The following is a 288,358-nucleotide window of genomic DNA, read 5'->3' on the forward strand; positions in this document are numbered from 1 at the left end:
CAGACATGCGAAGTTGTTCGATAGCTTGCTCAATGAGTGTCGGACAATCATTTAAGCAGCAGCAGCCGATATGGTTTCCTCCACCAACTACACTAGCTTACAAGCAGCAGCGGCAGTGCCAGTGACTATAAAATGGTACTCTTGGTTCGCCGTCTGCTCATTCATCGCACAATCGCACTGACGGACGGTCAGTATTTACCATCGACCCGACCATCGAAACCCAATGGCATTTTGGCGGTAATTTTCGCAAACCAACACTGAAGGCAAATGGAAACGGATCGACTGAAGGGCAGCAAATTCAGCAGTAGGCCGTTGTGGTCTTAAACAGTTCTTATAAGAACTATAGTAATTGAAGAATGGAAAAAATTTTCTACACTTTCTAAATGGTTAACGTTCCATTGTGCGTTATACCATGGAAAATGCTTGCTCATTCAGCGTCCGATAATCATTCGAGCAGCAGCAGCAGTTTATTTGGTTTCCCCCACCACCTACACTAGCTTACAAGCAGCAGCGGCAGTGCCAGTGATTATAATAAAATGGTACTCTTGGTTCGCCGTCTGCTCATTCATCGCACAATCGCACTGACGGACGGTCAGTATTTACCATCGACGGCTATTGGTGGCGAAAGCAACGGCATTTGGCGGCAACACCAGCGATCGGAGGCAACACCGATAGCAATTGGGAGGTAAAAACGATAGCATTTTGGCGGCAATTGGAGGCAAATCCAAGGACTTTTGCGGCAATTAATGTCATCTTCGATGACAATTCGAGGCAAACCCAATGGCATTTTGGCGGTAATTTTCGCAAACCAACACTGAAGGCAAATGGAAACGGATCGACTGACGGGCAGCAAATTCAGCAGTAGGCCGTTGTGGTCTTAAACAGTTCTTATAAGAACTATAATAATTGAAGAATGGAAAGATTTTTCTACACTTTCTAAATGATTAACGTTCCATTCGGATAATTATTTGAGCAGCAGCAGCAGCCGATATGGTTTCTCCCATACCTGCACTAGCTTACAAGTAGCAACGGCAGTGCCAGTGACTATAAAATCGCACACTAGATTCGCCGTCTGCTCATTTATCGCACGATCGCACTGACGGACGGTCAGTATTTTGATAAAACTAATCCATTTCTACTTTACAGTGATTTGGTATTTCCTATCACTCCTGTATTAGCGGGCAACCATCATCCTAGAGTCTAAAGGACCGAATAGCGACATCCATCTATATATTGGCAACAGTAATTATAGTACTGATTTTTAAGAAGTGCTATCAGCTCAAACATAGTTCTTTTCAGGGCCACCAAACAATTTCAAACGGTTTTTTTTTCAAAACCATCATTGATTCAATAAAGAATTAAATCAGAATATTTCGTTCTTCTTTTACAAATAAACACAAAAACAATGATACTCTCAAATACTCAAATATGCATATGCCAGAAATGCAGTTTACATTAGTCTTTGATTTAATGATCAGACATAAAGTTATACTTCATCGATTGTTATCAATATAATGAGTATTATATGACACAGTCCTACGTCACCCTTTCGTACAACCCTTAGGGCTGTATACCTTGTAGTTTTTTAGTTAAATTTCATATTAAATTGAAAAAATCTCGTCTAACTTTTGTAGAATCATAATGAACGTCTATACATCCTGAAAGCTTATCCTCTAAGCTTTCCAAAAATGTATAAAAAATCAGAGGGGTTGTGTACAAGACACGACCGCATATATAGGTGACGCAGGACTACGTAAGTCTCTTTGTAGTGATAGTAGCATGTATTCATGCTTGTAATCTTTCGATTCTGCATGTATACATGCTATATGCAACATATATACATGCTATGTATGTAACATTTATCAAAGTAGTAACATTGCATACGTTCAATTCTCAAAAGATTTCAGAGTTATTTCTATGTGCATTTGGAAACAATTGAACAAAATCAAGAACACAAACTATTACTTTCCTGCTACCTTACTGAAATTAAAGATTGTTTTTAATATCCATGGTTTCCCACGTTGAAAGGATTTTACCAATTCAATCCTATTTTATCAACAGCACATCTTTTCACTACACTTCTAATGAAACGGCAAGCCTGCGTATTCATACAGTCATATTTTTTTTGTATGCCAGAAGGGCATTGGGTTAAAAGGCCACTGCGACAGTCTTAATGATCGTCTTTTGTGGCAGTACAGAGTCATATTTTTCATTTTTTCATTTTTTGGAATGACACCCTGTCTCAAAACTTGCCGTGAGACGTAGTCCTACGTCAAAACTTAAAATTGCTTGGAAAATTATTGAGTTATTCATGATAGTATGTGTACACCAAGCCAAAAAACTTTTTTTTGCAATAACTTGAAATTTTGGGGGTGTTAGGAAGATTTCAAATGTGTTTTTATGATGTACTAGGTGTCACTAACAACGTACACTAGGCCATTTAAGAAGTATTTTTTTCGTGTAACACCGTGTTATCCGTGAATAAAAATAAAATGCGATTATTATTTCAATTTTTGTTTTTGGTTTATTGAAGATCAGTACGACTTGAAACAATAACACGTCTTACATTAGTCAAAAGGTTCTAAAGAATGAGCGCACTTTTGATGAAACTCCTCCCAACAAATTCTGCACAGTAATTTTTATGCATTTCCTGGATACTGCTGTTCAATTTTTCTTGAATTCTTGAATGCTTTGGAAACTTTTCTTTCCCTCCTGATAATCCTCTTCACAGTCGACCAGTAACTTTCAATTGGTGGGAGCTCTGGACAATTTGGTGGATTGATGTTTTTCTCGACGAATTGGATATTATTGTCTGAAAGGCACTGTAGTACAGGCTTAGCACAATGTACATACAGATGCCAAATTCGGCCAAAAGAGAGGCGGAGACTGATAATGTTTGTTGAGGAGTCAAAATATTTTTTACAATTATTTATCTTTGTAAATTTGAGCATTTGTTGCACACTTTGTGAAGAAAATACGCATCGCAGACTGTTCTTTACCAAACATGTGGACTGTATTTCTTTCCCTGTAGATAAAACAAACTACGTCTGTTCTTACAAGTTGTAAAACAAAAACTGCTTTATTTCTTCTTTTTTACACGTTAAACGCATTTTAGTTAAGTAGTGTTTTTTCTCGCCTTGATACACTGAAAGAATATGCTACATCCTCCCCCCTTGAGTAGCACTCAATTACATTTAGATTTCAATATTGTTATCAGGTATAGGAAGAATTGCAATTTGAGTTGTTGGTCTTCGGTATTCCCCTGCAGCCGTGCGTACTGTCACTACCCGGGAGATGCCGTCTCTGCCTGGAAATGTATCGATGATTCTTCCGAGACTCCAATGTTGAGGTGGTACATTCTCTTCTTTTAAAAGCACTAGCATATTCCTTTGAACAGCATCTGGTTTCTCCGTCCATTTACTTCGTCGTTGTAGTTCTGTCAAGTATTCCTTAGACCATCGTCGATAGAAATCTTGTTTTCTCTTTTGAATAAGTTGATACCTGGATAACATATTCTCCTTTATTCCTTCATACAGCGGCTCTGCCACTGCAGTTGATTCATGGCCGATAACAAAATGGGCTGGACTAAGTGCACGATAATCAAGAGGATCCGCCGATTGGTGACATAAAGGGCGTGAGTTCTACACGGCTTCGATTTGAATCAACAGAGTATTCATTTCTTCGTATGTAAGATAGGACTGGTTTTAAAGATTAGTGTTCGACATCGGAACGAAAATTGAAGTCCGGGTTCCGGTTCCGGTCCGGTCCGGCCGGGTAAAAAATCGGAACGAATTTTTAGGTCCGATTTCGTTCCGATCCGATTTAGCTCTGTTCCGGTTCCGGTCCGGAAGTCCGAAATTGTCCGGATGCAAAATTGACCAATTTTTAAAAAATAGGTAAATGTGAAAGGCAAAGCTTTGAATGTGTGGAACCTTCTGTAACTTCTAAACGCTAAGCGGCCTGAAACGGATCATTTAAAAAAATGAAAATGCGACACCATTAACTGGTGCTTGGTAGTTTACCCATCATGGAATGGTACACTTTCAGACATGAAAGTCAGCTTTTAATTAAAAAATTGTCTTTCAACCGCCAGCTTATGTTTTTTAATGAAAATTAATTTAAATTCGCGATTTTTTATTTTCTCAGGAAACTTCAAATCAAATTTTCCAGTTTTCTCGGACATCACTTGCTTCAAAAGTTTATAGCTTTTGAACAATTTGTTTTATGAAACGGCAAAAAAATTCTCAGCCACTTAGCAAAAATACCAGTTGGGAAAAATATTTCTCACGGTGGTGGAAAACTCCTGTAGAAAAATAAAATCACTGCAGTGAAATTTTTGACACTAACAGACAAATGAATTATCAAATAAGAAAAAAATACAGTGGACTCTTGGAAAAGTTAACTCTGAAAAGTTAATTGTTCAGAACAACACTCTAAAAAGTTAATTTTTGCCTTAACTTTTCTGAGAGTTTAAATTTTTTGGTTATGCAAAGCGTTCATTCACACACGTGTGTTTTCCTTCTATCTTTATTTCTCCTTTTTCGATTTCTTGACGCCTTTTCACAGTTTCTTACCGAGTCTCGTCATAACTGGGATTAAATTAAACTCTTGTACCGGACAGTTATAGCAACAGTTCAATACGGGCACATACTTATCTCAGGATTTTTGATAACATACTGGAAAAGCGCAAACTTAGTTTGAATTTTAAATGCAAAAGAAGGAACAGCAGGGACGAAAAATAAACGCGAACATTATCAAAACGTTGGCGTGGATTACGAAAAATCAAAAGTTAACTAGTATAACCGACTATTTTAAATTTACTGACAGGAACTAACTTTTTTTTTCTTTTTTTCGGGTTATCTAACTGGTCGCTTAATCTTCTATACCTATAAAAATGGATTTCTGTCTGTCTGTCGGTATGTTCCATATAGAATCGAAAACTACTGAACCGATCGGCGTGAAAATTCGAATGTAGGAGACTTTCTGCAGCCCCCCGCAGAAATCAGCTCTGTCTAGGTTGATTTGTTTTCCTAGGTCTACTGACCTCTATTACTTTCCTTCAGTTGGGTCCGAACGAGCGACAACGAGTAAGAAGAGGATCTCCCCGAGGATCGAAATGGTACTTTTCATGAAAAGGTTTTCCGTGAAATGGGACATTCCGCGTAAGGTTTTTCGCGAAATGGTATTCCGCGAAATGTTATACAACCACGGCGAATATTTAAGTGCTCTCCGCTTTATTTTATCTGGCTTAGTAACAGGGGGATTGTTTTCTACTTTATTGCGAGTCGCCTACTTACACACAGGTAGAATGAGTTGCAAGCAAAGCCGTCACGCCTATGCCCGCAGGCGGAGGCGTTCCGGCCCTGCGCGGACTCCACGAACTGACTCTAAGATCTCTCTGCCAAAGGCTGGAATGCCATATTTTAAATATAATGATGGTGATAATGATGACGATGATGATGATAATGATGATGATGAGAAGAAAAATGATAGATCGAATTTGTAAATGTGCTTTGGACTTTTTGACTAATCTCATGTTTTGACGTAGGACTACGTCTTACGGCAAGTTTTGATATAGGGTGTCATTCCAAAAAATCGAAAAATGCGAGCGTCACGAAAAATGAAAGGTTTTGAGCGCTAATAGCTCAGCGGTTTTCCGATCGATTTTCAATATTCTTACATCAATCGATCGGAAAATCTTCTAAGAATTGACCCAAATGAAGAAAAGTATGGATTCTTGATGTTGAACTATTGAAAAATTGAAAATAATGAACCTATGTTTTACCAGAATTTTCGCTTCGTGATTGGTTGGAATTGGAAGATTCTTTGCAATGATCTAAACCTATACAAATTTAATATCTGTGCTTGGGAAGTAAGCCAAAACAAGTGACAAAGCTTCCTAATTTTAACAAGATTTCTTAACACCGCGGTTAAACCTAGACCATTTTGATGTCCTTGCTTGAGAAGTACGCCAGAGAGAGTGACAAAGCCCCCTCGTGCCAACAGATTTCTTACGAACGCGATTAAACCTAGTCCAATTTGATGTCTGTGTTAGGGAAGTGTGCCAGAAAAAACGACACAAGTTCGTTGTCTCAACAGATCGCAAAATCTTTACTGCGAGACGTTTAAACCTCGGCAAATTTGATATCTGTGTTGGAAAAATGTGCTACAGCTGTAGTGTTCGGTTATAATAGGACTCTGTATGAATGCGCATGCTTGCGGTTTCATTAGAAGTGTAGTGAAAAGATGTGCTGTTGATAAAACAGGATTGAATTGGTAAAATCTCTTCAACGATGGGTAATAAAAACAATCTTTAATTTCAGTAAGGTAGCAGGAAAGCAATAGTTTGTGTTCTTAATTTTGTTAAATTGTTTTCAAATGCACAATCTTTTGAGAATTGAACGTATGCAATGTTACTACTTTGATAAATGTTGATATATGTTGCATATAGCATGTATACATGAAGAATCGAATGATTACAAGCATGAATACATGCTACTATCACTACAAAGAGACTTACGTAGTCCTGCGTCACCTATATATGCGGTCGTGTTTTGTACACAACCCCTCTGATTTTTATTCTTGAGCTTGAAATGCGGTCATACTTGAGTAGTAAAATGTAGTATAGTGAAGTGGAGGACTCGTCAGCCCTGCCTGACACCGGTCATCAACCGCGCGCCCGCTTTCTATTTTCTAACACAAACAACGACAAATGAACTAATAGGAAAGACAAATTTCGGAGCATTGGCGGTTATCAACTTATCAAGGCAAATTGAATCTTTCATTCCCCCAGCATTTATGCACTGTCCCAAGATACAAAGTAAATTGAGCGCAGTACAACCCGGACGTTCGCGGTAGTCGACAGAAGTTTTAGAGCTTATAAAACTTTATAGAGACGCACCCGCCTTCCAACCCTCAAGACCAAAGAGCTAGTGCAGTAAAGCTGAGGACTTAAACGTCTCTCTAAGACTCAACCCCTCCCTATCGACAGACCCCGTGGCCGGCCATCAGAGCACAGGTCAGCCACGGGGCCAGTGCAAAAATCCTACTGACTATCTAGCAGCATCGCCCAGCCGAGACTCGAACACACGACACGAATTGACCTAATTTTCCTATCTGCTACCTAAGCACTTCTATTATTATACCCGTAATCATTGTAGAGTGGTCCTTCGGCATCCAACAGAATCTGGTATCCCGCTTACATCCCCTTACTAACCCTAAGCCCCCGATCGACCCAAACAATCCGACATTTTTCGGAGATATTTGTGACAGCTGTGATAAATAGGGATGAATCCCAAAAACATTCATCTATTAATTATCAGAGATCCCCATACTGTTTTATTCTTTAACGGAATAAAAGCACTTTCTGAACAACGCAACAATCGCATTTGGTAAATTTTTACCCCGAGTTCCACTTGAAGTCACAAAAGTATTTTGACATATACCCACATTCAGAAGTAAACGTGACCGCTGTTCATTTACTGATTAGTTAAAAAAATACGATTAAAAACTCAAATGGTCGAACATTAGACCTTCTTTTCGTGAGCGAAAACACAGCAACTTGTTGCGAAATAAGGAAATCTGTTGAGCCCTTGATCAATACTGACCTGCAGCATCCTCCTTTCACTGCTGCCCTCTTCTGTGCCGCCCCCACTCATTTGACTTGAGAATTTGACTTCAGAGCTGATTTTGACTCTCTCAATGAAGCTATTTTGGCTGTTGATTGGTATCCTTTATATGAAGCGACGAATGTTAACGAATCAGTAGAGTTTCTGATAGCAACTATGTCCCGACTTTTTCAAATATACGTTCCTGCTCCCCGACCACGGCAGAAGCCTGCATGGACTACTGGAATGTTAAAGAAACTAAAACGTGAAAGAGCCGCCGCACTTCGGAGATACTCAAGAAATCGAAACCCCAAACCCAGAGAGCGTTTGCGATAGCGAGCACTAGGTATAAAAACTACAACCGTGCACTTTATGCCTGCTATGTTCGACGTACACAAGCCAAGCTCAAGAGTAACCCAAAACGTTTCTGGGCGTTCGTTAACGAAAAGCGCATTGAAAGCGGTCTTCCATCCAGTATGTTTCTTGGTGAAGAGTGTGCAGATTCGGTTGACGGAATATGCAACCTGTTTGCAAAGCATTTTTCGAGTGTGTTCGACGAGGAATCTACCACCAATCAGCAAGTGAGGAACGCACTGCGAAATGTGCCTACTGATATGCTGGACTTCCGTGTGGGTCAGTTTACTACTTTGGATATTGAAGCCGCTATCAGAGGAATTAAATCATCGGCTGCTGCGGGGCCCGATGGAATTCCTACGCTTGTTTTGAGGAGGTGTGCGAGAGCTCTGTGCGAACCATTACGTTTCATTTGCAACAGCTCATTGAGTCAATCTACGTTTCCGGATCGCTGGAAGAACTCGATTATGTTCCCAGTATTCAAAAAGGGAGAAAAGAGAAATATCTCAAATTATCGTGGCATCACGTCGCTAAGCGCTGGATCCAAATTGCTGGAAACACTCGTTAGTGGGCAACTGATGCAAGCAGTCAAATCCTACATTTCGACCGATCAGCACGGTTTCTTTCCTGGGAGATCTACTTCTACTAACCTACTACAGTTCACGTCACACTGCATAATAAGAATGAGCGAAGGCGTCCAAGTAGACACTGTGTATACGGACCTGAAATCAGCGTTTGACAGAGTCAACCATAAAATTCTAATCGCCAAAATCGATCGCTTGGGCGCACCAATCAACTTTGTAAAATGGATAGCATCGTATCTCGCCAACCGTCGTTTGTGTGTGAAACTTGGATCTCACGAATCGAATGCTTTTGGCAACCTTTCTGGAGTGCCACAAGGGAGTAATCTCGGACCGCTGCTTTTCTCGATATTCATCAATGATGTCTGCTTTATATTACCCGACGGGTGCAGACTACTCTACGCAGATGACTTAAAAATTTTCTTGCGGGTGACGTCCATTGAGGATTGTAAGCAGCTACAATGGATGATCGACTTGTTTTCAGATTGGTGTTCTGCAAATCGCATGGTAATTAGCGTGAAAAAATGTGCCGTGATTTCCTTCAATCGTAAAATGCATCCTATATACTGGCAGTACAAGATTAAGGGTGATGCCATTGAAAGAGTTTCAGCATAACTTTCAGCTGTAACATCATATCGAAAGCGAATCGTAATCTTGGATTCATCTTCCGGATTTCTAAGGAATTCAACGATCCGTACTGTCTGAGGGCACTGTACTACTCGCTGGTTCGGTCGACACTTGAAACGGTAGCTGTGGTGTGGAGTCCATACCATGACGTGTGGATCAACAGAATTGAAGCAGTTCAGAAGAAATTTGTTCGCTACGCTTTGAGGTTTTTGCCCTGGAATAATCCAAACGACTTGCCACGCTATGTGAACCGCTGCGCGCTACTTGGCATGAATACTCTAGAAAAAAGGCGTGACATTGCCAAGGCAGTTTTCGTAGGAAAAGTACTTCTAGGTGGAATAGACGCTGCTCAAATTTTGAGTCAAATTAATATTAACGTTGTTCCAAGAAATCTTCGCATTCGACGGTTCCTTAGACTGAATGTTTATAGAACAGAGTATGCGCAGAACGAACCTGTCAGAGCCATGTGTTTAGTGTTTAATCAAGTATTTGACGAATTCGACTTCAATGTCAGTATTAATGTCTTTAAAAATCGTTTGAACTTTTTGTAATCTGTGACAATTTACGTAGTCTTAATGCAGGCCAACAGTTCGATAAAATATTATTAAATAGATAAAAACTGATTTAAGTAATGTAATATGCTATTGCCAAATTAAGATGTTTAAAGTTAATGTTAATGTTGTACCAATATTGTAGTTGTACGTAGTTTGTTAATAATGCATTTTTAGTGAACTTCTAAATGTAAAATTGTAAATCGTAAACTCTGTCAAAAGATGGTGGGGTTTTTACGCGCACTTGAGGGTCAACCTCTAGTGGGCTTTTCTCCACCCACAAATTTCATTGAGACCTTTAAAGGTCAGATGAAAAATTGAAACAAATAAATAAAATAAATAAATAAATAAATAAAAAGCCCTACACCACGACAAGGTTCAGTTTTATCGTAGGGAAGCATTATTTCATAAAGATCTTGCTACATATTTCTTTACGTTACAACTTCCAGATACTTAAAAATGAGTATCCTGCATCCGAGAATATATTTTTCGCTTTTGTGTTTATCATTTTCAATGACTCTTAGGACTACTCAGAAAAGGTAATATTTCGAAAAAGTTAATTGACCCATTCACCAATCGATTAACTTTTCCGAGAGTCCACTATATTTCAAAATTTCTTAAGACTTAGAACATGGGCTTTCCAACATTTCCTTAGAATTTTAAACCGTCATAGAAAATGATATGGAAAGCTTGTTCCAACTAATATTTTTCCTGGATTGCTGAGAAAATTTTATTGCATTTTCATAAAAAAAATTGTTCTGCAATGCTTGGTTTTAAAACTATAAACTTTCGAAATGAGCTGTGTTCGAAAAAATCGAAAAATTTCTAGTGGAGTTTTCTGGGAAAATAGGACACCATATTGTTTTCATTAAAAAGTTAACATCCTATGCTCGTAAGCAAAATTTCATGAAAATCTGAGACTCTTCGGCCCAAACCTATAGGATAATTTTGAAAAATCCGATGAAACTATTCAGTTATCTTTCATATTGGACCACAAGCGTGAATATCGGTTACCTATGGCATTACTGAGAAGATGAAGTGCTATAATTACATAACTTTTAAAATTAGTTCTTTGAAATTAAATTTTGAGGGATCATAAGGCACGAACCGATGCTGCGAAACGTTCGGTTTTAACACCCACAGATATTTGCTAATTTTTCAAAAGTAAATCGATTCGTTGGACTTGTTTTGGAGCCTTCAAAGGAAATTAGTTTTAAACATATAAAGCAAGTCTAGGCAAGACTAGGACTACTCAGAAAAGGTAATATTTCGAAAAAGTTAATTGACCCATTCACCAATCGATTAACTTTTCCGAGAGTCCACTATATTTCAAAATTTCTTAAGACTTAGAACATGGGCTTTCCAACATTTCCTTAGAATTTTAAACCGTCATAGAAAATGATGTGGAAAGGTTGTTCCAACTAATATTTTTCCTGGATTGCTGAGAAAATTTTATTGCATTTTCATAAAAAAAATTGTTCTGCAATGCTTGGTTTTAAAACTATAAACTTTCGAAATGAGCTGTGTTCGAAAAAATCGAAAAATTTCTAGTGGAGTTTTCTGGGAAAATAGGACAACATATTGTTTTCATTAAAAAGTTAACATCCTATGCTCGTAAGCAAAATTTCATGAAAATCTGAGACTCTTCGGCCCAAACCTATAGGATAATTTTGAAAAATCCGATGAAACTATTCAGTTATCTTTCATATTGGACCACAAGCGTGAATATCGGTTACCTATGGCATTACCGAGAAGATGAAGTGCTATAATTACATAACTTTTAAAATTAGTTCTTTGAAATTAAATTTTGAGGGATCATAAGGCACGAACCGATGCTGCGAAACGTTCGGTTTTAACACCTGTCGTGTCCGTCGGTTATTTTCAACCGAGTCCTCCGGAACACGGAACAACGTCCGTCAAAGTCTACGTTCGTCCAAAAACTGACTCTTGTTTAGAGCATGCTAAATCATCATGCCACAGTATGCGTAAGTCTCATATTGAACGATTCATTTCTCTCCTTGTCTCTTATCGTTCGTACGACGGTATTCTTCCTATGCAAGGGGTTTCAGTTACACTCAAGTAAATAATCCAGTTTCATTAGATTTGTTTTACGCTGATTCATCTAACTCGGCTCGTTCCCTACATTCACCCCCTCCTCTACTCTTCTGATTAATTAACCAAAAAAATCTCATGGCCATCATCATTTTTGACATCAGCACCGTTTTCATCATTACCACTATCAATTTCGTCATTACCATTATAATTACCATAGGCGAATTCGAGCAAAACTAATAGCAACCGTTCGCTACCTGGTTGTGATTATTGGAACTACAAAAAAAAGTGCAATTCCCAAAATGCTTGCTGGCACCTATATGTAGCTCAACTTTCAAAGTAATATTTTACTGAATTAACAACAGTGGGAATGATGAAAATGGATAATAAAGGTTAGAAAATGCATTTCCTTTCATTTGATATATATTGTTTCTGATTCGGGAGATTATTAGAGCTTCGCAAGTGTATTTACGTTTACGAACTGATAGGTTATATGTTTGGTTCTTTGCGCAGATGATGCTAATCACGAAAATAAATCCGTTAACATTTAAAAACACATTGGAATACATTGAAGACTAAAAATAATTGGTGATTCCCTATGCAGGATATGTAAATTTTACAGCTGATTCTATGTACTTTTGTTTCATCCGGAACAAAATCAAACATTAACATTTTTCTGCCATGTAGTTAATTAATTCGAATACTATCACTTACCTTAGCGTAGATAAACAAATTTCTTCCAATATTTCACTATCTAACATGCTGGCAATTGAAAAGGTTCATCAGAAACTGTATTTTATTTCAGCTTTTTTCAAAAATGTATGGAGTTTGACAGCGATTTTACTTTTCATCACTTTTTTTATGCAGCGCCTCCAAGCGGGCGATAGCTTGTCAAAAACGCCTATTACCATCATCATAATTGAAGTCGTTAACATAATTAAAATCATCAACATCATCAAAACGTTCAAAATAATCATCAGTTACGCCATCGAAATAATTAAAATCAATATCAACATCGTCATCAAATAGTCATCATTATCTAAATCGTCAACATTATCCACGACATCAAAATCATCAGCATCATCAAAATGCTCATCATCTATGTCAACAAAACTAACATTAAACAAAACTATCATTAAAATAACCAAATCGTCAATATCGTCTGCATATTTTTCGACATTACCATCATCATTTACGTCATTATTATGATTATCGTCATCATTTTCTATCACCAATACTATCATTGTCGTCATTACCATTATCATTTTCGTTATTACCCTCATCATTTTCGTCATTACCATTGCTATTTTGGCATTACCATCGTCATTTTGGTTATTAGCATCATTGCTTCCATCATCACCTTAATTAGTTTCGTCTTCACAATCATCACTTTCATCAGATTCGTCATTGCCATCATCATTTACTTCATTTTTATCTTTATATTCGTTATTACAGCCATCACATTCGTCAGATTCGTCATTACCATAATCATTTTCCTCATTGCAATCCTTACTTTCAATATCACCAGGATCAGTTTCGTCATTACCATCATTATAATCATCATTTTCATCATCACCTCTCAGGGGAACCTTCTCACACAAGCGATTTTCTGCAGGCCAGATCAAACTACGCATATCAGCGTGTTTCAGTAAACTATTCTACCTTCCCAGAGGCACGCGAATCACACACGAAGTATATGCAAAAAGTAGGCTTTACAGAGGCAGCTAAAAGATATAAGGATCAGATTCGTGTTTTTCGACCAATTTCTAAGCCTTTGTTATAAAGAAACAAACGTAAAAACTATCCGCAAGATGGATGTTCCAACTGCTCACAGTTAACAAAGAACGAAACGCGCAAAAGCATCTTTTCGACTTTCTCAAATGGACGTTTGCCTGACGCCAGTAATACGCGCACACCAGCGTATTCCAATAAAATCAAACGCGCTCAAGCGAGTTGCTAAAAGTCCCTCACAGGGGAGCTATCGCATACAAACGAATTTGCATTGCCTTCCCAGAGGCGATCAAACAACGTATACCAGCGTATTTTAGTAAACTATTCTGCCTGCCCAGAGGCACGCGAATCATACACACAAGTATGTACAAAAAACGCGATTTTCTGCAGGCCAGATCAAACTACGCATATCAGCGTGTTTCAGTAAACTATTCTACCTTCCCAGAGGCACGCGAATCACACACGAAGCATATGCAAAAGTAGCCCTCACAGAGGCAGCTAAAAAATAACCAGATGCGCACAAGCATCTTTTCAACTTTCTCAAATGGACGCTTGCCAGACGCCACTAATACGTGCACACCAGCGTATTCCAATAGTCAAACGCGCTCAAGCAAGTTGCTAAAAGTCCCTCTCAGGCTCAGCGGAGCTATCGCATACAAACAAATTCACACTGCCTTCCCAAAGGCGATCAAACAACGCATACCAGCGTATTTTAGTAAACTATTCTGCCTTCCCAGAGGCACGCGAATCATACACACAAGTATGTACAAAAAATAGCCCTCACAGAGGCAGTTAGGAAAACAACCAGATGCGCACAAGCATCTTTTAAATTTTCTCGAATAGGCGTTTGCATCATCATATGCAAAAGTAGCCCTCACAGAGGCAGCTAAAAATAACCAGATGCGCACAAGCATCTTTTCAACTTTCTCAAATGGACGCTTGCCAGACGCCACTAATACATGCACACCAGCGTATTCCAATAGTCAGACGCGCTCAAGCGAGTTGCTAAAAGTCCCTCTCAGGGGAGCTATCGCAAACAAATTCACACTGCCTTCCCAGAGGCGATCAAACAATGCATACCAGCGTATTTTAGTAAACTATTCTGCCTTCCCAGAGGCACGCGAATCATACACACAAGTATGTACAAAAAATAGCCCTCACAGAGGCAGTTCAGCAAACAACCAGATGCGCACAAGCATCTTTTAAATTTTCTCGAATAGGCGTTTACCAGACGCCACTAAATATATTCAACTTACTATACTCACTATTTGGGAGCACTACGCCAATGTCGTGTCCGTCGGTTATTTTCAACCGAGTCCTCCGGAACACGGAACAACGTCCGTCAAAGTCTACGTTCGTCCAAAAACTGACTCTTGTTTAGAGCATGCTAAATCATCATGCCACAGTATGCGTAAGTCTCATATTGAACGATTCATTTCTCTCCTTGTCTCTTATCGTTCGTACGACGGTATTCTTCCTATGCAAGGGGTTTCAGTTACACTCAAGTAAATAATCCAGTTTCATTAGATTTGTTTTACGCTGATTCATCTAACTCGGCTCGTTCCCTACAACACCCACAGATATTTGCTAATTTTTCAAAAGTAAATCGATTCGTTGGACTTGTTTTGGAGCCTTCAAAGGAAATTAGTTTTAAACATATAAAGCAAGTCCTAGTCATCGTTTCCACTGCGGTCAGTTTTACGATCAAAAGTGCTCCGGACTTTTCCGGACTTTCAACGGAAGACCTGGTCCGGTCCGGTTCCGGTCCGATAAAAAATCGGACTCAAAAATTTCGTTCCGATCGGACCTTGGACCGGGTATCGGACCGGACTTTCCGGACTTTACCCGATCCGATGTCGATCACTAGTAAAGATGATATTTCGCGCTCTTCACGCCTGCCTCCCATAATCCACCTTGATGCGGGGCCTTAGGAGGATTGAAATTCCATGTAACGCCTAGAACCTGACAAAATTCGCTTACCCTTTTCTCCAAAATCTGTGAACGCAGTAACTCTCGTAATTCGACCAGCAACCGACTCGCTCCAATAAAGTTACTCCCATTGTCTGACCACAATTCGCTTATATTTCCTCGTCTGCCCGTAAAGCGTTGTAAGGCACCTAAAAACGCGTCTGCTGCCATTGATGTGACTAGTTCAAGATGTATGGCTTTTGTACACATACATACAAATATGGCAATATAGCCCTTTATATGCGTCTTACCTCTGCCTTGTTTTAAAAGAATCGGTCCAGCATAATCTACACCAGTTCTCGCGAATGGATCGGACACAGTTACTCTTGCTGGGGGCAAATCGCCCATGAATTGGGAAGTACCCTTAGGTTTTACTCGAAAGCATGTTACACATCGTCGCAAAACTCTGTTAATAGATCGCTTTGCTTGTATCGGCCAAAATTTACATCGAAGTGCTGCCAGCAAACCATTCTGTCCGACATGCAACTGTTCTCGATGCATTGCTGCAATCAGTATTTCCGTAAAATGGTGCTTCTCGGGTAATATTAGCGGGTGTCGATGATTGTATGGCAAATTTGCATGCCGCAAACGTCCACCAACTCTCAGCAAATACTTGTCCTCTTCTAAAAATGGGTTAAGGTTGTTCAGTTTTCCCTTTAGCGGTTTACCTTTTTCGATGCATTTAATTTCGTCCTTGAACTCTTCCATTTGAATAGCACGAACTATTGCTTCCACTGCCGCATTAAAATCAATTCTACTAAGTTTACCATGTCGACGCTGGTCGGGTTTAGCAGGGCAGTTTTCTATAAACCTCGTTACGTATCCAAAGACTCGTTCTAATTTTCGGTAACTGCTACAATTTAAAATTGCCGTCACAGGGTGGCAACTACCTGGAAAAACCTGGAAAACCTGGAATTGTCAGGGAATTTGAAATTACCTGGAAAAACCTGGAATAATCAGGGAATTTTTAACAAAATCAGGGAATTTTTCTAACAACCCCAATGATCGATTCATTGAGTAGTCAAGAACACTTAGAAATAGATAAAGAAGTACGGCACACAAGCGATAGATTGGGTTATCGATAATTAGCTCAGTGAAATTCGGTTTTCGAGAAAAATGTTGGAGAAATTCCACTGACTCACGGCAGTACATAAACTTGCCATACTGTTGTAACAAATTGTAACCGAAAGGCGGGTGTAGCGACCCTACCTTCTACGTTACGAATTTTTGGCTCTATCTTGGACACGGAAGAGTAAATCCCGATCAATCCATGCAAAGTGAAATAAACCGCGCTGGTCAGAAAGTAGAACAGCCACCAGTGGTAAAGCGAAATTAAAAATTAGCTCAATTAAACTGCTTTTTTGCATGGCTAATGGCTCGAAGAACGAACATTAAACATACGAACATTTCCGCATGGCTGGCAGGAAAAGTACACGGCGGGTTCGAGAGCTAGCCGCAATGGGCACTAAAACTCCGCTTGCGCCTGAGTTTGCGAATAAACTTGCGCGGGAAAAAGAACAGATGAGGAACTTACGGGAGGAGTGTAATTTGCTGGTCGGCAGAATAAGAGAAAGTGATTGAAGAATTCGCCTAGGGAAATTTTTCTCAATACCTCGTAGATTGATAAACAATTCAAATATCAATGATCGAAACACATTTTCAGTTAAAATTATATCGCAATATGAAACCTAGAATTTTATTAAACACCGGGAAAAACCTGGAAAAATCAGGGAATTTGGTTTTTCGTATCCAGTTGCCACCCTGCGTCAGCACGTTGTTTCTATCACCACATCGGATTTCAGCTTGTTCATGTTGCTCTATAGAATGACACCGTTCGGCAACCGGCCCGCAAAGCAATACCACGGACCGGAGTTCTGGTTCTCGCAAGAAGCATGGTCCCTTCCACCACAAATCTGCATTTGCTAATTGTTTCGGATACACTCCGCGTGAAATCAAATCAGCTGGGTTGTCCTTTGTGCCAACGTATTTCCACTCATTTGAACTTGTTAACTCGCGAATTTGAGACACACGGTTCACCACGAAAACCGACGCGTCAGATTTTAGATGTTGCAACCAGCTCAACACAATTTGTGAATCAGACCACAGTATGACTATTCGTTTCAATTCCCAGTGCTTTTATTACTTTACTGGTCTGCTCAGCCAATAGTCCAGCTGCGCACAATTCTAAGCGTGGCATCGTTATTTGCGCAGATTCGTCTTGGTTTTTCGATTTATGTTCAAGTTCCTTGATTGGAGTCACTCGCGATTTGCCGCACAGCAAAAACAGTTCCGCTGATCCGTCCGTTCTCACATTCCTCAAATAAATGCAGCATCCATACGCCTTGAGCGATGCGTCAGCAAATCCGTGTATTTCGCGGGCTACAGTTCCCTCAACAGTCACTCGTCTTGGTATGTTAACAGATGCTATGTCAGAGAACTCAGTGCGCAATTTTTTCCACGAGGTCATTATTTGTGTCGGAAGAGTATCATCGCACTGCAGATTGTTTTTCCAAAGGTCCTGAATAATTAATTTAGCGAGAATTATTACCGGACCGATTACACCGAGCGGATCGAAGAGTTTGCCTATTTCCGACAGCACTTGCCTCTTGGTCCATTTATCATGACGTTCAAGTGGTTTAACACGAAAAGCAAACTCATCGTTAATAGGACTCCACAACAGACCAGATGTCTTTAAAATCAGTATATGCTTTCTTGAGCTCCGCGTTTTTATCTAATCTCTGCTCTAGTTGGTAGAATCGCCCTTCTGCATGCTGCCGAGAAGTACCTAGATCTGATTGTTGACATTTGAACGGCAATCGCACTACATATCGCCCTTCATCGGTACGTTGAACAGTTTCTAAAAAATGACGTTCGCAATCGTCATTGAAATGCGAGGGATTGCTTGTCTGATCATCGATAGACCAAAACTGTTTCAAAACATTAACAAGATCGACGTCTGGTTCACGAGATGTCATAGTCGTACAAGCTTGCACCGTTGCGACCGTCGCGGAGCCCGCTATGCGACCTGAAACTAGCCAACCCAGTACACTCTCTTGCAGCGCAGGGAGTTCTGGTGTCATTTTAACGCTTCCTGACAATAGCAAATCATAGAAAGCTTCGGCTCCTATTAGCATGTCGATACGGGATGGTTCAAAGAATTTAGGATCGGCCAGCCAGTAATATCCACCTTTCTTGCTGGCAAAAAACCAGTAATACGCGGCTCCACCAGATAATCCAAGCAAAATTCGTCAAAGCAAATTTAACTGTTGTATGCATACCATTAATTCCAATAACGGGAACGTTCACATATTGTTTAAATAACTGCAAAAAATCAGAGGGGTTGTGTACAAGACACGACAGCATATATAGGTGACGCAGGACTACGTAAGTCTCTTTGTAGTGATAGTAGCATGTATTCATGCTTGTAATCATTCGATTCTTCATGTATACTTGCTATATGCAACATATATACATGCTACATGCGTTGTATGTAACATTTATCAAAGTAGTAACATTGCATACGTTCAATACTCAAAAGATTGTGCATTTGAAAACAATTGAACAAAATCAAGAACACAAACTATTACTTTCCTGCTACCTTACTGAAATTAAAGATTGTTTTTATTATCCATGGTTTCCCACGTTGAAAGGATTTTACCAATTCAATCCTATTTTATCAACAGCACATCTTTTCACTACACTTCTAATGAAACGGCAAGCATGCGTATTCATACAGAGCCGTATTATAACCGAACACTACAGCTGTAGCACATTTTTCCAATACAGATATCAAATTCGCCGAGGTTTAATCGAGTAGAATCAATATATATGTAGAATGCCAGTGTCGCTGTTTTTCTACAGGACTAATTGTGGTAAACATGATGCTAACAATCTGTATCAAGTCTGTGAATCGGGAACTTCATTGTCAAAGTTGCTCATTGTTATTTATCTGTTCTTTATCTGTGCGCTGGTTGGTGCTGTCATCAGTGCCGCTCATCGAAGTTTCCCATCACATTACTTGGCAGCCATATTTCAAATTTTAAACTAGTTGTCAAAGTTTGACAATGAGATTCCCCTTTTGATGAATCTCAGGCACACACACAAATGCATATATAATGTAAATACATTATCTGAACATGTGTGATGTTTACTACGCGCACTGCAGCGACACTGGCATTCTATATATATTGATTATACTTTTAATCGTCACGCAGTAAAGAATTTGCGATCTGTTGTGACAACGAACTTGTGTCATTTTTCTGGCACACTTCCCTAACACAGACATCAGATTGGACTAGGTTTAATCGCGTTCGTAAGAAATCTGTTGGCACGAGGGGGCTTTGTCACTCTCTCTGGCGTACTTCCCAAGCAAGGACATCAAAATGGTCTAGGTTGAAGCGCGGTGTTAAGAAATCTTGTTGGACTGCGGAAGCTTTGTAACTTGTTTTGGCTTACTTCCCAAGCACAGATATCAAATTGATATAGGTTTAGATAATCATAAAGAATCTTCCAACCAATCACGAAGCGAGCATTCTGGTAAAACATAGGTTCATTATTTTCAATTTTTCAATAGTTCAACATCAAGAATCCATACTTTTCTTCATTTGGGTCAATTCTTAGAAGATTTTTCGATCGATTGGTGTAAGAATATTGAAAATCGATCGGAAAACCGCTGTGCTATTAGCGCTCAAAACCTTTCATTTTTCGTGACGCTCGCATTTTTGGAATGACATCCTATCTCAAAACTTGCCGTAAGACGTAGTCCTACGTCAAAATCTGCTACTCGCTGGAACACAAAGTTGACCTTAGCTCCGGAATCCAAAAGAACACGACATTTATGCTGATCACCATATTTATCGAACACGCTTAACACTGCTGTGGCCAATAAAACTTGTCTTTCTTGTCGATAGGGGATTTCACTTTTCGCTACAATCTGTGAACTAGAACTTTCAGCTGATTTTTCTGGTACCATTGCTTCTGGTGACACTGTTGGCCTTTCAAATGCTTTCTGCTCATTAAGATCACTTTTATCTTCAGGATGCAACAAAACATTGTGCTGCTTTGAACATTTCAAACATTTCACTTTAGCATAGCAATTGCTAGTACGATGTCCCTTTTTCAAACAGGCAAAACAAAGCCCGACCTGCTTTGCTTTTTCATACCTCTCTTTCACATTAAATCGCTTAAACGCGTCACACTTGTCAACAAAATGTTTTCTTCGCAAATTGCACAGGAATCATTCACCTTTTTGATTGTTACTGTATGCGCCTTATTTGCTGGTATTGATCGGGAAATAGGAAGAGGGACTCGAGTTTGCTGCACACTTTTTGCGTTTTCGCAGCGCTCCAAAATATGTTGCTGATTACGGAGAACCACGATCATCTGCTTATAGGCCGGTAATTCACCGCGCTTTACGTTTGACTCCCACACTTTACGAGTATCCGCGTCTAGCTTCGTAGAGACTAGATTATGGTAATTATGGCTTCAGATAATTTGTCCATCTTTAAATTGTGAAAGTCAAGAGAACTGACGCACTTCTCAACGGCGTCAACAAGCACTTTCAGTTGCTGGAAAGATTCGACGGTCATACTTTTCAAAGTTAGCAATTTACTGATAGTGTCACTAATGAGGGCTGGCAAATTTTCAAATTGTTGAGTCAAACTGCGCCATGCTCCATCATAATCATTATCACGGATGATCTGTGGATCGATTGATCCCTGTGCTCTACCCACTAACGCTTTATCAAGGTAGTGCAGTTTTTTTGCAGCCGAGTCTCCGACACACTTATCCGCGATATCACAAAACATCTGTTTGAACTTAAACCAATTCTCGTACCTGCCGTCAAAGTTCGGTAAGGCAGACTGGTGCAACATAATCGTAGGCGGAACGTTCATCACTCGATTTATTCCACTACCACAAGCTTGATTATCAGTTAACACATAAGGAACCGACATACGTTCAGGTAGCTCTACCACTTTTCTCTCATTTTCATGTTCTTCGATCATCTGACAAATAGCGATTCGGGTAAATTCGTACAAGTCCTCGAAATCTACGAACTTCACTTCAAATTCTTCTTTTCTCTTCGGGTCAGCCAAATAAATTTTGTTTTGGTATGTGTTATACTCTTCATACGCAGAATCAATCGTTTTCAAATAGAGCCTGAGCGCGTGTATGCTAAACTTAGAATGATCTTGTGCTGCATTCTCTACCGCTACACGAATTCGTTGAATTTTTCCACTAGCGGTCTCGCAACACTTGCTGTAGGCAATTATTTCCTCCGCCATTTTGGCATTCGTTTGTTGCCGTATTCTTTTGTCTTTTTGTTCCTTCACCGAAGTAGTAGGTGTTGGAAACGATGTAACGGTACCTCCTTTTGTTCCAAACAATTGCTTTCGTACACCACCAGACCATAATAGCATCACTTTCTTTTTTATCTTATTCGTACAAAATGGCGATTTTTAGCAATAGCGGACAAACAAAATCACAGAGATTTCAAACCTTTTTAGGGGAATTTGGACACCCTAAGCAAATCACCTATTATCCCAAAATCTGTGCATCAAAACTCAAAAACCCGAATTAATCCACCTAACGGCGTGACCTAGCCTTTCTACTGCCTCAATAATCATTATTTAATTTCTCAGAAACATCTATAATTAACTTGACTATTTTCTTCAATATCCGTTCCGTATTCCTCAAATTCCTCAAAAATTTGCCAATAAAATTCACAACGTATTGCGTAGAATAATTATATTTTCTTTCCTTCGGTGCGTAAATACTTGTAAGCGTCATTTATGTTACTTGATGAACACCTTATTTAGTTTTATAATATTTACGTGATTGATAGAAAAATAATGTTAACTCAAAAGATAATTTATGCAGACTTGAATGAATATATATAGAAAATTAGAAATTAACCCTCTAACGGGTCTACAGACGGCCTTAACTTTCGGGCTTCAGAGCCACATACGAAACTTTTTTTGAATTGATAAAAAAGAAGTAAAACAAAAAGTTATTTATATCCTTTAATTCTACTACTGTGCTCTATTGATAAATACGTATTTCGGTCTCGACGTGTGACCTTCATTAGTATCTAACTAGCTTAGACTGTTTTGTTTTGAATTGACAATATGAAATATGTGTTCGTAGCAGATGTTTTGATATTTTGATATTAATACCATGCGTTCAAAAGTTAGCATCTATAAAAAACAAGAGTTCAGAATTTTTTTTATTATACTTCGCTTTTGAAGAAAAAGGATATCTACAACAAAATGATTAATCTGAAAATTTTACTATTAGTTTGCTTGGCTTCAATTTTGCAACATATCTGGATTAGAAAAAATAACTGAATAGAGCATTAGATATGAAAAAGAGAAATTTCTTAGCTAGTGCTCCTTCAGATAATTATTTTTGCATAAAAATCTAAACTTGAGCTTCTTTTGAATGTACCTTCATGAAAAGATAGTCATTAGCTTGATCGCATCGTTTTTACAATGTTAGAGGGTTAGGAAAACAAGACGAGGTCGAAAAATAGTGCAAAAGTTGCGCCATAAACATGCTTGAGAATGAAAAATATGATCGACATGATTTCCTGCGCTTGTCATTTTGGATTTATTAAAACATGATACATGACATAAGACATCTGTCCTTTAAAATGTCACTAACGAAAACAAACCTTACAAAATTACTACCGCGCAACGTTTACTTCCTATTTTTCATATAACATTTCTAAGCTCTAATATCTAATGATTGAAAAGAGCATCTATTGATGCGCAAAATTTGTTTGAAATTTGTATACATTTATTTGGTAAAATCAACACACTTTAATTCTATACACCACTTTAGTTACATGCTTAAATCAACTGCTTTTTTTCGCTTTCTCCTTTTCTTGTACAATTGTGAGTAAAAGCAAGAGAAGAAAATGACAATTGAAATCTGAAATCAAAGGAAAGAAAAAAATCAGAGGGGTTGTGTACAAGACACGACCGCATATATAGGTGACGCAGGACTACGTAAGTCTCTTTGTAGTGATAGTAGCATGTATTCATGCTTGTAATCATTCGATTCTTCATGTATACATGCTATATGCAACATATATACATGCTACATGCGTTGTACGTAACATTTATCAAAGTAGTAACATTGCATACGTTCAATTCTCAAAAGATTGTGCATTTGAAAACCACAAAGAAGAAGAACACAAACTATTGCTCTCCTGCTACCTTACTGAAATTAAAGATTGTTTTTATTACCCATGGTTCCCCACTTTGAAGGGATTTTACCAATTCAATCCTATTTCATCAACAGCACATCTTTTCACTACACTTCTAATGAAACGGCAAGCATGCGTTTTCATACAGAGTCGTATTGTAACCGAACACTACAGTTGTAGCACATTTTTCCAACACAGATATCAAATTCGCCTAGGTTTATTCGTCTCGCAGTAAAGAATTTACAATCTGTTGGGACAACGAACTTGTGTTATTTTTTCTGGCATACTTCCCTAACACAGACATCAAATTGGACTAGGTTTAATTGCGTTCGTAAGAAATCCGTTGGCACGATGGGGCTTTGTCACTCTCTCTGGCGTACTTCCCAAGCAAGGACATCAAAATGGTCTAGGTTGCACCGCGGTGATAAGAAATCTTGTTGAAATGAGGGAACTTCGTCCCTTGTTTTGGCTTACTTCCCAAGCACAGATATCAAATTGATATAGGTTTAGATCATCGTAAAGAATCTTCCAACCAATCACGAAGCGAGAATTCTGGTAAAACATAGGTTCATTATTTTCAATTTTTCAATAGTTCAACATCAAGAATCCATATTTTTCTTCATTTGGGTCAATTCTTAGAAGATTTTCCGATCGATTGGTGTAAGAATATTGAAAATCGATCGGAAAACCGCTGAGCTATTAGCGCTCAAAACCTTTCATTTTTCGTGACGCTCGCATTTTTCGATTTTTTGGAATGACACCCTATCTCAAAACTTGCCGTAAGACGTAGTCCCACGTCAAAACTTTTCGATTGAATCCCACTATTTAATATTTATTTGCGACAAAAACGTAGTTCGCCTACGACGTGCAGGCTTCATCAGTGTCTTATTTCAAAGCGTATACGTATCTGTCGCGAACGAATATTAAATAGTGGAATTTAGTCGGTAAAAGTTTTTTCTTTTCTTTAATTTCAGAGTTCGTATTCCACTAAGAGGCTTCAAAAACTTCAGACAATTGACATGTTTCTCACTTTTCTTGAATTTCAATGCAAATTAGAAAATTGCAAATTGTCATTACATACTCGTACATACATACATACATAGATACATACATACATACATACATACATACATACATACATACATACATACATACATACATACATACATACATACATACATCACACACATTGAATACAATCAACATTTGATTGATGTTTTGGTTTCACACTTTTTAACGGTTTTATATACGGTGCTCAAGTGTTAAAGTTTGAATAACTTTTGAATGAACCGTCCGATTTTCAATAATTCGGTTTCGTTTGATAGATCTCAGCAGTAATTTTCAAATAATAATAAAATGTGTGATGTTTTTCATTGAATTAATGTTTATATGTTTCAAAAATATGTATTAAATACTATTTTTTCCCATTTCTTTATGTAACTTTCAAACTACAAGTCCAATCGTCATGAAATTTGGAACTTAAGGGTTTGCAAGAGGAGTCTTGCAATATGTCTTCATATGTCTTCATATGCAATCAATTTTGTTCAAATCGGTTAAGGGATCTATGAGATAATGAAGTCCCATATTTTTCGTATTTTTATACATAACTTTTGAACTAAAAGTCCGATCAGTATGAGATTGGCTAATTTTTCTCTGAACGGACAATATGTTTAAACGGTTTAAACAAAATCACCACTAGTGATGTCCGATTTTTTCAGTTAATCGATTAGTTAACAATCGATTACTTTTTGGGCGGCCAATAATCGACATCGATTAATCGGCGCTATATAATCGATTAGTCGAAATAATCGATTGGTTATAACCTTTACGTCCCGATACCAAAAATAAGGATACTTTCAGTTACACTTTCGGCTCTATCTCCATTGTTGTTCAATTGATTTCTATGCAACTAACGTTAAAAGAACTCAGATTGGTCGGTAAATATCAACGAGATGGCAAGGTTGTCATCTCCCATATATTTGGTGCGTAATCGACATCACTGGCACTGGCACCCGAAAAATGGCCTGTTCGCCCTAAGGCAATGTTAAATCGGGTAACAAAACTTTTTGCTGGCTGTACCAAATGATGGCAGTTTAAGATTATTTATGCAGTTTAGTACAATTTGCTGAATATTCTTGCGGTTTTGTAATATATTATACATCATATAATATTTTTCTGTTGAATGAGTGAAAATACGACAACAGTTTATCCAGTTTTGGTGAAAGCGGAATGAAAATAGATGTTCGTTATGCTGGAATTCTAGCGTGCCACACCGTTGGTAAACAGCAGGTTTTTTTCTTGAGCTGTTTTCTTTTCAGCTGGATGCCAGGCTTAAGACTTGACCGCTATTTATCGACAGACTAAATGCTGGTCGCAGTGGTCTAGTCTCCTATAAACAAAAAAAATCGACAGACTACTCATCAGTATTATTAGAGGGCTATTAGAACAGTTACGAAGCTAGTGTAACAACTCTACTGATTCTATCTTGAGCATCGCCTAGCCGAGATTTGAACATACGAATACGACGACCAGTTTGTTAGATCAGCATCGTATATCGAAACCAACTAAGCGAAACCAACTAACTGGCTAATCGCGTGTGGTTAATTTAGTAGCTAAGCGCCAGCCACTGTAATAAATTAAATTTGTTGGAAATTGTTAAATAATTAAATTTTAAAAAATCCGGCATAATCGATCGAGCAGGTAATCGATTATCTAATAATCGTAACATAAAGCAATCGATTAAAAATTAATCGATTATTTTACCAGATAATCGATTAGTTCGATTAATCGAGAAGTAATCGGACATCACTAATCACCACCACGGATACTCCTGAAAGAAGATTAAATGGTGGTCATGGTCATACGCTTTGGAAATGAATAGTTTGCCTTGTGAAGTAAGGTAGTATATCATTGATTTTAGTATGGTATAGAAATGTTGTTTGTCTTTTAGGTTCTAGAACATATTTATTCGTTTTTGAATTTTTATGACTATCTTCGTGCAACGGAGGTATGTCGTTTCTGGAACGAGTTATTCACATCCAAGATTTCAAGAAATGGCATTCTACAGCTTTCGCAACGCTTGCTGACAATCAGAAACGAGACTTTTTACATAGTTCTATATCATTTTTCTAAAGCCAGCAGAGTGTATCATAACATTATGTTTAACGGAATAGATTTCTTAAGTTTGGATCGAAGAACAGAACTGCAGTTTGTAGTGTTTCTAGCCAACGTAGGCATGAATGTGAAAAACATAATTTTACTAGACTGCAATATAGGAATTTCCAAGTTATGCCAAATATGCAGTGTAATTAAACAATTAGAAATCCTCAAAATCGAAAGATGCAGTGTCCAATATGATGTACTATTATTGCCTGAATTTTTATTAAGCTTCAATGGGACACCTAGACCTTTTATTTGACACTAAGAACATTAAAATCGGTCCAGCCATCTCCGAGAAAAGTGAGTGAGATTAAAAGCGTTACATACACACACACACACACACACACACACACACACACACACACACACACACACACACACACACACACACACACACACACACACACACACACACACACACACACACACACACACACACACACACACACACACACACACACACACACACACACACACACACACACACACACACACACACACATACATACAGACACACAAAAAATCGAGTGGTATATGACATTCGGCCCGCAGGACCTTCTTTCCATTTCCGGTTTTCCAAGTGATTTCTATACCTTTATACTATATATTTATATAGTAGAAAGGCAAAAAGTTGAATCGTATACTGCGATGACGGCGCAATGGTGATGCCATCTACAATAGTTTACTCTATGCGTGAATGAAATTTAAACAAACCGTGTAAAATTTAGTCAGAATTCATCGGCTAATTTCTAACTATATTTAATTAATTATCAAACGAGTTATATTTAAAAGGTTTCTAAAGAGATCCAAAAAGCAAATTTTAGTGAACAACGAAAAATCTGATATCATTCAACAGTGTACGGCTGCACAGATTTTATCAAGTTTTAAAGGATACGATTTTCAAGGTAGTTTCGGCATAAAAATTATTGGTGATAATTGAAAAGAAACGGTGTGCTCACATGTTAAATCATTCGATAAATCTGTTTTCTTGAGAAGGACAATAGTTGACTTCGTCAATTTATTTATTTTCTTTTTCTATTTTGTTTATTTGAAAGCACGTGTGAAGACCTAATATGGCGGATACGGAAGACAATAGGCCATGTGAAAAATATGACACGACATCTAAGAAGCAGGAGAAAAACAGAACTGTTTGCATTGTTCCTGGTTGTAACCAACGCACAGTGGGGCAGATTGACCCGGCGCTCGGACAAAACCTCATAACTTCTTTCATATGCTCCGTAGAGCTTTATTTTCTTCAGCAACATTGTTTATTATAAAATTTTGCATCTTTTAGTAAATTTTAACTAGTTGTATTTTTATTCCTATAGATGGCGTTGAAGTATAACTTTTTAAATAATGACTTTAGAAATATTGTATCTTCAGAAAAGTTGTTTGTCCTGTAAAGTTACGTAAAGTTACTGAACATTCCAAAATTATAGGACTTACGGGAATCAAGTCGACGACGAATTCTACGCGCAGTTGGAGCGTGAATACGACCGCTGCCCAAGACATGATGTCAAAATTATCATCGGGGACTGTAATGCTCAGGTTGGTCAGGAGGAGGAATTCAAACCGGTGATTGGACGGTTCAGCGCTCACCCGCAAACGAACGAAAACGGCCTAAGACTTGTCGACTTCGCCGCCTCCAAGAACATGGCCATACGTAGTACCTTCTTCCAGCATAACCTCTACCATCGGTACACCTGGAGATCACCCAACCAGACAGAATCACAAATCGACCACGTTCTGATAGATGGTCGGCACTTTTCAGACATTATCGACGTCAGAACCTATCCGGGCGCTAACATTGATTCGGATCACTACCTAGTGATGGTAAGGATACGTCAAAAACTATCTGTTGTGAACAACATACGATACCGCCGCCCGCCACGGTATAATCTAGCGCGACTGAAGCAACCAGAGGTCGCCGAAAACTACGCGTTATCTCTCGAAACTGCGCTGCCGGAAGAGGGAGAGCTGGATGAAGCCCCTCTTGAAGACTGTTGGAATGCCGTGAAAACAGCCATTAACAGCGTAGCGGAGAACGTCCTAGGCAGTGTGGCACCGAATCGACGTAACGAATGGTTTGACGAGGAATGCCAGCAGATATTGGATGAGAAGAACGCAGCGCGGGTACAAATGCTGCGTAGAGCCACCCGTCAGAATGTGGAGCGATACAAACAGAAGCGGAGGCAGCAAACCCGACTCTTCAAGGAAAAGAAGCGCCACCAAGAGGAGAAGGAGTGCGAAGAACTCGAACAGCTGTACCGCTTTCACGACACACGGAAGTTCTATCAGAAACTCAACGGATCTCGCAAAGGCTTCGTGCCGCAGGCCGAAATGTGCAGAGATAAAGATGGAGGTATCTTGACTGATGACCGTGCGGTGATCGAAAGGTGGAAGCAGCACTACGATGAACACCTGAATGGCGTGCAGGCGGAAGACCATGATAGCGGAGGAAGTGACCACATTGGTGCAGCAAGCGACGAAGATGTGCCACCCCCATCGATAAGGGAAGTTAAAGAAGCCATCCAGCGGCTGAAGAACAACAAAGCAGCGGGAAAGGATGGCATTGGAGCGGAACTTATTAAAATGGGCCCGGACAAGTTGGCCGGCTGTCTGCATCAATTGATTGTCAAGATTTGGGATACGGAACGACTACCGGAGGAGTGGAAAGACGGGGTTATCTGCCCTATCTACAAGAAAGGTGATAAGCTGGATTGTGAGAACTACCGAGCCATCACTATCCTGAATGCCGCCTACAAAGTGCTGTCCCAAGTCCTCTTTCATCGACTATCGCCAATAGCCAATAGATTTGTGGGAAGTTACCAGGCCGGCTTCATGGAGGGTCGGTCTACAACAGACCAAATCTTCACCCTGCGGCAGATCCTCCAGAAGTGCCGCGAATTCCGAGTCCCCACGCACCACCTGTTCATCGATTTCAAAGCCGCATATGATAGCGTAAACCGACAAGAGCTATGGAAAATTTTGGACGAAAACGGCTTTCCGGGTAAGCTTACTAGACTTATCATGGCTACGATGGATGGGATCCAGTGCTGTGTGAGAATCTCGGGTGGATTGTCGGACCCATTCGAATCTCGCAGGGGACTTCGACAAGGAGATGGTCTTTCCTGCCTGCTATTCAACATTGCGCTTGAAGGTGTTATAAGGCGAGCGGCGATCGAAATGCGGGGCACGATTTTCAATAAATCCAGTCAATTTATCTGCTTTGCTGACGACGTGGATGCTGTCGGCAGAACATTTGAGGCGGTGGAAGATCAGTACACCAGACTGAAACGCGAAGCAGAGAAGATTGGATTGCAGATAAATACGTCTAAAACGAAGTATATGCTGGCGGGCGGGACCGAGCGCGACAGGGCTCGCTTGGGCAGCACCGTGGTAATCGACGGGGATGAGTTCGAGGTAGTCGACGAGTTCGTATACCTTGGCTCGCTGGCAACAGAGGACAACAATACCAGCCGTGAGATTAAAAGACGTATTATCAGCGGAAGTCGGGCCTACTACGGACTCCACAAACACTTGCGGTCGAACAATCTGAGCCCCCGTACAAAGTGCACACTGTACAAAACGCTAATTAGACCGGTTGTCCTCTACGGGCACGAAACGTGGACATTGCTAGAAGAGGACCTACGAGCACTCGGAGTTTTCGAACGGCGGGTGCTAAGAACCATCTTTGGCGGAGTGCAAGAGAACGGTGTATGGAGGCGAAGAATGAACCACGAGCTCGCGCGTCTCTACGGCGAACCAAGTATTCAGAAAGTGGTTAAAGCTGGACGGATACGTTGGGCAGGACATGTTGCTAGAATGCCGGACAACTATCCTGCAAAAATGGTTTTCGCATCAAATCCGGTAGGAACAAGACGAAGAGGGGCACAGCGAGCGAGGTGGCAAGACCAGGTGGAGCGAGATCTGGCGAGCACTGGGTGCCCGCGGAACTGGAGATCAGTTGCCATGGACCGAAACAGATGGAGAAATTATACTGCGCAGGCCTTGTCATAAGACGTTAGGCCAATTAAGTAAGTAAGTAAGTAAGTAAGTAAGGGAATCAAGTTATAAATATTTTAAATACTCAAACACATTTTTTCAGTGTGTAGTCGAAATTGGTAGTCGCACGACCTCCTGTACAAATTATCGCAATCTGTATATCAAGAGTAATTTAGTAATATTATTCTGGTATAGGGTAAATCAACCATTTGGGGATTTTTCTATAAATTATTTTGAACTCGTAACGCAAAACACCCAACCGATGGCACTTACAATATTACTAACTTTCGAATAAACCTAAATATAACAATTTATGCAACAAATCTCTATATTTTACGTATTTTTTAAAACAGATTGGGATGTCCATTTTCGTTTTATGGACTCATGTGTTTTGCAATAGAATAACGACCGGGTCCATTATAGGAATTCTAGTGTATTTTGCATGGAGTGGGTCCGCTAATGGCATTGTTAACCGTATAATGCACCGTATAAAGCATTAATAATGAAATGCAGCTAAAATTTTAAAAACTCCAATGTGTGTTATGTTTAGTACGTTCTGTTTCATATCATATATCCTCAGAAATAAGAATAAGCTAATAAATACCGAAATTTTATCCGAGGGTCCATTACAGGTAGAGGGTTATATATAGGTTTATTTGTTTATTTGTTACCAATCAACAGACCCAGATGGTCCTAATGATGCTTAAGTATACTTAAAATATTTACTTTGATTCTAGAACGTGGAATGTGGAAGTCGAATCCGGAAGAAACCCTATTGAAGGTTCGCTGCAGACCGATGACAGCACCGTGGGTTCCGTAATTAGTACGTCGAACAGGCAATCTGAAGAAGGCAGCATCGCGAAGAGCTCGAGACCGGACGTTGATGTTTAATTCGCCGAGAAGCGAAGGGCAATCGATGTGATTGGTTAGCAGATCCGCAATCAGCATAGCACGGGAAAGCTCTCGCCTCACTTGCAGTGAGTCAAGTCCTATAAGCTGTGCACGACTTTCGTAACTTGGCAGCTGGTGTGGATTATTCCAGGGTAACCGCCGAAGAGCATATCGAACAAACCTTCGTTGGACAGCTTCGATCCTGTGTACTCCGTTGAGGTAATAAGGATTCCAAACTACCGAGCAATATTCAAGAACTGAACGCACGAGTGAACAGTAGAGAGCTTTCAGGCAGTAAATGTCTGTAAAATTCCTAGACACTCTCATTATGAATCCCAAGCAACGAGATGCTTTGGCTACTACATAGGAAGTATGCTGTTTAAAAGATAATTGCTCGTCGAGGTGTATACCGAGATCCTTAACACATGTTTCTCTATTGATTGCGTTACCTGCTAGATGATAGTCGAATCGAATTGGCATTTTCCTTCGTGTGAAAGTGATGACTGAGCACTTATTGTTGTTTAAGCTCATACGATTAGTTTGGCACCACTCAGCAAAAACGGTTAGTTGACGTTGAAGAAAGAGAGCATCCTCGGTGGTCCGAATTACACAGAATATTTTAAGGTCATCGGCAAAAGATAACCGCGGGCATTCAAGAGAGAAGTTCACATCGTTGAAATAAAGTAGGAATATCAGGGGTCCGAGATGGCTACCCTGCGGAATTCCGGAAGAGGCAGAGAACTCTTTGGATATACAGTCACCTATCTTGAGTGACAAACGCCTATCTCCTAGGTACGACTGGAACCAACGTAGAACGTTAGGACCAAAACCCAGTCTGTCCAACTTTGCTATCGCGATGGCATGGTTAATTTTATCGAAAGCAGCCGATAAGTCCGTGTAAATGGCGTCAGTCTGAAAGCCATTGGACATTGCGTCTGTAGCATATGTTGTGAATGCTAAGAGGTTCGTAACGGTAGAACGTTTTGGTAAAAATCCATGCTGAGTTTCGGCAATATACAGCTTGCTATGATTGAAGACAGGTTCCAAGATGACCATTTCAAAAAGTTTGGCAACGGCACACAGCGTCGTAATCCCACGGTAATTATCAACTTGCTTTTTATCTCCTTTTTTGTAAACTGGGAACATAAATGAAGATTTCCAGAGAGTTGGAAAAATTCCGGATGTGAGCGACATGCCAAACAGATGTTTCAAAGGAGCTACTAAGGCAGCGCAGCAATGTTTCAGAAGGACTGATGGTATCCCATCCGGACCCGCAGACGTCGATGTTTTCATTCGGCTTATAGCCGAATGTATCATGCATTCATTGATATCGATGCAATCTAACGACTGGCTTGATGTGGGAACGTTACGCGCCGCAAGCAATATCTCAGACATTGACAACGTCTCACTTGAAAAAATGCAGGCGAACTTTCTAGCGAACAGCTGGCAAATTTCCTGTGGGCGCGAGCCAGTCTGCGCTTCATAGTGCATCGTTGAGGGTAGTCCAGGTTCCTTCCTCTGCTCATTTGCGTATTTCCAAAATGATTTTGGGGCTGACTTAAGCCTGCGTTGGACGTTCTGCAAATAATGTGTATGACAGCGTCTAGCTGTCCTCTTGTAGACTCTGTTGATTAGTACGTAACGCTGGCGCAGTATGTAACCACCATGCTTTGTGTATTGCCTCAGTGCAGCCCTTTTACTTGTTTTTAAACGTCTTAACTCCACAGTATGCCACAACGGTAGTCTAGAATGCCGAGTGGTAACCTTTTTGGGTACATGGCGATCAATGGCGTAATTCAAAATATTGGTAAAAGTATTTACAGCTTGGTTGACATCGTCATTGTCAAGAATTTCAAACCAATTTATGTTCAACAGGATGTCAATAATACTATCGTAGTCAGCTCTCTTAAAATTGTAACTGACGATGTCGGAAACTAGACAGCCGAGAGTAGCACGTTTAACGTCGAGGGCCATATGCAGAGGAGGATGGAATCTAACACTCTTGACAAGAGGGGAAGGCGATTCACAAATTTTCGGTGCATAATCAGAACAGCTAACAAAGCAGAGATCCAGGATTCTACCATTTTCGTTCACTACTGGATTGATTTGACGCAATAGATTAAAGCTGTAGCAGTCAATTAAGCTGTTAGTGCCAGCATGAAAAGATGAACGTTCTGAATCAGGATACAAAAAGCCGTTTTCAGCAGAACACCATTTCAAACCGGGAAAATTGTAATCACCGACGATAACGATTTCACCGAACCTGTTCACCACTAACCACTAACCACTAACTTCACCACTAACTTACCCTATTATCTGGTTTAGTGCATTCATGTGTTTTTGATGGATTAACAATTTTAACCGATTTTAGAAGTCATTTCTCATTGCAAAGATAAAAATATTTCACATTTCTTTTGATTAGTTAGCATTTGTTTTGATTTTCAAAGAATAATTTACGGACATCTTTGCATATTTTATGGTATGCCTCTAGTTCATTTATAGTACTAGGTTTCCGTAGTACGATCTCCGTTATATTTGAAATATTTTCTTTAATTAGTATGGTCATACGCAGCAAAAGGATACGAGTGGCGAGATAGGCCGTCATCGGCCTCAGCCAAAGCCTGTCAAAAGACGCAAAAAATAACTAGTAACTGACAGAGTAGTAATCTGTTTATCCTGCAAACACGTATCAAAATGTTCGTCTCTAAATAAACAAAATGGACGCTAGTTCAATCGAACTGAAAGTCCAACCGAACATATTCTACTGCCAATATGACTTGAAACAGAACTAATTGGGAAAAAGCTGTGAAGTGTTCGCCTTTACAATGTCCTAAATTCCCCTTATCGACTGCAATGTAACATATAACGATAATAATGTTGTTTCTTACATACGCAAGCATGCCTATTTAACGTACAGCAGGAATGAACCTCGCACTGGCGCGCGCATTTACTAATTTGTGGCCTAAAATGCTGAAAAACATGCATTTGGAAAACTTGAATATCTCCGAACACCGCAACTAGTAGCAGCTAATTTTTAGCTTATTACTAGTTAACGCCTTGAATTTTGATTTGATGGTAGTGTCAGAGCGGAAATCTGTGGGAATCTTTTTCTACACACTATTAAAAATTGACAATAATAAAAAATTTTTTGTTCTAAAACAGTTTGTCAAAATAAAGCCTCCTAGTAAAAAATCTGTCCCAATATCACCAAAACTGTTAGTTTATAATCCCTTTAATATGAATTATCTTTTAAAAGTATAGAATTTTAAGCAGCATGGTAGCTAGATGCTAAAAAATTAAACGATATTTATTTTTTCATTTTCCAAATTTTTTTTACACTGTGTTTCACCTTCTTTAATGCCTATTGAATAAACACTTATTAAAACAATTTATGCATATTTCTTATAGATTATATGTCTACTATACGTAGAATATTAAGCTTAACAGAATATCTAAAATAAAAATTTTGAGGATTTGTCCGAGCTTTTTCGGGTTCTGCCCCATAGTGCAACGGTACGGCAGTGGTTTTTCATTTCACGCTTTTCCCAACAAGAAAGATAGGAAACGGTTGAATACGTGGATGGTAAAACTGCGGTTGAAATTCACACCAACTAGGACGTCAAGAGTCTGCAGCTCCCATTTTAGCAGTGCAAATTTTATTAGCCCTAGTAAGTTATGTTTTTGTAGTACTTGTTACGATGTCTAATATTTTTCTTTTAAAAAGTACGGCTATACCATATATCAATCTTCCTCGACCAGCTTCTTATCCAATACGGGAAAAATCAGCTAAAGATCGCGCTGAAAGAGCAAATCGACGAAGTCGTCGAGATGACAGCATAATGTCCATCTGCTTGAGTACTACGAATACGAATGAAAGGGAAACGCTGGCCAGCAGGGTTCTCAACCGTACCATAATTATCGTGCGTTATTATTTAGGAGTTTGTACCACTGACAAAAAAATGTGTACGATAATTATCAGAAACACGATAATCACGTTTATGGGCTCCATTTTGTAAGTCACATCAACCGGCTCGACTCGAATCAGTCAATGTCGAATGCGGATAGAACGGGCAGCATAGCGGCTCGATGAAAAACCAAAACAAATTAAGTTGAGACGTCACTTGATGACAGCTGATTCACTAGCTATCGTTGAGGTCAACGATTTGAAGCAAACAACCTCTAAAGATAATTTGTAATTGTTCGTTTTCTCAATGCAATTTTTTGCGTGAATCTATGAAGTTCTAAGGGCCGTGCAGAATTGGTACGTTATGGTAGCGGTTGCGGCAAGTTGACAGTTTTCCCATACAATCTGTCAGATTGACGCAACCGCTACCATAACGTCCCAATTCGGCGCGGGGCTTTAAGGCTTCCATGCACGTACGTACATGTTGGCTGAAAATGTTGGTTAATTCATGTTCGGCCAACACGCTCGCCGGTGTTTGAGTGCCACGAACCAAGCTGGCAGAAGAGGATGTTGGGCGCGGTGCTCGACCGGAATGACCCTCCAACATTTTGTTTATCTCCAACCCAACATATGCGTACGTGTAAGGGGGCCTTTGCGGTTGGAAAAAGGCACGATAATTTCGACATAAAACCGATAATATTACAGCCCTGACACGATAACTGTTTTCTGCGATGTTGAGAACCCTGCTGGCCAGTAACGTACCAGAATTGGTGGAAGCAGCTGTTCAAGTGGATACTGTTGATTTAGATAAAATATTCATCGGCCGACGTAGAACTGTCTATCCATTTTAAAAATGATCTCGAATTGAATTCTTGGACCGGAATAGCATCTTTCAAAATGCTGAACACTATTGTTAATAGTTTGAGTTCATTGGCTGCTTATAAGAAGCGATCTCACTCTACCGTTTCTACACAAGAGGAAGTGCTTGTTGTCTTTATAAAAATGAAGACAAATCTATCATTCTCCTGCATGAGCACTCTTTTCAACTTACATTACCAAACTATTTCAACGGTATTTTACCGCACAGTTCCGTGGTTGAAGCTCATTTGCACTCCTTTGATACCATGGCCATCGATGGAAGAAGTGAGTCACAATATGCCACATTATTTTCGTCCAAATTATACAGACGTTGTCGCTGTTCTTGATTGCACGGAAAAAGCCATAGCCAAACAAATCAAAAAGCCAAATTGCCTACACTGCAGAATCAACGCATACTCATTATACATTATAAAGGACGTGAGACTGCAAAGTACCTGATTGCAGTTACCCCTGGTGGGACGATTTCGTTTGTCAGCCGTGGATACGGCGGTAGGGCTTCAGATAAACAAATCGTCATTGACGAGAAAGTTCTGGAAAACTTTAAGGTCGGTGAGGCTGTAATGACCGATAAAGGTTTCAGCATTGAAGCAGAATGTAAAGCTCTTGGCGTTAAATTGGTTCGACCTCCCTTCCCGACAGCACCTCAGTAAGGGTAAACGGGGTAACAACGCCCGCCGGGGTAAAACCGCCCACCATGATTTTACAGGGCCTTGCTCAAATTGGTGTGAAATGTTGATGACAGTCATATTACTGAATGCGTACGCAATATTTTACAATACCTTTTACAGTAATATCGTATAAACTATCGGAGAAATAAATAAAAACAGATTTTTCGTTATAATCTTTACGTTTTTTATAACTTTGTTCCCGCAGAACTTAGGGTTCATTTTATTCAAAACGTTGAAACTTTTAGTAAATCCAGCCCATATCGCATCTCTGATCCTGTCTTCATCCGACAGTACCCAAATTAGGTAACTGTTCATGCAGTTTTGTTGAAATAAATAGTGAAATGTGTAAGTCGGTCATTTGGGGGTAAAACCGCCCACAACGAACGGCGCAAGATCGTCGTGCAAAATGTAAGTGCGTTAAGGAGATTTTTAAAATAATTGCATAGTTTGGATCAAAGAATCTCAGATTTACATAAAACAATGTAAATGTGCTTAACTTGTAGCTGGTAGACTGTTTGAAAAAATTTAAATTGCCAATTTCCCCTGCGGGCGCTATGGACATTTTCTTGTTTTCTCGGATATAGCTTTTTTCAATAATTCCTCCTTCTTGGAACAAATATCATGGAATAAACATTTTTTTATGAATATATAGCAAATTTTCTTAGCAATGCAAAAATAATATGTATCTGGTTTATCAATCAGAACAATTTTAAATGTCAAAAAATTACCCACCGGATCAATTGCAGGAACTTTAATACCCATATTGTTATATTTTATCTTAGATCCTCTCAAGTCCTTAAAGATTGGCTCCAGGATGCTTAACCTGGTCCACCTTGTTGTCTAAGGAAACTACACTGTATCAATTTCAAGACTGTTGGTACCTATATTACTGATATTCTTCTAATACGAGTGGTTGCCGGACACTCTTTCGAAATTGCGGATCTTGGGGATCCATGTATTGTTTGATGGCAAACTGATTCAATGTGTTTAAATTAGATAAATTCACGATTCCAATGCCACCAGTTTCGTTCAAACCGGTTGAATATTGTTAAAGTTATACGCTATGGCGGTTTTACCCCGTTAGTGGGCGTGTTTCACCCCGCATGGAAAAAATACTCTATTTTTTGGACGTGTTTCCAAATCGTAATAAAAAATAGAAAATCATTACAGATATTTATGTTTTTATTTTTTACATGCAGGTAATAGATCATTTGTTCATTTAAAGCAGATAAATTAGAAATTGAGCCACAACTTTTTTTACACAGGTGGTTTTGCTTAAGTGGGCGGTCTTGCCCCGCTTACCCTTACCAGTTAAGTACTCTGGATGCCCGCGAAAACATGTCCATAGCAGCAGCGAGAGTGCACGTGGAAAGGGCTATACAACGGATAAAATTTTTTGAAATATTCAACGACAAAATTGATACCCGCTTTCATTCTGTGTTAGATGATTTAATTTACATTGCCTGCGGAATTGTAAACTTGTCGAAACCGATTCTATCCAACGCACGATTTTAAATAAGGTACACCGGGGCTATTTGAAACGATTTTTTCAATGTTCGTCTTCCAAAATCTCTAATAAAACTATAAAATATCTCTTTAAATCTGCTGGTGTTATTTATCAGCTTAGTCCAAATGATGAAAAAGCAATATAATAAAAACTAGTGAAAAGATCAAGAAAAACGTTTAAAACATTTAGTTAAATATAAAAGTTAAAACAACTTCAATTAAAAATGCAATACTGCTTCAAGCAAAAGCTTGTTTCGCCAATATTACAGATTCTCTCGGAAGGGATGTTGCGCGAAACATCTCGGAGCAAATCGAAATAGTGTGAGATCGAGAATGGATCAGCAACTCGTTTCCTGGCAACTTCAACGGAATATGGCTTTGCCAGAGACAAACCGTGCCGGCGTTTGAAATTCAAAAAATAATCATCTCCTGGGAAGCCATTTTAAACCCCGTCTTAATGGAGTTTCTTTTCAAGTAGCTCTAAGTAGTAGTAATGTCTCTTTTGAGTATGTGAAAATGGTTTTCCGGAAGTACTTACGGACCATGATGAATACTGAAAACAAATACTCAAAATTTGTTCATTTCGGACATATGTTAGGCTAATGATCGTTACTTATTTTTAGATTATTTATTTAGATTATTAAAAGTAGCAGAATACAAATACTTAAGAAAAACGTTGAAGTAAATTTCCTTTAGCACTGCCACCAACGATCTGACATATTCCATATCAAATGGAATCTCTTGAATGAAACATTTATCTTCGTGTTCAGAGTAAACTATCAAGTCAGCTTTTTGACACTTAGTTATAAACATAGTGAGTTGAATTTGTACATAATATTGATGATTTTTTTAGAATTCCCTGCTTTGTGAAAAAGGGAAGCTGTCCAATGAAATCACTTACAGACTTATTTTTTCCTATTTCAGGACAATTGATTTCCACTATCTTTTCTTCGGAGTAAATGATTCCATCAGGGGAGCATCCTAGCCATGGTATATGAGGGGGTACAACAAACCCGCATCTCAAAACGTTTTTTTAAGATCTCGTTCATACGCTGCTACGGCTTTCACTTCACATCGAAGACCATGTTCAATTGCAGGCGTTAAAAAAGATTTTGGCATCACCATGCTAAGAATTTTCTTTTTCCAGTCTTTGATTTTGTTGGTGTCAGATGTACACGGAGCGAAAAAGCTCCAGTTTGTGTCAAACAAAATGATTGTTGCTTTAAGCCTCAATAAAATATTTTTATAACAACCTGAAAATATTGTTTTTTCAAAAGGAGATTTTGTTTGAATCAAGAAAATAACAGTTTTGAATTAAAAGTAAAGTATTTTCTAATTTGAAGTTAACATTGATATAACAATAAATATTTCCATTTCAATCATACATTTCAGTTTGAAACAAAACGAAATTTTTGTTTGTGCGTAAAACAACCATAAATATGGTTGAAACTACATTTTTATTCTCCGTGTATAGTAAGTATATAACGAGTAAGCTCTAGATGCAGTAATACGTCGGCTTCGTTCAGTTTTCCACTGCGATGACACACTATGCTCAACAGTTGCTGTACATATTTCCAGTGATTCGTGTTCGGAAACGTTCACATTCACTTCGTAATGTATATGAAGGTATTTTTCCAATGGGCCGATGAATTCCATTGCCTCATTGTCAATCACCGTAAAGTAATCCGGGTTAAACGATCTTCTTAGAAATGATTTCAGCAGATAGCATGCCGTGTTTTGCTCAACGGAGATCAACGAGTCTGTCGAACTTATGGAATGGTTCATATCCAGTCTAAGATGTTGATCCAAATCATCAGTCTCATCTAATTTCTCAACATTTCTTATTTCGGGACGACCGTTCACCTCGTAAGCCAGACTACATTCGGGGAAAGCTAAAACATTGATTGCACTATGATGGGTATAATAAAATAAATTTTATTATTAAATAATACGCAACCTTCTACAAAAACCTGCAGTATATCAGCTCTTTCTTCCGGAGTCAACTCCGTTGGCATGGGAATTGATGAATCGTTAGCTTCAGTAACACTTTCATTTTTTTTAGATTTTCTACAAAATGAATTTACCGGAGTGGCCTTGTATATGTCTCCGGCAACCTTTCCTGCAATTTTACCCCACTTCTGCTAAACGTCTGTAACAGTAAGTAATGGAATCGAAGGAAACCTAAAATATTTCTCCATATTTTTATTATGTATGATAAAATATGGTCTGTTTCTGTTTGCAGCACGAGGTGGGGCAGTTAGAGCCAAGTCTGTCCAGGGCTGAGATAAGGTGGTTGTGATAATGATAAAAGAATCCTTGCGGATAACACTAGCGCCATAATGCGTTGGTGATTATGGATTAATGAGGAGGAAGAAGAGTGACAGAACTTGGCTCGTTATAATTGTGTACTTGGTGAATATAGAATAAGATGGCTTGTACTTATCTTGTTTCCTCGTCTTGTTCGTCTTCGATCTTACTTAAACCCAAAATCGGCTCCACGCCGTCCTCTCCATCGTTGTCACCAGTGCAGTCATCTGTGGCTGATCTCTTGCCCCCCCTCACGACAACATTGTTGCCGTGAGAAGAAGCGATAGAGATCAGACAGAGAAAGAAAAGAAAAGAAAAGAAGAAATTTTTAGTCAACATGTTGATTGCAATTTTCGGGTTAGTAATATCACGAGAATTCTATGTCTGTCCATCACCTATGCTAATACCGACTAACTACTCGCTAGGATGGACGCTACTCATCTCCCAACTACCCATGTCATCACGATTGACCCAGCGCTATTCAACAACCTATGCTCATTAAAAGCCACAGCTGCTTCTTTATCTACCATCTTTGCAGTATTGTAGCTGTTGGCGTAAATTTTCGAATATTTTGTGCGGAATATTATTCAAAAGCAATATTATCGCTCAGAACTATCGCAAAACTACTTGAACTTCCGCAAAATAGAGGAGATGCGATTTAATGGGGACTGGTACTCGCTCGTATTATTCCCGGTGGCAATAATGGCCTATTTGTAGCGGTAGTCAACCGATCTGTCGGTATGCTCTTCAGACCGTGGTCAAATTGAAGCAATTCTGTAACTAAGAAAGGATTAGGTGTATCATGTAGAACTTCACTTGGAGATATGTATATATGCCGTGTTAAGTCTTAAGTGCAAGCTGTCACTAAAGCAAGACTTAATAAGATGTTAACGAAGTTGATAATTCTGTGAAGATGGTATTGAATCGAAAAAATCCTCATACCATGGCCATATATTATGTACTACGACCATATTTTAGGAAGTGGGAATGATAGTATATTGAGGACAGCCCTTCACTATCGCTTAAATCAGCCAGAGAATCGAATACCTGTTTTTACTTGAATAGCTATACTCTAAAAAGATTTAGTTAGAAATGGAATTCCAGTTGAAGTCTGCCAGGATTGGGCAATGGACAGAACAAAATATATATCGAGACTATAAAGCTTTTCGAGAGATCCACTAAGTCCGACCGCGACGACAGCAGCAAGAATGGAGAGGAACAGGCCGCCGGTGAGTTGCCACCGTCCGACTTGATGCACTCTCCGACAGAGGCTCATCAGCATTAAGAGGGCCCTTGGGAGACAAACAGCGTCATTCATGATCATTTTATGTTGTTAGTTGAATACCGTTAACGCGATTAGTCACAAGACATGCAAATCATTCTGATAAAGGAGGGAAATAAGAAAATAATAATTATAATTAATTACATCCAAAACAATACAATAGAGGTGACAGTAACAGCAACGATAGCAATATTAGTAATAATAATAATAACATAGGAAACTGACACAGGAAACACAGCTACTGAGTATAACTTCCTGCCCATTAATAATTGTAGTTTGGCAGCATAGGTATAAGAAAAAATTCCGACTCATCATAGAACACTCAAACATATATTCATTCGTACCTATACACCCAGGCACACTCATACATGCACACACATGTATACATGTTCATGTGTGTATATTTTTCAGTGCATTGCTGTCCATAATCGCATAACAGCCACAAATTCTATGGCAATCTCATAGAAAATGTCTCGATTACGCAAATAAAGACATCACATCATTTTTGAACACTCGTTCGTTCTAACTAGCGATAAATTTTAATTTTCATGAGTAAGTCAAAATCTCATGAATGGTGGGTAGGATTTGGTTTCAGTTTTCTAGAGAAATTTCTGTGCATACCAGCAATTCATCTAGGGAACTGAGTAAGCCCTCCCGGTGCTTCGGCCCAAACGGATTGAATTTAAAATCAAATCCGTTCAATTTCGCTCCATTCCGCTTTACGAGACACATGCTACACATAAAGCCAAATTATGCAATACTATACTACATACTACACATATAACTAACTTAAACTATATTACATTCTACATGCGGAATTAAGTTTAGGAGTGTGCCGAAGTGCGCGACAAACCACCTACCCATGGGAGGGTATTATGTATGATAAGAAAATATAAGCACTTACATGAGAAGGTGGTTTAACACTGCCATTACGTGTTTACATTTTCCACTTCCAGCCTTACAGGAACATTGCATTGACCACATTTCAAAATTTGGTCTGCTACGGATGGAAATCTCATGAGGATCCGATCTAGGTGAAGACTATTGCAAACAAGTAGCAAATATAGTGACACCGTCCGGATGTACGGTTTGTGCTCCAACAAGTAGCAAATGATTTGCTCGAAACACCCGTTCACCTTCTATCAATAGCCTGCTTCCTGCCTCGACATAATGAGAAATATCTGCTAGCCTTAGCTGTACTGTATACGTTGAAGGGTTTGCCTCATTGGATGCCTAGTTTTGAATAAAAAAACATAATTTTTATTACCTATTTTACACATTTGACAAATCGCTGGGATATCAATTTCTCGTGATTAACATAAATGATACTTAAGACTTTATCATGGTTTAAAGTAAAAATCTAAAAACGCAACTTTTACCTGAAAATTTTTGTTTGAAAGTGGAGGTAAATTTTCTACTCATGAATTGTACTATTTTTGAAGTCAAAATTAACGATTAGCATTACGAATAAACTTTAAGAGGATATTCCCAAAAGACAGTTTGTTAATTAAAATTTTGATTCTTACTTACCATTGTTAGATAAAACTTTGCAGATCCAGGAAAATTTTACATAAAAACTGCTTATTTTATGAACTGTTTGTTTACATTTCTCTTCACACACACGAAACGTCAAACTCAATGCCGTCAACGCGAATTGTTGGCAGAGATCGTGGGTGTCCAAATAGTGTTGGTGGCGTGGTGGAGTTGGATGTGACCCGATATGAAGTAGTAGAGATGCACATATGTTATTGCACATATGCACTATTTATGTTATTTAAAAGATTAGATCGAGAAAATAAAATACTCCGGAGAAAACGGTATTGTCCCAAATTTATACATGCACACATATCTATATTTATGGTAAAAAACAGTGCTTGGGGCTTCTGAGCGTAAAATTCTGCAATCAATGCTTGGTGTTGGTAAAAACGCTGTAGACCGTCACCACATATGTGACAAGTTTTAATTCAACCGATCAATCTGCGTATATTTTACACGAAAATTAATCCGGTTCCGAAGTTGATCAACAATATTGCCGAGTGAATAAAATTTCCCTGATTGAATCTCGAAATTCCCTGATTTCCCTGATCCAAAAAGGAATTCCCTGATTTTCGGGGTTTTTCCAGGAAATAGACACCTTGTTTTTCATCCGTGGGGCCCTTGAATGAAGTATTGCAAATGCAGAAAATAATGTATTTAGAAAATATTAAAATTAATTAAACGGAATACAGCAGCATCATCATATTGTTATCTGACCATTTTTTAAGTTGGACCCTCCCATTTTTAGCATCACGGCGAAACAGTGAAAAATGTCAATACATGTTAACACTATCGTATGAAATTCTTTTGTTTTTTACTTGTAAAATAATCTAGAAATAAATTTCAGCAACAAAAAGATTAAGTTTCGCTTTGATTCCGCGTTTAATAAGGGTATATATTTTTATAAACCTTTCTGCGACGATTTCGACAAAAACAATCGGTTTCTAAGTGGGCTAAGAGCTTAGTGCAATTAGCGAAAGACGACTAAACATCGAGTGCTTTTAACCATCCCCATTTCAGCCTGAAAAAAATTTAATTGTTTTCTTTTGTGATCTTTTACCCGAACTTGCAGGTCAAAAATCCTTATTTTGAGAAATGTGATTTATTTTTACATTTTATTTTTGGCCAAAAGGCCAAAAAGGGTCTTGGGTACCTACGTCAAAAAAATCAAGTTAGGCTGTGAATCATTTCACGAAATTTTTAACTTCTTTTGTAGTATTATTTATATTATGGTACGTTACGTACTGAGAGTTTGTCTGTGATATAACATATATACATAACAAGATTCAATTTAAGCAACAGTATTTTTTCCTTGTCGTTTTCATCGTTTAGCCGATAATCGTGATTATTTATCTTTTGGTATTTAAATTAGTTTAGTGAAATTCATCTATTTCGGAAGAATCTTCATTACTATCATAGTATAAAAAATCGAAGTAATTGACCCTTGCCGCTTTTTCAATTGGTAGATTATAGTAGAAAAACTCTGGATATGTGTCGTGGTACCGCCTAAGACATTCGATATTGTCTATATATTGTGGTGCAAATCGCCACTGACTGAGTATACGTCGGCAATTATCCAGTCGCAGGCTCTGAAAACAAAAATGAACATCTTTAGAATACTTTATTGTTAGCTGTCAAAACCAGGTTCGCATAAAAATTTAAATACATTCGGTATTTGGTTTTTAGTAAGAATGATTCATCTAAAATTAGAAAAGCTATAGTAAGAGAACGGTCAAAGTAACTCAATAACTCAGAGTTACAGAGTTTGAGAGTTATGACCTTTTTCGGGGAATTGCTGTACTTCAACTACATACCGAAAGTACAGACGCGCAGAGAGAAAAACTGCCTAATTCGGTAACACTTTTTTAGACTAATCTCGTGTTTGACCTTGAACTGCGGTATCTTATATATAAAAATGGATTTCTTTCTGTCTGTCGGGATGTTCCTTATAGAATCAAAAACTACTGAACCAATCGGCGTGAAAATTTGCATGTAGAGGTTTTTGGGGCCAGGAAAGGTTTTAATGATGGTTAGAGCCTTCTCCCCCCACCAAGAGGGGGGGGGCTCCCATTAGGGTTGCCAAGTCTGAAAATTACATAAACCGGCCGGTCGGTCTTGCCTTCAGGAAAATGGCGGAGGGGGAGGGGGGAGGGGGTGTTATGTCAGCCGCCGGAAGTCGGTTGACAATTTCCCGTGTAAATGGGATGATCAGTCCGTAGTTGAGAAGCAAATGGTAGGACATCGCAGTCGAAACCACAACGATCATTGAATGGATTATTGAAGATAACTAGTTTCAGAGTGACAACTACTTGCTTCTGACACTAGTGGACAATTTAATATATATTACCGCCAGAAGCAAAGCAATGTCACTGCAAAACTGGCTATTTTCAATGATCCACTGCTCAGGATTGCTAATAAATTCATTAGAAAATTTTACAAATCAGGCAAAAAGTACAAATCCGGCTTCATATGTCGGAAAATCGGCCTTTTTGCATTGACCGACCACCGGCTTTGCAAGTGAAAACCGGACGGGCCGGCCAAAAACCGGCCATTTGGCAACCCTAGCTCCCATACAAATGAAACACAAATTTCTGTATAACTCGAGAACTACAAGCAAATAGAACAAAATTTGGTATGTGGGTGTTTTTGGTGACAAGAATTTATTCTATGGTATATTGAGACCCTTCCCCTCTTTAGAAGGGGAATTATGACTCCTCTCCTTTCCTCATAACTCGAGAACTAATCAAGCAGATGGAACCAAATTTGGCATGTGAAGGTTTTCGAGGGCAAGAATATGTTCTATGGTGAATTAGGACCCCTCTCAACTTTAAGAGGGGGGCTCCTGTACAAATGAAATACAAATTTTCTTATAACTCGAGAACTAATCAAGCAAATGGAACCAAATTTGGCATGTGGGTGTTTTTGGAGACAAAATTTTTTTCTATGATAAATTGGGACCGCTCACCACTTTAGGAGGGGGGCTCCTATACAAATGAAATGCAAGTTTCATCATAACTCGAGAACTAATCAAGCAAATAGAACCAAATTTGGCATGTGGAGGTTTTTGGAGGCAAAAATATTTTCTATGGTGAATTAGGATCCAAAAAATTCATTTCTTTCCCCTGCCGGCCCTTCATCAATTGTAGAACCACCGTTTCAAAAAATATTAACTTTTTTTTGTTTATATTATCTAAACAGTTTTGGCTACCAGTCAGAATTGGATCGATCTCCCTATGACCAACAGTAAGGTGCGCAAATCGCGAGGTATTTATGTTCCGTGGAACTTCGCGAATTACGACGCATATTTTGCATCATAAATAAGCTAATTGGAATTGTTAAAGCATTATATTGTATATTGTGGGTAACTGATCCATTTGTTAATAGTAAATTAATAGCTTAAGTTTTAACATGTCAAGTGGATTACAAAAGTTAGTCTTCACTGTCTACACGAAGGACATCGATGAACCAGTTTGTTTACTTGGCTTGTTTGGAGTCTCAAATCGATTTGACGGTTCAATTGGTTTTTTTATGCCACGCTCTTTGCGCGTCTGTACTTTGTATGCCGTCTGTAACCGAAAGGATGTCGGCAACAGATCTCGTAACCGTCCCAAGCAACCAAAAGTTCGAATTTTACTTGAAGAGCGAACTCGAAAGTTCACAATTGGTTCAAGTTCAGTTCCGTGGAACTCTAGTGATTAGTAGTGTGTATGAGGTGTATGTGGAACAACATACTTTAAGAAGTTCTGCGAGTACTTCATGTATACCTCAAAGCTATTTGGATGCTACATGCAGTTCTGAAGTAATCTTAGTCGCTAACAAGTTCTGCATTTATGCTTCTGACCACGAAATATGTTTGTGATTATTTTTTTTTGTTTAACTTGATGATCAAACACCAGAATTTAAAACTAATTGAGATTAATCATTTTTATTTCACTCATTTTTAATCATCGCACATTTCTAGTTACAAATATAAGTTAGAATGCAATGATCTTTATTGTAATTTATGTAATCTTTATGCAATCATTTTCAAACTATGCGCATTTGTGTTGTGCAGCATAACATGCTGTAGGCAATTCACACTTCCACGTTATTGTCTGGATCCGAAATTAAATGTCATATAAATAACCCGCGCTGCATAAAGCTGCTGCAATTTCTAAAACTAACTTACACTCAAGAATAACTTATTGACAAAATTCACATCACTGGTATACACTGGTATGACGCAATGGATCAGGGTAGGCTTGCAACGTGGAACGCTCAGGCTCGAATCCAACAGCGGTGAATACGAATGTAGAAGTTAGGTAGAAGCAGTAGAAGTACAAAATAGAACTTAGAGGTGCTAAAGTTTTCATGCGTTCTATGCAGCGAACTCAAAACAACTTTAAAGTTCGGTTAAAATTGATCTATAGTCTACAGTGTTACTTACTTACTTATTCAGCCGAGAGCCGGGGTGGCTCTTGCCGTATCAAGAATTCCTCTCCATTGTACTCGGTCCTGGGCTACTCGTCGCCAATTCATTGCGCGTCTCGACACACGTAAGTCGGCTTCAACCTGGTCGAGCCATCTAGCACGTTGAGCCCTTCTATTCCTGGTGCCGGCGGGGTTCTTGAAGAGAACGGATTTCACTACACAGTCGTCTGGCATCCTTGCGACGTGGCCGGCCCATCGTAGTCTCCCAACTTTCGCCAGGTGTACGATGGGAATCTCTCCAAGCAGTGCCTGTAGCTCGTGATTCATACGTCTCCGCCACTCTCCGCTTTCCGTTTGTACTCCGCCAAAAATAGTCCGCAACACCTTTCATTCGAAAACGGCAAGTGCACGTATGTCTTCCGTAAGTAAAGTTACTGTCTCAAGTCCGTAGAGGACTACCGGTCTGATTAGCGTTTTGTACATCGTCAGCTTTGTGCGGCGGCGTATGCTCCTTGATCGAAACGTCTTGCGAAGGAAAAAGTAGGCTCGATTTCCAGCTTGAATGCGTCGTTGGATCTCCTTACTCGTATTATTGTTGGCGGTGACCAGAGATCCCAAATATACGAACTCATCAACCATTTCCAGCTCATCGCCGTCAATAGTCACTGTCCGTGGGAGGCAAACGTTACTATCTTGGGAGCCTCTTCCTACCATATATTTGGTTTTCAACGCATTAATTTGTAACCCTATCCTCCGTTTTTAGTCTAGCGTAGATTACCTCCGCCGTCCCACGGTTTCTAGTAATGATGTCGAGGTCGTCTACAAAGGCTAGGATTTGGCTACTCTTACTGAAGATCGTTCCCCTCGTTTCAATGCCCGCTCGCAGGATCACACCTTCGATAGCGATATTGAACAACATACAGGACAGTCCATCCCCTTGCCGTAACCCCCTGCGCGATTCGAAAGGGCTTGAGAGTGTCCCCGAAACGCGCACGTAGCACATCACTCGCTCGAGAGTAGCTTTGATCAGCCGCGTCAGTTTGTCCGGGAAACCGTACTCGTGCATTATCTGCCATAGCTGTTCGCGTTCAACGGTATCGTATGCTGCTCTGAAATCTACGAAAATATGATGCGTGGGCACGTTGTACTCTCGACATTTCTGAAGGATTTGTCGGAGAGTAAAAATTTGATCCGTAGTAGCACGGGCCCCCATAAAGCCCGCCTGATACTGCCCTACGAATTCTCTTGCTATTGGGGATAGACGACGCAACAAAATCTGGGAGAGCACCTTGTAGGCGGCGTTGACCAGCGTAATGCCGCGGTAGTTACAGCAGTCTAGCCGGTCGCACTTTTTGTAGATGGGACAGACTACGCCTTCCATCCACTCCTCCGGTAGTTTCTCTTCTTCCCAAATCCTTGAAATCAGTCAGTGAAGTGCCGTTACTAGAGGTTCTTGGCCATTTTTGAAGAGTTCTGCCGGGAGTCGGTCCTTCCCGGCGGCTCTATTATTCTTCAGCAGACCGATTTCTCGTCGGATCTCTTCGAGATCGGGAGCCGGTACGCTGTTGTCGTTTGTAGGTACTCCGAGGTTAACTTCCATTGCGTCTCCTGCTGCTATATCGCCGTTGAGGTGTTCATCGAGGAACTGCTTCCACCTGTCGACCACCTCGCGCTCCTTTGTGATAAGATCCCCTCCCTCGTCCCTACACATGTCAGGATTTGGTGTGTGGGCCTTGCGAGTTTGGTTCACCTTCTCGTAAAACTTGCGGGTATCATTAGCCCGGAACAGTTGTTCAAGCTCCTCACGATCTCTGTCCTCCTTCTGGCGCTTTTTCCTTTTCAGGATCGTGGTCAACTCATTCCTCGCTCGTCGATACTTGGCCAAATTCTCTCTCGTGGATATGCTTAGATAGTTTTCCCAAGCTCTTTTTTTCCTCTCTATCGCTTCTTGGCATTCCCCGTCAAACCAATCATTTCGTGCACTCGAGGTTTCCACACCTAGCACCGCGGTTGCGGCCTCGTTGACGGCCGAGCGTATCCTACTCCATCCGTTTTCGAGGGTCGAAGCATCTAGCTCCACAGAAGAAGGCAGAGCTTCATCCAGCAAGCGCGCGTAGTTTTCGGCAGTTCGCGGGTTGTCTAGTTGCCGAATGTTTAGCTGAGGAGGGCGACTTTGTCGCGAGGTATAAACCGTCGATAGATTTGAGCGCACATGTACTGCTACTAGGTAGTGGTCCGAGTCAATATCCGCACTCCGTAGGGAGCGTACGTTGGTAATGTTCGAGAAAAACCGTCCCTCGATGAGAATATGGTCGATTTGGTCCAAGGTTCGTTGGTCAGGTGATCTCCAGGTGGCCTTGTGGATATCTTTGTGGGGAAAGAAGGTGCTTTTGATCACCAAGCCTCGGGAAGCCGCAAAGTTGATGCATCGCTGGCCGTTATCGTTCGTGTCGGTGTACAGGCTATGGGGCCCGATCACCGGTCTATACATTGCTTCCCTGACGATTTGGGCGTTCATATCCCCGATGACGATCTTTATGTCCCGTGGTGAGCAGCTGTCGTACGTTGCCTCCAGCTGCGCATAGAACCCTTCCTTCTCGTCGTCGGGTCTACCTTCGTGTGGGCAATGCACGTTTATGATGGTGTAGTTGAAGAAACGGCCTTTTATCCTCAACACACACATCCTCTCGTTGATCGCTTTCCAATCCATTACGCGATCCTGCATTTTGCCCAACACTACGTAGCCCGTTCCCAGCTCGTTGGTCGCTCCACCACTCTGGAAAAATCGGGCTCTGCCGCCACGGATCTTCCACACCTTCTCGCCCTTGCGACAGATCTCCTGCAGCGCCACGATGCCAAACTTTCGGGGTTCTAGCTGATCGAGCAGCACCCTGTCGCCACCAACGAAATTTAGAGATCTGCAGTTCCAGGTACCAAGTCTCCATTCCATGTCCTTGTTTCGTCGCCTTGGTCCATGCCGAATATTCCGAGAAGATATTTCTTGACTTTTGTTGTAAGTTTTTTTTGTTTAGATAGGTAGCCGTACTAGGGCTTACGCTACCAAGTCTCGTGATGGGGCTGCCATCTTGCAGTGTCGAGACACACTATGCCTCCTCCCCTGTTGGTATACGACCTTAGTTTCCACCGGGGTTGGTTACCCGATCTCCGCTAAGGTTGCTCGTATTCCAGCTGGTACCACGTGGAGGTAGGGGTAGGAGTTGCTAGATAAGAGGCTAGGGACCACAATGGGGTCTGTTTTACGCGTCTACAGTGTTGGTCACCGCTAATTCGCTAACCGATACATTTTGTTCGACAACCGTGGAAATTTCGCTAATCACTAATCGCAAACTGCAAATTAACAGTCACCGTTTATTTTTGAACATATCGCAACAACTTGCATTAGTTTCTATCACTGTACAAATTATTACTAATTTATATTTATTACACGACTTTTCTTAATAATACTAAGATCACCATTTTGGATTCATTTGAGCACACTTAGCAATGGTGCGTTTACAAACCGGAACTTTTATTGAAATCTTATAAACGTGCATTTTAATCGTGAAATCGGTTACCTAAGAACATCGCACGTTATTTCTATCATATGATTATCAAATAATATTAGCAGCTTTTTTTTTTTTTTTTTCCTGTATGGACTCATCACTGCGACCAGTAAGTTAGATCTATTGTGATATCGCCCGGGTGTTTGTTGTATAACCCGCACTGCATTTATTTTAGCTATAGTCGCTATTGAGTGAGCGATATGCTTATTGAATTTCTTTTTTTTATGCGTGCTTGTGTGTAATTGGGTACCCTTCTTTCAATGCTTTACTCTACTTTATCCACCTCGTTCCACATGACAGCGCACAGTCCCCAATTATAGTCATCCCTGGCGTAGCAAACCAGTGCATTTTTACTACAAGGGTCTCATTTTTGCACTGTCAATAGGCCATATCGGGATAATATAGAACTCAGCATGAAGGAAGGGCGATGAGGGGCCTGAGAATAAACCCATGCTAAAGTCACTTTGACATCGAATGGCCTGATTCTACTAAGATTCGAACCCATGACCATTCGCTTGTCAAAGCAGACTCGATAACCTTGCGGCTACAGAGCCCCCCATATTAGCAGCTTAATAGCTTTTATACAGCTCCCTAATAAAGTAGTCAGTAGTTTTTAAGCAAGTTCTATGATCGATGGATGCCAAAGGTATCTCGTGCTGTCAATATTTTTGATGAATTTCCAAATAGACACGTTTGTTTCAGGACAGCTGTTGGGGGGTGGGATCGTTGCCTCCAGTGTTCGATAGCTCTTGGTGGGTAATTGGGGATCTAGCCCCCCACCATCGACGGAATTCTGCCCCCAGCAGAATGACCAGTTATCCGAGTAGTACCAGGTAAAATCCAGAGGATGGAGCCGCCTTTCGGGAATGATGACCAGTAAAATCACTCCATGTACAGAAAAGATATACACTTTATTTACTGCACAATTAACGGACCGAAAAATAAAAACCAGCATGCGATTCCATCGCCCATGCTATCCGATGGTTGATTTGGATGCGACTGACTTATTGCTCCAGCAGTAAACCGAAGGGATCCTTCGGGCTAATCATGCGATGTTATTTCGGTGGTCCAGAAGTGAGATAAACTCTCCGCTCTTATCAGCATCACCTCTGCGCTGATGAGTTGGTTGGCTGTGATTTCTGCGTTGATCGATTGGTTTGATGCTATCTCGTTCTGTGATATATGCGGATGCGATCTCGTTCTGTGATATAATATATTGTCATCAAAAGGGTTGTAGTGCTGGGTGGGAAACCGTACTCCTTAACATCCTCATCCTCACCCACCCAGAAATTGAACGAATTTCTGAAAAGAAAGAAAGCAGATCCTCTTCAACGGGACGGGATTTTTGGGAAGGATACTTCCTGATTTTTCATCATCCGGTGCCGGCCGGATATAAAATTTCCCTGCTGGTTGCACTAAACTTCCTGTGGCTGCCTTCAGGTAAGCGTTGCCTGTTGAGGGATGCAGCTTGTAGAACGAATAAGTTGTCCTTAATAACGGCCAGCTTTCCATCTTCATTAGCGAATACCGGCTGCAAATGTTTTTGGTCTGGCTTGTAATTGACCGGGCTACTCTCGAAGTTGTGGTTTCGCACTTGTTATTTCATTCAAACCTCACCCACTGTTGGAAGTAGCAGCTAGTCTCAATCCAATAGACTAGTCTTTTCATAATAGTTGCATAAATTTTACGCCGATATAATCAAACTTCCTTGCTTGAAGGTTTTTTTTTCTAATGTATTTGTCGACGAGTTAGGGTTCTGGATAACCCTTTCAATGTCACTGGCACCTGCGATGATGTCATTCGTATATGTGTCGCTGATGGTAGCTGGTCGCTGAGCTCCTGAAGCTGGTGGATATTGTTCCCTTTCATCGAAAACCGGTTGATGTAGAGCTTTAGTGGTTAGATACGGGTTTTTTTTTTTTTTTTTTTTTGTGTGTGTGTGTGGATATTATCACTACGACCAGCATTTTGATCTATTGTGATTTTATCCAGGTGTTGTTCCGCACTTCGTTGTTATTGCAGTATCGCTATAGAGTGAGCGAACTGCTTATTATCCGTGCTTTTCGGTGTGTTTTTCACCCCTTTTTCCCTCTACGCTTCTTACTACTTTTCAACCAATCTAGCTCTAGAGCCGGGAAGTGCGGAGACTAGTTATAATTTGTCCTTGGACAAGAGGCTTCATTCGCACCTCGAGCAAGTATCATTCTTATAACCAGCCCCGGCTAAAGGCTTCATGGTCGGTAAAGCAGAGTTCAGCACAGAGTGAGGGTGTGTTTTGTGTGTATGTATGTGTTCCTTACTACTGCTTATTATGCATTACCAATCTCGTTCCTAGAACCAGGAAGTGGAACAAGCTATAATTTGCCCTTGAACAAGAGGCTTCATTCGCACCTCAAGCAAGTACCACTCTTATAACTTGCCCTGGCAAGAGGCTTTCATTGTTAGTTAATGCAGAATGCAGTAGGAAGGATGTGGAGGGGCCTGAGAATAAACCCATGCTAAAGTCACTTGACAGCGAAAGGCCTGATTCTACTAAGATTCGAACCCACGACCACTCGCTTGTCAAGGCAGACTCGGTAACCTTGCGGCTACAGGGCCCCCCATACGGGGTGGGCTTGGTTCTGTCGCTGTATTGAAATGATGGGTTTATGCTTCTTGGTATGGTAAGTCTCGCGAAGCTGCACTGAAGTAGTGGATCCTTTACATATTTCCAAGTTGACGGTATCCAACCTTCCGATGGGTTCCTTTTTAGAGAATTTTACCCTTGGCCAACCTTTGTCCGGTTCCTTGGAGTCGTCGAAATAGGATGTCCATTGATTCGCACGATTTCGATAGAATGTCTTCCTTCTTTGGTAGGATGACGGTGTACCAACCGTCCGAATGCCGTCACACAGTTCACCGGATTGTTTCTTCACCGTGGATGTGTCCAGTTTTCTCGAAGTGGATATGTTGCACCTTATTTGTGAAGATTGAGTCTGTTCCGAAAACCCGCCGCAAACCACGCAGCCAAACACGGATTCATTTAATGGAGCTAGTTGTTCTCCCAATGTAATTTTTCGGCCGCTTCCAAAGAATTCAAAGAACGCTTCAATCCCGAGAACCATGTCCACACCATGGGACTGAAAGAATGCAGGGTCTGCCAGATGAACACCGCTAGGAAATTTCCACCTGCTCGTATTGATTTTTGTTGCCGGGAGATTTGCCGTTACTCTTGGGAGAACTAGGAATGTAATTTCACGCGCGTATTCTGAAACTCGAGAACGCACCAAGGTTTTTAAACTTTGCTTCACCGTTGAAATAGTTTGACCAATTCCAGCGACGGTTATATTAACAGGTTCTCGGTCAACCTTTAACCGTTGGGTCAAGCGCTCAGTAATAAAGTTACTCTCCGACCCAGAATCCAGTAGAGCACGCGCCTTATGCTGATTCCCATTATCGTCTTCCACTATGACGACAGCTGTAGCTAAAAGTACCTGAGATGTACACTGACTCGCTGCAATAGATACGCTTAAGTTTGAGACTGCCATATTCATGCCTTGGGTAGGAATTGGATTGGATGATTCCTGTGATAGAGCGGAAGGAATTGGCTCGTTATCCTCCACATTCGCAATAACCTTGGTTTCCCCTTCCTTTGATTTGAAGCATACTAGCGTATGGTGGCGGCCGTTGCAGATTCGACAGGAAAATTTAGATATACAATCCTTTGCATGGTGTTCGGTCCGAAAACAATTGCGACAAAGACCATGAGTTTTCAGTAGTGTGTCGCGTTCCAACACCTCCATTTGTTGATACGTGGGGCACTGATATAGTGGATGATCCAACGTACAAGCTACGCAGCGTCCCCCAGGCGCTTGATTAGAGTTATAGCAAACCTTGGCTATTGGTTGGTTTTGCCTTGGTAGTGGTTGTTGGACACCCCTAGTGTCGCAGAACCTGGATGGTAAACAATCCAAAACCTGTACTCTGCGCCGCAGAAATTCCATTAAATCCACTAATGTATCCTGTTCCCTTGTTGATGATACCTCTTCCCACCCTCTTCTAGTGACCGGATCCAATCGCGCAGTGAGAATGTTTACTAGAAGGAGGTCCTTGTAGTCCTCCGGTTGGACTATTTGATCCAAGGTTTTAACTATTCTCTCGGCACCTTCGACGAGAATATGCAAGTCGGCTACAGATTCCTTGTTAAGTGTGGGCAGATTAAAGAGTGTCTGTACCTGCCGTTTTCTAAGCTGCTTGCAGTTGTTGTAACGTTTTAGCAGCAAGGCCCACGCCACCTGATAATTAGCCCTCGTAATTTGTAGCGGATCGATGAGGGTTTTTGGCTCTCCTTGTAGGCAACCTTTTAGATAATGGAATTTTTCCACTTCGGGTAAATCTTCTTTCCAGTGGATGAGCGACGTAAACAAATCCCGAAAGCTCAACCACTCATCGATGTCTCCATTTAAAGTTTGCAGTTCTATTTGTGGCAACCGAACGTGCTCGATTACACTGTGCGTCGAAACATCTCCTATCCTGATCGACTGCTCGGCTTGTGGTTCCTCGAGCAGCTTGATTTTGTCCATAAGGAAGGATTTAACCTCGTAATAGCGGTCACTAAATTCCATTCGTTCCTTCTCCAAACCGGAGGTTTCTGGATTGAAATCCTCGTGGGCAAAGATCTCCACCAACACATCGCTGAATCCTTCCTATAACTTATCTAGCTTGCAAAACCGAACTTGGATTTCGCTAACTGTAGTAGAATCCTTAAAGGCTTGCATGAATCTCCAAATGTCATTGAAAGATAGCTGGATCTCCTTCATCCTTGCGGTTAGTGCCTTCATGGAGGGCACCTTCTTCGCTGCTGGCATTGTGTTGACGTTTAGTTAAACCAATGAGTAGAGGAAATAGATGTGGTGAAGTAGGCTATAACGAATCCTAGCTAAGCTAGGCATATACTGTAAAATTTCACTGACCCACAGAAAACCCAGCTCCGCCTTCCCTGTATAAGAAATGTTCTCGAGCCTTGTGATGTCAATAAATCAATCGGTAACACACACAAAACCTTTCCGCCAGAAATGACCGAATATTTCACCAAGCAATAAGCCGTAAATCCGAACGTTGATTAAATTATCCGAACAACAATCAGTTGCCTCATAGGCATCAAGGCTCACCAAGTTTAAAGCAAGACGAAGAGGATTGATTTTAATTTAGTGTATTATCTGCATACCTAGCCACAGCAGTACATATAGTAAGTTTTTTTTACCTTAACGAAATATTTGATGCGCCTCCTCTCCGATGCTTTAGGATACCAGCATGGACCAATCCAGGTTGTCCAATCTAGCCGGTTAACCACTGGACAGCTAATTGTAGTCTCGAGAAATACTATGGCGACAGACAGCGTCACCGGCAATGGTATACCAGTTGTATTGTGAGCAATTGGGTTCTTTGCTCGTCCACTCGACAACCGATAAAATCCAGATCCGTAGCTGACGAATCCGCTCGACTAAGTCCAAGCCAAGATAATAAAGCGGCAATGGCGGATGATCCAAATCCCGCCAGGTTCCAGAGGTTGATCCTATTGTAAGATGAAGTGATAGCAATGGCGGTCCTCCCAAGCCACGCCAAACCTAGGCGCGTTGATTCCTTTGTGCGGTACGATAGAGGCGGGAACAATGGCGGTCCACCCGAGCTACGTCGATCCAATTAGCGTCCAAACTAAATCGTACGACCCAGGTAACCAATAAGCATTAAAATAAGCAGTAAATCAGTCGTTTATTAGCATCCCTGGCGTTTTATACTGCAGGTTGTTGTTTATCAGCTTTTTGACTGCATAACTGTTGTAAATTGGCATCCACAATTCTATTTAAATTCTTCTTGTTGGTAACTAGCTGCAAATAAGCATTGTCAGCACTATAAGAGGGCTAGCAGTAAAGTAGCCGCATATTTTGCCAAAATAGCATTTAAGTAGCATTTAAGGCAACTTAAATGCTTATCGGCTTGCTTTTAAATTGCATTGGAAATGCTTATTGGTTACCTGGGGAGTATCGAACCTGTGTCGATGAATCCAACTTCGAACCGGGTTCCGATCCGGTTCGAAGGACCAAAATGTTGGGGGGTGGGATCGTTGCCTCCAGTGTTCGATAGCTCTTGGTGGGTAATTGGGGATCCAGCCCCCCAGCATCGACGGAATTCTGCCCCCAGCAGAATGACCAGTTATCCGAGTAGTACCAGGTAAAATCCAGAGGATGGAGCCGCCTTTCGGGAATGATGACCAGTAAAATCACTCCATGTACAGAAAAGATATACACTTTATTTACTGCACAATTAACGGACCGAAAAATAAAAACCAGCATGCGATTCCATCGCCCATGCTATCCGATGGTTGATTTGGATGCGACTGACTTATTGCTCCAGCAGTAAGCCGAAGGGATCCTTCGGGCTAATCATGCGATGTTATTTCGGTGGTCCAGAAGTGAGATAAACTCTCCGCTCTTATCAGCATCACCTCTGCGCTGATGAGTTGGTTGGCTGAGATTTCTGCGTTGATCGATTGGTTTGATGCTATCTCGTTCTGTGATATATGCGGATGCGATCTCGTTCTGTGATATAATATATTGTCATCAAAAGGGTTGTAGTGCTGGGTGGGAAACCGTACTCCTTAACAACAGCTTTCGTGCATAGCAACAAATGTCTATCGGTATTTAATAACTAACCGCGCGTGATTTCGAACGAATCAAATATGTTGATAGCACATAACTTTCGGTGCGGTAATTCTCATATTGACCACACCTCGTGATTTTAGTCACGACCTTGAAATGCGGTCAGGCATATATTAATATTTTTTGAAACGATGGTTCTACAATTGATGAAGGGACGGTAAGGGAAAGTAATGAAGAAGGATTTTTGCCCTGGCGGGAAAAAAATTATGCCCTGGCGAAGAAGGATTTATGCCCTGGCGGGTGTTGTGGGTTCGAATCCGGTTATAATCTCAGATTATAGCTTGGTTCGACCCATGCACCTTCCAGCATTGGACAAAAGGTAGGAGTCACAAAGACAACTTGTTAAGCGTAGCTACCTATTACCCCCCTTCCTTTCCACTCTTTCCCCTCCATTCCCAAAAAATCCTTCTTCATTACTTTCCCTTACCGTCCCTTCATCAATTGTAGAACCATCGTTTCAAAAAAATATGATTTCTCATACTTTTTTTTCTTATATCGGTATGTCGGATCTCCACTACCTGTTTCGCAATGGCCACGTTACCAAAAACGTCGATCGTCGACCACACCACCTGCTTCGGTGGATCCAGACCAATTCCTTTTTACTAACAACTCCTTCCTGTGACACTTGTGGTTGATGCAGAGGATTCCTCGATCTCTAGTAGCAGCAAGTGTCGGACTAACATTCCTTTCCCTCCCAAATTGACCTGCATGGGCGTGGCTAGCTTTGCTATTGATCACCACAGAGAATTAGATCACCAGAAAATACACACTGAGAATGATCTGCTACTCCCAAGCATTATTCTGAGTGTTCTTTGTGCAATCTCTGCTGATCTAGATCAATCGCTGGCAACTCACGGGCGGTCAAACTATGCTATGCTATGCTATGCCTATGCTAATTTTTTGTGGAAGCAATATGTATAAATTTTGACGCTCAATATTCTCTCGCATTGCTCCTGATGCTTTGACAATCTGCTACAACCGTAATTAGACTGATTTCATGAAAGTGAAAGACATCTTTAACCTATCGTTACTCGGGCCAACTCCGATTCATAGGCAAGGTAAAACAGAACAGAATTCACTATTCACTAACGCCACTTGGCGAAAAACTTATGAAACTTTATCTACCAATTCAAAGATCTTGCTCTGCGGATCAACCGTGCTGAAAACAAGAATTTTCATTTTTGCCAGAATCACCAGATATACTGAGATAAAGTTAGCGTTCACGGGATTGTACAAAATACAACAGCGCAAGTAACCGTGGACTATGACGTCATATACGTTTCTGGTTTCATCTTCGCAAGGTTAAATTTCGTTGGGCTAAAAGAAAGTAGTTTGGAAACCGCAAAGTAAAGAGTTGTAGAAAATAGCGATAGAACTCCTCTAGAGCTAAACGCTGGAGTGTAGAGCAATGACAGTTGAGTTTCTACAGGGTTTTAGTTCAGATGTATGAAAATCAGAAAAAATCAGGATTTTTTCCGAAATCAACATAAAAGAGCGCCTTTCCAGTATATCAGAAAATACACCAAAAAATCTGGATAATTCTAAAAAATCAGGAACATTGGCATCTCTGGCCATAGGTATAAACTAAGGGACTGGCAACCCTATCCCTACTCAATGTGTTTGACAATAGCCAACATCTACTGCCGGCATGGGTATTATTTGCAAAAATCTGGCTAAGATTTGAAAATAATGCCCATCTGCCAGCATACCGGCTTTGCAGAGTGAAACGAATAGAACGTATAGCGGTGTCATGCTGTTTCATATACGCAAATGGTTAGATGTTGACTGCAAAAACATGGCTGCCTAGCAGGACCGTGGTATAAACGTTCTGTTGAGAACTTGACCCTTCTTTATCGACAGACTTCGCAGCCGGCTATTAGAGTACAGGACAATTACGGGGCTAGTGCAACGATCCTACTGACTCTATAGCAGCTGTTTCGTAAAAAGATATGTATAACAGCACGGGTGTCATCTAAAATTTTGAAATTTATTTCTCAAGCTGTCAAAAAAGACGAAGATATTTGGAAAAGAATGTTGAAAAAATTAGTGAACATTTGAAAACGATCCGTAACCTGCTGTTCGGCGAAGCTTCCGTTTAATGTCGGAACAAGAGCGTTGTTCGGCCGTCATGTCAACTTTGCATCTCTTGATTCTACCAATTAACTGTTTGCAATTCGTGACTCTCCAGTAGAGTTCTGAATTGAGAGACTGACCATGTCACTCAAAAACTCGCATCATGAAACCAACGACACTCACTGATTACGTGAAACTTGTATCGCTGGTTTAATGATGACAAGTTCTCACGAACTACTGAGTTGTCAAGGCCAATCTCTCAATTCAGTACTCTACTCTCCAGTTATTTTTGGAGGCACCTGCTAGAGATGTAATATGGTGGTTATTGAGAGAGAGAGAGAGAAAGAGAGAGAGAGAGAGAGAGAGCACTTGACGACAGCCAAGCAGAGAATCGGCAGTTTACGGATAGATACGCGAGGGACCAGATCTGTACAAATGTCGGCCAACATTTGAAAAGGGCGGATAAGCCAACTACTACCGGAAGGCGGATAAGAGCAATACTGCCGTACTGGAGAAGAGTGCCAGATTTGATGAATGCAGAATTGAAGATAGAATTAACAAAAGGGCGAATGTCGCAAGCGTAAACAAACCGAGTGAGGGCTGATTTTCCTATGCTGGTCCAGCAAAAAATAACTCACTCGTTTTGTTTACATTTGCGACATTCGCCCTTTTGTTGATCCTATCTAGAATTATCAAAAAGATTGTTCGCATATTACGAAAACAATTTATTAGCGTCCGCCATTATCCACTTTTTCGCGTGATTAATGCCGGCTAGTGGGTAAACTTTTCAACAATGTTTATTTGCTTTTAGGAACTCCGCTCACGTACACTTGAAAGTTCTACAACAACAATCAAGGTTGGAAATATCAACCTGACGTGAATAAAGTTGCCAATGGCATAAGGCTGTGCGAGATTGACTTTTTCAGTGTCGAGACGAAACGAAACGAAATTCAAGCTCAATTTCGATCAGGCGAAATTAGTCGAAACGAAATTATGACCAATTTCGAACTCTCGAAACGAAACGAAATTACATTTTAATTTCGTCGAAATTTCGCGAAATTAAACGAAATTTCTATAATTTTTTTTATTGAGGAAGTGATAGGCTGGAAGCTGGAGCGGGAAAGGTACCAAACAGGAATGTCTTTAACTATGCACCTAGTTACCCTGATCTGCGACACAAACCAGACCTTTCTAGGCTCTAATAGGCCCTTTTTGAGATACTGCAGTATGCGTCTTATTAGTGCTCCGCAATTGCAGAGCAGGTGTTCCGAGGTCTCGTTCGCAGGATTGCAGAAGCGAAAGACATCCACCCTTATTCTGCGAGGCGAGTTACGTGACTATTTTGGATTTGCCGCGAATCAGGTGACAATAGTTACCTAGGCGACTCGCTTTGTCACCTAAGTGACACGGTTTGTCACTTAGGTGACAGGGCTTTGTTACCTAGGTGACACGGTTGTCACCTAGGTGATTCGACTCGCCGTGGCGAGTGATAATTGTCGTATTGAGTCACGTGACTCACAGAATAACGGTGATCATCTTGTACAAAGCCAAGATTTTGAATATGATATTTGCACGGATAGTGTCCTGTCATAAGACCGGTAAACTTGCTGAGATCTCTATTATTGAGACACAGCAACTTTTGAGTAACTTTAATACTCGGCGTCAGGGCCCGACAAAGTCACCTTCACTTGCATAGCGTCACTCAACAATGAAGCAGTGAAGCTTCGGTTTCAACAGAAGCAGCACCGCTTCAGTTTCAAACTGGCCTCAGTCAGTATCAGCGAAACGGGTTTCACTGCGTCATGACTATCGGCTTCAACTTTTCATTTGTATTTTTCTATCAATTATTCAGAAGAAGGCCAGCAACTATGAATGCAATTGAATTGAATTTGAGTAACATTTCTTAGAATGCACCGCATATTAAAGTTAACCTTGTCAATGTCGACAAATCGGGTCTGACTTTCTGCCGTCGTCAATTGAAACAGCCACCAACTTCAACTGAAGCTTGCTTGAAACGTTCTGTTCAACAAATGAAGCAAGTCACTGCATGTATGAAGCGAAGTTTTAAACCCAGATAACACAAAATCGTAATAGAAAGTTCACATTAAACCGTTTTCATGTCAATTTCACATTGGAATTGTATAATGATTAGAGTATGTCAAATCGAAGTGAACAATGAGTTGTTTTGCAGTCGTGCGTGTCTTCATATACATTTCATGACTGTGAATTATAAAGCAGGATAGACAATTGCAATATTTGATTATATCTATATCATATATTGAGGAATATTTAGTTGCGTGTTATAAAAACTGCGCAAAATAGAATTACAAATAGTTGTCAAAATTTTCGCACGTATATCGCCTCCACTTTGGTACATATATGTTCTTATATGGCGTGAAATATAACTTTTTCGTTCAGATATGATTTCGTATACCTCAGTTACAATCGAGATATACAAACCAAATGGTTTACTGGGAATCAGCCGCAGATGCAGATAACTGAAAGGAATCGTAGCATAACATTCAAGCACCCTTGATAAAGACCTGATTTGACACCTTCCTCAGTTTGCTTTGCAAGTCATTCGATAACTTAAAAAAATTTATAACAATATTCTTTCTAAGAGTCGTAGGAAACAGTAGAAGAAAGTAATGAAACATATGCGTTTTATAGTATTTCCAGAACGAGACCACCAAACTTTTTACCAAACTGGGAGATCCACGGATTGAATCAAGCTATAATGGGATAATTATAATCTGAACCCAAGTTTTTTGTCAAGCCTTGTGATTCGCAGTTATAGGCGGATGTACATGTTAACTAAACTTGCTTTTTGCAGCTAAAATATTTTTTATGCGTTTGACTTTACTTTGAAATGAAAATGTCCAAAATGCCCATACCGCCTGTTCAAAATAGATGAATCACCCTACTTCGTTTTTTAAATTCGATTATTTGTTCAAGTCAGAGAGTCAGGGTTGACGATTACTGTTGTAACAAATTCCCGATTTTGTCACATCGAATGTCACTTTGCTCGACTGGTCTACTTTTGGTATTTTGAAAGTCACATTCGACAAGATTTTGTTGCGCAACTCAACCGCTAAAAAGTGAGTGACTCAACCATCAGCAAATGAGCGAACTGTTTTATTTTGGTGGTGCATTGAGCCGCTATGCTACCCGTTCTCGTCGTACTCGACACTCGACAGTGACTGATTCGAGTCGAGTTGCTCGACATGACTTACATAGTAGGGGCCTATTTTTATGTAGATATTTCATGTTCAATGAAAGTTACAGAGCTTTGGTGACTGTGAAGAGAATACAAACATATATACGATGCACACAATTGAAACCAATATCGCGCAACTTATCAAAGGTCCGATCTAACAATGAGCGATTCTCTTTAATATCTCTCTCTTCCAATTATCACGGCGCATAACCGCATTTTAACGCAAGATTTCTTAAGGATTAGTTAGCTAATGAGACCAGCAACCGATTGATGCAATGCAGATGCATTCAAGTGCATTTGTTTCTCCGTAATAAGCTGAAGAGAGCAAAGGCAAAGAGGGTCTCTCATGGTTATATTAGACCTTTTGATAAGTTACAATAAGAGAAATCTTGCAAACTGTTATAGGTAATTCCATTATTTAGAATTCGGTACGAAATTTCGCGAAATCTCGCAAATGACGAAATTTAAAATTCGGTTTCGCGAAATTTCGGATGAAATTTGACGAAATTCAGCGAAATATTTTTAAGATTTCGCGAAACTGGAACTTCGCTGTGATCGCCTTGCTCCACAGGCAGGGATGACAGTTCAATACGCAATCTGTTTTCTGTGATTTCGATTACTTTAGTTTTAGAAAAAAATGCAACAAAACCTCCTCGTCCCAACAGGTCGAATATTATTTACGATATTCAGACTTATAGAAATTTGATATCTGTGCTTGGGAACTACGCCAGAAAAAGTGATAAAATCCTCTCGTCTTAACAAGACTGCTTAGGACCGCGACAAACCTAGTTGGACTATGCCCTGATGTCCTGAAAGTACATACTTATAAAAAAGTGAACGACCAACTCTATCTTTCGCACGATTGTATCCACATACTGCAAGAATTTATTCAAATCTGATGTCGCATATGAAAAAGGAGTTGACGGAATATTCATGTATGTGACTTGATGCAACAATTGCAAAGTGAGGTAAAAAAAAACAAAAATTTTCTCTCAGATGAGTCATCTCTAAGTAATTGGAGAGTTCACACTCATGGTGTGTAAGTAAGACGTTATATACACTTACACCAAGGCGACTTCTTCCATCACTCAAAAATTTCACTTTTCTGTAGGTTAACTTCTACCACTTTGTTCACTAAATGCAAGAAATACATATAGTGAAAAGCTATGATTTCTGTGAATATGCAACTTTAGCTACATTTTATTGGCATTCTTGGTGCTTTTTGACCATGCCAACGATAACTGCCTTTAGTGGCAATATGAAGAACACTGAGAACACAACACAAGCTTCACACTTATGGCACAGCTTTTAGTTTGATAGAAACAGACGAAATTCTGATTCTATTTTGGATCGCGTTGCTTTGAACGCACAGTTTTCAGATTATGTCTTCGCGAATACTCAGTTTGCCACAAGTAATTTAATCCCGCGTCTTCGCATTTTACGACGCATCTAAACGGCCGATGCGAATAGCATGTCCACCTCATATGAGCTCTCACCTCAAACTCAAACTCAGAGGGTTCTATGAATGTGGCGAGAGTACAATGATGTCAAGGCCTGACACGTCATGTCCTGTGACGCGAGGATTTTCAGCACTGTCGTGGTAAGATCTTGTATTTTATGAAATTTTTACCTAACGACTATTTGATGTTAATGGTGGTTTACTATTCAACCTGATATACCATGGTCAAACTAATGAAATAGCCTAAATGCTAAGTGGTAATGGTAGCACTTCCGCACCATGGAGCTCATGAAGTTCTGATTCCTACAGTATCCATCTCAACCTGACAGCACCATACTGTCCGTACTGTACACCGTATGTTTCATGAAGGGGCAGTAGAGGTAGCGCTTTAGGCTAGAGTTCGGCAAAACGGTTCTTTTATGAGCTAAAGCTTTTGGAGCGTCTTAGTAGAATACGAAACCTGAAATTAAATAAGGAAGGGGGCTTTCCAGTTGGATTCTGCTATTTATGTATTAGTTCTACTATTAATAAATAGTACAGTTTGATTGGAAAGTTTTCTTTTGACGTAGAACGACGTCTTACGGCAAGGTTTGGGAAAGGGTGTCATTCCAAAAAATCGAAAAATGCGAGCGTCACAAAAAAATGAAGGATTTTGAGCGCTAATAGCTTAGTGGTTTCCAAGTCGATTTCAAATATTTTTACGCCAATTGATCGGAAAATCTTATACGCATCCACATCAATAATGAAACCTATTGATTTCATAGCACTTACTATTGAAAAATTAAAAATAATGAAGCATTGTCCAACTGGAAATCCTCGCTTCGTGATTGGTTGGAAGGTTCTTTACGATGGTCTAAACCTAAACAAATTTGAAATCTGTGCTTGGGAAGTAAGCCAAAACAAGCGACAAACTTTCCTCGTCTCAACCAGATTTCTTAACACCGAGATTAAACCTAGACCATTTTGATGTCCTTGTTTGGGAAGTACACTAGAAAAAGTGACAAAGCCCTCTTGTACCAACAAAGTTCTTACGAACGCGATTAAAGCTAGTCCAATTTGATGTTTGTGTTAGAGAAGTGTGCCAGAAAAAAATCCAATATACACACACTGGTATTTGCTAGTTCAATTTTAACTCGGCACAGAGCCGGCGTTACAGCACGCGAGGCCCTTCTTCGTATATCAGAATTGCATTGAGTTAAAAGGCCACTGTGACAGTCCTAATGATCATATTTTAGGGCAGACTTCGAATACTGTTCACACTCATTGATGAAGTTGAGCTAGATAATTGTACTCCGGTGACCCAATTCAGTTCTAACAATTAATAAAATCAATGATCTTTTGAAATTTCAGTTCTGTGGAATTTGCCAACTATTGGCAAATGAAACACTCGAAGACGTCGGAGCTATGTGGCACCACGTCTTACCTGCAGGACTGCCTGCGGGAGAAGAGGCCGATGAACTATGCCAGAATATCGAAGATCCCGGTTCATACGAATGCGCTAGTGTGTGTGTGTCATCTCGATAATGCGCCGCACAAGTATCAATGTATGCCGATGCGAATGGAAATAAGGTGCTGCTCAATGTTAATCGAGAACTATAGTTAACTCGCAACGGGTCGAATCTCGGCTGGGAAAGGCTGTTGGAATCAATAGGATCGTCGCTACTGGCCCTGCAATTGTCCTGTATTCTAACAGCTGGCTGCGAAGTCTGTCGTATAAAAAACAGAAGGTCAAGTTTTGATAACGGAATGTGGCACCTAGGCTTTGCTTTGCTTTTTTTACTCGATATGGAGTAAGAAGGAAACTTCCGAAGAAGTTATGCCTCGATAAAGCAAGAGCCCTGCAATTGCAGAGCAGATGCGCTGAACTTTCAACTTCAGAGTTGCAAAAACGGCAGGTGTCGGTATCAACCGATATTCTTTAAATGAAAAAAAAAAAAAAAAAAAAAAAAAAAAAAACCGGACTGTGTTCAGTTAGGAATCCCATGATTGTGCGTAGCTTACTGTTTAACTCTTTAGTTTACAACCCTGTATTTGCTTCCAACTAGATAACAGCGTAGGTTGTGTTTCCTATCTATTTCGTCACTCGTTGTGCTGCTGAGTTTTATAGTTTATCGTTTAAAGACCATTGATGATTATGGATAATGTAATGTCTTGTCAACGCCCTACAACGCAGGGTCACTCATCATTAGTGTCCACAAACCGGATTCACTGCCTGCATGGTGCAACACTCAATCAAGAGTCTGCTCACAAGCAATATTATGCTTTCTACACTGGAAACCAATGCAATGTTTTCGAGTTTCAAGTTGGAGGAGTTCGTCTGAATATGCTCGTCGACTCTGCAGCAGATGCAAATATGATTCTTACTGAAAGTTGAAATCAGCTCAAGCTGGCAGGAGTTCGCATAGTCAGTTCTTCCAAACTCATAAACAGAGTTTTTCGAGCATACGACAGCGACGTCCCGTTATCTATTCGTGGTATGTTTACCGCGGTGGTGAAAATTAGTACGAAGACAGCAATTGCTGACTTCTTTGTTGTTGATAACGGACAAAAATGTTTAATCGGTAATCCAACTGCAAAGCTACTAGGTGTTCTTCAGGTTGTAATAAATTTGAACAACGTCACACAGGTTGAGCCGTTCGCTGCTATTAAAGACGTTGAGATTAACATACAAATGAACCATTATTTTGTTTCATTAAGGACCCGTAATTCAACCTCTGCCTCCCAGTTGGCCTCGAGGTAAGATGCTGACCAAATAAGCCAGTCGTCGTATAACGGAATGTAGCACCTAGTCTTTACTTTTAATTCAACCTCTACGACGTCTGCCCTTACCGATAAAAGCAGAGTTTAACCATTAGCCCAACGTCATGGGTTTCACCGTTGGTGGTAGCAGCTAAAACAAATGGGAGTTTGAGATTATGTGTGGACCTTCGCCGAATCAATGAAGCGATTCTTCGTGAACGTCACCTGATGCCAGTGATTGACCAAACTATCGCTCGTATTGGAAACAGCATTATTTTTAAGCTTTGCTGCGTTGATGGAGTTTGCTTTGTGGCGATAGGCTAGTTATCCCTACCGCTCTCCGTTTGAGGATTCTAGCAGCTGCCCACGATGGACATTGGTCATCGGTCTGGTGGCCAAGATTGGACAAGGATGTGGAAACCTTCGTGAAAAACTGCCGGGGTTGTACACTCGTGTTTGCGCCAAATGCTCCAGAGCCATAAATAAGGAAGGAACTGCCCAGTGGACCATGGCAGAACATAGCAGTGGATTTCCTTGGCCCTTGCCCGAAGGACAGTATGTACTAGTTGCTGTGGACTATTACAGTCGATACGTCGAGGTTGTTGAGATGTTATGCATTGATTCCGAAAAAACCAGGAGGAAGGAGTTGTCTGATTATCTACTGTTATAACATTCTACAAACCATCCAACGACTGGTGAAGCATCCTCTATTATGATGTTTGGACGTAGAGTAAAAACAAAGCTACCACACGTACCAATAATGATGATGCGCTAATAATGATGAGGCGGTTCGTGATACCGATAAGATGCGGAAAGTGAATGGGAAAGAGAACACGGATAAAGTTCGTCAAACTGCTTCTAATAATATTCAAGTAGGAGATCGCGTACTGGTTAAAAAGATGAGAAAAGAGCACAAGTTGCAAAGCGATTTTTACCTGAAGAATTTGGTGTAATCAAGAGAACTGGTTCCGATGTCTATGTTCGTTCCAACGCATCAGGTAAAGAGTTTCGCCGCAATGTGAGCTATCTGAAAAAACTGCCTAATCAGTTACGTGATGGGCTGAGCCCGTTGAACACCATGGACGATGATCAATCGTCATCTCGTGCCTTAAATGGTGACGTTGAAATCCCGATCAGGAGGGCATAACAAGATAACATCAAATTTATAACACATTCTGATATTTATAACACATTGTGTTACAAATCGGAAATAAACTGATCAGGAGGTGAAAACAAAAGTTTCAAGTTTGTAACAGATGCTGATAGTTATAACTCATTGAGTTATATAGGAGAATTCTCGGGTACTTTTTCATTTAGACGTATCTGCAAATGAGAGATTCTCTTCGTGTCTCCTCTCTTCCGCTTTTTACGGTACTAATGCATTGAAAACAAAATTTTCAAAACATTTGGCTAGCTAGTGACTCCGGCAACCGATTCATGCTTTTTACGATACTAATGCATTGAAAACAAAATTTTCAAAACATTTGGCTAGCTAGTGACTCCGGCAACCGATTCATGCAAAGCTGATGTGTCAAAATGCATTAGTATCGCCGTAAACGGCGGAAGAGAGGAGACACGAAGAGAGTCTCTCATGTGCAGATACGTCGAAATGAAAAAGTACCCGAGAATTAGGGCTTTGGCCACTACTAAAAATGTTACATATCATCACTGGTGTGCCCGGGACACACAATGGGGAACGTGCCATACCTTTTCTATAAAATTTAACGCAAATTTACACATAATTTCAAATCTGATTTCAAGCCAAATTTTACATGCAATACCAGCCTAACTTCAAGTAAAATTTCAAGTACTATTTCAAGTCAAATTTCATGTTTATTTTGAATTCAATTTGAATTCTAAATTTAATTCGAATTTAATGTCCAATTTCAAGTTTAAATTTTGGTCCAATATCAAATCCAATACCATGTCCATTTGACATGCAATTTCAAATGAAATTCAAAGTAAAATTTCGTGTCTAATTTCAAGTGCAATTGCAAATTGCAATCTAAGTCTTATTCAGTTGTTCAGTTTTCAGTGTTCAGTTTCAGTACATCAGAAAGAAATAACGATTACATGTAGCGAATTCTTATATCTATCAATTTTGCATTAAGAAAATTTTGTCGTCAATTCTAGACTTTTTTTGTTTGTTTGGATAACAATTTTTTTAAGCATCCGACAACAGCAAGTGTATAAAATGAAAACATAAACTATTGCAGTTAGAAATATACTCGATGCAAAATGCTGCTCCTGTTAAGCCATCTTTTATGTATTTTCTGCACTTTATTAGGTTCTAACAACGAATTGAAACGAACAACGAATTAGGATTAAAAAGAAAATCTCTCAAACTTTTATTTTGTTGGTAGATGCCTGGAACCAAACGTAATCGAGCAAACACATTATGAAAAAAAAAATTAACGATAAAATAAAATGTTTTAGTTTTTTTCTCGGTTTACGTCTTGTTTACAAAATTTAAAAGCAACAAGTGTTTTCTCCAATCCTTTACTAACAAAACCTCGTATAATTGAAAAATATTTTCTTACACGCATCATTAAAATAATTAGGTTCATAATTGTTTTTAATCTTTACTGTGGTTGGTTCCTACCAAAATCAGCAATAACATTTATAGAATCAAAACCTGAAATATAAAACTCATTTAAAAAAAAAGTTTGAATGGCCAGGTTCACTTCAATTTATTTTCTGGTATATTTGAAAGCACTTCGAGCAACACTGTCAGAACGGTGCAACACTGATAAAACGGATTCGATTTCTTTTTCTTGATCACGGTCTCGTACCAAAAGAGATCTATTTATAGACAGCTCGAACAGCAAAAACTGACAACTGACAGAATAAGCTATCGGTCAAATCATATGAGCATTTAAACTACCTACATTCAAGAGTAGTTCTGGTACAATGGTTAAGACGATGGCATCGTGTGCGGTATGTCGTGAGTTCAATTCCGACTGAAAGGGTGCGGTTTTGACGTAGGACTACGTCTTTGTTTGCTATACTGGGACTGGGTAGCACCTTGCGAAAACGAAAATAGAAGTGTAACGTTTGAATGAAAGATTTCAAATATTAATAACTACTAAACTACTGAACGAAACTGAATAATTTATATGTCGTTGGATAGATAAAATGACCAGCAATTTTTTAGGGGAGTGAGAGAGCAATTCTAAGGGGAGCGTAAGAGGGGGGGCTCCTACACAAGTGAAACACAAATTTCCTCAAAACTCGAGAACTAATCAAGCGAATGGAACCAAATTTGGCATGTGGGTGTTTCAGAAGGCAGGATTATTTTTCTAAGGTGTACTGAGACCTCTTCTTCTAAGAGGGGGGGGGGGCGTACAAATGAAATACAAATTTCCACAACACTCCAGCACTAATCAAGCAAATGGAACCAAATTTAGCATGTGGGGGATTCAGAAGGCAGGATTATTTTTCTACGGTGTACTGAGACCTCTTCTCCTTCTAAGAGGGGGGGCTCCCGTACAAATGAAATACAAATTTCCTGAAAACTCTAAAACTATTCAAGCAAATGGAACCAAATTTGGAATGTAGGAGTTTCAGAAGGCAAGAATTTTTTTTCTTTGGTAAATTGAGACCCCTCCCCTCTTTAGGAGGACGGGCCTCCATTCAAATTTCCTCATAACTCGAGAACTATTCGAGCAAAAGGAACCAAAATTGGCTTGTGGGGGTTTTTGGAGATAAGATGTTTTTCTATGGTGTACTGAGACCCCTTCTTCTTCTTCTTCTAAGGAGGAGGGCTCCCATACAAATGAAATACAAATTTCCTCATAACTCTAGAATTAAATCAAGTAAATGTAACCAAATTTGGCATGTGGTGGTTTTTGAAGGCAGGAATTTTTTCTATCGTATAATGAGACCCATCCGTCTTTTAACAGGGGGGGATTTTTTCTATGGTGGATTAGAACCTTTGCTTTCTTTTAGAAGGGGAGATCTCATACAAATGAAATACAAATTTCTTCATAACTCGAGAACTAATCAAGCAAATGGCACCAAATTTGGCGTGTGGGGTTTTTTGGAGGCATGAATTTATTTTGAATTTATTTATTTTATGATGCTTTGAGACCCTTCAGCCCTGCGGTAGGAGGATAATTCATTACCATTTCAACCTTTATGATGCACACAAGTGATTTTTAAAAGAAATTTCTATGTCTCAAAGATTGCAGGCGTTGTACTTATGAACCCCCGTCCACGTATTTTCAAAGACACCATTTCATTGAATGAAGAATTGTATCTGAATATTTCGCTCCTTTCTTTTAAACCTTCACTTAAACAATGGAACTCACAGATTCTTATAAACATACATATGCCAAAAATGCAGTTTACATTGTCTTTGATCTGATGATCTGATATAGTCCTACGTCACCCTTTCGTACAACCATTAGGGCTGAATACCTTGTAGTTTTTGAAATTGAAAGAATGTGTGAAAATCTTTTTTTGTTGCTATTTGTAAATGTTCCCGATAAATACTTGTACTATTTTTGACAATAGGTCGGGAAAATGTCGATATAGCAGACAGAGGTAAAGAAGTTTTTGTTTTATCAAAATTATAACACAATTTATTAGAAATATGGTAACAAATTTTGATATAATTTTGTTCAAAACATAACAAACTTTGTTATATTTTTGCTATCACTGCTAAGCAGTTTTGTTAGAATTTGAGTTATTTTAACCACTTGCAGTAGCTAAATTATAACAGCCGTTGTTAGCAAAAAATCGGTCGAAAAATAACAGGATCAGTTATAATTTTGGTTTGCCCTCCTGATCGGGATGCCTTCGCCAAGAACGGCAGAAACCGTTGATTTAGAGCCTCCGGTTGAGGTAGAACAATTTATCCAACCGAAACGACAGAAAAACGAACCGCTCAGATTTCAGGATTACGTGCCATACTAACTCTAAGAAGTGTGAGGTTGTAGGGATCAGAGATTCTGGTTGCACTGGATAAACTGGGGATTGGAAAAAGGAGGGGAGAAGAGTCAATGGGTCGATAGCGAATAGTTGTGTTTGATGTTGCTCTCTGGAAAATAAGTTAAAATAAATAATAATTCTGTTACTTTATATATTGAACTTTGCTATTCTACAGAAAACTTCTTGAATAGTTTGCTTATCCCTAGAGCAGTACTCAATGCTGCTTTGAGCAATGATAAATTGAATGTTTGTCACATAAATGCGCGCGGAAACTAACTAAATTTAACGAATTAGGAGCCGCATTTATTAACAGTAAAATGGATATAATATGCATGTCTGAGACTTGGTTGAATGATACAATTAACAATTCTACGATAGTTATTGACGGATTTAAACTTAATCGGCATGATCGGAATAGGCATGGAAGAAGAGTTTGTGTTTATGTTAGAAAAACCTGATTTAATCCACCCAGTGGTGAAAGGATTTCGATTTCTATCTCAAATCGACACGTTTGGTTTACATGAAATTTTTGGAAATTGAATAAGTTTACAAAATTTGAACCAGATAGAAGTACAGAAGCACTTATAAATTTTGATAGTTTCTTTTCTCATGAAATTGCTGAGTAAGTTGTTACTAATGAGGGTAAGTGCAAGTAAAAGTAAGTTGTAAGATGAAATATTATTCTTTAACGTATACATTGCGTAGTAAAGGTCTAGTTAATAGATTTTTGAACCATGCATAATTTCCTGTAACGCCATTCTATTTGATTCACAACAATAAAGTTTTCTTGAATAAATTTCATCAATTTTTATGAACCTTCGGTTACTCACGTTGTTGTATTTTGTACACCATATGTAGGTTTTTGAATGCCATATTGTTATATAGTTACAAATCGTATGTTACGTATATACTAACGTATATTCTTCAATAAACTTGTTATGAGCAAAATGTCAGAATTATTCAATGCATTAATACTTTAAATTGTTAGCAAAATAGATTAGCAAAATCCGACATCACAGAAACGAAGCAAGTAGCATGTGAGGTGTACCTCAATTGGCCCCAACTGGAATTTTCTTTCGTTTCTTCATATGGAAAAATGGTGTCTGTGTGCAGCAAAACTACCAGCAAATGTAAAATGTATAAAATGTATCCATCTGTTGGTAGTCGAGTAATTCGGGGTCAAAATCAGGGTATTTTTTATAATCAAAGTTCTACAGTTCGTAAACAAGCAAACATAGAGGTATACTATATTCAGCAAAGTTGTGTATTTTTATTATTTATACAACTTTGTAATACCTGAAAAAGTCATACAACAATTACAAAAAGAGCTAAAATAGAAAAACTGATTTTTCAAACTCATATACAATAAATAAGATCTCTTCGTTGAAGAGATAGAAGGTTACTGTCTTCAGCAAAATTTCTTATAATAATATGCTCTAAAACTTTGCAGAACACATCAATGTGTTATATTGAAACTGAAGGAAAATAATTTTTTTATTTCACTTTTAGGGGGATTAATCAAAATTCAAATTCTACCAGACGATAGAGCTTTCAATTTTAAGAAACTCTTCCAAAGGTTCGATAAACTTAAGACCAAGTTTTCCTAGTCAAAACTCTAGTGCGCACGTTTTCTTTGGTTTTGGGCTATTGTGCGCGCGAGTAACTGTGTTATAAAAGTTGGCGCGAGTGTTCGAGGGTTAATATCTTTTGACCGGTAAAACCAATTGTTATGAAATTTTGCATATATATTCGTAGTGTGAAAACCTCTCGTTTGATATTAAAATAATTGAAATTAGGTTATTTTTCTTGGTTAAAATCATTATAAATTATTGTTAATTTTGGTGTGGTGTATTGAATTACTCATAATTTTCAAATTAAAGATCCAATCAAAAAACCATTCAATAGTGATCTATCCGGCTATATTACCTGCCAAATGAAACTAATAGCACGTAAATCGGTTTGGCCATCTCTGAGAAACAGGCGATCATTTGAACCTTGTTAAAACTGGTTTTTTAAGCATAACTTTTAAACCACTTGTTTGTTTTCAATAAAAATTGGCGTGAAGTTTAGCAATAGTGAGAGCTTTCATTTGGTACTAAGATCGATGAAATCGGTTATGTGGTCCCGGAGAAAACCGTGTCACGTAATTTTCACATTTTTGCTTATAACTTTTAAACTAAAAGTCAGACCACGAAACCATTAAATAGTGATATACTAGGTAAAAATACCTTTCAAATAAAAGTTATAGCAGACGAATCGGTTCAACCATCTCCGAGAAATAGGCGATTGAAAATTGAAGCGCACACACATACACACATACACACACACACACCACACACACACACACACCACACACACACACACACCACACACACACACACCACACACACACACACCACACACACACACACCACACACACACACACACACACACACACACACCACACCACACACACACACACACACACACACACACACACACACACACACACACACACACACACACACACACACACACACACACACACACACACACACACACACACACACACACACCACACCACACACACACACACACACACACACACACACACACACACACACACACACACACACACACACACACACACACACACACACACACACACACACACACACACACACACACACACACACACACACACACACACACACACACACACACACACACACACACACACACACACACACACACACACACACACACACACACACACACACACACACACACACACACACACACACACACACACACACACACACACACACACACACACACACACACACACACACACACACACACACACACACACACACACACACACACACACACACACACACACACAGACATTGCTCATTCGTCGAACCTGATCGATTGGTATATGTAACACGGCCCTCCGGGCCTCAGACCGACTTCGTGTTTTTCGACCAATTCCTAAACCTTTGTTATATAGTATAACAAAGGTAAAACGTATTCTGTAAAGTCTTACGCAAGTCTAACGATAATGCAACTGAGTTTTTGCTGCTAGAAATCAAATGTGGTGATAAAAAAATTCTTGTTGGGAGTTTACTACAATCCTCCGAATAACGATTGCTCAAACATTCTTCAGCTCTATTTGAATGAGTTTGTTGCAAAGTATGATTATTCATTCCTTTTAAGTGATTTCAATACGGATGTATTGAAAAATTCGAGCAGGTGTCAGCGTTTACGTGATACTCTCCAGAGTACTTCTTCTTTATGCATTAATTTTGAACCAACGTTTTTCTTCACTTCAGGTTGTTTTTTACTTGATCTGATTATTTCCGATTCACCACACGTCATTTCAAAACAGGACCAAGTATTATTACCTGGTGTCTCCAATCACCATTTAGTTTTCTTTTTGTTGAATATACAGTCAATTCTTCGTGTACAGAGAACTTATCGGGATTACGCCAATTTTGATGCTGCGGCACTGCATAAAGCAAGTCGTCAGATAAATTGGAGTGAGCCTTTGAACACTAGTGATTCTGATCGTATTGTTCAACAGTTGAATAGATATTTACTGTATCTTCACCAGGGCCTTTAATTATCGCCGAATTTCAAACAAAACAGAAAATCTTTTTTCTTAGCATACATTGTTTTTTATGCCTCTGAGTTTCGTATGTACAACTGCACAGTGATTTTCATCATAGTATACAAGTTCAATATATCGTGAAAATAGAACAGGAGAAAGTGATTTTCAAATCCAGAAGGTGATATTCACTTCAGGAAAAAAACAATTTTAAATGCAGTAAATGAAAAGAAAAATCTTATGTCCAACAGCTGAACGCAATAGATGCTAAATAACAACATAAATTTTTTTTATTGATTTTCACTGCTCAAACGTGAATATCAGTTTGTTACAATATCACAGGGCGCTGATATTGTATATTCTCGTGCATGAAGTTCATGCTTGCTGCATTTAGTTATTATGTACGTTTGATCAAAGCAAGCAGATTTTCAATGTAAGGTAGACTGATAATCCAGAAGTTTGAACGCTATGCTGATGAATATTAACAGCACTGATCTTCACAATGAATTTATACCACTGCGGATTAGTAAAACCAGGAAGAATGCCTGGTTTACCTGTGAAGTAGAAACAGCGATCATAAATAGAGACTTGTGTCTTACACATTGGCGTAGCTAGGAAAGTTCCCTGGAGGGGGCCTAGGGGGTGCCTTCCAAAAAAAATTTCATTCATCTTGTTACTCCGACCGCCACCGATAGTACAACGTTTTGTAGGGAAATACCAGGCGGGTTTCATGAGGGCCCGCGCAATTACGGACCAGATGTTTACCATCCCACAGATCTTGCAGAAATGTTGGGAGTACAACGTGTTTACGCATCACATCTTTATTGATTTCAAAGCAACATACGATACAGTCGATCGAGACCAGCTATGGCAGATAATGCACGGACACGATTTGCTACAACTGATCCGAGCTTTGGATCGAGTGATGCGTTTCGTGTGCATCTCGGCGATACTTTCGAATTCCTTTGAGACACGGTGAAGGTTGAGACAATGTGACGGCATCCAACTAGAGGGTGTGATCCGATGAAAGCGAAATTTAAGAGGAGTGGGCTAAACATAAATGCGTTGAAGACAAAATACATGAAAGAAAGAGACTCGAAGGAAACAAGCGCGTGCTTCCCGCGGACGGCACGCGCCCTTTCCCTGTTCGAGCGGGAAAGTACTGGGGACGATATATGGTGGTGTACAAACTAAAAGCGAAGAGTAGCGGAGACGTATGAATCACGAGCTGCAAGCCCTATTTGGAGAGATTGCCATTTTCAGGTGGCGAAAGTCAGTAGGCTATAGCGCAACGAAAACAGTATCACAACAGTACAACTGCTCCAGTATCAGGAGCAGGGAGGCTCAAAGTGCAAGATGGGTCGACCAGGTCCAAAGTGATTTGCGACTTCTGAGACTGGGAAATTGGCGACGAGTGGCCCAAGCTGGAGTTGAATGGAGACGACTACTTGAAACAGCATGACTCAGGGTGGTTACTAGGCTAGGCTAGTGAAGAAGAAAATATCTACGCAGCGGGAACATGTACACTGAACTTTTTTTCGGTTTTAAAATTCCAATGGGGAAAATTTCTGGAGGGGGCCTACAGATTTCTGGAGGGGGCCTAGTACCCCAGGCACCCCCTCTTGCTACGCCAATGGTCTTACAGAAAATGGAAGTGAACCAAGCAAACTGAAGATTTGACAGCTTACAAGCATGCCCGAAATATAGTAAATTATTTAATTAAAAGGAATAAAAGTGAGTATGAACGAAGAAAATTCCGAATGATGCTCCGTCTAAACAGTTTTGGAGTAATATGAAAAAGTTTGGTGTAACGAAAGATGCTACCAGCGACGGTATAGAGCATACGGCGTACGAAGTCAACGAAGTTTTTGTTTCGAACTTTATTTCGGATCCATCCGCTTCATTACCTTTTAATGACAGTAATAGTTTTGGCGTTCGTCGTGTTGATGAAAACGAGATCACGAATTCTATTTTCTTGGTCAAGTCAAATGCGTATGGTCTGGACTATATTCCGATTGCGTTTATTAAAATAATGTTGCCTTGGGTTTTACCGGTTATAAGACACTTATTCTATTCTTTGCACTTCAAAGTATTCAAGAGACTAGAAGCTAGTGAAGGTAATACCTCTTAAAAAGAAGGGTAATTTAACTCACATCACAAACCTCAGAACCTTTAGCCTTTTAAGCGCTATTTCTAAAACCTTTGAAAAATTAGTAAAAGCACAAATTTCAAACCATATTCAGGAAATGAATTTTCTCAGTCCTTTTCAATCGGGTTTTCAAAAAAAAACACAGTACAGAAACTGCACTATTGAAGGTACATAATGACATTGCAGGTACCTTGGATAAGAAGGGAATTGCCATTCCTCTAATGGTAGATTTTGCCAAAGCATTTGATCGGGTTTCGCATAACAAACTGGTTAATAAACTTAACTAATATCATCGATCTGTTTTTCTGCAACTGCTGCCAAATTGATTAAGTCATACCTTGCGGATTGTTATCAAGCTGTTTCTTGTAATGACGTGATATTTTCTTTATAGCCAATTTTATTTGGAGTTTCCCAAGGTTCTGTTCTTGGCCCTCTTTTATTTTCGCTTTTTATCAACGACTTGCCAACTAGCTTAGACTATTGCTCCATTCATTTGTTTGCAGACGACGTTCAAATATATTACTGTGCTAATGGTAACTTTGATCTTCATGATATTAACTATGATTAACTATGAAAAAATTAACTATGATTTACATAAACTATTTGTATGGTCAAATACCAACCTCTTTGTCAATTAATCCCAGTAAGACTAAGGCTGTGTTATTTTCTAGAAGCAACAGTAACATTACTCCTCCTCCTTTATTTCTACACGGAGAACTAATTCCATTTTATGATAAAGTTACAAATTTAGGTGTAACGTTTACATGTTAGCTGAAATGGGATGCTCATGTGAATTCCCAGTGTGGTAAAATATATGGCACGCTGAAGCAATTGTATTTGGTCACTATACGTCTTCACACGTTAACCAAGTTGCAGCTTTTCAAATAGGGGGGGGGGGGCATAACTCCGAAACGCCTTGACCGTTCTTTATCAAACTTGGCACACATGTTCCTTGACATCAGGGAATCAGCAGCGGGGATTGACAAAGGGGGGTGGGACTAATAGGGGGGGAGACGATAACTCCGAAACGCCTTGATCGTTCTTTATCAAGCTTTCGTACGTGTTTCTTGATATAAGGGAATCAAAACTGAAGGGGTTGATAAAAGAGGGGGGAGTAACAGGGGGAAGACTCCGAAATGTTTGGACGGTACTTCCTTAAGTAACGGTGGGACAAAAGAGAGAGCTGATGACAGGAGGTTGCTGACAGGAACGGGGAGTAACGCCCACATGACTGTAACAATTTGTACAACAGAAAAAATTAAAATACGAAACACTAAACGGCAATGCTAGCAGCAGTAGATTAGTCAAGTGTGATTATGCGCCGAATCAAAGTGACCCGTATAAAAAGTGTTCGACCATTAGTGCTAAGTGTTGCTGGCCGACTCTATTTGAGTCACAGGGGCAATCATTTAAACAGTATGGAGTTGAACTGAGAACACCATGTTTTTCCCATGGTCAACTTTATGTGGCATGTTCCAGAGAGGGCTCGGCCAATAATTCGTGCGTACTTGCTCCTGGTGGTGAAATTAAAAACATTGTTTACAAACAAGTTTTGTCTTGAAGTGAGATGAAAGAAATGACAGGTTTTTTGAATCCATGGAAGAAACACTGTTGCACCTGCTACTTTTTTTTGAAAAGTACATTAACGAAACTATTAATTACCTATGGGTGGGGTGACCATTTTTAGCGGAAGGTGCAAATAGGATAAATGTCTTTGTTTCTCTTTCTTTATAGGGTTTTATAGGGATTTCCGTAAAGAAAACATATGTGTAAGTGGCCGGGTAAACAAAAGAGGGGGAGGTAACAAATGGGGAGGAATGTCCAAAAGAGGAACAATCTATACCTATAAAGAAGGATTTCTGTCTGTCTGTCTGTCTGTCCGTATGTTCCTTATAGAATCGAAAACTACTGAGCCAATCGGCATGAAAATACGCATGTAGAGGTTTTTTGGGGCCAGGAAAGGTTTTAGTGATGGTTAGAAACCCCTCCCCCACTAAGAGGGGGGGGGCTCCCATACAAATGAAACACAAATTTCTGCATAACTCGACAACTAATCAAGCAAATAGAACAAAATTTGGCATGTGGGTGTTTTCGGTGACAAGAATTTATTCTATGGTAAATTAAGACCCCTCCCCTCTTTATAAGGGGAATTATCACTCCTCTCCTCTTTAAAAGGGGGGGCTTCCATACAAATTTCCTCATAACTCGAGAACTAATCAAGCAAATGGAACCAAATTTGGCGTGTGGGTGTTTTTGGAGACAAAATTTTTTTCTATGATTTTTCTATGATGACAGTTCGGTATGGGAAAGCAGAGAGATCGGACGCTTGTGTGTTTTCGCGATACGTTGGATCGAAAAATCAGTAGTTTTCGCTTTGATTTAATATACGTGAGTGCCTCTAGTTGAAATTCCTATAAGCAAGAGTGACTAACGATGAGTTTATACCCCGCGGATCGGAATGAGTGATATTTTGAGCTAATTATGATGAAAAGTGCGATTCCGAACCAAGCTATTTCAGCTTTTTCCTTTGTCGGTTATACATGTCTGTGTATTCGAGCAATGATATTGCCCGCTCAGTTGTGTGCTTAGCGCAAGAAAAATTCCGTTTCGGCCAAGGGACTGGCAACCCTATCCCTACTCAATGTGTTTGACAGTAGCCAACATCTACTGGCGGCGTGGGTATTATTTGCAAAAATCTGGCTAAGATTTGAAAATACTACCCGTCTGCCAGCATACCGGCTTTGCAGAGTGAAACGAACAGAACGTATAGCGGTGTCATGCTGTTTCATTTACGCAAATGGTTAGATGTTGACTCCAAAAACATGGCTGCCTAGCAGGACCGTGCGTTTCGGCAGTTCGTATAATGTGTATCAAATGTGCAAAGTGCATGTGTGTTAGTGAAGCAGTTGGGGCTTGTTAATTTTTTTGCCAGCACATAGCTTCGTGCTTTCTGTGTGCATTTCGCTGCAGCGCTATGCGCTACTTGCCGTTGAAGCCGCTGACGAATAAACCGTATCACCGCCGTTCGTCTTTTCGTGTTTTTGCTTGCTAGTGGTGGCAATAAGAGACCATCATGCAAACAGTCTGTACATAGTGTACGGGTACCATGCTCCCCATGTGTAAGGTCTGATATGTAGAGTGGTCAGAGGACGTTCCGACGAGTGGTTAGATAAGTAGTGGTTTGGCTGTTTGTTTTTTAGGCTGAAGACTGATGTGTGGCGATGTCTTTCTTGTGTGCTGTCCGTTTTAAACCTTACACAGTCGCAGACTTTGCTGGCCCATCGGGAGGCTGACTCGGTTAATAATACAGTGTACAATTTTATACAATTGAATGTACTTTTAAAATATAGTTTATTAATTAGTATATGACTGCGATACATAAACAAGTGAAGAATCATTGCCACTATAATAGGTATTCTTTATATATATTGTATATTCATATTACTCATTATTTAATACATTTACATATACATCATTAAAAGGGAGGGAAGGGAGCATCAGGGTATCGAATGAATCAAAGACTGGATGAGGGATGTGGTAACCAGCCCAAGTCATATAAGGTCGGAGAGGATTTTGACGCGCCCTTCTAGCACACAAATCATCACGCAAGATAAGTTTGCACGGCGAAGTTATGTATCTAGAAACCGGAAGTCTATGCTGGAAGGAGTGTCTTATATTCCCGTGGAATCATATAAGCGACATTGCTTATAGATCCACCCAACTCCTTTTGGTCCTTCACGAACAGCATTGACATGAAAGTTACTGGGTAGTTAAATTCGATACTGCAGTAATTCTACTTGCATACAATGGGAAACCCTTGAGGTGATGGTGGCTATCCCCATACATACCATACATACCATACATACAAAATTTTTTTCTATGATGAATTGGGACCCCTCCCCGTTTTAGGAGGGGGGGATCCTATAAACATGAAATACAAATTTCCTCATAACTGAAGAACTAATCAAGCAAATGGAACAAAATTTGGCATGTGAAAGTTTTCGAAGGCAAGAATATTTTCTATGGTAAATAAGGACCCCTCCCCACTTTAAGAGGGGGGGCTCCTATACAAACGAAATACAAATTTCCTCGTAACTCGAGAACTAATCAAGCAAATGGAACAAAATTTGGCACGTGGGTGTTTTTGGAGACAAATTTTTTTTCCATGATGAATTGGGACCCCTCCCCACTTTAGGAAGGGGGGCTCCTATACAAATGAAATGCAAATTTCCTCATAACTCGAGAATTAATCAAGCAAATGGAACCAAATTTGGCATGTGAAAGTTTTCTAGGGCATGAATATTTTCTATGGTGAATTAGAACCCCTCCCCACTTTAAGAGGGGGGGCTCCTATACAAACGAAATACAAATTTCCTCATAACTCGAGAACTAATCAAGCAAATGGAACCAAATTTGACATGTGGGTGTTTTTGGAGACAAAATTTTTTTCTATGATGAACTGGGACCCCTCCTCACTTTAGGAGGGGGGGGGGCTCTTATACAAATGAAATACAAATTTCCTCATAACTCGAGAGCTAATCAAGCAAATGAAAACAAATTTGGCATGTGAAAGTTTTCGAGGGCAAGAATATTTTCTATGGTGATATAGAACCCCTCCCCACTTTAAGAGGGGGAGGGGCTCCTATACAAACGAAATACAAATTTCTTCATAACTCGAGAACTAATCAAGCAAATGGAACCAAATTTGGCACGTGGGTGTTTTTGGAGACAAAATTTTTTTCTATGATGATTTGGGACCCCTACCCACTTTAGGAGGGGGGGCTCCTATACAAATGAAATTCAAATTTCCTTATAACTCGAGAACTAATCAAGCAAATAGAACCAAATTTGGCATGTGGAGGTTTCTGGAGGCAAAAATATTTTCTATGGTGAATTAGGACCCCTCCCAACTTTAAGAGGGGGTGCTTCTACACAAATGAATCACAAATGTCCTCATAATTCGAGAACTAATCAAGCAAATGGAACCATATTTGGCATGTGGGTGTTTTTGGAGGCAACCATTTTTTCTATGATGAATTAGGACCCCTTACGTTTTTAAGATGGGGGGCTCTCATACAAACGAAATACAAATTTCCTCATAACTCTAGAACTAATCAAACAAATGGAACCAAATTTATCATGTGGGTGTTTTTGTAGGCAAGAATATTTTCTATGGTATATTTTCTATGGATTTCCCCACTTTAAGAGGGGGGGGGGGGCTCCTATACAAATGAAAAACAAATTTCCTCATAACTCGAGAACTAATCAAGCAAATGGAACCAAATTTGACATGTAAGTGGTTTTGGACGCAAAATTATTTTCTATGGTGAATTGAGACCCCTCTCTTCTTTAGAAAGCGAGTTATGGCCCATCTCCCCTTTAAGAGGGTTGGCTTCCATACAAATGAAATGCAAATTTCCTCTTATCTCGAGAACTAATCAATCAAATGGAACCAAATTTGGCATGTGGGAGTTTTAGATGGCAGAAATTTTTTCTATGGTGAATTACGACCCCTTCCCCTTTTAAGAGGGGAGCTCCCATACAAATGAAATTCAAATTTCCTTATAACTTGAGAACTAATCAAGCAAATGGAACCAAATTTGGCATGTGGGAGATTTTGGAGTCTTGAATTTATTTTACGATAGTTAGAGACCTCTCACCCCTGTGGTAGGGGGATATGGACTCTCATACAAATAAAACAAAAATTTTTGCAAAACTCAAAAACTAATCTAACTCGAGAAATTCGAGACTCTTCCATAAAACATTAGTCAATACAAGATCACAAAAACTATCTATAGTAACACTAGATCATTCAGGACGAGACGGTCGCGAGTGTTGCCGGTGACCCGCCGTCGGAAGCGCCGCCCACTGGGGGGCTTGCAAAACTCGAGATTGTGACAAAGATCATCCGAGATTCATGATTTATGTACAACACAGGTTAATTTGTGGCAATACGAAGTTTGTCGGGTCAGCTAGTCAATATATATAGAATGTCAGTGTCGCTTAGGGCTGTCGGTATTGGGCGCTTTTGGTGAAAACCGGTATTTCGGTATTGGCGTAGAAAATACCGGTAATACCGGTAAAATACCGGTATTGGCAAATTATTCGAAATCAATAGAAATGTCGAAGTTTTTCAGTAAATCTTTTTATTTTGAAACTTTAGCTTCAGTATTATTGCTTAGCAAAGTAGAATTTAAGCAGATATAATACTCTTAGCGATTTAATTTCCTTACTAGAACGAGTCTTATAGCCAACACTTCCAACAATTAAAAAACCTTCCGCTTTCATCGATGTCTGACGAACGGCTCTTAGAACATCAGGAATTTTCCTTTCATTTCTTCAAATTTATAGTAGGGCAACCCGCCTTTAATTATTTACAAAATATCTTGTATTGTTGCTTCCAACATAATTAATGCCCCGGTCTCCTACAGCCTCTCAACAACTTTTTCTCCATCTCCAAACCGGAACTCCTGCATAACGTCATCCTCTTCATCATCGTTCACTAATACCTTCTTTTCTCTGTTATCAATATCACTATTCGAAGATAGTGGAATCCAAATTTCAGCTCCTTGTTTAATCAAATTATCACTCAAAAGACTTTAAAAATATTCCAAATTCTTTTCTGGCAGATCCTTTGATGGCAAGAATGCTCAAAAATCGCAAAAATCCCCGTATCCTGATCAGAGTCCGGTATCGTCGAAACAAATAAATGAAGCTAACTTTTCCTTAACTTCGCTTCATACATGAAGCGACTTGTTTCATTTGTTGAACAGAACATTTCAAGTAAGCTTCAGCTGAAGCTACTGACTGTGTCAAATGACGACGATTGACAGTCAGGCACGATTTGTCGATGTTGAGTAGATTAATCATAATATGCGTTAAATTGTAGGATTGCATTCAAAGTCTAGACCTTTTTCTAAATATTTGATAGAGAAATACAAATGAAAATGATGAAAACCGGTCGTCATGATGAAGTGAAAATCGTTTCAATGACGCTGATTGAAGCCAGTTTTGAAACGAAGCGGTGCTACTTCAGTTCAAACTGAAGCTTCATTACTTCATTGTTGAATAACTATTTACTATAGTAAGTGACGTTTTTGGGCCCTGTTCTTGTTTCCTAAATTCGTTATTTGAGAGCTTCGAATAATTTGGTGGCTTTTGAATATCAAGTTGTTTAAAAATAAATTGAAACGCGACGTCTGGCTCACACAATGAAACATTTTTACAGCAAAGTTACTCTACTGTGCCTTAAATGGGTTCAAGAGCTATAATTATTTGACCCACAATTTCACTCTCTCCATTGTTAGTAGTCGAAGAATCTCGTCGGCATTAATACCAAGTTGTGTTTCTAAGAGTTTTATAATCTTTTATCAAATTTAGTCCTTTTTCGAATAAGGAATTGGAAAAAACAAGCAGATTAGAAAATACCGGAAATACCGGTTTTTTGCCCTTCCAAAACCGGTATTTCGGTATCCAAAAATTGGCCGGTATTACCGGTTTCGGTACTACCGGTACTACCGGTTAGACAGCCCTAGTGTCGCTGCAGTGCGCGTGGTAAACATCACACATGTTCAGATAATGTATTTACATTATATATGCAAATGTGTGTGCCTGAGATTCATCAAAAGGGGAATCTCATTGTCAAAATTTGACAACCAGTTTAGAATTTCAAATATGGCTGCCAAGTAATGTGATTGGAAACTTCGCTTGCTTCAAATTTCTGAAAAAAAAATCGGTGCAAAAGGGCGCAGTTGAGGGATTTTATTCATCCGGACGAAAAGAAAAAGAAAGTTTAAAACCATTTCACTGGAATAAAAACACAGCCGAGAACGCACTGATGACAGCCCCAACCAGCGCACAGATAAAGAACAGATAAATAACAATGAGCAACTTTGACAATGAAGTTCCCGATTCACAGACTTGATACAGATTGTTAGCATCATGTTTACCACAATGAGTCCTATAGAAAAACAGCGACACTGGCATTCTATATATATTGATTCTACTTATGCACCTCACATATGTGTATCTCACACTTTCAAGCATACGTGAGAGTTCCTAGAAGCAAATAAACATTGTCGAAAAGTGTACCCTCTAGCCGCCATTAAGCGCGCGAAATGGTGGATACAGGAGACAGACATACAATTGTACCAGCGTTGTACCTGTACAATTGTATGTCTGTCACCGTGTACAACGATAGAATCACGCAAGCGAAGTGGCACAACGGTGGTTTCTGTACCTACTTCTTTCACCGTTGTACGAAGCTACAACTGCTCGATTTTTACTGCGCGTAGCGCCAATGACTGCTAGTTGTGATAACAAAAACTAAGCAGAATTTTAAATTAATTATCTTGCAAGATTTTGGCAAAGATTTAACGCTAAACGCTCGGCATCTTGAAATTTGTGTTTACATTTCGCGAATAGGAACCAAAACCAACGCTTAGACCATGCAATTAGAGAATATCAGTGATGAGTATAACGTACAGCAGTATGTCTACAGAGAACAGACATCCAAGCGAAAGGTCCCCACTTGGATAAAACTTATGTCAAATTAGTTAGGAAACTATAGTGATGATGTCGCTGAAGGCGCATAAAATTCTACACTAAACTCACAACAGCTAGCTTCTGGCGCTAGCATAACGCTTTTTTTTACATTTACATTTATTTATTTACATAATCGGACAACAGGGTCTACATGATAATACTAAAACATTACATACGCTCAGTCAGAATTAATAAAATTATAGATACGATTTCTAAAACAGTTACACGTAATACAAAAATCAAACAAATGATACACATTATTGAATATAGCACACATTGCTCGAATTGGTTCATTTTGACCATAAGTCGTCCGATGAAAAGTCAGGCGTATAAAGTTACTGGATCGTAGAGGTCTCGCAGCTGCATTTATATCCACTTGCGCCAAAATGTTGGGTGCGTCTATTTCACCATAAAGCAATTTAGCGATAAATATAGCACGCGTGCAATTTCTTCTATTAGCCAAGGTATCCATGCTTAATAATCTACAACGACTTTCGTATGGGGGGAGCTCATACGGGTTAGTCCATGGAAGGAATCGCAATGCTAATCTTATGAACCTTCTTTGTACAGCCTCAATCCTTGTAGACCACGTTGTAGTATAAGGACTCCAAACTACTGCAGCTGTTTCGAGGGTACACCGAACTAACGAGTAGTAAAGTGATCTCAAACAATAGGGGTCACGGAAATCCTTCCCAATTCTCATGATGAATCTCAAGTTTTTGTTTGCTTTCGCGACAATGTAGCTATAGTGGCACTGGAAAGTCAATTCGGTATCCAACAACACCCCAAGGTCCTTCACCACTGTTTCACGCTGAATTGGCAGGCTATTAATAGTGTAGCAGTAGACTAAAGGCGATTTTTTCCTCGTAAACGTAATTACCATACACTTTGTCACGCTAATAGTCAGATGGTTGCACGTGCACCATCCGAAAAACAAATCGACTAACTGTTGAAGCCGCGCGCAGTCCTCCTTCGACCGTACGACGGAAAAGATTTTCAAGTCGTCAGCATACAGAGTTCGATAACCAACTGGAAGCGTCAGGCAGGCGTCACTGAAGAAAAACGAGAATAACAGGGGTCCCAAATTACTGCCTTTCGGTACTCCCGACGTAATCTGGACTTTTAGTTCATATATACTAGCACCAGAGGAGCCAAAGGTTGTCAATGTGCAAATCAAAAGAATCATTTAGTTGGGAAACTATAGTCACAGACAAACAGACGTAACACTCGTTTTCCATTCTTCGTACCGATTAAACCGTCATTTCAAATTTGGGCTTAGTTGGGAATGTCTCCGTTTTGGTCAAAGCGGCGCTTTTTGACGAAAGAAGGGGAATTCCCCATAAAAAATACTTGCTACTTCGAGGGATACTCCTGTTGCTATTTGATATTTGGGAATGTCTATCATAGATGGTGCTGGTGTTCAGGCTAAATGTGAGGTACGATAATTTTTGTTGATTTTTCTTCTAAGAGTTATGTCTGTTTGTCTGTGCTATAGTGGTGGTGACGCTACACTGATAAAAATAGACACGGCGTTACCAAAAGATCTTACACATGAATTTCAACGTGCAAATATTGATAATTTTGTTTCATATGTCAAATTCGGGTATCAAAAGTGTTTCCCTTCAATTTAACGTGAAATGAAATACTTCATATGGAAAACACGTTAAACAACCATGCTTTTCCAACAAACCTTCAATCAACATGGTAGTCACTGCTTTAGCACCGCAAATCCACGTGTTTCACCATTAGATCATATCCTGTTGCAATCCACATGAAATTAAGGTGTAAGTTTTTAGAAATATTTCACTTGTTTTACACGTTTAATCAAATGGTAACTCTTATGAAAAGTCATTCTATTTGAAATTCACGTGGCTTTCACGATGAGTTGATTCACATATCAGATCATCTCAAAGTGTTTTACCCATCGTTTTGCAGTTGAATATGAATATCATGTGTTATTCTTGTGGAACTGTAGTGATTAGCACCAGGAGAATATCTATGTGATCTGCACATTGCACGCACGTGTATAGTTTTTTCGGTGTAGCATATTAGGTGATTTTAATTTGAAATTTTAGCCAATTCCCGAAAAATTTGTTCTTGAATGGATGTCTGTTCTCTGTGGTATGTCTGTCACCCTTGCGTTGTATAGTTACTATACCCAGGTAACCAATAAGCATTTCCAATGCAATTTAAATGCAAGCCAATAAGCATTTAAGTTGCCTTAAATATTTTGCCAAAATAATGCTGCTGCTTTACTGCTAGCCCTCTTATAGTGCCGACAATGCTTATTTGCAGCTAATTACCGACAAAACGAATTTAAATGGAATTGTGGATGCCAATCTACAACAATTATGCAGTCAAAATCCTGATAAACAGCAACCTGCAGTATAAAACGCCAGGGATGCTAATAAACGATTGATTTACTGCTTATACTAATGCTTATTGGTTACCTGGGTATATTGTGCTTTGCAAGAAATCTTTTCATTCTCGGAAAGTTCATAGCAAGCTGTCTAAATAATTCTGTATTGAGCGAAGCTGACGAATTTTCGTTAATTGAATATCGATATTTTTCACATATCGATACGTATACTCAGTTGAAAGCATAATCAGCAAAATTGCTCGCATCACGTGACGATCTGCATTTTACATTTATTTTATAACACTCTGTATAACGTGTTAACATTTACAGAGCTGTTGTATTTATTTATATGCATGCCGAAATTAACTATATTTGGAAAAAATCTCTATCGGGATTTCGTCCACAAATGTCGATACCAGTTATATCGATACATTATCGCCCAATGCTGAGTTCGCCAAATATTGAAGGATGTGCTTTTGTTCAGAGCTGCCATACAAATACAGTAGGATTTCGAATTTCGCAACAAATGCGTGTCACCTATGTTGCCAAAATCGAGACCCTTTTTCGATATAAAAAAAATAATGTAAATTCTTCAGAAGTTGACTAAATATCATTAATCAACGATTGCAACCATTTTATGTTTAAAAAGTCCGCCAAGAGCTATCCGTCCGGTGCAAATAAGTGATTGACACCTTGCGGTAAGACGTAGTCCTATGGCAATAAAAATATTATTGTTCGAAACCTTATAACTTTTTTAATGAACATTCTGAGGGCATCATTTTTTCGTCATTTTAAGCATGTATGCAGAAACTGGTTAATATTTAAGCATATTTTTGTAAGTGAAATATTTTGTGTTGCCAAAAACGAATACTTTTGTTGCCAAAATCGAGGCATGCCAAAATCGAACCATGCCAAAATCGAACAATGCCAAAATCGAAATCCAACTGTAGATCAATTTCTATTGTTGTTAGTATTTGCATCATCGTTTCCTTACTTCTTAAATTTTGTTACTATTTACACCAATTTTTATACTTATGATATTCAATGAATTTATATAAAACAGATTTTTGAATGTAAGAGGCTAAAAGAAGCTTTTTATGGTAGTTTTAGTTACATTTGCACATATTGTTCGCCGCAACAGCCCGTTGTTTGTGAACAGCCCCTGGTATGTGAACAGCCCTAATGAGTTAGCGTGACCCAGTATCTATGCGCAACTGACTGGGTGACAGTGACAGTGTCAAAGTGATATAAATGAGCATAACGAATTTAGAGTGACTATATACAGAGTGGCGACAAGTCATCCCAAATGTATGCAATGCGGGTTTGCCAAGGTTTTTCTTTCTCTTTCCTGCATGCGCGTTGGATAGGTCGTCTGCTCGATTGGAATGACACTGACAGATAATTATCATTCCAATTTTGACATTGGCGCCACTCTGTATATAGTAACTCTAAACGAATTGTAAACAAACCGCGATTATTTCGATAGCTGAGATTCGATTGCAGTAAAAAGAATTTTCAATTAAAATTAATCTTACATTTCTATTTTGGAATTATACTTACGTTAAAGGTAAACTATATTGGCATTCTTAAATCGAGATTAAAACTTACATGCTATTTATAGGCTAACAAGTTAAAACTTAAGTCTAAAAAGAATCTTGTTGTGTGCAGATAAAAACTTGTACGGAGACTGAAATGTGATAGACTAATCTCAAGTTTTTAGTCTTGACCTTGAAATGCGGTCATACATATATATTAATATTTTTTTGAAACGATGGTTCTACAATTGATGAAGGGACGGTAGGGAAAGAAATGAAATTTTTTTGGTGAAGGTGGGGAAGAGCGGAAAGGAAGGGGGGGGGGGGTATTGGTAGCTATGCTTGACAAGTAGTCATTTTGACTCCTACCTTTTGTCCAATACTCCCCCCCCCTTCCTTTCCGCTCTTCCCCACCTTCACCAAAAAATTTTCATTTCTTTCCCTACCGTCCCTTCATCAATTGTAGAACCATCGTTTCAAAAAAATATTGACTGAAATGTGAGTAATATGAATCTAGAAGTGAACTTAGCCTAAAATAAATATTGTTTGTAGCTTTAAGCTGATCATAAGCAAATAACGTCATTTGATCGTCGCTAGAAGAACTCCTCATATATCTCCCGCAACAATTCTTAAAGATTTCATCCGATTAAGATGAATTCACAGGCAAATGTGAGACAAACTCGGTCGCAAACGAGGGCTCAGCAGGAGAATGCTAACCTCAATCCGACTGGTGGAGAAGAAAAAGTGTCGAATCATTCATCGGAAGATTCATTCATCGCATCTATAGTAGACCATGACGGAGGTGAGTCGCATGATTGTGCCGGTTGTGAGCGGCCAAATAACTCGGAGTGAGATATGGTACAGCATTTGAAGTGCAGTAGCTGGTACCATTTTACTTGTGCGAACGTGAATACGGACACGGTACGTTCGGCTACTTTCTTGTGTGTACCATGCATGCGGAGTGACGTTTCTGGTATAGCGAAACCAGCCTCGAGCCAGGTAAGCGGGATCTCCAGCTCATCCAGCGCTCGTGCAGCAAAAGTAGCCCATGAACTGCAGCGTCTTGACGAAGAGAAGAAGCTTTTGGAGGATTTAAGCCGCGAGAGGATTGCAAAGGAACGTGCGTTAAACGAGCGTGAGCTTCAGGAGAGAATGGAGCGCGAAAAATTGTTCCTCGCTCGGAAGCATGAGCTACTGAGTCGGCATGACGAGGAAGAAGGTGGAAGTGTACGCAGTATGCGGAGCACTCAGAGTAGTACGAAACGGTTAGAAGATTGGGTAAAGCAAACCGAGGCGGTAGCGAGTGAAAATATCGTTCTGGCATCGACGTCTGCGAGCGCTAATCAACCCGAGGATACAATTCTGGGAAACCCGCAGGAAGTACACCCTTCTGCAACACCACTAAAACCAGCTGTCTCCGAAGCTTCTAATCCCGTAGACGAAAATGGTATGCTAACCGAGGCGAATTCGAAACCACAGATCGTGGGAAACGTGGTGGTTAAAGACGACCAGGAAGGAGCCGCTAAAGTAAGATCAGACGAATTACCTATCGTCGATCTACAACCGTATGCGGACCTATGGTCGATGATGGATGAACCAGCGTCAACAGGCGCAATTCCGAAAAGTCATTGTTTTGGCCCCCGCTCCTACAAGCGTTGGAGCGTGGAAACCGGTGAGCTCAGGAAGCGGAATGCCCTGCAGCTGCATCAGCAAGCTAACACGAAACAGTGGGGCGTCCAGGAGCTGCTGGCAACCCACAAAATTGATATCGATACACGACGTAAACGAGAAACAGAGCTGGTGTACCAGATTACAGATATGCAAGTGCTGCATTCTGATGAGCTGAAACGTGCTTGCGAATTAGAGGCAGGTCTGCGTAATCAGCTCAAACAAAGAGATCAGGAGCAAGCAATTCTGAAGGGTACAGTTGAAGCTCTTCATAAACAACGCGTAAAGGAGGCGGAGCGGATGCGTATTTGTGAATCCGATTTGCAGAACCAGATCAAACAACAAGACTGCGAGCTAGCAGCCCTAAGGAAGCAGGTTGAGACACTCGTCGAGGAAAAGAAGCGGATGCGCACTTCGGAAGCAGATATGCGGGACCAGCTTACCCGATGTCATCGGGAATGCGAAGCACTTCGGCTGCAGCTGGTAGAACTAGAAAGCGAAGTGCAGGGTATGCGTCTAACGGAACAGCAGCTACAACTCCATATTGAAGCGGGTCGTCAGCGAGAGCACGAAGCCGTGCGGTTGCAGAATGAAGCGGAGAAGGAGTATTGGGACCTGCATGACGAGGTACAACAGTTTATCAATCGGAACGAAGGTCAGTCATCAGAAGTGGGTTGTTCCCCTGCATTACCCCCTCCTCCGGCGTCATGGTTTGATTCAACTAATGCAAATGATGTAAATCCTCCTTTACCCCCTCCTCCTGCTCCGATTTCTATGAATAGTGGTTTGCCTGGAGTGTCTGCAGGGGGGATTCCTTCCATGTCGTACGTGCAAAACACTCATCCGCAGTTGATACCTCAGGGTTTAGTTCCACCTTATGTAAGCGACTACCGCGGCCCATCCCCTTACCAACTAGCTGCTAGGTAAGTGGTCTCCAAGGAGCTTCCGATTTTCTCCGGAGATCCGATCGATTGGCCGCTGTTTATAAGCAGCTACCAGCATTCAACAGTCTCGTGCGGGTATAGTAACGCAGAAAATCTTTCGCGTTTGCAGCGAAGCCTGAAAGGCAGTGCAAAGGACTCCGTTAGCAGCTTTTTACTCCATCCGTCGACAGTACCCCAAGTCTTGTCTACTCTGCAGCAGTTGTATGGGCGCCCAGAACAAATCGTGAATAATATGATTGCCAAGGTACGGGCAACCCCTGCTCCGAAACCAGATCGGTTGGAGACACTAGTCAGTTTTGGGCTGGTGGTTCAAAATTTGTGTGGACATCTGAAAGCGGTGGGGCTCGAACGACATTTCGCAAATCCAATCCTCCTCCAAGAACTAGTTGATAAGCTACCAGCAACGGTGAAGTTCAACTGGGCGCTTTATCAGGAACAAGTTCCAGTGGTCGACTTGGAGGTATTTGGTAACTATATGCGAAAATATCCTCAGATGCGAACCGCGTGACGCAGCTTGCAACCATTCCCCAGAAATCCGCGAAAGATGAGCGGAACCGACCAAGGGAAAGATCGTTTGTCAACGCGCACGTGTCCACGGATCAACCGAACACGTGTAGAAGATACTTCGGGAAATTCTTTATAAAATGTTTATTCGTCCGCTTCTCGAAGGTTACTAATAATTTTACAGTAAATGTCACTCTTATATATACTGCTACTCTACACTATGCCTACTATATCTCCTATAGTTCGGCCATCTTGACAAAATACATCGTCCTCGATGTACATTATTTTATTAGTTGCTGCTCCAACAGCATTTGTCTTGATTCTGACTGCTCCAACAGTTACACCAGAAGTCGCACCAACGGCTCTAGTAGCTGCACCAACAGCATTTGTCTCGATATTGACTGCTACAACAGTCACACCAGTAGTCGCACCAACGGCCCTGGTTTCATCATAAAAAAATAGTCCCATTGTACAAATCTACAAACAATTGCTACACAATCCGTGTCTGCTCTTCCGTTGTTGTTCTTCCGAAGTAATCGAACCCAATACCAAACCGACGATAAATTGAGTTGTGAATTTCGAAATATCTATCACAAATCTGTTTGGGTGATAAATTTTCTACCAAAGGCTTCGTCTCCGTTGACGTTCTCGATACTAGCAGTCAAACGAACAGGTTGTATCTGGATTTTCATAAAAAATAGTCGATACTGGTGATTTTGCTCCGAATAGACATCTTCCTTCGATTGCCTTGAGGAATTTCCAGTTGCCGTTAAGCTTTCGGTTCTCAAAAAAATTTCTGCATCGTTGATTGAAGGCACTCACGGAGAATAATCCCACTTCTGAAATTGTAGAAGATACTTCGGGAAATTCTTTATAAAATGTTTATTCGTCCGCTTCTCGAAGGTTACTAATAATTTTACAGTAAATGTCACTCTTATATATACTGCTACTCTACACTATGCCTACTATATCTCCTATACACGAGTCGTCAGGAAGAAGAAAAAAACCGGTAACAGTTATGAACAGAAGAAAGAAGTTGGTGCTAGCACGAATGGGTGCAAATCGTGCGCAGTTTGCAACGTCGACAGTCACCGAATCGAAAATTGCTCTTCGTTCAAAAGGATGGATTTAGATGCCAAGTGGAAGGCAGTGAAGGTCCATAAACTTTGTGCTCGCTGCCTTACATCGCACGCACGGTGGCCCTGCAAAGGGGAGATCTGTGGGATCAACGACTGCCCTAAGCGACATCACCGTTTACTCCATTTTGACCCACCGGCAGCTTCGAAGACTACCAGTGCGGTGGTAACAGTTCATCGTCAACTCTCGTCATCGACTCTCTTTCGTATCCTCCCGGTTACTTTGTTTGGCAAAAGCGGCAGTTTAACACCTACGCGTTTCTCGACGATGGATCATCGGTAACACTCATTGAGCGGTCGATCGCAGAAGCACTCGGTGTCAACGGAGAACAGGAGACCTTGCGTATTGAATGGACTGGAGGCATCAAGAAAACTATTGTTGGTGCGGAAGTTGTAACGATGGAGATATCGGAAGCTAGTGGTAGTAAGCGATATCGGTTATCTGAAGTATACACTGTCGACAACCTCGGTTTACCGCAACAGACCACGAATTACGAAGAGCTCGCTACACGATTTGCTCATCTAAGCAAGCTCCCGGTGAAGAGTTTCTCATCCGTTGTGCCAGGTATCCTGACCGGGCAGAACAACTGTCATATACTGGCTACTTTGAAATTGCGGGAGGGCAATTTGAACGAGCCGATCGCAACAAAAACCAGGATTGGGTGGGCAGTATGTGGGAGTCTGCGGAAAGCGCAAGCAAGCACATCCCACAGGCAGCTCCACGTGCATGCTGAACCTACCAATGTTGATCTCCACGACTACGTTCAGCGCTTTTTTGACGTCGAAAGTCTAGGTGTTGCCGTTGTCCCAGCTGTGAAAGGAGTCGAAGAGCAGCGAGCGTATAAGATTCTGGAAGAAACCACACACCGTACCAGCAGTGGAAAGCTTGAGATCGGATTGCTTTGGAGGTACGATTATAGCCGATAGCCGACCGATGGCGGAAAGACGCTTCAGATGCCTCTAAAAGCGTTTGTCACGGAATCCCGATCTTTACGATAGCGTTCGGTAACAAATAGCGGACTTCAAGGCTAAAGGCTATATACATGAGGCGACGCCGGAAGAAATGGAAGAGTTTGATCTGCGACGGACTTGGTTTTTGCCGATTGGAGTTTTCGTTAACGAAAAGAAGCCAGGGAAAGTTCGAGTCATCTGGGATGCAACGGCAAAGGTTGAAGGTGTGTCGTTAAATTCGATGTTGCTTAAGGGTCCCGATCTTCTGACTCCGTTGTTGTCCGTACTTTTTCCATACCGAGAGCGAGAAGTAGCGGTATCAGCGGACGTTAAAGAAATGTTTCTGCAAATGCTCGTTCGGAAAGAGCAAAGAGGATCGCAGCGCTTTGTTATTCCCGTATAGAGATTCCCCAGAGCTTCCTATGAGTACGATGGTGTCCGACGTGGCGATATTCGGAGCAACTTGTTCGCCAGCACATTCACAGTACGTGAAGAATTTAAATGCGACAGAACAAGAAGCAGAACTTCCGCGAGGGGCGGCAGCTGTAAAAAGAAGGCATTACGTGGACGACTACGTAGATAGTTTTGACACGGCAGTTGTTACGCTATATGCGAAACGCGCCTCCGATGTCATCCAACCTCGACCGGGAATCGGCAGCACTGGTAAGGTTGATTAGTATCGAGAGCTGTCACGTCAACATTGTAAACATACGAAAAACACAAATCATTGTCGAACAAAACGAAAAACGTAGATATTTCTCTTGTTTCTAAATTTCTTAAATATTAAAGCTTATATCTAATTAATCTGAAGTGGATATTGTAACACCACGTAACGCGCTAAAGTGAGTGAATGCTTAAACTAGTAGTACGAATTAACTTAGAAAGGTAAAAGCTAATTTAATAGTATAGTTGGTTGGAGTGTAACATGCAAGTCTAACCTAAAGCTTAAAATTCAATAGTCTCGTGCGGGTATAGTAACGCAGAAAATCTTTCGCGTTTGCAGCGAAGCCTGAAAGGCAGTGCAAAGGACTCCGTTAGCAGCTTTTTACTCCATCCGTCGACAGTACCCCAAGTCTTGTCTACTCTGCAGCAGTTGTATGGGCGCCCAGAACAAATCGTGAATAATATGATTGCCAAGGTACGGGCAACCCCTGCTCCGAAACCAGATCGGTTGGAGACACTAGTCAGTTTTGGGCTGGTGGTTCAAAATTTGTGTGGACATCTGAAAGCGGTGGGGCTCAAACGACATTTCGCAAATCCAATCCTCCTCCAAGAACTAGTTGATAAGCTACCAGCAACGGTGAAGTTCAACTGGGCGCTTTATCAGGAACAAGTTCCAGTGGTCGACTTGGAGGTATTTGGTAACTATATGCGAAAATATCCTCAGATGCGAACCGCGTGACGCAGCTTGCAACCATTCCCCAGAAATCCGCGAAAGATGAGCGGAACCGACCAAGGGAAAGATCGTTTGTCAACGCGCACGTGTCCACGGATCAACCGAACACGAGTCGTCAGGAAGAAGAAAAAAACCGGTAACAGTTATGAACAGAAGAAAGAAGTTGGTGCTAGCACGAATGGGTGCAAATCGTGCGCAGTTTGCAACGTCGACAGTCACCGAATCGAAAATTGCTCTTCGTTCAAAAGGATGGATTTAGATGCCAAGTGGAAGGCAGTGAAGGTCCATAAACTTTGTGCTCGCTGCCTTACATCGCACGCACGGTGGCCCTGCAAAGGGGAGATCTGTGGGATCAACGACTGCCCTAAGCGACATCACCGTTTACTCCATTTTGACCCACCGGCAGCTTCGAAGACTACCAGTGCGGTGGTAACAGTTCATCGTCAACTCTCGTCATCGACTCTCTTTCGTATCCTCCCGGTTACTTTGTTTGGCAAAAGCGGCAGTTTAACACCTACGCGTTTCTCGACGATGGATCATCGGTAACACTCATTGAGCGGTCGATCGCAGAAGCACTCGGTGTCAACGGAGAACAGGAGACCTTGCGTATTGAATGGACTGGAGGCATCAAGAAAACTATTGTTGGTGCGGAAGTTGTAACGATGGAGATATCGGAAGCTAGTGGTAGTAAGCGATATCGGTTATCTGAAGTATACACTGTCGACAACCTCGGTTTACCGCAACAGACCACGAATTACGAAGAGCTCGCTACACGATTTGCTCATCTAAGCAAGCTCCCGGTGAAGAGTTTCTCATCCGTTGTGCCAGGTATCCTGACCGGGCAGAACAACTGTCATATACTGGCTACTTTGAAATTGCGGGAGGGCAATTTGAACGAGCCGATCGCAACAAAAACCAGGATTGGGTGGGCAGTATGTGGGAGTCTGCGGAAAGCGCAAGCAAGCACATCCCACAGGCAGCTCCACGTGCATGCTGAACCTACCAATGTTGATCTCCACGACTACGTTCAGCGCTTTTTTGACGTCGAAAGTCTAGGTGTTGCCGTTGTCCCAGCTGTGAAAGGAGTCGAAGAGCAGCGAGCGTATAAGATTCTGGAAGAAACCACACACCGTACCAGCAGTGGAAAGCTTGAGATCGGATTGCTTTGGAGGTACGATTATAGCCGATAGCCGACCGATGGCGGAAAGACGCTTCAGATGCCTCGAAAAGCGTTTGTCACGGAATCCCGATCTTTACGATAGCGTTCGGTAACAAATAGCGGACTTAAAGGCTAAAGGCTATATACATGAGGCGACGCCGGAAGAAATGGAAGAGTTTGATCTGCGACGGACTTGGTTTTTGCCGATTGGAGTTTTCGTTAACGAAAAGAAGCCAGGGAAAGTTCGAGTCATCTGGGATGCAACGGCAAAGGTTGAAGGTGTGTCGTTAAATTCGATGTTGCTTAAGGGTCCCGATCTTCTGACTCCGTTGTTGTCCGTACTTTTTCCATACCGAGAGCGAGAAGTAGCGGTATCAGCGGACGTTAAAGAAATGTTTCTGCAAATGCTCGTTCGGAAAGAGCAAAGAGGATCGCAGCGCTTTGTTATTCCCGTATAGAGATTCCCCAGAGCTTCCTATGAGTACGATGGTGTCCGACGTGGCGATATTCGGAGCAACTTGTTCGCCAGCACATTCACAGTACGTGAAGAATTTAAATGCGACAGAACAAGAAGCAGAACTTCCGCGAGGGGCGGCAGCTGTAAAAAGAAGGCATTACGTGGACGACTACGTAGATAGTTTTGACACGGCAGTTGTTACGCTATATGCGAAACGCGCCTCCGATGTCATCCAACCTCGACCGGGAATCGGCAGCACTGGTAAGGTTGATTAGTATCGAGAGCTGTCACGTCAACATTGTAAACATACGAAAAACACAAATCATTGTCGAACAAAACGAAAAACGTAGATATTTCTCTTGTTTCTAAATTTCTTAAATATTAAAGCTTATATCTAATTAATCTGAAGTGGATATTGTAACACCACGTAACGCGCTAAAGTGAGTGAATGCTTAAACTAGTAGTACGAATTAACTTAGAAAGGTAAAAGCTAATTTAATAGTATAGTTGGTTGGAGTGTAACATGCAAGTCTAACCTAAAGCTTAAAATTATATCACAGATTGAATTTTGCTGAATCACTAACATTGGACTAGCAGGAGGAAGGTAAAAATTTATTCTTATTAATGTAAAACTAGAATCTAAATACTAAGGCTAAATCACAGATTGAAATATCGCTACCGAACGGGTAGAAACAGGCTATATTCAAGGTTGACTTCTGGATGAAACGGGTTGCAAGAAGCACAAACGTAAGTTTCCTTAGAAATAGCTACATATTACACATTAAAATATACTAAAACTACATATTAAACATAACTTGTATCCCGTAGGGAAAATTTAACAACTAAAGATAAACGGTTCGTTCAAGTTTTCGGACGTCTTGCAATCTTATCTCGGTAAACGAATTTGTTTTGGTAACAAATTAAATTTTCCGTTTTATTTCGGAATGTCAACCGTAACGTAGCGAGTGCTGGGAATCGAATCCGGAGGAATAAAAGTGATTCTCCTGGCAATGAATGAGGGGGCCAGTTGTGGTTCGTGTCGGCAGATCGACAATAGTCGTATGGTACAATGCGACGAGTGTGATGAGTGGTATCATTATGATTGTGTGAACGTGAATGATAGTATTCGGGATAAAGATTGGAGCTGTAATGGATGCGTCAGAACGTCGCTTGAGAAGGAACGGGTTTCACTGAATACGCAGTTAAAGTATCTCGAAAAGCAGCAGAAGCAGTGGCAACAAGAGCAACAAAATCGTTTGGAGCAGGATGCGGAACGACAGCGAAAGCTTGAGCAGCAGCAGAAATTGCAGCAGCAAGGCGGAGGGCATGTCGATCCGTTGCAGATGGTGAAGTTGCAATTGCAGCAGCAAAGTATGCAAGCGGGAGGTGCTACATGTAAATCCAGTGAACCCCAAACCCCGCGGAGTAGTCGATTGGGCGCGACTCCAAAAATACGACAGCAGTACGATGTAGGTGCGAAATGCACTGTTCGGTATTATCCGCAGAAGATCGACGAGATTCGTTACCATTGGCGAGTTCAACTGCTAATGCAGTTAATATTGGCAAAGGCAACAGGGCGTCGTCCATGGCATCGTCGAAGCAATCAAAACGTTCCACGAAGCTTCATGAACAGCAGAGAAAAGCGTTGGAACCAGACAAGCGCTGGAGAAAAAACAGCTTGAAGAGCGTTTGGCGTTAGAGGAGCAAATGCTAGATGATTCGAGCGATTCTAAGGTTACTGTGGATGAAGCGGACAAAATTGCAGATTGGTTGAACAAGACCGATAAAGTGGGATTGGATGATTCTCTACCGATGTACGACAACTTACTCGCAGTTCCGGTGTTGCCGTCAAACCAACAGGTTGTTTCTAGCGGCGTCGTTCCAGCAAAAATTTCCAGTCATCAACGTTTTCGTGGAATGGATTGCGCTGACCTTCCGCCATCGAATTCTAATAATCAACATCGCTTGCAGGGAACGGATCGTACGGAGTTTCCGATGTCGGTTTCCCATCTTCAACCACCGTTGTCTTGTTACCAACCTCCTCCACTGTATACAACAGCATCTCAGCCGATCTCTGCAGTGCCAGCGTACCCAGGGTTGAATCCGCAGCGGTATCCATTCAGTTCTTAATCGTCTGGGCTAATGCCACCAGTAACGACGGCTCCATTTACAGGATTGAATCCACAGCTGTATCCATACGTTTCTCTTCCGCCTAGTCTGCCAGTAACGTCGGTCCCATGTACTGGGTTGAATCAACAGATGTATCCATTCAGTTCTCAATCGTCTGGGCTAATACCACCAGTACCCTCGGTCCCATATACTGCATTGAATCCACAGCTGTATCCGTTCGTTTCTCTTGCGCCTGGTCTACTACCACCAGTATCGTCGGTTCCACATACCAGTGCCCCTCAACTATCGTTAGACGAGAGCTTTACTCCTCTGAACAGTGGTCATTTGGCGGCCAGACAGGCAGTGAAAGATCTACCTAGCGGCCTCGGTTTATTGCAGCGTATGACCGAACAACCCGGATGTATGGGTTCCGGAATGATGAGCTTCTTGATCGTCTGGAGAGAAGTTTGTACGACAAAGCTCTGAATGCTGTCAAAAGTCTGCTTCTACATCCGAATAACGTTCCGATGATCATGAACCGGTTGAAAATACTGTTCGGCAACCCGGAATGGATCGTGGAGACCATGGTGAAGAGAGTTAAAATGATGCCACCGATGAAAGCAGAGAAATTGGAGTCAATCGTGGATTTTGGCGTTGCGGTGCAGAATTTGTGCGCTACTATACAAGTGTGCCAAATGGACGAACGGCTGTACAACGTTGCGCTGCTGCAGGAGCTCGTCGACAGCCTACCATCTACTCTGAAAATGCAATGGGCCTTCTACCGGAAAGAGAAATGGACAGCTACGCTATTGGACTTCAATGAGTGGCTCGGAAACATGGTTGAAGCGATTAGTCAAGTTAGTAGACCTCAGGTGTGGACCAAGCCATCAAACACCGAGAAAAAAGATCGAAAAGAAGAAGCCTACGTACATGTGCACTCCACGCAGCCACCAGAGCCGGTGGCAAGTAGTAGAGCTTGTCTAGCGTGCGCCGGTGAGTGCGGTAGCCTCGATAAGTGCAGCAGCTTTCTCAAAATGACACTGAATACACGCTGGTTGTTGGTAAACGAGAAGAAGATCTGCCGAAAGTGCCTGACGAAACACTTCAACACCTGCGAACGGAAAGTTCCTTGCAATCAAAACGGTTGCAGCTTTCTACATCATCGCTTGCTGCACGACGATAGCAAACACAAGAAGCCGAGCGAAACGACGCAGACAGCTTCGTGCAACGCGCATCATTGCACACTCGGAGGTGTACTGTTGAAATACATCCCAGTGACCGTACATGGAAAAGACCGTTCGATCAATACGTATGCCTTCCTCGACGCCGGATCAACCTCTACCTTGATGGAGCATAGCTTGTGGGAGGAATTGCATCTGGAGGATGAGAAGACTCCATTGTGCATCGCGTGGACTGGCGGCCAAGGCAGATATGAAGGCAACTCAGTGAAGTGTGCGGTTGAAATCTCCAGCACCGATAATCCTGGTAAGCGTTTCAATTTCTCCAAGGTGCATACTGTGCAGAACCTGGATCTGCCGTCTCAGTCAATGTCCACTTCGGATCTCACGGAGCATTTCCAGTATCTTTCTGGTGTTCCTGTCGCATCGTACTCTGGAGTAAAGCCACGAATCCTGATAGGTGTGGACAACTCTCGACTAGAGTATCCGTTGTATTCCCGGGAAGGTGAAAATCAACCTACAGCAGTACTAACGCGGCTTGGCTGGCTGGTTTACGGACCCTGCTCGGTGCCGACGCAGGATAAGAAGGAAAGTGCTACGGCGTATAGCTACCATATCTGTGTATGTGAAGCACCTCATACAACGGTCAAGGATTATTTCTCGTTGGACAGCCTGGGAGTTCAGCTTCCTGGAAAGTCGTTGATATCGACAGAGGATGAGCGGGTTATGCAGCTACTACAATCCAGCAAGGAGCTGAAAGTAAACCGATACGAAATATCTCTGCTGTGGAGATTCGGTGATGCGCAGCTACCAGAGAGTAGAGCGATGGCCTTGAAACGCCATAACTGTTTGGACAAGCGCATGGGGCGTCATCCGGAACTGGCGAAGGCGTTTCGCGAAAAGATCCTGGGCCACAAATCGAAGGGATACATTCGTGAACTGTCGCCTCAGGAGGAAGCCATGCACCAAGGACGTTCGTGGCATCCGCCGATTTTTCCTGTGTTTAACTAGAATACGCCTGGGAAACTCCCCATTGTCTTTGTCGCCGCTGCGAAAGTGAGAGGACCCTCCTTGAACTCCCTTCTGCTGAAAGGGCCAGACCTAGTGATGCCACTTGCCCCCGTTCTCCATTTGTTTCACGAGTATCAAGTAGCTGTTTCAGGGGATGTTTGCGAAATCTTCCTGCAGGTGATGATGCACTGCATCGATCAGCAATGTCTGAAATTCTTTTGTAATGACGGAGTTCCTGGTAGCGCCCCCAAGGTATACGTGATGCAGGCGATGGCGTTTGGTGTGAGCTGCTCGCCCAGCAGTGCACAATACGTCAAGAACCTAAACGCAAAACGTTTCAAGGGCCAGTTCCCGGATGCTGTGGATACGATTTTCAAAGGAATGTACGTAAATGGTATGCTGTACAGTGTCGAGACAGAGGAAGAGGCAGCGGAACTTGCGCAAGCTGTTCGCACCATCTATGCTGAAAGTGGGTTCGAGATACGTAGATGGCTGCCGAACTCCCAGAAGCCGCTGGAATCTACGGGCAAACACAGAACGACTGAGAAGCTGAAGCAGAACGAAGATTTGGGGACCGAAAAGGTACTCGGAATGTGGTGGGATACACTTAGTAACACCTTCATGTCCAAAAGTCCTAAGCGGTGTCCACAGGATTTGCTATCTGGACAGCAGATTCCTACCAAGCGAGAAGTGCTAAGAAACAAACTGCTGGAGGTGGAGAACGTCATCAACTCGCGCCCCCTCACATACGTGCCTATCGAGAATAGCGAGAGTGAAGCGCTAACTCTAAATAAATTGAGTTTTTCAAATGGTTCGAACTCTCTTCTGCCGTACACCGAGAGCCTCGCTACGCTAACCAATACTTGGAAGACTTCACAAGTTTACGCCAACCTTTTCTGGAAAGGGTGGCTACGCGGAGACCTGCCGACCACAAGCCGCCGGACCAAGTGGTATTATCCGGTAAAACCAATGGAGATCGGTGACGTGATGATGATCGTGGATACGGGTCTGCCTCGGAACTCGTGGCCCAAGGGACGAGTGGTGGAGGTCAGCTGTAAGAACGGGCAAGTACGCAGTGCAACAGTGAGGACTCCAGATAACATCTACCAGCGACCTGCGGTTAAACTTGCGGTTCTGGACGTCGGCGCATTTCAGAGTAAGCAGGATCCATGATTCTGCGTACTGGAGGGGAGTGTTACGCGATATGCGAAACGCGCCTCCGATGTCATCCAACCTCGACCGGGAATCGGCAGCACTGGTAAGGTTGATTAGTATCGAGAGCTGTCACGTCAACATTGTAAACATACGAAAAACACAAATCATTGTCGAACAAAACGAAAAACGTAGATATTTCTCTTGTTTCTAAATTTCTTAAATATTAAAACTTATATCTAATTAATCTGAAGTGGATATTGTAACACCACGTAACGCGCTAAAGTGAGTGAATGCTTAAACTAGTAGTACGAATTAACTTAGAAAGGTAAAAGCTAATTTAATAGTATAGTTGGTTGGAGTGGAACATGCAAGTCTAACCTAAAGCTTAAAATTATATCACAGATTGAATTTTGCTGAATCACTAACATTGGACTAGCAGGAGGAAGGTAAAAATTTATTCTTATTAATGTAAAACTAGAATCTAAATCACAGATTGAAATATTGCTACCGAACGGGTAGAAACAGGCTATATTCAAGGTTGACTTCTGAATGAAACGGGTTGCAAGAAGCACAAACGTAAGTCTCCTTAGAAATAGCTACATATTACAGTGGACCCCCGTTCGTTTGAACGATTCCTCATGCAAACTAACGGGGTTCGTTTTTAATTTGAACAACTAGCAACCCTAAATATGCTGAAACTTGTATGAGCTGGCCGCCCTGTTCTTTGTTATTGTTTTGGTGTTTTGATTTATCCTCGTTTAGTTGGTAGTTGCAAGCAGCGAATATGCTATTCTACGATCGGATTTCTATCGTAATCGTTGGGAAACGAAATGTGAAACTGATTAAACTAGGATTAAACACGCTAGATCAGTACAAACAAATCGTGTTTATGTGCATAGTTCTCCGAAGGCAAATGATGCCATATTGAGAATGACATTTGAACCATTTTTAATTTGCACATCGTGCAAACCAGAGGGGTTCAAATTAAAAAGTGTTCAGATTAAAAACGGTCAAACGAACGGGGGTCCACGGTACACATTAAAATAGACTAAAACTACATATTAAACATAACTTGTATCCCGTAGGGAAAATTTAACAACTAAAAATAAACGGTTCGTTCAAGTTTTTGGACGTCTTGCAATCTTATCTCGGTAAACGAATTTGTTTTGGTAACAGCAGTGGAAGCATTCGCGGTGGCGAAGGAAATAATCGAGGTGCGTAAGCGAGCGGGGTTTCACATCCGCAACTGGATGTCGAGCGACAGGAGCGTGCTAGACAAGCTAGGTGAAGAAACCCAGAAGTCATCGAAAGCCATGTTACCGGAGAAGGACATTGGATTCGAACGAGTGCTTGGAATGGCGTGGATTCCGGAGAAGGATGTCTTCACATTTTCACTACAGTTTTGCGAGAAGGTGCGGATTCTACTAGATGGGGACACGACCCCGACAAAGAGAGAAATGCTTCGGTTGGTCATGAGCATATACGATCCCTTAGGGCTGGTAGCATCCTTTGTCGTACACGGAAAAATCCTAATTCAGGATGTTTGGCGAAGTGCAACGGACTGGGATAGCAATATTCACTTGGAGATAGCTACACGCTGGTTTGAATGGTTGGCAGTATTGAGGAACATGACTGGACTACGTATCCCTCGGTGTTATTTTCCAGGTTGCGATCCGGAAAGCTTCAAAAGTCTCGAGCTGCACATATTCGTAGACGCGAGTGCTCAGGCGTTTGCTCCGGTGGCGTATTTTCGCATAATAGATCGAGGGCAAGTCAGAGTTTCGCTTGTCTCGTCGAAGACGAAGGTTGCACCACTCCTAGGAGTGTCGATTCCACGGTTGGAGTTGATGGCAGCGTTGCTAGGAGCTCGTTTGCGGAAAAGTATTGTAGAAAATCACTCACTAGAGTTAAAAAAGACCTGTTTCTGGAGCGACTCGTCTACGGTTTTGTTCCTGGATAAAATCGGACACCCGTCAGTATCGCCAGTTCGTCGCTTTCAGAGTTGACGCAATATTGAGCCTTTCAAGCATCGAGGAATGGCAGTGGATTTCGACAAAGGTCAACGTGGCAGACGAAGCCACAAAGTGGGGAAAGGGCCCTTCGTGCAATACAGAAAGCCGTTGGTTCCAGGGACCTGAATTTCTTTACAACAGCAGCGGTACAAATTGGTCGACGGTTCCGGAAGATGGCACAGATGAAAGCGACAGGGAGTTACGAGAGGCATTCGTATGCAGTCATCTCGTAAGGCAATCGGTAGTGGATACTGCAAGATTTTCACGATTCGAAAGAATGTTACGGTCGATAGCGTACGTTCATCATTACGTTGACAGCCTGCGTGCATCGAAGAACGTTGGATCTACAGGTACGGTTGGGTTGACTAGTGCTGAGATTCAGAAAGCGGAAAGAACGCTGTGACTGGTCGCGCAGTCTGAAGCGTTCCCAGACGAAGGCGACATTAAAGCAGAATGCGGAAGGAAGTAGGGCACAGAAGCAAATAGGTGTGGCCAGTAGCCTAGTAAAGATGTCACCATTCGCTGACGAGTACGGAGTGCTAAGGGTAGGTGGTAGAGTTGCTGCTGCGCAAATTCTAGCCTACGACACGAAGTTTCCTATCATCATGCCGAGAAACCATCGGATTACGGAACTGCTGCTGGACTTCTACCATCGGAAGTACGGTCATGCCAACGATGAGACCGTAGTCAACGAGGTTCGTCAGAGATTCCACATTCCACGATTGCGAGTGGAAGTTCGTTTGACCAGAAAACGCTGCGTGTGGTGCCGTGGGTGCGATTGGAACCGTGTGTGCGTCCATTCACCTACGTGGGCGTAGATCTCTTTGGACCGTACTCGATAAAGTTTGGACGTAGCGTAGCTAAACGATGGGTGTGCCTTTTCACTTGCCTCACAATCAGAGCCATCCATCTTGAGGTAGTGTCCAGTTTGTCTACCGATGCTTGTAAAAAGGCGATCCGGAGGTTTGTAGCACGACGAGGCGCCCCACAGGAAATCTACTCCGATAATGGGACAAACTTTGTTGGGGCGGGCCGGGAACTGAAGGATGAAATTAAGAGGATTCACTCTGAATTGGGCAGTACCTTCACGAATGCCCAAACTCAGTGGCGGTTTAATTCTCCTGCTGCTCCTCATATGGGAGGCTGCTGGGAGAGAATGGTTCGAGCTGTAAAATCTGCGCTTGGATGTGTTCCGGTAGTAAGAAAACTGGACGATGAATCGTTCGCAACGGTGTTGGTAGAGCCGGAAAGTATGATAAATTTTAGGCCATTGACATTCATTCCTCTCGAATCGGCCGACCGTCGATTAACCCCTAAAGACTTTCTGCTGCTACACTCCAGTGGCGTCCGAGATCCAGTGAAACTACCAACGGACGAAGGTATAGCGTTGAGGAGTAGCTGGAACATGGTGAAGCATACCTTGGATAACTTTTGGCGGCGCTGGGTGGTTGAATACTTGCCAACTATCGTTAGGCGTACGAAGTGATTCAGAGACGTCAAGCCGATAAAAGTGGGAGATCTCGTTCTCGTGGTGGACGGGAACATTCGGAACCGATGGTTGCGTGGACGCGTGGTCCATACAGTACCTGGAAAGGAGGGGGTAACGCGTCGCGCAGAAGAAGACGTCGGCAGGAATCGTGAAGAGGTCTGTTACAAAGTTGGCTGTGCTGGACGTAGAAGGATGTGGTGACGCTGAACCGAAAGTTGAGGCGACACGGGGGGGGAGGATGTTCGCCGCAACAGCCCGTTGTTTGTGAACAGCCCCTGGTAATGTGAGTTAACGTGACCCAGTATCTATGCGCAACTGACTGGGTGACAGTGACAGTGTCAAAGTGATATAAATGAGCATAACGAATTGTAAACAAACCATGATTATTTCGATAGCTGAGATTCGATTGCAGTAAAAAGAATTTTCAAGTAAAATTAAACTTACATTTCTATTTTGGAATTATACTTACGTTAATTGGCATTCTTAAATCGAGATTAAAACTTTCATGCTATTTATAGGCTAACAAGTTAAAACTTAAGTCTAAAAAGAATCTTGTTGTGTGCAGATAAAAACTTGTACGGAGACTGAAATGTGAGTAATATGAATCTAGAAGTGAACTTAGCCTAAAATAAATATTCTTTGTAGCTTTAAGCTGATCATAAGCAAATAACGTCGTTTGATCATCGCTAGAAGAACTCCTCATATATCTCCTGCAACACATATAAACCAAAAAATATTTGGCCACCTTTTCTTGTTCTCGTTGCGGTGATCTGGTGATTGACGAAGCGGACTACCGCCGCAACAGGATGAAAATTTATGTAGGGTATGTTGCTACATCGTCGTAATTGCCTATTTCCGTCCTATCCAACGCAAATTATTAAAAATATCAGCATTTTTATGACACACAAAGCAAAACTAGTTATTCCCTAATATTTTAGTTAGTTGTCTATCATACGCGATCAATCAAAGTGAGCTGAGATCTTTTTAAATGCTTTTTATCATTATAGAAGTCCTACCAGCCAAATTTCCTACGTTTTTGTGCGACGAAGAAGACAATATCGACTAATCGTTTTAATTTCCGTCATTCATAAATGAAAATAACTCATGCAAGGCATTGTCGTTATTCTACAGCCAGGAAAACTTGCCTGACCTGCAGAAATTTTGTAGAATAACATTTGTCATGCCATCCTACACAAATACTTACGCTTTAGCTTCGTAAACATTGTTGTGATTTTTAGTTTGGACGATGAAAAATGTTGATGGACGGATTTTAAAACGATACGACGAATTTTAGCAATAAAGTCAGTTGCGTAATTTCAATAATATGCTTTAATAGTCGCTTTTCAGTGATTTCAAAGTCCACGGATCGGAAGGTAAGTGTTTTTTAGTCAAATCAGCCCAAGAACTTTTGGAATATTCATTAAATCCATCCAACAAATGATGAAAATTAGAATGGCTTTACTTATTACGACGGGAATTAGAAAAAGACCCTAAATAACCGCAATATTTTTTCAACCTTAATATATTTACCTTTCCCACCCATAATATAAACCTAAAGCCCTATCGACCTTTTCGCGTGCCTAATGGCGGCTAGTTAAAGCCCTTTAAAGATATACATTTATAGGGTTTCACGGCCAGTGGGCACAACTTTCGGAAAAAATAACATGCTTTTGGCAACTCTGCTCACGTCAAGTTGTCATTTTCCCCATTGTAAAACTGTCAAGCGTACGTTAGCAAAGTTGCCAAAAGCATTTAAATATTTTCCAAAAGTTGAGCCCACTAGCCGCCATTAAGCACGCGAAAAGGTGGATAAAGTTATACATGTATAGGGCTTTAATAGGGCGTAATATATAAATATATGATAATATTATGAAGTGTCTTGCCCCTCGCACAGTACATAGCAACACAGAACATAACCTGTAAATATCCAGTGATGCCAGCGCCAATGCTTGTCTAGGGACTATGAGGTCTGTTGGTGGGTCGTTCGTGAAAATGGCATTTTTGGTGAAACGTAATGTTTGAGAGGCTCCTCATGCATTGTGTATGGGCCTTCAAGGCCCGCGCAGAATTGGTACTTTACGGTTGCGTTTGCGTTAACCTGACGTCTCCCATACAATTTGACAAATTATCTGTCAGATCTACGCAAACGCTACCATAAAGTATACTAATTCTGCGCGGGCTTTTAGGCTGTTCTCTGTGCGTAAGCTGTAAAGCTTAAATCTGTTTCGTATGTAATAAATACTTACTGTTAAAAATCGTAGTCCATTTATTATATGTCGAATGCTGTTTAGAGTAATTTCCGAAGATTCACTAATATTCAAATTTTCCAAACCAGGAAGTCTTGCTGCAATCATTTCAATAACATCATCATTGACACCTGGACACCCGCATAGACTTAAATGCTTGATTCGAATGCATTTAGTGAACATTTGTTTAAGACCAACATTTGAGATCTGAAAAAAATAGTGATGACGTATAATGTGAAAGAACAAAAATGCTAGTAGTTTGTAAGTTTCAAGCGGTTGTATAACATTTCGCCGAAGACCATATCACGGAGTACTGTTTCACGGAATACCATTTCGCGGAAAGTACCGCAACGCCGAAAACCCTTTCGAGGAAAGTACTATTCTGCGGAAAACCGTTTGGTGGAAAGAACCATTTCGTGTAAAACCATTTGATTGAAAGTATTATCACAGATAACAGACATCCAAGCTAGGCTTGGACCGTGTGTAAAAAATTGCAACGGTTTTTCGCAAGTGGCAATAAGCAGTATGGTGGCACTGCGATCACCTAAAATGTTCATTCGAAGACATGAACGCAAAAGCAATTTGAAGCCTGCTCACACTAACACAAAATCCTATATAGCTGGGGGCCCTAGTGTATATTAAAAGAAATCGACACCCGCTCGCTCATACCCCATAAAGCGTCGATGACACTGAGCGAGTTTTTAGGTTGCTAGTAAGCGAGTTGGCGAGTAGATTGTGAACTCGCCCTGTGTCATCATACACACTAGCTGACTAGCAGATTGTTTGCTAGTAGCGAGTAAGGTTGAATGCTGCTCAACTTTACTCGCTACTCGATGGCGTGTGCGCTTGTTGGCTAGCACACTAGCTGTGTGGCATCATAGTTGCGAGTAACTAGCGACGCAGCGAGGGGGTTTTTAAATTATTAATTTTATAGCACCAGAAATGCCAAATATTTTTACTAATTTTGAAATTGTAAACGCAATGTGAATTAATTGAAGTAATTCCTCGTAATACTTTATATTTATCAATTAAACATCTATGAAGAAGTTAGAATTAAATAATATAAGATAACACTTATGTAAATTGTACATTGTGTGCGTTGAACTTGATCGTTTATCTAGCAACGATTTGTTTGTATGACCGGTATCGCTGCCTAATACGTTTTAGATTTATCAAAACCCCTCGCATACTAACTTACTTGCCGATTTGTGTGTCATCATGACTCGCGCATTCGCTAACTCGCCCACTCATGAAATCGCTGACTAGCAGCTTACAAACTCGTCCAGTGTCATCGACGCTTAAGATACCCCATAAGGTACACATTCGCGACTACGACGCTACACCCTACAAGATCTCTTGTATACATATTCGCGACTACGAACTTGCTGATATTTGTTTGGTTTTTGTAAGAAAAAAAAGAAGGAAGTATTTTTGCTATTGTTTTCCCACAAGTTTTGACAATTCGGCATGGGTTTTCGTGTAAGTGCGAACAGGCTTGAAAATTTCATTTACTTTTGTACACGCAGAAAAATAAATTGTAAATGCAAAAGAATTCTGTATAAATTCAACAGAAAATATTGTTGACTGAAGGCTAACCCAGATATTTTTTTGATTCTAACTGTTTGAGCTTTTAGTTCAACAATAAGTTTTGTTATTACGAATAATAGCTAGTTTCTATCAAAGAAAAAATTGTAGAATCAAAAATAAGTATTTTTGAGTTTATAAACGATCTAGTAGAAGCAAAAGGAGTGTGAATTAAGTTTAAACAATTTTTTTTGATTCAAAAATATGATACAAGTTGAACTCAACAACAGGGGATTGTTGTTTCAAACTATCATCATTTTTCTGCGTGTAGTCACGAATTCGCGTTGAAGGCAGTAAAAGAGATTTCGTGGCTGCTCGCACTTACAGGAAACCTCGTAATGAACTATCAACGTGTGGGTAACGACAAAATCAAAAATACTTTCCTCTTTTTTTCTCACGCAAAGACCTGAACAATATCAGCAAAACCGCGAATTTTTTAGCTTTTTAGCGAGAAAAAAAACAGAATGACATATTTTACTTTTGACATCACGCACGCATTGCCAATCAGGGATGCCAGATATTTTTTTGACAGGTCTGTATAATAATTTGAAAATGTCTGTATAAATCTGTGGTCCATTGAAAACCCACCACCCGCAGCGCAATATCTGTCAACGCATTAGATTAGGTTGTTTTGCTTAATTGCGGCTCTTTTGCACAAAATCAGATTTTGGAAAAGTAGCAGATTTGTTTGAGAAAACCAACTCTAAGAATATCGAAACGCAAGAGAACTTCATTGAAACATTTACTAAATAGAACTTACTTATTTATGTGTTCTTGTCCGCCGGTCAGGCAGAGTAAAGAGATGAAATCAGAGATCTCCACTGCCAACGATCACCCGCCATGGCTTTAACCTGTCGCCAGGACAGGTTCTCGTCTACAGCCTGGATGCTGTTGACTATGCTGCGTCGCCATGAGCCCATGAGTCTGCCACTTTCACGCTGTCCTTGCGGATTCCAATCGAGCGCTTCTCTGCTTCTCTGCTGCAAAAGCACCTCTTTTTTATATTGTTTATGCAGGGAGAAAATCTTCATAAACAGCACCTCCACGGTACCGAATAAGATTCACAAGGTGCCAACATGCGCCTACCTACTAAAAACTCTCTTGCTCCCCGTGTCCTGAACCCCTCCCGGCCAAACGTGGATTGACGCCAGCCATCCAGCCCTCTATTATACTTATAATGTCTGATGCCAGCATTTCCATCTCTTCTAGAAACTCTCCTAACCCTGTTTGGACGTCCGGTTCTCGAAGTAACTTTTAAGCAACTTGCATAGATGATCCGGTACACTCATCCTATGCAGCGCTAGCGCGGTTGCATCCCAGCTAGCGCTGTTACAGACATTTTTGACATCGATTGTGACTATGGCACAATACCTGTCGCCTCGTCTTTTCCGTCTCATAGGCTTCTCGGCCCTCTCTACCACGGACTTTATAGCGTCTACAGGGGACGTAAGGGACTTCCCCTTACGGAAACCAAACTGCGAGCTTGCCAGCCCGACATCGCTTTCTGCCATAGCCGTCAGCCTGTTTAGGATTACCCGCTCTAGCTATTTGCCTAACGTGTCCAATAGGCTAATTGGCCTGTACGACGAGGGATCACTCGGTGGTTTCCCCGGCTTCGGCAGCAGTACCAATCTTTGGACTTCCATTTGTCTGGAAATTCGCATACCTCTAGGCAGTTCTGAAGCGTCTCTCTAAACATATAGGGATATGCTTGGATCGCCGCTTAGAGTGCCTCGTTTGGAGTCCCGTCAGGACCGGGCGCTTTCTTCGTTTTTAAACCCCTGGCAATTACGATGAGTTCCTCATTCGTGACCGGAATGAGGACATCATTCGGTTGACTGTACGGGGTCGGAGGTCACTAAACTGGATCGTGTTGCGGGAAGAGCCCGTCCACGATGACTTTCAGCTTATGGGGGCAAGTTTCCTGCGGAGCGGATGCACCCGTCATCTTTTTCAACACCACCTGGTATGCACCACCCCAGCGGTTCGTGTCCGCATCGCGACAAAGCTGAAAACAGGATTTATTGCTACGCCTAACGTCCTTGTTGAGCGCCAGTCTGGCCGCTGAAAGTTCGACCCCCCCGAGCTTCATCATCTGCATCGGTCCGGGCCCACTGCACTTGCATTCTCTGTGGTATCTGGAGCGGAGCTGAACAATGGTATCGTTCTACCAGTATACCGAGCGACGACGGTTCGTCGGCTGTCCCGTCCTGGGTATAGTGGTATCACGTGCCCGTATTAGGACGTTGGTCAGCTCACGGGCACTCAGGTTTGAGCGGTTGCTCTCTGCGCTGAGTGCTTCAACGAACAGTTCTTTATCGAAGGCCTTCACTTTCCACCCCCTGCCAGGCGACCTTAACCAGCGTGACCATGCCATCCGTCGTTCAATAGTGTACCGTATAGCTTAGTGTTCGCTATGCGTGTACTCTGGCCTTCCTGATCCGTATTGCTATATTAGTCTTGGTACCACCAACGGGCGTTGTCTGGCTAGATATTGAGGCTTCCGCCTGCTCAACTTGTCCCGCTGCTGCGAAGTTGGGGGGATTGTCAGTGTTTACTACCATAGACTTCCTCGTCGGCTAGGACGAGGTCATTTAGTTGCTCCATCGTTAGAGGATTCCAAGGCAATTCTCGATTTGATCTATTGTCAATTGCTCCAACAATGAGAAACAGAAGCGATGATAAAATGCAGCCATATCTCACGCTAGAAGTAACCCTTATAGGGTCGGACAAGACGCCGTTGTGCAAAACCTTGCACGAGAATGCCTCGTACTGAGCCTCGATGAGATGGACCAGCTTATCTGGAACTCTTCTACGCCTAACTGCGCCCCAGATGTTATCGTGGTTGAGTCGGCCAAACGCTTTTTCGAAGCCAACGAACACTAGAAGAGTCTTGGAATTTGCGAATTTGCTCCAACATAATGCGGAGCGTTTTGATATGGTCTATACATGATCCAGCTTGCTGCTGCCAGAGAGTAGCGTTGATCTTCTCCTGGATCCGGTTGAGGATTACCTTACAGAGCACTTTGAGTAATATAGAGCAACATGATGCCACGCCCGCATTCGGTTAGGTCCTTTATTTTTGGCGCTCTATAGCATTTTATGCTATTGATGGCTGCTTCAATTTCATCCAGTAATGACGCCTCCGAGTTGACGCGGGTTATACGACGAACTATTTCGTCGACTCGGGAGTCAGTCCAGGCTCTCTTGCCTCACATACAAAGTCATTTAACAGCCCTCTCCAGTTCGGCATATCGTTAGCGGACAGCCGTCTTAGTCGCTTTGGTTCGCCCTCGCCTATGCCAGCTTTTGCCTTTCTCTACTCAACGATCTTTCTCGGAGTTTCATCCGAAATCCACTCTCTCCACCCGCTGCGCACTTTGCCGACGGTTTCATCACTGGTCGTAATGAGGACATTCTTGAGGCTGGTCCATTGCCCTTGGACAGTTCCACCAGGTAGCAGTTCCTAGGCTCGGAATTCAAGTTGTTAGATCAAAAACCCTTTTCGCCTTGGGATTCCCAATCGGCGGACATCGAAACGACACCCAGCTTTCTCCTCTAGTCGTTGAGTACCTATTTCAGTGATAACAAGCTGATGGTCGGACCCAATATCGGCACTGCGCTTTTTCAGTGACGAAAGTCTTTCTCCTTATGAGGATTGATAGTTGCTTACGAGATATTGTTTTGAGGTTCCAGTGCGAGTTAAAATCGAAGTATACTTTTACCTTGACAAAAGTAAAACTATATTTTGCGAAATTTTGTGCGTGCAGAGGAGGACCCCAATCCTCGGTGTAACGCGACCCGTGCCTAGGGATGAATGCTTGGGGGGGTCTAATAAAGTTTCCCAAGGTCCAACGGAGCCTGCATGGTACCAGAGCACCCTGTGCAGTATATTGCTCCCTCTGTTCCAAGCTGGTAAAGAACCGTTGATTTTCTCCCCAGCAGAGTACAACCATCGCCATGGATAACCTTGAAACAATAATTGATGGGGCAACCAACGACCCCCAAGAGTTGGTGAAAAACAGCGGAGTAGGTGTAGAGGTGGCGCACGACGGTAGACCGGATGTGCGCAGTCCGATCGGCACGGACGATACTGGCGAAGTAATGGATACAGGGATGGAAGAGGACTTTAACCTTGACAGCATGTCGCTGGAAGGAGGACTCTCGGCTTCATCCCTGATCCTGAATTCACCAACAGGGAATGCGTAGAGCGACGCGGATAACCTTCCCGATCCGGCGACGCTACCTGAAGTCAAGGGGCAACCTGGGACTTCCGGAGTTGTAGCCAAGCGTCTCTCCAACGCGCAACGGCGACGGCAGAAGTGGTATCGGAGCAAGGGCTACTCAAAGGACGAAGCGGAGGAACTTGCCCTTCTGCCGGCCGGCCAGCCTAGCCAGCGGGACCTTGTCGTTACCAAAAGGCAACGATCCGCTGATACGGCGTCGCCGAACATCAGCAGCAAAGGTCCCACTAAAAAGAGACCACGCAGTCCTTCGGCACCAAAACCATCCTCGGGGTGCACCTACAGGGAAATGGTGGATGCTTTCAGTGTAGCCATAACTACGGCTGATTATCCCGTTTCCCTGCTCATTACGGATCAGCTCCAGACTGTCCGCACCGTTCTTCTGCATCAAATAGCTGACCAGGAGACTCCAGACATTAGACCCAAGTTCAGGAGCTGCCAGTTCAAGAACGGCTACTTGATACTGGCTTGCTCTGACCAGAACACGGTCAAATGGCTGGAGCAAACGGCATCTACTCTCGTCCCGTGGGAAGGAGCACAACTACGGGCCTACGACACGAAGGACCTGCCGAAGGCTCACACCTTCATAGGGTACTTCCAGGACAGTGTCGGCACCACGGACGAGAAAATCTTGAGATTCCTCCAGAATCAGAACGACGGCTTTTCAACGCAAGCGTGGCAGATACGCCGTCGCATTGTGCGTGGAAATACCGTGGAACTGTTAATGGAGGTTGACCAAAAGTCGGCAAGTCAGATCACTGAGCAGCGCTTTATGCTAAATTTTATGTTTGGCAAAGCACGCATGCGACAGGTTGGCAGAGGTCTGATCAACACAGGCGCAACAGTCTCTGCTGCAAAGTCGAGGAAGGTACGAGCGGAACTCCCTTCTGGGAGCGCCCCGCCGCCACCAAGACAATGCAATCCTCCAACGTTGAGGGTGGAAAGTGCGGAACTTCCCACTGGAAGTGCCCCGCCGCCACCTAAACAATGCAATCCTGCGAAGACTAGGCGAGCGCCGCGAAAACCTCGCAAGAGGCGTACGCAGCAATCACCAGTCGATAGTAGACCTCAGAGGCTCAATCCGCCGTTAAGTGCGGGTCGGACATCTGTGGCCTATCGCCTGCGGCAACAGAAGCCTGCCGGTGTGAGCGACCCAGCCGCTCAACTCAGCGAAAACGCTGCTGGTACCCGTTCGCCAAGGCTCGATCCAGTATTGGATCAAGCTGAAAACGGCAATCCTGCCTCCAAATGAGCAGCTTTCGCTGCATTCAGGTGAACCTCCACCATGCCAAGGGCGCGTCTAGTGTCCTATGCCGGAGGTTCACCAAAGAGCAGCTGAGTGCTGCTCTGATCCAGGAGCCTTGGATCAACGGTACCACGATCCTCGGTCTATCCGGCGCTAATGGTAAGTTGATCTATTGTAATACACAGTCCAAGCCTAGGACTGCCATTCTGTTAAATAAGAGAATAACATTTTCTCCAATTACAGAATTCATCCAACGCGACGTCGTTGCCATTACGGTGGTAGTCCCGACGACTAGAGGGAAGCAGGAGATAGTCGTTGCGTCCGCCTACTTTCCAGGGGACAAGGACGAAATACCACCGCCCGAGGTTGCTGAACTTGTGCGGTACTGCAGAGCAGTCAACAAGCCGTACGTGATAGGCTGCGACGCAAATGCGCACCACACGATATGGGGCAGCTCGGACACAAATAACAGGGGTGAGTACCTACTTGAATATCTTACTTCTAACGATGTCAATGTAATCAATGTAGGGAATGACCCCACCTTTATAAACGCTATCAGACAAGAGGTCCTAGACCTTACTCTATGTAGCGCCTCTATAGCTGAGAAAGTCAAAAATTGGCATGTCTCTGATGAACCAAGTTTATCAGACCACAGACATATCATTTTCGACATCGAGGCTAATCCTCTAAAGAGAGAACAATTCAGGAATCCGAGGAAAACCAATTGGAGTTCCTTTAGGGATCATCTGATTGCCTCACGTAATTCCTTCGTAATTCCGCTAGTGACCTGCAATGTAGGATCACAGACGCGTATAACACAAACTGTCCCGTAAACACGCGAACAGTTTGCCGTGATGTGCCCTGGTGGAATGAGACGCTTAGCAATCTCCGTCGGAAGGCAAGGCGTCTGTTCAACAGGGCCAAAATCACGTCTAACTGGGAAGACTACAGAGCTTCCCTCACCAAATACAACGCTGAGCTACGCAAAGCCAAAAGGAAATCACGAGTTAAATTTTGCGAAAGCATTCAAACTCTGCCAGAGGCTACGCGTCTGCAGAAAGCGATGTCCAAGGACCATTGCAATGGTCTAGGGCAATTGAAAAAAGAGGATGGGAGTCTCACTGTTACCACCAGGGAAACTCTGGAAGTTCTGATGAACACGCACTTCCCTGGTTCGACAGTGATCACTAGACAAAACATAGGCGGGCAACAGTGGAATGGGTCATTACACAATGTGCCAAATGATTCGGTTCTACTTGCACGCCGATTGTTTACGGAGGCTTCGATCAATTGGGCACTCAGCTCTTTTGAACCAATGAAATCTCCAGGTCCGGATGGTATTCTACCCATTTTCTTACAAAAAACGGACGGTGTTATAATGTCCGATAAGCTGTTATAAGCTCATCAACCTCTTTCGAGCCAATTTCACTTTGGGGTATATCCCAGAGAATTGGCGGAAAATAAGGGTGGTGTTCATACCTAAGGCTGGCAAAAAAGACAAAACCATGCCTAAGGCTTTCAGACCGATAAGTCTGACTTCAACGCTTCTTAAGCTGATGGAGAAAATCACGGATAACTATATCCGCAATGAGTTTTTAAAAAACTCTCCGTTACATGTAAATCAACATGCATACCAACACGGTCAATCTACGGAAACCGCACTGCACTGCTTAGTGACGTTAATTGAGAAATCGCTCAAATATCAAGAGACGGCACTTTGTGCTTTTCTTGATATTGAAGGCGCTTTCGATAACACGTCCTTTGCGTCAATTAATACGGCTCTCTGTCAAAAGAGAATCGACCACACTACAATGAGCTGGATTCAAGCAATGCTCTCGAGCAGACAAATTACAGCATCATTGGGAGATACGTCGGTCACGATTTCGGTGATCAAAGGATGTCCACAGGGAGGAGTTCTCTCCCCCCTGCTCTGGTCACTGGTGGCTGACGCACTCCTTCACAAGCTATCACAGCATGGTTATGAGACTATTGCTTACGCCGACGACGTTGTACTTATCGTCAGAGGAAAGTTTGATGCAGTACTGTCAAGTCGCTTGCAAGTAGCTCTAAACACCACCATGTTATGGTGCTCACAAGAGGGACTTAATGTAAATCCCACCAAAACAGTCGTTATACCATTCACTAGGCGAAGGAAACATACCATTACTCCGCCTATACTGAATGGTGTCAGGCTGGGCTTCAGTAATGAAGTCAAACACCTCGGAATAATTCTCGATAAAAAACTGAACTGGGCTGCCCACCTAGATTATGCTGTTAAGAAAGCAACTTCGGCTATCTGGGCATGCAGGTCACTGTTTCGCAAAACCTGGGGATTGAAACCTCAATTAGCCTTCTGGTCATATACTACTATTGCTCGACCTAGGATAACCTATGCTGCAGTCGTATGGGGGCCAAAGGTGAATGAGGTGACAGCCCAAGCCAAACTAAACAAAGTTCAGCGCCTGGCCTGTCTTACAGTTACCAGGAGGACAGTATGGAGGCAATGCTATGCTTACTGCCTTTGCATCTTCATGTGAAGAAGGAAGCAGAGCTCGGCGCACTACGGTTGCAAAGGAGTAAACCCATACTCGAAGGTGACCAAATCGGTCACCTTCAGGAATTCAATCTGACACCCTTAGTAACTTCAGTCTCTGACTGCATGGAAGCCAGGCCCAATGTGGACGTTCCATATGAGGTGATTGAAACAGATCGCTCAATGTGGAATAATGGAGGGTCAGATCTTCCATCTGGAACTATCTGTTTTTTTACAGATGGTTCAAAAATGGGGGCTGCACAGGTTCCGGAGTTTACGGACCCGGCATCAGGGAAACTATCTCATTAGGAAAGTGGCCCACCGTTTTTCAAGCAGAAGTATATGCCATATACATCTATGCGACAATATGCTTGAAACGAAAGTACAGGCATGCGAAAATCGGTATCTTCATGGACAGCCAAGCAGCACTACTGGCTCTCAAGTCCGCCAAATGCGTGTCCAAATTAGTTTGGGAGTGCAGCACAGCATTGAGGGAACTCTCCCGCCAAAACAAAGTTTTATTACTTTGGATGCCCGGTCACTGCGGAATCGAGGGCAATGAATTTGCTGACAACCTGGCAAGACAAGGATCAGCTCAGCAATTTATTGGTCCTGAACCGTTTCTGGGCACCTCCACATCCGCCGTAAAAGGCGAATTGATGACATGGGAAAAGCTAGTAATAGTATCCCGTTGGAATCAAACACAGGGTTGTAGACAAGCTAAACAGTTTATCTACCCAAACCCTGCAGTAGCTAAAAAACTACTCCATTTAACTCGTAGTGAACTACGCACGATCACGGGACTCCTAACAGGACACAGCCCCGCTCTTTATCATTTAAAGAATATCGGCAAGGTATCATCTGACACCTGCCACTTTTGTAACTCTGAACCTGAAAGTTCAGCGCATCTGCTCTGCTATTGCGGAGTTCTTGCATTATCAAGGCACAACTTCTTAGGAAGTTTCCTTCTTACTCCATATCAGGTATGGAGCCTAAATCCCAAAACGGTCATTGGCTTTATAAACCATGTAGTACCGAATTGGGGCACAGGATTACAACTATTCCGCTCAACTCCATCAATGGGTATGAGCGATCCGTAAACGGTGTACAGCAATCGGGGCCTGCCACAAAAGACGATCATTAAGACTGTCGCAGTGGCCTTTTAACCCAATGCCCTTCTGGCATTCAAAAAAAAATCAGAAAACGAAAAGTCTGTATAATACAGATTTGTCTGTATATCTGGCATCCCTGCCCCTCTCACTCCTATACATAAACCCAAAGGGTTTCCAACAGCAATGATTACTACGCATCTTCGAAAAAAGTTACTTTTGATTACTTTACCGATTACCACTGATTACCAGTAATCAATCTCTTGTGATTACTATAAATTAATCATGATTACCAATGATTACTTAAGATTATCATTGATTACTTTACTGATTACCATTGATTACCTAATTAATTTGTAAATGATTACAAAAGTAATCTCTGATTACTACGCACTTATACGCCTTACTGGAAACCCCTAGCATAAGCCAACCCATCAACATCTCTATATCGAACTGCAGTAAACGTCAGCGACAGCATGTCCGGGGCTCAAAATTTGACAGCGGGCCCAAATCAGACTGCTGGCAGTTGAGTGAAACGCAGTGCTATCTCATTTTCGCACACACGATGTTGGCGGTGAAAACTTGGTTGTCTGCCGATGGGGTGACATAAACGATCCGCAGCTAATGTCATTCTCGTTAGTGATGAAACCGCAAATTACTTCATGATTGAGTTGTCAAAGTAAATCGAGCAGTTCGAGCGGTGACGAGATAGTCGTGACAACTTCCAATGCAAACGAAAAAAACCCGATTTAATCCACCTAGTGGTGAAAGGAACCTTTGTTATACGGTCTTACTTGCTATTTGAGATAGAAATCGACACGTCTTCGAAACATAATTCATCTATTGGTTATCGTTGCGTAGTGCGTTGGTTTACATAAAATTTTGAATTTGAATTTGATATTTGAATCACATCAATAGAGTTTTCATGAATAATTTTCATCAATTTTTATTAACTCACGCTGTAGTATTTTATACAACACGTGTAGGTTTTTCAACGCCATATTGTTATAAAGTTACCGTTGTTTAACGTATATTCTTCAACAAACTTATTATGAGCAAAATATCATAATTATTCAATGCATTAATAATTTAAATTGGTGGGAAAATTTATGCAGCAAAACTATTAGCAAATGTAAAATGTTTAAAATGTATCCGTCTGCTGGTAGTCGAGTAATTCGGAGTCAAAATTAGGGTATTTTTTAGAATCAAAGTTCTACAGATCCTAAACAAGCAAACATAGAGGTATACTATTTCCAGCAAGGTTGTGTATTTTTAATATTTGTACAATTTTGTAGTACATGAAAAAGTCATACAACAATTACAAAAAGAGCAAAAATAGAAAAACTGATTTTACAAATTCATATACAATAAATAAGATATTTCTATCTTCGCTGCAGAGATAGAAGGTTACTGTCTTTAGCAAAATTTCTTGTAATAATATGCTCTATAACTTTGTAGAACACATCAATGTGTTATATTGACACTGAAGAAAAACAATTTTTTTATTTCACTTTTAGGGGGATTAATCAAAATTTAAATTCCACCAGACGATAGAGCTTTCAATTTCAAGAAACTCTTACAAAGGTTCGATAAACCTAAAACCAAGTTTTCCCAGTCAAAACTCTAGTGCACACGTTTTCTATGGTTTGGGGCTATTTTGCGCGCGAGTGACTGTGTTGCAAAAGTTGGCGCGAGTGTTCGAGGGTTAATATCTTTTAACCGGTAAAACCAATTCTTATGCAATTTTGCATATATATTCTTAGTGTCAAAACCTCTCGTTTGATATTAAAATAATTGAAATTAGGTAAATTATCTTGGTTAAAATCATTATAAATTATTGTTAATTTTGGTGTGGTGTATACGGTTGCTCATAACTTTCAAATTAAACGTCCAATCAAAAAACCATTCAATAGTGATCTATTAGGATATATTATCTTCCAAATGAGACTAATAGCGCATAAATCGGTTTGGCCATCTCTAAGAAACAGGCGATAATTATTACCTTGTCAAAACAGGTTTTTTAAGCATAACTTTTAAACTACTTGTTTGTTTTCAATTAAAAATTCCTGAACAATTTAGCTTTAATAAGGGCTTTCATTTGATACTAAGATCGTTGAAATCGGTCATGTAGTTCCGAAGAAACCCGTGTCACGTATTTTTCACATTTTTGCTTATAACTTTTAAACGAAACGTCGTATCACGAAACAACTCAATAGTGATCTACTAGACAATAACACCTTTCAAACAAAAGTAATAGCGAACCATTCGGTTCAGCCATCTCTGAGAAACAGGCGATAGAAAAAATCATTACATACATACACACATACACACATACATACACACACACACACACACACACACACACACACACACACACACACACACACACACACACACACACACACACACACACACACACACACACACACACAGACATTGCTCAAATCGTCGAACCCTATCGATTGGTATATGTGACTTGGCCCTCCGGGCCTCGGATCAATTTCGTGTTTTTCGACCAATTTTTAAACCTTTGTTATAGTATAACAAAGGTAAAAACCTGATTTAATCCACCTAGTGGTGAAAGGAACCTTTGTTATACCGTCTTACTTGCAATTTGAGATAGAAATCGACACGTTTGGTTTACATGAAATTTTTGGAAATTGAATAAGTTTACAAAATTTGAAACAAATAGAAGCACTTATAAATTTTGATAGTTTCTTTTCTCATGAAATTGCTGAGTAAGTTGTTACTAATGAGGGTAAGTGCAAGTAAAAGTAAGTTGTAAGATGAAATATTATTGTTTAACATATACATTGCGTAGTAAAGGTCTAGTTAAAAGGTTTTTGAACTATGCATAATTTCCTGTAACGCCATTCTATTTGATTCACAACAATAAAGTTCTCTTGAATAAATTTCATCAATTTTTATGAACCTTCGGTTACTCACGTTGTTGTTTTGTACACCATATGTAGGTTTTTGAATGCCATATTGTTATATAGTTACAAATCGTATATTACGTATATACTAACGTATATTCTTCAATAAACTTGTTATGAGCAAAATGTCAGAATTATTCAATGCATTATTACTTTAAATTGTTAGGAAAATAGAAGAGCATAAACCGACATCACAGAAACGAAGCAAGTAGCATGTGAGGTGTACCGCAATTGGCCCCAACTGGAATTTTCTTTCGTTTCTTCATATGGAAAAATGGTGTCTGTGTAAAGCAAATGTAAAATGTTTAAAATGTATCCGTCTGTTGGTAGTCGAGTTATTCGGGGTCAAAATCAGGGTATTTTTTATAATCAAAGTTCTACAGTTCGTAAACAAGGAAACATAGAGGTATACTATGTTCAGCAAAGTTGTGTATTTTTATTATTTGTACAACTTTGTAATACATGAAAAAGTCATACAACAATTACAAAAAGAGTTAAAATAGAAAAACTGATTTTTCAAATTCATATACAATAAATAAGATCTCTTCGTTGAAGAGATAGAAGGTTACTGTCTTCAGCAAAATTTCTTGTACTAATATGCTCTAAAACTTTGCAGAACACATCAATGTGTTATATGAAAACTGAAGGAAAATAATTTTTTTATTTCACTTTTAGGGGGATTAATCAAAATTCAAATTCTACCAGACGATAGAGCTTTCAATTTCAAGTAACTCTTCCAAAGGTTCGATAAACTTAAAACCAAGTTTTCCTAGTAAAAACTCTAGTGCGCACGTTTTCTTTGGTTTTGGGCTATTGTGCGCGCGAGTAACTGTGTTATAAAAGTTGGCGCGATTGTTCGAGGGTTAATATCTTTTGACCGGTAAAACCAATTCTTATGAAATTTTGCATATATATTCGTAGTGTGAAAACCTCTCGTTTGATATTAAAATAATTGAAATTAGGTTATTTTTCTTGGTTAAAATCATTATAAATTATTGTTAATTTTGGTGTAGTGTATTGAATTACTCACAACTTCCAAATTAAACATCCAATCAAAAAACCATTCAATAGTGATCTATCCGGCTATATTACCTGCCAAATGAAACTAATAGCACGTAAATCAGTTTGGCCATCTCTGAGAAACAGGCGATCATTTGAACCTTGTCAAAACTGGTTTTTTAAGCATAACTTTTAAACCACTTGTTTGTTTTCAATAAAAATCGGCGTGAAGTTTAGCAATAGTAAGAGCTTTCATTTGGTACTAAGATCGATGAAATCGGTTATGTGGTTCCGGAGAAAATCGTGTCACGTAATTTTCACATTTTTGCTTATAACTTTTAAACTAAAAGTCAGACCTCGAAACCATTTAATAGTGATATACTAGGTAAAAATACCTTTCAAATACAAGTTATAGCAGACGAATCGGTTCAGCCATCTCCGAGAAATAGGCGATTGAAAATTGAAGCGCACACACATACACACATACACACACACACACACAGACATTGCTCATTCGTCGAACCTGATCGATTGGTATATGTGACACGGCCCTCCGGGCCTCAGATCGACTTCGTGTTTTTCGACCAATTCCTAAACCTTTGTTATATTGTATAACAAAGGTAAAAAGGTGAAATATTGCTTTCCAGTGATGTTTGTGTTGGTGCTTGAAAATGAGGCAAACAAAGTAGTAAATAAAAGAGATGTATTCCTTTGTCACCAAGACACAAAATAAATTTTATCTTTACGCTTGGTCAAATGTCAGCAAATTATCAAACTGTTCGCTTGAATTTTGAACAGGATGAAAATTTGACCGAGATATTGTTGTTGCAGTTGAAAACCGTAATCATCGACGGTTTTAGGACGGACATTAGGTTTTATTGTTGTTCTGTGTATCGCAACTACGTCGCACGTGGTGCGCTGTGTTCGCACATTGATGGGCTATACAGCGCACCACCTGCGACGTAGTTGCGACACACAGAACAAGAATAAAACCGAATATCGCACGTCGATTATTACGGTATTCAACTGCAACAGCAATATATGTTTTACAGTAATGGAACAAACGGAGCAACATGACTAATTGATATTTTTCGTTTTGTGTATATATTCAATCCCGCAGCTCTAGTTGTTTCCGAAAATGAGGCAGAAATCCTGTTTGTTAATGTAGCCTGAACTGTTAAAAAGCTCTATAGGGCTTTTGCCTAAATGCAAGTGTGTTAGTGATCTGGGGGGCACACAAAATCTCTAAAACAGGCAAATTTGCATGCAGAATGTGTTTGCCTGCCATTAATTCTGAGTATTTTCTGAACTTTTGTCTATTAGGGGTGCAAAAAGATTTTTTTTATTAAGTTTACATGGCAAATAATGTTTGCTTATACACTGACAGTAAAGCTCCGGGTATAGGTAGAATTTCAATACTTGCTCGGTAAAAAATATCACGTTAAGGCGATACCGAAAGTGGCTAACGTTATTGTGATAGTGCGACAAACACTGTACTGTACATCTCATGTGTTCGTTAAAAACCTAAACGTTATTTGAATATTGCATTAGTATTGGTAATATATGTCAAATAGCGGAGCTTGCAAACATAAACAGCTGATCCGCAGCCAACCGCACTGACTATAAACATCCCGAAAAAGGGTTTGTTTTCTTTATCAAGGCATTTCGATTCAATCAAAATTAACAGCAGCAACTGAATAATGCGTAGGATCACTAGGATGTTTAATTAACCCGCTTGCATCGATTGCGTTTTTGATTCCTGCGTTTGCGTTTTGTTTGTTTACTTCACTCTAAGCTCATCGATGCGGCGAAAGTTGAAAGCTCTTTCAAAGCTCATTGATAGGACGAAAGTTTGATACTGTGTTGCTGCTTTTTCGGAAATCGCTAGTTCAACGAAATATGTGCGCAACCAAATATCTATAGGCGTTTTTGACAAGCTATCGCCCGCTTAGAGGCGCTGCATAAAAAAGTGGTGAAAAGTAAAATCGCTGTCAAACTCCATACATTTTTGAAAAAAGCTGAAATAAAATGCAGTTTTTGATTAACCCTTTCAATTGTCAGGATTTTAGGTAGCGAAATATTGGAAGAAATTTGTTTATCTACATTAAGGTAAGTGACAATATTCGAATTAATTAACTTTATGGCAGAAAAATGTTAATGTTTGATTTTGTACCGCATGAAACAAAAGTACATAGAGTCAGCTGTAAAGTTTACATATCCTGGATAGAGAATCACCGATTATTTTCAGTCTTCACTGTTTTCCGATGTGTTTTCAAATGCTAACGGATTTATTTTCGTGATAAATAAATAAAATAAATAAAAAGTTCGTAAACATAAATACACTTGCAAAGCTCTAATAATCTCCCGAAACAGAAACAATATATATCAAATGAAAGGTAATGCTTTTTCTTACCTTTATTATCCATTTTCATCATTCCCACTGTTGATAATTCAATAAAATGTTACATTTAAAGTCGAGTTCCATATAGGTGCCAGCAAGCATTTTGGGAATTGCACTTTTTTTGTAGTTCCAATAATCACAACCAGGTAGCGAACGGTTGCTCTTAGTTTTGCTTGAATTCGCCTATTAACTAATTCCAAATTATACATTGGTCGCTTTTATGAACACGTAATGATCGATATGATCAGTTAAATTTATTTTCCATTAGCAATTATGTTTTTCTGAGCGTTTGTTGATATATAGCAGATCGATAAATGGAATGACAAGTTTTAGGAAATTGTAACAGCACTGGAAGCACTGATTCCGTGGCGAAAGCGTGCTCTGCCAATACAGATGCATTTTTAAAGTGCAAAACAATACATGCTTCGAACGGTAGCCATTTATCCAGCCATCTTTGAGCCACTTTCGGTTTCCCCTTAAAGTGAAGTGATTTACTTTTGAATTAGCACTACTTGCCAAACCAAGGGGTCGGTCACTCGGCACAGCCGTTTTTATGTTAGGTGACTTGAAACGAGCCGAGCTGTGCCGATGCTGTACCGAAACTACCGAACTGCAAGATTTATTAAATTCGTTATAATCTGATAGATCTGGCAACCGTGCGAGATGATTTTGACAACTGGCCGTGCTCCCATTTCATATATGTAAAATTGAACCGGAGGTGTGTAAAGCCCTATAAATGTTATTTTTATAAGGCTTTAGAGGTGTACAGCTTGATATCTCTGCCCAGGTAACCGCTAAGCACTGAATTAAGCTTGAAAGCTGCTCTAAATTTGCAAGTTACATGCTGCCAGATATAATTCAGCATTGTCAAAGCATAGCAACTTTAAAATGGCATTCTCAATGCTGAATTAATATTTACTTGAAGCACTATGAAAAGCTGATTAGATGCTCTAAGCAAGCTTTATTGCCGTTACCGGCATCAAAAGAGATTTTGAACATTGCTCACACTTGCAGGAAATCTCCTTGCGAACGTACGCGTGATAACAGAAAAAATGCTTCCCTCTCTTTTTGTCTTACGCAAAATCCTGCACCGCCAATTGAATAAACATCAACACGAATCTATAGGGCATACCCAGGTAACCAATAAGCATTAAAATAAGCAGTAAATCAGTCGTTTATTAGCATCCCTGGCGTTTTATACTGCAGGTTGTTGTTTATCAGCTTTTTGACTGCATAACTGTTGTAAATTGGCATCCACAATTCTTTTTAAATTCTTTTTGTTGGTAACTAGCTGCAAATAAGCATTGTCAGCACTATAAGAGGGCTAGCAGCAAAGTAGCCGCATATTTTGCCAAAATAGCATTTAAGTAGCATTTAAGGCAACTTAAATGCTTATTGGCTTGCTTTTAAATTGCATTGGAAATGCTTATTGGTTACCTGGGTATGCATACGGATAATATGCAAGAAATATTTCTATACATGTATGCCATCACATAAAAAGAAAATAAAAGGTAGGTAATTCTCCTAAAGCGCAACTTATGGACGATATGTGAAAAACAAAATCTTTCCCTCCATTCCGCCTTGATAAGCAAATCAAACATCCGAGTTAAGAATTTCGGTGATTTAAGTAGAGCTATTGGCAGCTGACTCGCAACTACCGTTTACAGATCAACTGGTAAAGGCGTTGCCCTACTCCTCTATTCCTATTCCTATCGACAGATTGGCTGGCGGTTCAATTCTAACCGAAAAAGAAAATAACAAAAAGCAATCTTGAAACGTCAACAAAGTACGCATAACAGAGAGGGAAGATAAAAAAGTATGTACAAATATATTTTTCGCATTTTTTTATGTTTGACGTTTTACCGTTACGCAACAGGCGTTACGTTTTATGACTTTTGAAAAGCTCCAAGCACTAATGTAGCCGGATATTTCGCCAAAACCGGCTTTCTAGCAGCTTTTTATAGGCATATTGAACTATGCTGCACGATATGGTGTGCACCATAGGCTAATAAAAAGCTAGATTTCTGCTTCTTTAAGTGCTCACTGGTTACTTGGGTGGAGTGCCGCGGCACAATGTGCTGAGTGTCCGACCCCTTGTGCCAAACATAATTCGAAATGAAAATCTATTGAAAATGAGTCAATACAAAGTACCTACGATGAAACCAACAGAAAATCACTTCAATTTCGAGTGTGCTATGTTTTGAATTTTGGACTGTCAAATGAATTGAAAAAAATGCATGATGAAACTTAATTTGGTCGACAAGGTTATTTATTAAATTATATTCATATAACGTGTAATATAATTTACCATAATGAATGACATTAACATGTTATCCACGATCACCGATAATTGAACTGGATTATAGTTCCAGCTAAATATTGCTGAATGCCGCTACGGCATTCATGTCCGTCTTCATCTGATCAATTCCGTATATTAAAAACATTTAATTTAATAATTTCGACTAAAGAGACAAATTCACAATACTCACGCTCCAGATTATCAGTGATTTCAAAGGAAACATGGTTTAATCTTCTGGTTTTCTTTTTTTCTGCTGACCACTATGAGTTGCACTTTTGTTTCGCAAGCATTTGACATTTACGAATTGCAAAAGAAAATTCAATTTCAATGGAAGAAAACAGTCATGCGGATGGTGTTTTCCATTAAATACTTTTCAACGGAAGATCTCTTTGTTATAAAATAGAAATCTCTTGAAAATTAATGCTAAATCACTTCAATTTGCAGTGCGACGTGACAAATTGAAGCAAATGCAAAAACACTTGAAATAAACGTGATGTTTTTTTACCGTGTGTGTGTGTGAATTCTCATGTGCGGGCATGCCCTAAAAGCGTTATAAAATCAAGACAGAATTGACTTAATTTATAAATTTGAATTTATAGGCGGCGGCTTTAGCAAAAGTGCTGTATTTATATTATAATATCCACAGAGTCGTGTATTCACTTAAGAGGGGTATGAATGTGCCCTTCATTAACGAGCAGATTGTCAAATTTAGAATTAAATTGAATTTAAACAAATTTGAATACTACATGTAGTACCCCATTTAATAAATTGAAGGCAACTAGTGGGGTGCACAGTTGCATGCACACTGCTACCCTCTGTTATGCATGCCGCGGAGTAGTTCATATTGGTAGGTTTTCGTGCTGTAGGCACTGTAGGGTTTTTACATTTGTACTAAACGTTCTAAATAGTCAATACTCGAAGCAACATTTGCGCGCAGCGAAAATATGAAGCAAGTTTTCGAATCTATATACAGTCACTCTACTTCCCCCTTAACGACGAAAGTATCGGCAACGCTGTCATGTGAAGCTGTGACAGTGCGCAATTATTATTGGCAACATTGCTCGTATATCTTCCTCTTTCTCAGCACTCAGCAGACTCTTGGACAGGTAAGAGGTACTTTGTTCACACAGCGCTTCTCCGCATCGAGTGATCTCTACAGTGCGATTTGTGTTGCCCGTTTCTTTGGTAACAAAACGCGCTGCTCACTTTTTTGATAGCTTGAAATACACACCGGCGAGCGTGTTGGACGAACATGAATTTACCAACATTTTCGGCCAACATGTACGTGCGTGTATGGGGGCCTTAAGACACGGGAATGACACTTCCAATACCAACCTGTACAAAAAAACCTGATTTAATTCACCTATTGGTGAAAGGAACCTTTGTTATACGGTCTTACTTGCTATTTGAGATAGAATAGCGTTGGTTTACATAAAAATTTTGGAAATTGAATAAGCTTACAAAATTTGAACAAAATAGTAGCACTTACAAATTTTGATAGTTCTTTTTCTCATGAAATTGCTGAGTAAGTTGTTACTAATGTGGGTAAGTGCAAGTAAAAGTAAGTTGTAAGAAGAAATATTATTCTTTAACATATACATTGCGTAGTAAAGGTCTAGTTTATAGGTTTTTGAACTATGCATAACTATGCATCAATAAGGTTTTCTTGAAAAAATTTCATCAATTTTTATGAACCTTCGGTTACTCACGCTGTTGTATTCTGAATAACATGTGTAGGTTTTTGAATGCCATATTTACCAATCGGTGTTTAACTAACGTATATTCTTCAAAAAAAATTTCAGCAAAATGTCTGAATTATTCAATGCAATAATACTTTAAATTGTTAGGAAAATAGGTCAGCATAAACCGAGAGCACAGAAACGAAGCAAGCAGCATGTGAGGTGTACCCAAGGTTGCCACCAGGTTTTCCCGAAAATCTGGCGAACACGAATAAAAGTGTCTGGCAAAAATCTGGTGGTAAATTAGTCCGATGGGGAGGCGTTTTCCTGAAAAAATCTTGCTCGTTTTGCTCACCGTAGATGCAAAGTTTTGTCCAAAATTAGAAGTGATGACCTTTTTGCAAGACGGAGGATCGAAAATCTGGCACATTGCCAAATATCTGAAAGGTTTTAAGCTTTGTCTGTTGGTCTGGCGCGCAAGCAAAAATCTGGCATACTGGCAACCGTGGGTGTACCGCTATTGGCCCCAAACTGGAATTTTTTTCACGTTATTGTGTTTTTCATTGATGATTAGACTTTTGATACGAAATTCGCCTGTCTCTTATTTTTATGTTGACAGTTAGTTGACAGCACATCTCTTGAAAACAACATTACGAGGTGCTCTGCTACAGAAAGTGACAGTCGATTTATTTTTATCGTGGAAAATTATTGTTGAATTATAAATGTACAATTGATTTGAAAATACCTATAGAATATATGTAGAAAACCGGTGTAAATAGTTAAATATGTCGGATATTCTCACGATAGTTGGAAGGCAGCGAGCATCCGCTTCAACAGTTTATTACGTTCTTTACGGTTATTACTTTTTGGGACTATCAAAATCAAAATTGGCAATCATTTATAAAAAACACAAATCGACAATCACTAATTGGATTCTAAAATACGAACAGGATGGATTTTTTTCTAGAAGAAAATATGAAAGAGATGCAATCAAATTTTCATTCGAGAAAAGGCACTGGTTAATTCAATTGTACAAAGGAAACCCGACTCTTTATCTTCATGAAGCTCAAACAATGTTTCACCAAGAATTTGGTAGTAGAATCGCGATAGCTAGTATTTGGCGTATTCTACACAACGAAGGCTTGACTTGGAAAAGTCTCGAACGACGTGCTTTACAGATCAAAGAATCGGATATCATCCGCTTTTTTAATGAGCTTTCAGTCATACCATGGGATTATTCAAATCTCGTCTTTTTGGATGAGGTGTCATTCGATAACCGTTCCATGCTTCGTTCAAGAGGTTACGGCGTGAAAGGTCAACGCTTGGTTTTTCGCGGAGAGTTTGTACGAAGAGCTAGAGAATCTCTGTTGTGCTTCATCGGACAGCGTGGTATGCTCGATTCATATAGTACAAACGGCACATTCACGAGATTAATTTTCTTTGAAAATTGTAAGCGATTTGCACTAGAATCTGGCTTAGTACACCGTTACCCTGGAAAACACTCCATTTGGATAATGGATGGAGCCAAAATTCATTGCAGTGCAAAAATCATCGAATATTTACGGTCACTTGGAATATATCCGATTTTTCTTCCGGCATATTGCCCGTTTTACAACCCTATAGAGATTGTGTTTGGGCTTTGTAAACGCGAAATGCAAAAATGCTATCAGGAAGGCAGAAGAGTGAACATTAAAATGCAAATTGCTGAGACAATGGTGAAATTCATTAATTTTGACATGACAAAGTTGTTTAGAAAATGCGGCTATGTTCAGTGTGGAAAATTTGATCCAACAGTAATACACAATGAAGATTTGGGTAATATGGGGTTTGAGATGGATTCCAAACAATAATCGTAAATAATCGTAATCGTGAAATGCAGATCGAAACAACGTTTAATAAGCATAATATTGCCTAACATTTCTCTTAAGAATAGTTAAAAATAAACTAAATAAACATAAATGAACTTGTTCAACTTATTCATGGTCTATATCATCCATGTCAATCACTTGACTAGCAAGATTTTTGCTGAACTTGTTTCGAAGGCATTAACAGTTGCATCCATTGACGTCAAAAACGATTCACCCAAACGTTCACGAAGCTCCAGTGATTCGACACACTGCTGTAGAAATTTCATACGAACTTGCAATTCTCTCATTACGCTGTCAGTTGCTAGAAAAGCTTCTTTAATTATCAGGATTTCCTCCCGGAATGTAGCACATTATGTGCTACCGACAAGTCTTTACGAATATGTTCGATCCTTGCGCATTCTTTTGCCCGAAACAAATGCTGGAGATGCTGTGGCGGAGGCGAATCTATCATTGAATCGCGCATATGAGCAGGTGAAGCCAGTATAGCTGATGCCCACATTGACCATACCATTTCATGAGCGTCTCAATATTTGCTATGATTTTCACGAAGGGTTTTGGAAAGCTTTACTACTAAGTGTGTCGAAGCTGCTCCTGATTTATCTTGCTCAGATGGATCGATCAGAGATTGTTTGACACTGTTAAATATTTTTCACGACTTTACCGCCAGAGAATACTTGTGCAAAAGCAACTGAATTTCCTTTTTCTTCCAACTCTGTAGAATGGATGGCGTGAGACTATCTAACTGAGTGTATCTCCGATTCTGTTTCTCGTAAAAAATTGCAAACTTGGAAAAGTCTTCTTCATCAGGATTCTCTTTTTCTGACCAAACTGGAACTGTACTGCCGTCTGCTAGTTTTGAAAATAGAACTTCACGAAGCAAATGCGATTTTGCGAGTTGCCACAACTTATGTTTAAAATCGGTTATTGAGTTTCCACTAATATCCCAATAAGCAACATGTTCTCCAGAGGACTGTCCTTTAAACTCTCTAATAAGAATGAAAAAACGACAAGCAAACAGATCAGTCACCTTAGATGCTGCTGTTTGCTCTTGCAATTTCACTGCCGATTGACGTTCCTCATTCTGCATATCAGAAACATCTTCATCATCTGAATAACAATAATCTTGATCCACATGTCCTGTTTCTGTATCGATCCATTCATATTCAATTCCGTCATTGGTCATATCATCGGCGGAGCCGGACAGATTCCCTTCCATCTTCGCTTTTAGTCCTAAAATTCATATTACTTACTGTTACTGTTATTTAGATTGTCGAGTAAGTAAAATACGTACCTCTGTAGCAGATTGCACCTTGATTTATTTAAATTACTGACGACTTAAATATAAAATTGCACAGATTAAAAAACTTGTTTTCGCTCACTATAAACACTTTGTTTACATAAAACTAGCATTGGGCGATACTGTATCTGTATCGAAAAAATCGATACTTTTGGGCCGATACATCGATATTTTGGATCGATACTGAGTGTCCCGATACCGGTCAGTATCGATGCTAAAACGCCGATATTTGTATCGATACCTTTATAGTAAAAGCTAGAGAAACTAAAATACTTATCCTAATTAATAACCTTACTTATACTAATGCGATGTCCGTTAGGATTTCACCTGCATAACAAACTCGGTCCATGGCTGTTCGCCTCCAATTTCTCGAATGTCCCACACTTTCCAGGACTTGCTCCATTAAATGGAGTCCATTTGGTCTAACCGTCGAGCACGCTGCGTACCTTTGCACCTTGTACCAACCGAATTCGAGGCAAACATCATTTTTACGGAATTGTTTTCCGGCATTCTCACAACATGTCCCGCCCATTGTACCCTTCCAGCCTCAGCAACTTTCTGAATACTGGGTTCGCCGAAAAGCTGCGCCAGCTTGTGATTCATGTTTTTCCTCCATACACCGTACTCACATACACCACCAAAGATGATCCTAAGCACACAACGTCCAAAAGTGGCCATGGCCGCTGCAGTGCGTTCAAGTCTCCGTCGAGCATTGGCCACGTTTCGTGCCCTTAGACTATCGGTCTTATTTGCGCTTTGTACATGGTACAAGAATGAAGCTTGCCAGATTTTATGGTCTTGTAGAATCCGTAGTAAGTACGACTTCCGACAAGAATGGTGAGGTGCATTTCTCTGCTGCAGTTGTTATCCGACGTCATCAACGACCCGAAGTATACAAACTCGTTCACCACCTCGAACTTATAGAAATTAAAATAAGAGGTGTACCTAATTAAAAGTACGGCGGCTAATTTTTGACGTAGGACTACGTCTTTGTTTACTATACTGGGACTGGGTAGCACTTTGTAAAAACGAGAAATAGAAGTGTAACGTTTGAATGAAATATTTCAAACGCTAATAGCTACTATACTACTGAACGAAACATAACAGTTAATATGTCGTTGGATAGATAAAATGTCCAGCAATTTTATAGTAACATACTAATAATAATTTTTTATACGCTAAATAGTGAAAATGTGTGTAAAGATTCAAGGTCGAATTTTTCCATACATTTCCCTTGTTATCGCCTAGCTTCACAGGCACGGACGACAATTAGATACACCAAAGGATTTGGATCCAAATGATAACCTTGAGACCACTTTGTAAGCCACACCCCTTTTCCAATCCAATCGGCAACATCGATGGCTATTGACGGCAACACCGGTCCCAAAGACAAGCGGAATCAGAGGGCAATGGCCAACGTGAATCCCACACGATGCACTTAACATTACATTTTGCATTATTCCCATCGCAGACATGCGAAATTGTTCGATAGCTTGCTCAATCAGTGTCGGACAACCATTTAAGCAGCAGCAGCCGATATGGTTTCCCCCACCACCTACACTAGCTTACAAGCAGCAGCGGCAGTGCCAGTGACTATAAAATGGTACTCTTCGTTCGCCGTCTGCTCATTCATCGCACAATCGCACTGACGGACGGTCAGTATTTACCATCGACGGCTATTGGTGGCGAAAGCAACGGCATTTGGCGGCAAACACCAGCGATCGGAGCCAACAACGATAGCAATCGGGAGGTAACAACGATAGCATTTTGGCATTTTGGCGGCTATTGGAGGCAAATCCAAGGACCTTTGCGGCATCTAATGTCATTTTCGATGACAATTCGAGGCACGCAATGGCATTTTGGCGGTTATTTTCGCAAACCAACAGCAAATGGAAACGGATCGACTGACGGGCAGCAAATTCAGCAGTAGGCCGTTGTGGTCTTAAACAGTTCTTATAAGAACTATAGTAATTGAAGAATGAAAAGATGTTTCTACACTTTTCTAAATGGTTAACGTTCCAACGTTCCATGGAAAATGCTTGCTCATTCAGCGTCGGATAATCATTCGAGCAGCAGCAGCAATTGATCTGGTTTCCCCCACCACCTACACTAGCTTACAAGCAGCAGCGGCAGTGCCAGTGACTATAAAATGGTACTCTTCGTTCGCCGTCTGCTCAGTCCTACGTCACCCTTTCGTACAACCCTTAGGGCTGTATACCTTGTAGTTTTTTCGATAAATAAACTAACTCTGCAAAAATAGATACATTCCTAGTTCCAGTCTTAAATCAAATTTTAAGTAAAACTTCATTTTCAATTTGAAATCCAATTTCAAGTCGGATTTCTTGGGCGATGTAAAAAATCAAATTCAATTTCAAATCCTATTTCAAGTTCAATTCGAAGTTCCATTTTAAGTCCGATTTAACTCCAATTTCTGGCAAAGTTGTAAGCATAATTTCTAGTCAAATTTTACATCCAATTCAAGGTTAGTTACAAGTAAAATTTTAAGTTCTCTATTGTGTCCTATTTCAAGTTCAATTTCATGTCTCATTATAAGTTCTATTTCATGTGTAATTTCAAGTCCAATTTATATATTGTAGTCTGAATTGGTCCAAACTTAAGTTTAACGTTCAATTTTAAGTGTAATTTGAAATCCAAATTCAAGTTCCACTTTTAGTTTAATTTTAAGTTCAATTTAAAGTCTTAATTCCAGTTCAAATTTAAGTTGAAATTGATGCAGACTGAAGTCCAATATCATTTGATCATCAATATCCCGCATTTTGCACCTTACTGAACACCGCAGTCTAAAAGTGCGACTGGCACAAAAACTGCGACAATGCGAATGTTGTGAGTGAGAAAGAGTAACAACTGCAATGTTGCTGTTTTGTTTTGTCATATACATTGGCATTAGAGAAAATAATCTGGATTAATCCAGGTACAGTTTCAAAGCACAATATCAATTTGAAGTTCTATTTTAAGCATAATGCCATGCTTAATTCTAAGTTAAATTTCAGTTCCCATTTCAAGTTCAATATCAAATTTAATTTCAAGTTCAATTTTAAGTAAAATTTCAAGTGCAATTCCTGCTCCGATTTTAAAATTAATTTCAAATGCGATCAATTAGACAACTCGCAAGTTGCTGAGAACTACTCGCACTTGCTGAGTGAAGTTTTGCTTTCCTCAATGGAGCTAGCTGTCTTGGCACTCGAAGATGGATGTCGTTGGATACGCTAGGCCGTCAACCGCGTTGTTAAGTGAAGAAACCCTGAGTGCATGGAGTGACTTTTGACGGAGATGAACTGGAAGGGGTTGATGAATTCATAAATTAGGGATCTCTGGCAACCGCCATTAATAATACGAGTAAGCAGATTCAACGACGCATTCTAGCTATATCTGGTCTACTTTTCCCTTCGTAAGTGATTTCGATCAAGGAGCATAAACCGTACGCAAAATATAAGTGCATTTGCCGTATTTGAACGCAAGGTGTTGGTAACTGGGAGCAGAGAGCGGTCCAGACGTATAAACCACGAGCTGCAGGCACTACTTTGAAAGATTCCCATCGTACACCTGCCGGCTGGCATGTTGTACGAATGCACCATCGACACCAGGTTGAAACTGACTTGCGAGTTCTTGATATAGCAAACAAATTTCAGCAATGTTTAACTTTCATCTGTCTCAGCAAGTGTTACGTTCTACATTTATTTTAATGTTTCGATGTTTACTGTTTCGATGTTTTCGGTGCAATTTCCATGATAGTTAAGATTAGCTAACTTCGCCATAGCGTTCATACTAGAAAGCATTTGGCTCCACAGCGCGCACGAGCACGAGGCACCTCGGTTAAATTAGATATACCCTCAGCCATTAAAAAAATAATTTACAATTCTCCTCCACCTCAATACAATCCGCAAGTCGCACGAATCATTTCTAAAAGGGGCAGTTTGGTCATCGCTGATCTGAAGTCTCCAAAACACTTGTAGAGAAAAGTGTTTAATTTGGTTATCTGTATGGTTGTAGAGGTACATTCTCACGGTCATCATATTTGTCCAGTTTTGTATGGCTTGTACCTTCTGTAGCGTAAACAGAAGTGGAAGGGGGTTAAATTAGTTGGTTTGTCGAATATAAATCTTAATCCGCATGTTTGGGCAGAAAATGTTCTGATTTTTTAGTTCGACCGATATGGTTACCTCGTTTAATATTCATAAGTTCCATTTCTAGCATTTTTGTCTGTAAGGTTGCTGAGTGGTCGATTTCTGGCCGGCCCGGCCGGTTTTTCACTTGCAAAGCCGGTGACCGGTCAATTTGGCAAAAAATCGGTTTACCGACTTAAGAAAACGGATTTGTATTTTTTGTTCGATTTTTAAAATTTATTTTTTATTTCCATCATTCCGCTAGATTTTCTAATAAATGTATTAGCAATCCTGAGCAATTCGTTGCAGTTTCCGGTCAAAAGAGTTTAAAACCGCAGGCCTGACTAGTGCGACATCAGCTATTATTTCGTTCCTAACGAGATTTCGTATGAGTAGGAAAGAGAATCAACAGCAGCAAAAGCACACGCATATAATTTTCTAAAAATTAAGCTTATTTAGCTTAATAAACTTAAACAAAACTATGGTTTTCTTAGGGGTTGCGTGTACCCTGCCAGTGTATCGATACCAATATCGATACCACTGGTATCGATGCTTGCCGCCCGATATTTCAGTCGGATCGATACTTTTAGAAAATTTGTATCGATATTCGAATATCGATACTTCTCGCAGTATCGCCCAATGCTACATAAAACTTAGAGTGACTATATACAGAGTGGCGACAATGTCAAAATTGGAATGATAATTATCTGTCAGTGTCATTCCAATCGAGCAGACAACCTATCCAACGCGTATGCAGGAAAGAGAAAGAAAAACCTAGGATAAACCGCATTGCATACATTTGGGATGACTTGGCGCCACTCTGTATATAGTCACTCTAATAAAACTCGTCTGTGGTCTGTCAGAGTCGTTTGCAGGGATGCCAAGTCTGCGAATTTGCTAGCGATCTCAAAGTTTTTGTTTTTGTACAAAAATTAAAATCGTTCCTAAGTCCAGAAATAGAGCAGAGACATTTCGTTTTGAAATACTTTTTCAAAATAAAACGATATAAATGTCTCTTGATTAAAAGTAACTGAATATTATTATGAACTCTAACTGAAAGTGCAATTGGTTCAAAACTTGGTTAAAAAAAGTGTTTAAAGTTGTGTGACAAATATAAATGGCATCAATGTTCGAAATAGAGTGCGAAATTTTGAGAGTGCGAAATTAAAATCATGTGAGTCTAAGTAGAGAAAAATTTCGCAATACTTAATATGGAAAAATGATGTCTGTATGTAGCAAAACTATCAGCAAATGTAAAATGTTTAAAATGTATCCGTCAGTTGGTAGTCGAGTAATTCGGGGTTAAAATCAGGGTATTTTTATAATCAAAGTTCTACAGTTTCTAAACAAGCAAACATAGAGGTATACTATTTTCAGCAAAGTTGTGTATTTTTACTATTTGTATAACTTTGTAACACATGAAAAAGTCATACAACAATTACAAAAAGAGCTAAAATAGAAGAACTGATTTTACAAATACAGAAACAATAAATAAGATTTCTCTGTCTTCGCTTCTATCTCAGGTTACAGTCTTCAGCAAAATTTCTTGTAATAATAGGCTCTAAAACTTTGCAGAACATATCAATGTGTTATATTGAAACTGAAAAAAAATTTTTTTTCGCTTTTAGGAGGATTACTCCAAATTTAAATTGCACCAGATGATAGAGCATTCAATTTCAAGAAACTCTTCCGAAGGTTCGATAAACTTAAAAACAAGTTTTCCTAGTCAAAACTCTAGTGCGCACGTTTTCTTTGGTTTTGGGCTAGCATTGGGCGATACTGCGCAAAGCATCGATATTCGAATATCGATACAATTTTTGTAAAGGTATCGATCCCGTTGAAATATCGGGCGGCAAGTATCGATACCAGTGGTATCGATATCGGTATCGATACACTGACAGGGTGCAACGAAAACCACACTTTTGTTTATTATTTAGCTTAATTTTTTAGAAAATTATATGCGTGTGCTTTTACTACTGTTGATACTCTTTCGTTCTCATACGAAATCTCGTTAGGAACGAAATAATAGCTGATGTCGGACTGGTCAGGCCTGCGGTTTTAAACTCTTTTGACTGGAAACTGCAACGAATTGCTCAGGATTGCTACAAAATTTATTAGAAAATCTAGTGGAATGATGGAAATGAAAAATAAATTTTAAAAATCGGACAAAAAGTACAAATCCGTTTTCTTAAGTCGACCGTAAACCTTCTCAAGTAAACTTAAGTAAACCGACTTTTTGCCAGATTGATCGGTCACCGCACCGGCTTTGCAAGTGAAAAACCGGCCGGGCCGACCAGAAATCGACCACTCAGCCAAGCGCTTGCAAATGCTTTTATATTTTGCGTACGGTTTATGCTCCTTGATCGAAATAACTTACGAAGGGAAAAGTAGACCTGACTTAGCTAGAATGCGTCGTTGAATCTGCTTACTCGTATGATTGACGGCGGTTGCCAGAGATCCCTAATTTATGAATTCATCAACCCCTTCCAGTTCATCTCCGTCAAAAGTCTTTTCATGCACTCAGGGTTTCTTCACTTAACAACGCAGTTGCGGCTTCATTGACGGTCTAGCGTATCCAACCACATCCATCTTCGAGTGCCAAGACAGCTACCTCCATTGAGGAAAGCAGAGCTTCACTCAGCAACTTGCGAGTTGTCTAATTAATCGCATTTGAAATTAATTCTAAAATCGGAGCTGGAATTGCCCTTGAAATTTTACCTAAAATTGAACCTGAAATTAAACTTGATATTGAACTTGAAATGGGAACTGAAATTTAACTTAGAATTGAGCATGGCATTATGCTTAAAATTGAACTTCAAATTGATATTGATGATCAAATGATATTGGACTTTCCCGTAAAAATGATGTTTGCCTCGAATTCAGTTGGTACCAGGCGCAGAGGTACGCAGCGTGCTTGACGGGTAGACCAAATGGAGCAAGTCCTGGAAAGTGTGGGACATTCGAGAAATTGGAGGCGGACGGCCATGGATCGAGTTTGTTGGCGGAACATTGTTATGCAGGTGAAATCCTAATGGACATCGCATTAGGATAAGTAAAGTATTTTAGTTTCTCTAGCATTTACTATAAAGGTATTTATCGATACAAATATCGTCGTTTTAGCATCGATACTGGCCGGTATCGGGACGCTCAGTATCGATCCAAAATATCGATATATCGGCTCAAAAGTATCGATTTTTTCGATACAGATACAGTATCGCCCAATGCTATTTTGGGCTATTGTGCGCGCGAGTAACTGTGTTGCAAAAGTTGGCGCGAGCGTACGAGGATTGATATCTTTTGACCCGTAAAAACAAATCTTATGAAATTTTGCATATATATTCGTAGTGTCAAAACCTCTCGTTTGATACTAAAATAATTGAAATTACGTAAATTATCTTGGTTAAAATCATTATAAATTATTGTTAATTTTGGTGTGGTGTATACGATTGCTCATAACTTTCAAATTAAACGTCCAATCCAAAAACCATTCAATAGTGATCTATCCGGCTATATTACCTGCCAAATAAAACTTGTAGCGCATAAATCGGTTTGGCCATCTCTGAGAAACAGGCGATCATTTGAACCTTATCAAAAATGGTTTATTAAGGCTAACTTTTAAACTGCTTGTCCGTTTTCAATAAAACTTGGTAAAAAGTTTAGTAACAGCAAGAGCTTTCGTTTGGTACTAAAATCGTTAAAACTGGTTGCGTAGTTCAGGAGAAACGCGTGTCACGTAGTTTTCACATTTTTGCTTATAACTTTTAAACGAAACGTCGGACCGCAAAGCAATTCAATAGTGATATACTAGACAATAATACCTTTCAAACAAAAGTAAAAGCGATCAAATCGGTTCAGCCATCTTCGAGAAACAGGCGATAGAAAATGAGCTGCACACACACACATACACACACACACACACAAACATTGCTCAGTTCGTCGAGCTCTGTCGATTGGTATATGTGATTCGGCCCTACGGGCCTCGGATCAATTTCGTGTTTTTCGACCAATTTCTAAACCTTTGTTATATAGTATAACAAAGGTAAAAACATAGGCAACATAGAGCGTGTCCAAGCTGACAGCTTCATAGATGGGCTGCAAGGGGAAAATGTCAACTTGACGTGAGCAGAGTTGCCAAAAGCATGTTATTTTTTCCGATAGTTGTACCCACAAGCCGTAAAGCCCTATAAATGTATATCTTTATAGGGCTTTAACTAGCCGCCATTGGGCACGCGAAAAGGTCGATACCGTGGACCCCCGTTCGTTTGACCATTTTTAATCTGAACACTTTTTAATTTGAACTCCGTTGGTTTGCACGACGTGCAAATTAAAAATGGTTTAAATGTCATTCTCAACATGACATCATTTGTTTATGCAGACAATGCACATAAACACGATTCGTTTGAACTGACCTAGCGTGTTTAATCGGTTTCACATTTCGTTTTCCTTACGATTAAGAGAGAAATCCGATCGGAAAATGCAATATTCGCACTTGCAACTGCCAACTAAAACAAACCACCAAAACAATAACAAAGAGCAGGGCGGCCAGTTCACACAGGTTTCAGCATATTTCGGGTTACCAGCTGTTCAAATTAAAAAGTAACCCCGTTAGTTTGCATGAGGAATCGTTCAAACGAACGGGCGTCCACTGTAGTATAAAGCTATCGACCTTTTCGCGTGCGTAATGGCGGCTAGTTAAAGCCCTTATAAAGATATACATTTATAGGGCTTTACGGCTTGTGGGTACAACTATCGGAAAAAATAACATACTTTTGGCAACTCTGTTCACGTCAAGTCGACATTTTCCCCTTGCAAAACTGTCAAGCGTACGTTAGCAAAGTTGCCAAAAGCATTTAAATATTTCCCAAAAGTTGCGCCCACTATCCGCCATTAAGCACGCGGAAAAGGTGGATAGGACAGGCCCAAAGTAAATTGATATATACCAGGTATGTGACAATGCGAACTGTCATATACACTAACACATCTACACTAGTTATGAGATTTCGAGCATTTTGTTTGGAAAATTAGTTGATTTTTTAAAAAAATCGTTGGATACACAAGATTTGCAAGTGGTGAATGACCCTTTGGGTTAAAACCACTCAAAAAAAAAAAGATTTGCAAATTTTTTTTCACAGCTTTTGTGGTTATGCACAGACAAACAGACGAGACACTCGCGATAATTCCATCGTCCAATCAAAAACCACTCATTTTTCAAAAAAACATGTTTCGCAACATGGCCACACCGCGGCGCGCGAGTGTTGCTTTGAGTTTTCAGTATAAAACCATTCAAATGTACAAAACCTTACAGCATAAAACCCTGCAAATGCCAGCTACTCCGCAACATGCATAACAGAGGGTGCTAGTGTGCAAGCAAAATGTGCAGGACGATGGTTTTTAAAGGATTTTCTTCTAAGTGTCATGTCAGTTCGTCAGTGGTTTATGCTTAGAAGATTATTTCTAATATGTATTTTTACGGATATATCGAAGTGCATTGCAAGCGGAATTTTTTTCGTCAAAACGGTATCAAGATGTTCCAGAGAAATGTTCTTATATCACTTTCCTACGAGTAGTAAAACAAAAAAGAAATTCTTTAAAATGCTCGGACATGATTGATCAACAAGCAACATGAGCAACATTTTTATCCGCCCGCGATATATTGCATCTGATTTCTGGGATACTTAAAGTGTTGACTATCCAAGTATACTGGTATACTTAAAGTGTTAAGTGATCCAAGACTGTTTTGTAGCAATCTAAGATTACTTGTTATGGTTTCCTACGTAGTGTTGAGACAAGAGCATATATATCAAACGACGTGAGCGGGCAATTTTATGATAAAAAGGTATCATCTTAGCACAATATATGAAACACGTCTCATATAATACCGATTTGACTAATCGGACTGAAGTCATTTCAAGGTAGAATTTTCTCATCAATATTAAAGAAGTAATTTCTAAAAATGACTTTAATTTAAAGATTTTCAAGCAGTAGCACAAGCATCTATTCGAATAAAACTATTTTTTAAAAGAAGATATCAAAAGCAGATATTCAAGAGTATCATGCAAGCAAGTTGTTGGATGGAATGTGTTTTAATTTAAGCAATATACCAGGATTAGGAGCGTATTGATCGTGAAGTATTAGAAACATTAATTCATTTTTCAATTGCACATCGAAATAGTGAAAATTTTCACCCGTGTTCTCATATTTTTAACGCAAAATTAAAGAAGGCTACAAGTGCAAATGACTTTAAAATATATTCTTTACATTTCATTGTAAATGTACAAATATTTCTCTGGAATAATATAGCTGCATTCATTAATTACAATTAATTTAGTTTTAATTTTCATACAGATTCTACCATATTTCAGAACTACCCAAGTAACCACAAGCATTAACGCATAACCCCATATTGGCTGTAGCTCGGCATCGCTAATACCAGACAGCGGTATATCAGCAATTCGCATGGTTAAAACTTTTGTATAAACATTGTTAATGCGTTTAACCTTCTGCGGCTGAGGTGGTAGTCTGACAGACACCAGAAATCAGAAAAATGCAGCAGATGCGTTAAGTATTGTATTTTGATTTTTAAGTTTACAGCGTCTTCCCGACTCATATCTGCGATCTAATTACATCCAATAGGTTGCTAAAGATATGTACAGAATTCTAAAATAATTCAGATCTGAATTTACATAATTCAAGATTAGGAATTATTAAGTTAAGTTTCGGTGTCCAGCAGACTACCACGTCAGCGTAATCGTTAAGATTAGGGCACCTCAGCCGCAGAAGGTTAAGCATTATCGTAAATTAGCATTATTAAAAACACTATTTGCGTATATACCCAGGTAACCAATAAGCATTTCCAATGCAATTTAAAAGCAAGCCAATAAGCATTTAAGTTGCCTTAAATGCTATTTTGGCAAAATATGCGGCTACTTTACTGCTAGCCCTCTTATAGTGCTGACAATGCTTATTTGCAGCTAGTTACCAACAAAAAGAATTTAAAAAGAATTGTGGATGCCAATTTACAATAGTTATGCAGTCAAAAAGCTGATAAACAACAACCTGCAGTATAAAACGCCAGGGATGCTAATAAACGACTGATTTACTGCTTATTTTAATGCTTATTGGTTACCTGGGTAATGTTACAATGTGTTGCTTACAAGCTTTAGGACAAATCTTTAAAACGTACCGTAAATTTTAATAAAATGCTTATACCTGACTTCGTTTTTGCTTATTTACGGCCACTACTCATGCTCTGTTTCACCTAACTGCTGCTGTCTTTTTTCAAACAATTGAATTCTAAAATAAACTACGAACGACAATTTAAGTACGACTGATTACAACCCACTCATCTATAACAGCTGTGGTTAAGATATCAAAGGCGCCAGCAAATGAACCATGCAGGGGTACACGCACCCAGGTTCAAATCTCATTAAAGGTAACATTTGAAATGCAAAAAAAATCCATTCGTCGTAAATAATGGAGTAGCGCATAGCTTGAGAAGCTGCTAGAATCAGCGGACTTAAAAAAAAGGAAAAAATCAGAGGGGTTGTGTACAAGACACGACCGCATATATAGGTGACGCAGGACTTCGTAAGTCTCTTTGTAGTGATAGTGGCATGTATTCATGCTTGTAATCATTCGATTCTTCATGTATACATGCTATATGCAACATATATACATGCTACATTCGTTGTATGTAACATTTATCAAAGTAGTAACATTGCATACGTTCAATTCTCAACAGATTGTGCATTTGAAAACAATTTAACAAAATCAAGAACACAAACTATTGCTTTCCTGCTACCTTACTGAAATTAAAGATTGTTTTCATTATCCATGGTTTCCCACGTTGAAGGGATTTTATCAATTCAATCCTATTTTATCAACAGCACATCTTTCCACTACACTTCTAATGAAACGGCAAGCATGCGTATTCATACAGAGTCGTATTATAACCGAACACTACAGCTGCAGCACATTTTTCCAACACAGATATCAAGTTCGCCGAGGTTTAATCGTCTCGCAGTAAAGAATTTGCGATCTGTTGGGACAACGAACTTGTGTCATTTTTTCTAGCACACTTCCCTAACACAGACATCAAGTTGGACTAGGTTTAATCGCGTTCGTAATCGTAAGAAATCTGTTGGCACGAGGGGGCTTGGTTACTCTCTCTGGCGTAGTTTCCAAGCAAGGACATCAAAATGGTCTAGGTTGAACCGCGGTGTTAAGAAATCTTGTTGAAATGAGGAAACTTTGTCACTTGTTTTGGCTTACTTCCCAAGCACAGATATCAAATTGGTATAGGTTTAGATCATCGTAAAGAATTTTCCAACTAATCACGAAGCGAGATTTCTGGTAAAACATAGGTTCATTGTTTTCAATTTTTCAATAGTTCAACATCAAGAATCCATACTTTTCTTCATTTGGGTCAATTCTTAGAAGATTTTCCGATCGATTGGTGTAAGAATATTGAAAATCGATCGGAAAACCGCTGAGCTATTAGCGCTCAAAACCTTTCATTTTTCGTGACTCTCGCATTTTTCGTTTTTTTGGAATGACACCCTATCTCAAAACTTGCCGTAAGACGTAGTCCTACGTCAATATATATTTATTTTTGTCTTTTGACACGCCTGCCGAATTGATGTTTTTATAATTTTTTCGCAAACAAGCTAAAAATAACGATATGTCGATAATGCAGGCGAAGCGATGTTTAATTCATGCCCTAATGGTGCTTTAGCAATTGCTATTATAATGCAGCTTTAATTTGACAATAGTGGGGCCCTTTTCCACTTTATTACTGCATTTATTGTACATGTAAGAAAATAATACATTATATGATATACTTTGTAGCGCACTATAAAGCATTACAATTGAATTGATATAAAGCTTCGTGGTTACTTGGGTATTTCTTCTTCGTTCTACACCCACTAATGCAATCCTCAATGGTCACATACCTGGTATATATCAATTTACTTTGGGACAGGACGTGCCATCTGGCTTCTTACTCTTCTTCTTATTATTACCGCCATCTCGATTGAATATTCTTTGTTAGACTCTGCACCACTGTTGCCTGCACATGTTATTTTAAGAATAATTTCGTTTGCCGAACAACGGCTCCCGAATATGCCACAGTTTATGCGACCAAAATTATGTTTTGCATTTCATTTTGGAAATTAAAATTCGTGTACAAACAAAACTAATGGTGAACCAAGCATAGAACTACAGAATACAAAAGAAATCAAAATTCGGAAATAATGACTTATTGTCGTATTCCTACTAACGAGTGTCAGCAACACTGAAAGCGATACCGCGTTATATTTTCCAGTCAACGGTTGTTCGCACCCCATCGACAGGCAACCATGCTTTTGCAGCCAACATCTCAGCGTGAGCGAAAATGAAATAGCATTTGATCACTTCGTTTCACTCGACTGCCAGCAGCTTAATTTACTTGATTTGGGCCCGCTATCAAATTTTGAGCCCCAGGACATGCTGTCGCTGACGTTCACTGCAGCTCGATGTAGAGATGTTGATGGGGTGGTTGTTCGTCACTTTCAGCCAATCAGAAATTGGGTCAATTTTAGATCAACGCCGCGGTTGACACTTGGCACGTCCAGTCCTAGGTATAAAGGTATCGACCTTTTCGCGTGCGTAATGGCGGCTAGTGGGTACAACTTTCGGAGAACGTTAGCATGCCGATCGATGCGCGAAAACGATAAAGGAGGAGGACCTTTTAAGATGCATGGGTTTTTGCGACCAAGTGTGTCACACTCGGTGCGCTGGCTTGAACGCTCCTTTCATGAAATTCGTCCAGTCAAACAACAATTTGTTTTGGATGTGTGATGAATGCGTTAGGCTTATGAAATTCGCACGTTTTAAAAGTACCGTTTCGTCCCTGCGAAACGTGATATCATCCGTCGTAGCAGGGCAAGCGAGCGGAATCTCAGAGCTAAAAGACGAAATCGTGCGGAACAACAACGAGGTAGCCAAACTCGCCGATAAGGTCAATGCGGCAACCCCGATGCGAACCCCCGACACCCCCCGCCGCAGTCGAGCCTTTCCAGCCAGCGACCAGCAGCCGTCCCGGTCCTGCTGGCGGGTGCAGGGAACGGGGCTTCCAGAATCGCCTTCCAAGCAAGTTTGAAATCGCTGATCCAAGCCCCACTGTTGATCCGTTCTTCGCTTCTAGTTCATCACCATTGAGCCTCTTAAAATTCCATCCCGTTCACGTCTATTACCAGACCCAAGCAGCACTTGCAACATCTTCCATGTTGCTATTTAGTCTTGTTTAAATTGCAAAAAACTTCACCGGTAACAGTATTGAAACACGCAACAAATAAGCAACTTCATGTTATTAATACGTTAGATTCAGGTTATCCAATACTTATACTGGCCGTCACAAATATATTAGTCTATATCTAGTAACATGAAACTTCATCGCAACATCGTGTTATTATAATGTCATTGCTAAACAATAATGTCACATGATGTTGCATCATGTTGATTACGGCATATTTTTAAATAAAATGTAACCAAACAAATACAATCAATGTAACATCATATTTCTTTAATTCTTTATTCTTTAAACTTGAAAATTAACAAATTAATAACTTTCACGAGGTGCATCAAATAATACAAAGCAAAATTATATTTTGCACGATTAATTTTGAATGGCATGAAGATTAGCTCATAATAGGCCCAAAAAACTAAAGTTTTGTTTCGCATTAAGGATATTAATGTAAATAATTTTCGTCTTGGAGACCAGAGAGGAAATTTGCTTCCTGCTAAACATAATTCGCGATTACAAAGTTGCTTATAATAGAGCTTTCTGACAGCTCAAGCACCCACACTAGCGAACACGAAATACGCGTGTATATACATGATGTTTACCTCATTTTGGGGAACAGCTGATGCTGGAGGAACAAACCGAAAAATAGCGATTACTAGTTGTGTTTCTCCGTTTGCCACATATTTCGCACATATTTCAGTAAAATTTTCCATCCTGTTCCAAATTCAAGCACATATTTTGAAAATTTGCTGGTATTTAAGCCAGCGGAAGACGAAATTCATTCTGTACCTTGGTGACGAAGGAATGCATCTCTTTTGTTTACTGTTGTTGTTTGTTTACCTCATTTTGGGGAACAGCTGATGCTGGAGGAACAAACCGAAAAATAGCGATTACTAGTTGTGTTTCTCCGTTTGCCACACATATTTCGCACATATTTCAGTAAAATTTTCCATCCTGTTCCCAATTCAAGCACATATTTTGAAAATTTGCTGGTATTTAAACCAGCGGAAGACGAAATTCATTCTGTACCTTGGTGACAAAGGAATGCATCTCTTTTGTTTACTGTTGTTGTTTGCCTCATTTTCAAGCTCCAATACACACATAACTGGAAAGCTCTATTGTTTGGTTTTTGTCCGAGGAAAAAAGAGAAGAGAGTATTTTTGTTTTTGTTTTCACGCAAGTTTTGACAACGCGGCATAGGATTTCGTGGGAGTGCGAACAGGCTTAAAATCTCTTTTAATACCGTAGTCGCGAATGGATAGATAATGCGCATTGATGTTTCATAAGACATATGTGTAACAATTGGTTGCATATAGGCTCCCCAAGTAACCAAGAGTTCGAATAATGGTGTCTAACAAGGGTTAAACAGCTTTATGTATATCAATCTATAACTTGCTAAGCAGCGTCACTTTTAAGTAATTAACCGAACTTTCAAGCTGTCTTTGGCTCACTGCATAGAACGCTAAGCAGCTTCGAAATAAACTGTCAAAAACTAAGAAAAAACAAATTTAGCAGCACTTCTATGTTCTGTTTTTATACTTCTACCTAACTTCTATATTCGTTGCATTTGCCTGCTGTTGGGTTTGAACTCGGGTGCTCCGCGTTGTAAACCTATACTGATCCACTGCGTCACCTTTGTCGTATACAAGCGATGTGAATTTTGCCAATGAGTTGTTAAGTAAAAGTTCGATTTAGAACTTGCAGCAGCTTTATGCAGCGCGAGTTAATTATAGAACATAAAGTTTGGAACCAGGCAATTAACTGTAGTAGTGAGATACCGACAGCATATGCTACACAACACAATAATGAAGAGCATTACATTCTAATTTATATTTGTAATTAGAAATGTGCGAGGATTAAATTTATTCAAGTGAAATAAAAATTAATCTCCAATGGTTTCAGGTTCTGCTGGTTTGATCACCAGAAATATAAACAAAAAAGCAACACGCAGAACTTGTAAGCAACTAAAGTTACTTCAGAACTTCATGTAGCATCCTAATAGCTTTGAAGTATCTATGAAGTATTCGCAGCATTTCTTCAAGCATTTAGTTCCACATATACTTGATATACACTACTAATCAGCGTGAAAGTTCCACGGAACTGAATCTGAACTAATTATGAACTTTCGAGTTCGCGTGTCAAGTAATATTCGAACTTTTGGTTGCTTGGGGATCCACCTCTTGTGCTTTTTCAATCATATAGCAGTTCGATAAAGGTAACTGATGCGAACTGTTACCATACTTGAATGTTTCAATTATAGTTGCGTAACCCTTCATACAACAAATGGTGCTGCTTGAGGAACGTTGGTGGTATGAACACGAGTGTTCCTGGCTACCTCCTAGCATGCGCCGACAGTCCGTACGAGATAATTGTTGTGACCGAAACCTGGCTTGACAACCGTACGTGCTCTCGGCACATACCGTGGACCCCCATTCGTTTGACCGTTTTTAATCTGAACACTTTTTAATTTGAACCCCGCTGGTTTGCACGATGTGCAAATTAAAAATGGTTCAAATGTCATTCTCAATATGGCATCATTTGCCTTCGGAGAACTATGCACATAAACACGATTTGTTTGTACTGATCTAGCGTGTTTAATCCTAGTTTAATCAGTTTCACATTTCGTTTCCCAACGATTACGATAGAAATCCGATCGTAGAATAGCATATTCGCTGCTTGCAACTACCAACTAAACGAGGATAAATCAAAACACCAAAACAATAACAAAGAACAGGGCGGCCAGTTCATACAAGTTTCAGCACATTTAGGGTTGCTAGTTGTTCAAATTAAAAACGAACCCCGTTAGTTTGCATGAGGAATCGTTCAAACGAACGGGGGTCCACTATATTTGGGCCGAACTACGAAGTCTTTCGCTGTGATCGAAGTGCGCTTAACAGCCGCAAAGCTACGGGAGGCGGAGTCTTGATTGCGGTCCACCGCCAGTCGCAGACCTTCGTCATCGAAAACATCGAGTGGTTACCGGTCGAGCAAGTATGGGTAAATATCAAACTTTCAGACCGTAGACTATTCTTGTGTGCTATCTACGTACCTCCTGACCGCATCCGAGACCCGGTTATTCTGAATGCACATATTAATTCAGTTAACCAAATAGCATCGATGGCATCTGCGTCGGAAGACATTATTATTTTGGGCGATTTCAATCTACCAAGCATTAAGTGGCGTGAACGCGGTAACGGGTACCTGTACGCTGACATGGGTTCGTCAACTCTATCGCCTATCAATACTGAATTGCTCGATTGTTATAGTACTGCAACCGTTCAACAAGTAAACGATATACCCAACGAAAATGGGTGCCTCCTCGATCTATGCTTTGTCAGTGTTCGTAGTCAGGCCCCGGAAGTGACGATGGCGCCTACCCCGCTTGTCAAGCATGTTCTGCATCATCCAGCTCTGCTAATTACTACCAGCCATCAAATTTTTCGTGACGTAAATATTGCGCCTCCGGCCGTCTTCTACGACTACGCCCATGCTGATTTTGGGGATATTCTAGATGTTTTAAGCAGCATCAACTGGAGCACAGTTTTAGATAATGACGATATAAACACTGCTGCCACCAAGGGGTCGGTCACTCGGCAAAGCCGTTTTTATGTTCGGCGGAGCATTGGGCGATACTGCGCAAAGCATCGATATTCGAATATCGATACAATTTTTGTAAAGGTATCGATCCCGTTGAAATATCGGGCGGCAAGTATCGATACCAGTGGTATCGATATCGGTATCGATACACTGACAGGGTGCAACGAAAACCACACTTTTGTTTATTATTTAGCTTAATTTTTTAGAAAATTATATGCGTGTGCTTTTACTACTGTTGATACTCTTTCGTTCTCATACGAAATCTCGTTAGGAACGAAATAATAGCTGATGTCGGACTGGTCAGGCCTGCGGTTTTAAACTCTTTTGACTGGAAACTGCAACGAATTGCTCAGGATTGCTACAAAATTTATTAGAAAATCTAGTGGAATGATGGAAATGAAAAATAAATTTTAAAAATCGGACAAAAAGTACAAATCCGTTTTCTTAAGTCGACCGTAAACCTTCTCAAGTAAACTTAAGTAAACCGACTTTTTGCCAGATTGATCGGTCACCGGTGCGGCTTTGCAAGTGAAAAACCGGCCGGGCCGACCAGAAATCGACCACTCAGCCAAGCGCTTGCAAATGCTTTTATATTTTGCGTACGGTTTATGCTCCTTGATCGAAATAACTTACGAAGGGAAAAGTAGACCTGACTTAGCTAGAATGCGTCGTTGAATCTGCTTACTCGTATGATTGACGGCGGTTGCCAGAGATCCCTAATTTATGAATTCATCAACCCCTTCCAGTTCATCTCCGTCAAAAGTCTTTTCATGCACTCAGGGTTTCTTCACTTAACAACGCAGTTGCGGCTTCATTGACGGTCTAGCGTATCCAACCACATCCATCTTCGAGTGCCAAGACAGCTACCTCCATTGAGGAAAGCAGAGCTTCACTCAGCAACTTGCGAGTTGTCTAATTAATCGCATTTGAAATTAATTCTAAAATCGGAGCTGGAATTGCCCTTGAAATTTTACCTAAAATTGAACCTGAAATTAAACTTGATATTGAACTTGAAATGGGAACTGAAATTTAACTTAGAATTGAGCATGGCATTATGCTTAAAATTGAACTTCAAATTGATATTGATGATCAAATGATATTGGACTTTCCCGTAAAAATGATGTTTGCCTCGAATTCAGTTGGTACCAGGCGCAGAGGTACGCAGCGTGCTTGACGGTTAGACCAAATGGAGCAAGTCCTGGAAAGTGTGGGACATTCGAGAAATTGGAGGCGGACGGCCATGGATCGAGTTTGTTGGCGGAACATTGTTATGCAGGTGAAATCCTAATGGACATCGCATTAGGATAAGTAAAGTATTTTAGTTTCTCTAGCATTTACTATAAAGGTATTTATCGATACAAATATCGTCGTTTTAGCATCGATACTGGCCGGTATCGGGACGCTCAGTATCGATCCAAAATATCGATATATCGGCTCAAAAGTATCGATTTTTTCGATACAGATACAGTATCGCCCAATGCTACTCTTCATTAAGGAAGCACCGGACACCGGTTTTGCTCAAACAATGTACGGTTTCGTTGTACGTTGTACCGCCTTTCTTTCGTGTCTATGATTCTCTGCCCTACGTTGATCCGCCTTTGTTACAACTTGGTGCCGTTTGCTCTGGTATATAATCAGAAGTAAGCCGGCGAACGGCATCATTTTCGCATTGGAATCGGTACGGTACAGTACAGACAGCAGAGAGTTGCGATTATATCTCCGTCACTGGACTCGGCAAACTGGTAAAACGCAGCGCAGCGGCAGCAGCAGCCGATCATTGTTTGGTGTAGAGTGCGCAGAACGTGTTGGTACCGGAGCATCGATCTATTATCTGCTATATTAGAATATTTGGTTGCGGGAGCGGAAGAGCTTGAATTAATGGAAAATGCTCTGTCCGGTAACCATTGTCACCATTGCCCTGGGAGGTGTTGTTTCAAACATTCAAGCCATTCTGCTGGCCGGATTTTCAACCTCATAAATTACCACAACCCGTCCTTTTTAGGACGAACGAATTTGTTAATGAAGAGATGAAAATTTTCTGTATACTAAATTTCTTTAATTAAATTTCCAAATGTTGCTGATTCTTTAAATCATGAAGAATTTCTTCTGATTTGATCTATAAAACGTTAAATATGTGGTGACTCACCATGCGGTCTTCTAACTCATGACGCTTTAATTTTATTTTTGCTAAAAAATTTTGCCTTCCCACGCCAATACTTCCCTAACACGGATGACAGAAATATATAGAAGAAGAGCTATGGATTAAATTCCCTTTGAATCAAAGGGATCAAAGTTTGATTGTATTTAATTTACGCTCTATAGACAGCGTTGCCAGATCAGCGGCTTTCCCGCTAGATTTAGCGGGATTTCAAGTCGGACAGCGGGACTTAATAACCAAACAGCGGCTAGCAGGAATCTAGCGGTTTTCTTAAATAACTCAGCGGGATTTTAGCGGGATCTCGATTTAGCGATATTTGATAGGCAAAAAGAGTGCTGAAAGAGAGGTTGACAGCAAAACACTTCGTTTAGTGACATTCTAATGTCTGCTCATGCATTGGCAGATGGTTCAGTATATTCTGTTGATTATAAAATTCCGTGGTTTTTACCTAGAATGGGATAGTTCTGACAAATACTCATTAGAACTTACTGAAAAAGAAGACCACCAAACAAATCCGTTTTGCACTAATTCGTTGCCAATGGATGGCACAATCCAACTGATTCATGAATTGGAAACAAAACAACACTTATGTATCTATATACATCATAGGGCCCTATTCTGTAAGTCACGTCGAGCAACTCGGCTCGACTCAGTCACTGTCGTGTGTCGAGTGCAAGAAGAATGGGTAACATAGCGGCTCAATGCACGATCAAAACAAAGCTAACTCTGGCGTCATTTGCTAACCGTTTAGTCACTAGCTTTTTGGCGATGGACTTAGTCGTGTTACTCGACAAAATTGGGTCGCGTGTGACTTACATAATAGCAAAAGTCGACTATTCGAGCAAAGTGACACTCGACGTGACTTACAGAATAGGGCCCATAATTTGGTTTGTATGATAACAAAACCAAAACAAATCGGTGCTAAAACAAAATAAAGGCGAGAACAAAGAGCCGATGCGCTTTACAGATATTTTTGATTTTTGGGTGTTTCTAAAGATTGAAACATATCTTCTTTTGTCACCAAAAACCATAACCATTTGCCAGCGTTGCTGAAATTTTGCATGATTTTTATCATAGCTAGACACAGAAAAAGAATTTGTGCTAAAAGCTTCTTTCGAAATTTTCGCCTGTGTTCTTAGACTCCTTAATCTTATAATTCTTGCGAAATTTCGCAGTAAACTGTCATTATATAAGGGATAACAGAATATTTCGTTTTCTGTTTCCTGAGTCCCAAAACTTCGTCAACATGAATGCAGTAAATTTGCATAATGTTCATTCAATTGCAACCTCTCAATTTCAGCAGATCATCCTAATTTCAAATGCAAGCCTTACTGAAATATTGCACCAGAAACGAAAGAATAATATGACTTTCGATTCAGCGGGATTTCTAGCGGGAAATTGATCCTGGCCAGCGGGAAATCAAGCTCTGGGCAGCGGGAAAATGGGCAATCGACCTGGTAACACTGTCTATAGAATCCGCTCGAAAATCGTTAGAGCTTCAGCTGTTCTTCTCCGGAATAAGGCAACGAAGACATCCAAATTCACTAAGCGAGACGCCAATAAACCGAAGAGTCAACGGATTCTCGTTGCAAGCCGTCTAGAAGTATATCGCCGCCAGCTACAATTGTGACGTTTCAAGGTTGGACACATTCGTGAAAAAGGCTTTGAAGTTAGTTTTCAACAAGAGAAAGCTGGTCCAAACAAAGAACTGGCGCTTCCGGTTCGTTCGACTACCAAACTTGCTAGCGAGAAGCAAGATTACTAAGTCAATGAAGACCATAGCAAAGGCATCGAAAACTCCAAAGCCAAAAGAAGTTCTAACGGAGAATGCTGTCCGAAAAAAGCTGCTGCCAAGCAGTAAATTTCTTCGATTTGTATTATTAACAGCTGATAGAAAACAATCAGTTCTTTTAAGAACTACTGAATAAGTATATGAAGCAGTTGAATTGATTTTGCGAACGGCATCATTTTCGCGTTGATTGGGTTACAAATAATAATGAGAGTTACGATTTTATCTCCCTGTCCGGACGCGGCAAAGGTGGTAAAACTCGGCAGCAGCCGATTATTGTTTGGTGTGGAGTGGAAATTACGCCGACCGTGTTGGATTCAAAACATCGATGTATTTAAAACAAAGCTGCCAGACTGGTGCAGTATTTTGCTTACGAATGATTAAATTGAAACTTTCATTCTTTACTTTGCTTGTTTATTATTTAGCTGCGAAAATAGTAAAACTTCTGCGACCTTGCCATTTCCAGCACACCACAGATGACCTTCATAGCGTAATGGCGAATTGCTGTAAATTACGGCATCACGAAACAAAATACAGATGCCAGTGGTCCAGTGCCAGTCCAGGCAGAATCGGAATCGTGTTCCCAACCTTCCTTAACAAAACAGCAGCGTGTCCATGATGTAGTCGAAACCAGAGATGCCATATTTTCTAAAAAAGGGCCTGGAACTGTTTGAAAACCGAAAAAATCGAGCAGTTTTCCGGCTACTCGAATTTTCTGGTTTGAAAATAATCTGCGAAAATCTGCACACTTTTTTAGGAAGTCTGTGAAAGTTTAAAGAGCTTCGAACAAAAATCTGCACCAAAACAATAAAAGTCATAAAAACTGCAAATATCTGCAAATTTATAATGATCTGCAAGACTGTTCCAAAAATCTGGAATTTGCAGACAAATCTGCAAGTCTGGTATCCCTGGTCGAAACAAATCGTATCACATACACATGTGTTTAAAGCTGCCTAGCGGAACCTGGGATGCCAGATTTTTGCAAAAAATAATCTGCATCTACCCGAAACTGTTCGAAATAATTCCCCAAATCTGCACCAACATGTATCACATGTAAGAACACAATTCTTTAATGCGCAACTTGAGTATCTATATATGAAATTCATACAAATATCACCGGCTTTAGCATTGGGAGACGAATTGCACTACATTCGTAGTCCTACTTCAAGCCTGCGCCCGTGCCACTAGGCATGGACCCTTGTACTTTTTTTCGAAATAGTTAATTTCGACATGCATATAACAGCTCTGTAAATGTTAGCACGTTGTACGGAGTGTTATAAAACAAATATAAAATGCAGTTCGTCACGTGATGCGAGCAATTTTGCTGATTATGCTTTCAACTGAGTATACGTATCGATATGTGAAAAATATCGGTATTCAATTAACGAAAATTCGTCAGCTTCGCTCAATACAGAATTATTTTGACAGCTTGTTATGAACTTTCCGAGAATGAAAAGATTTCTTGCAAAGCACAATAACGAATTTAACAAATCTTGCAGTTCGGCACTTTCGGTACAGCATCAGCACAGTTCGGCTCGTTTCAAGTAGCCGAACTAGCATTGGGCGATACTGTATCTGTATCGAAAAAATCGATACTTTTGAGCCGATATATCGATATTTTGGATCGATACTGAGCGTCCCGATACCGGCCAGTATCGATGCTAAAACGACGATATTTGTATCGATAAATACCTTTATAGTAAATGCTAGAGAAACTAAAATACTTTACTTATCCTAATGCGATGTCCATTAGGATTTCACCTGCATAACAATGTTCCGCCAACAAACTCGATCCATGGCCGTCCGCCTCCAATTTCTCGAATGTCCCACACTTTCCAGGACTTGCTCCATTTGGTCTAACCGTCAAGCACGCTGCGTACCTCTGCGCCTGGTACCAACTGAATTCGAGGCAAACATCATTTTTACGGGAAAGTCCAATATCATTTGATCATCAATATCAATTTGAAGTTCAATTTTAAGCATAATGCCATGCTCAATTCTAAGTTAAATTTCAGTTCCCATTTCAAGTTCAATATCAAGTTTAATTTCAGGTTCAATTTTAGGTAAAATTTCAAGGGCAATTCCAGCTCCGATTTTAGAATTAATTTCAAATGCGATTAATTAGACAACTCGCAAGTTGCTGAGTGAAGCTCTGCTTTCCTCAATGGAGGTAGCTGTCTTGGCACTCGAAGATGGATGTGGTTGGATACGCTAGACCGTCAATGAAGCCGCAACTGCGTTGTTAAGTGAAGAAACCCTGAGTGCATGAAAAGACTTTTGACGGAGATGAACTGGAAGGGGTTGATGAATTCATAAATTAGGGATCTCTGGCAACCGCCGTCAATCATACGAGTAAGCAGATTCAACGACGCATTCTAGCTAAGTCAGGTCTACTTTTCCCTTCGTAAGTTATTTCGATCAAGGAGCATAAACCGTACGCAAAATATAAAAGCATTTGCAAGCGCTTGGCTGAGTGGTCGATTTCTGGTCGGCCCGGCCGGTTTTTCACTTGCAAAGCCGCACCGGTGACCGATCAATCTGGCAAAAAGTCGGTTTACTTAAGTTTACTTGAGAAGGTTTACGGTCGACTTAAGAAAACGGATTTGTACTTTTTGTCCGATTTTTAAAATTTATTTTTCATTTCCATCATTCCACTAGATTTTCTAATAAATTTTGTAGCAATCCTGAGCAATTCGTTGCAGTTTCCAGTCAAAAGAGTTTAAAACCGCAGGCCTGACCAGTCCGACATCAGCTATTATTTCGTTCCTAACGAGATTTCGTATGAGAACGAAAGAGTATCAACAGTAGTAAAAGCACACGCATATAATTTTCTAAAAAATTAAGCTAAATAATAAACAAAAGTGTGGTTTTCGTTGCACCCTGTCAGTGTATCGATACCGATATCGATACCACTGGTATCGATACTTGCCGCCCGATATTTCAACGGGATCGATACCTTTACAAAAATTGTATCGATATTCGAATATCGATGCTTTGCGCAGTATCGCCCAATGCTAATGAAGAGCTACCGTGAATTCGGGTGAAATTGATCACTTTTTCGAGTATTTTTTAAATATCTTTGAATAGAAACATATTTAGGAAGATGATTCAATTTTAAAATAAGTACTGTAGTGCTGGCTACACGACAGTATCATCTATATCTTATATAAATAGTTTTATTTTAGATAAAACTTAATGTAATCGTGAAATTGAAAATTTACAAATAACGGGTGAAATTGATCACGTAGAAATCAAGACGATATTGCTATTAAACCATACGCTCTGACAGCAATAACCTAACGTGCAGTATAAAATCTGGCGTAATCGAGATATTGCCTGTATGTAGGCAACAAAGTCGCGTACAGCAACTAGCACAAAAATCAAACAGTCAGCTCTACATTAGCATGGTTGATGCATCTGCTAAATAAATATGAACGATAGAAAAGATATTAAGCCAATTTTAGCATCATAATCGTTTGTTTTTGTTTAAACATTGCTGTATATATGTGTAAATGTACGATTTTCGTATACAATCTTCACCAATCTAGTGAAACAAATAATTTAATTCTCCTCATATACGGGAGCTTGACTGTCTCTTTGAATGTGTAGTTGCATTTCGCTATGTAAGCACAAACCGATCTCTTGCACTCTCATGCAACTGCCATATGGAGCGTTTGTAAAATTTGTGCGAAGTATTGTCTGTCTTTTGCACCCTTTTATAAATCTCCATTCTGCTTTACAGAAAGAATAAACTTTCGCAGGTGGCAGCTCCATTTCGCACCCATAGTGATCTAGAAATCTATGTTGCCTCAGTTCATGATGTTATCAATCGTTTTATTTCGTAAAAGGTCAAATCAAACAATTTCTGTCGCATAATTTTATTCATGGAAATTATCAAAGCACAGCCAGATAATTAGAGAATCGAATTAGTTCTATCAAAATTTCCTTCTGCAACGAAATTTGTGTTAACAGCAAGGAGTTTTATCGGGCATGTTGAAAATTGCGATTCGATCAAAATAGTAAATATTAAAAAATCAAGCCATTTACAAGATCAATCTTGCTGAAAGCCAAGTGACTTTGACCTGTAACTCAATCTTTATATGGATGGGTGCATATTCAGCTCTATGAATCAGTATAAACGTAGAATAAAGAGTTTTTTACTCGTTAGTCCAAGCTGATCAATTTCACCCGACTGATCAATTTCGCCCGAATCGACGGTACCAGTTTCTGCAGAGCAACCTAATATGAAGCATCGACATCGTCTTCATGCCACCGAAAATCAGTGGAAAGGCCGCAAAGCGCGATAGGAAAAAGAAGACAGAAATATTCTTCGGAAGGTTTGTCTTAATACAGTTTAAACATGTAATTTCTGACGGGCTCGTACTTCGAACGCTCATACTAAACTGCCAACATCACTTTAAAATGTGAGAAAAATCAATTTTACTGCTTCGTATACTTTTATTCAGTAGTTCTTAAAAGAACTGATTGTTTTCTACCAGATATTAGTAATGCAAATCAACGAAATTTACATCTAGGCAGCAGTTTTTTTCGGGCACCTTCTCCACTGGAACGACTTCCTTTGACTCTGGGGCTTTCGGTGCCTTTGCTACGGTTTTCATTGGCTTAGTAGATTTTTGTTCGGGGGCACCATCGCATATTTACTAGTAGGGGGATTAGGGGCATAATGAGCACACGGGGCGAAATGGGCACCCCTCTTTTCTACGAAAGTACGCATTTTATAACATCATATGGCATGCGAAACACGAAAAAATGCGAAAAAATGAGTGATCTCTACTTTTAAAACAGGGAGTTATATTAAAAAACTCAACTTGGTTCTCAGACGCTGAAAAAATTATAATTTTGGTGCACTACCAAATAAGCTTTTACGATCATTTAAATATTTTAAACTATCAACTGCACACTGCAACATGATGTATACATTGTATCTCAAATTTCACCTTCATTGAAGTTTTGATTTTATACTATAATTAGTGTAAAAACCCATTTTTATTTTAACTACTTGACTGGGGGCGAAATGGGCACCCTTAGGTGGGGTGAAACGAGCACTATGTCACATTAACTAACCTGTCAGTTTCTTTGTTTATCGCGTCAATGCTTGTTTACAGTAATGGTATGAACATGCCAAGAGAATCCGGAAGACATAACTGGTCAAAAAAGGCCTTGCAAGTGGTCTTGACCACTCTAAGGCGAGACGGAATACTCACAAAACAAGTCGCCAAGTACCACAGCATTCTGCGGCAGACGTTAGCGCGGTATGTGAGGACATACGAAAGGGCAATTTCGGGGCAGGAGGTGGACCAAATTGATTCCTTCAAAACAGTTTTCGCTCCCGCTGCAGAACAAGAGTTGGTGGTCCATATTTTGTATATGGAGGTTCGATGCTACGGTATTACTACCCGTGAAATCAGAACCCTCGTATACCAGCTAGTAGAGGGAAACGGAAAAGCATATGTCTTCAACACTAAAACACAGCTAGCTTAAGCGTCATCCGAAACTTTCCTTGTGTGCTCCAGAGGCAACCTCCACGGCTTAATTGCCTTTAAGCGGCTTGCGGTCAATAGTTTTATCGGCATTTTGACACGTTTTATGTTTGTGTATGTATGGGTGTGTATGTGTATATGTGTATGTATGCGTTTATGTGTGTGTATATGCATATGTGTGAGTGTGTGTGTATGTGTGTGTGGTTGTTGTTCTTATATACACCCTTCAAGCATGTGTTTATAAGGGTGCTCATTATGCCCCAGGGGGTGCTCATTGTGCCCCACACACTGACCGATTTTTAGTTTTTGAAGCATTAGTTTTAATTGCAATTTTCGTCATCATATCAATTATTTTTCAATTTGTTAACAGTATGCCTTTAATTATCGATAGTGAATGTATGTTTTGCAATGACGACACTTTAAAAATTCCGTCATTTTGGGTGCTTAAATCAGTCAACAAGTTAGGGTGCTCATTATGCCCCTAATGCCCCTACAGCTTTAATCGGAGCCGCCTTTGCAGCAGCTAGCAAAGATAAATTGTTTTCGTCCGTTTTATCAACCTTGAACGAATCGGAATAGCCTGTTCTTTTTGTTTGGACCAGCTTTTCGACAGCTAATTTCAAAACCTTTTTCACGAATGTGTCCAACCTTGGAACGTCACAATTGTGGCTAGCGGCGATTTACTTCTAACGGCTTGCAGCGAGGATCCATTGATTTTACTGGGTATTGATAGCAGCAAAAACCATATCGTTCGCTGGCGGGCGAGTCGGTGGCTTCTTCGGTTTGTTGGCGTCTTGCCTGGTGAATTTGAATGTCTTCGATGCCTTATTCCGAGCAAGCAGCAACCACTGAAGCTCAACAATTTTCGAGCGGATTCTATAGAGCGTAAATTAAATACAATCAAAGGTCAGCTTAACCCATAGCTCATTTCGTATATATTTCTGTCATCTGTGCTAGGGAAGCATTGGCGTGGGAAGGCAAAAACATGAAAATAATGTAATAATGAATATCCGTCTAAAATTTTCTCAATTATTAAACGTTTGTTTGGAAAACATGGAATCTATTGTATTGTTACAGATTTTTTGAAAAATTTCCAATCGATTGATACCAATATCTCTAGAATCTGTTGACGGATGACTGAGTTATAACCGTTTAAACCATAACCACTTTTCGTTACATGTTCCCTTTTCGTTTTTCTAAAGTGCATCCCATTCCCAATATAGAAATCTCGCGTCACTTTTGATTTCGTCCAATGTAACAATTCCACCATATTGAGAAAAACGAGATCGAAGTTCTTCGAATTGAACTTTAAATTGTTTCAAAATGAAATAATTTTCAGTCATTCACTAAACGTGGTTGATGAATAATAACATTCAATATTTAACGGAGATTTTAAAAATCTAATTAAAACTAAGCAATTTTGGTTTATTATAGAAAAAGTTACATTGGACTGTTTACCATCTCATGCTGTACTTTGGACGGTTTTATTTTTCCAGGCTATTGCACATAAATTAAGCGAGATCACCGTAAAATACGTGCGTTGCCGTGCTACGCTATTTTCGAGGTTATTTTTCGATATAAGACCGCTTGTTTCACTTAAAATGCATAAATAATGCGAAAAAAACTTTCACTTGCTAAACGTCCAATGTACAGATTGGGTTTGTTTTGATTTTTTTTGCACTTTGGACATCAGATGAGAACGACCGAAGTAACAGTCAGTCATTCGTAATTCGAATGTGCACATTGGACATTTTGATAATGCTAATTTTTTCACCTCAAAATAATTCTATTTGGGCAGGTGTTTTTGTATAACATAGAGTTTAAAAAGAGCAATAATTTGTTGTGATAAACCGGATTTGTTTACATTTGTTACATTGGACGAAATGAAAAGTGACGCGAGAAATCAAAGAAGTAGTCCTACTTCAAAAAAACTATATCGAGATTTCGTCCACGAATATCGATACCAGTTATATCGATACATTATCGCCCAATGCTGACCTTGCCAAATATTTAAGGATTTGCTTTTGTCCAAAGCTGCCATACAAATAGATTAATTTCTATTGTTTAGATATTTGCAACCCCATTCCATACTTCTTAAATTTTTTACTATTTACACATATTTTTATACTTATGATATTCAATGAATTTATATAATACATATTTTTGAATGTAAGAGGCTAAAAGACGTTTTTTTATGTAGTTTTAGTTGTTAAAGCATCAGTAACAATTGCACATATAAACCAAAAAATATTTGGCCAGCTTTCCTTGTTCTCGTTGCGGTGATTGACGATGCGGGTTACCGCCGCAACAGGATGAAAATTTATGTAAATAACCGCAATATAATCTGATAGTTCTGGCAACCGTGCGAGATGATTTTGGCAACTGGCCGTACTCCCCATATTTCAAATGTAAAATTGAACCGGATGTGTGTAAAGCCCTATAAATGTTATTTTTATAAGGCTTTAGAGGTGTGCCGCTTTGATATCTCTGAAGTGCCGCGGCATGATGTGCTGAGTGTCCGACCCCTTGGCTGCCACAACCTTCTCCAATATCTTGAACTACGTTATCGATCGTCACGTTCCCAAAAGAATTGCTCCCGATCAGTACCAGATACCCTGGCTAAACACTATGTTGCGACGTCTCAAATCCGAAAGGAAAGCGGCTTTAAAGAAATTTTCGAGGTACAGGACCTTACCCCTCCGCAACCACTACCTGTCGATTAATACAAGATACAAACGCCTGAGTCGTTCCTGCTTTCGAAACTACCTGAGAAATGTCGAGCAAAGATTGAAGCGTAACCCTAAATCTTTTTGGAAATATGTCAACGAGCAACGGAAAGATGATGTACAATATGTATGTACCGCACAATTACAATTTTGCTTTAATTTCACCTAAAATTGTTCAGATAATTGAGTTTACACTTAGTTCTATCCAAAAATATATATCTTTGCTACCTCGGAGTTTTCCATGCATCCCAACAAGGCATGACACTAACCGCATTGCTTGTTTACTTGCTGATGAGTGATTTTTCTCTTGTAATCCTTCTCTTTTAGTTATTCTTGCATAGGGGTTGTTGATGTCATACCTTGTTGGGGTGCATAGAAAGCTCCGAGGTAGCAAAGATATATATTTTTGGAAAGAACTAAATGTAAACTCAACTATCTGAACAATTTTAGGTGAAATTAAAGCAAAATTGTAATTGTGTGGTACATACATATTGTACCGGGATGTTGAATCTAAATATACTGTCGATAATTATAAGCGGTAGGCACCATACAATTGTCCTAGCGCTATCGAAACATCAGTATTCAGTCTAGATTTGAACCCTTTTGAACATCTTTTTAGATAATTTTTTTTTCCTTTTTCCTTTTTTTCGGGTTATCCAACTGGTCGCTTAATAGCGTATAAAACTCTGCGCTGGGCCCTTTTGTGTTGTCAACAAAGTGTCAGGGAGACCTCAAGCATCAGTTCTACCTGACGAGACAGGCACTGTCGCCCACTAAAACACAGGTAGAGCCCCAAGCATAGCCGTCACGCCTATACCCGCAGGCGGAGGCGTTTCGGCCCTGCGCGGACTCCACGAACTGACTCTAAGATCTCTCTGCCAAAGGCCGGAATGTCATATTTTAAATATAATGATGATGATGACGATGATGATGATAATGATGATGATGAGAAGAAAAATAATAGATCGAATTTGTAAATGTGCTTTGGACTTTTTGTACCACTCGAGTTGCAATATGTGGTATAGTGAAGAAGTGGAGAATTCGTCAGCCCCGCCTGACACCGGTCTTCAACCGCGCGCCCGCTTTCAGTTTTCCAACACAAACAACCACAAATGAACCAATAGGTAAGACAAATTTCGGAGCATTAGTGGTTATCAACTTATCAGGGCAAATTTAATCTTTCATCCCCTTAGTATTCACAGTGCATTCCCACGATACAAAGTAAATTGAGCGCAGCACAAGCTGGACGTTCGCGGTAGTCGACAGAAGCTTCAAAATATAGAGACTCGCCCGCCTTCCAACCCTCGAGACCAAAGTGCTGTAAAGCTCTGGGCTTAAACGTCTCTTTAAGACTCGACCCTTTCCCATCGACAGAGCCCGCGGGCGGCCATCAGAGCTCAGGACAGCCACGGAGCCAGTGCAAAAATCCTACTCTATCTAGCAGCACCGCCTAGCCGAAACTCGAACACGCGACACGAATTGACCTAATTTTCCCATCTGCTACCTAAGAAGTGCTATTACCCGTAATCATTACAGAGTGGTCCTTCGGCATCCAATCGGATCTGGTATCCTGCTTACATCCCCTTACTAACCCTAAGCCCCCGACCAACTCAATCAATCCGACATTTTTCGGAGATATTTGTGACAGTTGTGATAAATAAGGATGAATCCCAGAAAACTTCATTTATTGTCAGAGATCCCCATACTGGCCTTATTCTTAAGCGGAATAAAAGCACTTTCTGAACAACGCAACAATCACATTTGGTAAATTTTTACCCCGAGTCCCACTTGAAATCACAAAAGTATTTTGATATATACCCACATTCAGAAGTAAACGTGACCGCTGTTCATTTACTGATTAGTTAAAAAGCCCTACACCACGACAAGGTTCAGTTTTATCGTAGGGAACATCTTTTTAGATAATTTCATTTCTAAATGAGAAGTAATTCGATTTCTTATCACAATGACTTAAACCGAGCTCTTGTAAAAAAATGGTCAGCAATTCACAAAGGGATATTTGAAAAATTGTTAATTTTATCCCAAACAGATTAAAACAGGTCATCAAGAATGTAAATGGTCCTACAAGGTAGTAGATGAGCGAGAAAGGACATTTGTTTCAACTAATAGTTAACTGTCCGAATACTTTTTTGGCTGCATATTTGAGCAATTCAAACTATATGTACCCTATCTTCAAAACGGAAAGGTTTTCCCCGAATTTTTGTTGTGCATCTAAATATGCTTTAGTTAAACATTGTTTTAAAAAATATGTGTTACCATTCTTTGTAAAAATATTGTGCAAAATTACTAAAAGAAAATTTTATGTGCTGCTGTCCGAATACTTTTTTGGTTGACTGTAGCTGCAAATAAGCATTGTCAGCACTATAAGAGGGCTAGCAATAAAGTAGCCGCATATTTTGCCAATGCTTATTGACCTGCATTTAAATTGCATTGGAAATGCTTATTGGTTACCTGGGCAGTCAGATTTTTGCCAATAACACCCACGCCGGCAGTAGATGTTGGCTACTGTCAAACACATTGAGTAGGGATAGGGTTGCCAGTCCCTTGATTTTCACAGTTTCACATACAGCAAAGTTTCGTTAATTGGGCGGTTCGATACCCAACAAACATTTTTTTTGAATAGTAACTTATTCAACCGATGTATGGCTAATTACCGGGTAACAAGCGCTTAGTTAGCTCACAGAGAACAGATCAACAGGCTAACAGGATCAAACTATTTCTGGAGGGCGCCACCGGCAGATTTTACACACAAAAAATCGATTACATACTTTCTTCGAGCCTGTTAATCTGTTTTCTGTGGTCTAAAGTCTAAGGTTGAACTCCTCAGAATCAGAAACTTGCAAAACTCGAGATCGTGACTCATGACCACCCCATTGACATCTCTATATCGAGCTGCAGTCAACGTCAGCGACAGCATGTCCGGGGCTCAAAATTTGACAGCGGGCCCAAATCAGACTGCTGGCAGTTGAGTGAAACGTAGTGCTGACATGCTATCTCATTTTCGCACACATGAGATGTTGGCGGCGAAAACATGGTTGCCTGCCGATGGGGTGCTCATGACAGAGGTCAGGTCGTCCAAAATTTACGATTTATTCGCGTTGACGGCATTAAACGATCTCTTGCACTCTCATAAAAATGCCCGTATGTACGTGTGGGTGAAAATCTGCCAAAATGTTTCGATCTCTTGCGCTCTTTAAGAAATTCCTATTTCGCTTCACCCCTACAGTAAACTTTTGGAGGTGGCAGCAGCTTACGTTCGTCAACACGAATGTACAGCAGTTTAATTTGTGGCAATACAAAATTTGCCCGGTCAGCTAGTAAAATGTAAACTTACCTGTCTGTTGTAACTGAGATTAAATGAAAACAAATACGGCATATCTACGGATCCAATTGTACTATCTGTTATTTTTTCACAGTAAACAAATTGTAGAGTTTTAAGCCGCTTCAAAGTCTCCGCTGATCTCAGAAAAGCCTGAAAATCTGTATTTGTGCTGCAATGTACTTCAATTGCATTTAAGTTTGGCAATTTATTTCCAATTATTCCGAGAGATTCTTCACAACGCAGCAAAGATAAAGTTGACAAAGTAAGATTTTTCAGATCTAAACCTTTTTCATAAATTATTCTCATTGCGTCTTTTGGTAAGCGTTCTGTGTGTATGTGAAGTTCTTCGAGCTTCCTGAAGACCATGGAGCTTAGTAATATATCAATGTAGGACACGCAAGACATACGAAGCACCTGTCAAATAATATATGATTTACTAATTTACTATGGCTGAGGCTTCATTTTCGGTTTTTTGCTCAGTAGTTGCTCATTTGACTACAGCGCCTCAGCGAAACAGAATTTAAAAAAACAGTGTAAAGGGCAATTGTGGAGTTAATTGTTATCTACAATATTTTTGAAGAAAGTATAGTTTTATCACTGACGAACTGACATGACACCTAGAAGAAAATCCTTTAAAAACCATCGTCCTGCACATTTTGCGTGCACACTAGCACCCTCTGTTATGCATGTTGCGGAGTAGCTTGCATTTGCAGGGTTTTATGCTGTAAGGTTTTGTACATTTGAATGGTTTTTCACTGAAAACTCAAAGCAACACTCGCGCGCCGCGATGTGGCCATGTTGCGAAACATGCTTTTTGAAAAATGAGTGGTTTTTGATTGGACGATGGAATTATCGCGAGTGTCTCGTCTGTTTGTCTGTGGTTTTATCTTTTCTATTTACGGCGCTATGGGCTGCTACCTCGTTGGTAACCAAATGAGCGCTCTTTTTTGCTACCAATGGGGCAGCGCCCCATAGCGCCGTAAATACAAAAGATAGAACTATACTTTTTTCAACAATATTGTAGATAATAATTAACACTATAATTTCCTTTACACTACTTTTTCGAATGCTGTTTCGCTGAGGCTCTGTAGTCAAATAAGCATCTATTGCGCAAAAAAAAAAACGAAAATGAAGCGTACGTATTGTAAAACAATATTAATTTTTGACTTCATAGGTTGTTATGAATCGATTGCTCTCTGTCAAAAGTTAGTACAGGCCGGACTCGATTATCCGGGGATTCGATTAACCGGGGATTCGATTATCCGGGTGAAAAAAAGAAAAATTTTTCAATGATTTATTTTAAACCTTAATGTTATAGTTTTCATGCTACATGATGATTCCAACTTGACAAGTATTGATTCACCTCCCTAAAGCTACATAATTCCTTTCTTATATCCCTTTTATCGGCGAAAAATTTGTAATTTGTACCAAAAATGATGATTCGATTATCCGGGCTGAAAATAAAAATGATCACCCGGATAATCGAGTCCGGGCTTATAGGTAATTTACTATTTTAGTCCATCTGTAGCCATAAAATAGCAGCTGTTCCAAGAGCATATGTTAAAATAATGTCTATGTTTAATTAACCTTTTTTTAATAGAACCTGTGCTACCAATAAATAGAGGAAAAAAGAATTTATGACATACCCGCAGGTTTGGCCACGTTATTGTTGTACACACAGGAGGGTTTAAACCATCAATCGTAATAGACAGCACTTCCAAGCAAACTAAGTTCACTGATATTTCAATAAGCATCTCTATCGTGAGAGCAGTATTAAGATAAAACTCACGCAGGTTGCATTGAGCGAGTATTATGTTAGTAATATTATACATATGAAATTGATCGGCCGGCTTGCGCTGCAGCTGTAGTGAATTGAGATTCAATTTTGGATGACTCAGTAGATTTAGCAATGACCCGCTGTGGTAAAATGTACAGGATAGACTTTTCAACCGTTCAACATTTGAAAATATTTCCGTCCTCTCGTCTATGTAACCATCGTTGATAGCCAAATCAATAATTGCCGAATTGCCATTTGTTATAAAATCAACGATTTCTTCATTTTCTGTCTTAAGGTTTTGAATGTTTATTTTCTTTAAAGCTTTGAAGCTTAATAAAAATTCAGGCAATAATAGTACATCATATTGGACACTGCATCTATCGATTTTGAGGATTTCTAATTGTTTAATTACACTGCATATTTGGCATAACTTGGAAATTCCTATATTGCAGTCTAGTAAAATTATGTTTTTCACATTCATGCCTACGTTGGCTAGAAACACTACAAACTGCAGTTCTGTTCTTCGATCCAAACTTAAGAAATCTATTCCGTTAAACATAATGTTATGATACACTCTGCTGGCTTTAGAAAAATGATATAGAACTATGTAAAAAGTCTCGTTTCTGATTGTCAGCAAGCGTTGCGAAAGCTGTAGAATGCCATTTCTTGAAATCTTGGATGTGAATAACTCGTTCCAGAAACGACATACCTCCGTTGCACGAAGATAGTCATAAAAATTCAAAAACGAATAAATATGTTCTAGAACCTAAAAGACAAACAACATTTCTATAACATACTAAAATCAATGATATACTACCTTACTTCACAAGGCAAACTATTCATTTCCAAAGCGTATGACCATGACCACCATTTAATCTTCTTTCAGGAGTATCCGTGGTGGTGATTTTGTTTAAACCGTTTAAACATATTGTCCGTTCAGAGAAAAATTAGCGTTTTGCGCTCATTTTGACAACCGCCTGCAACTGACAACCGAAACTGACAGTTCTCATAAAACACTGATACAAATTCTTCTCAAGAAACACGTAAACATTATGCGTACACGCCAGAGCTGCCACAAATACAGATATTTGTGCATACATAAATTTGGGACCCATCAATTATTTCAGTTGCTGTGATTTCTGGCTCTACTAATGTTCCTGAATTTTAAAGTAGTCCATAAACTATTTATTGCGATTATTGCGACATTTGCCCCTATTTAGACTACCCCGATTTACACGATTATCACAGTCGAATCTCGCACACGATTTCGCTAAAAGAAAATGAAGTGAAAAAGAAGGGCAAGAAGGAAAAAGAAGTCAAACTCATTAGTAGATCAAACTAAAAGCCACTCTTGTGTCAGATTAATCGTGCAAAATGCGGTACGTTGCATTAAATGATTATCACAGTAGTCTAAATAGTCACAAAAGGGGCAATATTATCTAAAATTTTTCTTTCGTATAGGTTTAGTTGTGCGCCTAACAGTTGCGCGCAGCTCTGTTCTGGTTACACGCAGTCAAAGTATCTCTTTTACACTCGCACGAGATCTCGTACGAGTGTGTCAACGCAAGAGTGATGAGAAAAGCAACAATATATCTCTCTCGCTCATCAGCTGAATGCTAGGGTAGCTTGCTTCGTGTTTGCCCGTTCAAATATGGACAAATTTTTTACAAACGCAATCAGCATTTAAATTTTATCATTTTCGGTTAACGTAAGACATTGTAACTGTGTTATTTGTAAGTCTGTACGTAATAGAACAAAACAAAAGTTATCTAAGCAAAGAATAAGAGTATAAACATAGAAAACATACACATGGTTACACTGTCAATAATACAAGATTTACCTTTGCGCACAACTATATACACACTTAATTTTTTTCGCCGAAATCGGCAAAAAAATGCCGAGAATTCAACAGCTGAGCTCTCGGTAACCTTCTCGGCAAAAGTTACGTTTACTGATCACTCGGTAAACGCAAATAATATCGAATTGTCAAAATATACTGAGAACTTCGGCAAAATATGCTGACTCATTCGGCAGTTTTTCAACGAGATCTGGCAAACTTTAGCTACGCGTTCGGTGGTTTTTTGACGAGATCTGGTAAAACATGCCGACACACTCGGTAGCTTTTTACCGAGATCCGTTGTATTTTTAAATTAAGTTTGCCGATTTTGTCAGTTAATTTTGCTGAATGATCAGTATTATTTACTGCCGATATTCGGAAAAAACTAGGGGGGGGGGGGGTAACTCAGCACAGCCGTTTTTATGTTAGGCGACTTGAAACAAGCCGAACTGTGCCAATGCTGTACCGAAAGTGCCGAACTGCAAGATTTGTTAAATTCGTTCTAATCTGATAGATCTGGCAACCGTGCGAGATGACTTTGACAACTGGCAGTGGTCCCATTTCATCTGTAACCACCTCCACGACATCGCTATCTTGGTCTACAGAGTTTGACAGTACCCCCATTAAGTTGGACCCCTCAGTATTGTACCCCAAACAACAATGGCGTCGCATTGATTTTCTATGGAGTGATTTCCCGCCCAGTATTTTTGACGTTCCAGATTCAGTCACAGAAAAATGGCGACGTGCCGGGGGGTCGTCTGTAACATTGAACCGGAGGTGTGTAAAGCCATATAAATGTTATTTTTATAGGGCTTTAGAGGTGTGCCGCTTGATATCTCTGGAGTGCCTGGGCACAATGTGCTGAGTGTCCGACCCCTTGCAAAAATTATTATTATAAAACAGGTGTATGGGGGTAAAATAAAAAAAAACCAGTTAATTAAATCGCACTACCGACCAGACGGGTCGGCGTGCCGAATCAGAATTGCTTTATTCAAAAATCACAAAGTAAATACTTACTCGCTAAAGACTATTTTCCCTAAGGAAACTCCTCCTCCTCGAGGTAGTTCCGTCCTATTCTGCCTAGCGGCAGACCTCAGGCTGTCCGTTGAGCTTCTCTCTCGCGCATACATTTTAGCCCCTCGCGCGGGAACTTTGTTTTGTTTGTCAACGAACCGTTCCGCGCTTCGTTGTTACGGCAGGTTAAGAAGCTTGCGCGTTCATTAACCTAGAATGGTGCAAAACGCGCTGTTTTTCATTGAAGTATTTTGCCCTACCGGCGCCGTCGCTCGATCGAGTCACTGACCGGCGCGGGTAATCGGATAGAATGCGGAATTTATGTTCTTAGCCGACCGGGGTTGATTCATCCGGGCTCGGCTAGATGAAAATGCGTGAATATAGCGTTACAGCGGGAAATGAGGGTCGCTTCACAGGGAAAAGCAAAACTTTGAACAAAATAATAAATAAACAGTATGATTAACCGAATAGTAAATACCGAATGCAATGGACGGAACTCGACATTCAAAATCGTGTGACCGACGCTTTCTTTTCTGACCTACGACGAACACATCTAGTGCTTCTTCTATCATTTCGACCTCGAGCTCCGTAACATCGTGCACAAACATGTTGGGGCTGCCAACCTCTCGAACCATTTTACTTTGCATCGTCCAATAAAATATCATAAAACTCCTACCAAATAGATTCCACAGCATCGCTTTGGAAATCATTTCCTCGAGTGGATGGTACACGCAACTGTTATACACCTCAACGCATGTAATAATAACGGAATAATTATTATCGCTTAGCCGCTAACCTCGGACGGTGCGACCGATGTCTTCGACGCCAGCTCCGGATCGGTGTCCTCTCGCTTCATTCGATTCATTCGCGAGTGCAGCTCGGCCTGCCGCATGGCATCCGTTTCCGACAGGATGACAAACCCGTTTAACCGAACCGCCTTGAAAACGAACTTTTTCGCCCGATTATCCGAGATGGTACGAAACACGGTATCGAAACAGCGCGGTACTGAATATCCCCGGTCATGGTATACGTTTTCCCATTGCCTGTTACTCCATAGGTGAAGAGCAGCCCATTCTTCATACGGATCAGCGCTTCAATCAACGGTTGCGCCACCGTCGAGTACAGTTCGTGCTGCGTTGCGCCCGATTCGAATGCGTACCGAAACAGGTACATATTAGGGTGGGTGTGAAATCTTATAGTTGATCACAATTTCGGGCGGTATTAAGACAACCATATTGTGAGCGGTCTCCCGCAGACAGGAAAGATCAGATTCGCGCGGTAATGGAAATGGATCAGATTCACACGATGCTGGTTTTCAAATATTCTGAAAAAAGCCTATTATAATAAGTACAAAAAAACTTAATAAATATGCTTCCAAATCTCTTACGCACCTTTACACGACGAAAACGAAATCGCTAGCGAAATGCCAAACAAAAATATTGAAATGCGCTGACTGACGAAGTGACGAACGAGAAAAATCAGAGGGGTTGTGCACAAGACACGACGGCATAGGTGACGTAGGACCACGTAAGTCTTTTTGTAGCGATAGTAGGATGTATCCATGTATGATGTAATAATACGATTCTTCATGTATACAAGCTATATACGTAACGTTTATCAAAGTAGAAACATTATATACATTCAATCCTCAACCGATTTTGGCGTTATATCCATGAATTGATTGAATATATTTTATTAAAACGATGCCAAGTCAGTAACTAAACCAAACAGTAAATAAAGTTTTATGATGTTTCTACGTTGAATAGTGCTTTTCCTCGGGTAATCGGTAGACGCTACGCGCGAGTTTTCAAAAAGTTGAAAATTTTGCGCAACTTTTCTGCGGCTTACAAAAGAACATTGATAAAGCAAATAGAACTAAAAGCAGTGAGTGAAAATTCCTTAAATCTTCGTGAACTTATGTTTCGTTCTTAAAAGAACGGTTTTTCGACGTGATATGCTGGAAATTTAAGCCTTCTTTTTCGTCTTCTTGGGCAGGAACAACACAGTTTGGATGTTCGGAAAGACACTTCTCATAGCAGTGGTGACACGGGACAGCAATGTGTTCAACTCTTTGTTGTTGTGGATGGCCAGCTGCAAGTGACGATAATTCTGATCGTTTCGTTGTCGCGAGCAGCATATTTCCTGCCACTTCCAGAACTTCAGCAGCCAGATATTCCTTCACGGCAGCGAAACGAGTGCTCCAGCTCCAACACCTCGTTTGGTGAATTTGCATGTCTTCATTGCCTTATCCGTGGGAAGCAGCAACAGCTGAAGCTCAACAATTTTCGATCGGATTCTATAGGGCGTAAATTAAATACAATCATAAGGAAGCTTAACCCATAGCTTATATCGTATATATTTCTGTCATCCATGCTAGGGAAGCACTGACGAGGGAAGGCAAAAACATGAAAATAATTCAAATTTTCAAAATCAATTCAAAAACAAAAATTTTTCAAATTCAATTTTAAAAACAAAATCAATAGTTTTCTGTATTTTCAATATTTTCAATCGATTTTCCGATCAATTGGTGTAAATATCTTGGAAATCTATTGAAAATTGACTGAATTATAAGCCGAAGCGTGAAAACGCGTTTCTACTTTGATGACGTCGTTTCCAACAACCAATCACGAAGCGAGAATTCTGGTAAAACCGAGGGGCAAGACACTGTTGAAAATATATTACTTTTCCCTATGGAAATATTTTTCCAACCTTAATATATTGACCTTTCCCACCCATAATATAACCTAAAGCCCTATAAAGTTACATTTATTTATACATTTATAGGGTTTTAATAGGGCCTAATATATTTATATTATGATAATATTATGAAGTGTCTTGCCCCTCGGGTAAAACATAGGTTCATTATTTTCAATTTTTCAATAATTCAACATCAAGAATCCACACTTTTCTTTATTTGGGTCAATTCTTAGAAGATTTTCCAATCGATTGGTGTAAGAATATTGAAAATCTGTCGGAAAACCGCTGAGCTATTAGCGTTCAAAACCTTTCATTTTTCGTGACGCTCGCTTTTTTCGATTTTTTGGAATGACACCCTATCTCAAAACTTGCAGTAAGACGTAGTCCTACGTCAAAACGTTTGACATTTCTCGCTGTCATGTTGCCGCCAAAAAAACTGGCGCAACAAAAAAATATTCCATGGCATTTGCCGATTTATGGCAAAGCAAGTTGCTGTTTTACCGAGAAATGGTATTTGTTATTGCTGATTCCGGTAAAATAAAGAAAACCGGAATATTCGTCACATTTTATTTATGTTCATATAAAATTTCATTCAAAACGTGTGTAAAATTTTGAACAAAACACTAGCGACATCTATCTCAGAGTGCACCCGTTACGCTTTTTCCATGTTGCCATATTCAATATATTTTCTTGCGATGTTCTGCATATTTGAATAACCGGCAACTCCAGTGTCAGTTACTTTAGCAACGGCTGTGCTTGTTTATTAAAGGACAACATGTATATATTTTTATACAATTTGTTTCTGGTAAAAAGCATTTGGTGTAAGGTAAGTCAACATAAACATTTTATACTCTGAATAATAATGCTTTTTAATTCTTCTTTATAGAGTACGTACAGAGCCAGTGCAGCCATTGCCGGTGCAGGATTCGCTCTCGTCAGTTCGTTGTCCACTGCATTTAAAAACGAAAGTTAGTGAGGTGTTCCCTTTTGCCATCATAAAAATGGATCTGTATTGTCACGTAGTTGCACCCGTTCGTCGATTAGTGATGATGCTGGCCCAAGCCCTCGGAATTGAACTGAATCTAATGGAAACGGATGTGCTGAAACGCGATCAACAAATCGCCGCTTTTCAAGCGCGGAGCCCGCAACACTGCATCCCAATGTTGGTGGATGGCGACGTGATTGTCTGGAAATCGAATGCCAGTTTAATGTAGCTAAAAAATATGGAACAGTGGATTAAATGCTAGATAAAATATACGAGAGATCCGAGAGATATCGTATCGCATCGATTTCTTGTTTATTTTATTTTTGGCAAATTGAGCAAACAATTCATCTGTTAGGGTACCGCCAGAGTGCAAGCGACATGCGACGCGACGCGACATTTCTTGCTGTAGTTAAACGCGCAGCCCTTTTTCGCCCGAAGCAGTACTGTGCATTTAGCAACATGAGAGCGAAGTCGTGTCGCGTCGCTGTCGCATTTACTCTGTACGGGGCCTTACCGTAGCAACTAGCGACTCCGAAATGCTTTGATACAACTGTTCTTTTTTTGTGATGTAAGCGCCGTCTAGTAGGAGCATTACCACATACTTTTAAGTTTTTACACGTGGCACGAGATTAAGATGAATGTCTGCCCAAGTAACCAAGAGTTCGAATAATGGTGTCTAACAAGGGTTAAACAGCTTTATGTATATCAATCTATAACTTGCTAAGCAGCGTCACTTTTAAATAATTAACCGAACTTTCAAGCTGTCTTGGGTTCACTGCATAGAACGCTAAGCAGCTTCGAAATAAACTGTCAAAAACTAAGAAAAAACAAATTTAGCAGCACTTCTATGTTCTATTTTTATACTTCTACCTAGAGTGACTATATACAGAGTGGCGACAAGTCATCCCAAATGTATGCAATGCGGTTTTTCCAAGGTTTTTCTTTCTCTTTCCTGCATACGCGTTGGATAGGTCGTCTGCTCGATTGGAATGACACTGACAGATAATTATCATTCCAATTTTGACATTGTCGCTACTCTGTTTATAGTCACTCTACTTCTACCTAACTTCTATATTCGTTGCATTTGCCTGCTGTTGGGTTTGAACCCGGGTGCTCCGCGTTGTAAACCTATACCGATCCACTGCGTCACCTTTGTCGTATACAAGCGATGTGAATTTTGCCAATGAGTTGTTAAGTAAAAGTTCGATTTAGAACTTGCAGCAGCTTTATGCAGCGCGAGTTAATTATAGAACATAAAGTTTGGAACCAGGCAATTAACTGTAGTAGTGAGATACCGACAGCATATGCTACACAACACAATAATGAAGAGCATTACATTCTAATTTATATTTGTAATTAGAAATGTGCGAGGATTAAATTTATTCAAGTGAAATAAAAATTAATCTCCAATGGTTTCAGGTTCTGCTGGTTTGATCACCAGAAATATAAACAAAAAAGCAACACGCAGAACTTGTTAGCAACTAAAGTTACTTCAGAACTTCATGTAGCATCCTAATAGCTTTGAAGTATCTCTGAAGTATTCGCAGCATTTCTTCAAGCATTTAGTTCCACATATACTTGATATACACTACTAATCAGCGTGAAAGTTCCACGGAACTGAATCTGAACTAATTATGAACTTTCGAGTTCGCGTGTCAAGTAATATTCGAACTTTTGGTTGCTTGGGATGTTCTTTGTGGATTATCGGCATTTCGAAAATAATTACTGAAGTACGTGAAACCAAATTGCCGAAATGATGTAAAATGTTATTTTTTAACGAGATATCGTTAAAAATAATTTTTACCGTTGAATTCGGCATAAAATTTTACCGAGAGCAAAAATCAAAATTAAGTGTGTAAAGCTGTAAAACGAAATATTTTCTCGGGAAGCACAATATTAAAAACATCAAATATCAAACTCCCGGATTCTCTCCACCACTTTTCGCTCCCCTCTAACTCCAGCATAACCGATCCGCAGCTAATGTCATTCTTGTTCGTGACGAAACCGCAAATTACTTCATAGATCCCCCCTAGAAATACTCACAGTAAGAGACACGCGGAAACTAAAGCCAACGATTTGGCATTAGTGTACAAAAACTGCCAGCACTTGCTACGGTGCTACGGAGCAATATGCCGTAGCAGTGTGACTTGATTGTTCTCAACATGATCCGTTTCAGTTTTATTTACATCAATTTTGCACAGTAGAGCGATATATCTTTCAACTTAATCAGTGTAAAATGCAGGGCTATGGTGTGCTTGTCAAACTCCATATATTGCGACATTTGCCCCTATTTAGACTACCCCGATTTACACGATTATCACAGTCGAATCTCGCACACGATTTCGCTCAAAGAAAATGAAGTGAAAAAGAAGGGGAAGAAGGAAAAAGAAGTCAAACTCATTAGTAGATCAAACTAAAAGCCACTCTAGTGTCAGATTAACAATGCAAAATGCGGTACGTTGCATTAAATGATTATCACAGTAGTCTAAACAGTCATAAAAGGGGCAATATTCGATGCGTTACTAACATGCACCAAAAATTTGGCTCTTAGGGTTACCATTTTTTCCAAATTAGAGTGACCAAGAAATTTTTGCAATATTTTTATAAATTTTTTACTTTTAATTAAGGCGTTTTTTTTTAATTGGTTAGAAATTGAAATAACAGCGAAGAAAAAATTTGACTTACATATAAAACTAAATCGCTTGTGAAACTTTTGTACTATACGTACTGCACCTAATAGAATTCAAGTTACAAAAAAGGATCGTGAGAAACAATCCTCGATTCCAGAACCCACATCATAAATTTACTTTTATTTCATTTTACAACATCGGGTTGCATGAACAACCTATAACACTTCACATGTGCCAGTTCTCAAGCAAACTTACAATCTTACGTTATGATTCTTAAATGGTTTAAGTTGCTTCCCACAAAGACGTTATTGACTAACGTCTTTGGCTAGCTAAACCAAGATAGATTTTCCTGACTCATGTTTCAGTCATAAATTTCATGCTACATATCCATATGGCAGTTACCGCAATTGAGTCACAACTAATTATTTTTCTTAGAACAAAATGTAAAACCATAGCAAACAAGAACAGCGATGCAGGTCACGCTGCTTGTTGCATAGTGCATAGTGTCACTCCAACGTCGTGTATGATATTGCGATTATTATCTAAAATTTTTCTTTCGTCGGTTTAGTTGTGCGCCTAACAGTTGCGCGCAGCTCTGTTCTTGTTGCTCGCAGTCAAAGTATCTCTTTTACACTCTTACGAAATCTCGTAAGAAACTGTCAACGCAAGAGTGATGAGAAAAACAACAATATTTCTCTCTCGCTCATCAGCTGAATGCTAGGGTAGCTTGCTTCGTGTTTGCCCGTTCAAACATGGACAAATTTTTCACAAACGCAATCAGCATTTAAATTTTATCATTTTCGGTTAACGTAAGACATTGTAACTGTGTTGTTTGTAAGTCTGTACGTAATAGGACAAAACAAATGTTATCTAAGCAAAGAATAAGAGCATAAACATAAAAAACTTACACGTGCTTACACTGTCAATAATATATGATTTACCTTTGCGCACAACTATATTAAACTGGAAAACGAAATATTTTCTCGGGAAGCACAATACAAGATGTTGTACCGTGTACCCCCGTTGGTATGACCTTCTTTAATCTGAACATTTTTAATCTGTACCCCGGTGGTATGAATGCGTTCACATTAAAAGCCGATCAAGCGTCACACACAATTGACGTTAAAGTGGACCGGTAAATTAAAAAAAAGCAAAAAATCTTAATGCGTTTCCTCTTGCTCAGAAACTTTGGAAATATAGCTCATATGCAACTTATCTGTCTCCAGCACTCAAAATAGACTATTTTAGTCTAAACTGCCGAGCCAATTTCGTATTATACAAACCGAACCTTTAGAATTCGCGCATGTTTGAGATGTTTTCAAAACGTTTGTTTTCGTCAAATCAAAACAACAAGTTCATAGGGTGCGCGTCTTGCGCGTGTGTGAAAATGAATAGAGTTACCAAATATTCAGATTAAAAATGAACTCCCCCAATCTGAACGAGCTGTTTTTCATATTAGCGGGGGTTGAGTGTAGTGCGATACTTCTATCTCGCCACAACTTGCATGCGACAAGTTGCGGCTAATGAAACATTTTAAGCTTGTTACCACCACTACCAAACTGATTGAAACTTATTAGAATTTAACTCCACCTCCTACATGTAGATTTAAGACTTTAAAGAAAAAACTAAGATAGTAGATTTAAGACTTTAGAAAAAAAGCTTAGCATTAAGAAGTGATGTTAGACCTAAGCGAAGAAAATAAAATCAATCTTTAACCAACCATCGAAGTGGTAACAATTATTTATTGAAATTACCAAATATTATCCATTAAATTTACCAAACTTTAAGCTCGTTTTAATTAATTACAATAAAAATTCATTACGACAATTATCAATGACCTTCAAACAAAACAAGTTTGGTTAGCTTATTATGAATAGACTGAATGCTTTTTACTATTGAGTATTTGTGTTTTTATGAAGAACGAACATTGGAAGAACTGGGATTGTTGTTTTTGAAATACTACTGCAAATACTAAATAAAAGGAATTTTTTATGGGGATGATGATAGGTGAACAAAAGCTTCATTCGACAAGTAGTTGGCGCCGCGGTAAAAATGATGATATTTTTATTTCGAGCTGTCAAAACACATAGAAAACTAAAATCATAAGAAGCGAATTTGAATTTTTTTTAAAACTGCGCGCTTTGAAATCAATCAAATGTTATGGTTGGGTTAGAAAATAACATATATACTTACTATAATTTTTATTTGCCTGCATTTTATTTAAAACCATTTATAATTTTATTACATAATAAATACTAAACAATAAGGACATTGATTCAACATGCCTTGTATGAAATATTGTTATAATTTTGCTTAAAATCATTGAAATTACCTTAAACAATATATAGAACACTTTCATGAATATTTCTGGATCTAAATTTTTCGGTCTGGAACCTATAAACATAACCACACACACCTAAACTAAATCCGGATCTCAATTTACTTGTCCTAAGTACACATTTCATTTGCAACCACCAGTGCGCTAGCTGGTTAATAAGATTTCTAACCCGCTGCAGAAAATTCAATGTTCGCAATATTCATTTTACTGAGATTTAATTGAAAAATGTTTTGATTTGTATATCCGTCCAGCGAAAATTTGTAACTGATCATCATTTTCCTAGTTCAGACAGCCAAATGTAGGAGTCGCATGGGCTTCATTAGTTTTGCGTTTATTCGCCTATTTCGATGCTAGGTACGAAATTTTCGCTTGACACCACCCCCCTGGTTGCTCACCACTTTCAGCCAATCAGAAATTGGGTCAATTTTGGGTCAACGCCGCGGTTGTCCTGTCCTAGATGTCGACTTGACGTAAGCCGAGTTGCCAAAAGCATGTCATTTTTTCCGAAAGTTGTGCCCACTAGCCGTGAAGCCCTATAAATGTATATCTTTATAGGGCTTTAACTAGGCGCCATTAGGCACGCGAAAAGGTCGATAGGCATAATGGCTTGTATAATTTAGTCATATTGCTATTTAAACAACAAACTTGCCGTTTAAACTACTGAATCTTTGATGGATGCTGCGTTTGTTATGTAAACAATACAGACGGTAGATAATCTACAGACGCGCAAAGAGCGTGGCATAAAACACCAATCGAACCGTCAAATCGAGACACCAAATGAGCAAAGTAAATAAACTTGTGTTTCGTATAGGCAGGGAAGACTAAGTTTTGTAATCTACCTGAAATGTTAAAACTTAAACTATTGATTTACTAACAACATATGGATTAGTTACCTTCCATATATCATATAATGCTTTAAAAAATTCTATTGTCCTGTTCAATTTGCAAAATATGCGTCGTAATTTGCGAAGTTCTACGGAACATACCTCGCGATTCACGCAACTTACTGCTGATTATAGGAAGATTGATCCAATTCTGACTGGTTGCCAAAACTGTTTAAATAAAATAAACAAAAAAAAGTGTTGCCGAATTGGTAATTTTGCTCTTTGCGCGTCTGTAGATTATCTACCGTCTGTAGTAAACAAGGGCGCCAGATCTGCCAAATGACGTCACCTTGATTTGGTCTATCCAGCTTTCCACGAGCGATAATGGCGGTTATTGAGCACAAGTGGGCACAATCTTTTGACATTCATTGGAGGAGCGTCGAGTTCGCCCTGACGGAGTTACTATGGAAACATCCATGATTGTTTGTTGTTCGAATCAAGGTTCGAATGTAAAAATGTAAACATTGTTCAATTTTGCAGATCAGCTAAAGAGGAACATAATTGAACGGACAACAAGTTTTATGAATTGTGGCTTCGCAGTTTTCGGATATTTCAGGGAGAATGGCCAAATACGCAGCGGAAAGTTTCTTATCATAACGAGACGCTGTTCGAGAGCAAACTTGGCAACGGTTCGACTAATATGAAGTTCAATGTTCACGTTTGCCTCTGAGTGCATTCGAATGTTTAATTCGCACGATTGTAGAAAGTATCATGAGCCGGTGCTTTCAGGAAATTATGGCCACAAACCACTACAAAAGTTTGAATCCGTTCAATTATGTTCCGCTTCAGCTGATCTGCAAAATGAAACAATGTTTATATTTTTACACTTGAACAACAAACAATCATGGATGTTTCCATAGTAACTCCGTCAGGGCGAACTCGACGCTCCTCCAATGAATGTCAAAAGATTGTGCCCACTTGTGCTCAATAACCGCCATTATCGCTCGTGGAAAGCTGGATACACTGATAAAAATAGACACGGCGTTACCAAAAGATCTTACACATCATGAATTTCTACGTGCAAATACCGTGGACCCCCGTTCGTTTGACCATTTTTAATCTGAACACTTTTTAATTTGAACCCCGCTGGTTTGCACGACGTGCAAATTAAAAATGGTTCAAATGTCATTCTCAGCATGACATCATTTGTTTATGCAGACAATAGAGTGTTTGCAGAGTACATATGTATTGGAGATCTGTTGGGCAGGCAAAAGTGACAGCTCCATATAAAACACACGGGCTGAGAAGAGCAAAATTTTTTAAATGATTTATTTTCTTCATTTAAAACAGAAATTACAAATTGCTTCACACAAATGGCAAGGTAATATATCTGTTTACTAAATAAAAGAAATATTTTCAACAAATAAGCTAAGACGCGGTAGCAATGATCAAAAATGTAACTATGACCTATGTTAGCGGGATAAAACTAAACAAATATCAAAAGCAGGTAGTTGCTTTCGGCTAAAAAAGCAATTTATTATGCTAAAACCAATGTTATATTCCGTTACTTTCAACTTGGCCTATGCCGTATACTGCTTCAAAAAACAGTATATTTGGGACACCGATTTAACGCGAATTCACCGAAACCCAAGTTATCAAAAGTCAGCATATATTTCAGGGAACATTTGTCGGTTACTTTAACTATTAATTGCTTTAAAATGATTAATAATTTTAGAAAAAATGATAATTTTATCCAGCACGTTTTTGCTGCATCGAATAGGAAAATATGCATTGTGTGCCCAACAGATGTCTTGCATGTGTGTGTAGCAAAAGCCCTATGCACATAAACACGATTTGTTTGTACTGACCTAGCGTGATTAATCGGTTTCACATTTCGTTATCCCAACGATTAAGATTCCGATCGGAAAATGCAATATTCGCACTTGCAACTGCCAACTAAAACAAACCACCAAAACAATAACAAAGAGCAGGGCGACCAGTTCATACAGGTTACAGCATATTTCGGGTTACCAGTTGTTCAAATTAAAAAGTAACCCCGTTAGTTTGCATGAGGAATCGTTCAAACGAACGGGAGTCCACTGTATTGATAATATTGTTTCATATGTCGACTAACATTTGAAAGGGGCGGATAAGCCAACTGTCAAACAGAACGAGTGAGAGTTCATTTTCCTATGCTGCTCCAGCATGTTGGTCGACATATGTCAATCATTCGGGTATCAAAAGTGTTTCCCTTCAATTTAACGTAAAATGAAATATTTCATATGGAAATGGCGTTGTTAGCCGAATTGAAAAGACGGTTTTAATTAGACCGAAGAACGTCCAACTGGTAGAAAAAAACTAAAAAGGATATTAGTATAAACCTCGACCCGATGAAATTCGAGGTGAAAAATGTATCCAGCTTTTTACGCGCTATAATGGCGGACGCTATAAATTGTGTTCGTAATATGCAAACAATCTTTTTGACAACTCTGCATCCATCAAAACTGGGCACTCTTCTCCTGTACGGCAGTGTTACTCTTTCTTTCGTTTACGCAAAAGAAGGAGAGCAATAGTTTTGCTTACATTTCGCACAGTTTTGCTTTCCCTCTTTGGCGTAAACGAAAGAAAGAGCATGGTAGTGTTGCAAGAGAAGAGTGCCAGATTTGATGTATGCAGAGTTGTCAAAAAGATTGTTCGCATATTACGAACGCAATTTATAGCGTCCGCCATTATAGCGCGTAAAAAGCTGGATTGTTGATTGCAAGGAAAATTGTACCATCCAAAGTGCAATATCGCTCATAAAAGTGCTATTTTACATTAAATCGTTTCGGTACCTTCGGCGCACTTTTTCGTTATATTCCAAGCAATAAGTGCGCCGAAGAAACCGAAACGATTTAAGCTAAAATAGCACTTTTATGAGCGATTGCGCACTTATTGATTGGACAATTTTCCTTGCAATTGACAATACAATATCGGAAAAACTGGGAAGTTGCCATAGTTATTGGATCGAAAGTGCTTGCGCAAAGGTTGCTAGACGACTCTAAAAAAGTTTTGACTGAAAATTCCGAAGCTGACAGCTTCACAGCTGACTTATTTTGGCACCATTTCAACAGAACGATTGTGAACTTTTTCAGCTCTGGCATTGACCGCTCCTCAGACGTCCGAGCTAGAACACATCCTTTGGACTAAGTTATCCGGAATAGTGTCCTGTCCGCTCACTGCCTGCATGTTGCTTCTCGCGCCCACGAAACGAGGGCATATAAAGAAAACATGTTCTGTAGTTTCTTCTACATCCACGCATTCGGTATACGTGGGGGACCCCGCATGCCCGAACTTGTGCAGATACTGTCTAAAACAACCATGCCCAGAATCTGTGTCAGGTGGAAGTTGACTTCGCCGTGGCGCCTGTCGACCCACCCGGATACTTCCGGAATAAGTCGGTGTGTTCACCGGCCCTTTGTGGAATCAGACCACGCCCGCTGCTATGTGGTCATCGAGGCCGATCTTTTGGTACTCCGTATGCCTCTAGTTCCACGTTGGTTAAAGCACTCAACGTCTTCACTGATGATGATGCCAATAGGTATCATATCCGGTAAGACGCAGATTGCGTCATATGACACTGTGCGATACGCACTCGCCACTCTCAAGTACATGAGACGATTGGTACTTTCCAGCTTACCTAGGTAGCTTTTGGTTCTTAACGCCGATGACCAAACCAGTCCGCCATACCTAAGTATGGACTGGACCACGTTGGCTAAAAGCCTTCACTTGCTGCCATATACCGCAGAGCTATTAAACATCATACGAGATAATGCCGAAATAGCTGTGGAAGCCTTCTTACAGGCATAGTCTGTAAGAAGGCTGTAGACTTGCGGCTGTTCACCACGACAACCTCCGTTTTATGATGCGCTAGCTCCAGTTTCCTGGAGCGCATCCAATCTTCGACAATGCTTATAGAGTGGGCAGCCAGTCAACTCAACTTCTCTGATAGATTCACCGTAGACTTCCAAGGTGATATCGTCCGCAAAGCCGACAATCACCACCCCTACCGGGAACTTTAGCTTCAACACCTCGTCATACATGATGTTCCACAACAACGGGCTCAGTATGGAACCTTGTGGAACCCTTGCGGTGATTGTAACGCACTTCTGACCCTCCTCCGTGTTGTAGCATAGCACCCGGAAATAATTTTCCAGAATCCTGTACAGCGACACCGGCACTTGGACGTTCCGAAGCGCGTTAGCTATGGAGTCCCAGCTAGCGCTATTAAACGCATTTCTCACGTCGAGTGTGAAATTGCGCAACAGCGGATACCCGTCCTCTTATGCTGGATTGCCACCTCGGCTGTATTAGTGACAGACAAGATGGCATCCACCGTAGATTTGCGTTTACGGTAGCCGATTTGGTTCCTTGACAGACTGTTTGTACCCCCCGTGTACTTTACGAGTCTGTTAAGGATAACCCTCTCGAGCACCTTGCCGGCAGTATCGAGCAGATTGGCCTGTATGACGAGGGGACACCCGGAGGTTGTCGGCTTCGGCAATAACCTAGTCCAGGTTTTGTCGCTTCCATCTGTCCGGGAAGTGGCCATCTTCCAGACATCTACTCATTACTGCTCCGAATAATTCGGGAGCTTCCAAAATAGCCGCTTTAATGGCCAAATTCAGTATTCCGTGTGGTCCCGGTGCCTTGCTCACCTTTAGGGATTTAGCGATCTCAATGAGTTCCTCGTTCGTAACCGTCGCTTCCTCCCCGACCTCTAAACTCACGTCGCTTCCTCCCCGACCTTTAAACCCAAGTTTATTTATTTATTTATTTCTTCAACATATAGTTGCATAGATTATTCACTAACTTATGGATTTAATTCAATGTTTATAGGTACATTTACTGATATTGAAGTCGCACACGCTTGACGTTTCATCAAAAGCACGGCAGCACATAGTCCACGGTTCATTGTGGCCATAGTTAGTACGATGGGAACGATGCCATAGCATTGTATGGTTACGCAGTTGCCTATGAGGGACATGTATGCAAATCAGACTAAGACGTGGGCTGCAGTCAATATCCCCGTTGATTAGTCCGAAAATAAACATTCGCTGAAGTAGTTTTCTTCTGGCTGCTAACGTATCGATGTCAATAAGCCTGCAACGTTCTACATATGGAGGAAGATTCGTTGTATCTAGAGAGCCTTAGAGAGTCGCCATCTGAAACAAATTATCTAGCAACAATGCAGCTGTGTCTGTCAGTGTTGGCACATGCACAGATTATTCTGTGATCAACAGACATTTGAAATAAATTACTTTTATAAAATCTGGATATGTAATTCCTTTTCATGATAATTTTACCACAGTTATTGGTCGTACCGTAAATAGTTATGCTGCTGTTGTCTGTTATTGCTAATTCTTTTGAGAACCAGCGATTTAAATTAAAGATTTCGAGTTTCTCGATGCTATATATAAAAACAACATTCTAGAGGAATTTTTCTCTGAAGCTTTTATTTTGAATACAGTGGACCCCCGTTCGTTTGAACGATTCCTCATGCAAACTAATGGGGCTACTTTTTAATTTGAACAACTGGTAACCCGAAATATGCTGAAACCTGTGTGAACTGGCCGCCCTACTCTTTGTTATTGTTTTGGTTGTTTTAGTTGGCAGTTGCAAGTGCGAATATTGCATTTTCCGATCGGATTTCTATCTTAATCGTTACGAAAACGAAATGTAAAACCGATTAAACTCGCTAGGTCAGTATAAACAAATCGTTTTTATGTGCATTGTCTGCATAAACAAATGATGTCATGTTGAGAATGACATTTGAACCATTTTTAATTTGCACGTCGTGCAAACCAACGGGGTTCAAATTAAAGTGTTCAGATTAAAAATGGTCAAACGAACGGGGGTCCACGGTAATACATAAAAAGCTGCTAAAAATTCAAAAAAATCTGCTCAAAAAATGTTCTTGATTTGAGATTGCGTCTCTCTATCTTTAACAGGCTCTCTAGTCGTTACTCTTTTCAGGGCTCTCTAATCGGTGTTTTGACAAGTCTCCTGTTCGATTGGATAGAGTGACTATATACAGAGTGGCGACAAGTCATCCCAAATGTATGCAATGCGGTTTTTCCAATGTATTTCTTTCTCTTTCCTGCATACGCGTTGGATAGGTCGTCTGCTCGATTGGAATGACACTGACAGATAATTATCATTCCAATTTTGACATTGTCGCCACTCTGTATATAGTAAATTACGCCGATTTGACTTACTTTTGACAACTGATTCTGTTCGATTGGAATTTTCCACCCCATCGGCAGGCAACCATGTTTTCGCTGCCAACATCTCGTGCGTGCGAAAATGAGATAGCATGTCAGCACGGCGTTTCACTCAACTGCCAGCAGTCTGATTTGGGCCCGCTGTCAAATTTTGAGCCCAGGACATGTTGTCGCTGACGTTCACTGCAGCTCGTTATAGAGATGTCGATGGGTTGGAATTTTCGGTTTAAGATGGCGACTCTCTAAGGATCTCTACACTCAAAATATTCTGCACATAACTAATGGTAAATTTCCATATGAAATTCTAGATGATTATCATGTGCCGCATATAAACACAATCCGCCTAGAAATACACATAGAAATTATACGGATATGAATAGTATGTGCAATTATACACATAAAAAATATGCGCATATGAATAGTATGTGCAAAAGTTTCGCGTACCCATAAATTATAACTGTGCGGCATATAAAGTGGCACATTGCAAAAATCTATGTGTGGGACACATAGAAACTATACGAAAAGTTTTCTCAGTGTAGTTGTATCGTTCCACGGTAGGACACGTAACAGTAGAATCAATATATATAGAATGCCAGTGTCGTTGTTTTACTACAGGACTCATTGTGGTAAACACACCCCATTGGCAGGCAACCATGTTTTCGCTGCCAACAAAATGAGATAGCATGTCAGCACTGCGTTTCACTCAACTGCCAGCAGTCTGATTTGGGCCCGCTGTCAAATTTTGAGCCCAGGACATGCTGTCGCTGACGTTTACTGCAGTTCGATAGAGAGATGTCGATGGGGTGGGTAAACATGATGCTAACAATCTGTATCAAGTCTGTGAATCGGGAGCTTCATTGTCAAAGTTGCTCAATCAGGGATACCAGACTTGCAGATTTGTCTGCAAATTCCAGATTTTTGGAACGGTCTTGCAGATCATTATAAATTTGCAGATATTTGCAGTTTTTCTGACTTTTATTGTTTTGGTGCAGATTTTTGTTCGAAGCTCTTTAAACTTTCACAGACTTCTTAAAAAAGTGTGCAGATTTTCGCAGATTATTTTTAAACCAGAAAATTCGAGTAGCCGGAAAACTGCTCGATTTTTTCGGCTTTCGAGCAGTTGCAGACATTTTTTAAGAAAATATGGCATCTGTTGCTCATTGTTATTTATCTGTTCTTTATCTTAGAGTGACTATATACAGAGTGGCGCCAAGTCATCCCAAATGTATGCAATGCGGTTTATCCTAGGTTTTTCTTTCTCTTTCCTGCATACGCGTTGGATAGGTTGTCTGCTCGATTGGAATGACACTGACAGATAATTATCATTCCAATTTTGACATTGTCGCCACTCTGTATATAGTCACTCTACTTTATCTGTGCGCTGGTTGACGCTGTCATCCTCATCAGTGCGCTCATCGCTGTTTTCATGCCAGTGAAATGTTTTTAAACGTTCTTTTTCTTTTCGTCCGGATGAATTAAATCCCACAACTGCGCCCTATTGCACCGATTTTTTCAGAAATTTGCAGCAAATAAAGTTTCCAATCACATTACTGTCGCTGACCGGCTGATCCTGCATCTGCTCGCCAATGGACGGTGACGCTACTGGCTGTCCGTTTGATGCCACGCGCAGCTGACCGACCGCAGTCATTTGCGTTTGCATTTGCTGAGCAAACTGCGACTGCAAGGAATGCGGCACCAGATCCGGCTCGCTCACGGCGCGCACCGGCACCGGCTGTGCATTCACAGCGCCCGAAGATGAGCTGCCGCCGATCGACGGCTGCAGCTGGTCCTCCTGCTGCCATCCTGCTGCTAGTTCCATTTCCTGTTCCATCCTTTTTTTTATCCGTCGCTGTCAAAAGTATCCGCAAGAATGAGCTCTCCGCATGAATGCATGTCTATTTATATATTTCTGACAACGAATATCAACTTCCCCTTCCATCAGGACTTTTCCTTCCAAAATTCAATACTGAAGTATAATGTGAAGCGCATGCGCATCTTGATCGTACAGGAATTTTTGTGTTTTCGTTCTCTCCTATTCTCCGATCTACGATATAACGTCGCTGCGGAATATTAAGCAAAGGCTTTTAATTTAATTGATGAAACTGATGTACATGCGCATGTACATGTACATGTACATGTTATTGGTTGGAGGGTAATTCCTGTGTTTGAAACTTCTATCATTTTTATTCTTCGATTGACTAATCCTGCGAAATATTATATTGAACATCCAACGAGTCATAGCGAGGTTTTTTTTTCTTAATTTGAATATATATAGATTAATTGAAGTAAAAGGAAAGTGTTACATTTTTTTTATGTAATGAATTTTATTACACTCAAATCTCGTTTTACGTCCATTACTGGGGGGACGTAAATCAAATCGGTCGTAAAAAAAGTGGACGTTAATTCAAATTTCGGACGTAAAACGAGAGGACGTTAATTCAAATTTTGGACGTAAAACGAGAGGACGTTAATTCAAGTTTTGGACGTAAAAAAAGTGGACGAATTGACATAATTGGTTCCAACATGAAATAACTCGTGATCCTGACCGTATAGAACGTTGGTGTCTTCGACAAAGTTATTTAGCAGATCAAGGGCTTTTCGTCGGATTGTATGGATTATAGAATTGTCTCACTACGTGGCGCTAGTGTATATGTAGTACTCTTATGCAGGCTATATCTTGCTCTGCTGGCTATCTAGAAAGTTACGGTCTTCGGGAAGGTTACTCAAATAACTGCCGCCTTCAAGATGGTATGGAAAATAGCGCAGAATTGACTCACTACGTGGCGCTAGCGTATATGTAGCATTCTTATACAAGCTGTATCTTGCGTTGCTGACTATTTAGAAAGTTGCGGTCTTCGGGAAGGTTACTCAAATGACTGCCACCTTCAAGATGGTATGGAAAATAGCGCAGAATTGACTCACTACGTGGCGCAAGCGTATATGTAGCATTCTTATACAAGCTGTATCTTGCGCTGCTGACTATTTAGAAAGTTGCGATCTTCGGGAAGATTACTTAAATGACTGCCGCCTTCAAGATGGTTCAAATTTGAATATAGGTCCCACTTTTCCCGGTTAATGAGGCAAATGGGACCTGTCGCCATGGTTCCGAAAATTCTCCTTAGGTTCATTTCATGTAAATCGATAGGCCCTTGTTGTAATTGAATCTTCGGAGTGATACCACTGAAGAGTTTCGGTGCTACAAAAATTTTAAAATAATCATAGGTGTGTATTACCGTGGACCCCCGTTCGTTTGACCATTTTTAATCTGAACACTTTTTAATTTGAACCCCGTTGGTTTGCACGACGTGCAAATTAAAAATGGTTCAAATGTCATTCTCAACATGACATCATTTGTTCGATTCGTTTGTACTGACCTAGCGTGTTTAATCGGTTTCACATTTCGTTTTCCTAACGATTAAGAGAGAAATCCGATCGGAAAATGCAATATTCGCACTTGCAACTGCCAACTAAAACAAACCACCAAAACAATAACAAAGATCAGGGCGGCCAGTTCACACAGGTTTCAGCATATTTCGGGTTACCAGTTGTTCAAATTAAAAAGTAACCCCGTTAGTTTGCATGAGGAATCGTTCAAACGAACGGGGGTCCACTGTATACAGTCGAATAAATCCTAACTAACTGTATGTTTTAATTACATATAATAAACATAATTGGGTCTACACGGAAAGAAATCTGTTTCTGTTTTCATGAATAAAAAATCATGAAAAGAAAAAGCTTGAAATGTTTAGAGATTCTTAGTTTTGCTGGCGTGAGCTGTGTGTTAAAAGTGATGAATGAATGAATGAATAGTGATGAATAGTTCAATGGAAAAATCTGCTACCATGGAAGGAAGAATCCCTTACGATAGAAGTAAAGGAGGCTATGATATCCAATATTCTGGATATGCAAATTAAACCATTGGTCTATTTTAATGACGGCAGTTCCGGTGAGGTAACAATGACGGCCGCTTTACTCGACGTCGCAAGTGTTGTGGTGAAAGAAGAACCTATGTTTCAGACTAGGTTTCAGACTATTTAGATCCAATTCTTCATTGAATGCAATGATGGCTATGAAAATACGTGGACGGGGGTTCATAAATACAACGCCTGCAACCATTGAGACATAGTGATTTCTTTTAAAAATCACTTGTGTGCATCATAATAGTTGAAATAGTAATGAATGAACAGCCCACAGAGTATTGTATTAAATATGATTATGCGTAGCTTGATATGTTTCAATAATCTTACTTAAACTCGCTTGTGGCTTTTAAAAGGGCCATTGGTTACAAATAACATTAAAGCCCAAGCACGTTCATCGCAAATATGATGTCGAATGTCCTTCTCTTTTGACATGAATGGCAACAGGCACGTAAGTTAGCGACGTCGATTCACCGTCTTTTGCTCTGAGAAGGTTTTACTAGTTTACTTTCATAGTTTACCACTTGTTAAATAGCAGAAAATATGGCAAATAGGCAAAAATTTCTATTTTATTTGTATAAGAGTCCTTATCCTCGTACCACAGGGGTGAGGGGTCTCAAAGCATCATAAAATAAATTCATGTCTCCACAAACACCCAGGAGCCAAATTTGGTTCCATTTGCTTGATAAGTTCTCGAGGAAATTGAGGAAATATGAGGAAATTTATATTTCATTTGTATGGGATCCCCCCTTCTTAAAGAAGGCAAAGGTCTAAATTCACTATAGAAAAAATTCTTGCCTCCAAAACCCCTCACATGCCAAATTTGGTTCCTTTTGCTTGTTTGATTCTAGAGTTATGAGTAAATTTGAATTTCATTTGTTTGGGAGCCCCCCCCCCCCCCTCCAAAAGATGGAAGAGGTCTCAATTTATCATAGAAAAAATTCTTAGATTCTGAAACCCCCACATGCCCAATTTGGTTCCATTTGCTTGATTAGTTCTCTAGTCTTGAGGAAATTTGTGTTGCATTCCCCCTCTTACGTCCTCTTTAAAGTTGCTCTTCTACACATCCATAAAATTGCTGGCCATTTTATCTATCCAACGGCATATAAATCGTTCAGTTTCGTTCAGTAGTTTAGTAGTTATTCGCATTCGAAATCTTTCATTCAAACTTTAGACTTCTATTTTCGTTTTCACAAAGTACTACTCAGTCCCAGTATAGTAAACAAAGACGTAGTCCTTCGTCAAAATATTTTAAATGTTTGAGCAGTCACTGAAAACCTTGAGCTTTAACTCCATATTTGGTATGTACCAAAATAATAAAAATCAATTCAGTGGTTCAAAAGTGATAAATTATCAAAGAAGGAAAGCTTGGCAAAAGTTGGGATTTTTTGGGACCACTCTTTCTCAAAACGGGGTTCCCTAAGTGCCAAATGGAAAAATACGGGTGTAAATTTTGTAGAATTTTTATGGACGGTTGACCAAGCGGGAAAGAGAGGGTTAAAAAATACACAATCATCCTAAGAACCTTCCCCGGCCCCAAAAACCCTTCCACGTTAATTCAAATTTTGGACGTAAATCGATAGGACGTTAATTCAAATTTCGGACATAAAATGAAATCACGTAAAATGAATGGACGGTTCGGTAACTTAAACTACCATTCCGAAGAAAGGAACTTCTTGTACAACCAAGATCATGAGTTATGGTAATACAAAAAAAACATACACTAGTGCCGCCGGTTCCATACCATCTTGAATTTTTCATACCATTTTGAAGGTGGCAGTCATTTGAGTAACCTTCCCGAAGACCGTAACTTTCTAGATAGCCAGCAGAGCAAGGTACAGCTTGTATAATAATACTACATATACTACTACTACTACACCTTGAAGGCGGCAGTTGTTTAAGTAACCTTCCCGAAGACCACAACTTTCTAGATAGTCAGCAGCGCAAGATACAGCTTGTATAAGAATGCTACATATACGCTAGCGCCACGTAGTAAGTCAATTCTGCGCTATTTTCCATACCACCTTGAAGGTGGCAGTTATTTGAGTAACCTTCCCGAAGTCCACAACTTTCTAGATAGTCAGCAACGCAAGATACAGCTTGTATAAGAATGCTACATATACGCTAGCGCCACGTAGTAAGTCAATTCTGCGCTATTTTCCATACTATCTTGAAGGCGGTAGTCATTTGAGTAACCTTCCCGAAGACCGCAACTTTCTAGATAGTCAGCAACGCAAGATACAGCTTGTATAAGAATTCTACATATACGTTAGCGCCACGTAGTGAGTGAATTCTGCGTTATTTTCCATACTATCCTGAAGGTGACAGTCATTTGAGTAACCTTCCCGAAGACCGCAACTTTCTAGATAGTCAGGAACGCAAGATACGCTTGTATAAGAATGCTACATATACGCTAGCGCCACGCAGTGAGTCAATTCTGCGTTATTTTCCATACTATCTTGAAGGCGGCAGTCATTTAAGTAACTTTCCCGAAGACGTTAATTCAAATTTCGGAAGTAAAACGAGAGGACGTTAATTCAAATTTCGGACGTAAAATGAGAGGACGTTAATTCAAGTTTTGGACGTAAAAAAAGTGGACGTTAATTCAAATTTTGGACGTAAATCGAGAGGACGTTAATTCAAATTTTGGACGTAAAAAAAGTGACGTAAAACGAAATCACGTAAAATGAACGGACGTAAAACGAGATTCTAGTGTATTTCACATCTCAGCTCTACAATTACTTGGCAGCCATATTTGAAATTTTAAACTGGTTGCCAAAGTTTGACAATGAATGAACTTTTTGTGTTCATTTGCTCCTATCTGACAGATAAAATTCATCCAGTTTGAACCCGGATTGAATAAACAAATTCGACATCAGGCACACGCACATCTATACCTATAAAGAAGGATTTCTGTCTGTCTGTCTGTCCGTATGTTCCTTATAGAATCGAAAACTACTGAACCAATCGGCATGAAAAATGCATGTAGAGGGTTTTTGGGGCCAGGAAAGGTTTTAGTGATGGTTAGAGATCCCTCCCCCCACTAAGAGGGGGGGCTCCCATACAAATGAAACACAAATTTCTGCATAACTCGAGAACTAATCAAGCAAATAGAACAAAATTTGGCATGTGGGTGTTTTCGGTGACAAGAATTCATTCTATGGTAAATTGAGACCCCTCCCCTCTTTATAAGGGGAATTATAACTCCTCTCCTCTTTAAAAGGGGGGGGGGCTTCCATACAAATTTCCTCATAACTCGAGAACTAATCAAGCAAATGGAACCAAATTTGGCATGTGAAGGTTTTCGAGGGCAAGAATATTTTCCAAAGAAACACCAAAGAAACACAATTTTCCTCATAACTCGAGAAGTAATTAAGCAAATGGAACCAAATTTGGCATGTGGGTGTTTCTGGAGACAAAAATTGTTTCTATGATGAATTGGGACCCCTCCCCGTTTTAGGAGGGGGGATCCTATACACATGAAATACAAATTTCCTCATAACTGAAGAACTAATCAAGCAAATGGAACCAAATTTGGCATGTGAAAGTTTTCTAGGGCATGCATATTTTCTATGGTGAATTAGAACCCCTCTCCACTTTAAGAGGGGGGGCTCCTATACAAACGAAATACAAATTTCCTCATAACTCGAGAACTAATCAAGCAAATGGAACCAAATTTGACACGTGGGTGTTTTTGGAGACAAAAATTTTTTCTATGATAAACTGGGACCCGTCCTGACTTTAGGAGGGGGGGCTTCCATACAAATGAAATACAAATTTCCTCATAACTCGAGAGCTAATCAAGCATATGAAACCAAATTTGGCATGTGAAAGTTTTCGAGGGCAAGAATATTTTCTATGGTGAATTAGGACCCCTCCCAACTTTAAGAGGGGGGGTCCCAAACAAACGAAATACAAATTTCCTCATAACTCAAGAACTAATCAAGCAAATGGAACCAAATTTGACACGCGGGTGTTTTTGGAGACAAAAATTTTTTCTATGATGAATTGGGACCCCTACCCACTTTAGGAGGGGGGGGGGCTCCTATACAAATGAAATTCAAATTTCCTCATAACTCGAGAACTAATCAAGCAAATAGAACCAAATTTGGCATGTGGAGGTTTCTGGAGGCAAAAATATTTTCTATGGTGGATTAGGATCCCTCCCAACTTTAAGAGGGGATGCTTCTACACAAATGAAATACAAATTTCCTCATAATTCGAGAACTAATCAAGCAAATGGAACCATATTTGGCATGTGGGTGTTTTTGGAGGCAACCATTTTTTCTATGATGAATTAGGACCCCTTACTTTTTTAAGAGGGGGGCTCTCATACAAACGAAACACAAATTTCCTCATAACTCTAGAACTAATCAAGCAAATGGAACCAAATTTATCATGTGGGTGTTTTTGTAGGCAAGAATATTTTCTATGGTATATTTTCTATGGATTTCCCCACTTTAAGAGTGGGGGGGGCCTATACAAATGAAAAACAAATTTCCTCATAACTCGAGAACTAATCAAGCAAATGGAACCAAATTTGACATGTAAGTGGTTTTGGACGCAAGATTTTTTTCTATGGTGAAATGAGACCCCTCTCTTCTTTAGAAAGCGAGTTATGGCCCATCTCCCCTTTAAGAGGGTGGGTTTCCATACAAATGAAATGCAAATTTCCTCTCATCTCGAGAACTAATCAATCAAATGGAACCAAATTTGGCATGTGGCAGTTTTAGGTGGCAGAAATTTTGTGAATTACGACCCCTTCCCCTTTTAAGCGGGGAGCTCCCATACAAATGAAATTCAAATTTCCTTATAACTTGAGAACTAATCAAGCAAATGGAACCAAATTTGGCATGTGGGAGATTTTGGAGTCTTGAATTTATTTTACGATAGTTAGAGACCTCTCACCCCTGTGGTAGGGGGATATGGACTCTCATACAAATAAAACAGAAATTTTTGCGAAACTCAAAAACTAATCGAACTCGAGAAATTCGAGACTCTTCCATAAAACATTAGTCAATACAAGACCACAAAAACTATCTATAGTAACACTAGATCATTCAGGACGAGACGGTCGCGAGTGTTGCCGGTGACCCGCCGTCGGAAGCGCCGCCCACTGGGGGGCTTGCAAAACTCGAGATTGTGACAAAGATCATCCGAGATTCATGATTTATGTACAACACAGGTTAATTTTTGGCAATACGAAGTTTGTCGGGTCAGCTAGTATGCATATATAATGTAAATACATTATCTGAACATGTGTGATGTTTACCACGCGCACTGCAGCGACACTGGCATTCTATATATATATTGATTATATTCACGTAACGCATATCTTATAAAGTTCTTTTGGATGGACTCAATTCTATTCGCATGTACCGCGTAATAGGGTGCCCAAACAACGAACCCATACTCAAGCAAGCTCCGCACGAGTGTACAGTATAGCGATTTCAGCGCATAGATGTCTTGAAAGTCGTTAGTGTTTCTTTTTAAAAAACCGAGCGTTGCATATGCCTTAGCAATAATCGTGGATACATGCACCGTGAATCTGACTTTCGTGTCTGGTCGTTTTTCTACGCTAAATTTCCGAAACACGCACAACGCACCAAAAGACGTCCGTCCAAATCTACGTTCGTCCAAAAACTGACGCGCTCGTTTCGGGAACGACATTAATACTTTCATATCCGTGCGTCTCGTCTCGGACGATCTTTGATCTCCTTTGTCGTACTATTCGTTTCACGAAGCCAGTGAGAGATTCGAATTACACAATGTATGTTCGTTCTCTCGTTCTTTCGAACTTTCGGAATGCCGTATGCATGCATGTATTTCAGTTGCACTGAAACAAATGATTCAATCGATCCAGATTCATTAACTCGCTAATTCATTTAGCCTGACATGTTCCCTACATTCACCCCTTCCCCTACTCTATTGATAAATATGACACGAAAGCAATTTCCTTAGTCTTTCCGGTTTTAATCATCCTTTTGATAGTTCGCTGCCGATATCTGTTGGTTTATCACCTGGATGACAGATATAAAATCAGCCAAATTTTTCGTTTAGACTCTCGGCTCTAAAGCTCGGTGGATGTCACTGACATTTCGGCATTATTTACATGCAAATTCACGACACCACTGCAAAGATTTCATTAGGAAATTTCGGACGAACACGCTGAGCCCAACATCAGAAATGACGTGTCCTTAACGGGAAATTAGTAGTCATTACCCAACAAACATTTTATTTGATGAGCACCCAGGTAACCAAAAAGCATTTCCAATGCAATTTAAATGCAAGTCAATAAGCATTTAAGTTGCCTTAAATGCTACTTAAATGCTATTTTGGCAAAATATGCGGCTACTTTACTGCTAGCCCTCTTATAGTGCTGACAATGCTTATTTGCAGCTAGTTACCGACAAGAAGAATTTAAATAGAATTGTGGATGCCAATTTAGAACAGTTAGGCAGTCAAAAGGCTGATAAACAGCAACCTGCAGTATAAAACGCCGGGGATGCTAATAAACGATTGATTTACTGCTTATACTAATGCTTATTGGTTACCTGGACAGTTTATTCAACCATTATACAGCTAATATCCAGTAAACAAGCGCTTGATAAGCAGTTCAACAAAAATATTTGTTGGGTAACTTTTCTTCGGAAAGTTTTCGTGCACAACACAGGAGTTTTGTATTTAAAAATGTATTCACTGCATTCTTCTTGTCAATCTGAACACAGTAAATATATTGTCATGAACAGAATCTCTGTTTCGAACGAAAAAAACGACTCATTTTACCTTAATGGGCATCGATCTAGAATTTTTTATCATCATCATTAACGCCATAAAAATCCACCACTCTATCAAAATCATCATATATCATGCAAATCATCAACAGTTTCAAAATTATCGTCATCTATATTATCAAAGTCGTCAAAGTCATCAACATCATCGATATCAAAATCATCAACTCATCAAAATTCTCATCACCATCAATTGATCAATACAATCCACATTATCAAAATCTTAAACACTATGAACATCATCACCATCCAAATTATCGTCATCAATATCCTCAACTGTATCAAAATCATCAGAATGATCAACACTATCAAAATAATCAATAGCATCAACACCATCCACATCATCAAAATCCTCAACACAACACCATCAATAAATATTATGAACATCGCCAACATTATCCAAGACATCAACATCACCGATATCATCAACGTCATCAAAATGATCACATCAAGGTGATCAGCATCAACCAATTTATTAAAATCGTCGACATTATCAAAATAGTCATTAGCATACATCATCAATATGATCGAATCCTATCGAAAAGAATCAAAATAATCAAAATCGTCAACAGCAAAATCATCGATATCATCAACATGATTAATGCCATCCACATCATCAAGATCAATAACATCAACAATATAAAAATCTTGAACACATCAAAATTTTCAGCATTTGCTGGTGCTCATCATTTCATCATGAGCAACAACAAATTCAAAATATCAATGAATCAATATCATCCACATAATCAAAAACATCGTTTTTATAATCATCAACACCTGAAAATCATTATCCAAATCATCATCAATATCCTCTACACCACCAAAATGATCAACATCATTATAATCATCAAAATCGTCAAAATTATCAAAATAATTGGTATTAGATTAGCATCACCATCAACATGATTAATGCCACGCACATCATCAAAATTACTAGCATTATCGATATCAAAATCATCAACACATCAAAATCGTTAACATTATCAAAATCATCTATATCATCATCATCAATATTATCACAATCCTATTCAAAACAATCAAAATCATCTATGCCATCCACATCAACAAAATCGTCAAAATTATACGCCTCAAACCTCATATCTTCAAAACGTTCAAAATCATCAACGGCAGCATCATCCAACATCACTAACCCTATTAACTTCTTCAACACCATCAAAATCATCATCATCAATATTCTCAACACCACCAAAATCATCAAAATGACCAACATCAGTCATCAAAATCGTCAACCTTATCAAAGCCATTGCTATCATCGTAATCAATCCTTCCTAAATACTCGAATCGCAGCACTGATATACAGAAACCAAAGCTTGGCATCCTCTGTAAATAACTAATAGATATTTACCTAATGTCTGCACAATCAAATGGTTGTGACAAATAGCCTTCGCAGAGGCATATAAGCTCGTTACTAGGTGTCCCTCTCAGGAGACCTTTCGCACACAAACGCATTTTCAAAGCCTTCCCAGAGGCGCTCAAACAACGCATACTAGCTTATTTCAACAACGGATTCTGCCTTTCCGCAATTGCACAAATCATGCATGCAAGCAGTTGGAAATGCTAAAGATGTGGCCCTCACAGGGGCAGTTTACAAAGTCAGACGCGCACAAGCATCTTTTTTGATATCGCCTATTATATTATATTGGCATATTGGCAATTAAAACCGTCAAAATTATCATCTTCAAAATCGTCAACATCATTAAAATTATCAACGTCAACAGCGCACACAAGCGCATTTTCATAGCTTTCCCAGAGGCGTTCAAACGGCGCACACAAGCGCAATATTCGTAACCCCCTCAGAGGCATTCAAGGAGCGCACACAAGCGCATTTTCATAGCCTTCCCAGAGGCGTTCAAACAGCGCACACAAGCGCGTTACTCGTAGCCCTCTCAGAGGCATTCAAACCGCGCACACAAGCGCATTTTCATAAGCTTCTAGAGACAGTCTAAAAAGTCACCAGATGCGCACAAGCATCCGTTCATTTGTCAATACCACATGCTATATCGCAGCTCAGTAACGATTTAGCACACAATATTTTGCCGAGAAAACTATACTCACACTTTGAGAGCGTTACTTGCGCCAATGTAGTGTCTGGTCGTTTTTCTACGCTAAATTTCCGAAACACGCACAACGCACCAAAAGACGTCCGTTCAAATCTACGTTCGTCCAAAAACTGACGCGCTCGTTTCGGGAACGACATTAATACTCTCATATCCGTGCGTCTCGTCTCGGACGATTGAAAATAATTGAAACAGGCGAGGCGAGGGACGTGGCGAATTGCTTAATAAACGAAGGTGGCAATCTGTCTGGACCCGGACCTTTAAAGGAGTCAACATTCAAAAGAACTTCCTTCACTTTTTTAACCGAAACATTCAATTGCGGCAGATGCATATCGTAACGCACTATACTGTTCAACCAATCTCTATGTTCGTCCGAAGAATGGACTGGAGGGGTGTTCGATTATACTTTACCAAAAAATCAGAGGGGTTGTGCACAAGACACGACCGCATAGGTGACGTAGGACCACGTAAGTCTCTTTGTAGCGATAGTAGGATGTATCCATGTATATAATAATACGATTCTTCATGTATACAAGCTACATCCGTAAATAAATTTGTATGATATGTTTCTACGTTGAATAGTGCTTTTCCTTTGGTAATCGGTAGACGGTACGCGCGAGTTTTCAAAAAGCTGCAAATTTTGCGCAACTTTTCTGCGGCTTACAAAAGGACACGGATAAAGCATTTACAACCTGCAGACGTATTGGAAGTCGCAGAAAATGTCACCTGTCACCAGAAAACTTATTACCGTCATTGGTTGGTCGTCCGCAATGGCGAAAAATTCAACTTTTCTCTCGTTGACTGTGTTAATTATGGTAATAACTGGGCAAGAAAATATAATAAACTCTTCAATCGTTGTGTGGCCCTTAAAAGAACCGATTGTTGGATTATCATAACTCCTGCTTGCAATAAACTTGCACTAACGCATTTAACGTAATTCTCTGTTCGGTAAATTGGAGTACCGATAACCGCTAACCAGGCACGGCTTGTTGCAACGGACCAACCGGAAAGCCTCAGCAGCTATGAGATCAACGAAACCGTTCGTGTATGGTCCTGAATCACGAGAAATACCACTCCAAGTGGCCAGCTGCAAGTGACGATAATTCTGATCGTTTTGTTGTCGCGAGCAGCATATTTCCTGCCAATTCCAGGACTTCAGCAGCCAACTATGCCATCACGGCAACGAAATGAACCACCAGCAACAAGCGAACAGCAGCGCAAGGCGATCGGTTAAAATTATTGCAAAGAAACGAATAATCAGATCAATCTAAGTTAAATAGAATTTAAATCTGTGAGAGAAAATTCCTCAAATCTTCATGAACAAATATTTCGTTCTTAAAAGAACGGTTTTTCAACGTGATATGCCGGAAATTTAAGCATTCTTTTCCCGTCTTCTTGGGCAGCAACAAAACAGTTTGAATGTTTGAAAAGACACTTCTCATAGCAGCGGTGACACGGGACAGCAATTTGTTCAACTCTTCGTTGTTGTGGATGGCCAGCTGCAAGTGACGATAATTCTGATCGTTTTGTTGTCGCGAGCAGCATATTTCCTGCCAATTCCAGGACTTCAGCAGCCAACTATGCCATCACGGCAACGAAATGAACCACCAGCAACAAGCGAACAGCAGCGCAAGGCGATCGGTTAAAATTATTGCAAAGAAGCGAATAATCAGATCAATCTAAGTTAAATAGAATTTAAATCTGTGAGAGAAAATTCCTCAAATCTTCATGAACAAATATTTCGTTCTTAAAAGAACGGTTTTTCATCGTGACATGCTGGAAATTTAAGCCTTCTTTTCCCGTCTTCTTGGGCAGCAACAAAACAGTTTGAATGTTTGAAAAGACACTTCTCATAGCAGCGGTGACACGGGACAGCAATTTGTTCAACTCTTCGTTGTTGCGGATGGCCAGCTGCAAGTGACGATAATTCTGATCGTTTCGTTGTCGCGAGCAGCATTTGTCCTCCCAATTCCAGAACTCCTGTTGCCAGATAGTCCATCACAGTAGCGAAATGAGTGCTTCAGCTCCAACACACGGTCAGCCGCCAATGAATACGTGCACGAGTCGTACGTGACTTCCGTTTGCCTGGCAAACGATGTTAGCTCTAGCTTAGCTAGCGTTTGAATAATGCTGTTCGCCGGCTTACCACGTATTATGTACCAGGAGCAAGCGACAAGCAACGCCCATTTTTCTTGGTTCTTTATTCTATCATCTACGTGTAATAAAAAATCGAGCATTTCAATTTCAGTCTGAAGGGCGAAGGTGATCGGTTAAAATTATTGCAAAGAAGCGAATAATCAGATCAATCTAAGTTAAATAGAATTTAAATCTGTGAGAGAAAATTCCTCAAATCTTCATGAACAAATATTTCGTTCTTAAAAGAACGGTTTTTCATCGTGACATGCTGGAAATTTAAGCCTTCTTTTCCCGTCTTCTTGGGCAGCAACAAAACAGTTTGAATGTTTGAAAAGACACTTCTCATAGCAGCGGTGACACGGGACAGCAATTTGTTCAACTCTTCGTTGTTGCGGATGGCCAGCTGCAAGTAACGATAATTCTGATCGTTTTGTTGTCGCGAACAGCATATGTCCTCCCAATTCCAGAACTCCTGTTGCCAGATAGTCCATCACAGCAGCGAAATGAGTGCTTCAGCTCCAACACACGGTCAGCCGCCAATGAATACGTGCACGAGTCGTACGTGACTTCCGTTTGCCTGGCAAACGATGTTAGCTCTAGCTTAGCTAGCGTTTGAATAATGCTGTTCGCCGGCTTACCACGTATTATGTACCAGGAGCAAGCGACAAGCAACGCCCATTTTTCTTGGTTCTTTATTCTATCATCTACGTGTAATAAAAAATCGAGCATTTCAATTTCAGTCTGAAGGGCGAAGGTGATCGGTTAAAATTATTGCAAAGAAGCGAATAATCAGATCAATCTAAGTTAAATAGAATTTAAATCTGTGAGAGAAAATTCCTCAAATCTTCATGAACAAATATTTCGTTCTTAAAAGAACGGTTTTTCAACGTGATATGCCGGAAATTTAAGCCTTCTTTTCCCGTCTTCTTGGGCAGCAACAAAACAGTTTGAATGTTTGAAAAGACACTTCTCATAGCAGCGGTGACACGGGACAGCAATTTGTTCAACTCTTCGTTGTTGCGGATGGCCAGCTGCAAGTGACGATAATTCTGATCGTTTCGTTGTCGCGAGCAGCATTTGTCCTCCCAATTCCAGAACTCCTGTTGCCAGATATTCCATCACGGCAGCGATCATTGAGTGCTCCAGCTCCAACACCTCGCTTGGTGAATTTGCATGCCTTGGTTGCCTTATCCGTGGAAAGCAGCAACAGCTAAAGCTCAACAATTTTCGATCGGATTCTATAGGGCGTAAATTAAATACAATCATAAGGAAGCTTAACCCATAGCTTATATCATATATATTTCTGTCATCCGTGCTAGGGAAGCACTGACGAGGGAAGGCAAAAATATGAAAATAATTCAAATTTTCAAAATCAATTCAAAAACAAAAATTTTTCAAATTCATTTTCAAAAACAAAATCAATAGTTTTCTATATTTTCAATATTTTCAATCGATTTCCCGATCAATTGGTGTAAATATCTTGGAAATCTATTGAAAATTGACTGAATTATAAGCCGAAGCGTGAAAACGCGTTTGTACTTTGATGACGTCATTTCCAACAACCAATCACGAAGCGAGAATTCTGGTGAAACATAGGTTCATTATTTTCAATTTTTCAATAGTTCAACATCAAGAATCCACACTTTTCTTTATTTGGGTCAATTCTTAGAAGATTTTCCAATCAATTGGTGTAAGAATATTGAAAATCGATTGGAAAACCGCTGAGCTATTAGCGCTCAAAACCTTTCATTTTTCGTGACGCTCGCATTTTTCGATTTTTTGGAATGACACCCTATCTCAAAACTTGCCGTAAGACGTAGTCCTACGTCAAAAGTTTGCAAAGAAGTCTGCAGCTCCTTCAGCAGCATCAGCGCGAGCTTCCTTGTAGAACACGTCGTGAGGTACACCGCCATTACGCCGCAGCTTTTTTACGAAAGCCCAAAACGACGGCGAATTCTGCTTGGCATTCGACTCATTTCGTAATATGTACTCGTGGAAGGTTGTATTCAGCCGATTGTTGAAAAGCTTCTCCATGTCACGAAGTAAGCGCTTGTTTTCCTCTGAACGTTGTTTAAAAAAACGTTTTTTCGTTTTACGCAATCTGTTCCGAAGATTCCGTAGTTCAGACGTCCACCCCAGATAACACAAAATCGTAATAGAAAGTTCACATTAAATCGTTTTCATGTCAATTTCACATTGGAATTGTATAATGATTAGAGTATGTCAAATCGAAGTGAACAATAAGTTGTTTTGCAGTCGTGCGTGTCTTCAGATACAATTCATGACTGTGAATTAGACGATTGCAATATTTGATTATATCTTAATCATATATTCAGGAGTATTTAGTTGCGTGTTATAAAAACTACGCAAAATAGAATTACAAATAATTGTCAAAATTTTCGCACGTATACCACCTCCACTTTGGTACATATATGTTCTTACATGGCGTGAAATATAACTTTTTCGTTCAGATATGACTTCGTATATCTCAGTTGCAATCGAGATATATAAACCAAATGGTTTACTGGGACCAAGGTTGATTGTAAACAACGCAGGCCCTACGTCGTCGAATAGGAGTATTTTCGTGGATGATCTCGAAGAGAATGTCATAGAACTGGTGAACAGCGTTGTTGACGTCACAATCCGCTAGTAGCGTCGTCCAATCTATTGAGCGTAAGCGAGCGTGAATCGAAGGTTCGTCGCAGGCGTTACCCTTAAAAAACGTGTTTTGACAAAGTAATAATTATCGCCTGTTTCTCAGAGATGGCCCAACCGATTTATGTGCTGTTAGTCTCATTTGAAAGGTAATATAGCCGGATAGATCGCTATTGAACTGTTTTTGGATTGGACGTTTAATTTGAAAGTTATGAGCAATCGTGTACAACACATTAAAATTTACAATGTTTTAAAAAGAATTCATTCATTATCTGGTGTAAATTAGGCTTATACAAATTTGAAAAAAGTTTATGTCGCCCCCCCCCCTCCCCTTGAAAAATTTTCGAAATGTGAAGGGGCAAAAGAATAAAGTCTCGGGCAATTTTTCAAATGGACCTATGTGACATTGACAGATTCTCTTCGCGTCTCCTCTTTTCCGCTGTTTACGCTAATGCATTTGAACACATCAGCTTTGCATGAATCGGTTGCCGGAGTCACTAGAAAGCTGAATGTTTTGAAAATTTTCTTTTCGATGCATTGGCCGTAAAAAGAGGAAGAGAGGAGACTCGAAGAAAATCTCTCATTGTCACATAGGTCTATTTGAAAAATTACCCGAGAAGTATTATATTATTATGTTGCACTCTTGAGTGATAGGCAGATTTTTTACAGTTCAACGAGTTTACATCTCTAAATTATCTAATATGTGCAAAGTTAAAGCAATTATCCTGTTAGCCTTGATCAACTTTCTTTCACCAACTAAGATTTCTGGTTCCTGCAGCAAATAGACTGAGGTACAAATCAATCAATCAATATGTGAGTGAAATTCGGTATCGCTTTTGACCGAGATATTCCGAATTGCTGTGGGATTATTTTTTTCGATCATAGGTATTAGATAAGATAAAAATAGAACTACAACAAATTAGACACTCTGGAATATCAGCTACCGGTGCTTTCAGGGCTCCAAATTGGTCGTTTTATTCCGTAGTTTCCAGGTACAACCCTCTCAAAGATACAGTTTTACCTTTGTTATACTATATAAAAGGTTTAGAAATTGGTCGAAAAACATGAAATTGATCGGAGGCCCGGAGGGCCAAGCCACATATACCAATCGATAAGGTTCGACGAAATGAGCAATGTCGGTGTGTTTGTATGTGTGTGTGTATGTATGTGATGATTTTTTCTATCGCCTGTTTCTCGGAGATGGCTGAACCGCTACAGTACAAAACCCTGCAAATGCAAGCTACTCCGCAACATGCATAACAGAGAGCACTAGTGTGCAGGCAAAACGTGTAGGACGATGGTTTTTGAAGAATTTTCTCCTATGTGTCATGTCAGTTCGTCAGTGCCTCTATGTTTGCTTGTTTAGGAACTGTGGAACTTTGATTGTAAAAAATACCCTAATTTTGATCCCGAATTACTCGACTACCAGCAGACGGATATATTTTAAACATTTTACATTTGCTGATAGTTTTGCTGCATACAGACACCATTTTTCCATATGACGAAACGAGAGAAAATTCCAGTTGAGGCCAATTGCGGTACATCTCACATGCTGCTAGCTTCGTTTCTGTGATGTCGGTTTATGCTAATCTATTTTCCCAACAATTTAACGTATTAATGCATTGGATAATTACGATATTTTGCTCATAACAAGTTTATTGAAGAATATACGTTAGATAAACAACGATTTGTAAGTTTATAACACTATGGCGTTCAAAAACCTACACGTGTTGTACAAAATACAACCACAGCAAAATACAAAATACAGCGTGAGTAACCGAAGATTAAAAAAAATTAATGAAATTTATTCAAGAAAACTTTATTGATGTGAATCAAATAGAATGGCATTACAGAAAATTATGCATAGTTTAAAAACCTTTAAGGAGGGACCCTACTCTGTAAGACCGAAAAATAATAGATTTTCGTAAAGTTTTTGCAGATGCTAGAATTATAGTTAAGTGTTGAGATATTTTGGTTATTGGTTAAGGTATATTTGAAGATATGTTTGGTATTTTTTGGACACCAGAATTGTGATTATTATGCTGGTGACAGGCGGGAGCGTGAATGCCCTCTAGAAAATAGTTCCTTGCTGGCGGTACGTGCCGGGAACCAACGGAGTATCGTAGCATGGATTTCAAGAATGATTTTGAAGCTTTAGGTCAATACCTAAATTGTTAGGTAGCGGTTTTTGAAAATTCAAAAAATCGAACTCATAATCGAGCTCATAAAAAATTGAAAAATTGAGGTATCAAAAAACGGCTACGTAACAATTTAGAAAATTCATTTTTACATGCTGAAAAAAAATTTCAGCCAAATCGGTTTACTAGATTCTGAGATACACGTACCGCCAGCTGAAAAAACATGGTTTTAAGAAAAACGCGTATAAAGTTTGGTACAGCAATGCTCTTTCCTGGAGGTGATCCCATAGTTTTCGTCGTAACTTTTCAACTAGATCAGATATCAGAAAATCCTTTTGGCATAATATTTATGAAGGTATAAGGCTCTCGAAAATGTAAAAAAATAAAATTCGATTTTTTCGATTTTATAGAGTAGGGTCCCCCCTTAAACTAGACCTTTACTAGGCAATGTATATGTTAAAGAATAATATTTCCTCTTACAACTTACTTTTACTTGCACTTAGTCAAATTAGTATAACTTACCTATCCTTACTCAGCAATTTCATAAAAAAAGGATCTATCAAAATTTATAAGTGCTCTTATTTTGTTAAAATTTTGCAAACTTACTCAATTTTCAAAATTCTTATGTAAACCAACGCACTACGCAACGTTAACCAATAGATGAATTATGTCCCGAAGACGTGTCGATTTATATCTCAAATAGCAAGTAAGACCGTATAACAAAGGTTCCTTTCACCACTAGGTGGATTAAATCGGGTTTTTTTCATGCATAAGATGCATGCAGAAAGGACGTCACTGAACTGTTCGAAACATGAAATTTTCGAAACGGTTTGTATATACAAAGGTAAATACGTTATGGTTGGAGAACAAGCATTACCTGAGGAATGGCCAGATATTTATGACTAAAAGGTTGGACAAGAAACAAGCGGTTTCAAACGAATAGTTTTAGAGATATGTTTTCCCAAAACATGTCGGCAACCCAGCATTCCAACTAAAAAAGTTGTAGGGCCTAAATTCTCATTTTCACACTATGATTAGATAGCAATACTCCTTCGTGGTTACCGAGTTCTGAACAAGTAAATGACACGGATTTGGATTATTCAAAAAGCAAGGTAACTAACCGACTGACACGCAAGTTCAAAGCAAGATTCAAATGAAGTTATACGTTTGTGGCTCCCTAAGGTGATCCTGTGGCACTCCACTATTATCAAATTGGTTCATCTCTACCAGGATGCTTACTTTTTGTGCTTGGGACGAAAAATTTTAAAGTTTGGTCTGGTTTGAACTGGGATTTAAGTACTGTACAAAATTAGTGGTTTTAATGCTGGAAATATATCTGCAAAATTTCATAGGAATTGGTTTTGCCGGTCTAAAGATATTAACTCTTCAACACTCGCACCAACTTTTGTAACACGATTATTCGCGTGCACAATGGCCCAAAACCAGAAAAACGTGCGCACTAAAGTTTTGACTGGAAAACCTGGTTTTAACTTTATGGAACCTTTGGAAGAGTTTGTAGAAATTGAAAGCTCTATCGTCTGATAGAATTTAAATGTTAATTAATCCCCTAAGAGTGAAATAAAAAAAATATTTTTCTTCAGTTTCAATTTAACACATTGATATGTTCTGCAAAGTGCATGCACATTGTTCTGCATATTATTACAAGAAATTTTGGTGAAGGCAGCAACCTTCTATCTCTTCAGCAATGGTAAAAAAATCCTATCTTCTATTTATATAAGAGGCTTGTCTGTAGCCAAAACCAGGTCTCTGACAGGACGTCATAAGAGGCTTATCAGTAATTAAAAACAGCCCCTGACAGAACGTCATGTTTTCGTAGCAATGAGTTCTATTCTAAGTCACCTCACTGGTCGACTGGTGGACTGCTCGATTGCTCAACTGGTTAACTAGACTGCTCGACTGGACTGCTCAACTGAACTGCTCGACTGAGCCGTTCGATTCGACTGCTTGATTGGACAGATCGACTTGACTGCTTGAGTCAATTGCTTGATTTAACTGCTCGAATGGACTACTCGACTTAACTGCTCGATTCGACTGCTTGACACATTTGTTCGACTTATTACTCTACCCGACTGCTCGACTCAACTGCACGATTGAACTGCTCGGCTGGACTTTTCGAGTCGTTTGCTCGACTTGATAGCTCGACTCAACTGCTCGACTGGACTGCTTGACTGGACAGCTTGATTTCACTGCTTGACTCAACTGTTCGGTTTAAATACTCGATCTGACTGCTGGAACCATCTGCTTGACTTAACTGTTCGACTCAAATGCTAGACTGGTCTACTCAATTCAACAACTTGAATCGACTCAACTGCTCGACAAAACTACTCTATTCAACTGCTTGACTCAACTACTCGATTGGACTATTCGAATCGGCTGCTCGACTCAACTGCTCAACTCGATTCAACCGCTCGACTAGACTACTCGATTTGACTGCACGACTGGACAGCTAGATTCATTTGTTCGACTAGACTGCTCGACTTAACTGCTCGACTTAGCCACTCGACCTCAATTGCTTGACTTAACTGTTCGATTCGACTGCTCGATTCAGCTACTCTACTGAACTGCTCGACTAAACTACTCGACTCAACGCGCAACTCCACTACTCGACTAGATTTTTCGATTCAACTGCTCGATTGGACTACTCGACTGAACTGCTCGATTCAACTGCTCGACTCGACTGCTCGACCCAACTGCTTGACTCGACTGCTTGATTCGACTGCTCGATTCGCCTGCTGAACTCGATTGCTTGTCGCGAAATCATATGGTCGATGTTAAATCATACCGGACCAAGTCGCAAAATTTTAAAAAATGAGTTAATGATAGCAAACGATCAAGAATTTTCTAAGCAACAATTTTCTCTAATCAAACTACATAAATGTTGCAAACAGCCAGAGTTATAAAATGATTTCGAACGATTGATAGCTATAAACCATACAGAGCAGCAAACTTTGAATGCGTTTTTCTCCGACCATCTGAATCAGTTTGCGGCAGAAAATGGACGGTTCAAAACCACTCACACAAAAGAGCCATTTTGCCCACCTATGGAATCAGCACAATAGAGGTAATGTTTTTATTCAGTTAAATAAAATCCAATGCAGACATAAAAATGATTTGTTTCAGTTTCCGGTTAAGACTCTTATGTACAATATCTTAGAGCTGTATTATGCAATATAAGAACTCAAAGAACTCATACAAAGATTAAACATCTTCGCAAGCACTGGCCAATGGAATGTATCCGCAGTTTTCTGAACAGACATTTATATTTTCCGGATCGTGAGATTCGGGTTCAACTAGTTTCTTATAAGTGAGTGAATCGATAAAATCAGTTTATTTATTTTAGCTCTTTTTGTGATTGTTGTATAACTTTTTCATGTATTCAAAGTTGTACAAACAGTAAAAAATACACAACTTTGCTAGATATAGTATACCTCTATGATTTCTTGTCTAGGAACTGTAGAACACATAATATAAAAATACCTTAATTTTGACCCCGAATTACATGACTATCAACAAACGGATACATTTTAAACATTTTACATTTACCCATATATTAAAATGAAATGCACATCAATGTACGGAATCTTATAAAAGTGACCCCTTCCTAGTTCCCCCAATGGTCAACTGCTGAAAATTTTGCTGCATACAGATACCATTTTCCCATATGAAGAAATGAGAAAAAACTCCAGTTGGGCCAATTGCGGTACACCTCACACGCTGCTTGCTTTGTTTCTGTGATGTCGGTTTATGTTGATCCATTCCATAAAGTATTAATGCATTGAATAATTGTGACATTTTACTCATAACAAGTTTATTGAAGAAAATACGTTAGTTTACCATCAATTTGTAACTTTAAAACAAAATGGAATTAAAAATCTACACGTGTTGTATAAAATACAATAGCGGGACCGGGAATAACCGAAGGTTAATAAACATTGAATAAATTTGTTCAAGAAAACTTTATTGGTGTAAATCAAGCAGGGTAGATGCTCCATTAGTTGCGCCACTAAGCACAATATAACTTCATTTTTCTTGTTTATTGAGGTATATGTTTCAATTATAGCTTGACGGATATAAATTTATCAAATACAAGGTATTTGTCACAAGGCAAGACAATTGCTTTCGTTGAACGAGAAGCTTTATAAAGAAAAAATGAATTTTCCGATTCAATTATATTGTACCAATAGTTGCGCTAATGTTTCCTTAATTAAGTTTGGTGTTCTTTTAATTGTGTTATTCCATATAGGGGAACTGGGGGTAAAATGAACACCCTTAGCAATTTCGCCATTTTCTCTCCCAGGAACCAACCAAATGCTGAACGCACTATATGAATTGAAAGCTAGATTTATATTCCACGTAGGGTCGAACCAAGCTGTAATCAAAGATTATAACCGGATTTGAACCCACAACACCTGCCAGGGCGTGTCGCTCACTGGTACCTGGTTCCAGCATTGGACAAAAGATAGGAGTCACAACGACAACTTGTTAACCATAGCTACCTATTACCCCCCCCCCCCCTTCCTTTCCACCCTTCCCCTTCATTCCCGAAAAAATCCTTCTTCATTACTTTCCCTTACCGTCCCTTCATCAATTGTAGAATCATCGTTTCAAAAAAAAATATTAATATATGCCTGACCGCATTTCAAGGTCATGACTAAAGTCACGAGTTTAGTCCATTTAATCGCTATTTTTCAGCATCATCGACGGTTTCCTGAAACCTATTATCAGCATAATCAGCCTTCAGAAACGATAACTTCTGTTCAGAATTACTGTTGCTGTGTAGAAACCAACTGCATGAGCACAAATAACAGAAAACTTACTGATTAGGTCATTAAATCATGTTGTCTACAATAATAATTCACAATAATAGCTTTGCAAAATATTGCATTGAGTAAACTACATGTGTTGTACAAAAAACATCAGCGTGAGTACTTGAGGGTTATACTTGTCCTTTTAATACATATAACGAAAATGGCGCCCCCTCGAAGTGGCATCCAAAGCTATCACTTGTTCTGCATAAGGCTTTATAGACCCCTTCCGCTAAGATACCTAGAACCTGCTCGAGGTTGCCATGGCAGACTGCGGAACAGGAATAGGAATAGGTTCAGTGTCAGTGGCTCATAAAACCTTAAACTTTGATACTCACCCAAGTAGCAATGTGAGTTTTATTGTACTCTTATGGTGGTCTTCAGGACCAATGGTCTTAAATACCATCATAAGAGTAGAATAAAACCCAAATTGTTACTTGGGCAGGTTGAAATGGTTTGTGCCATGTCCGAAAATAGCAATAAACGTTACTAGCATTGATTTCACGAAATGGCCCTATGTTGGTTGTTTTTCAACGGATTTTCGTTCTCTTTTCACTAATCACTGAAAATGAAGTCTAGTTTTGGGACAAAATATGAATATAATAGTTTTTGACATACCTATAGATACTCCGGAATATCGCCAGTGTTTGCTGGCTGCATCAATGCTTGTAATATTTCAGAAAAACGAGAACAATTTTTTCCGTCGAATGCAATAGTTTTCATCTAAAAATGTCTTATATTGAGAAGTAATAACCGTGTAGCAGCATCCTCATCTTCACTATCAACGCAACATCGGCTGGTGGGACAACCCTAGCACGTTATCGACAAAAGTGATATATCGAAACCACACTCGAAATCAAATCTATTGTTATAGTATAGCAATTCAAATTCTATTATTTCTATAACATATTGTTATTATATACTCGACCAAATCAATTATATTCACGATGAAGTGACAATATATTATTAGTCTCAGCTTGCAATTCACATGCACATCTTTTCATTTGCGAAAGACTGCACGTATATTGATAGAATATGAATATGTGGTAATACCTGCCTTAGCAGAACATCCGTTCATAGCAATGAACCTATCATGTCAAAAAGAGTTGAACATATTCAACGATTGGTCATGCTTCCCAACTCTTTTATGAAGGGCCAAAAGGGAATTGGTCGATAAGCAACATCACTTACACGTACCAGGAATTTAGAGAATCTCCTTCCAAGGGCTAAGTCGCCAGAGCCAATCGTTGAATAAACCGTCTTAATGCAGAATGGCTCCAGTAGATTGGGAGAAGAGCCCGCTCATTATCCACGATGTGTTGTTAATCGGGCCAAGATTAACCCTAGAAAGTTGACTGATTCACTCTCCCTAGGCCCACCGCTTCAACAAGTGCTCTGATGGTCCCTCGCTCTTCCCGATTCTAGTTTATTTATGAAATGTGGTATATATGAGTAAAAATAGAACAATCTCACCAGCATTCCTTGGAATGGAATAGAGTTGCGTCCTTTTGGTTTCCAAAGGTGCTTCTAATAATTAATTTAATTTTTCTTCTGGTATCCAATATCCATGTGCAGTATTAACACTCGTATTGGCCAAAGCTTTCACTATATAGCAGGAGCTGCTTCATATGCTAAAACGTAAAAAATAATTAAAATAACTTATATTATGCTTACCTATTAACAAGGTCGTGTGGCTCCGCCGTCTGCCCAAAACCTCGATTTTCAGATCAAGCAGCCGGGAACCACCCAGTATCGCACCTCCTAGCTTGGCTACTCAATAGAGCATTACCGGGTATGGCCACGTGGAGGCGCAAGGTAGGGGCTTGGGAAAGCCAGCGCTATATTGGTCGCTCCTCATTTGCTTTCCCCATTTCAGACCCAAAGACCGCACGTATATTGATAGCAGCTAAAACCGTTTGAACTTTGTCAAAACTTTTTTGTCCCAATCATTTTGTCTAACCGCCTTGATATGAAAGAAACCTTGACCAGTATCAATTAGTAATAGTTAGTAGTCTGTAAATATTTTCGCACTAGAGGTATTATTTCCATTAATCGTTAATGTAATAAAAAAGATGATATTGTAACGTTAACTGACGATAATAATCTATACCTATAAAAAAGGATTTCTGTCTGTCTGTCCGTATGGTCCTTATAGAATCGAAAACTACTGAACTGATCGGCATGAAAATTTGCATAAAGGGGGGGAATTTTGGGGCCAGGGAAGGTTCTTATGATGATTAGAGACCCCTCCTCCCACTAAGAAGGGGGCTTCCATCCAAATGAAATGCAAATTTCTTCATAACTCGAGAACTAATCAAACAAATGGAACCAAATTTGGCATGTGAAGGTTTTTGAAGGCAGGAATTTTTTCTATAGTGAATTAGGACTCCTCCCCACTTTAAGAAGGGGGGGGGGGCTCCCATACAAATGAAATACAAATTTCCTCATAACTTTAAAACTAATAAAGCAAGTCTGCTTTGAGCTGTCGTCGCGATCGGATGTATCTCATGTTCGTCGTGGGTGCTAATAGAACAGCTATTGTCGTCGCGTAGTTGTATTTACCGTTATACCCATTATCTGTACGCACAGATTGTGTAATGTGCGTTATGCCGGCTTTCTATCGCTCTGTTCGGTTTCGACTTGCCCCTCGGTCCGGTTTCGAGTTGCTTTGGTGTGTGCCTATTATTCCTACTGCTGATGATTCCGCTGAGGAATGATCGTGTCAGCGTTATCCTATGCATGAGTTGTTCGATGCTGTTGTTTCCCCGTGGTCTTCGTATTCTGTATCCTGATCCTGTTTTCAAGCTAAGTTACATATATATTTTATACAAATAATTTTCAAAAGCTGTCATCTTTCGAAACCCTATATAAATTAGTAGATGGTCAGCGCATGTATTAGCACCCGACGAATCGGTCGAGTTATAGCAACTTTTTATTGTGTATGGCTTTATGGCGCGTTCTGTTATTTTTTGTCGTTGTGTGCATTTACCGTTACGTACATTGTTTGTTTGGCCGTTCTTGTTGGATCGTGTACGGTTTGGTTTCGAGTCGGCGCGTGTGAACTTGTCGTTAATCCTAAAAGTTTTTCTTACAAATTTACGGCTATAATCGAAGTAGCAACACTCCTTTCGTCGGACGTCTGGAGTTTAATTTGCTACCAAAAACAAAATGATAAATCATAATTTGAGCTAGCTATTAAACCACCAAGAAACAATTTTGCTAAGATTTTAGCTATTAATTTTTCAGCCCATTATAAATCAATAGACAATAATATCTTTAATAAAAATCTTCAAATCTGAAAAACAAAAAAAATTAAACAATCAATCTTTTAAATCTTTATACTATACTATACTTTATACTTTGAACCCGCAACATTTACCAGATGTATCCTAGGGTTTCCCTTTCTTACTAGTATTTCCCAACTCCCGGGACATTTATGAGGGCACGTAGAGTTCTCTGCGGTTCTCTTAAGTAAATGTTGGACTAATATTCCTTTCCCATCCCCAACAGCTGCAAGGACGTGGCCAGGACAGTGACCATGCTTTGGAGGCATTTGACTTTTGTTTAAGAGCTTGAAATTAAATCTCAAATTTCATGTTGCTGGTAACAAACACAAGTTACTTGTTCTTTTCAACAATGCATTGTTGCTGGCACCAACTACGAATTTGTGCACCTGTTTATGCTATGCTATGCTATGCTAACTTTAAAACTAATCAAGCAAATGAAACTAAATTTGGCATGTGGGTGTTTTGGGAGGCAAATTCTTTTTCTATGTGCATTGAGACCCCTCCCCTCTTCAGGAGGGAAATTATGACCCTTCCCCCCTATAAAAGGGGACGCTCCCATACAAATGAAATATGTACAAATTTCGTCAAAACTAGAGAACTAATCAACCAAATGGAACCAAATTTGGCATGTGGGGGGTTTTGGAGGCAGGAATTTTTTATGATGGTTTAGTCGCCTCACCCCTGTGGTAGGGGGATACGGACTCTCATACAAATAAAACAGAAATTTTTGAGTAACTTAAAAATTAATCGAACTCGAGAAATTTTAGACTCTTCCATAAAACATTAGTCAATAAAAACTATCAATTAGGTTTATTTATTTTCCTAGGTCTACTGACCTCTATTACTTTCTTTTTAGTTGGGTCCGAACGAGCGACAGCGAGTAAGAAGAGAATAACCCCTGCGAAATGGTACTTTCCACGAAAACATTTTCCGTGAAATGGTACATCCCACGTAAGGTTTTTCGCGAAATGGTATTCCGCGAAAACTCTATATTTCGCGTTATGGTCAACCGGGAACTGGTATTCCGCAAAACGGTTTGCAACATATACCTATGTTGATAAAACGAAGCGCCTACCAGCTGACTTCGAGGGACGACGATTGTCTATCAAGCCAGCCGTCGTATGTTCGAATCTCGACTGGAGAAAGCTGTTAGGGAGTGAATAGGATTATAACACTTTCTCGTAATTTTGTCATATACTCTGACACCTGCGAAGTTTGTCAAATAAAACCAGAAGGAGAAACCTAAATGGGACGTTGTATTAAAACATTATTTTGAATATTCATATTAAATATATATAGGGGTTGAACTTCAAAAATAAAATAACGTATAGTGAAATAACAATATATTAATGCATTTGGTTTGAGACGGGATGATTTTTCATCAAAAGTTGGTTAAGCACTAGGCTTATTAGTTTGAAGCTATTCGCTGACAACTTTGCGTCTACAAAACATTTATAAATTTGTGAATAAGTGTTTTTATGGTACTTTTCAGTATTGAAATCACCAGTGAATTTGTGTTTGCAGAGATGTGCACACGTTTCCCACGAAAGGTTGTCAAATATGAATCGAAATGAATTTCCAGAAGCAACGAATTTGGTGTAAGAACTGAGATGGTCCGAAATAAAATAAGATTTGGAAACGTTTCAAATTTCGCTAAATATTGCGTATGTCTCTATATGTGCAATATAAATCAATGCGATCTACATCCTCTGTATTAAACATGGTACTGAATGTGAGGAGCGGTTCGTATCTAAGCACCGCAAAATGTTATATACCAACTTAAAATCAATAGCGAGATTGGTAAACTGTCTTGGTAAAATTTAATTAGGATTTTCCCTAACGTTTAGTTTTATTTGTGACAATATCAAGAAATGTTGCCAATTCTTTGGTTGCATTCGCATTCTAACCTTCTTTGACAAAATTTTCGTATATCAACCACAATGTACTCGTAGCTGTTCAGTTCTACTGATATAATCACCGAAGGAATGAACGTAGATTTATGTTTCTTATTGAGGAAAGATTATAGATTAAGAAATTAAATTGGCAAGGCTGGTTACCATAATATAACAAATGTATGAAATGCAGCTCAGTTTGGTTTGTTGGTGTTCGTTTTCTACATAAACAACCCACCACTCGCTCATATTGGTGATTCTTTTTGTACTCGTGTTGATGCCATAGATGTGTGCGTATTGTCAAGGGTGGGTGGAGCTTGTCTGTCGGCCATACAACAATTATACAACTGATTTGGGATTCCCTTGAACATCACATTGCTCCGCCCAACAGACGAATGCTGCGAAGCATTTTTTCATTCCCCTTTATTCAACTTTCTTAACTCGGGTGAATTAAGTTTTCTGTTCGTGATTCAGTTTTCCAACACACAGCGGTGGGTGCTGCATGAAACAAAATTATTGCTATTAATGTATTTTGGATTCTTCGTTTGTTTTGTAAACAAAATCGTATGTCGTCTCGATAGTGTCATTACCGTCGTTAGGTCGGAATGGGCGAAGAATAGTATACCTTATTGCGTTTGTTGTCGGAGTATTTATCACTTCGCTGATCACGGTTTTTAATTTGTCGCGCACATACATATTCTATTTTAATATCAACAAATCAACGACGTGAGGATCTATTAACTACGTGAATTAGTATTTTCAAATTTAAAACTAAGAAAACGAGAGATGTGGAAACAGTATCAGATTGAAATCCTAAAGTTAACGGTATTGTGAAATCAATTCGTAGAAAAAGTGCATGATTACAACAAATAACCAACGAAAATTGTGAATCGCGTTGAAATAAGTGTATACCTGAAAACCCGTTCATCGTGCTAAAACTAAAAAGTGAATCTAATAATGAAACATAAAGCTTGTGAGCGAAAGTAAACCATGAGTTGTAATTATAATGGTTGAATTTGTTAAGTGGGATATGCAAGTTATGCATTTGTGAAAAAAGTTTAATTGTTTATTAAGCATGAATTAACAATAGCATTATATACCATATTTGTATTCACATAATGGTATTGGAGCACCAGGGAATGCTACAGAATCTGCAAACACTTGGCTCGCAACCGGCTCTGCAGTTATATGCGGCGGCAGCAGCGGCTCAATTGACACCTAGAAATCGAGTTCCGCAGTGGGCGCCTTTCTTGCAATTTGGAGTTCCTGGTGTATTTGGAGGTCCCTTTCTTACAAGGCCTCGATTTGGTCCACCGGGTGCGCCGCAAAGTCTAGCTGCCTTAAGTGGATTAAATAATATTACTAATAATACACATCAAAGCATATCACCACAACGAGCAATACAGGGTCCTCCTAGTGAAGATTCAAACGATGATAGAGGTATGTCTCCTGTTTGCTTACATGTACTACATCATTATACTGTCGTGAATCGCATAACAGTCCCATTTTCTATGGAATTTCCTATACAAATGGGATTGCTTTGCGACTCACGGCAGTATGGGTAATAACTGATAGATAAACATATATACGAAATCAAATTTTATTCAAAACATTTTATCACCTGTTCACCCGAAATCTAAAACTAGATCACTTATTTAAAAATAAACAAATAAAACAAGAAATCGTGTCAAGTTCTTTGGATATCTTTTAGATGGAACGGAAATTGAATAAAGATTAATGAAAAAGCGATACTGAATATTCTAGTTGATTTTGATAAGCTGAGCGTTAATTTGTGACTGAATCAAATTATCATCGTGCAGCGTTGCCAAGGACTTTTTTTTAAACTCGCACAACTCGAAGCATAAAGAATGAAAATCAAGACTATTCAATAGTTTTTCTTCACAAAGAACAAACTTGAAATATTTTTTCATTGAATCATTTTTATACAAAGCGCTCGGATTCAGAAGTGTTTACAGAACAGTAAAATAAAGAACGGCGGTGGAAATTCTACAAGGGAGTGGAGGGAAGAGAAATAGTATGCGTTTTTGGCAAATTACTGCGTGTACCGTATTACTGAAAGGTTTTTTAGGGAAATTTAGTTTTTTTCGTTTCGATTGATAACAATGTTGAATATATATATATATATATATATATTGATATCGGTGATATCGACAACAGAAAAATAATCTGGAAGATATTTAATAATTAGGAACATTGGCATTATTAGCAATTCGCAATTTCCGCACTAACACTAGTAAAAATTGAGTAGAATATTTGTCATTTGTACATAATATGTTTGGAACAACAAGCATTATTATTCGGAAAGCTAAGCAAAGTTTCTGTAACACAAAAATGTGACCAAACTAAATGTTACGAATGTCATTATTAAATAAGTAAGTAGGGTACGGGAGGGTATTTTCAGCCCATTAAGCGATGGCACCTATTTTTTCGCCCTATGGCCTAGTTCTAGTGGAAGAACAGGTGGTTTTGACGTTCTTCGGATAAAAAACCGCCATCCGGGGTGAGATTGTGCCAAAAAAGCATATGTTTTTGTTCTTTAGCTCAGTTTACACACAATTTAGGAACTAAGTTGATTTCAAACCTGTCAATATATACTAAATTGTTCAATTAACAACTACCGTAGAGATGGTTTAGTTACAATGAAACCTAATTTTACTGGAAGTGCATGAACTTTGGCACAATCTCACCCCTTCTAGGGGGTGACATCAAAGCATCTGAAATTTCCAGAGAAAAAGTGAAAATTAGTTTAAATTATTTATCATAGGTCTGATGCTGTGTGCTCCAAAATGGATGATGCAATCTAATCTATCAAAATATTGTGCTCAATAGTAAGGAATGTGAGTGTACTTGTGTATATTGTCGTATTTTTGTTGTGTAGGGGAACAAGGGGTAAGAAGGCCTGGCGGGGTAAGAGGGACCACATCGATTTCGTCAAGAAATCCTTAAATTTTCTACAAATACCCCTGTATGTTTTGTTTATTAGCCTATCTAAACACTTTCGAGACAACCTGTGGCACTCGGCCATATCCAACGTCAAAACTAGAATCAAAACAAACTTTTCGTTCGCAGTGTCTTCATGCGATATAATTTCAGCAGCAACAAATTTAAGGTTTTTCAGCAAAAAAAAGCTAAGTATTTTGACGTTTCTCTTACCACTGACTTTAATTGGGCAATTCTTGTTCTGCGTGTGGCGGAAAATGTATATAAAATAGTACGGGTTGAGAGATAAAAGCAAAATAATGTAAATTGTTAGCTAGGGGTAAGACGGGCCATTTTTCACGGGGTAAAAGGGCCATACGTCATAGTGCTCTTAATTGCCTAAAGTTCTTCTGTTAAGTGTCTTAATAGATTTTAAAAATATTGAATGAAAAAAACAATCTTTTTCCTGTTAAATTTGACTAACTATTTTATTATTCTGACAGATACGCATTTCGTTTACGACTTGCAGGCTTCATCAGTGTCTTTTTCAAAATAGAGTACACCTGTAATAAAAATTTTCCCTGAATCTGAGATCATCCTGTCTAACACAGAGCCTCCCACGTCAAAAGAAGCCAACAAGTGCCATTCGAATAACACAATCAATGTAAATTTGGATCTAACGGAATCAAAATTCGATGATTCCAATTCACTTAACGTTGTCTTCTTTACCTTCACCTAAAGTTAATGATATTCGAAGAGTAAACGTCCTGCTGACAAATCAACAAAAATAACGCCAAGAAAAGAGTAAGTAAAAACCAGTGGAGTAAAATAACGTTTATTCTTATTTTCAAAATTAAACTAGTAGTAAAGTTCCTTCTTTTAGCAGGTGTCTAAATTAAACTGTACCTTCTTTTAGCATGTACCTAAAAACCCCTTAAGAACTTGTTCTTACTTAGTTAATAATATTGAAATTGTGTTTACAACTCAAAGAAACCTTCAAATCTGCCACAATCCTCCTTACTCCGCCATGGTCCGTCTTACCCCTTTGGTGGTCCTTCTTACCCCGCCTGGTTGTGAACGAGTAATTTTTAGACGTTTCGAAAATTGATGAAAAATCACGGAAAAATAAACTAATTAATTCTTTATATAATTTTTAATGGTAGATAAATGAATGCTTTTCCATGTGTGGAACAAAAAATTGTGAATTTTCGTACACATTTTATGCTAGCAATTTATTCGCTTAGGGGGGCCGTCTTACCCCGTCTTCCCCTATGTGAAATCCACGAATTGGAGATATCATTATGGCTTGGCACAATCTCACCTCCGTGAAACTCGAAAAGTACAAAGTTTCGAAATATATTATTTTCGTAATCAAAGCTTATCCAACGCATAATAACCTTTCAATACATTGTAAATGATTAGTTTATATACCTTCAAAATAGCAAGTTGATGCGATTTCTTGTTTGGGTTGGTTTATGGGGGACATTTTTTACAAGCGTTATTTCCGAGTATTTTTGATCGCGAACTTTGAAACCCTGTATAGGCTAAATAATTTGCTAATATTATCTGTGTTCCATTCTAAGTTATGAATAAATATGTTATGTTCATCATCATTTTGAATTTAGGTCACATAGATATAATAAATTTTCACAAATAAACATTTTTGGTTTTTGGCACAATCTCACCCCCGTGGCACAATCTCACCCCGCATGGCGGGAGATTAGTTACAGTCTTGAGAAAATAGTTATAACATACTAAAATTGTATATCATCAGAGTATATTTACTGGCGAAAGAAAAGGCAAATAGGCTGAACTTAGAAACCTGCTGAAAATACCCTCTCGTACCCTATATGCTATACTGTTATCTTAGTATATAAGTATATTGATTGATATAGCAACAGTATAGAAGGCTTTCAACAGGCTGCTGGCTCGTCTTAGCAATAATATAATTTACTCAGTATTCTGAATGATGAATTATGAATTTTGTACTCACGATTTTGACAATGTAAAATAAACATACACAGTAGGGCATTGGATGGTATTTTCAGCATGCTTCTAATTATTGGGCCTACTCTCTTTTCGTGTTACTTGTACTGAAGAACCTATTCAGCACCATGAAACGAATATGTTACCATAGTAGTGTGTATTAGTAGGAATTAGTGATGATTTTCCCCCTAGGATGCGGAGAACAGATGGTGTGCCCAAAATAGAAACAGATTGAAGAACCAGTGTTTCAACCCTATATGCTGTGCAAAACTTTCAATCGACGAACCATTCTTGTCAATAAGTACCAATTTCAGCTTGAAATTCGATATAACATTTTTATATTGAGAAATTGTCTTGAAACTAAATTGATTTGAGCCCGCTGTCTCAAATAGAAGTCAATTCTCGTGCAGCTTTTCAGATTTTTTTTTTGTTTCAGTTTTTTTATACCGAGAAACATTAGAGATAGCTGAGTTATTTTATATTTCTTCGTCGAAGTATTGTGTTGCACGTTTAATTTAAAACAAATAAATCTTTCTGATCTTACTAGGAATTTCGCAAAAAGGCGGAGGACAAATAAACCCAGCTTGCTAGAATCGATCCTTCGAGTCGTGTTCAACCTGGAGAAATCGAACGAACCCAAAATGAAGCCATCAAATATTTTTAAAAATTTCTAGGAGTCTAGAAATATTGAACATTTAAACATTACATTAAACATTAAACGCCCAGTTAACTTCGAGTTACGATGCTGGCTTAACAAGTCAGTCGTTGTACGCACTTAAAAAAGCAGCGAGTTCGGTAATATTTTATCGCAGTCTCAACAGCTGAACGTTCGATAAAAATTTTCATGATACCAAACGTTATATGTGCCACTGAAACGTTACCGAACGGTCAGTTGTTGACATTTCGGTAAATTTTACCGAATGTTTTAAGTGTGCATGTTCGAATCTCGGTTAGGCGGTGCTTGTTAGATAGATCAGTAGGACCGTTGCATTGGCTCGTAATTGTCCTGTTCTTTAACAGCCGACTGCGAAGTTTGTCGATAAAGAAGGGCCAAAGCTTTACTCGATCCTCAAGCAAGTAAACGAGATTGGTACTTGTGAGTGACTAACGGATTTGGCTAGTGGAGATTGACGATATAGTCTGGCATTCAATGACCTGCTAGATTTTTGAATTGTAGATCTACTAGATTTTGGAATTTTTCCGTTCTGTCATTGGGAGGCATAGCCTTCACCTGTCGACCAATGATAACGGTTTGCGGCTCATAAATTATGCCGCGGCCAGGGCAAGGGTTAGTTAACTAACCCGGTAAGAACTTGTCGCAAAACGCTAGACAGACGCAACCAAAGGTTGGTTTGTGTTGGACGATGTCCATCCCACCATTCTTACAGGGAATCGTTGAAGAAATTTGCGTTGCATTTATGTTACAGAACCTGGAATAAGAGAATAGCCAAAGTAGCTCAGTAGCTCGCGAGCACTTATCATCATTAAACCAGTGATACTCTTTGATGACAATTTTGTTGGAATTTCCATCATCAATGAGTGTCATTGGTTTAATGATGCGAGTTATTGAATGACTTGGCCTTGGTCAAGTAACTCACACTCATTTGGTTTCATTTAATGCGAAATGAGCGACTTGTACATTCTCTTAATTGAGTTTCTCTAAGGGATAGCGAATAGAGATTCTCGATGTTTCTTAAGTTTTTTTTTTGAAAAGTGCCCTAAGTAGCAACCTCCTCTCTTCCGTTTATCATTGCGATCCAAATGAACTTGAATTGTGTCAAAATTGCGTAGAAATGTGTTCATATCGTCAAATTCATTAGAACGTACTGCGTGCAATATTTTCTCTCCTAACGTGCGTAAATCTTTGTAAGGATAATTTAATTTACTTTATCAACACCTTATTTAGTTTTATTATAGTTAAGTGATTCCTAGAGATACATTTAAAGACAAACGATAATTTTTGCAGACTTGAATGAATATATGTAGAAAATTATAAATTAACCGTTTTACGGGTAATTGAAGCCACAGAATTGACAATTCAAATTGAAAAATGTGTTCAGAACCGATTTCTTGATATTTTGATATTAACGTCACAACATTATGATTATGCGTCAGAGTTATCATCTTTTAAAAGGAATTCAGGAAAATTTTGAAAAAAAAATATAAAAGAAATATTTCCTTTTCTACTTTCGATGAAAATGGGCATCTACAACAAAATGATTGACCTCAAAATTTTTCTATAATTAATTTACCTGTTTGATTTCAATTTTGTAATATATATGAATTGCACAAATAACTGGGTAGAGCATTAGATATGGAATATTAGAAAGAGAAAATGGACTTTTTCTTAGTTGGCACTCCATTTGATAATTGTTTTTGCATGAAAATCTTTTGCTTTTGCTTCTTTTGAATACTTTCATGAAAAAATAGCCATTGGTGTGATCGCTTTGTTTTAACGATGTTGTCCGTTAGAGAGTTAAAAAACGAGATGAGATCAAAGAAACAGTACAAAAGTAGCGCCATAAACATGCTTAAGAAATCCGGTTATAATCTCTGATTACAGCTTGGTTCGACCCATGCACCTTCCAGCATTGGACAAAAGATAGGAGTCACAACGACAACTTGTTAAGCATAGTTACCTATTACCCCCCCCCCCTCTTCCTTTCCACCCTTCCCCTTCATTCCCGAAAAAATCCTTCTTCATTACTTTCCCTTACCGTCCCTTCATCAATTGTAGAATCATCGTTTCAAAAAAAAAAAAATAATAATATATGCCTGACCGCATTTCAAGGTCATGACTAAAGTCACGAGTTTGGTCAATGCTTAAGAATGGCAAAACTAATGGTTTTTCCAGCGTTTCTTTTGATGGCACGAGCGATCCGATATGCGCAAAATTTGTTTGAAATTTGTATAAATTTATATGGGAAAATCCATTTATTAGCGTTTTCAGTTCTATACACCACTATGCCTAAATTAACCACTTCTCTTCGTTTTTCTGCTTTTCTAGTCCAATCGAGAATTACAGCTAGTGATGAAAATGACAAATAAAATGATTCTTACTTATCTTGTATTTCAATGCAAATTGCAGAATTGTGCAAATTGTACACACATACATAGATACACACACACACACATAGATACACACACACACATAGATACACACACACATAGATACACACACACACACACATAGATACACACACACACATAGATACACACACACACACACACATAGATACACACACACACACACACACATAGATACACACACACATACACACACACACACACACACACACACACACACACACACACACACACACACACACACACACACACACACACACACACACACACACACACACACACACACACACACACACACACACGTTTACAGGTTTTACATAAAAAAATGGATTTCTGTCTGTTTTATGTTCCTTATAGAATCGAAAACTACTGAACCGATCGGCGTGAAAATTTGCATGTAGGGGTTTCTGGGGCTACGGAAGGTTCTCTCGATGGCAAAAGTCCCCTCCCCCACTAAGAGGGGGGGTTCCCATACAAATCTATGCCTAAAACATGGATATCGGTCTGTTTTATGTTCCTTAGAGAATCGAAAACTACTGAACCGATCGGCGTGAAAATTTGCGTGTAGGGGTTTTTGGGGCTACGGAAGGTTCTCTCGATGGCAAAAGTCCCCTCCCCCCACTAAGAGGGAGGGCTCCCATACAAATCTATGCCTAAAAAATGGATTCTGTCTGCTTTATGTTCCTTATAGAATCGAAAACTACTGAACCGATCGGCGTGAAAATTTGCATGTAGGGTTTTTTGGGGCTACGGAAGGTTCTCTCGATGGCAAAAGTCCCCTCCCCCCACTAAGTGGGGGGGGGGGGCTCCCATACAAATCTATGCCTTAAAAAATGGATTTCTGTCTGATTTATGCTTTTTATAGAATCGAAAACCATTGAACCGATCGGAGTAAAAATTTGCATGTAGGGGTTTTTGGTGCCAGAACAGGTTCTTATGATGGTTAGAGACCCCTCGCCCCACCAAGAGGGGAGGCTCCCATACAAATCTATACCTATAAAAATGGATTTCTGTCTGTCTGCCCGAATGTTCCTTATAGAATCGAAAACTACTGAACCAATCGGCGTGAAAATTTGCATATAGGGGTTTTTGGAGCCAGGAAAGGTTCTTATGATGGTTAGAGACCCCTCCTCTCACTAAGAGGGGGGCTCCCATACAAATGAAACACAAATTTCTGCATAACTCGAGAATTAATCAAGCAAATGGAACAAAATTTTACATGTGGGTGTTTTTGGAGACAAGAATTTTTTCTATGGCGAATTGAGCCCCTCCTCACTTTAGGAGGGGGGCTCCTATACAAATGAAATACAAATTTCCTCATAACTCGGAAATTAATTAATCAAATGGAACCATATTTGGCATGTGGGTGTTTTTGGAGGCAAATTTTTTTCTATGATGAATTAGGACCCCTTACCTTTTTAGGAGGGGGGCTCCCATACAAATGAAATACAAATTTCCTCATAACTCGAGAAATAATTAATCAAATGGAACCATATTTGGCATGTGGGTGTTTTTGAAGGCATGAAATTTTTCTATGAATAATTAGGACCCCTTACCTTTTTAGGAGGGGGGAGGGGCACCCATGCAAATGAAATACAAATTTCCTCATAACTCGAGAACTAATCAAGCAAATGGAACAAAATATGACACGTGGGTGTTTTTGGAGACAAGAATGTTGTCTTTGGTGAATTGAAACCTCTCCGCGCTTCAGGAGGGGGGGGGGCTCCTGTACAAATGAAATACAAATTTCCTCATAACTTGAGAACTAATTAATCAAATTGAACCATATTTGGCATGTGGGTGTTTTTGGAGGCATGAATTTTTTCTATGATGAATTAGGACCCCTCTTTCTTTTTAGGTGGGGGGCTCCTCTACAAATGAAATTCAAATTTCCTCATACCTCGAAAAGTAATCAAGCAAATGGAACCAAATTTGGCATGTGAGGGGTTTGGAGGCAGGAATTTTTTTAATGATGGTTTGAGACCCCTCACCCCTGTGGTAGGGGGATAAGGACCATCATACAAATAAAACAGAAATTTTTGCGTCGCTCAAAAACTAATCGAACTCGAAAAATTTTAGACTTTTTCATAAAACATTAATCAATAACAAGACCACCAAAAACTATCAATAGTAACATTAGATGATTCAGCGCGAGACGGCCACAGGCCGCGAGTGTTGCCGGCGACCAACCGTCAGATTCGCCGGCCACTGCGGGGAGACAGCCCCCCATAGAGATCACCTCTATCTAGGTTTATTTATTTTCCTAGATCTACTGACCTCTATTACTTTCCTTCAGTTGGGTCACTCCTGCGAAATGGTACTTTCTACGAAAAGATTTTCCGTGAAATGGTACATCCTGCGTAAGGTTTTTCGTGAAATGGTATTCTGCGAAATTCTATATTCCGCGTTACGGTCAACCGGGAATTGGTGTTCCGCAAAATGGTATTCGGCGAAATGGTTTGTAATGATAGCGAATATTTAAATGCTATCCGCTTTATTTTATCAGGCTAAGCAATGGGGGGAGTTGTTTTCTACTTTACTGTGAGGAAAATTTGTAAATTAAAACATCCATGAACTCCCCAGAAACTTGCAAAACTCAAGATTGTGAGAAAGGTCATCCGAGTTTCACGATTTATGTACAACACAGTTTAATTTGTGGCAATTTGTCGGGTCAGCTAGTAATAAATAAAACATTCATGATACCTAAAAGTCAAAAAACTTGACATACCAAAAAAATTTTGTTCCAAAAATAATGATTCGATTATCCGGGTGATTCAATTATCCGGGCTGAAAATAAAAATTAACACCCGGATAATCGAGTCCGGGCTGTATAGTTCCACAACATTGCCAAACATATGAACCTGCTATCTAGTTTCTGCAAAAAGATAATTTTTTCAAGTCTGATATTCCCATAATATTTAATTGCATGAAAAAGTGAAAAGATGCAAATTATTATTTCAGGAAACTTCTTCGAATACTCCCAATCTCTAACACGTTAGGCAAGGCAAGAAAAGACTTTTGATCGTCTTTTTCCAGAATGGTCCCACTGTGCGTCGGTCAGTCTGTCCAATCGCACGCTTCGGCGCTGACTGCCAAATCAAGAATTCACCGAACTGTGTGGAATTGAGCATTAGTGAACACAGGGATGGCACAATCACTTTGACTCAATTCACATTCATTTGACAGTACCGTCTCAGCCAAGCAGAATTTGAAAAAGTTACATATGAAACGATTGAAGAACTAGTTATTATCTACAATTTTGCTGAATAAAGTTTTGCTGTATCTTTTGTAGTTAAGGAGCTACAATGCTAGTCCCTTAATAGTAACTAAATCAACGTTCATTTAGTTACTAATGAGGTTCTAGCATTGTAGCACCGTAACTATAAAAGATACAGCAAAACTTTGTTCAGCAAAATTGTAGAAAATAACTAATTCTACAAATGTCCCATATAAAACTTTGTTCAATTTTGCTTGGCTGAGACGGTACTGTCAAATGAATGTGAATTGCGTCAAAGTGATCGTGCCATCCCTGAGTGAACATTCTTAATATTTATGTTGCTAAGATGTTTTAAGAAAATATTTCTGTTTGCATGCCCATCCAAAAATATATAGTTTTTAGCATTGTCCCAGTTCCAAAAATCAAATGTAGGAGTCGCAAACGCTTCGATAGTTTTGCGTTAAATTGCTAATTAACGAATTCGTTTTACTTGGCTAAAATCATAGATTATTAAAGAACATAGATACGCCATTCTTCGCAGATTCAATCGTCAGTAAAGTGGCTCCTAACGGCAGCAGGGTTTACTAACCTGTTATAGTGTTCATAAGGCGTTTTCATAGGCACACGTTTGTCTATTTCATCTGTCACTAACACTTGTGTAAAATGAGAAAGTAATTTAAGCAAAGTATTTTTTTGCAATCATTGTCAAGTGAGTCACAACGACTATTTGTTACGCGCAGCTACTAATAACCCTCCTCACCTTTCCGCTCTTTCCGTTACACTTTAAAAAATCCATTACTTTCCCTTTACTCCTACCGTCCCTTCATCAATTGTAAAAGGAACTACCGTTTCAAAAAATTAAAATTTTCACAGTGGTTTGGGACCTAAATAGAACATTCGTGTTCATTCAACCACGCCCACCGTAATACATAACGTGTGGCAACTAACATTTTGGAATTGATTGCTTAAGCTGTCAAAAAAAGACAAAGCTATTTGAAGAAGATCTGATTTACTGAAATTAAAGATACATTGTCCATTGTTGACAAAAAATTAGTGAACATTTGGAAACGGTCCGTAATCAGCTGTTCGGTGAAGCTTCCGTTTGATGTCGGAGAAGTTCGTCATGTCAACTTTGCGAATGCATCTCTTGAGTCTATCAATCAACTACCTATTTACAATATTCGTGGCGCTTTAGTTATTTTTGTACAAGGAGCTCAAAATCCCGAAGAAATCTTCGGTTGGGTGACACTGAGGCAAATTTGTTGGGTTGTGTTTTTTGGCTACAAATGGGAACGATTGTGTTTTTGGGCGTATTGCGATGATGCTTTATCCGGCCAAAATACGTATTGTCCATCTGCAAGATATATTTGTTGAAACGGGATCAAAATTTCCTTCAAACATTCGTTCTGGTACACATCTTGATTGCTAGCCAAACCAAAGGGCTTACACCATGGCTTAGAAATATCTCTCTTGGAAATGGTACTGTACAGCATAACTTTCTGTTCAAACTCATGTTTAAAGTTGTATTTTATGCAGTTGCGGAATAATTTTTTTTATTGACTTGCGGCATTGGGATTTCAGCATCGAAATCTGACCCTCAGTGTATTATCTTCTTTCCGCACTTTCGGAACACCATTTTTAGTAACACTGGGCAAGCTTAGCGGGAAATTAACGGTCATTAACTTTTCGTCGGAGAGCCCAATTTCGGAAGCAGTTTTTGGGCCTAAAAACGGGTTTCTGTTTATAAAAATGTAAATACTGTATTGTTGTACCCAATCTGAACACAGCGAATATATTTTCATGAACAGAATTTTTGTTTCAAACAAAAATCTGAGGGGTTGTGCACAAGACACGACCGCATTGGTGACGTAGGACTACGTAAGTCTCTTTGTAGTGACAGTAGAATGTCCTGTATGTAATAATACGATTCTTCATGTATATAACCTACATACGCAACGTTTATCCTAGTAGTAACATTGTATACGTTCAAGCTTCAACCGATTTCGGAGTTATTTCCATGAATTGATTGAATCTATTTTATTAAAATCAATCGAAGTCACATTAAACCTAACAGTAAATAAATTTTCATGATCTGTTTCTACGTTGAATAGTGCTTTTCCTCTGGTAATCGGTAGACGGTACGCGCGAGTTTTCAAAAAGCTGAGAAATTTGCGCAAAACTTTTCTGCAGTTTACAAAAGAAGAACACTGATAACAAAGCATTTACAAGCTGCAGACGTTTTGGAAGTCGCAGAAAATGTCGCTCGTGGCCAGAAAACTTATTCCCGCCATTTGTTGGTCGTCCGCAACGGCGGAAAGTTCAACTTTTCCCTCGTTGCCTGTGCTATTATTAATATTAACTGGGCAAGAAAATATAACAAACTCTACAATCGTTGTGTGATCCTTAAAAGGACCGATTGTTTGATTATCATAACTCTAGCTTGCAATAAACTTGCACTAACGCACCTAACGTAATTCTCTGTTCGGTAAATTATCGGAGTATCGATAACCGCTAATCAGGCACGGCTTGTTGCAATGGACTAGCCGGAAAGCCTCAGCAGCTATGCGATTGACGAAGCCGTTCGTGTATAGTCATGGGTCACGATGAAATAACAGTCCAGGTGGCCAACTGCAAGTGACGTTGCATAATTCTGGTGGTTTTGTTGTCGCGAGCAGCATATTTCCTGCCAATTCCAGAACTTCAGCAGCCAGATATCCCATCACGGCAGCGAGACGAGTGCTCCAGCTCCAACACGCTCAGCAAACTTTCCTTTCCTCAGCAGCCGATGAACATGACCAACTGATGACGATGTACACCGTAAGGCAAACAATGTTTCAAATACAACCTTTAAAATTATGCCACGGATGTGACTCGAAAACTGCCTGTCCGATGTGTCGCAAGCTAGCCATATCGTTCACTGGCGGATAAGTCGATACATTCTTCGGTTTGTTGGCGTCTCGCTGGGTGAATTTGGATGTCTTTGTTGCCTTAACCGGGGAAGCAGCAACAGCTGAAGCTCAACAATTTTCGATCGGATTTTATGGGGCGTAAATTAAATACAATCATAAGGAAGCTTAACCCATAGCTTATATCGTATATATTTCTGTCATCCGTGCTAGGCAAGCACTGATGTGAGAAGGCAAAATAATGAAAATAATTCAATTTTCCAATCACGCATATTGAAAATCAATAGTTTTCTATATTTTCTAAATCGATTTTCCGATCAATTGGTGTAAATATCTTGGAAATCTATTGACAATTGACTGAATTATAAGCCGAAGTGTCAAAACGTTATTACCAACAACCAATCACGAAGCGAGAATTCTGGTAAAACATAGGTTAATTATTTTTCATTTTTCTATAGTTCAACATCAAGAATCCATACTTTTCTTCTTTTGGGCCAATTCTTAGAAGATTTTCCAATCGATTGGTTTAAGAATATTGAAAATCGATCCGAAAACCGCTGAGGTATTACCGCTCAAAACCTATCATTTTTCGTGACGCTCGCATTTTTAGATTTTTTTGAATGACACACTATTTCAAAACTTGCGGTAAGACGTAGTCCTACGTCAAAAACTGCTTTTGAAATAAGCAGAATCGATTACGACTAATTTCACCTTAAACAAAACAATTAATTCTGACAGAAAGAGAAGAGAAAGAGCTTTCACATACATACTTTCATTTCTGTCTGAGCTGGTTTGTTGTTGTGCATAAGGGCCTCAAAAAAATCCAAAATTTTAGTTGCCACCCGTTATATCTAGAGATAGAGTAACGTATATGTTTTCGCCAGAGCGTTAGCGGTATATTTTATTAACCATTTTCATTTGATTTTGCCGTAGATGGTCAATAGGATAGTTTGCTAATTGTTGCCCATTACCCAATTGTTGCCCACTTCTCGGTTTTTGAATAATATCTGAGAATATCTATATTATCGCAGCACTCCAAACAATCAAAACACAAATATATTAATATTTTTTTTTTGAAACGATGGTTCTACAATTGATGAAGGGACGGTAAGGGAAAGTTAATGAAGAAGGATTTTTTGGGAATGGAGGGGAAATAGTGGAGAGGAAGGTGGGGGGGGGGGGGGGGGGGGTAATAGGTAGCTACGCTTAACAAGCTGTCTTTGTTGCTCCTACCTTTTGTCCAATGCTGGAAGGTGCATAGGTCGAACCAAGCTATAATCACAGATTATAACCGGATTTGAACCCACAACACCCGCCAGGGCATGTGGCTCGTTGGTACCCGTGTACCTATGAATCACAGAGGCGCTGAACAAAAAAATATTAATATGTGCCTGACCGCATTTCAAAGTCATGACTAAAATCACGAGGTTTGCACAAATATATGTCATTACCTTCAAATATGCGTAAACATGATTATTAGCAAACAAATATTTGGAATAGAAAAACATCCTTATAACATCCAACTCTTAGTAGCGCCAAAATACGTCGAAAGCTTACAGTTTGGATTAAGAAATCACTCATCAAATTTAAGCTTTTAGATCTCAACAAAAAGCAAAATTTCCCCATATTACTTTCTATGCCTTTCGAAATACCCGTATTCATAATGTTTGATTAATTAAGTAACTATATGTTACTATTTTGGTTTCTAATGCATAGTGGTTAATACAGTGGTTTACCGATTTTATCTACCCATCCGAAAATTTTTGGTAGATATATTTGGAAAGTAGACAAATTTGGGGAAAAATAAATTGCTCCAAAATAATTTAAATGAACAAAAAATATTGTTGATATTGCACCTGGCAGCAATTTAACGAGTCCTACGCAAATTCTTTTTTTAATAATAATTACCCTGTACTTACTAAATACATTGAAAATATGCTTGTCAAGCAAGGAGTGGGGTGGTTATTTTCTGCAGTGGGGAGGCAATAATGAAAAACTGATAGTTCAAATTGCTAAATTGCAAACATGCATGGTAAACGCAGAAAATAACCACACTAAAAATTTTCGCGTGGGACTCTAAATAGGTGGAAACTCCGCAATATTGATCATTTTCTTCAATTATGTATTATTTCAGCGTAATTTTGCTTATAGGGCTCATTTTATTTATATCAACCATAAATCATAATGCATGTCAACTCAGCAATATTATGAAAAAAGACATCTCGAAATTCAAAATTACTCCGATTTTTTTCAAATTTTGTGTACTTATTCCTTTGCAGCAAATTTTAGATCCGTATTTTTATTTGGTACTTAGAGCTCTCTTTTCTGAGTTAGTGTGGTCCCAAAAGTTACTATTTTTTCCACCTTCATTTATTTTAAAAATCACAACTTTTGATCGGTTGAACCGATTTAAATGAATTAAATGATGTTAATACCAAATGGAAAGTATTGACGTATTGTATTTATTTTAATGATCTTAAAATATTGGAGCCCAAACTTTTTTTTTTATTATCGCAAAAACATTGGAAACGTTCACTTTTTATGTTTCCATGGTGTGTAGACCAAAGAAACTCTAAGTTTTCAAATAGTGTCAATGGAGACGTATGGCTTTTGTGTTTACTTGTAATAAAAGGGGTTTTTGACAAAGAAATACGTCTTTAAAAAATGCCAAGCGAGTCCATTGCATTTTCGCATCTTTATTTTTTAAAAAACGAGTATCTCAAAAACTGAAAATGTCATATGTCTTATATCTTTACGATATTTGTATCGTATGTAAACAACTAGCTTGCCACGATATTTGATACCGTCAAACGGGGTAACTTGCAATAGCGGGGGTAACATGAAACAACACTAGATCGATCCAATTTACTGTACTTTTTGATCTGTTACTTCAATTTTTAATCTATATCAGTCACTGAATCTTGTTGTTAACAGTTCAAAGAAGGCATAGATACTGTTATGTTGATTTTACGCTGTTTTGGTGATTTTTAAAAAATTCCACAAGGTGTCAAATTCATCGTCAATTTTGTGTCGCCCACAGGCACTTCAAATAAAAGAAGCCTAATATACATTTTTTATAGCAAAATGAACAATAAGGAAACAAAATAATCGATTTATGATGACTAGTTTTGTTTATCTAACTTGTTACCACATTATTTGTAAAACAAGTACTTAAATGGGGTAACTTGCAACAGCTGGTAGATAAAAAAAGCTGTGTTCCGTTAACTTCAAGAGCAAGTTATCATTTAATTTTGCATCAAACAATACTAAAGCACACCTGAAGAGTGTAAGATACTTTCGGTAAGTCGGAAATATGCCAGTTTTTCTCTGGATATACTGAAAATGGCCATAGAAGACCCAAAAAGAAAATAACCTCACTGAGAGAATCGACCAGCAATATGACTGTGTCTAATTACGATCACTCGTAACGTAATGAACATTTATATATTGCGTAACCAAGATATCGATGATTTTTAACTCTCCCGCTCCACTTCATGACGTGATTTTGCATAGTGGATATACGACGTGTAATGCGTTACTACACAACTCCCGCTTCCCTAAGTGCGTTACGTAATATGTGAATGGTCCTTAAAGAAGGCAGCTCTAAAGGATCCAGACAAGGAATATCAACTGCATGAATAATATAAAAAGTTATTTCTGTAATTTCCGTTACGGGGCTCATGAAGTTTTTTCACCAGTGTGGCTTAGGACATTTAAGCGTATATTCATAGCAAAAGCATTGAAAATCGCAAGTCGGATTATTGCATATTCAAGTCAAAAGAATTTCATACAAATCTTTAAATTCGTTCAATTTCCAAAAAATATTGTTTGTTGCAAGTTACCCCGTTTAAGGGGTTACCAGTAACAAATTAGTTGAAAAATTCTACAACAGCCAATATTGATCGCATATTTTTTCTCAATATGTGAAATTGTTCTATACTAGACCTAATAACTTTGTGTTAATTAAATGTCCTCAAATGTACTACAGATAAGTTTTCACTTGCACTCATAGTTGAGAACTGTTGCAAGTTACCCCGTTTGACGGTATCGTATGTAAACAATAGCTTGCCATTGAAAGTATAGTGAAAAAATAAAAAACGAATATTTTAAATGTTTTAAGTGATTTTAAGAGTTTCAAGGCTCCTACAAAAAATGTTGTTGCAATCATAAATAACTTTGAACGTTGTTTTCCTGAAAAGCACCTTAAAATACCTTTTAATTATTAAAATCGGTTCAATGGTTCGAAAGATTAAAATTTTTAAGGAAAGAAAGGTGATAACCATAGTTCCTAGCGAAAAAAAATCTTACAAAGGATCATTATGAAATGTTAAAAATATGCGTTACAAAATAAATGGAAGTTACATTGCGTATTTGACTTCAGCATTTTTTTTAAAGAGACTGTCTATTTTGGCATTCGCCTCTGCCACTTTAGCATTATTATTTAATCGGAATACCACTGTAATTGGAAAAAAATAGGATTTTGTCCATTTTTTGCACATCATCCGCAAATGCCGCTAAGCTAGGCCCTACCTTACCATTCTTACTTGATCCAACTCTTATTGAAATTTTTCCACTATTTCGATGTCTGATTAAAACAATACAAGCAATTATCGATTTCTCTGGAGACTAAATTCAAAAAGCCTAATGATGGCGTGTAACAATATTCATGAATAGGAAATAATTTTCGTATCCGTAATCCACAGTCGATTAGCGGACCAATATGTGCGGAAGTTTGTTATGAGAAATTCTTGAGAAATGAATATTATAACGCAAAACAATGCTTCAACCTCTATTAAAGAAAGAGGGAAAAGTTATCTTGCGGCTAAAAGAACTTAGAAGTCGAGGTTTCTCTTACATATACGCTTGAATGTAAAAAAATCGAAAAACTTTGCTTTTGAAAAAAACAAAATCTCAACCAAAATCGTATACTGCGTTAAAATTTGAAAAAGAAAAGATACCGGAAAACAAATTTATATTAATTAATTTTAATTAACACATATATTTCAATGCTATTGCATTGTACCTGTTCTAGTAAACCATTGTCTGGTAATGATTGAAATCAAATACGTGACAAAATGGTAACGGCAAGGTGCTTATAATTGGTAAATCTGGTTTAAGGAGTTCTTCTTTATATGTCAATTTGCTGTACTTGGTATTTCTCCTAATTTCATATTTTTCTTTGCCGTGCAACAATAGGATTGAACGTGTGCAATATTAGGCAAAGGACGTTAATCAAGTGGACAACAATTGGGTCTGTATGCTGTTGGACAAAAACTCAAATTGCATAATTTATGCAATATTTCAGGCTATGAAAATATACCAAATGTTTTAATGAAAGGTCGTTTTGTTTACATGACAAATTTCAATTTAGGTAACGTAATAGTATCTTCGAGAGATAAGAAAAACTGAAAGTTCCTCCATTAGGTGTGCAACAATTGGCAAATTACCCTAATATAAATCGCCAAAGGCTCTGGTTAAAGTTCCACGACGTGGCTTAAATAGTATTAAAAAATCGTTTTTTGACAAACTTGTTTCGTTTTTTCACATTTTTAATGCTTTTAAGTTAAGTATGAATAACTTATGAATGGTACTTCCGATTTTGAACATCTTGGTGTTTGGGTCAATTCCGGTGTAGTGTTAATCATCGATAATTCATTGAATATTTAGAGATTTAAGGGCAAATAAATTTGATAACCTGCTTATATTATTTTCCTATGCATTGCCTTCAATTTGTGCCATAAAAATTAATGTAACTAGCTCAGATTTAAAATTTAAAACATATGTAAATGAGGCTTCTAATGTCGTCATCATAGCTGTCTTTCTAAACATCTAGAAAGTGTTTAAAGTCTGTGAAGTATAGGCTAGAAACAATTTTAAAACATTGATTCAACTATATTCTTTCATTATTGGAATGTGTTATTCCAAACAAAAAGCGTAATTACGACTTATTGAGAAAATACGATTTTAACCCTCTAACGGCCAACATCGTAAAAACGATGCGATCAAGCAAATGACTACCTTATCATGAAAGTACGCTCAAAAAAAGCTCGAGTATTGATTTTCATGGAAAAATATTTATCCGGAGGACCGCCAGGTATGAAATAGTCCAATTTATCTTTTTCGTTTTTCACGCCTAACGATCTACCCAATTATTTTTTTAGCTCAAGAATATCACAAAATTGAAATAAAGCATGTAAATTACTCACAGAAAAAATTTGAGGTTGAACATTTTGTTCTAGATGTCCTTTTTCTTCAAAATTAAAAAAAAGAATATTCGCACCATAATTTTTTTCGGAAATTTTTAAAATTCTTGTTTTTGAAAGATGATAACTTTTGAACGCATGGTCAGAATGTTGTGAAATTAAAATCAAAATGTCAGGAAATCTGTTCTGAACATTGTTTTCATATCGTCAATTCAAGACAAATTTGGTGTGTGGCTTTGGAGCTCTAAAAGCGAAGGCCGTCTGCAGACAGTCTTACCCGTAAGAGAGTTAATTTTTTTGACGTACACTCAAAATAATCCGCACATAACTAATGGAAAATTTCCATATGAAAATCCTTATGATTATTATGTGCCACATATAAATACAATCCGCCCAGAAGTACACATGAAAATTATATGCATATGAATAGTATGTGCAAATTTTAAAGGTAAATTTTAAAAACACATAAATGGTAACTGTTTGGCACATAAAGTTCATTTACATGGCACATGGAAAAAATCTATGTGTGAAACACATAGAAACTATACGAAAAGTTTTTTCAGTGTAGGACTACGTCTTTGTTTACTATACTGGGACTGGGTAGCACTTTGTAAAAACGAGAAATAGAAGTGTAACGTTTGAATGAAATATTTCAAACGCTAATAGCTACTATACTAACATAACAGTTAATATGTCGTTGGATAGATAAAATGTCCAGCAATTTTATAGTAACATACTAATAATAATTTTTATACGCTAAATAGTGAAAATGTGTGTAAAGATTCAAGGTTGAATTTTTCCATACATTTCCCTTGTTATCGCCTAGCTTCACAGGCACGGACGACAATTAGATACACCAAAGGATTTGGATCTAAATGATAACCTTGAGACCCCTTTGTAAGCCACATCCCTTTTCCAATCCAATCGGCAACATCGATGGCTATTGACGGCAACACCGACCCCGAAGACAAGCGGAATCAGAGGGCAATGGCCAACGTGAATCCCACACGATGCACTTAACATTACATTTTGCATTATCCCCATCGCAGACATGCGAAGTTGTTCGATAGCTTGCTCAATCAGTGTCGGACAATCATTTAAGCAGCAGCAGCCGATATGGTTTCCTCCACCAACTACACTAGCTTACAAGCAGCAGCGGCAGTGCCAGTGACTATAAAATGGTACTCTTGGTTCGCCGTCTGCTCATTCATCGCACAATCGCACTGACGGACGGTCAGTATTTACCATCGACCCGACCATCGAAACCCAATGGCATTTTGGCGGTAATTTTCGCAAACCAACACTGAAGGCAAATGGAAACGGATCGACTGAAGGGCAGCAAATTCAGCAGTAGGCCGTTGTGGTCTTAAACAGTTCTTATAAGAACTATAGTAATTGAAGAATGGAAAAATTTTTCTACACTTTCTAAATGGTTAACGTTCCATTGTGCGTTATACCATGGAAAATGCTTGCTTATTCAGCGTCCGATAATCATTCGAGCAGCAGCAGCAGTTGATTTGGTTTCCCCCACCACCTACACTAGCTTACAAGCAGCAGCGGCAGTGCCAGTGATTATAATAAAATGGTACTCTTGGTTCGCCGTCTGCTCATTCATCGCACAATCGCACTGACGGACGGTCAGTATTTACCATCGACGGCTATTGGTGGCGAAAGCAACGGCATTTGGCGGCAACACCAGCGATCGGAGGCAACACCGATAGCAATTGGGAGGTAAAAACGATAGCATTTTGGCGGCAATTGGAGGCAAATCCAAGGACTTTTGCGGCAATTAATGTCATCTTCGATGACAATTCGAGGCAAACCCAATGGCATTTTGGCGGTAATTTTCGCAAACCAACACTGAAGGCAAATGGAAACGGATCGACTGACGGGCAGCAAATTCAGCAGTAGGCCGTTGTGGTCTTAAACAGTTCTTATAAGAACTATAATAATTGAAGAATGGAAAGATTTTTCTACACTTTCTAAATGATTAACGTTCCATTCGGATAATTATTTGAGCAGCAGCAGCAGCCGATATGGTTTCTCCCATACCTGCACTAGCTTACAAGTAGCAATAGCGAATAGCGACATCCATCTATATATTGGCAACAGTAATTATAGTACTGATTTTTAAGAAGTGCTATCAGCTCAAACATAGTTCTTTTCAGGGCCACCAAACAATTTCAAACGGTTTTTTTCAAAACCATCATTGATTCAATAAAGAATTAAATCAGAATATTTCGTTCTTCTTTTACAAATAAACACCCAAACAATGATACTCACAAATACTCAAATATGCATATGCCAGAAATGCAGTTTACATTAGTCTTTGATTTAATGATCAGACATAAAGTTATACTTCATCGATTAAAACATGTTATCAATATAATGAGTATTATATGACACAGTCCTACGTCACCCTTTCGTACAACCCTTAGGGCTGTATACCTTGTAGTTTTTATCTTAATTCGGCCCACAAATGATCGTGGTTCGGCCTATCAGATTCACCAAATCGCCGCTAGTGGGGCTGCGCTTGGCCCACGATTTAACCATCAACCTCTGGCGGCACGCAAAACTCGCGTTAGATCTGAATGTTATGTTTTATTCCATATTTTTTATTAATTCATGCATTTCAGAAACAAAATTATTATCATTTTAAAATTGAGTTTTTCTTTTAACAATAAATATGAGGGTTTTTTTTTCCAAAGTAGCGTACAAACTGGGTTGTCATGTTTTAGACGGCTTTAGGGCTTGTGCATGACACAAGATTTAAAAAGTTTATGTCAAAGTGATCTGTATAAAAGTGTTCGATCTTTAGTGCTAATTATTGTTGGCCGGCTCTGCTTGAGTCCCAGGGGCAATCATTCAAACTGCGTGGAGTTCATCTGAGAACACCATGTTTTTCCCTTGGTAAACGTTATGTGGCATGCTCCAAAGTGGGCACAGCCAATAACTTGCTCCTGGTGGTGACACTAAAAACATTGTTTACAAACAAGTTTTGTCTTGAAGTGAGATGAAAGGAATGTCAGGTTTGTTGTATCCTTGGAAGAAACACTGTTGCACCTTCTACTTTTTTATTAGGATAGCATGTAATACTAAACTAATAAATAAATAAAAAGCTGTGTTTAGAAAAGTACAATAACAAAACTATTCATTTCCTATGGTTGGGGTGGCCATTGTTAAAAGCGGAAGGTGCAAATATGAAAAATGGCTTTGTTTTTTTTCTTTATAGGGTTTTATAGGGATTTCCGTAAAGAAAACAGGTGTGCGGGTGACCGGGTAGACAAAAGGGGGGGAGCTGACAAATGGGGAGGAACGTCCGAAAGAGAAACAAGCGTTGTATTTTTGCATTATAAGCATTTCGGTAACAATAACCGATGTACAAGTGGCTGTGAGACAAAGGCTCCCCGAGTAAGATAGGGCACTCAGCTAGTAACAAATAAAAGAGGATAACAAAGGTTCCTTTCAGCACCAGGTGGATTAAATCGGGTTTTTCTTAAGTAAACTTTCTTTAGCAAATAAAGGCAGAGTACTTATCTTGCATTTTGAATAAAGCTTAAGATTGGGGGTACGACAGTACAATAATTCCTGAGTACCCAGACTATCTCACCAAATACCGAAACACCTTGATTGAACCTCATAAAGCCAGAAAAATCATTAGCACATTTAATATTACAATAATTACTCGCGTGACTCAGCTATTTGCCTAAACTACATCTGTATGATTGATCAGGTGGTGACACACGACACATTCCCTCGATTAATGGAAGCACCTCCATTTTTAAGGAAAATACCCTTTTTTGTCAAAACCATTTATTTTCTTTTGCTTATATCTCCGGAAGTATTGGGTTTAGAAAGACACTATTTTCACATTTTTAAAGAAAATTACCCGAAAAATTATTATTTTTAAGCACCAGTGCTGCCAAATATTTTTAAACTCAATTTGAAAACTAAATTTACATTTTTCTCTCAATGAAGACAATTTTATCTCAAAAATTTCAACTTCATCGTGTTCCGCAGATTTTTTTACATAAAAATCACTCATCACCCCTAGATATTCTTTGCCGATCCCGAGATACAGCATTTTAAAGCAAGCAATTCCCCCTTTTTATGTAAAACTATAAGCAAAATAACTTTTTTTGAAGCAGTGATTCTCTACGCAATGTAAAACTACTTTGCCATATCGGGAAAGTATTTGAAGTAGAGCGTCTTAGTAGAATACGAAACCGAAAAAAATACGAAAAATTAAAAAGAAGTAAAGTTATCCAATTTAATTCTGTAGTCCGAAAACAGACACTGAGGAAGCCTGCAAGTCGTAGGCGAAATACGTATCTTCTTTGATTTTAAGTCACCGCAAAATCACTATCTTCAGGTTTAGTTGAAAAATTTTCGGTGAAATAATGAAACTGATGAATATATCGCGTAACGTTTCAGCCTACTACTCTTCAGCTATCGTCTGACGCATTCTTTTAGTATTTACGCCACATTCATATCAGTTATTCAGCCTTCATCAGTGGGCTGGTTTTCCTTCCGTCCAACTGGCTTGTTGTTGTTACTCTGAACTCTGAGTAACAACAACAAGCCAGTTGGACGGAAGGAAAACCAGCCCACTGATGAAGGCTGAATAACTGATATGAATGTGGCGTAAATACTAAAAGAATGCGTCAGACGATAGCTGAAGAGTAGTAGGCTGAAACGTTACGCGATATATTCATCAGTTTCATTATTTCACCGAAAATTTTTCAACTAAACCTGAAGATAGAAATACGTATCTGTCGTGAATAAAATATGCATAGTAGAATTAAAATGGATAAGTTTTCTTCTTTTTAATTTTAAGTTGATTAAACTAAAAGCCACTTTAGTGTCAGATTAGGAAAATGCGGTATGTTGCATTAAATGATTATCACAGTAGTCTAAATAGTCAAAAAAGGGGCAATAAATTGAATGAATAACAGTTGTCAAATGATTCGATAAGTTTTCTATGAAAGACCTGGTCAAACCACAAGTCGCAACCAGTAATATATCTGCAACTGCTTGGAGTAAATCATGTAAAATACTTATACCTTTCCGTAAAACCATAAAAACAATTTGTTATTTCATTTTACGTTGTTTGCGTGCTAATCTTTACTGTTACAAGCTGAATGTCATCCAAAAATGTCGAAAGTTTATTGAGCGAAAAGAAGCCTGCCAACCGAATTAGCAATAGTTTTTGCTTAATAATGTGGGATAAAATTAAAACGAAAAGATGTTGAAGGGGGCACTATCAGATACGGCGCATAGAAGACACCGTCCTAAATAATGATTTGCGAACTACCTAGAATGTTTATTTTATCAGACGGAAAGTTGGGTCCAGTTTTCATCTATATTATAGTATGTATAGTTCTGTGATAATTTTACCTATAATAAATAAAATCGACTGTGCAGTATTAATTTTATATACTGGCATGTTAGCAGTCTTAAAAAATTGTTGTCTGCAAGTAAAAAATTGTATTCATCAAGCAAAAATTAGTAATAAGTGGGTAAGGTGATTCACCTATTTTGGACAGTGTGTTACAGGTACTCTCTTTTGGACACCCATTTGATTTTGTCCTAAATGCCCACAATAGAGTACAGATAACACACTATCCAAAATAGATGGATCACCCTACTTGGCGTTACAACATTTTTCTTAAAAGAATAAAGTACAACTTACGGCGGTCTATAGATTTACTAGGTCCAAAAACACTTATGACTCTATGATATTTTAACCACACTCGATTGTAGCTAAATAGGTATTTTTATCTGATTTAAAACTTTTAATTTTTTTGAATGCAGATATAGTTGATGGTATTGGATAAGTCTGCCTTCATTCGTATTTTGCACGATCGCCGCAAATAAGGTTTAATGGGTGAAAAGCATGCATTGTGTTTTTATCCATCAGCAACCCATTTCATAATTATTTTTTAATTATATACCATTGAATTCATAAATGGTGTTTTGTATGCCAGATATTCAACGTTATAATTATCATCTGAGTATGTTCATCTGAAAACATTACGATTAATTGTTTTCTCAGCAATAACTGTTTAAAACGGTTTTATCGAATTGTGCGTGTTGTTGTGTCGCATTGCAATTCTGTTTTCGCTGTGGTAATGCTTGTTTCAGTTGACTGCCGACGGAAAGCGTGTTATTGTCTAGGCTATAAGAGCATTTATTATGATAAATATTCAAATAATACAACACGGAGGACTTTGCAAACCACATTAGTCAGAAACTAAACTAGCTTAGGATATATTGCATGCTAGTTACTTATTTTTAATCATCAAAATCAAAAAATAGCAAAGCAATAACATGCTTGTGTTCAGAGTTTAGAATAACATATTTTAGTATTATTAAGGCATTGTATATCAAATGCAGTACGATATGAGATATTAAAACAACATTTTATAAGAGACGAATTCCACGCCAACTCGACCAGAGGTTGGTATGACCCTCAGAATTTTAATAAAACTTTGTGTGTGTAAAGAGTTCATGTAAATAAACAACTTTGCAGTTTGCATAGCTAGTTTTTGCAAAATTGATCTAGACTAACTTTTGGAAAGAGCTTAATTTTTTTTCTCTCTTATATTATATCTATACCTATAAAAATGGATTTCTGTCTGTCTGTCTGTCCGTATGTTCCTTATAGAATCGAAAACTACTGAACCGATCGGCGTGAAAATTTGCATGTAGGGGTTTTTGGGGCTACGGAAGGTTCTCTCGATGGCAAAAGACCCCTCCCCCCACTAAAAGGGGGGCTCCCATACAAATCTATGCCTATAAAAATGGATTTCTGTCTGTTCTATGTTCCTTATAGAATCGAAAACTACTGAACCGAACGGAGTGAAAATTTGCATGTAGGGGTTTTTGGTGCCAGGGAAGGTTCTTATGATGGTTAGAGATCCCTCCCCACACTAAGAGGGGGGGCTCCCATACAAATCTATACCTATAAAAATGGATTTCTGTCTGTCTGCCCGAATGTTCCTTATAGAATCGAAAACTACTGAACCGATCGGTGTGAAAATTTGCATATAGGGGTTTTTGGGGCCGGGGAAGATTCTTATGATGGTTAGAGACCCCTCTCCCACTAAGAGGGGGGGGATCCCATACAAATGAAACACAAATTTTTGCATAACTCGAGAACTAATCAAACAAATGGAACAAAATTTTACGTGTGGGTGTTTTTGGAGACAAGAATTTTTTCTATGATGAATTGAGTCCCCTTCCCACTTTAGGAGGGGGGGCTCCTAAACAAATGAAATACAAATTTCCTCATAACTCGAAAATTAATTAATCAAATGGAACCATATTTGGCATGTGGGTGTTTTCGGAGGCATGAATTTTTTTATGATGAATTGAGACCCCTTACCTTTTTAGGAGGGAGGGCTGCCATAGAAATGAAATTCAAATTTCCTCATAACTCGAGAACTAACCAAGCAAATGGAACCAAATCTAGCCTGTGGGTGTTTTTGAAGGCATTTTTTTCTATGGTGAATTGAGACCCCTCCTCTCTTTAGGAGGGGAATAATGACCCCTCTCCCTTTAAAGAGGGGGGGCTTTCTTACAAACGAAATACAAATTTCCTCATAACTCAAGAACTAATGAAGCAAATGAAACCAAATTTGACATGTGGGTGTTTTTGTAGACAAGAATTTTTTTTATGATGAATTAAAACGTCTGCCTACTTTAGGAGCGGCTCCCATACAAATGAAATACAAATTTCCTCATAACTCGAGAATTAATTAATCAAATTGAATCATATTTGGCATGTTGGTGTTTTTGGAGACCTGATTATTTTCTATGATAAATTAGGACCCGTTACCTTTTTAGGAGGGGGGCTCCTGTACAAATGAAATACAAATTTCCTCTTAACTCAAGCACTAATCAAGCAAATGGAACAAAATATGACATGTGAGTGTTTTTGGAGGCATGAATTTTTTTCTATGATGAATTAGGACCCCTCTGCCTTTTTAGGAGGGGGGCTCCCAAAGAAATGAAATACAAATTTCCTCATAACTCGAGAAGTAATCAAGCAAATGGAACCAAATTTGGCATGTGGGGGGTTTTGGAGGCAGGAATGTTTTTAATGATGGTTTGAGACCCTTAAACCCTGTGGTAGGGGAATAAGGACTCTCATACAAATAAAACAGAAATTTTTGCTTAACTCAAAAACTAATCGAACTCGAGAAATTTTAGACTCTCATAAAACACTAAGACTCTTTCATAAACACTTTTTTGATACTAAACTAACATTCGACCTGCACCGTGAAGCGCTAATTTTGAAGGTAATGCGTCAGCTCGGCTTTATTTCGAAAATTGGTCGGAACTTCAACGATCCTCATTGCCTAAAATCGTTATATTGTGCTCTGGTTCGACCGCTGCTTGAAAATTGTAGTATAGTTTGGTGTCCTCAGCAATTAACATGGATCCTGCGCATCGAACGAGTGCAAAGAAAATTGATCCGGCTTGGCGCAATCACGAGAACCTCCCGCCATACTCAGATCGATGCCGTTTACTTGATCTTGACTCATTAGACTACCGACAAAGAACCCAGCAGGCTGTATTCGTAGCTAAAGTCATCCATGGTGAAATCGATTCTCCCAGGCTTTTGTCACTACTGGATTTTCGTGCTTCACAACGGACTCTACGTTCTATTGGCCTACTACAAGTTCCATTCCATCGTACTGTTTTTGGATATAATGAACCAGTTACCGCATGTATTAGAACCTTTTTGAAAGTTGAAGAGTTATTTGAGTTCAATGAGCCTTCGCATAAATTTTTGCAGAAGATAAAAGCCTCTAATCTGTTATAGTATTAGACTTCATGTAGACATTAGTCAGATGAATTACAAATATAAATATAAATAAATAAATATAAATTAATCAATAACAATACCACCGAAAACTATCAATAGTAACATTAGATAATTCAGCGCGAGACGGCCACAGGCCACGAGTGTTGCCAGCGACCTGCCGTCGGAAGCGCCGGCCACTGCGGGGGGCTGCCCCCCGTTGAGATCACCTCTATCTAGGTTTATTTATTTTCCTAGATCTACTGACCTCTATTACTTTCCTTCAGTTGGGTCACCCCTGCGAAATGGTACTTTCTTTGAATAGATTTTCCGTGAAATGGTACATACCGTGAAGGTTTCTCGCGAAATGGTATTCTGCGAAACTCTATATTCCGCGTTATGGTCAACCGAGAATTGGTGTTCCGCAAAATGGTATTCGGCGAAATGGTTTGTAATAATGGCGAATATTTAAATGCTATCCGCTTTATTTTATCAGGGTATTCGGTGAAATGGTTTGTAATAATGGCGAATATTTAAATGCTATCCGCTTTATTTTATCAGGCTAATGGGGGAGTTGTTTTCTACTTTACTATGAGGAAAATTTTTATGTTAAAACACCCATGAACTCCCCAGAAACTTGCAAAACTCAAGATTGTGACAAAGGTCATCCGAGATTCACGATTTATGCACAACACAGTTTAATTTGTGGCAATACGAATTTTGTCGGGTCAGCTAGTAAAAAATATAACTCGAAAATTATAGAACCTACAAAACAATGATCTAACAATGATATCTTCTGATTGTTCATAAAAAATACTAAAAAAACATCATTTCTACACTGAAAAAATAGCATTTTAAAAACTAAAACTTTAAAATTAATAAAAAGGGTAGTTTGAGGGTAGATAATTATATGGCCTACAAGTCTCTCATATATTGAAAAATGGGCATATTTAAGGGATAAAAGTTTTTCTAACAAAAACTTTTTCAAGTCCTTCCCGGGAAAAAAGGTATAAAATTTTGTTAGAAAATCTTTTTTCCTTTATATATGCCCATTTTGCAATCTATGAGAGACTTGTAGGCAATATGATTATCTACCTGCATTTTTTTTTATTAATTTCCGAGATGCGCTTTTTGGGAAAATCTAGTTAAAATTTTTAAAATGCTATTTTTTCAGTGTAGAAATGATTTTTATTTTTTTTCAGTATTTTTTATGAAAATTCAGAACATTTTGTAAATGTCATTCATATATCATTTTTTTGTAGGTGCTATAATTTACAAAGATACTGAAATACCTGTTTTCCCGGAAAAAAATTTTTGTTAGAAAAACTTTTTTCCCTTAAATATGCCCATTTTGCGATGTATGGAAGAATTGTAGGCCATATAATTTTGTATCTTCAAAAAAAATTTCATCAATTTCTGTGATGGTTTTTTGGAAAATCGATTTTTAGTTTTTAAAATGCTTTTTTCTCAGTGTAGAAACGGATCGCTATTTATCTTGAAAAAGTAGAGAACAGGTTTGGCAGAATGTCATTCACTAACTATGTGTCACCGACACGAAAAAATAAAAACACACTAGGATCACAAGTGAATGCATAATGTCCTTTGTAAAAATTGCTTTATCCTTTGTTTTTGCAATCAACAACTAACAAGGGAATAGCTATTAGCTAAACGAGCTAATGTTTCATTATGCCTGATTTTTATTTTCAGGTAGAATAAATTTATGTTGTCACATGGTTTTTGAACCATTATAAATCTCGCATGTGCATAGTATTTTTCGCTGAAAATTTACAAACTATGACTGCTTATGAGTTCCATTACCATTATATTAAATTTATAAAACAATATATTATATATCTTATTTTCGTAATTTGGCTATACAAGAAAATATTCGAATATCAAGGTCAGTGCTTACATACTGAGTGTTGTTTCGTATAGCAATTTCGCATCGTTTGCTTTTGTGCCTTGCTCGTTGCATTTTTCCGGCAGCGGTTGTTTCTAAAAGTCATTTTGAGTTAGCCTGGGCTCAGTTAACATTGACGTGTTTATAAACCGTGACTTGTATTGAAGCGTTATAAACGAGGTATCTCGCATTGAAATCGTGAATGATTATCGAATATAAAAAAACAGCTCCCTGATAGTGTTTAAGGTTTTTAGTATATTTTATGATCGAAGGATGCCAAAAGGTATCTCGTGCAGCTATGGTTTTTGATGTTATTGCCAAAATAAACCCGTTTGTCTCAGGACGGCTTTCGCGTATAGTAACAAATGTCTATCGGTATCTAATAACGGCTCGCGCGCGATTTCGGCCAGGTCAAATAGGTTGATAGCACATAACCTTCGGTGTTGGTAAACTGATTTCTCGTAGCTTTTTTCTAAATCCATATTTTGGATTTCCTAAAATTGAAAAGCATAATGAAACCACTTCTTCTTCTTCTTCAACAGCATAGCGCCGGGGTGGCTCGTGCTGTTTCAAGCACTCGTGTCCATTCAACTCGGCCTTGGGCCACTCGTCGTCAATTTCCTAGTCGTCTCAGAAGTCGTAAATCGCTTTCGATCTGGTCGAGCTATCGTGCACGTTGGGCCCCCCTGTTCCTGGTGCCAGTGGGGTTGTTGAAGAGGACTATTTTCGTCGCACTTTCGTCCGGCATCCTTACGACGTGTCCGGCCCACCGTAGCCTGCTAACTTTCGCTAGATGTACGATGGGAGTCTCCCCAAGCAGTGCCTGTAGCTCGTGATTCATACGCCTCCGCCACTCTCCACTTTCAGTTTGTACTCCGCCAAATATTGTCCGCAGCACTTTCCGCTCGAACACGGCAAGGGGGCGTATGTCCTCCGTGAGCAGCGTCACGGCTTCAAGTCCATAAAGAACTACTTGTCTAATAAGAGTTTTGTACATTGTTAGCTTCGTGCGGCGGCGTACGCTTCCTGATCGTAGCGTTTTACGAAGGGCAAAGTAGGTCCGATTTCCCGCTTGGATGCGCCGCTGGATCTCCTTACTAGTGTTGTTGTCCGCGGTCACCAGCGATCCCAAATACACGAACTCATCTACCACTTCTAGTTCGTCGCCGCCAACGGTTACCGTCCGTGGGAGGCGCGCGTTAGTTTCCTTTGAGCCTCTTCCTTTTATGTATTTGGTCTTCGACGCATTTATTTTTAGCCCAATTCTCCTAGACTCCGCTTTCAGTCTGGCGTAGATTGCCTCCGCCGTCGCAAAGTTCCTGGCTATGATATCGAAGTCATCTGCAAAGCCTAGAAGTTGGCTACCCTTGGTAGAAAATGTGCCTCTCGTTTCGATGCCCGCTCGTCGGATCACCCCCTGAAGAGCGATGTTGAACACCATGCAGGATAAACCGTCACCTTGTCTCAACCCTCGCCGCGTCTCGAAGGGGCTCGAGAGTGTCCCAGAGATGCGAACGAAACACATCACTCGATCCAATGTAGCTCTGATAATGGTATGGATATGGTGGCATGTCTAGAGTCATATTTGGTAACAAAAATCTATTGAACTCGGTAAAAATTTAAAATTTTCGAAGTTTTATTTAAATAACCGTCAAAATAGGGTATCGAACAGTGTCTCAGAGCAACGTAGCTATACTGTAGAGATGAGAAATTTTATGACGAACAACTTTGCCATAACTTTTTTATGAATGTATCAGATCTCAATGGTTGTGAAAAAAATAGTTAAGTGCCTTGTTTAACCTACTTTAACATTTCTAAAAATATTTTTTTAAATTTACTCCTGAAAATGCCTTTTGTTCATAAAACTGAAATGTGCAACCCCTAAATCGCGTCAACCAATGTTGAGGTCATATAAAAGTTTTGTTGTGACACCCTAAGCCATCATTTGAGGGGTGAGCCCCCGGGTTTTCTGACATAGTGCTATTACAGTTGCTACTGAACACTCTTTGAGTAGTGTGTGTTTGACAACACACAGATTGAGAAAATCAAAAGATCAAAAGTTATAAAAGTCTTTGCTAAGCTACTACAAACACAACAAAAAAACGATTTAATCCACCTAGTGGTGAAAGGAACCTTTGTTATACGGTTTTACTTGCTATTTAAGATAGAAATCGAATATATATCGAATCGAATTATATATATATATATATATATATATATATATATTGATATATATATATATATATATATATATATATATATATATAATTCGATTCGATATATATTCGATTTCTATCTTAAATAGCAAGTAAAACCGTATAACAAAGGTTCCTTTCACCACTAGGTGGATTAAATCGTTTTTTTGTTGTGTTTGTAGTAGCTTAGCAAAGACTTTTATAACTTTTGATCTTTTGATTTTCTCAATCTGTGTGTTGTCAAACACACACTACTCAAAGAGTGTTCAGTAGCAACTGTAATAGCACTATGTCAGAAAACCCGGGGGCTCACCCCTCAAATGATGGCTTAGGGTGTCACAACAAAACTTTTATATGACCTCAACATTGGTTGACGCGATTTAGGGGTTGCACATTTCAGTTTTATGAACAAAAGGCATTTTCAGGAGTAAATTTAAAAAAATATTTTTAGAAATGTTAAAGTAGGTTAAACAAGGCACTTAACTATTTTTTTCACAACCATTGAGATCTGATACATTCATAAAAAAGTTATGGCAAAGTTGTTCGTCATAAAATTTCTCATCTCTACAGTATAGCTACGTTGCTCTGAGACACTGTTCGATACCCTATTTTGACGGTTATTTAAATAAAACTTCGAAAATTTTAAATTTTTACCGAGTTCAATAGATTTTTGTTACCAAATATGACTCTAGACATGCCACCATATCCATACCATTATCAGAGCTACATTGGATCGAGTGATGTGTTTCGTTCGCATCTCTGGGACACTCTCGAGCCCCTTCGAGACGCGGCGAGGGTTGAGACAAGGTGACGGTTTATCCTGCATGGTGTTCAACATCGCTCTTCAGGGGGTGATCCGACGAGCGGGCATCGAAACGAGAGGCACATTTTCTACCAAGGGTAGCCAACTTCTAGGCTTTGCAGATGACTTCGATATCATAGCCAGGAACTTTGCGACGGCGGAGGCAATCTACGCCAGACTGAAAGCGGAGTCTAGGAGAATTGGGCTAAAAATAAATGCGTCGAAGACCAAATACATAAAAGGAAGAGGCTCAAAGGAAACTAACGCGCGCCTCCCACGGACGGTAACCGTTGGCGGCGACGAACTAGAAGTGGTAGATGAGTTCGTGTATTTGGGATCGCTGGTGACCGCGGACAACAACACTAGTAAGGAGATCCAGCGGCGCATCCAAGCGGGAAATCGGACCTACTTTGCCCTTCGTAAAACGCTACGATCAGGAAGCGTACGCCGCCGCACGAAGCTAACAATGTACAAAACTCTTATTAGACAAGTAGTTCTTTATGGACTTGAAGCCGTGACGCTGCTCACGGAGGACATACGCCCCCTTGCCGTGTTCGAGCGGAAAGTGCTGCGGACAATATTTGGCGGAGTACAAACTGAAAGTGGAGAGTGGCGGAGGCGTATGAATCACGAGCTACAGGCACTGCTTGGGGAGACTCCCATCGTACATCTAGCGAAAGTTAGCAGGCTACGGTGGGCCGGACACGTCGTAAGGATGCCGGACGAAAGTGCGACGAAAATAGTCCTCTTCAACAACCCCACTGGCACCAGGAACAGGGGGGCCCAACGTGCACGATAGCTCGACCAGATCGAAAGCGATTTACGACTTCTGAGACGACTAGGAAATTGACGACGAGTGGCCCAAGGCCGAGTTGAATGGACACGAGTGCTTGAAACAGCACGAGCCACCCCGGCGCTATGCTGTTGAAGAAGAAGAAGAAGTGGTTTCATTATGCTTTTCAATTTTAGGAAATCCAAAATATGGATTTAGAAAAAAGCTACGAGAAATCAGTTTACCAACACCGAAGGTTATGTGCTATCAACCTATTTGACCTGGCCGAAATCGCGCGCGAGCCGTTATTAGATACCGATAGACATTTGTTACTATACGCGAAAGCCGTCCTGAGACAAACGGGTTTATTTTGGCAATAACATCAAAAACCATAGCTGCACGAGATACCTTTTGGCATCCTTCGATCATAAAATATACTAAAAACCTTAAACACTATCAGGGAGCTGTTTTTTTATATTCGATAATCATTCACGATTTCAATGCGAGATACCTCGTTTATAACGCTTCAATACAAGTCACGGTTTATAAACACGTCAATGTTAACTGAGCCCAGGCTAACTCAAAATGACTTTTAGAAACAACCGCTGCCGGAAAAATGCAACGAGCAAGGCACAAAAGCAAACGATGCGAAATTGCTATACGAAACAACACTCAGTATGTAAGCACTGACCTTGATATTCGAATATTTTCTTGTATAGCCAAATTACGAAAATAAGATATATAATATATTGTTTTATAAATTTAATATAATGGTAATGGAACTCATAAGCAGTCATAGTTTGTAAATTTTCAGCGAAAAATACTATGCACATGCGAGATTTATAATGGTTCAAAAACCATGTGACAACATAAATTTATTCTACCTGAAAATAAAAATCAGGCATAATGAAACATTAGCTCGTTTAGCTAATAGCTATTCCCTTGTTAGTTGTTGATTGCAAAAACAAAGGATAAAGCAATTTTTACAAAGGACATTATGCATTCACTTGTGATCCTAGTGTGTTTTTATTTTTTCGTGTCGGTGACACATAGTTAGTGAATGACATTCTGCCAAACCTGTTCTCTACTTTTTCAAGATAAATAGCGATCCGTTTCTACACTGAGAAAAAAGCATTTTAAAAACTAAAAATCGATTTTCCAAAAAACCATCACAGAAATTGATGAAATTTTTTTTGAAGATACAAAATTATATGGCCTACAATTCTTCCATACATCGCAAAATGGGCATATTTAAGGGAAAAAAGTTTTTCTAACAAAAATTTTTTTCCGGGAAAACAGGTATTTCAGTATCTTTGTAAATTATAGCACCTACAAAAAAATGATATACGAATGACATTTACAAAATGTTCTGAATTTTCATAAAAAATACTGAAAAACACACAGATTGAGAAAATCAAAAGATCAAAAGTTATAAAAGTCTTTGCTAAGCTACTACAAACACAACAAAAAAACGATTTAATCCACCTAGTGGTGAAAGGAACCTTTGTTATACGGTTTTACTTGCTATTTAAGATAGAAATCGAATATATATCGAATCGAATCGAATTATATATATATATATATATATATATATATATATATATATATATATATGAAAAAAAAAAAAAAATATATATATATATATATATATATATATATATATATATATATATATATATATATATATGTATATATTGCCTAGTAGACAAGACCTCTCTCTTTATAGGTTTTTGAACTATGCATAATTTCTGGTAATGGTTCACATCAATAAAGTTTTCTTGAATATATTTCATCAATTTTTATTAACCTTCGGTTACCCACGCTGTTGTATTTTGTACAACACGTGTAAATTTTTGAAAGCCATATAGTTATATAGTTACAAATCGTTGTTTAACTAAGGTGTTTTTCAATAAACTTGCTATGAGCAAAATATCATAATTATTCAATATATTAATACTTTAAATTGTTGGGAAAATAGATCAGTATAAACTTACTTCACAGAAACTAATCAATCAGCATGTGAGGTGTACCGCAATTGGCCCTAACTGAAATTTTCTCTCGTTTCTTCATATGAAAAATATGGCAAAACTATCAACAAATGCAGAATATTTAAAATGCATCCGTCTGTTGGTAGCTGAGTAATTCGGGGTTAAAATTAGGGTATTTTCTATACTCAAAGTTCTACAGTTCCTAAACAAGCAAACATAGAGGTATACTATATTCAGCAAAGTTGTGTATTTTTACTATTTGTACAGCTTTTTAGTACATGAAAAAGTTATAAAACAATTACAAAAGAGCCAAAATATAAAACCTGATTATACAAATTCGTACACAATAAATAAGATTCTTCTATCTTCGCTGAAGAGATAGAAGGTTACTGTCTTCTGTAAAATTTCTTGTAATGCAGATGAATTTTTGCAGATATATTTGTAGCATTAAAACCTCTAATTTGATGCCAAAATAATTAAAACTAGATAAATTATCTTAGATAAAATCATTATAAATTACTGTAAATTTTAATGTGTTGTATACGATTGCTGATAACTTTCAAACGACCAATCAAAAAACAAATCAATAGTGATCTATTGGGCTATATTACCTTTCAAATGAGACTAATGCCACATAAATAGGTTTGACCATCTCTGAGAAACAGGCGATAATTATTATCTTGTCAAAACCGTTTTTTAAGCATAACTTTTAAACTACTAGTTTGTTTTCAATAAAACTACCAGAAAAATTTAGCGTTAACAAGAGCTTTCATTTGATACTAAGATTGTTGAAATCGTTCATTTCAACTTTTTCCCGATTTTGAGCTCCCGCGAACACAACGTATATTCGCAATGAGTCAGGTGAAACAGTAGACCTTCTTCGGCCTTAAGCGCCCCATACACGTACGCATATGATGGGTTGGAAACGAATAAAATGTTGGCGGGTCATTCAGGTCAAGCGACAAGCCCTACATCTTCTTTTGCCTACTTGGTTCGTGGCACTCATACACAGGCGAGAGTGTTGACCGAACATGAATTCAGCAACATTTTCGGCCAACATGTTCTTACGTGTATGAGGGCCTTTAAGAATAGAGAGGTCCAACTTACTAGATGGCTCGACCAGGTTGAAACTGATTTGCCTGTTTCGATATGCTCAACGAATTGGTGGCAAATAGCCCAGGACTCAAATACAGCGGAGAGTAACTCTAGATACACCACTTGCCATCCCGGCTTTATTCTGCTAAAGGAGAAGGAAGAAAGTAGAGCGGCATTTAAAAAAGCCGTATTACTGACTTGTAATTCTATGTTTTACATGCTGAAAAAAAACTTCACTCATAATTGATTCAGATTGTTTATTTAGGAATTTAGGAAGATAATGGCAATTCCACGGAAGTTGCAGATATCTGATTTTGTTCCTGATTTAAAGATAGAAGATTTCCATATCTCCGAGAATTATTCATTTTTCAGACACATGTTAATTAGGCATTGTGATTATCGTAGACTAAGACTAAGTCCTCGTACAAAGTGCACCCTGTACAAGACACTTATTGGACCGGTTGTTCTCTACGGGCATGAAACATGGACAATGCTCGAGGATGAACTGCGAGTGCTCGGGGTTTTCGAACTACGAGTGCTACGAACGATCTTCGGCGGCGTACAGGAGAACGGAGTATGGAGGCGGAGGATGAACCATGAACTCGCACAGCTCTATGGCGAATCCAGTATCCAAAAGGTGGCTAAAGCTGGATGGATACGATGGGCAGGGCATGTTGCAAGAATGCCGGACAACTACCCTGCAAAGATGGTGTTCGCCTTAAATCCGGTAGGAACAAATTTTTACTTAAAGTTTAAATATGAGAATCAAATCTATTCTTGCTTTTTATATGCAAAAATATGTTCGTGCAAAAATCTACGAAAAGAGACAAAAAATCAAAAGATTTTTTTTGGTCGCTTTTTGACGTGTTTTTGCCCATAGTGCAATGATGCAACAGTGCATTTTATGCTTCTCGCCACAAAATAAAAACCAATCGATATTTCCATTATTATCTTGTATGACCGATTTAAACGAAACTTTCAATATGCCATCGGAAGGAAATAAAGTCTTTTCCCACAGGTCATTTGACCATTATGACACAAAACTAATTTTTCAAAAGGGCGCATGTGTTTTCACATATGCATTTTTAATGGCTCCTGAAAAACGTTGTACAAAATCAATTGGGCTTTGTATAAAAAGTGCCTGTTTAGGTAAAAAAGTGCTATATTCGGAACTTGATCTTTTATTTTGTTCGACAAACTTCGCAGCTAGCTTTTAAAGTACAGTACAATTGCAGGACTAGTGCTACGATCCTATTCGCGTTGACGGAGTTACAGTATTGCCACCTATAAAAGTTTACGACATGAGTTAAGCAAGGATAGGAATTTGTTAAAGAGTGCAAAAGACAGAGGTAAAAATACACAGATTTGCACTCGTACGCCATATGGGAAGTTCATGAGAACAAAAGAGAACGTGGAACTCCGTCATCGCGAATTGACTCTAACAGATACTCCAAGTTGCCAATAGTAAGTTATTCAACCGGTGTATAGCTAACACCCACGGAGCAAGTGCTACATAAGCTGTTACATAAAAAAGTGTTTGGGATGTTTGTACTTGTTCTGCATTAAGTCCATTAAGCTGCACTTGTCCATTAAGCTTCAAATGTATGCGTATACGAATTTTAAGACGTTGCAGAAATTTGACAGAATATCCATAGAAAACATTCAAACTTTCGCGACTTATCAAAATCCGTATGCATTTTATTTCGGCCTTTAGTCTAAGTTGGCAAGTCCATACCTAGGACTCCATACTGCATTAGACTTTTCATCGATAAAAATATCCGATATATTGAGAAAATAATTAGTTACCTAAATTTAGCTCAGCTGCTGTGTATTCACGGAAGTTTACGGTGTTTCAAAGTTTCTTATAATTTTTTTATAGTGCACTTTCTTTAAGGCTTTTAAACGTCATATGGTCGGTGTTAAATCAGACCGAACCAAGTGACAAAACTCTGATTTCGAGAAAAACGCGTTCAAAGTTGGTTGTTCTGTATGGTTAATACGTATCAATTATTCGAAATCATCTCGTAACTCTGGTTGTTTGCAACATTTATGTGATTAGAGTAAAATGTAGCTTAGAAAATTATTGATCGTTTGCTGTTTGTTAACTTATTTTTTTAACATTTGCGACTTGGTCCGGTCTGATTTAACACCGACCATATAGAGTCACTATTTTCAAGCTGGTAAACAATTTATCAAATTTATAATATAATATGAATAATATTCCCATTGGCGTAGCTAGGAAATTTCCCTGGAGGGGGCCTAGGGGGTGCCTTCCAAAAAAATTTTTAAAATATCTGCACAGCGGGAACATATACACTGAGTTTTTTCTTCCGGTTTCCAATTCCAATGAGGAAAATTTTTGGAGGGGGCCTGCAGAATTCTGGAGGGAGCCTGGTACCCCAGGCACCCCCTCTAGCTACGCCAATGAATATGCCTTGTACATCATATGTTGACTATATGAAAGTAACTGCTGTCATTTTAATGATATAAAATTCATTTATTTATGAACTAGAGATAAGCGGCAAACGATAAGAGTAAAATTGAAGATAAAGAAAAAATCCCAGCTTGTACAATAATTAACAGGGGAAACATATTTCTAGATAATCAACCCTCTTTAAATCAACAAAATCTGTTCAAAATTTGGACTAGATGCTCATCTCACAGCCTCAAAGGCATGTTAGGTGGGCAGAGCAAAACATCATCGCCGTCCCTAAGTCATTGATGCATTACGGAAGGGAAGCTATACAGTGCAGCATGAAAAAACATAAACTAGAATTCCAACCAGTCATACACTTGTGAAGAGTTATTATCCCGCTGGGACAGTGCAAGAGTATGTGCTCACACAGCCCCGAATTTTACTCAATTATGCCGTCCAAAGTAAGCACATAATGTGACGATTATCTCTACGAAAACGGTGTTATCGACTGTACGTTGCTGTCAGCAGAAGCAAGTGTGACCAAATGTTGAAGTCATTTGTTCGAAAGCGGTACCGATAAAGTCATTTGGTAGAATGTGGCAATCAAATATGTGAAAAGGTTGTCATTTTGGCGATATCATTGCGGTAAATATTGGTTTCTCGTCGTGGACCAAAAATGCGATTCAATCAAAAGGCAATAGTAGAAAAAGAAAAATACCAAACTAAAAAGCGTTTTACTGTCACCCTATTTCAGCTGCTAGTTAATACAACCAACAAATTTTACGATGTCTAACGGTTAAATGAAACATCTCCTGCCACATTAGTTATATCATAGCAAATGTCTGCAGAGCAGGACCTTGAGGTAGCTATGTATGTATGTATCAATTGATTAGGCAAAAGGACTATTTTTTTCTAACATTATATTATGGTTTATTCTATTACTAGCTGACCCTACAAACTTCGTACTACCACCAATTGAATTAAATGAAGTAAGTTGTGAATTTCGGATGTACTTAAAGTATAGGTTAAGTTTTTGTACTTTTTTGGAGAAGTTTAGCCTTTGAGAGAATGGTTAATTGATTACCAGATTTTCATAGAACGTCTGTTTCTTACAACTGTACTAAACCATTAGTTAGAATATCCGTTGAAAACATGTGGAAAATGTTACTTTTACAATTCCCAGTACTCAACCATTGTGCTGGGTGTCAATTTATTTTTTGTAACACCAAATTCGATGGCGTTAAATAACGCCCAATTCCGTCTGCTGCAGTTAACCGTCTGTCTAATGATATGCAATATATATCCAAAACTTTTTAAGACCAGAAACATAGCACCACCAACTATATTTTCATTACTGCCGATATACCTATATGATTGTTCTGTTAAACGCCCTCAAACGCTTTCTATTTGCCTTTGTGCATTTGCCAATCATTAGTTTGAAATTTTGCATGTTTTTATACTTGTTTTGTTTTTTTGACACTTTCGAGCACATTTCCGTTATCATAATCCGAGATTTGTTTTAATTTCCACGGTAATTTCAAAGTCAAAATTTGATATTCTGATATGTATCTGATGTCAATATTATTTAGATCTTCAATTTTACATGATTTATCAATCGATTGTTAAGAATTTGTCAAAAGAATTGCACCGCTGAACTTCAAGAATTTATTTTCAAACCATTAAGGCCATTGCAAATAATTTTAATAGTTTTTGTCACCCACCTCCCCCCCCCCCTCTTTGGAAATTGGCTTGAGCAGGGGGCAACAAAATATTTTTTTTCATAAAATCAATTGTCTGTAGGTTCTACAGTCTGAAAAACTCGAAAAAAGAGTGTACGAGTTAAGTTAATGCTTCTAGCATGAAACAGAAATAGAAATTCGAACAACGGAATTTCCGAAAATTTTTTCTTTCGGTTTTGTCTTTTTTTGCAGATTTTTGCATGGAAAATAATAACGTATATGTTAAAAGCAAGAATAGATTTAGTTTTCACGTTTAAACTTAAAGTAAAAATACCTAAAATCAATATTTTTTTTGCTCGATTAAAAAAAACTCTTTGTGTTCCCCCCTCCGCCCCCCTTCAGTGACCCAACACCGGAAGGACAAAAACTTCATAAAATATTTGTAATGGCCTAACTGTGTTAGTATATTATACCAATCCGAAAGGTTTCATTATTCTTCAAAATGTATTATAATATTATGAGCCCTTTTGCTTTTTTAAGAAGTCCAATTAGAAGTGAAAACACAAAAAAATATCAATACGATTTATTATAATGGGTTACCATGTTTGCAAAACTTTTTTACACTTTTACTGCTAAGGCCAATGCACCAATGAAATTGGCCTGAAAAATCGGAGGGCAAAAAAATGGTGGGACATAGGTCAAAAATTCCATTAAATCAATTGTCTATGGGTTCTACAGCCTAAAGAACTCAGAAAATGAGTACCGTTCTGATTCAAACTTAGAACAGTCTCAAACTTCAAACACTTCAGAATAAAATGCTCGTTAGTATCGCTAATATGATAAAATATTATGCTTATTGTACACCACCATGTGCGTTAGAACGTCCTCTATCCGGTGAGGTATGACATTGAACTGTAGGACTCCTTGTAAAAAAACAGCAGGCACTGCAAAAAAGTGAGAACTCAGATTTTAATTTCCTTCGCATACTTTTAACGTTTCGTGCAGTAGCTGTAGCGGTTTTTTCGTTTGCATTATTTTACCAATTTTAGAACATTTACCTTCCCACTTCGCAATTATTAGGTAAATGCAAGATATATATGTACTAAAGCATAGTTAAAGTATATTATTTCATGCATTATTTCAAAGATATTAGATAAATAAAAAGTGTTCGAAGTTTGAATCACGTTTTGAGGTGTGATTCAAACTTTGAACACCTACGAAAAATATCCGGTTTTTCCGGATTTTCCTTCGGGAAAATTAATTATCTGCATTTTAAAGCTGTACAAAGTTAACTTGCTTTAGATGTGGTTCCGCCATCCGGGGTGAGATTGTGCCACGGGGGTGAGATTGTGCCAAAAACCAAAAATGTTTATTTGTGAAAATTTATTATATCTATAGAAACTGGTGACCTAAATTCAAGATGATGATGAAAATAACATATTTATTCAAAATTTAGAATGGAACACAGATAATATTAGCAAACTATTTAGCCTAAACAGGGTTGCAAAGTTGGCGATCAAAAATACTCGAAAATAATGCTTGTAAAAAATGTCCCCCATAAACCAACCCAAACAAGAAATCGCATCAACTTGCTATTTTAAAGGTATATAAACTAACCATTTACAATGTATTGAAAGGTTATTATGCATTCGATAAGTTTTGATTACGAAAATTATATTTTTCGAAACTTTGTACTTTTCGAGCTTCACGGGGGTGAGATTGTGCCAAGCCATAATGATCGATCCAATTTGTGGATTTCACATATACAACAAAAATACGTCAGTATACACTAGTACACTCACATCCTTTATTATTGAGCACAATATTTGGACAGATTAGATTGCATCATCCATTTTGGAGCAAACAGCATCATAGGTTTGCTAAATAATTTAAACTAATTTTTATTTTTTCTCAGGAAATTTCAGATGCTTTGAATAAACACTCTAATATAAGACGAATATATTATACCGTGTATAAACTGCCAGTTTTAAGGAGGGGGAGGGAGGTGGGATAGGCCACATGTTCTGCGGCCGCGGGTTCTCGAACGAAGTAATGGTTACTTTTGTTAAATGATCAAATAGATATGCCCCCTTAGGATATACCCCTTCATGTATCTCCCCCTTGTTAACCCTAGAAACGCTACTGGCTATATAATGGCTGTCCACTGACTGCAAACTCATATTTAGTAATTTCAGACCTCCCCGGGTTATTTTCGTTCATACTTTTTTGTATGATGCGTTGTTTTTGGCCGACCCCGTGCCCCTAAGAGTCCACTTAGTTCATGGACGGCCCCATATGAACTACTTTATACTGATATTTATGTGTATTGTTTGTTCACTGTTTAGATCTTTAGCTTAACTTTATGTTTTTGGCACAATGTCACTCCCTAGAAGGGGTGAGATTGTGCCAAAATTCATGCACTTCCAGTAAAATTCGGTTTCATTGTAACTAAATCATCTCTACGGTAGTTGTTAATTGAACAATTTAGTATATATTGACAGGTTTGAAATCAACTTAGTTCCTAAATTGTGTGTATTATGAGCTAAAGATCAAAAACATATGTTTTTTTGGCACAATCTCGCCTCGGATGACGGTACATAGAGTTTGAAAATATTAGCAATTAACTATAGAAGTATGGAAGACAGTGTTTTGAAAAAGGATGAAATTTCACTTATTTTAAGTTGAATGACACTAAAAACATTAATACTTTTCAAAGTAATACAAGTGTTCGATGTCTGAGACTGAAACATTCGAGCTTTAAAGGTCGACCATAAAAGTGTTCGAAGTTTGAATCAAAACCGAACAGCAGTTTTCTAGTATTTTTCAATGTAAATTAACATTTTATCCTCATTTTTAAAATTGTCATGCTATTAAACCATTTATGGGGATAGAATAAAGATGACATTTTTCTTTGAAGAAAGTTTCAGCATAGCTTAAGTGTTCGAAGTTTGAATCAGAACGGTATACGGAGTGTTAACGCTTCTAGCACGAAACAGAAGTGGAAATTCAAACAATGATATTTCCAAAAATCGGCAAAACATTTTGCCTTCTGAAGTTTTAGTAGAATACGGAAACAGAAATTGGTCGAAAAACGCGAAATAGAACCAAGGCCCGGAGGGCCAAGTGTCATATACTAATCGATAGGGTTCGACGAATTGACCAATGTCTGTGTGTGTGTGTGTGTGTGTGTGTGTGTGTGTGTGTGTGTGTGTGTGTGTGTGTGCGTGTGTGCGTGTGTGTGTGTGTGTGTGTGTGTGTGTGTGTGTGTGTGTGTGTGTGTATGTATGTGTGTGCAGCTCATTTTCTATCGTCTGTTTCTCGGAGATGCCTGAACCGATTCATCCGCTACCGCCACCCGGGGTGAGATTGTGCCACGGGGGTGAGATTGTGCCAAAAACCAAAAATGTTAATTTGTGAAAATTTATTATATCTATAGAAACTGGTGACCTAAATTCAAAATGATGATGAACATAACATATTTATTCATAACTCAGAATGGATCACAGATAATATTAGCAAACTATTTTGCCTAAACAGGGTTTCAAAGTTCGCGATCAAAAATACGCGGAAGTAATGCTTGTACAAAATGTCCCGCATAAACCAACCCAAACAAGAAATCGCATTAACTTGCTATCTTGAAGGTATATAAACTAATCATTTACAATGTATTGAAAGGTTATTATGCGTTGGCAAAGGTTTTGATTACGAAAATTATATTTTTCGAAACTTTGTACTTTTCGAGCTTCACGGGGGTGAGATTGTGCCAAGCCATAATGATCGATCCAATTTGTGGATTTCACATACACAGCAAAAATACGTCAGTATACACCAGCACACTCATATTCTTTACTATTGAGCACAATATTTGGACAGATTAGACTGCATCATCCATTTTGGAGCAAACAGCAGCATAGGTCTGCTAAATAATTTAAACTAATTTTTACATTTTCTCTGGAAATTTCAGCTACTTTGAATAAACACTCTAATAAGACGAATATATTATACCGTATATAAACTGCCAGTGGGGGCTCCGTAGCCGCAAGGTTACCGAGTCTGCTTTGACAAGCGAGTGGTCGTGAGTTCGAATCTTAGTAGAATCAAGCCATTCGATGTTAAGTGACTTTAGCATGGGTTTATTCTCAGGCCCCTCCATTTACCCTTCCTTCGTGCTGAATTCTATATTTACCCTCTGAGGCCTCTTGACAGTGCAAATATCCCTCCTATAGTTAAGTGTACTGGTCACAGGTGCGAATGAGTCCTCGCCAGGGACGGCTATAATATGGGATAGTGCTGACAGCGAGGAATAAGTGGGTAAAGTAGATCAAGCTTTGAAGGAAGGGTAAACCCCAATACACGCAAGCACGCATACAATTTAAAATAAGCATATCGCTCACTCAATAGCGATTATAGCAAAAAGAAATGCAGTGCAGGTCATACAGCAAACACCCGGGCGATATTACAATAGATCAACTATACTGGTCGCAGTAATGAGTCCACACATGGAAAAAAAAACTGCCAGTTTTAAGGAGGGGGAGGGGCTGGGATTGGTTACATGTTCTGCGGCCGCGGGTTCTCGAACGAAGTAATGGTTACTTCTGTTAAATGATCAAACAGGTATGCCCCCTTAGGATACACACCTACATATATATCCCCCTTGTTAACCCCTTGTGTGTTGTTGTTCAATGTCACCCCCTAGAAGGGGTGAGATTATGCCAAAATTCATGCACTTCCAGTAAAATTAGGTTTCATTGTAACTAAACCTTCTCTACGGTAGTTGCTAATTGAACAATTTAGTATATATTGACAGGTTTGAAATCAACTTAGTTCCTAAATTGTATGTATACTGAGCTAAAGAACAAAAATATATGCTTTTTTGGCACAATCTCGCCCCGGATGACGGTATTATTTTTGTTTGAAAGGTATTTATGCCTAGTATATCACCATTCAGTTATTTCGTGGTACGATGTTTCGTTTAAAAGTTATAAGCAAAAATGTGAAAAAAACTTTCTCAGAGATGGCCAAACCGATTTATGCGCTATTAGTTTCATTTGAAAGGTAATATAGCCGGATAGATCACTATTGAATTGTTTTTTGATTGGACGTTTAGTTTCAAAGTTATGAGCAACCGTATACACCACACCAAAATTAACTATAATTCATAATGATTTTAACCAAGTTAATTTGCCTAATTTCAATTATTTTAATGTCAAACGAGAGGTTTTGACACTACGAATATATATGCAAAATTTCACAAGAATTGGTTTTTCCGGTCAAAAGATATTAACCCTCGAACACTCGCGCTAACTTTTGTAACACAGTTACTCGCGCGCACAATAGCCCAAAACCAAAGAAAACGTGCGCGCTAGATTTTTGACTAGGAAAACTTTAAGTTTATCAAACCTTTGGAAGAGTTTTTTGAAATTGAATGCTCTATCGTCTGGTAGCATTTAAATTTCGACTAATCCCCCTAAAAGTAAAATAAAAAAAATATTTTTCTTCAGTTTCAATATAACACACTGATGTGTTCTGCAAAGTTTTAGAGCATATTATTACAAGAAATTTTGCTGAAAACAGTAACCTTCTATCTCTTCAGCGAAGATAGAGAAATCTTATTTATTTTAAATGCACTTGTAAAATCAGTTTTTCTTTTTCGGCTCTTTTTGTAATTATTGTGTGACTTTTTCATGTATTACAAAGTTGTACAAATAGTAGAAATACACAACTTTACTGAATGTAGTATACCCCTATGTCTGCTTGTTTAGGATCTGTTGCACTTTGATTATAAAAAAACACCCTAATTTTGACTCCGAATTATTCGACTACCAACAGATGGCTACATTTTAAACATTTTACATTTGCTGATAGTTTTTCTGCATACACACACCATTTTTCTATATGAAGAAACGAGATAAAATGCCAGTTGGGGCCAATTGCGGTACACCTCACATGCTGCTTGCTTCGTTTCTGTGATTTTCTGTCGGTTTATGCTGATCTGTTTTCCTAACAATTTAAAGTATTAATGCATCGAATAATTCTGACATTTTGCTCATAACAAGTTTATTGAAGAATATACGTTAGTTAAACAATGATTTGTAACTATATAACAATATGGCATTCAAAAACCTACACATGGTGTACAAAATACAGCAGCGTGAGTAACCGAAGGTTAATAAAAATTGATGAAATTTATTTAAGAAAACTTTATTGATGTGAACCAAATAGAATGGCATTACAGGAAATTGTGCATAGTTCAAAAACCTATAAACTAGACCTTTACTACGCAATGTATATGTTAAAGAATAATATTTCTTCTTACAACTTAATTTTACTTGCACTTATCCACATGTCGTTTTCTATCTCAAATAGCAAGTAAGACCGTGTAACAAAGGTTCCTTTCACCACTAGGTGGATTAAATCAGGTTTTTTCAATAACGCTCACTCCGATGGGCCGGATTACTGCAGCCGCGATTCCACCGGACAACCTTTGGATCCTACGAACCAATAACGGCCTGCATTCGAACTTTCTCCGCCGTTGAAAGCCTTTTTGAGTTCAACGAACCCTCGTATAAGTTTGTACAAAAATTAAATAGTGTAAGATTTTTTTGTTAGATGAATTTTAATTAAATAAATAAATAAATCAACAAATATGGCGTCTATGGAAAAATTTCTGTATATCAATAGACGCAACGACTGGTGGTTAGTATTAGTTCGGAACTCAAACACAGGTGGCGCTGCAAAATTTGACTTTCAAATTTGATGATATAGAGCTATAGTATGTTCTAGAAAGTTTATAGATAATCTTATTATGAAGCTTTTTGCTGAAAACATAATTCCTCTAAGTATTACAGTTTTTGAGATATTAGCGTCTTTCATGACGGACCCCCAAAAATCGGGGTTTTCACTGTAGCTTCACAACTAGGGTAATTGATCTTGAATGGACCTATTTAGCGCTTTTTAACACCACCACTCACACTCCTGCTTAATTTACTCGTCATTTATAAATAATATGTGGTGGTGTTACTATTTGTTGGAAACTACCACCTTTTTCTACATTATCAGTATTTTAAAAATGTATAATAGATGAAACTTTTATTAAATATATCGTTTTTTGCCAAAGCCTTTTTTGATCTTGAATGGACCCAACATGATCTTGAATGGACCTATTTCTGTTTTTTGAATGGACCTAAATTAGGATTGTCATAGTTTCTTTCATGCAAATGAACAAAATAATAACAAAGATTTTTTTTTCAATAGTACAACTATACTACTGCTATTTATTAATAGGACACAAGGTTGAACAGCTTTTGCCTTTCTTATACTCTGTTAGAAAGGTATGAAAGTCGTTTGAAAATTATGAAATCGGTCACAGTCGCCGAGGGTCTTGTTTCAGCCCAACAATTGAACAATGTCTCAATGTTTTGGTATGTCTTGTGTAGGTATCTGTGTGTTTCATTTATATATTGGAAATTTATTATTACCTGTTGTTCAGATTCGGTTGAAACGATTTCCAGGTCATAAAAAATTTATCTCGCCTATTAGTTTCAAAAATTTAAACTATTCGTTCAAAAATACGTAATATAACTTGTATTATACGTAGTTTATCAAGTACAGCGTGATTTTAAGTTTTTGTTTATTGAATATTTCGAAAGCTAAGATTTTTACTGACGTAGGACTACGTCGTACTGCAAAGTTTCAAAAGGCTTATGACAGCTCCTGTCGAACTTTTTGGACATAAAACCGTTGCAACCGTGAAAAACTTGTTGATTAGTGGTAATTATTAAATTTTTGACACATTTATATGCAATTTTTTCAGTTCAAAATTGGTCTAGATGATTTTGCCACGGTTTTGATTTTGGCAACATAGGCGTGTGCATTTGTTGTCAAATTCGAAATCAAACTGTAAATGGTGCTTGATGAAATTAGACTTGGTAATTTTACTAGTTTTATAGGTTAGGTTAGAAATCAGGGTTTAATTCTAAATGATAGTCGATGAAGAACTATATCAGATAGAAAGTAGGGAGTTTCAAAAATGAATATGGGTCATTCCATCTCAAACGTACACAAAAATCGGAAAATTTCAACCAAAATCGGCATAATTGTTCATTCCGACCCCACAACCAATTTCCCAAAGTATTATGCCGATTGATCAATCCCCATAGCAGAAGCGCTACTTCCTTTTTACAGATTTTAAAAAAAGTCATTTTTCTGTTTTAAATATCTCTGAAACAGTTTGATGTGAAGACATGCCAATATACTTTTTCTATAGGTTTTTGGCCGCGCAATCGAATGATGTTATTAGTTTTTATTTAAATTGTTAACATCATTCATTTTTTTGCAATTTAAAATGAAAAAATGCGAATATCTTAAAACACCCCCAATTTTATTTTCAAATAAATATACTCAAAATGTTCGCCAGAAAATTCTACATAAGAATCACTTAACTAGAAAAAACAATATTGGTAGTTTGGGATATATGGCGTTTTGAATATCTGGGGCATGCGTAATTCTATCTGAATTGTTAGTGAAAGAACGTTTAAGCACGTCTACCTGAAGTTTCCGGACATTTTCATGACTAAATAATGTATTTTAATGAAAAAGATGCATTTTCAACATAGAATCGGTATAATAAATTTTGATGTTCTGGATACTTTTGTATATATTTAAATAAGAGTAACAATTTCGAACAAATTTTTATAGTTTTAGTATTTAAGTGTGCTAGTTATTTGAGCAATATAATGTTAATGTTATATATTATTATGTAGACCAGTGATGGCCAAACTGCGGCCCTTCATGATGATTCGTGCGGCCCGCGGATTGATTTGAAAGATTGTGGACTTGCGAGAAATTTTTTTGATGACTTAGGAGTCCCTCAATTTAGTTGTAATGCCTCGTGCATGTTGTGAATCTGAATGCTTTCCGGTTTAAATCTTGTGGTGATTCCTACAAAATAGATTTTGTTGTCGCATATTTTACATTTTGTTATGCACAGGAATGGCCAGAGATTATTGCGGCCCGCGGTATTCATGGGCGATCTGATTTGGCCTGCATCATGCCTATGCCTGGGCACCACTGATGTAGACTAATGTGGTATTTCACTCCCGTGATTATTCCAAACTTGAAAATGGCTTTATTAACAACGTTTATATGTGAAGTAACAATAGACTTAGCATTCACATTGAAATTCGAGGTTAAAATTGCTTAGATTAGATCTATGTTATAAATGAGCCCATTGCAAATATAGCTGACAATTATAGTAAATACTCTAGGCTTCCGAGTTACATCATGAATAAATATTTTTTTAAAAATAAATTTCTATAGAAAATGTGTCCCACGCTTTCCGAGCATGCCAGCTCTTGAACATTAGGATTTTTCTCCACTCTATAAAATATTTGATAAATTAATCTTTAACAAAATGGTGGACAATTGAATAACAATTGGAAGAAATAATCAGATAAACTATATACCTATACATGTTAAAAATATTAGAAATTACTGTACTAATTTCGATTGTTAGAGTCCGAAAATATATTGATCAGCCTTTGGTACGAAATGTAGTGTTTCTATTCGAGAGTCATACAGACATAACAATTTATAATATTGATTTTGCTTGATCGCTAGTCCTATTCTTGCACAGTTTAGTTCGGTTGAAAAACAGAATATCGTTCATTTTGTGGAATTATGCAAATAATTTACACGTGCCGTCACGTCGCTTGAGAGTTAGAAGACAAGGCGTATACAAAATCCGCCCGAAAGTTATCACCAATAAAAAAACTACCCCTGCTTCAAACATACGAATGCTAAATGTAACATGACTTGGGAAGTTTACGGTCTCACGCCCGAGAAATCGTCAACCACAGCGAAAATTCTTATTTCGAGGGGAAACCCGGAACTGATTGCATTTGTTAAGCTTACCTAATCAACCGTGTAACATGGCTAAACCAATTCGGTTGAGAATCTTACTGATACCTTCATTTATATTCGACTGGGGCATCGCTGATTTGCTTATTCGAAGTTTTGGTTGTCAAACAGCCAATTATTGAGTGCTTGGATGCTGGTGTATGTCTTGTGTTCTAGAAGAGACACTACCGGTTATCTAAATTTGTTTAATTTTATTGGTAAAGGGTTCGATTGTTGTATCGGAACATATTTGAAGTGATTGTTTTCTTCTTTTCTCTAATAAATCTTATTCAGTTGACGATTATTATGGAAAATCGAACATTGCTTCAAGCCTCTAACGGGTGAAGCCGTTTGTAGACGGCCTACGCTTTTAGAGCTTGACAGCCACATACTAATTTAGCTTTAAATTGACAATATGGAAAACGTGTTCAAAACAGATTTGTTGACATTTTGATATATGTCTGAAATTAAAGAAGTTTAAATTAAATTAATTAAAAATTAAAGAAACCTGACATTAAAGAAAAGAAGAAAACTTTTTTAAAATTAAATTCCACTACCTACCCGATCAGATGATTCTAACAAAAATCTTACAGAATTGTTGCTCAAGTTGATATTTCTATCAAACTTTGTTATAAATGTGATAGTAAAACTTGCGACACACAAATTTTTTTTACCAAGATTCTTTCTCGTTCTGTTACTTATAACACGCTTTGTTACAATTTGGTTATACAGCAAGACAGAATACTGATTTTTGTTACTCATCTTGATATCAACTAGATCAAATTATATCAGTATTTGATATATTTGTGATATGCCTAGAGCAAATTTTGTTACAATTTTTGTTTTTTTAACTACTAACGAGACCAAGTTTAGAACAAAACGCAAAGGAGATTTTGTTATAAAATACTTGTTATTTAGAACTCATCCTGTTATAAATTTGATATTTTCATTTGATCGGGTATTATATTTGTGCTGTTTTCGAACACAGATACTGATAAAGCCTGCAAGTCGTAGGCGAATTACGTATCTGTCGCGAATAAATATAAATAGTAGAATTTAATTTGAATGAAGTTTTCTTTTTACCTTTGTTATACAATATAACAAAGGATTAGGAATTGGTCGAAAAACACGAAGTCGATCTGAGGCCCGGAGGGCCGTGTCACATATACCAATCGATCAGGTTCGACGAATGAGCAATGTCTGTGTGTGTGTGTGTGTGTGTATGTGTGTATGTGTGTGCGCTTCAATTTTCAATCGCCTAGTTCTCGGAGATGGCTGAACCGATTCGTCTGTTATAACTTTTATTTGAAAGGTATTTTTACCTAGTATATCACTATTAAATGGTTTCGTGGTCTGACTTTTAGTTTAAAAGTTATAAGCAAAAATGTGAAAATTACGTGACACGATTTTCTCCGGAACCACATAACCGATTTCATCGATCTTAGTACCAAATAAAAGCTCTTACTATTGCTAAACTTCACGCCAATTTTTATTGAAAACAAACAAGTGGTTTAAAAGTTATGCTTAAAAAACCAGTTTTGACAAGGTTCAAATGATCGCCTGTTTCTCAGAGATGGCCAAACCGATTTACGTGCTATTAGTTTCATTTGGCAGGTAATATAGCCGGATAGATCACTATTGAATGGTTTTTTGATTGGATGTTTAATTTGAAAGTTATGAGTAATTCAATACACCACACCAAAATTAACAATAATTTATAATGATTTTAACCAAGAAAAATAACCTAATTTCAATTATTTTAATAACAAACGAGAGGTTTTCACACTACGAATATATATGCAAAATTTCATAACAATTGGTTTTACCGGTCAAAAGATATTAACCCTCGAACACTCGCGCCAACTTTTATAACACAGTTACTCGCGCGCACAATAGCCCAAAATCAAAGAAAACGTGCGCACTAGAGTTTTGACTAGGAAAACTTGGCTTTAAGTTTATCGAACCTTTGGAAGAGTTTCTTGAAATTGAAAGCTCTATCGTCTGGTAGAATTTGAATTTTGATTAATCCCCCTAAAAGTGAAATAAAAAAATTATTTTCCTTCAGTTTCAATATAACACATTGATGTGTTCTGCAAAGTTTTAGAGCATATTATTACAAGAAATTTTGCTGAAGATAGTAACCTTCTATCTCTTCAACGAAGAGATCTTATTTATTGTATATGAATTTGAAAAATCAGTTTTTCTATTTTAGCGCTTTTTGTAATTGTTGTATGACTTTTTCATGTATTACAAAGTTGTATAAATAATAAAAATACACAACTTTGCTGAACATAGTATACCTCTATGTTTCCTTGTTTACGAACTGTAGAACTTTGATTATAAAAAATACCCTGATTTTGACCCCGAATTACTCGACTACCAACAGACGGATACATTTTAAACATTTTACATTTGCTGGTAGTTTTGCTGCACACAGACACCATTTTTCCATATGAAGAAACGAAAGAGAATTCCAGTTGTGGCCAATTGCGGTACACCTCACATGCCACTTGCTTCGTTTCTGTGATGTCGGTTTATGGTAATCTGTTTTCCTAACAATTTAAAGTGATAATGCATTGAATAATTCTGACATTTTGCTCATAACAAGTTTATTGAAGAATATACGTTAGTATATACGTAATATACGATTTGTAACTATATAACAATATGGCATTCAAAAACCTACATATGGTGTACAAAATACAACAACGTGAGTAATCGAAGGTTCATAAAAATTAATGAAATTTATTCAAGAGAACTTTATTGTTGTGAATCAAATAGAATGGCGTTACAGGAAATTATGCATAGTTCAAAAACCTTTTAACTAGTCCTTTACTACGCAATGTATATGTTAAAGAATAATATTTCATCTTACAACTTACTTTTACTTGCACTTACCCTCATTAGTAACAACTTACTCAGCAATTTCATGAGAAAAGGAACTATAAAAATTTATAAGTGCTTCTATTTGGTTCAAATTTTGTACAAACTTATTCAATTTCCAAAAATTTCATGTAAACCAAACGTGTCGATTTCTATCTCAAATTGCAAGTAAGACGGTATAACAAAGGTTCCATTCACCACTAGGTGGATTAAATCAGGTTTTTTCTTTAATTTTAGGTTTCGTAATCTTATACCAAGACGCTTTAAAAACTTCAGTCAATTTTGATATTAATATCACAAGATTTTGACCATGCGTTCAAGAGATATCATCATTCAAAAACAAGAATTCAGGAAAATTCCTAAAAAATGTTGCGCTAATATTCCATTGTTTACTTTTGAGGAAAAAGAACATCTAGAAAAAAATAATTGACCTAAACAAATTTCTGTTGGTAATATACATGCTTTGTTTCAATTTTGTAATACATATATCTGCATTGAAAAACGAAAAGAGAAATTAGACTGTTTCTTACCTGGTGCTACTGCACATAATTATTTTTGCATGAAAATCAAAACGAGCTTCTTTTGAGTGTACTTTCATGAAAAAATAGTCATCAGCTTGATCGTATTATCGTTGTTACCAAATAGAGGGTTATTCTAACTGTCGTTTATGGCATATTTTGCCAGTAGTATACAATTCATTTGGTAAATTATATAGCCTCTCGAATAGTTTACGAAATTGTCCATACGAAGTTTAACAAGTATTTCAATAGACACATACAAATTACGTACACTCAAAAAAATCAGCACGTCAAGTTTACGAGAAAACATAGGCAATTCTCATCCATCATACTTTTCATGTAACATTCACGTGAATTGTTGTTACCTCGCACTCATACTTACCAGTTTACATGCGATCCCGGTAAATTTTATCATTTTTCCCATTAACTAGTACAAGAAGTTCACGTAAGTTGCTGTACAGAAGTTTACATGATTTTTCACGTGGATGCGACGTGTCGATTTTTTTGAGTATAAGTAAAATGTGTCAGGCGATAAAGGTTATATTCGCTTGCATGGCCTTCAATCAGCACAGAGCAATTCCATGCCAAATCGTCCTAAAAGCTAAAATCTGAAATGTGCCTCTCTGATTTGGATGAAACTTTACCAAAGTATTCAATAGAAGGAAATATACACCTTCAACAGGTTTTGGCACCGTTGTGGTTCAAGACGCTTTAAACATGCGGCGTATTTATTTCGATGCGTATTATGTTTGAAAAATTGTATCTCGAAAACTATCGATTGTTCAAAAATTATGCCAAAGGAAAAGATGTAGAAAATTGATTTCTATACATGAAAAAATTATGCACTGAAAAAAATCTAAATCAAAGTCTAAATTTCAGAACTATTCTATTTTTGATCACTTTAAAATAGAAGTAATTTGCAATCCTTTAAAAGTTATTCTGAGATGGAGCAACTTTCATCAACGGACTTCGTAGAACAACGACTTTCATGACTTTTTTCTAACTAGGGGTTTTTCATGAATATATAAATTTTTTTTATACAAATAATAGTTCATTATATCATTTACAACAAAATTGGTCATAATAATTGTTTTTCTAAATGCAACCGTTTTCGAGATATTCGCAGAAAAAGAATGATTTATTTTAATTTTTTATTTTAATCACGTCTTTTTCATATGCTACTCCAGTTGCTCCACTTTTTCTATGAAATTTCTATTAACTATATTGAATTTCCTACAACTTATCCGAATACACCTTATTGATTCAACCTTTCGCTTTTAAGATGCGAGCGCATTGAGAGCTCTATTCGAAAAAAAAACCTGGACATACTGATTAGTAAGTAAGTTTCTACTGCGTGAGTAAACAAAACTGAAATTTTGATTGAAAATAATTGAGAGTATGTTGTTTGTATCGGTAGAGTTTTAACAACATACAGATTAAAGTGATATCTTTGGAACAAGACCAAGTTCGCAAAAAATTAGGCAATCTCTTCGAAAACTAGCCATATACCTATACGTTTGCCATACGTACAGATACCATTAAGACGAATACCATAAGATATGTTTGCCATAACGGTTGAAAGCCATAATGTACGCTTACCATAATAAGATTTTTTGGCATGATGGTCCAGAGTTACACATTGACCAGTTCAAGAAAAACTATTGTAATCATGTGTTTTTCTATCAGCAAGAGGCATAATTGAGTCAGTTCAAAAAAGCATATAAGGTACCCCGGGGCAAGTGGGATTACGGGGTAAGTGGGAACGGAGCTAATAACTCGTTTCAACCTAATTTTCTACAATTGAACCTTTCCAGAAATGGAAGATGACAACTCCAACGCATACATTAAACTTATAATTTATTTATAATTGGTTTTCCGAATACCAAAATTGAACTTTTAATTTGGGCGTCATTTTCAGTTTGTGTTGTAAGTAAGTTGGACGCACCTTTCTATAAATAAAGCTTTTGGTCCAAGATTTTCATAAAAGTATCTATTTTTCTGACAGATGGTAAACATGGTGTATCAATAAGTACATACGGAAATTAGTTGTATAATTTAACGGCATTAAATATATGGATCGAAATGAAGGCGGCATTTTAGAGCACCCGGGGCAAGTGTGGACTATTAAAAATAAAGTGTTTCAGAACAAAACTTCCTATCCTAATACTTTTTTTTCTTTTTTTTAGTTGTACTACCGAATATTTTCGATTCAATTACATAATATTTGTATCAGCAAAGCTTTAAAATAAAACCGAAAAGGACTAAACCAAGAGTACCCAAAAAAGAAGTCCACTAATATGGTTTATGAGGGAGCAAAAAATTTGATTACATTCTAGCGGCACATAAACGGTGTTATGGGATGGCAAAGTTGATATAATTTAGCCAATCTGCAACTGTTAAGGCCAATCTGCAAGGTTACGGTTACAAATATCATCTCGGAAGAATTGAATACTGTGTTTTATATTAATTATAAAGCCACCTGTTGTGCTTGATTAGTAATCTGATTTTGTTATGGCGTTTTTGGATTGAACTATTAGGAGAAACATTGTCTTTTGGTACTATTTTCAATGCTTTAATGCTTTTATATTAACATACACAATTTTCTGTTATGTTATGCTTTTTAAACAAATTTGAAATGAAATGTCCCTGTAAATTAAATTATGCTATGCTATGCTAAATTTGAAATGAAATGTCCCGGCAAATAGGACAAGTGGGACCTATTGCCATGATTTTGCAAGTTCTCCTTAGATTTATTTCATGTAAATTGATAGTCCATTTTTGTAATTAAACCTTCAAAGTGATACCCCTGCTTCTGTGCTGCAAGAATTTTAAAATAATCAAAGATGTAGATTACACAGTCGTATAAACCCTAACTATGCAATTTTAAGGACCCACTTGCCCTGGAGTATCTTATTCTTTTGTATAAAGAATGATTTGGTGCGAGGACTGGGGAAAACTAATTAGGGTCAGTAGATTTAGGAAAACGAATAAACCTACCTGAAATTAAAGAAAAGAAGAATTTTTTTTCCAGATTTAATTCCACTTTTAATACTTATTCGCGACAGATACGATGATGAAGCCTGCAAGTCGTTGGCGAAATACGTATCTGTCGCGAATAAATATTAATATTGGAATTTATTTTGGAAAAAAATTTCTTCTTTTCTTTAATTTCAGGTTTCGTATTCTACTTTAAAACTTCAGAATAAACCTAGACAGTTGCGATTTCTGCTGGTGGATGCCCCCACCACAGTGCAATGTAGTGGTCGGCATTTCCGACGGTGGGTCGCTGTTAACACAAGCGGCCTGTAACCGTCTCGCCCTGAATCATCTATTAAGCGTTTATAACATCCTCTCTGTAAGCCAACGAGCCATCATTATTTGTGTATTTTTATAAAAGTAAGCTATTCATATTTTTTTAGACGAGTGTAAAAAGTATGGCACACGTACACTATGGTTATTGTCCGGTCACCATGTTACAAAACACTTAATAGTGAACATTTTGTGTATAAAGCATTTGTCAAGTGAAAATTTGGTAGAATTTCGCTGTAGTAGAATTAAATTCCGAACCTCCGTTTAGGAATGTTTATTAATTAATATAATCCTTACCATGTTCTACCCCAGCCAGGCAGTTGGTCTCGAGGTATGACACTGGTCTATCAAGCCAGTCGCCCTATGTCTGAATCTCGGAGATACTGTTGCAGTTAATATAATCATAGCACTAGCCCCGCAATAGGTTGTACACTAACAGTTAGCAGGAAAGTCTGTCGAACAAAAAAGCAGAAGGTCAAATTCCGTCGGAATGTAGCAACAAGACTTTGTGCTGCTTTTTGCTCATGTTTTGTAAGCAAACTGCAAGTGATATGATATGCCAGTCCAGTGATATATTTTTCCTGTTGTTCGTAAATAAAAAAGAATACCAAAACTTACTTAGGTATTAGGGGTTGATTTCTTCATCGAATTAGAGATTTTTTCATGTAAAAAGCATGCTTTGTAACAAATCAGCGTGATCAATTTAATGCAACGAATTCAGCCTAAATATCCCCTATAGCAAAAAAACACAAATTTTATTCGCAGACCTCCGACTCTGTTCGTCGTTTTAGTGTTTAGTTTTCAACTCTTATTTATTAATTTAACATCAACAGACTACAGTTGTCCTAATGATGGTTTCAGTCAAAAAAATTACAAATATTTTCTTAAACTTCATTGATAGATAAAAACACAGAGAAGTTTCGGCGGATAGTTTCACGTGACAGATTTATCACTGTATCCGTCTTTGAAGAGTTATCAGCTGGAATGCACGGGAATGAGTTCATTTATAAACCATTTTCTGACAAATATTCTGTGTAAAAAATGATCCGGTTTATCAACTATGTCATTTTAAGAAATTGAGGTAATAATATTAGAAACCGAAATATATATTGTGCGTACTGTTTGCGCTAGTTTTTTCTACGTCTCAAATGCATGAATATACCCTTGTTGTTACACTGAAAGATTGATAAATAAAATGAAAATGTATCAAAAGTCAACATAAAAGGTTCATTATTTTCTATATATTTTATTACATTTTATTTTTATTTTATACTAATTTATGAGAATGAAAAGTCTTTAAAATAGTTTATTACGGTTTTAATAGTCGGTTTATGGACTAGCTGACCGAATAATTAAGTCGCAGTAATCATGTTACCCAGCACTGACATTCTTAGTATAATTCAATTTCGCTAAATTCGTACGGATGGATTGGGCTTCCTTCATATAAGGACTTATCATTATTCTCCTTGGTCAATTAAGTCGAAATTATCTTTTTCCTTTTTTTCAATTTCCAGTTTGGGATGTTTTGTGCCGTATTTATGTATGTTCCTTCTTATTATCTCTTCATTTGGATTATAGTTTTGGCCGCATGCTTATGGTTAAACGTATTTTTTCCTTTTCCTCAATTATAACCTTTCAGTTTGTATTCTCTACTGCGCTGCTCTACCTGCTGTGCATGTTTTCACCAGCGGCATAAGCAAAAGGAGCTAAAACAGAATTGCATAAAATTCAGTTGTTACTCTTGCCATTTATAAGTTGCTTTAGCGCGCCTAACTTAACCTTTGTGCGATGAAAGCAAACGTATCACACACTATATAAAATTGGAAGTGAGAAAATGTCTTTATTTACACGTTCTGTAATTGAATAGTCGGCGAATGAATTAGTTTGGCCCTTCAGTGCACGTTTGGGTTTAACTTTATTTTAATACAGTTGGCTCCCAATTTTACTATACTGAAACATACAAAAAATACGTTATATTTTTTCTTGGTATTAGAAAGTAATTGTGGTCTGTTTGTCGAGGGAAAGTTGTGAGCAATAAATATCAAGTTATTTCAGATATTTTGTTTTTAAAGGGAATATAGGTACTGTTTCAAAATGTGACGACTATTATATATCATTCCCCCTAGCAATGTGCTGTAACCGTTTTAACGAAGTTGCTCATATGTTTGATTTCGGTATGAAAAAGTGTGTATTTAGATTAAGAGTTAGTTAGTATGTAATAAGTAATATGTCTGTGCGATATTTATATGTCGAAGATTAATAAACAAATGACAAATGATAAGATCAAATTATAATAAGTCTGATTTACCTGCTGTTGCGAGTATGCATGTGCGCGTGTGTCATGAGTTTGCACAAAATTAAAAAAAACTAAAGATCAATCATAAACTTATCCCGATATATTTTGTTATGGAAAAGTTATACTCAATAATGTCACCAAGGCGAATGCAGTAAACAACTCTCGGGTACATTTTCAAATCGGCGTATGTGCAATGGTCACCTTTGCCGAGTGAGATATTGAATAACTGGATTAGTATAGAGAAACTCGCATGTCGTTTGAATAAGCCGGTTTGCAAAACATCCAAGATTTTTTGTTATCATGGTTAAATGGTTTTCAAGTAGCGCGCAATATCTTGTAATATGATTAAATGGAAGATTTTCCTCATATACTCGTAAACTGAAAATTGTTTCTCAAATATATGACTATGATTAAAAGTAAGGGTAAAAGCAAAGTAAAACCTAGGTGCTACATTCCGTTATCGAAACTTGACCTTCTGTTTTTTATTCGACATACTTCTCAGCCAGCTGTTAGAGTACAGGACAATTGCAGGGCCAGTTGTTACGATGTAGCATGTAGAGTACCGGAGGGTATTTTCAGCCTGCTGCTAAATCGGCCTACATTCATTTTCTCTTGATGGGCTTTCGCAAATGTAAACTTTGCCGCAATAACTACAGGGAAACTTCGATATAACGCACATTTCAATTTTTAAGCTGTACGTTATATCGAAGCATGCAAAAAGATCTCTAAAATATAGCTTATATAACTTTATTTTGTTACTGCTTGTCTACGTTTAATAAATTATGATGAAATAGCTCACCTAGAAGGGTGAAACAACCTTTTCCGTGTTTTTTTTCCTGTATATAGTTCTTTGATAAGAAATAGATACTTACTCTTTTTAAAGGAATGATTATATTTCACAACCAGTAAAAGAGAGATAGTTACTTTTCGGATAAAAAACAAATTTTTGAACGCATTCAAAAGAACAAAAGTTTGTGTCACCCTAATAGGTAGATTCACGGTCACACTAATAGTGTAATAAGACGCGCTGTATTTCAATAATAAACTTCTCCAAAGACACCACCCTTGAAAAGTTACGCATTTTTTACGCTAATGCTAACGCTAATAGCTAATGGTCCCGTTGTGAAATGCCTTGATTGGAACTCAGGAACTTTTACCGAGGCTAGATGACCATTAAGAATCTGTAAGATTGACAGAGTATTTAAATTATTGTGAATGAAACTTTGAAAATATGTACGTTATATCGAGGTAAATTGAACGTTATATAGAGTGACGTTGTGTCAAGGGTACGTAACAACGAGGGTACCTTATACCGAAGTTTCCCTGTATACTGAAAAGATCGTCGCACTCATCTCATACGCTTTAACGTGTTGTAACTATTTTCCCAAAATGTAAGCAATTTGTTGATTTTTATTCAATTAACATCAAAACCACTGTTTCTCCACAAGCACGTAATTAAGCGAATAGGGTTGTTGCACTAGCCCCGTAGCTGTCCTGTACTCTAATAGCCGGCTGTGAAGTCTGTCGACAAAGAAGGGTCAAATCTTAGAAACAACGGTTATGCCCAAGGCTTAGCTTTGTTTTTGTAGTCTCTTGGGCAGGACTGGCTATTGTGTGCCTATTACCTGTTTGTGTGTTGTTGGAACACTCACCTCACCACTCATTTAAACAAATATCCATCCACTCAACCACCTTAGGACCTAACCAATTTATGTCCAAAAATTCTCACTGCAATTTTTTTCCATGTTGGATATTTTTATCACTGCGACCATTTGTTTGATCTATTGTGATATATTCCCCGTTTTATTATAGCTATTTTGTCAAGATGACGCACCACTATCAGAAGTGATTGTCATTGTTTGACTAATAGCATTTGTCCAGCCCGGTGATGCACTTCGGATGAAGTGCACTACTGCGCTGGGAGTTGTTCTCCAAATATCAGAGGGTTCTAACAGCCCTCTTTCGAAGAACCTTAATCTTTTATTGAGAATTGCCGGACATCGGCATAACAGGTGCTCCGAGTCTTCATTTTCTATGCCGCAGAAGCGACATGTATCATCATGAAGTTTTCCCATTAGCTCTGCAATAGAAATAAACTCCTTTTTCCTCGTTAGGATATCCGTCTCTTGTTAGCGGCCATCCCCGTTTTGTAAACTACCCTATGATCATCCTTTGAATTCGATGACTGTAATGCATATTCCGGAGAGCATTCTGGCGGAATATACATACAAAAATACAAACATACTATGACGATAAATGAGTTTTTGACTATAAATTGAATGTCCGCTGACTTGCATTTTCCCTTTATATGAATATATCTGACCCGGAAAACTTCGAACTACCTCAATGTAAATTATAAATGTCGTATTTAGTATAAGTTTTGCATTTTTTGAGAAGTTTATACTTTGATGAAATGGTTAGCTGGCCACCTGATTTTCACAGAACATTTTTTTTTTTTGAAACGATGATTCTACAATTGATGAAGGGACGGTAAGGGAAAGTAGTGAAGAAGGATTTTTTCCCGGTAATGAAGGGGAAGGGTGGAAAGGAAGGGGGGGGGGGGGTAATAGGTAGCTTTGCTTAACAAGTTGTCGTTGTGACTCCTATCTTTTGTCCAATGCTGGAAGGTGCATGGGTCGAACCAAGCTGTAATCAGAGATTATAACCGGATTTGAACCCACCAAATCCAATGTTAAGCATAGCTACCTATTACCCCCCCCCCCTCCTTCCTTTCCACCCTTCCCCTTCATTACCGGTAAAAAATCCTTCTTCATTACTTTCCCTTACCGTCCCTTCATCAATTGTAGAATCATCGTTTCAAAAAAATAATAATAATAATATATGCCTGACCGCATTTCAAGGTCATGACTAAAGTCACGAGTTTGGTCAACAGAACATTTGTTTCTTGCAACTGTGTTTAACCGTTAGTTAGAAATAGCAATCTTTTTAAGGCCTTCAAATTGATTGCTAAATAACCGTTGGAAATATGATGATTTTTCAGTTTCCAGTACCCAGCAATTGTACTGATGTCAATTTATTTTTTGATAAATGTTAACAAAAAATATATGTTAAATTAGACTCCATGTCTTTAGAAATATTTCGTGAAAACTACACTGGACCAGCGCCTCTATGGTTCAAAGGTACAAGTACCAGCGAACCACATGCCCTGGCGGGCAGGGCTGTCATTCGCTCACACTATACGCCCAATGTTCCAATATTATGCCTTGTCGCACAGAGCGATTCGGCAACACACCTCTACAGCTAATATGCACACAGCGTACGAGCGAAAGCAGAGTGGGAGCGAACGACAGCACTCGGTGAAAATCGCCCAGTGAGTGACAAACAGCACTTGGTGCTGCCCTTTGCCACACTCCGTGCGGAATTGCGCAAAAAAATTGTTTTGTATTTACAAATTTTCTGCCCTTTTAAAAGTGAAAATACACGCTGCACTGAACAACTAATATGGTCTATGTTAAGTTAGTACGGATCAGGCACCGCAACAGTAAAAATGTTTTTTTCAATCACACCACTTCAACTGACCCAGCGCAGGGTGTACAATCCAGCCGCGCAGAGTGCGGCTCTTGGTGTGGTAAAGCACGCAGCAAATTTATCACTCTGCGTTTGCGACTGCCTTTTGTTGGTGCGCGTAAAGCACAGAAGAGCGTGTTTAGCAGAGACACTGAAGGGAATTTGTGGGCGAACACACACCGCATGGCGAGTGTTGTGTTGTTTAAGAATGTGTGTCTTTTGGTCTGCGCTGCGGTTTATGTCACCTCTGCTGGCGGGTGTTGTGGGTTCGAATCCGGTTATAATATCAGATTATAGCTTGGTTCGACTCATGCACCTTCCAGCATTGGACAAAAGGTAGGAGTCAAAACGACTACTTGTTAAACGTAGCTACCAATATCCCCCTCCTCATCTTTTCGTTCTTCCCCCTCCTTCACCAAAAAATTTTCATTTCTTTCCCCTACCGTCCCTTCATCAATTGTAGAACCATCGTTTCAAAAATAATATCATTTATTATAGTTAACAAGTTAAATTTATTTTAACTATGTTTTTTTTCTGTATAGAAGCATTTCATAGCTCCACTTCCAGGGGGGAGAGATCTCAAACTATTACAGAAAAAAAATCCTTCCTCAAAAATCTCCCATATGCTAAACTTGGTTCCATTTGCTTGATTAAAAATTTTTTTTTCACCCGAATAATCGAGTCCGATCTATATATTGCATGGTCGAATATTACTTAACTTACTTAACCATACTTTGTAGACGGTCTTCGCTTTTGATGCTTGAAAGTCACATACCTACAATTTTTTTTGTTAGATTATAGTTACTTTAAAAGCTTGGGTCATTCGAGACTTCTGTGGTTTTTTTGTTTGATTATAGTCATTTTAATAGTTTAGGTCATTCGTGACTGTTGCGGGGTTGGGATTTGAAGCCGGGTCCTCGGCGTGAGCGGCCTAAATGCTAACCACTACCACTACACCGGGACTGACCCCCTTTCCTACGAAATTTGTTTTGAATTAAAAATATGAAAAATGTGTTCAGAACAGACATCACAACATGCTGACCATGCGTTCAAGTTTAAGAAAAAAACCCGATTTAATCCACCCATTGGTGAAAGGAACCTTTGTTATACCATCTCATTTGTCATTTAAGTTAGAATTCGACACGCCTTCGGAACATAATTCAACTTTTATAACACTATGATAATTATCATCAATACATATGCATGTCTATGTAATATACTGATGAATTTGTATAATATTTCAAAGGAATCAAAAAATGTCTTCCTTTTACTTGTATTTTGTTATTTTGAGTTAATAGCGGGGTCGCATTCTGGGGTTTGGTTTAAGTTAGAAACTGGCCGTTTTCCTGGATGTATTCGGAACGTTCCTAGAACGTGTCCGGCTGTGGCCAATGTAATCCTGAACACTATATGACGACAAATGAACTACTTTTTCAATTTTGAGTACTTAAAGATGACACATGTTGTATTTTAGCTCAATTCAGAAACTGATCCCCGATCCGGAACATTCCCGGACGTGTTCAGATGTTTCCGATGATATCTTGAACATTTTATACGACTACCAATGGTCTAGTTTTGCAATTTCGAGTACTTGGAGGTGTCTATGTTCAGGTTTCATATATTCCAGAACATGTTCCGGACATATCTTCGGAACCGACTATCCGATCCGAATTCTATTCAATAGAATTCTTCCCAACAATGTGAGTTTTATTGTACTCTTATGGAGGTCTTCATGACCAATTTTGGTTTTAAATTCCATCATAAGAGTGTAATAAAACCTAAATTGTTACCTGGGTTCTAGGCCACAAAACTTTGCGTTTGGTAGTTATTCAGTCAAATCGGTCCAGGCATTTGATAAAAGCAGATGTTTATTGTTATATTTTCACTACTGAGACTGTTATGCGTTTATTTGAACTTGTGACTGACATAGTTTGATTTTTTTTTCAAAATTTTGGGAACAAACATAACATTACTGTTTGAAATATTGAAAGAATGAACAATTTAAAGATGATTTCCAGGCTTAGTTCAAAAGTGGTGAAAAATCACATGGGACTGTTATGCTTTTATGGGTAGTAGCAAAGCAAAGCCTAGGTGCTACATTCCGTTATCGAAACTTGACCTTCTGTTTTTATACGACAGACTACGCAGCCAGCTGTTAGACTACAGGACAATTGCAGGGCCAGTTGCTACGATCCTATTGACTCCAAAAACTTCTCCAAACCGAGATTCGAACATACGACGACTGGCTTATTAGGCCAGCGTCATACCTCGAAGCCAACTGGGAGGCTTTTATGGGTAGTAATGGTAGTTATCATCAACACATATGTATGTGTATGTAATATACTGATAAATTTGTAGAATATTTGAAATCAATCAAAAAATCGTGTGCAAAATTCTTGGGCAGGATTAATATTTAAGGTGGGACCCTCACTGGAAAGTCGAGAAACTTGTTTGTTTTGTATTTTCAGGAGCCTTTTACCTTCAGAAATGTTGAGCCCAATGTATTTTTCGATACGTGGTCTCGTTGAGAATTTGCAATAAAATTGTGGGATCGCTTGAAGGGAAGTGCAGTGCTGTACAATAGTTTAAACGCGCTCTCCTCGAAACCATATGTTTTCATCGACGGTGCGTGTATCTCAGTATCTAGAGGATCGTTTTGGTTGTTTTTTTTTGACGTGTAAAAAATAATTATCTAAATTGTGACGTAGCCGCTTTTCGATATCTCAATTTTTCAATTTTCGCTGCATTTAAAAAAAATCGTTACATTTCGCAACCAGCAAGAGGTAGATAGTTACTATGTACAGCAAATTTGCTTATTTTGCTGTGTTCTACGTGTTCATATTTCTACAACTTTTGTGGAGACACTGTACTTTTTTGGACGCATTTAAAAAACAAAAATTTGTTACACCCTAATAGGTAGATTTACGTTCACCCTAATAGTGTAGAAAGTTGCGCCATATTTTTTAAATATACTCTTCCAAAGATACACCACCTGGAAAATTAAGCATTTTTGCGCTAGAGCACATGATCGCGTTTTTTTCTATTTGGTTCGTATCAGTAAAGTTTGCTTAAATAATTTCATCAATGTTTTTCAAATAACTTTTGACTGGTAAGGCCAATTCTATTAAGATTTAGCAGATATGTTCACAGCGTTTAGGCCTCTCGTTTGATACTAAGATAATAGAAATCTGATTAATTATCTGGTTAAAATCATTATGAATAATTGTAAATTTTATTATGCTGTACACGACTGCTCATAACTTTCAAATTAAACATCCAATCAAAAAACAAATCAATAGTGATCTATGAGGCTATATTACGTACCAAATGAGACTAATAGCGCATAAATCGGTTTCGCCATCTCTGAGAAACGTTCGACTAATTGACACCTTGAAAAAGCACATTTTTAAGCATAACTTTTGAACCGCTTAATTGTTTTCGATAAAACTCTCCAAAAAAATTTGCAGTAGCAAGAGCCTTCATTTGATACTAAAATTGTTGAAAATCATGTCACGTAATTTTTACATTTTTGCTTATAACTTTTAAACAAAATGTCGGACCGCAAAACAATTCAATAGTGATCTACACCTTTCAAATACATAAGCGTAATAGCATACGAATCGTTTCAGCCATCTCCGAGAAACAGACGACTAAAGTCAAGCGTCACACACACACACACACACACACACACACACACACACACACACACACACACACACACACACACACACACACACACACACACACACACACACACACACACACACACACACACACACACACACACACGCACACACACGCACACACACACACACACACACACACACACACACACACACACACACACACGCACACACACACACACATTTTTCTAAGCGTAGTTTACATGTTTTATCTTAATTTTGTAATATATTTCAATTAAGAAACTATCTGGGTAGAACATTAGACACTAAAAACGAAAAGAGAAATCAAACTAGGTATCTAGGTAAACAACTAGCCGGCCCGACAAACTTCGTATTGCCACAAATTAACCTGTGTTATATATAAATTATGAATCTCGGATGATCTTTGTCACAATTTCGAGTTTTGCAAGTTGAGGAGCTCAGCATTAGATGATTCATTTTGGCAGTTACGTAACTATGAAAGCATGGGTAGTTTAATATACAAATTTGCAAGTTTTCCTCACAGTAAAGTAGAAAACAACTACCAGAAAGCGGATAATAAAAAGGATAGCAATATTCGCGGTGATTGTATAGCATTTCGCCGAATACCATTTGGCGAAAAACCTTAAGCGGAATGTACCATTTCATGGAAAACTTTTTCATGGAAAGTACCATTTCGCAGGGGTGATTCTCTCCTTCCTCTTCTGTTGGGTACCCTTGCCACTGCGTCCATTATTTTTAACTATTGTGGTATGCCCCGGTTATTTCTTTTGCTGTACGCTTCAAGCTTACCTATCGCTTATTGAGGAACTGATAGGCTGGTAACTGGAGCGAGACAGGTGCCAATCAGGGATGACTTGGTTTATGAATCTTGTTACCCTGATCGGCGACGCAAACCAGATCTCTCTAGGCTCTAGTAGGCCCTTTTTAAGATACTGCAGTCTGCGTCCTATTAGTGCTCCACAATTGCAGAGCAAGTGTTCCGCGGTTTCGCTCTTGGCATTACACAGGCGACAAATATCATATTGTTCGAAACCGAGATTCCGAAGATTATATTTACTCGGACAATATCCTGTCACAAGACCGGTAAACGTGTTGAGATCTCTCTTATTGAGAATCAGCAGCTTTTGAGTAACCTTAATACTCGGCGTTATAAATTGTTTTGATTGTTTGAGCAATTGTACGGCTGTGACTGTTCGGCTCTCCCATTGTTTCAGCTCATCCTTCAGCACACAGTCAGAGATTCCGCAGAATGCATCTGGACCAGTATGTGGAGGGTTAGAGCCACATCTGACTAGTTCGTCTGCTAGAGTGCTAGTTCATTCCCCTCTATACCGCAATGACCAGGAACCCAATACAAATTTACCGAGTTCGCCTGGCCTCGCTACCGCTCGTTCGGACCCAACTGAAGGAATATAATAGTGTTCACTAGACCTAGGAAAACACATAAACCTGGACGACGGCGGGTCGCCGGCAACGCTTGCGGGCTACGGCCGTCTCGCCCTGAATAATCTAGTGTTACTATAGATAATTTTCGGTGGTCTTATTATGTCATTCCAAATTGTTTTCAAAGTTTTTGAAATTGGTTTCAACAATCGGAGAGCAAAAAATAATTTGTGGGATGCAAGTCGATTTTTTTTTAATAAAATCAATTGTCTGTGGGCACTACAGCCCAAAGAACTCGAAAAATGAGTGTTAAGTGTGTTAACGCGTCTAAGGCCAAACAGAATTTCGCCTTTCTTTTCGTAGGTTTTTGCATCGTAAACAATAAGATATATATGAAAAGCAAGAATAGATTTGGTTTTCACGTTCAAACTTTAGGGAAAAATGCATTATTTTTGCTCGATTAAAAAATTCTCTTTCCCTTCAGTTGACCAACACTGGAAGGACAAAAACTTTATAAAATATCTGTAATAGCCTTATTGAGCCTTATTTTATGGAAGAGTCAATAATTTCTCTAGTTCGATTAGTTT

At 39.0% G+C, this 288,358-nt stretch overlaps 1 protein-coding gene across 2 annotated transcripts; it reads right to left on the reverse strand.

The window, feature by feature from the left end:
• Positions 1-45,132: 45,132 nt before the first annotated feature.
• Positions 45,133-170,885, reverse strand: LOC128742828 (uncharacterized). Of its 2 annotated transcripts, none has more exons than XM_053839305.1 (5): positions 170,812-170,885; positions 169,859-170,755; positions 168,225-168,626; positions 110,501-110,707; positions 45,133-45,406 (listed from the first exon to the last, which is right to left on the reverse strand). In XM_053839305.1, exons 1-5 carry the CDS (start codon positions 170,830-170,832, stop codon positions 45,191-45,193), a joined length of 1,743 nt encoding a protein of 580 aa, XP_053695280.1. In that variant the 5' UTR covers positions 170,833-170,885; the 3' UTR covers positions 45,133-45,190. The 2 variants fall into 2 exon arrangements, with proteins under 2 accessions (XP_053695280.1, XP_053695281.1); XM_053839306.1 differs by lacking the exon at positions 45,133-45,406 and adding an exon at positions 88,150-88,243.
• Between the last annotated feature and the right edge of the window lie 117,473 nt (positions 170,886-288,358).

The sequence above is a fragment of the Sabethes cyaneus genome, chromosome 3 (assembly GCF_943734655.1).
Source record: "Sabethes cyaneus chromosome 3, idSabCyanKW18_F2, whole genome shotgun sequence".
NCBI classification, from domain to species: domain Eukaryota; kingdom Metazoa; phylum Arthropoda; class Insecta; order Diptera; family Culicidae; genus Sabethes; species Sabethes cyaneus.

Excerpts from the sequence above, each read along its gene's own strand:
- LOC128742828 (XM_053839305.1), bottom strand. The coding sequence starts at position 170,832 with ATGAATAGTTTGCCTTGTGAA. Across the intron at positions 110,708-168,224 it reads ATCTCAGTTACAACAGACAG|ATCTCAAATGTTGGTCTTAA; the intron begins GTAAGTTTACAT and ends TATTTTTTTCAG. Across the intron at positions 45,407-110,500 it reads ATGGACTACGATTTTTAACA|AGCCTGCGACTGGATAATTG; the intron begins GTAAGTATTTAT and ends TTTTGTTTTCAG.